Genomic DNA, 288,358 nt, shown 5'->3' on the forward strand with positions numbered 1-288,358 from the left:
ATATTCGTACCTAATACTAATTTAATAAGTAAAATCCTATCACCCTTCCTACGGACCTCAACTACATTATCTATAAACTCACGACTCATAACAATCCCTACTCCATTCCTATTCCTATTTATTCCTGTATAGCAAATCTTATATCCCCAAGGTTCTATCACTTTTGCTTTCTCACCTACCCATTTGGTCTCTTGTAGACATAAAATATCAATCTTTCTCCTACACATAAAATCTACTAACTCTACCAACTTACCAGTTAAAGATCCTATGTTCCAAGTGGCTAACCTAATTTTATGGTCTTGGACTAACTTCTTTACCCCCACCCGTCCAACAAAGTGAGGGAACCCTTGCCTATTTGACACCACACCCGGGCGCCAGTGTGACGCGTCGCTTTCGGGCAACGACCTAGCAACCCTTGCCCATTTATCACTGCCTTCGAGCCTATAGAGTACATCACGTCGCTCAGTAGGGAACGCCCCAACGAAATTCTCATATTGGTTCATATTCATAGGGTATGACTAAGTTTTTATGATGGTTGTCACAAGCCTACCGCAACCCTCCTCCTTTACCCGGGCTTGGGACCGGCAGTGTATAACTAAACAGTTACACACAGGCAGAGTTAACAAAAAAAAAACGATCGAACATAATCCAATATAAACCAGAAGCTGAAATGTAACGAATCTAAACTGGTAAAAATATGGAAGACAGGAATTAAGGTAAGCTTAAAATTTAGAAAGAAGATCCAACACATACCTATAATACCCAGAGGGTACAGATAATGCAGTATAATCCAGTGAAGGAGAGAACAACGATAATCAGGAATCACCAAGCGATGACGCAGAGAAAGAGAAATAACAGGAAATACAAATAAAAACAAGAATCAAAGTTAAAAACGAGATAAATATAAACATGAATCAAAGTAGATAGAATGAAATAAAATAGCAATTAAAATCAGGATAAAAACAGGGAACGACGCAATCTCCAGTACATGAGACATAGCGTGGATCAAAAGCAAAATACTGTATAGAAAACAAGTTAAAATAGAACGTAAGCAGAGATTGAAAGTAAATCAAAATAGGAAAGAAATAACTCAAAGAAAAGGGGAACGAAGGCAAATCAGAAACTGAGGCGTGAATTGACATCATAATAACATGAGATTGAAAAATAAAATCGGCTATCGACTGGAATCGTAAATGAAATAATCAAAATATAGAAAAGAAAAGCAGAAAACATATAGGAATTGATCATTCCGTTGATATTACACTATGTAAACCGATATTGCGATAGGAAAATCGGGATTACAAGGTGTGTGTTAATGGGGCAAAAAAAAAATCAGAAGGTCAAAAGAAAAAAAAAAGAAAAAAAAGAACTCACAGACGGGAGAAATACTTACCTTGGTTTTCCTGATTTGGAAGAGGGCTTCCTTTGATTGATCAAGAGAAAAACTAGGGGAGGGCAGAGAGGAAATGAGGGGATGAAGAAGAAGAAGAAAGGGAGAAAAAGGATATGCAGAAGGACGGCGAGGTGAAAACCTGCGGAAGGAGAGAGAGGTGGGGTGCGAGGGTGAGAGGCGATGGATCGAGAGGGTTGCCCTTTGCCGATTTTAAAGAGGAGTCTAGAAGGGGGGTTCGTTGGTGATGGGCGGTGGCTATGGAGAAGAAGAAGATCGGAGGGTAATGGAAGGTTTGGAGGCGAAACCAGAGGTTTTGAGAGTGTGTGAGAGGTAGAGAGAGGGTTTCTGAAACCCTAAAAAAAATAGTTAAAAAGGGTTTTATCAAAGGTGATTCCCTATTTTAGAGAATTTTCAAAATGGCGGCTCTTTTCAAAAGTTTTTTGTCAAAAAACTGTTTTTAGTTAAAAGATTTGTTTTCTTCAAAAAGAGGTCTTTAAAACTATATTTTTATTTTCTATATATTTTATTTTTTATTTTTTTGTTCTTTTCTTTATTTCTATATTTTTTTGATATTTTTTGAAATAAAGCTATGAAACTAAGAGAAAAAAGGGATTTAAAAATCATTTTATAATTTTTGAGAAATATTTACAAAAAGAGGAGTTTTCTGAAAATTTGGGTTTGATTTCTTTAGAAAATGGGTTTGGACCCAAGTTTTGAGAAAATATTCGAGTTTTAAACCTCGAATCAAGGAATATAACATGATGGATCCAAACGGATACCAAACGAAGTGTCTGAGCCTTTCAAAAGGTTATTTTGGTAATTTTGAGAATTTGATTTAAAAAAATTGGACAACAATGCTCAGATTTGGATTTAACACTGGATCCGGATCCGAAATCGAGTCAGATATATAAAATGGATTTAGTTTCAGTAAAACCTGAGAAATAAACTGGAATTTAGATTTAAAACTGACTCAATTACTCAGAAAATGGAATCAGGGGCAAAAAGGGAATATTTATAATATTTTGAAAATTTTGGGGTGTTCACAACCAGTCCGTCGCTATTTAGCGACAGATTAAAGTTTGTCGCTAATCTGTCACTAAATAGCGACAGACTGGCGACAGATAAATTCTGTCATAATTTAGCGACTAAGATTATTCGACGGACGCTATCCATCGTGAATCTGTCACTAATCCATCGCTAAACACGTTAGCGACTGAATTTGCGATGGATTAGCGATGGATAGCGTCCGTCGTGAATTGGCATTTTTCTTGTAGTCTTCACCCTCAGACTGATGAACAATAAAAAAGAATGGTTCAGACATTAGAAGATATGTTGCGAGCTTGTATGCTCGATTGGAGTGATGAATGAGATTCACACTTGTATTTAGTGGAGTTTGCCTACAACAACAATTATCACACGAGTATCGGGATGGCTCCGTACGAAGCCTTGTATGGGAGACTTTTTCGATCACCGTCGTATTGGGATGATATCAACAATAGATCCAGTGAATCGTCGATTATTCTTCAGCACTACACTCAGCAAGTGCGGAAGATTTGAGAACGTTTGAAGGCAGCTCAAGATAGACAGAAGAGTTACGCCGATAAGAGACGGTGGGAGCTTCATTTTGACGATAGCTAAGAAGCCTATCAAGATCGTTGATCGACGAGATCAAGTTTTGCATAACAAGACCATTTCGTTGGTTAAGGTGCGTTGGCAACACCATGGCATTGAGGAATGTACATGGGAGCCTGAAGCGAGCATGAGGGAGAAATACCCTGATCTCTTTGTTGACTAGTGTTTGTTGATTTCACGGACGAAATCTTTTTTAAGTAGGGTAGGGTGTAAGACCCTTAATTTTTTTTAGAAAATTATTCAACGTATGATGAAATTCCAAAGTATATATATACGAGCTTTGGTATATATATATATATATATATATATATATATATATATATATATATATATATATATATATATATATATATATATATATATATATATAAGAAAAACCCTAGAACAAAAATATATACACATAAAAATATATATATCTATATTCATTTGATTCAAAATTTTGAAAGGTTTTAGGATTTTTATTAAAAGAGTTTTTCTTTCTTTGTTTTTAAAATATTTAAGAATGATAAAGAATTTTAGCTTTTTATCAAAAATTAGGAAGGATACTTTCTAAAATCAAAGCATAACTTAAAAAAAAAAGTGGTTATTTGAAAAAGAGCTAAAATAGAACTTTGTAAAAGTAAAAGTGAGGTTTTCTAAATTCTTGGGAAGGTTGGCACCCAGCCAACGTTTTCCCAAGGCATGGGTGCACTCTAGGGTGCAGCCCATGCCAATTTGAATAAAGCCAAAAAAATGGGAAGAAAGTCAAGGCCCAATAATTCATCCCAAGGAGGAAAATGGGGGGAGTAGTTGGCATTATTGGAGGGGTTTCAAAGTCAACAAGGAGGAGGGAAAGGGTGGGGGGTGGGGGGCCTCCATCTCACCCTCTTAATCCCATCCATCCATTCCTCTTTAAACTCCATAAAGAGTTTGAGAATGGGGGGGGGGGGGGGAGAAAGACCCTACAATTTGGTTTCTTCTCTCCTCTCTTTCTCTCCCTCTTTTTCCACCAAATAGTGCGTGTGTGTGTGTGTGATGGAGCCTCTCTCAAGCAAGAAGAAGAAGCATAGCATCTTCTTCTCCATCCTTCAACCGATTAAGTTGAGCAATCCTCTCATTTTCCCATTTTTTTTAATGGCATGTAGTATTATGCGTGAAACCAAGAGATCCCGGTGCATCCATTGCATGCATGGATCTTTGGTGGATTAGAACTTGATTTTCTTTGAATTCATGTGGATTTAGTTGATACGATGAGTGTCATGGTCTGATGTTATGCACATAACATGCTCACACACGCACCATGTATTTCTCACATGAACCAATTTGCCCGACTTTCCAAGTGTCAGAGACTACTATGAAGATTTGACTATATCTCCCTAGATACAAGTCAATTTTCAGTGTTCTTGAAGATTTTGAAAAGCTAAGGCTCAGTCTTTCAACTTTGTAGTTAAAGACTTGGCCAGATTCGCTTCTCAGAGTCCTTTAAAATCCCTGTCAAAAATATAGTTTTTGCATGCACTGGGCTTTCCGGACTTTCCAAGTGGTCAGAGACAACCTTGATAAATCAATTGTATCTCTCTAGATATGTGTCACTTTTCAGTGTTCTTAGACATTTTGTAAAGCTAAGACCCAGTCCTTCAACTTTATAGTTATAGACTTGTCCTGATTCAGTCCGCAGAATCCTTCAAAAGCTCTATCAAAATGTCAAATATTTGGAACTTCGTCAGTCATTGTTCAGTCTAGAAAGTCTTGGAAAATGTCTTGTATTTTCGGGATTTCTCCTGGCTCCCTTCATGAAAATCTAATTTTCTTGATTTTGTGGAAAGCTAAGAGATAACTCTATATCTTTCATGTTTAGCACCGTGGCTGAATCTTCTTTTAAACATCTCGGGAATGGTAGTCTTTCGACTGCTAAATGTTGTCCAGCAGCCTTAGAGCGCCTGAATTGTCCAAGTCTGGGGCTCCCCGCAGTGGAACCATCGCACACTCCCTGGTCTGAACTGCCCTGGTTCAGACCAGAGCGTGAGCGCATCAGTGCACACCTGGTCCTGCATAAACCAGACCCACTTTTGTTGGTGTTGGCACCTGGGTGCCCGAACTGTCACAGTCCAGAGCAGCTTGCCACAGACCTGCCTTGCAAAACGCAAACCCTTTTTTTTGTTGTCGTTGCTATCGGTGTCAACAGCAAGCTAGGCCCTGCTGCTTGCCATTTCCAGCTTGCGTGGGGCCGCAGCCTTGCTACGTTGGCTGCAAAGGTGCTGCTGCACCTTGAAGTCCTATGGATCGATGCAGTGTGGCACAAGGCAGCGATAGCGGGCCACCTTGTCACCCGGTGTTTCGTGTGCATCCACGTTGCACGCATGGCTGCATAGCGCATCTCCTTAAATTCAATTGTATGCCACTAAAAGGTATGTTACTTTTGAGGTTTTTCCATGGCATGTGCAAATATAATAAATCCAAATAATGTACACGCGTTGTGGCATGTTAGTTCGCTAATTAAATGTATGGCAAAGGCAAAGAGTTTTTGAATGTTGCATATATATGTTTTAATGCAAAAAAATTATGGTTCGAATGCTTAATTAATGAACACCATGCATAGATTGAGCACATGCATGGATAGTATTCATTAATTGTGTGCTTAGTATCAAAATTGCAAGAAAGTTGATAAAATTACATGTCTAAGCCATGCATCACATGTTTGGCAACTCTAGATTGCACATATTGGCACATTGTAGTACGATTTGATGCGATATGCAAAATATTTATTGTTTCACATGCGAGACTTATGCGAAAAAATTGTAAGACTGAATATGTGCATGCTTCGCACTCGCACATTGCACATCTTGACACTAAACTAGCCTTGTTTACTGTTTACATTAAGTATCATGTTTGGTAATGTCCGCTACGATAAATCGTGTTATACTAGACACTACACTGATGCATTATCGCATGCTACGCACTTGATGTATCTCAGCAAAGGGTTAGGAAGTTAGCACCACATAGGGTATGAACATGAATTGCCAGTTGAGGTTATGCGACTCCACCGGAGTCATGTTAGGTGAAGGACCCATGTCCGTGAGAGAGCTCACGTATTGTGATACCCTAAAAATGAAAATGGTGTTAAAGATCGCCTTCACTGGTGATGTGCTCTCCTTCGGCCGTGTGAGGTCGAGCACGTGAATGGGCAGGCTAAGACCTCATTTGTGTACCTCGCGGGGACCACGAGGCAAGTATGTTTAAACACCTCAGAAGGTGGCGTAATTGTCAAACCAACTTAAGAAAGATAAACCGTTGTCACCCCATTCACAAAATGGTTCACCTTAGAGAGGGTGGATGGTACAACCCTGAGTGACAAGTCATTACTATGACACATTTATAGGACCTGAGGCATCCTTTGACCTCCAATCACTCAGAGTTAGAGAGGTCGAGGTTACCTGTTGAGGTACTTCTACTACTGCAGTAGTGAGGATTGTAATCCATTACCTATGCGTGGTTTCTCTCGGCTGCGAGCTGCCCGTATGAGGTTTACTCGGTTTGTAGCATCCCCAGTTACCATATTAGAGATTGAATAACAGACGCTGGGTGCACGTCTCACAGAATGTGAGGTTTCTTTGCATACCCGAAGGAGTAATCAGAAGAACATAATTACTAACCAATCACAGACTGATTTACCTTGTTAGTTACGTATTTTGGTCGTTTAGAGTAGTTTTACATACTTTTGTACTTGTGCTTTCTTGTAGTAGAGATACAGTAGATGTTGTACTTTAATTGCATGTTTCTAATTGTCTCATCTTGATGCACCTAGTTTGTATTGCTACTTTTGCTAGCCTCATACTTATTACATGTTGCACATATATTTATGCTCACTCATATATGTACTTTGGTTAAATATTTCTAACAATGTCATCATGATAGTTATAGCCTATTATTCGTAGTTTCTGAGTTATGTCGTATTTGTTTCTGGTTTAATGCTTCATGTCTTTCCTTTAAAATGGTATTATACGGATGATTTATCTCACCAACTCGTAAGAGTACTGATCCCGTTTTATGAGGATACAAGTGATGACTGCTAGGGTGAGATCGCGACGACTGTACTATAAAAGCTTGGGACCCACACTTTGAACTTACGCGGACTTGACAATTATTTTGAGAAATTCCCCTTTTTGGTTTTTGAGAGACCCTTTTGTAACTAAATTGATATATATTCTCGGTCTCATTTTGTAAATCAAGTGTGGAATGAAATGTTTTTTTTTGTTATTTATTCTGTAACCCGCTCAAATTTTTGGACTGATTTCTCTTATGATTTTCCGCTTGCTTAGTGTTTAAAAAAAAATTCTCTAAAAATCTGAGGATTTTACAAGTTGAGATTTTGGGGTGTTACAGTATGTGTGAACATGCCTCATCTGCCAGCAAGATAAAGAGACAAACCAGAAGGTTCTCGGTCTCCTTGAGCCTCTACCAATTTCAGAACGTCCTTGGGATAACATTTTCATGGACTTCATTGTTAGTCTGCCAAAGGTAGAGGGCCTCAGTTTTATCCTGGTTGTGGTGCATCATTTCTCAAAGTATGCCACCTTCATTCTAGTTTCGAAGGAGTGCCCTGTAGAGAAGACTGCAGAGTTATTTGTAAGGCATGTGGTGAAGCACTAGGGCATATCAAAGAGCATTGTGAGTGATCGCAATGCTCGCTTCAAGGGCAAGTTTTGGCATGAAGTATTTCAGCTACTTGGCTCTGATTTGTTATTTTCAATAAGCTTTCATTCACAAACAGATGGGCAAACGAAGCACATTAACGGGATAATTGATTAATACCTTAGGCACTTTGTTAGTGCCAATTAGAAAAAATGGGTAAAGCTCTTGGACATAGCACCATTTTGTTACAATATGCAAAAGAGCGAGTCTTCAGGCCATAACCCATTTGAAATAGCCACGGGGCAACAACCATTGACTCCGTACATTCTTGCCGTGCAAAAAAAGGGAAGGCCATCCTTCACCTATCAGTTGATTCAAGACTGACACGAGCAGAATGAGCTGGCGAAGGCCCTACAGAAGGCATTAAAGAGAATGAAGAAGTGGGCAGACAAGCATCGTCGGCCCATTGGGTTCCAAGTTGGGGATCAAGTGTTGGTGAAACTTTATCCTGGTCGCATAGGCATCTTTTGTGGGCGGCACCATGGACTGGTCAGAAAGTATGAAGGACCATTCATCATCACAAAGAAGGTGGGCAGACTGACGTACAAGCTATAGTTGCCCCCAGATTTCATGGTGCATTCGGTGTTCCACGTGTGCAACCTCAAGCAGTTTCATCCAAACGATGGAGATCCAGAATGTAGCGTGCCACAACGCGCTCCCATCATGTAGAGGGCCCGAGCAACACAACGGGCCTAGAAGTACCTCAGTCAGATCCTTCGCCACAAAATCAATTACTTGGGCGAAACAAAGAAATACCTAGTGCAGTGGGAGAAAACAATGAAACCTACGTGGGAGCCAGCTTTCTGGATGAACAACCGCTACCTGGCTGAAGTCAAGGCTTACTGTGAAACAGATGGCGCCAAGGACAACACATGATTTGAAGGGGGGAGCATGTTCCCTTGTGACTTACATTGTAAAGTTGCGTCTAGAGTCTGTTTTACTTTTATTGAGTCTGATGTAAGTTGCCCGGTTCAGGTGAATCAATACCCCAAAGGGCCAGCCCGTATACTTGAACTGTAATGCACCTGTGGGCAAAATTGTGAATGAATCAAATGTGTTGAGCTTTCTTTTGTTCACCTTCATTGTGATTGCTTCTTGTGATTGTAATTTTTCTCCTTCTATTCTCTCTTGCACTCTGATTATAAGCTTCCGCGACTGGCAAGCGAGCGATAAGTAGGCTTGCGGTGGTAGAGAAGGACCATCACGCCGCACTTGCTTATTGAAGGAAATAGACCCATGACAATATGTGTGTGTGTGTGAAATAGCACAGGGATTCAGACCCAAAGCGTCCAACACAATATAGTGTGACCTAGCCAACCAAAATTCACCTTCAACCCACTAATCAAACTTGGTCTACAACCATTGTTTTGTTCATGTGAAAAGACAAAATGAGATGGCTAGGCCCAATTTTTATGTCCATCTTATTAAACTGCATTTAGCCAACTTTAAACCATTAGACACGGCCCCATTGTATGGGTATGGATTTAGTTAGATTTCAAAAAGGTTTTCTTATCTTCAAGATAAAGGGTTGGAGCAACGTCAGATGTATGCACGTAGTGGGAGGTTTGAATTTATCAAGCACTAAGATTTTGAGGATCTCAAGCTCCATAAATCAATAGTTTGACCTCCCTTAGAAAGATTTCAAATCCTTAACCTATAGGGCTCCTTTGTATGTCACGAAAAAGATAAGGTTTCGCATAAAATGCACACAGCACAAGGCATATTCATGGGCCCCATCGTAGCAACACAAACAGAGTCCTGTTTTTTCTCGTATCAATGTTACCATCCTCTTTTCAGCGAAATCACTTCTCGTGGGGTTTGACTCTATTTTCGTGAAAAGAGATTCTGTGTGTATTCAGAGCCTCCTTCCACATGATGCAAACGTACCCTTGAAAGAGAGAGGGTGTCGTAGGCTATTACGAACCGTCTCAAGTTCATATCTACCCAAGAGTCCGAGTGAGTCTGACGAGAACTGGATGACACCCTTTCCTACTTGGATTTTTACTGGATGACACCCTTTTATTTCTTTAATAACTTTTTGGTAGATTCTATAAATAAGTGTTAATATTTTTGATTAATTCTAAATAAAATTAGTGGATTATTGATTTTTTTTGTTCACCTTATTCTTGAAACTCTAGTCCTAAAAGGAACACATTTTCCTTCTTTCCTCTTACACGTCTTCTTCAACATTTGCCCACTTAGAGGGATCGATGTTCTCTTCCTGCTTTGTTGTCGGCCTTATCTGATGTAGAGCTTAGCCAGATTGAGAATAAATTATTTTTTTACTTTTTGGATTTTTTTTCCCTCCATGTGGTCAGGTTTCTAACATTAGTATCAGCAAAGCTTTTCTGCAAGATCAAGAACGGTAAATTTTTGTCATTGAAAGTAGATCAGGATTTTTTTTTAGAATAGCAAGGGCCCGTACCCTTCTTTAAAATTCATTCAGTGATTGAGAAGGTTAAACAAGTCAACAATCTTAAGAGTACCATTGGAGAGGATCTTGCATTTTGTGACTAATCCGATGGGTTGGGGAGATGTTGTCAGTGGCAACCCAACGAACATTTTTTTTGTCAGCTGGACCTATCCTACTATTACCTGTATGGATGATCGAAATCATCGATGGTGTAGAAGCACAATCGACGCCCTTCTCCTTGTAGCATGGAGGTGTTGCCGCAGGCTGGACCATACCCAACGACCCCTCATCGGCCATGGCCACCTAGCGCGACCCCTACCGACCGGCAGGAGCCTCCCGACACCCACAACACGATAGAGAGAACCACTCTCTCTCAGGCTGCATCCACAGTTGCCACTACCAGAGATTCCATCGTGGATTCCGCTTGCCACCATCGTCGATCCCTCCCAACGACCAGTGTTGGAGACCCCTCCCCCTCTTGGTTGTTGTCCATCTCTCTCTTCTCCTCTCTCTCTCTCTCTCTTTATTTCAGTGGGGCGGGGCAGGCTCTGCTACCAGCGCACAACCCCCCCTCTCTCCCTCTCAATAGAGAACGATAGAAGAAGGAGAGGACGAAACGATGCACCTGCTCGATAGCCTATCGCAATGGTCGGATGTTTGACCTGATGAAGATCTAGCACCACTAGCACCGAAAGATCAACATCGGCCATCAATGACTCACCCTCATCGCCTTCACAGTGCCCTCCCTCATCCTTGTTCGTGACCACCGCGATGAGTCTGCCTTGAGCTGCCTCTCGTCCTCCCTAACTTCGTACAACCCATCGAGAGGAGCTTTGCGACTCTGAAGCTCCTTTGCCAAACTGATGCCAGACTCGACACTGAACGGGAGGTGCTCCAGCCCCATCTCCACACCCTGCCCAACCTCACTGCCTCTCGCATCCCTGTTATCACCATGATGTCGAAGCCCCACCGTTGGCCGCATAACGCCCCTTCTGATGGGCTGGGCATGCCCCTTCCGCTACAATCATTCGTCCGTCGACCGAATCTAGTTGGCTGATGCCCCTTGCCTACTGGAGGCAACGACGGTGTAAGCAACGTGGGGATGGTGGGAGGTGCCTCCACCATTATTCTCAATTTGAGAGGAAGGCCTCCCGATGCCCTAACAAGTAACAAGTCAAAGTGGGTTTTTCTACTAGTTTGACACTGTTTCATTTATTAAACCTAGTTTGAATGAAAATCGAACTGTTTTCACCAACGTGACACCAGTTCTGGTTAGCCCCGACTGATTCTAACCCGATTTTTGCTGGGTCTCAGGTTACCACTAGTTTTGGACCTGAATCCACCACTCCCTTACTTAAGGTAAGTCAGGTTTGATCTGAATTCCTTCTTGGACCAAATCTAAATCCATGTCTTTAGTCCTACTTTTAAATTCCCATCTCAATCTCAATCTCAATCTCAGACCTTTCATTCAAGTTCAAATCTTACTCACAATGACCCAAGTTACTCAAAACTCCTTTTAAATCAAATGGATCCTACCTATACTCATCTATCTACTTAGATCATATTCAAAATTGTCCCCTTACATATCCAAGTTCTAACTCAATCCATGATCTAAAATTAACCCGAACCTTAATCCCACCCAATCCATATCCAAACCAAGATCAAACCTAGATCTTATAAGTTCAAAGATTTCATCTCATCAAGGCACGTGGGGAAGCTGCACACCTAGTGTTTAACACTAGAGGTAACAAGGATTAGTTGCGACAACAAATTTTAAAGAATTCTCGTATTGAGGGCAAAACGAGTTTGAGAGAGGTGGATTGTTCCAGACCGTCCCTGATCTAATCGCGAGAAACCGTTTTGGATTCAGATCCGCCCAAGAGAGTCAGTTTGACAGGGACTTGAGGATGCCCTTCCTATTTGGATTCTTATCTTTGGTCTTTTATTTCTTTTAGTATTCTTTGGTAGACTCCATAAATAAATATTATTATTCTTGATTAATTATAAATGAAATTAGTGGATTGAATCTTTTTGTTCATCTTGTTTAGAATCTTATTCTTAAAGAGAACACTTTCTCTCTCTCTCCTCTCCTATATTTTTCCCAACAACAGCTCACCCAGAGTGATCGATGTTCTTCATCTACCCTACTCTTGACCATATCAGTGCCTAGCCAAATCCCGAACAGATTTCTCTCTTTTTTGGTTTTTCCCTATGCCAAAGCCTTCTCAAGGTCAAATTTATAGAAATTGTCCCTTTATAGAGTCAGGTTTCCAACACATGCTATGCAAAAGTGGGTTATGAAATGTGTGACCTAATTCTGCAAAAAAAAAAGAGATACCATATATGAGTCATGTGTCTTGTTAGGCTTATGAAAGTTTGTTATATTTTTAAAAGTAACTGTGTATTTAAAAATATTTACTAATTTAAATTTATATAAAATTTTAAACTAATTATGTAAATAATTTAATAAAAAGTACTAATTTACTCTAAAAAAATCAATCTTTTGCATCTAACCTTACAATGTTTAGTAGAAAATAGGTTGTGAATTAATGTGTAAACAAGGTTTTAAGAGCATAAAAACTAACATTTCACAATATGCCAACGTGAATACAAAATAAAAACTATATTTTGCATAGAAAAATACAATTCAAAATGTATTTTCTAACATACCGAGATTGTTGAAAATGTCTATCACTTCATATTAAGTGAATACAACTTGTCCTTATGCCCACAAGGTCTCTGCTCATTTGGTAAGAGCGACTTGTGAATGTTACCAAGTTGACAGAACGTCACAGGTTCAAAACTCATGGATGGTGTCCTTTGCCACAAGGTCGAAGGTAGGTGTGCCCTCTAATAGGCAAGGAGACCTCAAAGGTTCTACAAACTGCATGCCAAACAACGTGACGTTGATGATGGGGTTTACTCTTGTATTATCAAAAAGAAAAAAAAAACTTACACATGCTTTTTCAACTAGATTATATACACATTAGACAGTAGCAAATATATAACATATATGAACTATGAAATAGCTCAGGGGATTTGGACCCAAAGCCTCCAACTCATGATAGTGTGACCTAGCCAACCAACAGTCACCTTCGAGCCACTAATCAAACTTGTCTACAACCATTGTTTTGTTCATTTGAAAAGACAAAATGAGATGGCTATGCCCAATTTTTGTGTCCATCTTATTAAACTGCATTTGGCCAACTTTATATCAGTAGGCACGGCTCAATTGTATGGGTATGGATTTAGTTAGATTTCAGTAAGGGTTTCCTGTCTTCATGAACATGGGTTGGAGCAACGTTAGATGTATGCCCCTATTGGGAGGTTTGAATTTATCAAGCACGCATTTAAAGGACTGAGATTTTGAAGATCTCAAGCTCCACAAATCAATAGCATGACCTCCCCAAAAAAGATTTCAAATCCCTAACGTTTAGGGCCCGTTTGCATGTCAGGGAAAGAGAAGGTTTTCACGGAAACACACAAAGCACAAGGCATTTCTGCAGGCTCCATCGTAGCAACACAAAAAGAGTGCTCTCTTTAAAAAGATAGCCCAAAAATCAATGTTACCACCCTCTTTTAGCGGAATCGCTTCCCGTAGGGGGTGGGTTTGGTGGGGCCATCACTTTAGGATTGATAAGAGGGTTAATGTGTTCTTCTTGAGTAAGGTTCTTAAGAAAATGATGCGCGGACGGATGCTCCAAAACCAAGCATAGGCGCCTAAGTTCTTGTGTCTTGGCTCTTGTGATGGGTGTCAGTGGTGTGTGTGAGATTACAACCAAACCTAGCAAAAAAGAACCGAAAATTACAAGGCTCTAGGGGGTTTCGTCTAGCTGATTGCTAGTTCTTACAAGTTTTGATCACGACGTGCAAACCCGAGTTACAGACCTCAGATGGGCCTCAAAATTGGACACGTAGGTCCTTATACATGCATTCACTAGTGTGTAAAATTTTAAGAAAAATGCACGAGTAAAAAGTGATGCTTATGTATAAATCTGGTGTTATGCCCAGCCTGTCGCAGGCTTGTGACTGTGCGCTGGCACAGTGATGTGCACAGGTTGCGGATGCGCCTGTGCAGTGCGCACAAGGGAAGTGCCAAGAACCTCCTCAAGGGGGTTTTCTGTGCAAATGAAGATGCACAAGGTTAAGGACCTTATGATCGATCCTGGCCCTGTGATTTTTCAAGAATGCACACAACAAATTTGTACCAAGGCCTGAGCACACAAGGCCAAGCGGTGGACACGCGGGTGTGGGGCTGCGCACACGATGACTGCAGCTGGTGTGCATGCGACTGAATGGCGCGATTGTGCGTGTGCAACTGCAACGAACCTTTCACTCTAATGCACAAGTGATGGTGCAGTTGAGGCTTTGCTGCAAACCTCCTCTGGTCCACCCATCCAATAAATGGTGCTTCACGCACCAACCTGTTGGATGTCTTCAAGATTTGACCCACTTCAAGCCGATTGCCTCCAATTCTATGAGCAAGCACTGCAATCTTGACAATCTTGTTGATGACAAGGGTTGCATGATTAAGTGTTGAATCCGTTGTGTCGACCACACCTTCACGAACCTGTGCCTTAACCAAGCTCGCCAATGAAGCCTTCCACTGGTTGAATGTGTGATGAACTAGGCTAAGCAATGCCTTAGCTTAATGCTCTAATCCAAAGCAAACCAACTACATGGGTGGTTTATGCTTGGCCTAAAAGCCTTGGTTTACCAAGTGCTCCAAATGACTCACTCTTAAATCACAAAGGAGAAAAGAGAGGAAAACCCAAATTCAATACTATTGACTACTAGCAAATGCAAAGCTCATGGCTTATATAGCACAAGGTTGTTGGAAACCACAAACCACTATCCACACGGTTTTTACAAAATTCCTACACTCATGCATTTTTTACTCAGTAGAGCTCCACACTGCACATGTCCTATTCTGAAAGATCGGCCCAGGATAACGGTTTACAAGTAACAAAATCAAGAAGCTAAATCTAAAATCTACAACTACCACCCCCTTGTTGATAGGCCTGAAGTGGTGCCAATTGGGCTTAACTAAGCTGATGTTGATAGCTTTCAAGACACCACGTTTGGTTGGCTGTGTTGATGCTGAAGTGGTTGTGTATGCATGGGTGGTGTCACGTGCTTGCACCATGTCACGCATGGCTGGGCGGGATACACCTATGTGGTTGTGCATCTAGGTGAGCTGGGGCATGTGAGCTGCATCTAAGGTTGCATCAGTCCACCAGTGCTTTTCTTAGCCTTTGTCCTCAAAGGGTTGATCCTTCTCTCTACTCTTTTCTTCTTTCCCAACTCGAAACAATGCATCTGTGACCCTATTATTGATTCTCTTTTTATATTCCAAGTCAAAATTATAGCTTTACAACTTAACATTCTATCGTTGTTGGCTCGTTGTAATGACTCTTTGCAAAAGAAGAAACTTTAAACTCTTGTGATCCATTCTTACTATGAACTGTCTCCCTAAGATATATGGTCTCTATTTTTTTATTGCTAAAACTATCGCCAACATTTCCCGATCGTAAGCACTTAGTGTATGAACTCTTTTTGGAATTATCTTACTCATAAAGGCTATTGGATGCTTGTCTTGCATTATGACTGCTCCCACTTCATAGTCACTCGCATCAGTTTCTATAAAGAACCTCTTGGTGAAGTCAGATAGTGCCAAAACCAATGCACTTGTCATAGCTCTTTTGAACGTGTCAAAGGCATCATGTGCTTTAGTGGTTCACATGAATGCATCCTTGCATAGAAGAGCATTAAGAGGAGCTGCTATGGTGCTATAATTATGAATAAAAGGCCTATAGTATCCCGTCAATACAAGAAATCCCCACAACATCTAATTGGGCATCTTAGGCATAGGCCATTTTTTCATATGCTGAATTTTATTCAGATACGACATTACCCCATTTTAAGAAACTGAGGTACATGACTTGGTAGAGTCCAAAATCACATTTAGACCTCTTGGCATAGAGTGTGTGATCATTTAAGATGGCAAGCACTTCTTTCACATGTTTGAGATGATTTTCTCATGCCTTGCTATACATGAGGATGTCATCAAAGAAGATTAGGACATACTTCCTTAGCAAGGGACGAAATACATTATTCATAGCTCTTTAAAAAGTTGTTGGTGCATTAGTAAGCCCAAACGGTATGACAAAAAACTCGTATTGTTCATCATGAGTACGAAAGGGTATTTTAAACACATCTTCTTTGACCATTCATATTTGATGGTAGCCTACCCTTAAGTCCAATTTGGTGAAGTACTTGGCCCCGTGCAACTCATCTAACAATTCTTCAATAATAGATATGGGGTGTTTATCATTAACTTTTATTGTATTGAGAGCACAATAGTCAATACAAAATCTTCAAGTATTGTCCTTCTTCTTAACTAGTAGAACCCGTGAAAAGAAAGGACTATAACTTGGCCTTATTATCCCACTCTAATATTTTCTTCACCATGCCTTCTATAGCCTCATTTTGAGACATAACATACCAATAGAGCCTTACACGGACGGACATAGCATTGGGTTCCAAGACAATGTGATGGTCTTAGGACCTCTTGGGAGGTAAGTCCTTGGGTTCTTAAAAAACCTTTTGGAATTCCTTTAGAACATGGGTCATTTATGGATGAATGAGTCTCTCCTTGTTGTCCTCACTTGTCTCTTCCATTCTTTAAGCTGCACAATGAGAGTGTTTGTAAAGTTTGAGTCTCTTTGTTTTTCACTTCTTTATCACTTGTGGAGCCATGAGCTTTCAAAGTGACCCATGTGTCTCATTCTTTGAAGGCTAATTCCATAGTGTCAAAATCTCATGACACTTTACCAAGTTCCTTGAGCCAACTCATGAAAGTGTTGTAGGATCGAGGCAACGAGCACTAGAGGGGGGGTGAATAGTGCTTTTAAATAACGTCTTTGGAATTTTGAAGGATTTTGCGATTTGCAAAGCAATCACACAAAGAACACAAGATTTTATCCTGGTTCGGTCTTCCTGACCTACATCCAGTCCCCAAGCAAAACCCGCTTGAGATTTTCACTATCAACCTTGTGTAACTATAAGAACATACAGATCAAATCTGATCCAACTTTCAGTAACAATCCTACTGAAAGCAAACAACTCTTTTAAACCAAGGAGTCCTTTCCTTTTACATAAAAATATAAGTAAACAAACTTACAATCAACCTACGAGCCTTTTTTATAAATGCAGATGAAATGCAATTGACTTCTGAGGTTGTTGAAATACTCAACTCACAAATTCACTATCTCTCAAAAGAATTTGAGTGAAAACATCAAGTAAGTGAGAAAACAAATACTTGAATGAATAGGAGTGAAAAGCAAATAATTCGATCTTTGTAATTTAATGTAATTTGATTGGATTCGATGTTTTTCAGTGTAGAATGCACTCATATTTATAGTTGAAAGATTTCATACATTGAGGGTGTAACACCCCAACAATTTGGACATGAAAATTTGGATAATTTTTTTTTTCTTTTTTTTAAAATAGCGAAAGTGACAAGTCCAAGCGTTAGGCGAGTTACAGGTAAGCCAGAGCGGTACTGAAATCATTTCATTCATTTATTAAAGCATTAAGTACATCTCATAAATGGAAATACAAATCTAACTATTCAGAGTTTAAACAGGAAACACTGAAAAACTGAGATCTCTTGAATACTTTCAAATACGACGCCATGATGCTCCAATTATGCGTTACCTGAAAAATTTTAATACAGAAGGGTCAGACTCCCTTGTCTGCGTAAGAAGTATTATGTTTATATGTTGTACTCAGTGTTCTATGTACAAATATGTGCAACATTTGCAGATATCATAATTGTAAAGTTTCAGGCAATATAACTTGCTAAGAAGGAAAAATTCTACTAAAATAGGCATGCTTTCTACTTTGCTATGAAACAAGAAAATACTAGGTGTGTGTTCATTCTTACATGCACTATGTGTTTTTACCATTTACAAGATCCACTACCAGGATTACAACATTTATTCACAAATATCTACGAGAACAATGTAAACTTTTTATGTTTATCTTTCTATTACCCTATGGGTACGCATAGGCATTCAACATCGTATCTGACCCTCTCCAAGGTAGACCCTGGGTCCGGTAACATACACCGTTCTCTCAGGTGTACCCAGAGCCCAAAGAATCCACTAACATACACCTTCCAGGTGTACCCAGAATCTTAAAGGTTTTTATATTTATGTATATATTTAACATTTCTTTAAAACCAGGTGCAAGTCATCGCACAACAAGGAGTCCGGTCACATACACTGTCTTTCAGGTGTACCTAGAGCCTCAAAACTTTATGATGTTGCATACACTTTCATTTTTGTTTATTTTCTCGTGTGAGCCGTCATACCACAGGGATTTCCTGAAATCCCGAACCCGCCATTGGATTCACACGACTTGTATGCACTTTCAAGTCAAAGTGTTACAGCACCACCAAAAAATGATATTTCACAGGACTCGGCTCAACCCTAGAGCCACAATCAATATTCCAAACTCTAGCTAGGGTGCACACCTCTGCAACCCACAAGCTATGCCAGTCTTGTGGCTTAATTCACTATATATATATATATTCATATATATATATTCATCTTGCGTATGTTCATCTATGGTCATAGTAACTTATTGCACTAGAACGACTTCCTGAGAGCATATCGACCACCAGGTTGCCACGGTTCACAACCATGGTGTGACCGAAACAAGGTTAGGGTCAAGCTGACCCCTATCAAAACTATGCATGGGGTTCTGATGTCTATGACAAACCCACCCAGAGTTGCAACCTCAATGTCGGCGTTCAATCGGAAGCAACAACAGCAGGCTGTTGTTCCAGCCACATTCTGGAAATGCTAGCATCGTCCAATGTGGTGATTCGCTATTTCGTTCAGCCGAACACACTGGTGTCGACGTCATGTGATCACCCAACAGATTCAGTCAGCCTGCAGCCCGTGCACCGCAGCTCCTCAGCCCCGCAGGCCAGCAGCGTCATTGGCAGAAGTGGTGCCAACAACACCAATAGGAGCAGCAGGTGCTACCCTGTTTAATGGGTCGCGACCCCGCCCAGTTGGAGCAGACCAACCAGGTCTGTTCGATTCCCCACAGGGTGACCCGCACAGTCAGTTTGTGCCAGGTTTACATGAATCCTACTGGACCATGTTAACGCCATTTTATAACCCAATCATCCATCTTTATATATATATATATATATATATATATATATATATATATATATATATATATATATATATATATATATATATATATATATATATTAGGGATCGGGTTCTCTTCACCCCCATTAACCACTTGATATTTTAGAACAATTTTTTTTTTCTACCCACCTGATAATGTTCAAAATGGCTTTGACGTTTCAAAGAAAAGAAATAGCCACCGTTTTATTTGTTTCGTTCTTAGCTTTGATTTAACCCACACACCCTTACAGGTAAAACAACATGTGTTGTTGGTGGTGGTAGGGCTTGGGCCAAAACATAAGGCCACCTGTGTAACCATGGTCTTATGAGGTTAAGGTATAAGCAGGAGGTGAACCAAAATATATCTACAAGGCACATATAAAGCACCAGCGTTTATATGAGTCCACAGAAAACTATAATCCTGTTTTTTTTTTTCCTAGAGATCATCCAATATCCAGACACTTTAGGTCTATATAACAGATCTGAATAAACAAATAGACCTCCACTAACATGCGAGTTCAAGTATAAATCAAGGGCCCTAATAAACATATGTAGTAACTGAGTTTGCAGGGATTTTAGAAAGATTACTTCATAATATTATTTCATTCCCTCATTGTCAGGCATATAATATATGTATATCTATGTTATTTTTTTTTCCAGATCAACCAATCGAACGTCTGAACTACATAACTATCATGCATATGCTAGGAAAGAATATAACTGGTATTATCAGCTCGTTGTCTCATGGTCCCGTGTTGTCATGGGGCGTTATTTTCTTTTTTTGCAACTTAGCACGAAAACACGTGCATACTCGCAGCAGCCACACGCTGCCCCCTCCTACGTCAACCATGGCGAGAGTTGGTGATTGAGCCTCCATTGGTCTTTATTAAAGCAGATGGAGGTTTGCATAACCCGAGTATGTGTTAGGACGCCGATCATCACCGCTGTCAATGACATCGTCCATGCTCACAACCAACCCACTACAACCTATTTGTATTGCAGGACATCTAACACGTACATAAAAATATAATACCCTCACCTCTTTGGAGCTTTTAACCAGTGATAATGGTGGTACTCTTTCCTTCACGTTGGAGCCTGCTTTGTCACAAGGGAGAAGACCGCCTCGTTTAGCTATGGAGGTAGACCACCACGGGGAGAGAGAGAGAGAGAGAGAGTTGAGATGCTCCCCACGTTTTTCTCAGAACTCCTCTTTTTAACACCACCCACTTAGGTGGGTTTCAAAAATTGAAAATATGGGACGTCTCCCCCCTATCTCCCACGATTTTGGTGGGCTGGGGTTATTTCCCGTTATGCCACTCACCTTCTTTGAATGGAAATTTCTCTAACTATTTTTTTTGTTGCTTTATGGGTACCCCTCTCCCATTTTGGTGGGATTCCCCTTACTTTTTGGAAAAGGGGAAAAAGTAGCCAACTCCCTCCCCTCCCCACGATTTTAGTGGGAGATGGGCTAATACTTAGGGATGTTTTTGCAACCCACGTTTCTATCCTTTTTTTTTTCTTACTATGATAAAAATCACCACTTTTCTGTGCAAAACAAAAAAATATAGTCCATGCACAGGGAGTTTCAAACCGAGGTCTTCAACCTAAGAGGTATCAAGCCCCACCAGTTGTGCTACATTGCTTTTAGTTGTAAAATGTGTGGATTAAATTGTATTAAACACTTCTTGTTTAGTTCTAGGTTTTATGCAAAAATACAACATTTTACCTTTCTACGCGATGCACTGTGGGTTTTAAACTTGGGTTGTAGCTCAACCATGTGTCCTACCACTGTATCACACCACTGCTTGTTGTTTACTTTTGCAAAAAAATTTCCTTTATGTTTTATTGAGACATTTACCCCCATTGGTGGATCTCTCCCATTACTACATGGATTTTTCTCCTATTTGTTTCAACCTTGCACTCTCTCACCTTAAATGTGCTTCGGATCTCACACTATTATCCCAGAACCATCAGATTTCTCCACTTGGCCTCGTGAACCGGGTCGGATCATCGGATCTTGCTAAAGTCTAGATGCAAGTACCCCTTTCTAGTGTTTGTTATCGGGTTTGCTTTACTGGCCCGCAAGCCTCAAAATCGCATTGAATATTTCATAAACTATATTATTTCATATAAATACACATTTTCATTGAAAATTTCTTAAAATTTATAGGTTTTACAGAGGGTATGAAGGGGTGTCAAAACAGTCACTTTTGAATGGTCAATTCGTTTAAAAATGAAAAGACACACCTTTTAAAAGTTATAGAAAAATGGCAAATATTAGTCGAATGGAACAGTAGTTAGTCGACTGAAATCAAATATTAGCAGACTGACACTTATCGTCAGTCGACTACTGTGTTTAACAAAGCCGTTTTAAAATATGGAGTTTGAAACTCAGTCGACTAAAGAAAAGTTAGTCGACTGATGAAAATCATCAGTAGACTGAAAAACCTTTTAGTCGACTCCTGCTAATTTTTTTTGAAAACAAATGAACATTTTGTTCGGTTGACTAAGAAAACCTTCAGTCGACTGCTGCTACATTCTCAGAAATCAAACATTGTGTCCGGTCGACTAAGAGTCGATTAGTCGACTAATTCAGAAAGTTGACGTTTTTGTTTTGAAAAATTGGTGCAAAAAAGTTGGTCGACTGGTGAGTCTATTGGTCGACTAATAAACATAAAAAATTAAGTAAAGAGATTTCTAAAATGATTTTCATGAAGGGTTATTTTAAAAAAGTTTTTCTAAAGACGTTTTAGATGAAATGCAATTGAAATATACACTCTAAGTAAGGCTCTTACAAGAATCTAAGACTTTTAACTAAATTTATATTTGCATATATGTCTTCAAAGATTCTTTATTGAATTCTTCAATTCTTGTCATCTTTCTTAATTGCCTTAGCTGAAATGCAGTTGATTCACTTGTTCATCATCAAAATCTAGTTCAAGAAATGTCATATACAACTTCATTATCGTAACAATCTCCCCCTTTTTATGATGATAAACTAATCAAAGATGGAGCATTTAGATGCATAGATGAAGATTTTACTCCCTCTATCAATATGCTGCAAAACATAAGAAGTTAGCACAATCAACATATATATATATATATATATATATATATATATATATATATATATATATCACATATTGATTGTTTTGCATTTTCATTATTACTTCATGTATTGCTATTTTCTTTTTCTCCCCCTTTTTCATAATAAAAAAGAGTAAGTGCAGTCATAGCATAAGCAAAATGCAAATTCAAGTCCAAAATATTACAACCTAGAAATTATCAAAGTTCATGAAAAAAAAGGCTGCAATAACTGTAAATAAAGTTCAAGAGAAGTGTTGCTTGATCATTTCTTTGAGTTCAGCAATAGCATTCTGAATTGATGAAAGTTGTTGAGTCACATCCTCACGAAAAGTGTGTTGATGTAGCTCCAAAGCTTCTATTCGTTGCAAAACTTCATCATGATCAATAGTGACTTTCTTTCGTTTTACTTGAGATTGGGGTGTCATAGGAGATGGTGATGGTTTAGAGGATGTAGGAGATCCAACATTTGCAAGAGGTAGATAGGTGAGTTTCATTCATTTAAAAACAGTTTGATCAAAGTATTCTTTTTGTTCAATAGATTTTTCATTGGTTAGAGGTACTTTGAAATATTTGAAAATATAGGTAAGAAGTCATCCATGCGGAAGAAAGGGTTTTTGTTTCCATAATGTAGTAAAATACACGTTGGCCCAATTTACAGAAATATTTCCAAATAAGACATAAAGAGCCATAGAGAGATCTGTGAAATAGTAATCAAAAAATCTAGTTTTAGGTAGGACATTGTGGGCAAGAATTCATCTAGCAATGCGAGCATGAGGTTGAAGATTGATATTCTTGAAGGGAGGACAATGAGGTGTACCGGGAATAAGAATTTGTTCAAAAATTCTTTCATCATTAAGTTCAATAGTATTGAAAAGAGTTTCTAAAGGTGGAATATCTAGGATTTATCCAAGAAGTTTAGAATCAAACTCAATTTCAACATCGCGAACAAGAGAAGAAAGAAATCCAGTTTCATGATCAATTTGTAAATTAGTGTAAAACAAATGGATCAATAAAGGATAATGAAATCGGTCGGAACTTGTGTCAAAAAGATGTGAAATGCCTATGAATAGTTCTTTTATATTGTAGCGAGAAAATAGGTGAAACAAAACATTTCGACCGGGTAATATAGGGAGTGCAGAAATCGATCCAAAAGTATCGTATAGAAGGGGATTTCTGAGTAGTCTAAGAGAAAATCCATGACGTGCTTGTGGTATAGATAAAGGGGAACCTTGTGCAGAGGTTGTTTTCTGATGAGGCATGGTTGTCAAGAATCAAAATAAAATAGATGAACCTGTCAAAGAGAATCAGTGTCGTAGGGAGTGGCTGATTGACGAGGTTGAGACGCTGTTGAGAATGGCTTTTGATGAGACAAGAAAATTCCGGTGAGTGGAAGACGGTAGCTTTTTGCCAAGGAACAGGGAGGAGACGTTGTGGAAGACGAATCTCCAATGTTGCAAAAGATGTCATCCAGCACGTGAATGATAACAGATGCTGCTGGTGCAGAGAAATGGTTGTCCCACGTTGTGGAGAATAACTGGTGCCGCAAAGGAATGTTGGTGCAGAGAGGTGATCGTTCGGCGTCACAGACGTGAGCTGCTACAAAAATAATCCGGCACTGCAAGAATTTTTCGACGAGGAGGAGGAGGAATTTGTCTGGCAAGAGATTAAATCTCCTAGGGTTTATAGAAAATGGACAAAAATGACAGAGGAGAGAAAGTGTGTTCGGCTTCTGAAGAGGGTAAAACACACAGGCGTAAAAAAAATAACAATTGCCCTTTTAAACAAAACCAAGGGGTATCAGGTCCCTTCGAAATTTTTTAAAAATAACCATCAGTCGACTAATCGATTTTCATCAGTCGACTAATCGATTTTCATCAGTCGACTAAAAAGGTCATTTTTGAGATTTTTCAAAAACAAAATGTTCTAAAACAAATTTATAAATCTAATAATGAGCAAATGCCTAGTTCTCTCGTAATTCTCATAAAATCTTTATTTTTAAGTGGTTTAATGAGGATATCAGCATGTTGTGCATTAGTGGGTATAAAATTTAATGAAATATCTCCTTTTAACACATGATCTCATAAGAAATGATGTCTTACTTCAATATGCTTAGTTCTTGAATGCTGAATAAGATTTTTTGAGAGATTTATAGTACTAGTGTCATCACAATAAATAGTTGTTGTGGAGTAATTCAAATCAAAATCTTTTAAGGTTTGTTTCATCCATAGTACTTGTGAACACGCTAAACTAGCCGCTATATATTCTGCTTCAGTTGTTGAGAGTGACACTGAATTTTGCTTTTTACTAAACCAAGAGACTAAGGAATGTCCTAAGAAATGACAAGTTCCACTAGTACTCTTGCGATTAGATTTGCTTTTAGCAAAATCTGCACCACTATATGAAACTAAATCGAAGAAAGATGATTTCGGGTAAAACAAATCGAAATTTGAAATATCTTTCAAGTATCGAAGAATTTGTTTTACTGTAATTAAGTGAGATTCTTTCGGATTGACTTGAAATCTAGCACACATACAAACACTAAACATTATATCAGGTCAACTAGCAGTTAAGTATAATAAAGATCCAATCATACCTATGTAGAGCTTAGTATCTACATTTTTACCATTTTCATCTTGGTCAAGAGAAGTAGTTGTGCTCATAGGATTTCTTTTTTATTTCGATGAGTCCATGCCAAATCTTTTAAGAAGTTCTTTTGTATACTTAGCTTGGTTGATGAAGATTGCTTCTTCACTTTGCTTTATTTGAAGTCCAAGGAAGTAGTTCAATTTGCCTATCAAGCTCATTTCAAACTCTTCCTGCATAGCTTTAGCAAATTCTTTAAAAAGAGAATCATTAGTAGAACCAAATATTGTGTCATCAACATAAACTTGCACAATAAGAATATCTAAATCTAGATTTTTAATAAATAAAGTGGAGTCTACCCGACCAATGAAAAAACCAGATTATTCTAGAAAGTTTTGTAGTCTTTCATACCACGCTCTTGGTGCTTGTTTGAGTCCGTACAAAGCTCTTTTTAATTTATATACTTTTTTTGGATATTTCTCATTTTCAAAGCCTAGAGGTTGCTTTAGATAAACTTCTTCATTGATGTATCAATTTAAGAATGCACTCTTAACATCAATTTGATATAACTTAAAATTTATGTAACTAGCAAAAGCAAGTATCATTCAAATTGACTCTAATCGAGCCACTAGTGCATAGGTTTCATCAATCTATGCCTTCTTCTTGATTATAGCCTTGTGCTACTAGCCTTGCTTTGTTTCGAATGACTTTGCCATTTTCGTCTACCTTATTTTGGAAGACTCATCTTGTTTCAATTACCGGATGATCCTTTGGTCTATCAACTAGATCCCATACATCATTCCTAGTAAATTGGTTAAGTTCTTTAGACATGGTTAAAAGCCAAAATTTATCATCACAAACCTCATTGATATACTTTGGTTCTATTTTAGATATGAAAGCAATATATTGCAATTGCCTTCTAGTTTGAACACCACTCTTTATTTTTCCAATAATCTGCTCATGTGGATGATTGAGAACTTCTTTTCAAACCGGTGGAAGAGGAATATTTTCTTGAGAAGTGTCATCTATCAAAGGTTCTCCTTGAAATATGTCTTCTTCTTCTTTGCTTAGAGGTATAACCTGCTCACAATTCTCTTCAAATGCAATATGTAAAGATTCTTCAATGCATTATGTTCTTTTATTAAAAACACGATAAGCTTTGCTTCTAGAAGAATATCTAAGAAATATTGCTTCGTCTGATTTTGAATCAAACTTATCAAGATTATCTTTGGTATTTAACAAGAAACATTTACTACCAAAAAATTTGAAATATGAGATCTTTGATATACAATCATAATACAATTCAAAACATGTTTTTATGTAAGATTGGTCAAATAAGAACACGATTTAAAACATGACATGTTGTATTTATTGCTTCAGCCCAAAAGTATTTTGGTAATTTTTTATCTTGAAGCATGGTTCTAGCATATTCTTGCAAAGTTCTATTCTTTCTTTCAACAACTCCATTTTGTGGAGCTGCTCTAGGAAAAGCAAAGTTGTGAGATATACCATGTAAATCATAAAACTTTAGAAAAGATTCATTTTCAAATTCACCACCATGATCACTACGAATTGTAATAATAGATGTAAATTTTTCATTTGTAATTCTTCTATAAAGTTTAGAAAATTCAGAAAAAAGCATCATTTTTGCTTTTTAGAAAAATCACCCAAGTAAATCGAGAATAATCATCTACTATAACAAAAGCATACTTGCTACCATTCAAACTTTGAATTCTAGATGGTTCAAATAGATCTAAATGTAAAAGTTCAAGAGGATGCTTTGTTGAAATTATATCTTTTGCTTTGAAAGAACTCTTGATTTGTTTACCCATTTGGCATGCATCACATAAGTGATCCTTTTTATATGGTATTCTAGGTAGGCCTCTAACAAGATCATTCTTGGATAACTTAGAAATTAATTTAAAGTTAACATGTCCAAGTCTCTTGTATCATAACCATTGAATTTCATTTGAAGCGATAAGACATTTTTCATTAAAAGTGGGTAACTCATCTAGATAAAGTTCATATACATTATTTCTTCTTTTACCTTTAAAAATGATCTTTTTAGAACGAAAATAAAAAATTAAGCATAAATCATGTTCAAAAGAAACGAGAAAACCTTTATCACATAATTGACTAATAGATAATAAATTATGCATTAAACCATCTACTAAAAGAACATTTTCTATCAAGAGAAATTTTGGATTATCAATGTTACCAATGCCGATTACTTTTCTCTTGTTATTGTCACCAAAGGTAACAGTTCCTCCATCCTTTGGAGGATGGAAAATAACTTCAGCCTTCCAGTCATATGTTTGGAACAACCACTGTCCAAGATCCATTTGCTCCTTATTTTGTATACCTACAACAAAATTGGGAGACAAAGCATTTGACCCCTTTCTATTTTCGAGTTCATGAGAGTTAGTCATAGAAACCCATATCCATTTGGATTTTGGTTTCCTTTGAGAATAAATATTCTTTCTATAAAAAGATTTAGCATTTTTAGAATAATCATGTCCAGACTTATAAGCTTTAACCATGATTAGATGCATTTCTATTATGACTAGAAAATTGAGTTCTTTGAATCAATGATTGAGAAATTTGTCTTTGATTCTTTACCACATAGTTAGGTCTATTTTGAGTATCAAATAAGCTATATCCCAATCTGGTTTTGTTAATCGAGCATCTTTGAGAACCAATAAGTCTTTCTAGATTATCTTGGTCATTAATGAACTTAGTCACTATAGAAAGAAGATCATTTGATTTTTCTTTCAAACTTGATATTTTTTCTTGTAAGATATTGATTCTAATTCTAATTTCTTTTTTCTTAGATGCTTGACAAGAATTTTCCTTCTTGAGATCTTCTATCTCTTGAAGCAACACTTTGTTTTGAGAGTCAAGAGTTGAATTTTCAGTTTTTAACTCTTTGTTTTTAGAGCTTAGATTATTAAATTTAGCATATAAATCATTAAATGCTTCTAATAAATCATCACACTCAAATTGACTTACCGAGTCTTTTTGTGCTACAAAACACATATTAATGACTTCTTCATTTGTTTCTTCGTCGGAAGAGGAATCACTATCTTTCCAACTTGCTTGAAATGTTTTTTTCTTCTTGAATTGGTCCTTGGGCTTGATTTTAAGAAGAGGATAATCTTTCTTGATGTGTCCTGCCTTTTTGCTGTTAAAGCACTTGATTTCATTAGGCTTGGAAGAATCAGTTTTTTTTACCTTTCTTTAAAATCTTCCCTTTTTGATGAATCTTTTGAATTGCCTAGTGATGAGGGCAATATCTTCATCTTCTTCTAAATCTTCAGAGTCAGAAGTGGCCTTGAAAGCAAGAAATTTCTTCTTGGGTTCTTCTTCTTGTCTATCATGAAGTTTGACTTCATATGTCATTAAGTTACCAACCAATTTTTTAAGAGAAAGAGTGTTTAAATCATTTGCTTTTTCTATTGCTGTGGTTTTTCTCTCTCATTCAGGAGTTAAACACCTTACTATTTTTTTAACTAAATCCACTTGTGAATATTCTTTTCCAAGGGATTTTAGAGTGTTAGTAATATCGGTCATTCTTGTTAACATGTCTGATATAGACTCATTTTGTTTCATTTTAAACAATTCAAATTTATGAACTAAAGAAGCATTCTTAAATTTTTTTACCTTTAACTACCTTCATGAGTAACAAGAAAAGTATGCCACATTTCATTTGTTGTGGAACATTGAGAGATGTGATTGAACTCTATCTTCTCAACGGCACAATACAACACATTAATAGCTTTGGCATTAAGTGAAACAGTCTTATTTTCTTCATCGATCTATAGGTTAAAATCAGTTGATGGTGTTTGGTACTTTTCTAAAACAACTCTCCAAATTTTGAGATCCATGGATTATAGGAATATTGTCGTTCTTACTTTCCAATATCCTTAGTTTGTTCTGTCGAAGAGAGGAGCACGAACAAAAGAGCATCCTTCTTTGTGCTGAGATGGTGTTGTTGCCATGCTAGATGATGGTAAGATCAAAATATAGCAAACTTACTCTGATACCAAATAAAAGTGTTGTAGGATCGAGGCAACGAGCACTAGAGGGGGGGGGGGGAATAGTGCTTTTAAATAACATCTTTGAAATTTTGAAAGATTTTAATATTCGCAAAGCAATCACATAAAGAACACAAGATTTTATCCTAGTTCGGTCTTCCTAACCTACATCCAGTCCCCAAGCAAAACCCGCTTGAGATTTCCACTATCAACCTTGTATAACCACAAGAACATACAGATCAAATCCGATCCCACTTTCAGTAACAACCCTACTGAAAGCAAACAACTCCTTTAAACCAAGGAGTCCTTTCCTTTTACAGGAAAATATAAGTAAACAAACTTACAATCAAACTATGAGCCTTTCTTATAAATGCAGATGAAATACAATTGACTTCTGAGGTTGTTGAAATACTCAACTCACGAATTCACTATCTCTCAAAAGAATTTGAATGAAAAACTAGAGTAAAAATATCAAGTGAGTAAGAAAACAAATACTTGAATGAATATGAGTGAAAAGCAAAGAATTCGATCTTTGTAATTCAATGTAATTCGATTAGATTCGATGTTTTGAGTGTGGAATGCACTCATATTTATAGTTGAAAGATTCTATACGTTGAGGGTACGAAGGGGTGTCAAAAAAGTCACTTTTGAATGGTCAATTCATTTGAAAAATGAAAAGATACACCTTTTAAAAGTTACATAAAAATGACAATATTAGTCGACTGTAGCAGTAGTTAGTCGACTGAAATCAAATATTAGCAGATTGACAGTTATCGTCAGTCGACTACTATGTTTAACAAAGCCATTTTAAAATCTAGAGTTTGAAGCTCAATCGACTAAAGAAAAGTTAGTCGACTGGTGAAAATCATCAGTAGACTGAAAAACTTTTCAGTCGACTCCTGCTAAAATTTTCTAAAAACAAACTTTAAGTCCGACCGACTAAGAAAACCTTCAGTCGACTGCTGCTAAATTTTCAGAAATCAAACATTTTGTCCGGTCGACTAAGAGTCGATTAGTCGACTAATTCAAAAAGTTGATGTTTTTGCTTTGAAAAATTGGTGCAAAAAAGTTGGTCGACTGGTGAGTCTATTGGTCGACTAATAAACATGAAAAATTAAGTAAAGAGATTTCTAAAATAATTTTCATGAAGGATTCTTTTAAAAAAGTTTTTATAAAGACTTTTTAGATGAAATGCAATTGAAATATGCACTCTAAGTAAGGCTTTTACAAGAATCTAAGACATTTAACTAAATTTACATTTGCACATATGTCTTCAAAGATTCTTCATTGAATTCTTCAATTCTTGTCATCTTTCTTCATTGCCTTAGCTGAAATGCAATTGATTCACTTGTTCATCATCAAAATCTAGTTCGAGAAATGTCATATACGGCTTCATTATCGTAACAACTCATTCTAATAACAATGTCTACTTCCTTAATAAGGAGAAGATGGAGGTCAACCTTAAAATCAGCTTTTTGAAGAGCTAAGAGAGCATCTTGATAAACATGGAGGCATTGTAGACAACCACCATCCTTGATTATGACATCAAACCTTGTGTGTTCCTTAATCTTACACCCCTATCGTGTAGCCACCTTTTCTTGAATGAAACTATGAGTAGCCCCGGTGAGAACATGAACATTTGTGACCATTGAGCTTGCTCTTTAGCTTTATAGAATGGGGACCCCAATAGTGCATAATATTCAATGCAATCTTCTTCCTCACTAGCCGATTCTTCATGTTGTGGTGGTTCCTCACTATCCTCCTCATCATCAATAATTTGGAGGATATTGAGACTTTGACATGTATGACCTATGTGTTATGGTTCTCCACAGTGAAAACATTCTCTTCGCTTTCTGTTTTCCTCAAGTTGCTTTTGAGAGGGTCAATTTTGGGTTTTTGAAAACCCTTCTTTCTCTCCAACTTAAAAACCAGTTTGATAGCCTTGGGGACCTCTCTTGGCAGATTGGCTTTTTGAAATCTCCATCTAAGCTTTTGCTTTTCATCAAAGAGTTTAGCAACATTGTAGGCCTCTTTTGTGGTTTGTACATTAGAGGCTAAGACCTCTATTCTTAATTCATCTTTTAGGAAGCTAACATACAAACCAAATAGTGTAGTTTGGTCCACATGAAGTAGTATAGAGCATACTTCTTCAAATTTGGTTTGGTGGTTTTCTAAGGAACCTTTTTGCTTCAATTGCTTAAAAACCACATTGTGATTGATGAAAGTGGTTGGTCCAAAACGCTCAAGCAAAGCATCCTGAAAGACTTCCCAAGTAGGCTTCCCATGCATCATCTCATATCAATGATATCATCGCAAAACACTCTCTTCTCATCATGCTATGGCCTTATTCACTTTTTGTTCACGAGGAACTTGATAACATAAAAAAATGGAGTGTCTTAAACAACCACTCGCTTGGTCCCTCACCTTTAAATGAGGGGAGTTCAACCCTCACTTTGTGACCATAGTGACCCCTATGTGTGTGCACCTCATCACGTCTTCAATCAAAGTCTTCATATCTCAAGGTCTCTTCATTTTCCATAGGCCTCATCATATGTTCACGAGGCATTCTTGGCATACTTGTCTCATGTGCATGCCCCCACATATGCATTTAAGTTTTGTGTGAGCTGCATCACAAGTGTTTTCAACCGATTCATGCGAGCATTAGCCTCATGCTCATATTATGTGATTCTATAAAGAATGAGCATGACACTCCCTCATCTTCTTGATGAGATGTAAAACCCTCATTGGCCCTTGAGCCCTCATTGGCTCTGATACCATATTGTGGGGCCATCACTTTAGGATTGATAAGAGGACTAATGTGTTCCTCTTGAGTAAGGTCCTCAAGCGAACAATGCATGGACGGATGCTCCAAAACCAAGCCTAGGTGCCTAAGTTCTTCTTGCGCCTTGGATCTTGTGACAGGTGCCAGTGGTGTGTGTGAGATTACAATCAGCCCTCAAAGCAGGTTATATGTCCCCCCCCGAATAGGGCAGTTAGCTACATCTCATGTTCGGGGGTCCCAAAGAGCACCACGTATGTAAGCATGTGCGTCTCGTATCCCCATGTTTGTCAGCATTAATTAGCATTGGAGTTTGATGCGATTGCAAAGACTTAAGTACCCTCTCCTCCATTGGTGCCAAAAAAATGACGATTCTTGAAAATGAGTGGTTGTAAAGACTTAAGTGCCCCAAAGATGATTATTTAAGACCCAGTCTCTGCACTGCAGGATTATCTGAGAAAGAAATCTCCCCTGGAGGAGGCCATGAACATCAACCCTCTCACTCTCACACTCTCCCTTCTCTTTCTGCTTCTATGCATATCCAACAGAAGAACTTACATTGCTCCATCAAGCACCGGCTAACCTGCACATTGACTGTTGTGGAGCCTGATTCAGAGTTTTAACCCTTACAGGAGGAGGGTTTGATGGCTCCTCCCAGCGTGGGTAGCATCATTCAACTAAATGAGTTGTAGATCCTGATTTAAAGTTTTTACCCTTACAGGAGGAGGGTTTAGGGGTTCCTCCTAGTGTGGGTAGCATTATTCAACTTGATTCATTGTGGAGCCTGATTCAGAGTTTTTGCCTTTACAGAAGAGGGGACTGGGGGTTCCTCCCAACGTGGGTAGCATCATTCAACTTGAAGAGTTGTGGAGTCTAATTCAGAGTTTTTACCCTTACAGAAAGGGGGGTCTGAGGGCTCCTCTCAGCGTGGGTAGCATCATTCAACTTGATGAGTTGTGGAGTCTGATTCAGAGTTTTTGCCCTTATAGGAGGAGGGTTTGAGGGCTCCTCCCAGCGTGGATAGCATCGTTCAACTTGATTCATTGTGGAGCTTGATTTAGAGTTTTTGCCCATATAGGAGGAGGGTTTGGGGGCTCATTTCAGCGTGGGTAGCATCATTCAACTTGATTCATTGTGGAGCCTGATTTAGAGTTTTTGCCCTTACAGGAGAGGGGTCCGGGGGCGCCCCCCGGCATGGGTCCCGGGTGTCATGGTAAAAAAATGCACAAGGTATCGTGGTGAGAAATACATATTTTTGTTTCAAGCAAGGTTGGAAGAAATCAATAGAAAATCCAACAAGGAGCATGTCAGAATCAAGATGTGGATGTCAAGCGAGAATGGTGTTGTGCAACTCAAATAACACAAAATAATAAAGGTCTGGTTTTTAGTTAAAATGAGGAATGAAATGACAATATAAATTGCTGAAAATTTACAGAAATAAACTAGACTCAATAACAAAGACACCACTTTTTACGGATTTGGAATATGACCTCCGGTTAGGGAGATATGGCCCTGACAAGTTGGTCCTAATTCAGGTAGCGATTTACAGTGATTTGCTTACTGAATAACACTACAAATCGCTATAGCGATTTGCGGAAGACACTACAAATCGCTATAGCGATTTGCGATTTGTAGTGTTTTCCGCAAATCACTATAGCGTTTCGTTGGAGACCCGAAAATACTACAAATTGTTGTGGGAAAGCCCGATAATACTACAAATCGTTGTTGGAAGGCCTAAAAAAAATTTGGTCCAGAGGGCGCTGCCCCTGAGCCCCCCGCCAGGGCAGCCCCCCTGGACCCCAGCCCGCTGATCGCGCAGCGGGATCTACGCCGGGGGGGAGCCCCCGGACCCCCCTCCTGTAAGGGCAAAAACTCTAAATCAGGCACAGAACTAGAGAGAGTGAGAGGGTTGATGTTCATGACCTTCTCCAGGGGGAACTCTTTACCTCCCTTGATTTCTTCTCTAGAGAGAGAGAGGGTTTTACAGTGTTTTACGGAGAAGGAAGAAGAAGAAGATGGCGATGGAGCAATGTAGGATCGTCTGTTGGATGTGCACAGAAGTAGAGAGAGAAGGGAGAGAGAGTGAGAGGGTTGATGTTCATGGCCTTCTCCAGGGAGAACTCTTTGCCTCCCTTGATTTCTTCTCTAGAGAGAGAGGGTTTTACAGTGTTTTACGGAGAAAGAAGAAGAAGACTTTGAAGAGTCAACATCATCCTCGACTTTCTGGATGAAGGACATGTTTGTCTTTTTTTTGAACGGAGAAAGAAGAAGAAGAGTTTGAAGAGTCAATATCATCCTCGACTTTCTGGATGAAGGACATGTTTGTCCTTTTTTTGAATAGAGAAAGAAGAAGAAGACTTTGAAGAGTCAACATCATCCTCGACTTTCTGGATGAAGGACATGTTTGTCCTTTTTTTGAACTGTTTGTTTTTTCTTTTTTGAATGAAGGACATTTTTGTCATTTTCTCAAACCATCACTTTATGAGAAGAATAGCAAGAAAGGGTACTTAAGTCTTTGCAACAACACCAGAGTCCGATGCAAAGTTATGTCAACATACACGGGAATACGAGCTCTATGTGCTTGTATACGTGGTGCTCATTCAAAGCCCCGAACACAGACGTGGGATTCAGTGAATCATCGGGGGCGAACATACACCACCCTCTCATCAGCCCTAGGCTAAAAGAACCAAAAATTACAAGGATTTATGGGGGTTTCGTTTAGCCGATTGCTAGTTTTAATCACGGGCATACAAACCTGGGTTACAGAACTCTGATGAGCCTCAAAATTGGACATATAGGTCCTTATACATGCCTTCAATAGTGTATAGAATTTCAAGAGAAATGCATGAGTAAAAAGTGGTGCTTATGTGTAAATCATGTTCTGCCCAACCTGTCGCAGGCCTGTGACTGTGCGATGGCACAATGTTGTGCAGATGCTGCGGCTGCGGCTGTGCAGTGCGTACAAGGGATGCGCCAAGAACCTCTCCAAGGGAGTTTTGCGTGCAAATGAAAATGCACAAGGCTAAGGACCTTACGATAGATCCTGGGCCTGTGTATTTTCAAGAATGCACACCACAAATTTGTACCAAAGCCTGAACACACAAGGCCAAGCGGTGGGCACGCGGGTGCGGGGCTGCGCACGTGATGACTGCAGCCGGTGCGTGTGCATCTGTGTGTACGCAGCTGCGGCGAACCTTCCACTCTAATGCACAAGTGATCACGATAAAAGATGACAAGTAGCAAGTAAGAGAATATAAAAGCAGCATTGGAGGTGGTGATGGTACGTAGTGGCAGTGGTAAAACGGTGATAGTGGTGGCGGCAGTGGTGTGGTGATGACGATGGTGGTTGTAAATAAGTGGTGGTGATGGTGGCCGCAGCGAAGAATTGGTGATTGCGAAGAAAAACAATGGTGGTAACTGTTGGAAAACGTGGCTGGTTAATTAGGATCGACAGACAACCTATAAATCTTATTTAATTAAATTAAATAATTTTCTTCTAAAGTTAAATCAGATTTTATACGAGGCCAATCGTACAGTTTATTTTTAATGAATTTAGTCATGGCACATAATATGTTTTTTATTTTGTGACATAATGTAAATTTTACAAAATATAAAATTAAGTTTTGCACGTTTAAAGAGACCACCGCACACACACCCTAATGGTTTTTGGCAAACGTTGGTTAATCTTGAACACAATAATGTCCACACTATGCTAGTCTTGGTAGAACCAGCATGTCGTGGAACATGTCAATGATAATCTCACTATAACGGTCATACAAGAAACAACATATCAGACATAAAAAGCAGTCATGATAATAGACACGTAAAAGAGATTATCATTAATATTCAATAGGTGCTATGATTAAAAAAAAAGACAAAATATAATTTTATAATTATAGCATGACAAAAAATACTAAACTCATATATTGCTGACTTCAATAATCAGCCATACCCATTAAGCTATGATGAGATGAGCATATAGCTCACTTGATTCTAGGCACAATCAGCCTAACAATTTGGCGGTGAAGAAATATTCATATTGGTAAGATTCAAGAAATTGATAATTAACGTGCTCATAAATAATAACTATAAATTAAGTAAAGATCACATGACATACATTTCACCTAGCGAAGCTTTAGTTCAGGTTGAAGAAAGAAGAAATTAAGAAAAGAGGCAGAAGATAAAACCAACTTACTTTTTTCTTAAGCCATGGGCAAGAATTGAACCAGACTCAAGGTTTTGTATTCACCCTTGGTACGCAGAATGAAGCGAACCTTGGGGTTGCCTCTTGGCTCACACTAGGTTACTAAGAAGGATTTTTTCATGCTCTCTCTAAGGGTGAGACCCATATTTATAGTTTTGAGGACCCCTTCACCCATTAAGACAGGAGTCCTAGTTGGCCTTATCTCCAACCACACTTTCTTAAACCATGCAAAACTCTCATTAATTAATAAATTAGGACTCTTTAAAAAAAAAAGGTTGTAGCGATTTCAGGGGTGCCAAAATAATATCTAACAATTTTAGTTTTTACAACCATATACCCAAACAACTTGATTTAAAAAATTTGTTTGGCAAATCATGATTTTGACTCAATAAACTCAATTATTATTATATGTTAATATAACTCACATTGAAAGACGTACCACAGGTTTGGCTTGCATGGTGTGCTCACACCGGGTACCGTAACAATTATTAGAAAATCTTTGCTTACCTAGTACATATACATGCAAACCAATAATTGGCACATTAATTGTCCAAAACCAAAATTCGCTTAGCCAATTCTAACTTGAAGGTCACCAATGAGTGTGATTATTAACCATCACCTCTCCAAAGGGCTACCTGCCCTTCACACACTGAAAATATCTAACTGGCATAGAGAGACAACGGGGGTCTCCTACAAGCCTGCGTATTGCATGCTCCATGATTTTTTGTCTTGTCGTCGAGTGATTTTCTCATACGGGCACCATGAATAGGTCGATCTCCTAAAGGCCTCTTCCTCAGAAGACCTTACTACAGAAAAACAAAAATAAAATAAGACACATTACGTCACCCCAACTCACTAAAGATTTACTCTTAACTTAATATGCGAGACATCAAAGGTAGTGCATCCAAAAGTCCTAGGGGTTTCTCATATCAAATTTATATAATTTATATTTAATTTCAGATGAGTTCATCATGTAAATAACCGGTTAGTAGCACAATATAATCTTGTACAAGCCACAATTGCATGCAATAATATGAAATTGTTCATAAACAAAACATGAATGTATTCATTTAAATATCCATGTATTTCATTAAAAAAATTTGCAAGGCCATACAAAAATCCAATATCTGGTGGTGATGATGGTGGAATGAAATAAAATAAATACTAGTAAAAAAAATCCAATATCAAATTTTTATTTTTAAAATTCTAGTTAAATAAACCTCACTATTTGTATTTTCATTTTTTAATGCCAACTCTATTATAAAGACCTTCCTGTTTTTGTTTTTAGGTGCCAATATAGTTATAAGATTAAATTAAGCCTACAAAGGCTCCATACACATAGTTAGATGGGTCGACTTAAGGCAAGGGTGTTGTGAGTTTGACTCAAAGCTCTGCACTCTTTGCTGCAAAGTTAGCTAACTAAGAACTATTCCTAGTGAGTAGGGGAGGAGCACTCATAGAGTTTTACATCACAAGCACAAAAAATAATATCACAATGAATGTTGAAGGGTACCACATTCATTGTTGTGAGTTTGATACTCAAGCTTAGCAATCTTTGCTGCAAAGTCGAAGCTAACAAAGAACTGTTTCTGGTGAGTTGGGAAGGAGTATGTAGTACTTTGCATTTCGTAAATGGGATTCCTGAACCATAAAGGTGGTTTCTCCTTGTTATAAAAAAAAAACTAAATTTTTTTCACGGTTGACACCACAGATATCACTTTCTAACTATACCATACACGAACCCAATGCTAGTTCTGATTAAGACCCACAATTTTTAATGTAAAAATGATAAAAAATATGGTTTTACTGGGTATGGCCCGGTTTGGTTCATGTAGAATTCTCATCGGATCTGGGTATGGTTTCTCTTATGGTGGGTTCGATTAGACCCAGGTTCGGACCTGATACCATACATGAAAATTGGGGTCAAGTCTGGTTCCACCTAGGTCCGAACCAAACCCGGCCCATTGAAACCCCTATTAAAGACCACAAAATTTTTGCAATTTTGCAAATTTGTAATTTCATAATTTCGCAATATTATAATTTTTCATGTGTGATTCTCTTTCATAATTTCGCAAATTACAGAAATATCAATAGAAAATTATGAAAATATTGGAATTTCACAAATATATCAGAATTTCGCAATACTTAATATGATATCCGTCCACAATTTCACAATTATCAAACTTTTACAACTTTTATGGTTTTTACAGGGTGATCTCGTGAAACTCGTCACGAGTTTCATAAATTGTTTAAAATTTTGTAATCTTTTTTGGAATATTGTAACCTCCAATGCGATTTTGTTGGCGAGTTTCGTGGGTGTATTATTTAGCATCATGACCTGCAAAAATTAAAAATTGACATTTGCGAGGGGTAAAAGCACCAAAAAACAATTGGAAACTTGTGATATTGTCCATTAAGTGGATTTGGTAAATTGTGGGCATTTTTGGTCTTACATTACTGTCATTTTCAGTTATATAAACCTATTAACATTTTTTTGAGTGAACTTTTCCTCAAAAACCAAACCTAGGAAAATGTTGGGTAATATGTGGACACACTAGGTACTAAACCCGCATAATTTCGAGACATGAACCCAATGTCATGCACTCGGGTGGATCAAGATGTTCAAGTACTAAGCCTCATTGCAATACATTTTGGTCATAACTCCATGAAATTGGAACTCTTGGATACAGCAGATCCTTGGTGCTATTTGAGTGTTTGATGGATCATGTGGAGAGGAACTGCAAATCGCATCAACCTCCAACAATATGCCCTAGAATCGAGGATCACTTCCACTGTTAGCCATGACCCTCTCCATTGCAATTTGACTAGGCTTAAACCTACTCTCAAATTGAGCCCTTTACAGGGTCTTCAGAAGATACAAGTGGTATCAAAGAGAGGTCACTCCTCGGGTCTCACCATGCCAAGCAAATGGCAGCAAACCATCCAATAGGAATGTTACCTAGGAGCTGCCTTTGAAAACCTTGAACATACATGATTGCGCATGGTATTCACATCAGTTTTGAGCTATGATTCTTGTCAGATACCCAACACGAACCAAATCAACCAGAGGATTTTACGTCTACTTTGAGTAAGAATACATATTTTAAGCACTTTAAACTATATAGATCTGGCTTCCAACTTTTTTTACTGAACATAACCTGTGAGTTTTCAACTCATGACGTTCCATCAACTTGGTGATACTCACGAGTTGTCCCTACCAGATGAGCAGAACCCTCATGAGCTTGACAGCCCTACTAGTTAGTAGCAATGCCAAGGCCTAAAAAATTATTTGGATTGCAGAAAGCATTTATACATGTAGAAGGCATCTTCACCAACCAGCAAAATGAAAAAAAAATCATTAATTTTCAAATGTAAAAACGTATATATGCTGCTTGCAATGTACTGATGGATTCACATCTATGAAAAACACTTACACAAAATGATAAATATAAACATATGCTAAAAGAGATTGGATGTTGAATCTGATCAGGATCAATGGCAGTTCCAACAAGCTGACCATGACTCCTGAATGAGGACTTGCGGCTCCGTGACAAAACAGCTGTAAGGGGTGCAGCAGGCTGTACATTTGGTGGTATTGGCATTTCCTCAGAGTGACCAGAAATGTATAGTTCACCAGGATCATCTTGCTCCCAGTTTACTTCAACCATGACCCCTCGAGGATTCTCCGTAGTTTCTGTTCCTGGAATCCCCACATATCTTGCTCCTTTGAGTATCTGAAACACAATTGAGCCAAAAAAGATCATATCTCTGTCAAAGTGTTTAAAGAATTAGTAAAGATTAGTCATGGGTGAGATAACTTGTTCAGACTGTATGGTTGTCACCTACTGTGACTTTTCTATGAACTCAAATAAGCTCAGTTTGTTTTATTTGCAGCTGATATCTATATTAAGTATATATTAAAGAAGCATGTTTGGGCAGCAAACGTTTTTTTCTTCTTCTTAGGATTGGATTTGGGAATACCGTATTGTTTTTAAAATGATGATAATCATCCTTGAAAACTGATGGGCAAAATGGTCCACTACAAAACATTTTATGCTTTCTGGTTTTCCTGTTCCATGGGTTCTCTATCTCACTCTCTCTCTGTGCGAGAAGACTTACACGTGCAGGTTATATTACAATATTCAACTACAGTAATGCTGACACAATTCAACAAATGAAAGACGGGATTACACCCACGTTATGTTCTGAAAATCTTTCTGCTAGTTGCCTAAATATTCAAGAAATAGTACTTGTTTCTATATTTTTGATGTAAACGTTTACAGTAGTGAAGAGAATGTTTAATTTATTTATATTTAAATTACATGGGACCGGTTAACAAACCAATGCATTCTGCAATTTAAAAGGATTTAGCTTCTCAACTAAAAGGGTAGAATTGAATGCAGTATCACTTTCTGCATGGTACAGAAATTTGAAGAATTCTGCTTTAGATAAAGAGTCAATGGAGCGTATTGAAAGGGAAATCATTTAGAATTTTGAAATTTTGTATAATTAACTTGAAAAAACATAGAAATGCCAATTGTATGATTAACATTTAATGAATTCTACAAATATACATTTACTTCTTACCTGAATAGATGTACCAGATGTCAAGGTTTTAGTCGCCAAGCTTCCTTCAGCAGAAGCGTTCTCCAGTTCCACCTTCTTTGCTATATTCAGGAAAACTTCCTCAAGAGTTGTGAGGCCAAGTTGAATATCTGAGATACCAAACTCCTTTTCTTTGTCTTGAAGCTCAGCAACGAAATTCTAAGTAGTAGAGTTCAGCAAAAAAGGAGCTTCAGCATTGTAAACATGAATGTGAAGAAAGCATAAGAAAAGAAAACAAGGGGCAGTACTTACAGTCAATAAGCCTTCTTTCTCTTTGGGGATGACGAAAGTAAAAAAATGCCTTATTTTCCTCTTTGGGTACCACATCAAGATGCTGTAGTGTCATTGCCAAATCAGAAAACATCAGTTTTGGGAACTTGGTTATCATGTCAATTTGACCTGACCCAATATTAGTCCAAGACTAGTATTTATTTGTACATGGGGTTCATTTAGCTGAATTTGAAATAAAGTAGGTTAAATATATCCAAATTGATTCACATGCAACATTAGATGATTTGATCATTTTAGCACATTCCCATCCAATCGCTCATTTCAAACATTCAGTACATGAAATGATTACAACCTCTTTAAATGACCAACATGTTTGAAAAATTGCTTCACGGGCTCATGTGGTGGCTTATTCTGAACTGCATTTGCATTATTGTTTGGAGTTTGCTGAGAGGAACTTCCGCCAAAGCTTACATTGGCAACATAACCTGCTCCAAACTTTGATTTCAGTCTTATTGAGGTTCCTATGCAACGTAATTTTCCTCTTGCCATGATGGCTATTCGGTCACTTAGTATGTCAGCTTCCTCCATAGAGTGGGTAGTCGGGACAATTGCACGCCCTCTCTTGGCATCCTCAATGATGTCCCACACATGCCTACGAGTAATTGGATCCATACTAGTAGTCTGTAAATGAAAAGATTTATCTTGTTTAATAATGCATAACATTTATGGATGGCAAATTTCTTAAAATTATTGCATCCTACTACGGCCCTATATACATTAACTCATGATGGTTGGCTAAGCAAGAAATCTTAACATCCAACTAGTAAAGAGGCCAAACATTAATATATGAAAGATACCTAAAAATTTGTGACAATAGACATGGGCAACCGAAGACATGCATCACATAATCAAGGCATACTTCCCAGCTACATTTTGGCCATTAGTTCTCGACTTCTTCCTTATGCCTAGGGCTGCACACAAATCGAGCCAGCCCGAGCTCGACTCGGTTAAAACCCGACCAGAGTAGGGATGGCAGTGGACCGGGACAGGAGCGGGGGACAAGGTCTCCACCCCCGCCCTGTGTCAAAAACTTAACCTCCATCCTCGGTCCATCCCCGTGACAGGGAAGACTTTGGACCTCCACCCCCGCCCCATCTCAAAATAATTATCCCCGCCCCCGTCCCGCCCTGCCCCGCCCCATCCTGTCCCGTCCCATCCCTGCCCCCGTCCCCATCGTTACACTGTCAATGTATGGCACATTATTGATTTTCCTCTTCCTTCTGCTTTCTTCTGTAGCATCTTTTGACATCACCAACATCCTCAGCCAAATCCAAGACTTTAGTGTGTTCAATGGCTACCTCTCACATACCAACCTTGCTTATGCGATCAACAGCCGCAGAATCTTACATAAATCTCACATTAAAAACCAAGAAGCTTATTAAGGTTGTTGCATAGACACACAAGTTAAAAAAATGATAAAGAAAAGATGTTCCCCTTAACATAAGATCAGAAAATGATGCTAACTGAAAGCAGCATCCAGAAAACAGAAATGCAGAGAAAAGGACCACCAAAAAAATACAAGAGCTACCTGTATGGTATGTGCTTGTGAGTTGTAAGGTCCTTGTATTTTTTTGCCAAGCCAAAGTCTGTTATGTATACCTGTATCAGACAGCACATCAACAACACTTTTTTATTTTTTGCAGGAATAACATCCTAAACAAAACAAACCACAGCCCCTTGTGGGAATTTTTTTTCACAGATATAGCATCTTAAAAAAGATAAGAAACCCATTGTTGCAACTTTAGGCAACAAGTTTATGCATCTCTTGGCAGTGCAAAGACCAGGATAGAAACACTATTCATACAACTCTTAAAGTACCACGCAATCAGCAAAGAGATAGAGATCATACTCATGCACTCCACATAGTGGATGGGTGTCACGGGCACTCTTCTTTTTCCAACCCGTGCAGCCTAAGTCCTCTCCAAAACCCAACGGGGAGGCTTAGCAGCCCTTTGCTCCTAAGCACACACAAGATAATGGCCCCAAAGGAATCCTTTTCCTTCTTATTGCTCACAGAAACTTTACACTTAGCCGATTACACAACTTAGACTTTCGTCGCCCTTTTTGCCTCCGCAGAGCCCTACACAAGCCGAGCTATTTATAGCCGACACTCTGCAGTTACATGAGATTTCTCCTTTACATGAGTGGGTGCCGAACTCAGCGCCACACCCCACCATCCCCTGATGGCCGCCTCAATGCGAATCCTTAGCAATGTGGCCCAAGATCGTGGTCACGTTGCATAACCGTTCTCGCTTGTTGTGCCGAAGTCCGCCTTCTTCGGTCATGGGCCTGCCCACGTCAGATCGCTGCAACCGTCCTCCACATGACTGCCTCGATGCCTCCTTCGTGGGCTACATGGACGCCCCCTTCTCGGCCATGCTGTTCTGCAGTTGCTTCCCGCGCAGCTGCACGTTTTAGCTACTTGAAGGGTCGTTCCAACCACTCCCGCATTTCATGCCGGCTGAACCTTGCCTGCGTGCATACGAGACCTCCACCTTTCTCGGAGTTATGTTTGAAGGTGAGTCGGCCTTGATGCTGCCTGTCCGTCTTCAAGACAATGCCCAAGTCCAGCCGACGTGGCCCCGAGGGTTGCAGTCGACTGTCGGGAGAAGGGTCTCTTATTTAAGTGCTTTAGGTGCTGACTCCCCGCTCGCGGGAGGAATCTTAAGTGCTTGGCAACTACCATAAGCTTTTGTGGCCGCCTTCTCTAGGCCACGCAGTCGGGCGACAAGGCCAGTGACGCTGGTGCTGCCGCGTGGCCTTAGCCATGGTCGAGCTTGTCCCTTTTCCACTTGGACGATGGCTTTGGCCCTCAGCCTCTCGCCGACGGCCTGCTTGGCCATGGCCGCCATAGGGTAGGGGTCTTACAGGCCTCCCCCACCCACCGAGTTTGACGTCCCCGTCGAGCCGACTAAGTATGCATGTACTTCTTGTTCAAATTGCCATAGAGTCTCCTCTCGTTCCCAGCTATCTTCAGTAGCGGGTTGGTCCTTCCACCACACAAGAAATTCTCATACTTGGGCCATTCTGCCATGGCCCTTCATTCGATGCCCAAGAATCCTTTCGACCTTCCTGTCGAACTGGACGCTCACACTTGGAGGGGCTCGCTGGGACTTGGATCGGGCAAGATCTTCTTCGTCTCCATGAAATGGCTTCAAGAAGTTGACATGGAAAACAGGATGGGACTTGGGACTTAATCTGGGTCGGCAGTTCTAGTCGATATGCCATAGTCCCCACTTTCCTTAGAACCTTGAAGGGTCTGTCATACCTCAGTACTAACCCCCTATGCACCACCTTACTAGAATTTTTTTTCCATATTTGGGGCGTGAACTTGAGCATCACTTGGTCCCCTTCAGCAAACTCGAGTGGTCATCGATTCTGGTCTGTAGCCTTTTTCATGCGCCGAACAACCTTGGCCAAGCAGTCTCGGGCATCATCTAAGGCCTCTTGCCTATCACGTGCTACCTTGGCCGCAGTCGGGCATCGACCCTGCAGAGACAGGTCGATGTCTGTCGGCATGAGGGGATGTTGTCCCATCACTACCTCGAAGGGACTTTGGTCCGTGGTGCTGGTTCTTTGAAGGTTGTAGCAAAACTGGGCTATCTCAAGGAGGGCCACCCAATTTTTCTGATTTGCTGTCACATAGTGCCGCAAGTACTCCTCGAGTACTACATTGATCCTTTCCATTTGGCCACCGCTCTGCGAATGCTTGCTGGTTGCGAAGTTGAGCTTGGTGCCCAACAACTCAAACAAACAAGTCCCAACCTTCCCCGTAAATCTCATATCCTGGTTGCTCACTATGTCCATAGAAAGCCCCCAATACTTCACTATGCCATCGAAGAACAATCATGCAGTTTGCTCGGCTGTGCACGCCTTCGACGTCGGGAGAAAGGTACCATACTTAGAGAATCGGTCGGCGACCATAAGGTTCAAGGCCATGCCCTCCACCTTCGGTAGGCCCATTATGAAGTCCATTGAAAGACTTTGCCACAGTCGGTCTGGAATCGGGAGTGGCTGCAATAACCCTCCTGGTCTTAGGCGCTCTGTTTTATCTTGCTGACACATGAGGCATGTCCACACGTAAAGGTTGACATCATCCTTCATTCGTGGTCAGTAAAATTAACGGGACAGCAGTGCCATGGTTCTATCTTGGCCGGGATGGCCAGCCCATGGACTGTCGTGGGTCTCTTGCAGCAACTCCCTCCTTAAGTTGTCTACATTTGGTACATAGGCCCGATCGCCTTTGGCTTATAGGATGCCACCTTGTAGCGAGTACCTTCGACAGATTCCCGCCTTTATTTGCTCAGCCAATCATATGACGATCGAATCCTTGGCCGAGGCATCCTCAATTCTTTTCAACAAGTCTCCTGAAACCCTTGTTAAGGCTGCTGCCATGCGCTCGTCAGCGTGCGCCCCTCTGTTCAAGGCATCAGTGGCCTGGTTGGTCTGGCCGACCTTGTGCACGATTTGAAAATCAAACTCTGCCAAAAAGTCTTGCCACTGTGCCTACTTCGCACTTAGACATTTTTGGGTCAGGAAATAGCTATTCGCTACGTTGTTCATCCGCACTATGAAGGGCCACCCCAACAGGTAGTGGCGCCATAATCGAAGATAGTGGACCACTGCTGTCATCTCCTTCTTATGGGCCGAATACCGCCACTCAAATCCGTTAGTTTCCTGCTCTCATAGGCCACCTGGTGACCTTCTTGGGACAAAACTCTTCCTAGCGCCCGGTCTAAAGCGTCTGTTTCTACCTCGAACAACTTGGCAAAGTCGGGCAAATACAACACTAGCTCATCTGCAAGTCTCCGCTTCAGCTGCTCAAAGGCCTCTTGGCACTTCTCAGACCAGAGCTAGGCTCAGCCTTTCTTGAGTAAATCCATCAGCGGAGCCACAATGCGAGAATAACTCTCCATAAACCAACGATAGTAGTTCACCACCCCAAGAAACAACCGAAGCTCCATCGCTCGAGTTGGTGCTGATCACTCCCAAATGGATGCAACTTTCCTCGAATCCATCTCCACTCGACCACTGCTCACATAATGGCCAAGGAAGGGGATCCTGGGCTGGGCAAAGACACACTTCTCCAGCTTGAGGTAGAGTGATTTTCCCTTAGCTTCTCTAGCACGGCCTTCAAGTGCTCTTCATGGGACTCCATCGAGGGGCTATAGACAACAATGCCATCTAGGTAGACAACCACAAAGTCATCCAAAAAGGGTTGGAACATATTGCACATCAAGTTGCAGAAAGTGGTTGGGGCGTTGCAGAGGCTGAAGGGCATCACCTTGTACTCGAACAGGCTGTAGAGAGTCACGCAGGCTGTCTTCAGCTCGTCGCTTTCAGTTATTCTGACTTGATAATAGCCAAACTGCAAGTCTAGCTTGGTGAACACCATCGCCTTGCCCAACTGATCAAATAGGTCATCCACCCTTGGCAGTGGATACCTATTCTTCACAGTGAGTTTGTTTAAGGCGCGGTAGTCCACGCACATCCGAAGGGACCCATTCTTTTTCCTTTGAAATAGAACTGACACTCCATACGGTGCCTTGGAGGGCTAAATGTAGTCTGCTTGCAGCAGCTCATCCAACTGCCTCCTCAACTCAGCTAGCTCTGAGGGGGACATTTTATAAGGAGCCTACACAGGAGGTCGGGCATCGGCCACAAGTTCAATGTTGTGGTCAACATCTCGTCTCGACGACAACTCATTGGGTAGCTCATTGGGCAACACATCGGCGAAGCTCTCAAGGAGTTTCTTCACTTTTGTGGGGACGTCACCCGCTTCGTCTTCGGGTGTTGTAGTCACCAACAAAGCAAGGTAGGTCAGAGCCCTTTTCCTCAGTCCATCTCGCAGCTGTAGGGCCGACATGGTCTTGGCCGTTGGGGTCCCAGAGTCCAAAGATACCAGACACGGTTGTGCCTCATCCATTATCATCATCAAGTGCAAGTGTGATAGCACAACAACCTTGGCTCGACTAAGAAAATCCATTCCAAGCATCACATCAAAGTCATCAAGTGTACAGACAGTAAAGTTGCACACTCCTCACCAGACTCCAACTTTCGTGGGGACATTCAAGGCTTCACCACTCACGGTCGATGATGTGGCATTGATGGACTTTACTTGGCAAGTGTTCGGGCTAAGCCACAACCCGAACCTGTCCACCATCTGTGTGGACACAAAGTTGTGCAATGCCCCTGTGTCTAGCAGGGCATAAGCCAAGACTTGATTCAGTTGCACGATCGCATACATCAGTCCAACACTCAAAGGTGCTTCTCTCTCAGACTGACGCAGCGTGCCCACGATCCGAAGGGGGTTGAGGTGTGCCAGGGTCTCATCCGTGGGAGGCTTTGGCTGCTCTGCAAACTCTTGTACCACGACAGCGTTCATCTCCCTCCGTTGCGGGCAATCCTGGGTGCGGTGAGGTCCTTGGCAGATAAAGCACCCAAAAAAGCTAGCTGATCATGCATATATTTTAGGGATTTTTCATATAAAAATATGCATGATTTCATGAAAAAATGATTTAAAAACCCAATTTTATGTTAGTTTCGAGTAAATGTGCTAAAATGATTTAAAAATAGAAAATGCATGAAAAATAGTTATATTTTACATTTTAATGCCTATTTTAGTGTTTGACATAATTTTAGTAGTTTAGTTTTTGAAAATCATAAAAAAATTAGATTTAAAATAGACTTAGTTTTATAATTTCTAGAACATAGTCACTTTGAGTTGTTTTGTAAATACTTTTTGAAGAGAGGTTTTGAAATGGAATTCTTTGAAATAAGATGGACTTATGGAAAAACTTTCAAAATTATAAATACCATACGTAGGAGGAAGAGAGGCTTGTCTTCTCTCTTTTGCCCAAGCCCTCTCTTCTTCCCCTTCCTCTCCACCTCTTCTTACCTCTTCTTCTCCTTCTCCCTATTTTCCCCTCTTTTTCTCATCCTCTTTCCGGTGGAGAATTCCAACAAACGGCTGAAGCAAGAGAGAGGATTCCACTTCTGTTCTAATCCCTCCGGTGAGTTCTTCTTCTTATCTTCTTCTTCTTCTTCTTCTTCTTCTTCTTTTTCTTTCTGAATTTTCATGTTATTTTCTGTTAAGCATTCATAACTCATGTTAAAAGAAATTTGATTTGATTTACTATTTTTGTTTCAGAAATCTTTAGAATAGATTTTAATAGTAGTTCATATGCATTTCTAGTGGATCGTATTAATTTTTCTGTATCAATAAAGGCAAAAAAAAAACTTAATAAAGTGCTTTGTTAGATAATATGAATGTTTGATCATCTGGATTGATCGTTGTATTAAAGTTTCTTTTCTGATCACAGTTATCGATCAGTGAGCTTTGTGCCTACGTAAGAACTTCAGTTTGCAACTGAATTCCGGCAACATTCCAGTTAATTTCACAAAGACTTTGAAGATTTGTCAAAAACGTTAACAAAGTGGATTAAATTTTCAGAAATTACTGTGGCAGTAGGAAAACAGTGAAATATTTTCAAGATCCACCGTGAAACCAAGGGTTTCCATCAAGATTTACAGAGGAATCGGGATTCCTCTCTGTCAAGATATTTGAAATCAGTGAAAAGGCATAAATCGAACCACGGTTCTACCATGAATCCTCTTTTTCCTGTGTGAAATTGCTATCTACGGTGTTCAGGTAAGATATTCACAGAATAATTCTATGAAATCATGTGATCCAGCGTGAAAACTACATTCCGGCAAAGACTTCATTAAAATTCCGGCGAGCATTTGTGTGATTTTCATTTGAAGGAGGTTTGGTGAGTTTTAAAGATTCTCAAGAGAAATTTGGCATAGGTTGATAATAATCGATCACTAGTTCTTTGATTGAATCGGATTTCCAGATTAAATTGAAAACCTTGACCATTGTGTTCTCTGATTGACCTGCGTTTTTTTTTTAAGTTCTGGTCATTCCATCGGAATCATATATCGGAATTTCACATTCTGCAGGTCACCACTTGTTTCAGCAGTGGTGAAATGTTATTTTCACCTGAACTTTAAGTTTACCTGAATTTCACATCCGGCAGAGTCAAGTGAGCGGAATTGGATATTCCGGCTGAGTCATTTGAACAGAAATTGAAAATCCTGTTATATATCCAGTGAATGTCAATTGGAATCAATTTTTTTACTGGATTCATCAGAAACTGAAATAATATCTGAATGTGAATCAATTTGACCTCCGATATTGAATGAGCCATGATTTGATTCTATTGCATAATATCATGAATCCACATATTTTTTTCATCGAATTGACAATGTAATGATATTTTAAAAAAAAAATTCAGTCTGTCAAAATTATTCCTTTGTTATCTGTTAGGATGATAATACTTTGCTGAGTTTTCTTTTGATAAAAATTACTTAGTACTTAGATTACTTAGTGTGTTGATAGTAGATTACTTAGTTAATTGATTCATTAATTGTTAGATTACTTAGTTGCTAATCATTTTGCTATTAAAAATAGTTTAGTTAAAAAAAAAGATAATCAGCATTGTCAATTACTTTGCAATTAGTTAGTTAGACTTAATAAAAATAAAAAAATATATCATTTGCATTTAAAATTGTCATTTAGATTTCTTTAATGATTTCTTTCTTATTCTTAGCATTTAGTTAGTATATTTTGTTTAGTACATTCTATTTCTTCTTTCTTTGGTACTGCTTGTGTTCATTTGATTTGTGCAGGATAGCACCATACTGGAGCGGAAGTGATTGCGTGACACGAAGTACGAAGAATAAAGTTTCTTTTTACTTTTCAATTTAGAATTAGGAATTTAATTGGGTTGTAAATATTACACTTTACGCCCTCTGCGAAGGGTATTCATTTGTTGTAATAGCTAGTTGATTTTACATTTCTTGAACATTTTTACATTTCAATAATTCGGCAATAAAGAATAGTTTAGAATTGTGTGCTTGAATACGAAATATTCCCGTTCCCTAAGTTCGACCCGGTCTCATCCACTAGTGAGAACCAGTTTTTATTATTTGATGTCTGGTTTTCACATGTTTTTCATATAAAAATCTTTTCAAAATTACAACGATTTAAAAGAAGACATCAAATTTTTGGCGCCGTTGCCGGGGAACGGCGTAATATTAGTATTCACTTTATTGCCTAGTGTTTGTGTTGCATTTAGGTTTAGAACCACGTATGTGCATATCTTAGAGACGAGCTTACTTTTCTGCACAACCCACCTATTAGGATCCCCTTAGAGGTGACTGTGTACGATTGGTACCGTACACATAGATTTTATATTTCTTTTGCATAATCTCTGTTATGTGTAACTGCGTGGTGTTTGTTTAGTTTTTGTTGTTTTTAGTTTACTCGCTTTGTGGTTTGCGTGGTTTGGCCGCTTAGTGCGTTAGTTAGGTAGAAAACCAAAGTTAGGACGTGTGCTACACCGGTCTACTCCAAGGTGTACGCAATGGCTGACGATCATCAATTGATCCGTCCTTTGAGGGAGTACTTCATGCCAAATACGTATACTCCCACCTCCTGCATCACGAAACCTGATGTAGGAGCGAGCCATTTTGAGATTAAGGCCAGTGTAATTCAAATGTTACCCTCGTTTTATGGCCTTAGCAATGAAGACCCATATCGTCATCTCGACGAATTCCTTGAGATTTGCTCGACTGTGCGAATCAATAATTTTGGAGACGACGCTATGAGGTTAACTTTGTTTCCGTTCTCTCTCAAAGATAAAGCCAAGCACTGGCTAAAATCTCTAGAGACGGTTCGTATTACTACTTGGGAAGGAATGCAAAGAGAATTTTTAAAAAAATATTTTCCAATTGGTAAGACGAACCCGTTTCGTAAAGCTATAACCAGTTTTTCTCAAATTGAGGGAGAACAGTTTCACGAGTCTTGGGAGAGATTAAAAGATCTTCTCCGCAAGTGTCCCCATCACCAGGTGCCTCGTTGGCAGTTGGTGCAGTATTTCTATGACGGGCTTACTGAGAAGCATCGTCAAATGGTTGATTCGTCTTGTGGGGGCACTTTTATGCTCAAAAGTGAGGACGAGGCGTGGTCTCTATTCGAGACCTTAAGTAAAAACACGATGCATCATACCTTGTCTTCACGGCTCGATAGGACTACACCTGTGTCTAGTGGTCCTAGGAAAGTTAGGATTTCCGAAGTTAGGTCCGAGTTAGAATTGCGTACCAAGGTTGACCAGTTGACTAGGAAGTTAGATCAATTCCTAGCCAATTCCTCGAGAAATCCAGTAGAAAGAGTGTGCGAGCTATGTGCTAGCCCTACACACTGTGTTGCAGATTGTCCGGTAGCGCCATTATACCCTGAATTTGTTCAGGAGCAGGTGAATGCTGCCCAAGGTTTCGCTAAACCCATACTTGATTCATTTACATCCTCATATAACCCAGGTTGGCGAAACCAGTCTATTTTTCCATCCCATCAGCCCTCTCAGACACAGTATAGACCCAATAACCCTTCACAAGGTTACTCGCACCCCATTTTTCCACAGGTTCATCCCCCAGCCCAACATGCTTATACTCAACCCCATCCTCATGAGCCTTCATTTAGTCAATCCTTCCAAGATAGGATATTACAAGTTTTGAGCTCCCATACGCAGTCAATAGCCAAGCTAGAGACTCAAATGGGACAATTGGTTGAGACCTTCAGTAGGCAAAGCGAGGGGAACCCATCTAGTCAGTCTGTTGTCTCAAAGGGAGAGGATTCCATGTCATTTGACTTGCAACCCACTGATTCACATCATGAGAAAGTCAAATCTGTTACACCCCTTCAGTATGGGAAGGCATGTCACCCCACTCAGGAATCGACTCATGAACCCCATATCATTTCTACTGACGAGTCGATCTCCATGATACCTCAACAGAAGGGGCCAGACTCACAACATGCATTATCATCATATAGAGCCCCATTTTCTCAGCCTTTAGGATCACCGATTGTTTTTAGTAAGCAAGAGGTACAGATGAAGAAGGTGCTTGACCAAGTCAAGCCTGATCATATTCACCACTTGTTTGAAGTTGCATTCATTGATAGTTGGTCGGTCCTGGACTCTCATTTCTTGACCAGTCTCTCAAATGAGACTAATCTTAGTTCTTCATGTCAAGAGAGTCATGATACTACAGTTAGAGGTAGACGGGATGGAAACACAGTGCGTAGTGTCACAGATGACACTCTTTTCTTCATAGAGCCCGGTTGAGTCTGACTTCATGTCCATTGATCTCATGGACGATGAAGGTTTTTCCAGGGATCCGTCTGGCTGGGGACGTGAAACTTAGCGCTTTATGGGAGGCAACTCATATCTTGTATATTCTTAGATTTGCTTAGAATTTATAGATTTTATTTTGTTTTTACTTTTTCATGAGTTTTTCATGTTCTTTTTTTTTCATTCTATGAGTTTTATGTTTTGTCATGTATACATTGCATTCAGTACATTCATAGAACGTATATTTTTAATTCATGTCAGGTCATTCTACTCTTTTCCCTCATTTATTTCCTCTCATGTGCATTCACTTAGTTTCATATAATCATGGGAGAGTGCCACTGGGACAGTGTCATTCAAGCATGGGGGAGGATGTAGTTTGCACACCTTGATATTTCTGTTTACGTTCTTGCACATGTTTACACATCTCTCATGAAAAGTAGATTTTTAAAGAAAAAGTGTGAACTTATATGAATGTTATTTCAAATCTGATGTTTTTAGAGGATTTTTAAGCCCCACGAAATTTTTTTCTGACATAGATCTAAAAATTATGGTTGTTTATGCGGATTTCGAAGAAATGATGATAAATACATGTTAGAATTTATTTTGAATCATAAATATGAATATGCACAGTTCTATTTTTGAAAAACTAAGCAAATGAACAAAAAGCATAAAAATGAGCTCAAAAGAAAAAAATATAGCATGTGTTAGGTTGTTTGGATAATTCCACAATCCTTAGTAGATGGAACTTAGATGTAAGTTGAAACTTTTAATTCCATTTCGAAAAGGAGAGTGGAAAACTTCGTGATCCTAAGTAACTGAGAACAGATACAAGTTGAAATATTTGACTCTCATGTTATAAAGGTGAATGAAGGAAGTCACTTTTATGTCTTAGTTGATATCTTTTGGTATGTATTGAAAAAGTATAGAAGATATTGACATTGCACAAAGCATAAAAGCAGACCACACGCAAGCTATAAGAGAAGAATGAATGCGCAAAAAGAAAAAACGTGAAAAAAAAATGAAAAAATTGAGAAAAGAGCTGAAAAAGAAAGAAAAGTTCAGTGCTTAGAAGTGTGATTGAGAAAACCTGTGTAGAAAACATATGAGTGAGGATAAGTAAATAATAATATGTTTTTATTGGATTTTCTAAGAATAAAACATAAATAATTGTGATATTTAGAAAAGTGAAAGAAATTCTTTTTCTGTGGTGGTACATAAAAGATTCTAATTATATTATGATTTTGAAATAACAGGAAATATTTGTGAAAATAAAGTCTTTAATTACCTACTGCTTATGAGGATGTGTAATATTTTGCATACATGACAGAGATGTTTGTGGGTAGCATCACTGCAAACCCTCACGAGACCTTACTCGTCCACTGGGGTAACCCAGGGGTTGAAAGGGCTTGTAGCATGAGCTAAATGCAACCGTGATTCCTATGAAAGTGAGTTAGGTGATAGTTTGATTTCGAGCATTTTTCTAGTTTGCTCGAGGACTAGCAAAACATAAGCATGGGGGTATTTGATCATGCATATATTTTAGGGATTTTTCATATAAAAATATGCATGATTTCATGAGAAAATGATTTAAAAACCCAATTTTATGTTAGTTTCGAGTAAATGTGCTAAAATGATTTAAAAATAGAAAATGCATGAAAAATAGTTATATTTTACATTTTAATGCCTATTTTAGTGTTTGACATAATTTTAGTAGTTTAGTTTTTGAAAATCATAAAGAAATTAGATTTAAAATAGACTTAGTTTTATAATTTCTAGAACATAGTCACTTTGAGTTGTTTTGTAAATACTTTTTGAAGAGAGGTTTTGAAATGGAATTCTTTGAAATAAGATGGACTTATGGAAAAACTTTCAAAATTATAAATACCATACGTAGGAGGAAGAGAGGCTTGTCTTCTCTCTTTTGCCCAAGCCCTCTCTTCTTCCCCTTCCTCTCCACCTCTTCTTACCTCTTCTTCTCCTTCTCCCTATTTTCCCCTCTTTTTCTCATCCTCTTTCCGGTGGAGAATTCCAACAAACGGCTGAAGCAAGAGAGAGGATTCCACTTCTGTTCTAATCCCTCCGGTGAGTTCTTCTTCTTATCTTCTTCTTCTTCTTCTTCTTCTTCTTCTTCTTTTTCTTTCTGAATTTTCATGTTATTTTCTGTTAAGCATTCATAACTCATGTTAAAAGAAATTTGATTTGATTTACTGTTTTTGTTTCAGAAATCTTTAGAATAGATTTTAATAGTAGTTCATATGCATTTCTAGTGGATCGTATTAATTTTTCTGTATCAATAAAAGCAAAAAGAAAACTTAATAAAGTGCTTTGTTAGATAATAAGAATGTTTGATCATCTGGATTGATCGTTGTATTAAAGTTTCTTTTCTGATCACAGTTATCGATCAGTGAGCTTTGTGCCTACGTAAGAACTTCAGTTTGCAACTGAATTCCGGCAACATTCCAGTTAATTTCACAAAGACTTTGAAGATTTGTCAAAAACGTTAACAAAGTGGATTAAATTTTCAGAAATTACTGTGGCAGTAGGAAAACAGTGAAATATTTTCAAGATCCACCGTGAAACCAAGGGTTTCCATCAAGATTTACAGAGGAATCGGGATTCCTCTCTGTCAAGATATTTGAAATCAGTGAAAAGGCATAAATCGAACCACGGTTCTACCGTGAATCCTCTTTTTCCTGTGTGAAATTGCTATCTACGGTGTTCAGGTAAGATATTCACAGAATAATTCTATGAAATCATGTGATCCAGCGTGAAAAATACATTCCGGCAAAGACTTCATTAAAATTCCGGCGAGCATTTGTGTGATTTTCATTTGAAGGAGGTTTGGTGAGTTTTAAAGATTCTCAAGAGAAATTTGGCATAGGTTGATAATAATCGATCACTAGTTCTTTGATTGAATCGGATTTCCAGATTAAATTGAAAACCTTGACCGTTGTGTTTTCTGATTGACCTGCATTTTTTTTTTAAGTTCTGGTCATTCCATCGGAATCATATATCGGAATTTCACATTCTGCAGGTCACCACTTGTTTCAGCAGTGGTGAAATGTTATTTTCACCTGAACTTTAAGTTTACCTGAATTTCACATCCGGCAGAGTCAAGTGAGCGGAATTGGATATTCCGGCTGAGTCATTTGAACAGAAATTGAAAATCCTGTTATATATCCAGTGAATGTCAATTGGAATCAATTTTTTTACTGGATTCATCAGAAACTGAAATAATATCTGAATGTGAATCAATTTGACCTCCGATATTGAATGAGCCATGATTTGATTCTATTGCATAATATCATGAATCCACATATTTTTTTCATCGGATTGACAATGTAATGATATTTTAAAAAAAAAAATTTAGTCTGTCAAAATTATCCCTTTGTTATCTGTTAGGATGATAATACTTTGTTGAGTTTTCTTTTGATAAAAATTACTTAGTACTTAGATTACTTAGTGTGTTGATAGTAGATTACTTAGTTAATTGATTCATTAATTGTTAGATTACTTAGTTGCTAATCATTTTGCTATTAAAAATAGTTTAGTTAAAAAAAAAAAAGATAATCAGCATTGTCAATTACTTTGCAATTAGTTAGTTAGACTTAATAAAAATAAAAAAATATATCATTTGCATTTAAAATTGTCATTTAGATTTCTTTAATGATTTCTTTCTTATTCTTAGCATTTAGTTAGTATATTTTGTTTAGTACATTCTATTTCTTCTTTCTTTGGTACTGCTTGTGTTCATTTGATTTGTGCAGGATAGCACCATACTGGAGCGGAAGTGATTGCGTGACACGAAGTACGAAGAATAAAGTTTCTTTTTACTTTTCAATTTAGAATTAGGAATTTAATTGGGTTGTAAATATTGCACTTTACGCCCTCTGCGAAGGGTATTCATTTGTTGTAATAGCTAGTTGATTTTACATTTCTTGAACATTTTTACATTTCAATAATTCGGCAATAAAGAATAGTTTAGAATTGTGTGCTTGAATACGAAATATTCCCGTTCCTTGAGTTCGACTCGGTCTCATCCACTAGTGAGAACCGGTTTTTATTATTTGATGTCTGGTTTTCACATGTTTTTCATATAAAAATCTTTTCAAAATTACAACGATTTAAAAGAAGACATCACTAGCCATGGATATGGTATCTTTAGCGTCATCCTTATTCTTGGCCGCCTTCCCTTTGACTAGTTTGTTCTGCTTTTGTGGCTGATTCTTAGATGTCTCGGTGCCATAGTTGGCACGATAATTCAACAGTCGATCAGCTACACCCAAGGTTGTAAGCAAGTCCTTCACCTCCTGCCTCTGGAGCTCGGTTTGAGCCCACGACTGCAGTCCACTCATGAAGTAAAAGATCTTGTCTTCCTGAGCCATGGTCTTTACGTCAAGCATTAGAGAACTAAAGGCCTTGATGTAATCCCTCACCAATCCAGTTTTCCTCAACCGACGCAAGCCTTCCCGTGTGATCCCGGCAACATTGGAGGGTAAGAAGCGTTGCTTGAGCTTGTCCCTCATCGAGTCCCAAGTGGAGATGGGCATCTTGCTTGCGCTAGCATCTTCTTCAAGCTTTGTCCTCCACCAGAGTTTTACGTCGCCATGCAAATACATGCTAGCAATGGTGACCTGGTCCTCTACTTTGGTATGGGAAGCTTTAAAGTACTGCTCTATGTCCCATAAGTAGTTTTCCAAGTCCTTCGAACTCCTTATGCCATGGAAAGCCTTTGGCTCAGAGACCTTGATCTTCAGCGCATTCAAACTTGGAGTGTTGCAGATCGCCCGATAAAGGATGACAATCTCTTGGTGTAGCCCTTTTCTGCTCTGGGCTATCTCCCAACGAAGATTATTCAACTCCTTGTCGAGGCGAGTAGACAGTTTCGTCATCCGGCGGTCGACAGTCGCCAAGGGGTTCATCCACTCCCCCATTTGTGTTGGGAGGTTGGCTACTTGGGTCGACATCGAACCGACTGTCTTCGCTAGTCGTCTGAGCCTTTCCCAAAGTTCTGCATTGGCCATGGTTGCTCCTGAACCAACCTGCTCTGATACCACACTGTCACGGGCACTCTTCTTTTTCCAACCCGTGCGGCCTAAGTCCTCTCCGAAACCCAACAGGGAGGCTTAGCAGCCCTTCACTTCTAAGCGCACACAAGGTAATGGCCCCAAAGGAACCCTTTTCCTTCTTATTGCTTACAAAAACTTTACACTTAGCTGATTGCACAACTTAGACTTTCGTCACACTTTTTGCCTCTGCAGAGCCCTACACAAGCTGATCTATTTATAGTTGGCACTCTGCAGTTACATGGGATTTCTCCTTTACATGAGTGGGTGCCAAACTCAGCGCTACACCCCACCATCCCCTGATGGACACCCCATGCAAATCCTTAGCAACGTGGCCCAAGCTCGTGGTCACATTGCATAATCGTTCTCGCTTGTTGTGCCGAAGTCTACCATCTTCAGTCATGGGCCTGCCCACGTCGGATCGCTGCAATCATCCTCCGCATGATTGCCTCGATGCCTCCTTCGTAGGCTACGTGGCCACCCCCTTCTAGGCCATGATGTTTTGCAGTTGTTTCCCCCGCAGTTGCACACCTTAGCTACTTGAAGGGTCGTTCCAGCCACTCCTGCATTTCACTCCAGCTGAACCCTGCCCGCGTGCATAGGAGACCTCCGCCTTTCTCAGAGTTATGTCTGAAGGTGAGTCGGCTTCAATGTTTCCTGTCTGTCTTTAAGACAATGCCCAAGTCCATCCGACGTGGCCCCGAGGGTTGCGGTCGACTGTCGGGAGAAGGGTCGCTTATATAAGTGCTTTAGGCGCTGACTCCCCGCTCGCAGGAGGAACCTCAAGTGCTTGGCAACTACCATAAGATTTTGTGGCTGCCTTCTCTAGGCCACGCAACCAAGTGGAAAGGCCAGTGTTGGTGTTGTCGCATCCTGGGGCCTCAGCCACGGGCGAGCCTGTCCCTTTTTCACTTGGATGATGGCTTTGGCCCTCGGCCTCTCACCGACGACTTGCTTGGCCATGGCCGCCTCAGAGTAGGGGTCTTACAATGGGCCAGAATGCCAACAATCTTAATCAACATTAAATTGGGAAGAGCAAAGGAGAGTTTTATGCTCTAATGGATGTAAAAACCAAACACATTGCAACTTGATCAAAGGGCTTCTGGCTGCAACTTCTCAGAGATATAAAAGAAGAAAAAAAATTACCTTATGATTTTTTGTCTAATAAGATTTAGGGTTAAAGTTAGTAAGTTAGTAGTATATATAAACGTGGTTGTTTTGTAATTTTATTACTTAACTTAGGGTACTTTAGTAATATTATTAACGGGGGCGGGGCAGGGGAAAGTGTAAGTCCATCCCCGCACGGGGATGAATTTTAACCTTCATCCCAACCTCCATCCCCGTTTCATGCCCTTCATCCCCAGTCCAAACGGGGCGAGGCTGGGTGGGGCCTGTGGTCATCGCAAAATTTTCCTCTCGTAATATTCTCTCTTTTCCTTCTCTTTTCCTTTCCAACCTCTTATTTTCCTCCTTTTTGAAGGGAGAAAAGATAAAAGAATGGAAAAGAAAGAGAGGAGAGAAAAGAAAGAAGAGAAGGGAAGAGGAAATCTTTTGCGGCTCTCACTTGACCTTAATTTTGAAAATATTTTGAAATAACTCGCCTCCGTTTTTGAAATATTTGCGGGAAAATTGGGAGACGAGATCCGCTCGTCGGTACGAGGTTCGACCGTTTCTGGCGCCTTTACCAGGGGTAATCGAACCAAGGGTCGAATTTTATGCCTTTTGCTTTGCAAAGATTTTATCTAAGTTTTTATCCTAAGTCTAAATGCACAATGAATCATGCTTGTGCAAATGCAAAGATGTATGCTCTTTTTGAAAATGTTTTGAAGAATTTCCAAGTGAATCTGATAAAGTGAAGAAATGATTTCTAACTTAGAACTTAAGATTGAAGTTCTAAGTTTTTAGAATAGTCAAGAGCTTGGGAAAATAAATCTGGAATTTGGAAATTGATTTTGAAGTTTTTGAGATAAAAGAGAATGAAGGAAATTTTTCAAAGTCATAAATGGACTTTGAATTTAGAATTTTGATCTTGGACGAATATCTGAAATGGAATTGAATTCCTCTTTTGAATATGGGAAATCTAGAGAAATTGAGAAATGAGGTTTGTAAAAGTTGGATTTTCAAGATGGAATCCGAATCCAAGTTCTGGATAGAGTTTTGAATTGATTTTTAGGATTCGAAATAGGGACTTGGTTTGAATGAAATGGAATTGGCTTTAAGAATTGGAATTTTGGATTTTTGGAATTTTGAAGGGAATTGGATTCAAGATGTGGAATCCAAGAAGGTATTTAGATCTGAAATCTGAGATCCAAGATAGAGTTGGACCCTGGATCCTAAGACGGAATTGGATCTGAAGTTTGAGATCAAAAATAGAATTGGATTCTGGATCCTAAACTGGACTTGGATCTGAAATTCAATGTCGAATTGGGTTCTAGATCCTAAGATGGATTTAGATCTGAATTTGAGATCTAATGAAGAATTGGGTCCTGGATCCTAAGATGGATTTAGATCTGAATTTGAGATCCAATGAAGAATTGGGTCCTGGATCCTAGAATGGATTTGGATCTGAAGTCTGAGATCCAAAGTGAAGTTGGATTCTGGATCCTAAAATAGAATTGGATCTGAAGTCTGAGATCCAAAGTGAAGTTGGATTTTGGATCCTAGAATGGAATTTGGATCTGTAGTTGGAGATCCAAAGTGGAATTGAGTTGATACTTGGAAATCTGGATCCAAGTTTGAGACTAGGATTTAACTTTGGATTTGGGTTATGAAAAAGTCCAAATAGGACCTTTAAAGATGGATCTGGGTTTTTAGAAACCCAAAGTTTTAAGTTTTGAGACTCAAATCCAAACCTTGATTGAAGATAAAGGAGGTGAACTTGATTTTTAAATCAGAAGATAACTTCAAAGTTAAATTGAACTTTGAAATTGAATTTTGAATTGAGTTGGAATTTTGAAGTTTGAATGTAAGATGATTTTGGAGTTTCAAAGTCAAATTGGACTTTGAAATTGAATGTTGGATCTTGGAAATGAGCTAGAATTGGATTTTGAAATAGAAAAGATATTCAAAATCACTTGGATTTTTGAAAGAATTTTTGAAAAATATGATGCAATTCTACCCTATATGATGAATGAATTTGAATAAGTTTGAAATTGGACTTTGAAAAGCTATTTCATTCTTTAAATAAATTAAAATAAGATTGAAAATATAATACATCCTTGACTATGGTCACTGAATGTATTATATAGTAATCTATATTAAAATTCTAGTGAAGAATGAAACACATTTTGTGCTTTTATAGAGTTTAGAATGGAATTAACTCTCAATATACCCTGACTATGGCCATTGGTATATATATTGAATTAATTCTAAGTTAAACTCTGATAAAAGGTAAAATATTTGAAGAATATGATGATTTTTGAAAGAGGATCCAGTATGGATCCAGTATTATTTCATAAAAGATAAGAATACTAAGTCTTGTTTACACCCCGACTATGGCCGTTGGTGTAAATCATCAACTTAGAATTAACTTACCTTTTATGGAATGGTGCACGTGCCATTCGTGTTTCTCCATTGTGAGAATTTGAGAGAAAAAAAGAAAAAATGCATGGAATAAACAATTCATGATATTCTATGATGCTCATTCATTCTACCTAAAGCAAGGAATATAAATTCTTTATTTATATCTAGCTATTACAATTGAATTGAAATCATATTCCTAAATTAAGAAGGAAAAAGTAATTCCTATCTGATTCCTGCAAAACAATGTTAGTGTAAGATGAACGAAAGATATTATGCCAAATGTACATGAGAATGCCTATATGAATGGAGGAATAAGATGTATATACCTAAAGGCATGATTCAGACCTAATGAGATATGCACATGCATTAATATGACAAGAAAGGAAGATGTGTATAGGATATGGATACAATGGGGATTGTCAATTGGGAGACAGTGGTAGGTGTATATGCAGGGTAGGGTACATATATATACACACACACACACACACACACACACACATATATATATATATATATATATATATATATAATGGTGGTTGGAAGCTATGGGATATTACAGCAGAGAGGGGAGGTTACTGAACCGAACGATATAATATGTATACAGTAGGCAGATGCTCGATTGTGGAGTGTAGCTTTGGAGTGTAGGGGTCTTTATGGCAGGATATGGATAGCTGATGTATTGGTGGAGGCGGGGTTGTGATGCCTGCATTTGCGGCAGTAGCTGGTAATGGTGGGATATTGGTGGTTTGTGGCAAGAAATGACCACATGCGATGGGCTGCTGTGTAACTGTAAACATCGCTAGGGATGTTTGCAGCAATCAAGACCGTGACTGCTGAATGGGAGGTGGTGTGAACTTTGATTAAGTAACCAGAATGAGCATATCATAATATGCTGGGTGAATTGAGGGAGTGATGGATGTGGCAAATATACAAAGGGACCGATAAGATTCATATATGAATCAACAAAATGGCAGTAAATCTGTGATTCGATTGGTCTTATTGACATAACACAGGGCTAAAATCCTGGCCTGAATAACAGTCCCCAGTAAAACCTTGTTGAATGAATTCCGGTAAAGCCATCTACTGAAGTACTTGAACTCTTCAAAACTTTTAGAGCTGAGAGGGTGAAAGCCTAGATGTGCTGGGATGTTGCCGTGAAGCTGGGCTTAGCATCATATACAATGATCCCAGCCTTGCCGCTAGACTCCACATCAGGAGATGGAACTTCAGTCAAGTCTTTATTTCCCCTTTTTTTTTTTTTTTTACCAGACTAATAAGCATAGGCTGTCAGGGAAGCATTTGAAATATTACAAAGAAAAGATGTGATAACTGTTCTTAACCCCTCAACTGGAGATCCTGAAGGGACACCTGGTGAATCCCATGGGAAGTGTTCTATCAACTCATTATTTCAAAAGAAGAAAAGAAAAGAAAAGAAAAAGATGTTGATTTATGAAGAGATGGATAACAGGCCCATTGTTCCTGTAACACTAATTTTATCAGCAAAATGTTGGAATGTGAACCTATCCATTGGAGTGTTCTTAAGGATTTCCACATCATAACCATAATCGGACCTATGAAGGTCAACCACTGTTTCAACTGACTGACTCAGCAAATCAGTATTAGAAATTGGATGTCCAAAGCGAAACGATTTCACTTGTTGTGCAACAGAGATGATCCACTGAATCGTGAATCGGTTTAGTGTGAAATTTACTTTCACAAGGATTTAAGCTATTGATAACAGGATAAAAACACTTATGGTGAATTCTGCAATATAAAATTTTATTCTTAACAAAGAAAAGATTCATGATAAATCGATATATGAAAGAGGATTAAATCGAAAGATACCTCTATACTGGAGCAAAGGAAAGCAAATGCTGTCACCTGGAGCCTCTGTGCTGAAATAGACTCAAATATTACAGGTAGATCCAAACGTAAGGCAGAAGCGATAGGGGAGAAAGCTATAAAACAAGACATAAGATTAATTAGCACTGAGATGAGAGTAAAAAAAAAATGTAGGATGATCCAATACCACAAAACAAGATAAGTAAAGGCTACAGGAGATAAAAAAAAAGTGACTCGATCAGGGAACTGGCATATATTACAGATATTAAATCTGAAAGCATGATGAAGATAACTCAGGTAATAGATGTTGCACAAAAAAAGAAAAAAAAGAAAAAACCATTAATGAAATAATAAATGATCAAGTCAGGAAGCAACGATCATGCAAAACTAAGGTGTGTAAAATGGATTTTACCCAAAAAAAAATATAGAAAAAGGTCAGGTGAAGATTGATATAAACCCATTTGTCGGGTCTCAAAGTCACCCTGATCTGAGTTTCAGATTACCATCTGCTGCAGTGGGCTGATGGTAATGGGACGATGTTCGTATGAGGTTTTAAATATCACACAAAAAAAAAAGTGCTAGAAAGGAATAGAGACGATGCTCTGCACAGAAACGTAACAAAATAGGCTAGCAATAATGCTGACCAAAGTAACAGAAATGGGTTTTTAAAGAAAAGTAAAAGAAAAGAACAGAGAGAAAAATATAACAAAAATCAACGATGCGATGAGGGAATCAAATAGCAAGAGGAATGGATAGGCTGTAAGCTGGAACTTCGGATCAATGTAATGGAACAAGATCAACGAATGATAAAAAAAAAAGAAATATAGAATGATACAATAAGATAAAAAAAAAAATTTAAAAGGGGTCGATGCACTACCTGATTATCAGGAGGTAACAGGGCATTAATAAAGCAAAAGATCAAACGAAAGTGTAAAAAAAAAAAAAAAAAGAAGGTGAACATCTGAGCTGGTGTTGGGCTAATCCCATTTTTATTGCACAGGGACATGTCGAAGTTGCTAAAGGCAACTTAGGCATTATCCATGGTGCGCCAACAGGGTGAAACAAAGGGACAGGAAAGCTTCGGTGGGATTTCTATAAAAGGAAATTTAGCGAAAGGGGATTTTAACCCAGAGGAAATGAAAAGGGGAGAAGGGTTTTGGCCTTACCAGAAGCACTGAGGATTGACTCTCTTACAGATGATTGCAGAGAAGACGTCTTGCGGAGATGCTCCTCCTCTCGTTCTTGCAGGGACTTTGAATAACAACGGATGACGGATTAGCTCAGACTTCTTTGATCCAGCGGGGGGTGTATATTGGTAATGGCTCCTTCAACAAAGCCTTCTTGACAGAGAATGCGATAATGGTGTATATTATTTTTTTTTTTTGATTTTAGCAGAGAAGCTCGGCGATCGATTGGTATTCACCAGAGAAATGGACGCGTGAAAGTAGATAGATTGCAATGGGTGTCCAGGAAAAAGAAATGGATATCAAGGAAGGTAATCGATGTCGGATGATAGGCAAAGTGGAGGGATTGCAAGAGAAAGAAGATGGATCCCCCACAGAAGCCATGGAGGCTCATTCTTAAAGGGAAATGGAGGGTTCGGGAAGAAGAATTGGTTGAGGATCGAAGGCTGAGAGAGGAGGAGGTCGTTTGAAGATCTGCGATGAAGAATGAAGGGGTTTGTTTGAGGATCAATGGTGGGAGAGCCATTCTGCGATGGAGGCTTCCAGAAGACAGATACGCGGGCGAGCCCGCAACCGTTTTTGCCATTTTTCCCTTTTCCAAGAGGGAGGTCCATTAAAAGGAAACTTTTTTTTATAAAATAGTTCAAAAACTGGTGTTTTTATAAAATATTTACAAAAAGAGTTTTTCTGAGAATTTTAGAAACTATTTTGAGAAAATTTCTTCAGAAATGGGTTCATGTCCGAATTTTTGAGAAATAATCGAGGTTTAAAACTTCGGACTGAAAAATATAGGGTCGAGGATCCAATAGAGTGCCGGATGAGCTGCCGGAGCCTTTCAAACTCATTTTTTGGTATTTTTGTGATTTTATTTTGGAAATCGGACAACGGGGCTCAAATTTGGATTTAAAATACTGAATTCAGACCCGGAGCTGAATTTGAATATATTAATGAGGAATTTAATCCAGAAATCTGAAGAAATAACTTGATTTTCTCAGAAAAACGGGGTTAGGGGCAAAAAGGGTCATTTTTACAAGATTTTGAAAAATTTGGGGTGTTCACAGATGCCCCTCTTTGCTACTAAGCCGGTTGAGAGCCGAGCTTAGTGGCAAAGAAACACTCCAAATTTTGAAAATGCCCCAGTCAGCAGGTCTGAACTAGGTGTGGAAGAATTATTTTGAAAATATGGTTTTTCAGGCTTTGAAACCTTATCCTGAATGGTTTTGGGGAAACGAAATCCTCGAGAATGATATGATTGAGTAGAGAATGAGGAAATCGTGATGGGATTTTGGGTGAAAATCCCAAAAATGATGGAAAATCAGAATTTTGATTCAGTCTCATGGGTGAGACGAGATACTCCTTTGGAATGATTCAGGCTTAGCCCTTAACCTGGATGGGACGAAGATATATCAAGATGAATTTGAATTGAGGAAAGGGATACACGGGTGTTATCGTCGCGAAATTTTTCCCCCGCCTTCCCTTCCTTGCGGAAGAGAAAAAGAGAGAAACGCTTTCGCGCTTCAAACTTTGACCGGATTTTGGAAATTGTTTTGAAATACTCGCCTCCGTTTTTGAAAATTGCGGGAAAATCCATGGGATGGGGCTCGACCTGTCTGTACGAGGTTCGACCGTTCCTGCCGCCTTTAACAGGGGTAATCGAACCAAGGACCAAAACTATGCTTGACCTAGTTAAATTATCAAAGTTATGTTCTATCCTAAATGCACAGAGAATTCAGGCATGTGCTATAAGATTTTGGAAAATGCAGCTTGGGGAAACATGATGTATGCTTGGAAAATATTTGGAGTTGAAAAGATTCTCTCAGAAAAAAGCTGAAAGTCAATTTCTCAGGAAACTCAGATAAAAAGGGTTTTTGAAAACATGAGAAAGCTTATAAAGATGTGAGAAAATCAGGAATAGTTGAAAATCTTGGGAAAATGGAAGTGATTCTTGAGAAAAGATGGACTTTTTGAAAAGGGAAGCACTTCTTAGGAAAACTTGAACTCTGAGAGTTTTCTTAGGAAAATGATGGAAGATTTATAGGAAAGCTCATTGGAGAAGGAAATTCAAAACTTGTGGAATCGAAATCCTGGGAATTTTACCTTTTTAAATACTTGGAAATCGATTTTGGATCTTGAAGAAAGATTGGAAAACTCTTTTGAATATCTTAAGAAAATATCATTTTCCAGGGAAAACTGTGGAAAAACTTGTCTTTGGAAAACCGATTTTGAAAAATCCTTAGAGTTTCTTGAGAAATCGATTTCTTGAGAATGAAGTTTTCTTGAGAAAATCTTGAGAAAATCAATGATTTCATGATGTAAATGTCATGAGTGAATGAATGCACTTTGAAAAGATTTTCTAAGGGATTTGTTGGAAAATGTACATTAAGTCAAGATAAATCCTTCACATATCCTGACTGTGGCCATGAATATGTTCAGAATTTAGTTGATTTGATGCACATGATTTTGAAAACTTTGGAAATATGATGTGCATTTTAAGATAGCCTAAGAGTGTAGGCTCAATGTGACTAGTAGAAAGATGATGGATCTGGGTCTCGTCCATATTCCGACTAGGGCCGTAAATATGGATCCCACCGAGTCCATCAACTCCCTAAGAGTTGGTGCACGTGCCATTCGTGAACATCCATAGTGCTTTTGAAATAAAATGCATGAATCATATAATCAGGATATTGCATAAATTCAAACTATATGACATGCATCCTAGTCTAAGCAGGAAATTAAATCTCTTATTCCAAAATTTACATTATTACATCACTAAATAAAGGAAATAAAAGAAATTTGCAGACTTCAGCTCCTTCTTTTGATTGTTCCTGCCAAACTTGAAATTGGGTTAGCTCAAATATGTGGGTTTTTCCAAGATTTTCCAATAATATTATGAAATTATTGGATTTAATTGGATATAAACCCTATTCTCGTGCTTCCTTGATATTTTGAAATGATGAAAATGCTAGAAATTCAGTGAAAAACAATTTGATATTCGGAATTGAGGTTAAAATGACCAAAATACCCCTAATTATAAAGTTATACCTTTAAAATCAGGGTTTTTTTTTAAAGGAAAACTTGGTAAAATTGAGATTTTGAAGTTCCAAGTGAATCAAATGATGATGAAATGTAGTAAGAGACATGATGACATGCTGCTAAACACATTAGGACTGTAAAATCATAATTTGGTATTTCGCAATTTATCAAAAATAACGATTTTCGCTTGTTTTTCGCTTGGATCTGGGTCCTGCGGGACCCTATTTTGGTATTATGGATGATCCGAACCTCAAATGGATTCCAAATTGCACCAAATTCGGTATGAAGCATCTAAACACTCTGATAAACAACCTAAAATGCTAAAAATCACGAAATGATATGATTTAAATGCTAAAATTCAAGGAAAGTCCTAAAATGATGGATTTTGCCTATGGATCCGAACCAAATGCAATGCCTAATATGATAATGCAAGATTTACACCATGGAAACTTCTGATATTTTGCAGACTGCTAAAAGACCCGAAATGGAACATTTTTTGTTTTTACAGCCTCGGGATTTGAGCCATGGTGAGTTCAATAACAGGGATTTAGTTCTGACAGAGGTAAAAATCACACTAATCTGATGTAAAATGCTAAAAAAATACAAAACGGCCATGAAAATTTATGAAATTAATCAGAGTTATGCACGACACCTACATGAACAACTTTCATGTTTATGACTTCGGCATTTGATCAACGGAAACACAAATAAAAATATAACTATTTCTGCCTAAACTAACAGAACAGACAAATATAGCAAAACAAGGGGCTGACAAAAAAAATCCGAAGCAGGGGTCAACTCTGTTCTAAAAATCACAGGATTTCAGATTCAAACAGAGGACATTTCGGACACCACTTTCACTTTTTACACTTTTGGATTTGGAGCAACACACAAAGAGAAATCATAGCCCTAAGTCGATCCAAGATCTCAGAAGCCCAAATTAGGCTCTGACACGTGTCCCGGACTCTCGGATTTTTGTCAGTCATAAAAAAAATCAGAAAAATCTGAAAAAATCATATTAAAAACTAGCCATTCTCCCGAGTTCAAGTCATTTTTCGGATCGAAAATCGGATCTCCCAGAAGGGAGAACTCAATTTTACAAGTCGGCAAATGGTTTTCAAAACGTATCCCGGGTTACAAAACCCGACTTACCATTTTGGATGTTTACCGCAGTAAACAAATTCAAATGGCTCCGAATGTTTGGCAAAATTTCAAGGACACCTATGGGCGCATTCCGTGATTTTTTTGGGATTTTTAATAAAAAATAAATACATAAAATGACGTGTGGACTGACTGACAAAAACAGAGACTTACTGAAAATAAGCAGAATTGAAAAAAAGGCTAAATTAATCCTAATTAATTCATGAAATATGCTAAATGAATGAAATAAAATGCAAATTAAACCTAGCTAACTACATGCATGTTAAAATCATCAAGGAAGCATAACAAGACATTTTTATATATGTCATTTTATGAGAATAGCTCGATCCATCCCTCGGATGAGCTCTTTCTTCAAACGACTCCCTATTCGGATTATAGCATCACATCACGGGGAAAAGAAGTGCACCTTGTTTCGTTACGCAGCTTAGGTGCTCTTGAAAGGGGCAGCTACCACGAGCTTCCTTCGTTCTTCACTCCGGGCTTCGGATGGTCCACCAAAATCGAGCTCCGTTGGAATTGGACTGGCCACAGCACGAGCTCTACTCCACCTTCTTCAATGTGCCAAAGGGGGCACGATTTCCAAGGTTCAAAATCAGATGTTAGGAAGGCTAGGTTGGATTTTCCAAGTTCACAAGAGCTAAAAAAATGATCTCCCAAGGCTGGGCGTGAACCCTTGTTTTTATAATTTTTCTGAAAATTTTTGAAATTCAAACAGGCTGGATCTGAGCCCTCCATGTGGCGCCATCTCAGGGGGTGCCATCTGGGGGTTTTGAAATTCGAATTTGCCTTTTGCAGGGAGCCCTCAGATGGCGCCACCTCAAAAGGCTATTTTGATTTTTTTGAGAAAATAAAAATGGAAATTTTTGTGGGTGAGACACCTCAGCAGGGGGAATTTGGAATTTTTCAAAAGTTTGCTTGATTCTCTCTGCAGAGAACTCCCAGAAGGCGCCACCTCAGAGGGTGCTCTCTTGGAATTTGAAATTCAAACTCACCTTTTGTAGGGAGTCCTCAGGTGGCGCCACCTCATGGTGGGCTACCTATATTAAAAATAAAATAAAAATAAAAATGGAGCCAAGTGGAGTCCTGGAATGGTGCCACCTCAAAAGGTGTTTGACACATGTCAGAAGGACAGAGCAGTGGGCTCAGAAGGCGCCACCTCAGAGGAATTTGAATTTTGTTTTTTCTGGTGAAAGGAGATCTGGACATGTGGAGGACAAGTGTCAGCTGTCTGGAGAGGCTTTCTCAAATGGCGCCACCTCAGAGGAGAATTTGAAATTCAAATGGAGGTTGGCCCTGGAGGAATGGAGGATGGACATGTGGCGCCACCTCAGGGTGGCTCCTACAATGCCATGTGGCAAGAGGGAGGAAAAGGAGGGAAAGGGACATGTGTCTCCTACTTTTCTGAAAAAAAATAGGGAGAGGACATGTGTCCTCTACTTTTTCTGAAGGAGTGAGAAGGAGACATGTGTCTCCTACTTTTCTGAAAAAAATAGGGAGAGGACATGTGTCCTCTACTTTTTCTGAAGGAAGCAGAGAACGACACGTGGCAGAGGGGAGAGAAGGTGGGCCAAGCCATGTGGCGCCATCTCAGACAGGATGAAAAAGGTAGGAGTTCTTGATTTTCGCCACCTATGGGGGTTTTTGAATATTTGAATTCTAGCTTTTCTGAAGAAAGCAGGAAATGACACATGGCACTTGCCTTTTTCTGAGGAAATGAGGACTTGCCACGTGTCCTCTGCAGGAAACACTCCAGATGGCGCCACCTCAGAGGAGACAAGCCTACCTTTTTTGTAGGAATTCAGAAGTGACACATGTCTCCTACTTTTCTGAGAAAAGTAGGAAGAGACATGTGTCAGGCTACTTTTCCAGAAGGAAGGAGGGGTTGACACCTGTCCCCTGCAGGAGACACTCTAGATGGCGCCACCTCAGAGGAGACAACTCCACTTTTTCTAGACAGGACAACCTATGACACTTGGCATCTCCTGGTAGTCTTTGAAATGACACATGGCGTAGGATGGATAGGGTGACACATGGCAGATAAAGGGGGTGACATGTGGCGGCTTCTGAAGGTAGCCCCACACTGACACTTGGCATGGAAATGGGAGGAGAGAGAAATGACAAGTGGCGCCAATCCAGGGGACAAGGCTCCTATATTTTTGGGTTTTTCAAAATTCAAATTTTCAGAAGGGGAGCTTGTGTGACACCACCTCAGTGTGGGTCCCACATTGCTTCTTTATTGAAATAAGGATAAAACAACAACTTCTTTTTGGAATTTTCATAAAAATTTGGACTAATGGGAAAAACAGGAATTTTGGAAAGAGTTGACCCTTGTAGGGCGATTTTGTAAAAGAAAGATATTTGAAATTGTCAAAAAGGGCAAAATCTGAGGTGAAGTGACTGAAATCCATGTTGAAAACTATCCAGATGGTTTTCCTGAGGAAATATTTTGAAATTCAGAGTCCTGGGGGTAAAATGGGAAAAATTGATAATTTTGAAGACCCAGGGTTTTGAAATCAATTTTGAAAAGAGTTGAAATTCTAATCTGGATTGAAAATTTTGAAATCAAGAGTTCTGGACCTCGAAATGACATGCTGTGCAGTGCAGTGATTTGAAATGCTCATGCAATGATATGCAATGTCATGTCTTATGAAATGCAATCTTGAATCAAGACTTGGAGATGTCTGTCTCCTGTCAGGAGTAAAATTTTGAACATCTGAGCTAAAATTAGAGAAATTTTGAGAGTTGCAGATGAAATTTGGACTTTTGCAAGGTCCGGCTCAGAAAATGACCATTTTGCCCTCCAGCGATTTCAGAGGCTGGATGTTGATGCTTGGTGGAAATGTTGGGGAGGTGAGTGAAAATTTGGGGTGTTTACAGATGCCCCTCTTTGCTACTAAGCCGGCTCATGGCCGAGCTTAGTGGCAAAGAAAACACACCAAATTTGGGCTATACGAAAAAAATGCCCCAGTTAGAAGGATCTGACTGGGTGTGAAGAAATTAGCCCGAGGAAGATGGTAGATATGAAGCGAAGAATGGAGAGAAAAGATTCACTCTATGAGAGTGAAATTCAGGTTTATGCCCTTAACCTGGATGGGACAGAAATACCTCGTATGGAACGAAGCTCAGGTTTTGAATCCTTGACCTGATTGGGAATGAAATATCTCATTGAAATGAGATTCAGGTTTATACCCTTGACCTGATTGGGCGGAAAATGAAATACCTCTTTGAATGAGGCTCAGGTTTGTACCCTTATCCTGATCGGGCGGAAAATGGAATACCTCTTTGAATGAGGCTCAGGTTTGTACCCTTATCCTGATCGGGCGGAAAATGGAATACCTCTTTGAATGAGGCTCAGGTTTGTACCCTTATCCTGATCAGGTGGAAAATGGAATACCTCTTTGAATGAGGCTCAGGTTTGTACCCTTATCCTGATCGGGTGGAAAATGAAATACCTCTTTGAATGAGGCTCAGGTTTGTACCCTTATCCTGATCGGGTGGAAAATGAAATACCTCTTTGAATGAGGCTCAGGTTTGTACCCTTATCCTGATCGGGTGGAAAATGAAATACCTCTTTGAATGAGGCTCAGGTTTGTACCCTTATCCTGATCGGGTGGAAAATGGAATACCTCTTTGATCGAGGCTCAGGTTTGTACCCTTATCCTGATCGGGTGGAAAATGAACTGGAATCTTCGAAGGAAGAGACCATGATGGAACCTTCGGATTTTGCACAGTAAATCCGACAGGGGTTTTGCAAAAGGAAGGAAAATGGGGTCCCTAAAGCTTGAAAAGGGATTGATCTTGGGCGTCTCATTGCTGAGACTAAAATCAGCTTTTGAAATTTCCTTTTGCGGGAAATGATTGGTGGTTCGACCTCGAACCAAAATGGGACTGTCTATGGTGGGACAGTGGGGACACAGGGAAGTGTGCAAATTTGAGAGTTCATGCTCTCAAAGAAGGGAAGGAATCAAGTCCTTAGGAGGGATTTAAAATTGGTGTCAGGATGCATCGAAGACGGATATCGAGCTCTCACTTCATGTCAGGATAGCTAGGAAATATTGTCAAAATGTTGGAAATTTTGCTGTTGATTCAAAATATTTGAAAATGTTGCACATTGTTGCAAAGATATTCTTTCTTTTCTACCCAAAGCATTACCTCCAAACAAGGTTCACTTTGTAGAATCGAGACTTGAAATCCAAATTGCTTGCAATTGACCTTCTTCAAGGAAGTTATCAATTTCCTTGATATGAGCAGGAAAGAGAATTTGATATTATGAAAGCAATTGATGAAAGAATATTGATAATAGAATTTCACAAAGTTAAAGAGGATTCTTGATAAATTTGGCAGTTTGATATCCTGGGAGCTTCTCTCTTGACAATCTTTCTGCACTCTTTTGGCTCTCTGGGTTTTTGCTACATTCTCCTTCATTTTGGAGATGTTCTGACTTTTTCTCTCTTTCTTTTTCCTCTCTTTCTCTCTTTTGGGAAGGATACGTCACAAACTCCTTCAACTTGGAGATGTTTCGATCCTTCTTGAATGATGGGTTTGGAGATCTTTGGGCGATAGCTGAAATTAAATATCTTTTAGGGATTGTCGAGAGGTTCATCGCATCTGCCTTCATCTTGACAGTGCTTTGGACCTTCCCTGGAAGGACCCGTCACAAACTCCGTCATCTTGGAGATGTTTCGAATCTTCTTTGGCCCCGGGGGTCTACTCGCCGAATTCGCCTTCATCTTGACGACAGGTGAGAGATCCCTTTTGCGGATACTTAATTGCAGCTTAGGTGATTCTGAGGAGACAAGGCTTGGGTAAATGCTCTCTTTTCTAGCACTCAGGATATTTCAACTGCCTCGTCTTTACAAGAATAGCCTTTAAAGATGCGCCATTGACTGCGATCAATATCGATCATCCATGGCTTTGCAAAACATTGAATTTTCTTTGCTGGCCATATCGAGGATTTATCCTTCATCCTTTTGGCTGGCCGATAGAAAGAATTTGAGTTTTGAATCTCTTTTCGCGAAAGCTTCACTCTTTTGGAAATGATGCTGAAGGTAAACTAAAATAAAGATTTGTGCAATAAAGATTCTGAAATCAACAATTGATTGACAAATTGACAAAATTTTCTTGAAATCCTTGGTGAAAGTGAGTATTTGAAGTCCGGTTCAACACATCCATGACGAAAATTTTCCTCTCTTTTTCCCCAAAAAGAGAGACTCAGGCTTGGCCCTTACCTGAATGGGAAATGGGAAATACTCCTCTCTTCCCTGAAGAGGAGGTGTTTGCAAAACGAACTTTCGAAGAGAAATTGAGCTTTCGTCAAAGCTCCCTAATATTAGGCTTCTCTTATGGAAAGGGGGCCGAAAATAGTGAGGTCTGTAAATTGGGTCATGAGAAGAACGAGTCCATCACACTCTCCCTGCAAAGAGAGTCTTTCATGACGAAAATGGCCTAGTATGAAATTGGGGGGGGGGGGGGGGTCACAAGAAAAGCGAGTCTCCGTCAAGCCTCTCTCTTTAAAAGGGTTTCTTGTGTGAAATTGGAAATTGTTTTGCAAACGGTTCACAAAGACGCGAGTCCCTTCAAACTCTCCCTAGAAAGGGGCTAAGTGAACGGATTGGATAGCATGCGAAAAGAACGAGCTCCCTCGAACTCTCCCTAAAAAGGGTCTCTCGCAAGAGAAAATGATTGAAATTGGATATTGAGATTGATTGACCTGAAGGTCGAAATTGGAAATTGGAAAATTGGTTGTTGAAAATTGTATGACCCGAAGGTCGAAATTGGATGACCTGATGGTCGGAATCGAGAATTGGTTGACCGAAAGGTCAAAATTGTGTGACCTGAAGGTCGAAATTGAGAATTGAGTGACCTAAAGGTTGAAATTGGAAATTGGGTAACCAAAAAGGTCAAAATTTGGAAATTGATTGACCTAAAGGTCGAAAATTTGGAAATAGATTGACCCGAAGGTCGAAAATTGGAAATGGATTGACCCGAGGGTCGAAATTTGGAAATTTAGTGACCCGAAGGTCGAAATTGGAAATTGAGTGACCCGAAGGTCGAAATTGGAAATTGAGTGACCCGAAGGTCGAAATTGGAAATTGAGTGACCCGAAGGTCGAAATTTGAGAATTGGATGACCCGAAGGTCGAAATTGGGAAATTGAGTGACCCGAAGGTCAAAATTTTGAGAATTGAGTGACCCGAAGGTCGAAATTGCATGATCTGGAGTCAAAATTGAGAATTTGGTAATTGGAATTGAGAATTGGAATTTGAAATTGAAAATTGGGTGACCCTGGGGTCAAAATTGGGAATTGATTGATCCAAAAGATTTGAATTGAGAATTTGGAGGGCAAAATATCAAATTTGAGCAATTGACAGACCCTGATGATCGAAATGACTTGGATCAATAAAGGAGAATGATGAGTTCGAGTCAGAGCTCGAATAAAATATTGAGATCACGAGTCGGAACCCGGATCAACAAAAGAAAATGGAAGGCTCGAATCAGAGCACAAATAAGATAATGAGATCACGAGTCGAAACCCGAATCAACAGAGAAAAATGAAGAGCTCGAATATGAGCTCGAATGAAGATAAAGAGATCACGAGTCGGAACTCGGATCAATAAAGAAAACGAAGAGCTTGAGTCAAGGCTCGAGTAAGATAATGAGATCACGAGTCGGAACCCGGATCAACAAAGAAAAATGAAGAGCTCGAATATGAGCTCGAATGAAGATAAAGAGATCACGAGTCGGAACTCGGATCAATAAAGAAAACGAAGAGCTTGAGTCAAGGCTCGAGTAAGATAATGAGATCACGAGTCGGAACCCGGATCAACAAAGAAAATGAAGAGCTCGAATCAAAGCTCGAATGAATAGGGAGATCTTGAGTCGGAACCCAGATCAATAAAGAAAATGAAGAGCTCGCATCTGAGCTCGAATGAATAAAGAGATCTCGAGTCGGAACCCGGATCAACAAATGAAAATAAAGAGTTCGAGTCATGAGTCGGATAAAGTAGAGAGATCACGAGTCGGAACCCGGATCAACAAAGGAAAATGAGGAGTTCGAGTCGAGGCTCGAATAAAGTAGAGAGATCACGAGTCGGAACCCGGATCAACAAAGGAAAATGAAGAGTTCGAGTCGAGGCTCGAATAAAGTAGAGAGATCACGAGTCGGAACTCGGATCAACAAAGGAAAATGATTTGAATAAAGACACGAGTCGGAACTCGGTTTTCCAAAAAGTTGAAAATGTACCAGCTTGAATACTGGATTTTGAAATAATACCAGTTTGAGTGCTGGGTTTTGGTTTAGTATTGGCGATGATCTTTGGATCATTAGGAATTATGATGGGACTGTTTGTTGAAATCCCAATACCGACCGGATTGTGATTAATGCAATTGAATGCAAATGAATTATGAGTTGATGCATATGAATGCACAAGTGCATGAAATGAGGAATTTGTTTATCCTGCCTGCATATAAAACAAAATTTTAAAATGCCCCAGTGTAACTGGGAAAGAAAGTTGGATCATTATTTGAAAGAAACAAGAAGGATTACAAGAGAAGAATAAGTGTTTCAAGTATAAAACTTTTTCAAGTGTCGAGCATTAATAGGATCTGGCAATTCTACTCCATCGGCATTGATGAGCCGATATGAGTTGCGGGGTAATGCTTCTTTGACAACATAGGGACCTTCCCAATTTGGCGACCATTTGCCGCCGGGACGATGCTTGAGATAAGTTGTGGATCGAAGTACTAAATCATTGACTTTGAATCTTCTTTCGATGATAGATTTCGCATATTGCCTGGCTACTCTCTGGCGATAGGATTGAGCATGCTCTGCTGCCTTTAGCCTTCTCTCGTCGAGTAAGTCTAGCTGCACTAGTCGCTGCTGCTGGTATTGATCAAGAGGTAATTGCAGAAGTGAAGCAAATTTCAAGGCGGGTTTCTGAATATGTAGCGGCAATACTACTTCTGTCCCATAGACCAGCTCTGATGGAGTAGCATTCGTTGGTGTACGAATGGTGGTCCGATAGGCCCACAATGCATCGTGGATCTTCTCATGCCAGTCACGGCCTGTTTCCACAGTTCGCTCCAAAATACGAATTAAAATCTTGTTGGTGGCCTCTGCCTGACCATTCCCTTGAGGATAATATGGAGCGGAGAAATGATGATAGATCTTGAATTTTGAGCAGAATGTCTTCATTCTTTCATTCTTGAAATGACTGCCATTGTCTGACACAATGTCATGTGGGATGCCGAAACGGCAAAGGATGTTCTTGTGAATAAAAGAGACCACATGACGGCCTTCTACTGTGCGAAGAGTGATGGCTTCTACCCACTTGGTGAAATATTCCGTTGCGGCAAGGAAGTATTTGTGGCCATTTGAAGCTGAAGGAGTGATGGGACCTACGACATCGAAGGCCCACATGGAGAATGGCCATGGGGAGACAACAGATTGTAAATAAGTTGCCGGAGCATGAATAGAAGGTGCGTGTATCTGGCATTGCACACACTTCTTCACATAATGATAGCAGTCTTGTTGCATAGTCTTCCAGTAGTAACCTGCTCTGATGATTTGCTTGACAAGGGTTTGGTAACCGACGTGGCCACCACAAATGCCTTCGTGTGCTTCCCGCACGACTTCTTTGGCTTCGTCTTCATCTAAACATCTGGAATACTCTGAACTGAATCCACGACGATAGAGGACATTGGCCAAAATGAAGTATCGAGTAGACATATGTTGGATTGCTCGTTGCTCTTTCTTTGAGAGTTCTGGAGGAAATTCACCAGTTTCTATGAAAGTTTTGATGTTGTAATACCAAGGCTTCTTCCTTTGCTCAGCTTGTTTTACTCGTTCCGATGGAAGGAAAGCAGGTTGGTCAAGTCTGCCAATTTCAAAAGAGTGACAAGATTCTCCATTCTTGAATGCCATAATGGAGCCTAAACTGGCTAGACTATCAGCCACTTGATTAAAATCTCTCTTGACGTGAAAGAGCTGGAATTCTTCAAACTTGCTGACGAGAGCTGAAACAATTTTCTGATAGGGAAATAACTTCTGATCTTTGACCTGCCATTCGGCTCGAACTTGATTGACAACAAGTAATGAGTCACCGTAGGCATGTACTCTCTTGACATTGAAGTCTGATAGAATCTTTAGACCTTGAATCAGGGCTTCATATTCAGCCATATTATGAGTACATTGAAAGTCTAACTTGAGAGAAAATGGAATCATCTCCTTCTCGGGAGTGATTAATAAAATTCCGATGCCTATTCCCGCCATATTCTTAGAACCATCGAAAAATAAATTCCAGACTGGAGATTGCTGGATATTGCAAATTTGCTCATCAGGGAAGTCATCTTCGGCTTTTACTTCTTCGGCCAGGGGGAAATTCGCCAATTGATCTGCAATTGCTTGGCCTTTGATTGATTGCTGCGAGACATATTCTAAGTCATACTGCATCAGTAAGACTTGCCATTTCGCGACTCGTCCGCTGAGGAAAGGTTGTTCTAAGATATACTTGAGGGGATTGAGTTTAGACAAAATTTTGATCTCTGATGCTAACAGGTAGTGTCTTAGCTTCTGACACATCCATACCAGAGCTAGGCAGGTTTTCTCTATTTGAGAGTATCTCTTCTCATAATCTATGAAAGTCTTACTCACATAATAAATGGCGTGTTCTATCTGGCTGCCTTCTTTGTATTGTGCCAAGAATCCACCGCATGCGACTTGATTGACTGAGATGTATAATAAAAGAGGTTTTCCCAATTCTGGCGGCTTCAGGATGGGAGGATTAAGAAGATACTTCTTGATCCGATCGAACGATTGCTGGCATTCTGGCCCCCATTCGAACTTCACTCCTTTTCTGAGTAAGTGGTTGAAGGGCTCACATCTCATCGCCAAGTTGGAAATGAATCGTCGGATTGACTGCATACGTCCTTGAAGGCTACGTAGTTCTTTGAGATTCTTCGGGGGTGGCATATCAATAATAGCCTTTGCTTTGGCTGGGTCAACTTCAATTCCCTTTTTGCTGACCAGAAAACCCAACAGTTTGCCTGATTCGACTCCAAAGACACACTTTTGCGGGTTAAGCCTTAACTTGTAAAGGATGAGTCGCTTAAAGACTTGGTCAAGAGCTTCAAGGTAATCTTCTTCCTCTTTAGATTTCACGAGAATGTCGTCAACATACGCATCCATGATTTTGCGCATTTGATCGTGAAAGATAACAGCCATTGCTCTTTGATATGTTGCTCCAGCATTCTTGAGCCCAAAAGGCATAACTGTATAACAGAAAGTGCCCCAAGGCGTAGTGAAGGAAGTTTTTGATTGGTCGCGGGCGGCCAACTTAATCTGATTGTAGCCGGAATATCCGTCCATGAAAGAGAACATGGCATGTCCTGCCGTGCTATCGACTAGAAGATCGATGCTTGGAAGTGGATAGTCATCCTTCGGAGTAGCCTTATTGAGGTCTCTGAAGTCTATGCAGATCCTTTGCCGCTTTTCTTTGGGACAACGACGATATTGGCTAACCAATCTGGGTAGTCAATAGCTCGAATAAATCCTGCTTTGAGCAGATCTTCAAGTCCTTCCTTGACTTGTTGTTCAATTCTAGGATCCATTTTTCTCAGCTTCTGCTTGACTGGCTTAGCATCCGGCTTCAAGACGAGTCGGTGTTCAACCAATTTGGGGTCTAAGCCCGGCATGTCTTCATATGTCCACGCGAACACTTCTTCATGCTGCTTGAGAAAATCTGTAAGCCTTTTCTTTTCTTTCGGATTCAGACTGGTTCCGATCTGGAGAATTTTTGGATCTTCCTCTGAACCGATATTGACACTTTCAGTTGGATCTTGTACTAGAGGAGATGGTTCGTCCTGCTTCTGAACTGCGGCGAACTCCGGTAATTCCTGAAGAGACTGATCGTGTTCTGCACAATCATCAGACTGCTTTGCACTCTTGTCATTTCCGGTGCTTGCTTTGATTCTGTGAATTGCTGTTGACTTCTGAAAGGCCTTGGGATTGAGAACGAGCTTCTTGATTGTCCGAGAAGTCATTCTGAAATTTTGGAGAAGAAATTTTGGTTCAGACAAATTGGCCTATAGTAAGACAAGCAATCATTTGAAGAGAACCATACATAAAATGGCATTGAATTATAAAATGATGAGACAGACAGAAAGGGAGTAGATGGCATCCGGATAGACAAAGAAACTTGGAATTTTATTGATTGAATTGATCAATGACATTGGTAAAATGAGACATTTATTTGGATAAGAATAGAAGGAAAATAACAAATGGTCTTCATTGTGCCCCCTTGACAAAAACAGTGTTCTTTGACGAGCTTCCGCCGGCAAATCCTAGTCCTGCTCTGTGGGGACGATGCTTCTGAATCATTGGCTCGATGCGGCCGTCCTCGTTCTTGCCGAGTCCCTTGAAGGGTTGATAACCATGTTTTAGAAGCAAATCAAATCCCTTTCTTGACTTCATGAATTGCGGAAACAAGGGATGATCCTTAATGGTGCCGTAGTCGATTCGACCTCCAACCTTGAAGAATTGAGGACCTTTCCATCGGGTCATGGCTACTGTGTGCAGAGATGGCTCTGAGGATGCCTGAAGTATTTCTCGATTCTCTCCGAGATTGATCTCTTTACTTTCCCTGATGCTGGGAATATCAGCATTGAATGATGGCCGAGGAATCATGGGCTGCGGGAGCCTTTCTTCTGGGTCTTCTCCCAGTATTGTGGTTATCATTCCACCCTTTGACCACTTCACACATTGATGGAGGGTGGAAGGCACTGCATTAGCATTATGAATCCACGTCCTTCCGAGCAGCAAGTTGTAGGTTGGAGGTACGTTAACCACATGGAAAAGGACATAGTGCACCGAATAATTAATGAACACCTCCAGGAATATCTTGCCCTTGGCCGTTTGACCATGATTGTCAAACTCATAGATAGTGATGGGATCCGGAATATATTCTTCGTCCTTGATCCCTAATGCCTTTGCGGTCATTTCGGGACATATGTTGAGGCTACTGCCTCCATCGACCAGCACATGGGGAACCGTCATTCCTCTGACTCGAACGACAATGTAAAGAGCATTATTGTGAAAGGAATGAGGCTTTGGAAGGTCCTCATCCGAGAAGGTAATTGGTGCATTGGTCATGGCGGAGTTCACAATCTGTGCCATGTCTTCAGGAGTGGTACTGGGTTTAACTTTGATTTTCCTGAGTAAATCATCCAGTATTTGCTGGTGCTTTCTAGAATTCTTGGCCAAGTCAAGGATGGAGACATTGGATAAAGCAGTCAGAGGCTTCTGACTTGAATTCTCTGGCCTTGGTCTAACGATTTGCTTGAAGAAGTCAGGAGTTCCTTTTGATTTGGGAACTGACTTCACCGGTGCTTCTGCAACTTTCATTTTACTGAATGCTGAAATTAAGTCCATCTTCTTAGAATCTGGAGCCGCTTGTCGTAGCACCGTCACCTGATGCTGAACTTGAAGATCTTGCGCAGAACATGGCTTGATATGTTCATGCGGTAGAAATGGTTGTGCAGACACTACTGCTGTGGTGTGTGAAGGGAAGGGGTGATTGAGAATGTCCATTTTCTCTTCTTCTTCTCCTTCCACCAATAAATTCTTTTCAATGAGATCTTGCACGATGTTTTTGAGAACAAAGCAGTTCTCGGTGTTGTGTCCCACTGTCCTGTGGAACTTGCAGAACTGATCTTTCCATTTCCCCATGGGCACAGGGGGATCAGCCAATCTGGGCAATTTGACCATCTCTTTTGATAGCATGTACTCGAGCACATCCTCGAGTGATTGGTCAAGAGGAGTAAATTTTCTGTCGTAACTCCATCCTTCATGTTTGGTCTTCTCACGTAGTTTCGGCCCTTGATCCTGCTGAGGAGGCTTGCTGAACTGAGGAGCAGGCTTTGCTTTCTGATCTTTGTGGTTCGAACTGCCTGAGCTGTAACAATAATCTTTCTTCTGCCCTTTGTATCGTTTTTGGCCTTTGTTGCTGTTGTTGGCAGAATAAGTAAAGTGAGCTTTCTTCTTCTGCTCACCATGGGAGTTGTTCTTGGAAAAGGTGAAGCCTTCATAGACTCCATTTTCCACACTCAGCTCGAGCCATTCGGCTCGTTCAGTCAGCTCAATGAAGGTCCTGGACGGTGCTGTGGAAATTAATCCTCTTAACGGCTGCGAGAAATTGTTGAGGATTAAGGACAATGCATGCCTTTCCGAGATAGGATCTCTCATCTTATTACAGGCTGATCTCCACCTGTGAATGAAGTCCCGTGCTTTTTCATTCTCGTTCTGTCTCAAATTGCAGAGATGACTTAATGTAGGCAGCGCTTCTGTGTTGAACAAGAAGCGTTCAATGAATAGATTTACAACTTTGTCGAACTCCTTGAGCTCGATGGGGTTGATATGCTCAGCATACCACTTGGCTGCAACTCCTTCCAAGCTGCGGGGGAAGCATAGAAACAATGCTCGGTTATCCTTTCTGAACCTCGAGCATTCTGCGAAGAAGGTGGCGAGATGAGCTTTTGGGTCGCCGGAACCATCGAACTTGATGAATTTACGGGGGAGATTATCTAGATCGTCATCTCCTTCTAAGCCGTCATAAAAGTCCTCGCTGGTGAAGACTTTCTTGCCCTTGTCGTGGGCTTGCAGATCCTTGACAACTCGGGCCATTTCCTTAAACTGCACTTGCAAAGGCTCTTCTTTATCTCTGCTTTTTGACCTGCGGCTCTTACTTTGGCCATGCTTCTGAAATGCCGGAGGCACCTCATATTCTTCATCTGTGGTTGAATCTGATTCATCTGAAATCTCTTCTGGCTGGATTTGCTTCTTGGGAGCCTTCTTATCCCTGCGACCATGGAACCTTTCTCTGAATGGATTTCTTTCTGAGCTGGTCCCGGGCTGCTCATTCATCATTTTGTTCATCATTTTTCTGAACATGGCATACATTTGAGGGTCTATGCCATCGTCTTCTTGCTGCTGCTCTCGACTCTTCTCAGATCGAGGGGAACCCATGTCTTCTTCTGAGGCTGATGAGTACTGGGATGCCGTGGTTCTTTTGCCTGATCTTGTCTCAACCATCAAATGATATGGATGCTTTCTGCAGGGTAAAAGACCTGATTAGATTTTGAAGGAATTAGCTTTTGGAAGAAATATTTGTTGAAAATATGGTAGACAATTTGGAAAAGATGTCCCATTACTAGGGACTGAGTCGTCGTGGAAATCACGACAATTGTGTTGTCATTTCTTCTACAAAAAAAGAAATAAACAACGAAAATGTGCCTTGTTACCTAGGCGAGGTCGTCAAACCATAATGGAAGGAAATAGAATTTTATTAAAATGAGAAGAATAAGATTTTATTGATCTTGACAAAGAGGTGGAGGATAGACGATTTGCCACCATTCATGATAGTCGGCAGACACTCTAGGACCTGGAAAGATTTTAAGAGAGACAAAGGAATCCCAGCCGTAGCGGGCAGAATGATATGCCCCGGACCATTGTGCGGAAGTGAGATCGAACTCTGCCATAGTTCCTGATAACAGTCGGGCTTCGACATACTGCTGCCTCTGGGAGAACTGTCGAACACATCTCTCTGGTTGGTAGTAAGTGCAGAAGAATGGTCCTAGCAACTTGAACCGCTTGCCATAAGCGTAGGTATATCTGGGAGGAGATATTTGCCGATCAAAATAGTCCCAAACAACGTCATCCTCTTGAATGTTGTTGATCATAGACCGGTACTGCGCCACTGGGAGGAGTTCTTGACCATTGTATCTGAAAGAGCTTGCTCGGGTTGGAACATGCTGGAAAAACCAGGACTGAAGTGCGTAGATGCATCCTTCAACTAAAATGGACTCTCCAAGTGAGAATCGAGTCAGACCTCGATAAAGGAAGGCGAGCGCTGCCATGGCTATGGAGAGGCAATTGGTTTGCCGACTTCCCCATCTTCTCATAAGCTGGATTATCCTGATGTCCATGTAGTTCTGTCCATCTGGGAAAAGGGACAGTCCTACAGTGCATAGAACCATTGCATTCTGAATCTTTTCTTTAGCTGTTCTTGAAAGCGAGCTGACTTCAATGAAGGTCCCGTACTGACGGTACAACTCAAGTAGGTCAACATATTCATCTCCTTCTAACTGGATCAGGGGCCAAGATCGGCGGCCTGTCATACGGGCTAAGGAGTCTCGGGGGTCCAAACCCTTGACATTGATAAGGAATTGATGCTCTAATGGGTCGCTTGGTCGACCAGCCGGTTCTGGCAACCCCATGATTTCTGAAAATTCATCCATTAAAACAGTCATCTCTCCCCACGGGAACCAGAAGGTACACGTCCGAGGATTCCATCGCTCCGCCATTGCATAGATCAGGTTGCCATTGATGGTCTGCTTTCCGACTGCTGATGCCAGCTCTAATCCGCACGCGCTCAAATGGTCCGGGAACATTCGGGAAAAGCTCTTTAACCAGGAATAATACCACCGGGGAATGAAAGTTCCGGTGCTAAGAGCTCGATGTTCAGGACGACCTTGTCGCACCTCGAAGGAGATGTGACCTTCAGGAAAGATAGGATCGACTTGACTGGATGCCATCGAACTGGAAGCAGAGAAAGACTCAGAATGAGACTTAGGAAAATGTGGAAATTTTTGAAAAAAAAAAAAAAATTTGCAGGCAGGATAAAATGCAGCTGGAAATTCGAGATCCAGTAGAAAGGGAGAGTGGAAAATCACCTGGAGTTTTGAAAGAAATGGGATATTTGAGAAAATCATCCAGGGTTTGAGAAAAAGACCTTGTGGAAAATAAGGATATTTTGAAAAAGACCTAATGAGTTGAAAAAAATATTGGAAAATATAAAGAATTGAGGAAATAACACACATACAATCACATCCTGCACAAACATTTATGCGCATACAGCACTTCCTAAAAGGCTGACTCCAGATGCATCAATTTGAAAATAGCTGTAGGACCTTAATCCTAACTCTAAGTTCAGATCATTTTTGTCCAATCCAGTTATGCCGATATACCCGAACCGAAATCCGAGGTATGTGGCATAGAATTTCAACTCTGATTCTAAGGTAAGGTTTTCCAACATCCTTGAGCGCCTACCGATATACTTCAGACTGTGGCCCGCGGTACGTGGTAGGGGGGGTTAACCCAAATAGGTGGCCCAGTTGTGAGGCTCTGTCCCGAACTATGGTTCTGGAAGAGAGCCCAGCAACGTGAAGACCGGGACAATATAGGTAAGGGAGGTTTTGAAAAATGATCACATGCAAGAAATAGATGGCTCTAAGTCCTAGAGAGATAGACTTTTGAAAATCTTTGAAGAAGCATACATTGTTTGCATTCAGATCCTAAATTGAGGAGAGTTGTATTTAGACCTAAGTCTATGTGAGCATGAAAATTTCTCCTCAATCTGGTCCTACCAAACCATGCCTAGTCTATATGCAGTCAATGTCAGCTAGGTCAGAATCTAGGCTCCTAGGTTCGCATGATATCAAAAGTAAAGAGCTGACATTTTGTGAACACAATTTTGATAATTGAACTAAGTCAAGCATAATTTAGGTCAGACAAGGACAGGTCCCATCACGGTCGCCAAACCTGTTATCGTCGCGAAATTTTTCCCCCGCCTTCCCTTCCTTGCGGAAGAGAAAAAGAGAGAAACGCTTTCGCGCTTCAAACTTTGACCGGATTTTGGAAATTGTTTTGAAATACTCGCCTCCGTTTTTGAAAATTGCGGGAAAATCCATGGGATGGGGCTCGACCTGTCGGTACGAGGTTCGACCGTTCCTGCCGCCTTTAACAGGGGTAATCGAACCAAGGACCAAAACTATGCTTGACCTAGTTAAATTATCAAAGTTATGTTCTATCCTAAATGCACAGAGAATTCAGGCATGTGCTATGAGATTTTGGAAAATGCAGCTTGGGGAAACATGATGTATGCTTGGAAAATATTTGGAGTTGAAAAGATTCTCTCAGAAAAAAGTTGAAAGTCAATTTCTTAGGAAACTCAGATAAAAAGGGTTTTTGAAAACATGAGAAAGCTTATAAAGATGTGAGAAAATCAGGAATAGTTGAAAATCTTGGGAAAATGGAAGTGATTCTTGAGAAAAGATGGACTTTTTGAAAAGGGAAGCACTTCTTAGGAAAACTTGAACTCTGAGAGTTTTCTTAGGAAAATGATGGAAGATTTATAGGAAAGCTCATTGGAGAAGGAAATTCAAAACTTGTGGAATCGAAATCCTGGGAATTTTACCTTTTTAAATACTTGGAAATCGATTTTGGATCTTGAAGAAAGATTGGAAAACTCTTTTGAATATCTTAAGAAAATATCATTTTCCAGGGAAAACTGTGGAAAAACTTGTCTTTGGAAAACCGATTTTGAAAAATCCTTAGAGTTTCTTGAGAAATCGATTTCTTGAGAATGAAGTTTTCTTGAGAAAATCTTGAGAAAATCAATGATTTCATGATGTAAATGTCATGAGTGAATGAATGCACTTTGAAAAGATTTTCTAAGGGATTTGTTGGAAAATGTACATTAAGTCAAGATAAATCCTTCACATATCCTGACTGTGGCCATGAATATGTTCAGAATTTAGTTGATTTGATGCACATGATTTTGAAAACTTTGGAAATATGATGTGCATTTTAAGATAGCCTAAGAGTGTAGGCTCAATGTGACTAGTAGAAAGATGATGGATCTGGGTCTCGTCCATATTCCGACTAGGGCCGTAAATATGGATCCCACCGAGTCCATCAACTCACTAAGAGTTGGTGCACGTGCCATTCGTGAACATCCATAGTGCTTTTGAAATAAAATGCATGAATCATATAATCAGGATATTGCATAAATTCAAACTATATGACATGCATCCTAGTCTAAGCAGAAAATTAAATCTCTTATTCCAAAATTTACATTATTACATCACTAAATAAAGGAAATAAAAGAAATTTGCAGACTTCAGCTCCTTCTTTTGATTGTTCCTGCCAAACTTGAAATTGGGTTAGCTCAAATATGTGGGTTTTTCCAAGATTTTCCAATAATATTATGAAATTATTGGATTTAATTGGATATAAACCCTATTCTCGTGCTTCCTTGATATTTTGAAATGATGAAAATGCTAGAAATTCAGTGAAAAACAATTTGAAATTCGGAATTGAGGTTAAAATGACCAAAATACTCCTAATTATAAAGTTATACCTTTAAAATCAGGGTTTTTTTTTTGAAGGAAAACTTGGTAAAATTGAGATTTTGAAGTTCCAAGTGAATCAAATGATGATGAAATGTAGTAAGAGACATGATGACATGCTGCTAAACACATTAGGACTGTAAAATCAGAATTTGGTATTTCGCAATTTATCAAAAATAACGATTTTCGCTTGTTTTTCGCTTGGATCTGGGTCCTGCGGGACCCTATTTTGGTATTATGGATGATCCGAACCTCAAATGGATTCCAAATTGCACCAAATTCGGTATGAAGCATTTAAACACTCTGATAAACAACCTAGAATGCTAAAAATCACGAAATGATATGATTTAAATGCTAAAATTCAAGGAAAGTCCTAAAATGATGGATTTTGCCTATGGATCCGAACCAAATGCAATGCCTAATATGATAATGCAAGATTTACACCATGGAAACTTCTGATATTTTGCAAACTGCTAAAAGACCCGAAATGGAACATTTTTGGTTTTTACAGCCTCGGGATTTGAGCCATGGTGAGTTCAATAACAGGGATTTAGTTCTGACAGAGGTAAAAATCACACTAATCTGATGTAAAATGCTAAACAAATACAAAACGGCCATGAAAATTTATGAACTTAATCAGAGTTATGAACGACACCTACATGAACAACTTTCATGTTTATGACTTTGGCATTTGATCAACGGAAACACAAATAAAAATATAACTATTTCTGCCTAAACTAACAGAACAGACAAATATAGCAAAACAAGGGGCTGACAAAAAAAATCCGAAGCAGGGGTCAACTCTGTTCTACAAATCACAGGCTTTCAGATTCAAACAGAGGACATTTCGGACACCACTTTCACGTTTTACACTTTTGGATTTGGAGCAACACACAAAGAGAAATCATAGCCCTAAGTCGATCCAAGATCTCAGAAGCCCAAATTAGGCTCTGACACGTGTCCCGGACTCTCGGATTTTTGTCAGTCATAAAAAAAATCAGAAAAATCTGAAAAAATCATATTAAAAACTAGCCATTCTCCCAAGTTCAAGTCATTTTTCGGATCGAAGATCGGATCTCCCAGAAGGGAGAACTCGATTTTACAAGTCGGCAAATGGTTTTCAAAACGTATCCCGGGTTACAAAACCCGACTTACCATTTTGGATGTTTACCGCAGTAAATAAATTCAAATGGCTCCGAATTTTTGGCAAAATTTCAAGGACACCTAAGGGCGCATTCCGTGATTTTTTTGGGATTTTTAATAAAAAATAAATACATAAAATGACGTGTGGACTGACTGACAAAAACAGAGACTTACTGAAAATAAGCAGAATTGAAAAAAAGGCTAAATTAATCCTAATTAATTCATGAAATATGCTAAATGAATGAAATAAAATGCAAATTAAACCTAGCTAACTACATGCATGTTAAAATCATCAAGGAAGCATAACAAGACATTTTTATATATGTCGTTTTATGAGAATAGCTCGATCCATCCCTCGGATGAGCTCTTTCTTCAAACGACTCCCTATTCGGATTATAGCATCACATCACGGGGAAAAGAAGTGCACCTTGTTTCGTTACGCAGCTTAGGTGCTCTTGAAAGGGGCAGCTACCACGAGCTTCCTTCGTTCTTCACTCCGGGCTTCGGATGGTCCACCAAAATCGAGCTCCGTTGGAATTGGACTGGCCACAGCACGAGCTCTACTCCACCTTCTTCAATGCACCAAAGGGGGCACAATTTCCAAGGTTCAAAATCAGATGTTAGGAAGGCTAGGTTGGATTTTCCAAGTTCACAAGAGCTAAAAAAATGATCTCCCAAGGCTGGGCGTGAACCCTTGTTTTTATAATTTTTCTGAAAATTTTTGAAATTCAAACAGGCTGGATCTGAGCCCTCCATGTGGCGCCATCTCAGGGGGTGCCATCTGGGGGTTTTGAAATTCGAATTTGCCTTTTGCAGGGAGCCCTCAGATGGCGCCACCTCAAAAGGCTATTTTGATTTTTTTGAGAAAATAAAAATGGAAATTTTTGTGGGTGAGACACCTCAGCAGGGGGAATTTGGAATTTTTCAAAAGTTTGCTTGATTCTCTCTGCAGAGAACTCCCAGAAGGCGCCACCTCAGAGGGTGCTCTCTTGGAATTTGAAATTCAAACTCACCTTTTGTAGGGAGTCCTCAGGTGGCGCCACCTCATGGTGGGCTACCTTTATTAAAAATAAAATAAAAATAAAAAATGGAGCCAAGTGGAGTCCTGGAATGGTGCCACCTCAAAAGGTGTTTGACACATGTCAGAAGGACAGAGCAGTGGGCTCAGAAGGCGCCACCTCAGAGGAATTTGAATTTTGTTTTTTCTGGTGAAAGGAGATCTGGACATGTGGAGGACAAGTGTCAGCTGTCTGGAGAGGCTTTCTCAAATGGCGCCACCTCAGAGGAGAATTTGAAATTCAAATGGAGGTTGGCCCTGGAGGAATGGAGGATGGACATGTGGCGCCACCTCAGGGTGGCTCCTACAATGCCATGTGGCAAGAGGGAGGAAAAGGAGGGAAAGGGACATGTGTCTCCTACTTTTCTGAAAAAAAATAGGGAGAGGACATGTGTCCTCTACTTTTTCTGAAGGAGTGAGAAGGAGACATGTGTCTCCTACTTTTCTGAAAAAAATAGGGAGAGGACATGTGTCCTCTACTTTTTCTGAAGGAAGCAGAGAACGACACGTGGCAGAGGGGAGAGAAGGTGGGCCAAGCCATGTGGCGCCATCTCAGACAGGATGAAAAAGGTAGGAGTTCTTGATTTTCGCCACCTATGGGGTTTTTTGAATATTTGAATTCTAGCTTTTCTGAAGAAAGCAGGAAATGACACATGGCACTTGCCTTTTTCTGAGGAAATGAGGACTTGCCACGTGTCCTCTGCAGGAAACACTCCAGATGGCGCCACCTCAGAGGAGACAAGCCTACCTTTTTTGTAGGAATTCAGAAGTGACACATGTCTCCTACTTTTCTGAGAAAAGTAGGAAGAGACATGTGTCAGGCTACTTTTCCAGAAGGAAGGAGGGGTTGACACCTGTCCCCTGCAGGAGACACTCTAGATGGCGCCACCTCAGAGGAGACAACTCCACTTTTTCTAGACAGGACAACCTATGACACTTGGCATCTCCTGGTAGTCTTTGAAATGACACATGGCGCAGGATGGATAGGGTGACACATGGCAGATAAAGGGGGTGACATGTGGCGGCTTCTGAAGGTAGCCCCACACTGACACTTGGCATGGAAATGGGAGGAGAGAGAAATGACAAGTGGCGCCAATCCAGGGGACAAGGCTCCTATATTTTTGGGTTTTTCAAAATTCAAATTTTCAGAAGGGGAGCTTGTGTGACACCACCTCAGTGTGGGTCCCACATTGCTTCTTTATTGAAATAAGGATAAAACAACAACTTCTTTTTGGAATTTTCATAAAAATTTGGACTAATGGGAAAAACAGGAATTTTGGAAAGAGTTGACCCTTGTAGGGCGATTTTGTAAAAGAAAGATATTTGAAATTGTCAAAAAGGGCAAAATCTGAGGTGAAGTGACTGAAATCCATGTTGAAAACTATCCAGATGGTTTTCCTGAGGAAATATTTTGAAATTCAGAGTCCTGGGGGTAAAATGGGAAAAATTGATAATTTTGAAGACCCAGGGTTTTGAAATCAATTTTGAAAAGAGTTGAAATTCTAATCTGGATTGAAAATTTTGAAATCAAGAGTTCTGGACCTCGAAATGACATGCTGTGCAGTGCAGTGATTTGAAATGCTCATGCAATGATATGCAATGTCATGTCTTATGAAATGCAATCTTGAATCAAGACTTGGAGATGTCTGTCTCCTGTCAGGAGTAAAATTTTGAACATCTGAGCTAAAATTAGAGAAATTTTGAGAGTTGCAGATGAAATTTGGACTTTTGCAAGGTCCGGCTCAGAAAATGACCATTTTGCCCTCCAGCGATTTCAGAGGCTGGATGTTGATGCTTGGTGGAAATGTTGGGGAGGTGAGTGAAAATTTGGGGTGTTTACAACGGGGACCTTGATGGGACATTTTTGGAAAACGCCTTGTGAAATGAAGCCTGAGTATGATCCTTTCTTTGGATGAATGTATAAAGCATGGATTCCTAGATGGGAAGAGCCATGATGGGATTGAAAGAAATCATCTCGTTAAAACGAGGAATTCTGCAGGAACAAGACTCAGGTTTAACCCAAACCTGCAAGGAAGATACCTCGCGAAGCGAGGTTCCGGGTTAGCTCTTAATCTGGATAGGAAATCTACCATATGGGTTTCTCAAAAATGGAGAAAGCACGATGGGACCTTCGGAATTTGGACGAACAAATCCGAGAGGGGTTTTTGCGAAAGGAGGAAATATAGAATCCCTAAAGCTTTGAAAAGGGGAAGAAATTGGGCGTTTGATTGCTGAGACTGAAATAGTTTTTGAAATCAAAGAATCTTTTGCAAATGGTTCAGGTTTGTCCCTTATCCTGAGTGGGTCGTCCATACGGAATTCTTCAATGAGAAAACCGTGATGGGACAGAAAGAGATACTTCCTTCAGAGGCAACTCTTTTTGGGAATTATAAACAATGCTTGGTTACATCAAAATGGATATTGAATGTTTATTTTATTCTTGGAATAGCTAGAAAATTTTGCCAATAAGATAAAATCGTAGTTGATTCAAACGTTTGGAAATGTGCACGTATGTGCAAAAGATATTCCCTCTTTTACCTAGAGTATTTCCTCCAATGAGGTTAACTCTTCAGTTTTAAGAGTTAAATTCAAAATTTTAACACTGATGATTTTCTTCAAGGAAGCTATCCATTTCCCTGATATGAGAATAAAAGAAATATTCTTAATTTCATAAAAGCAGGAAGTGAAGAGTTATTGATAAAAGAATTCTGTATGAGAAAAGATGACTTTTGACAACTTTGGCAGTTTGATATCTGGGTGTCCTCCCATGACGATCTTTTTGCACTCTCTTTGAGTCATTGGGCTTTCTTGGTTTTTCACATCATCCTTCATTTGGATGTCCTGACTTTTCTCTCTTTTTCAGGGAAGGGTACATCACAAGCTCCTTCATCTTGGAGATGCTCTGATCCTTCTTTCTCTCAGGGATTATATATGATATTAGCTCAAAAAAGGTCTTTTAAATGATAACTGGAATCAAATATCTTTTAGGGTTTGTCGGTAGGTCCGTCGCATCTGCCTTCATCTTGACAGTGATCCGAACTTTCCCTGGAAGGATCCGTCACAAGCTCCGTCATCTTGGAGATGTTTCAAATCTTCTTTGGCCCCGTGGATCTTCTCGCTTAGTTCGTCTTCATCTTGACGACAATCGAGAGATCTCTTTTGCGGATATTTGATTGAAGCTTTAAATGAATAAATGAAGAGATATGGATTGAGTGAATTCTTTTTATGGCTCAAGATATTTCCACTGCCTGATTGCCAGAAAGTCATTTTAAAACATGCGCCATAGCCGAGATCGATATCAATTTGCTTCTGGCTTTTCAACATCATTGAAGATTTCTTTCATTGATCATATCAAAGACATTTCTTACATCCTTTTGGTTGATCAACAGGAAAAGATTTGAATTTTACCTCTTTTTCGCAAAAAGTTTCACCTTTTGAAAGGAAATACAGGAGGTAATCTGAGAAAATTCTTTTTGTGTAATAAGAATATTTAGAATCAGCAAATGCTTTTAGCAAATTGGCAAAGTTTTCATGATTTTTTTGTGAAATAATCACTCAATATAGATTTTGATGAGACCTTAGTTGAAATTTAAAGAAATGGTGTAAGAAATCAAACTTTAGAAAACTGGATCGATGAAATACACTAGGTTTTGGAAATCTCGACCAGTTTCAAAAACTGGATTTGAAAATCCCGACCAGTTAAAAAAAAAACTGGATTTGAAAATCCCGACCAGTTATAAAAACTGGATTTGAAATCCCAACCAGTGAAAGACACTGGATTTGAAAATCCCGACCAGTTATAGAAACTGGATTTGAAATCCTGACCAGTTATGAAAACTGGATTTGAAAATCCCGACCAGTTATAGAAACTGGATTTGAAAATCCCGACCAGTTATAGAAACTGGATTTGAAAATCCTGACCAGTTATTTTAACTGGATTTGAAAATCTCGACCAGTTATAGAAACTGGATTTGAAATCCCGACCAGTTATGAAAACTGGATTTGAAAATCCCGACTAGTTATAGAAACTGGATTTGAAAATCCCGACCAGTTATAAAAACTGGATTTGAAAATCCCGACCAGTTATAGAAACTGGATCTGAAAATCCCGACCAGTTATTTTAACTGGATTTGAAAATCCCGACCAGTTATAGAAACTGGATTTGAAAATGAAGGATTTAATATGATGATTTGCAAAGTGACTGAATTTGGGAGGTTATAACCCGAGGGTTGAGAAAATGATGAGATTCTGAAGATATTGCAACCAAAGGTTGGGAAACTGATAGAATTTGAAAGATTGAAGATCTTGAAGGTTTTGGAAATGATAGGATTGAGAAGTCGCACCCTAAGGGTTTGATCTTCTGGAATACATGACCAGCGGGAGCTGGATCATTTGGAATAGAGGACCAACGAGATGCTGGATCCTCTGGAAATACGTGACCTGCAAAAGCTGGATCTTTTGAAAATATATGAAGTTTTGGGAGATTTAAGTCAGAAACTTGAATTTAGAAGGAGAAAGGTCTTTGGTCAGAAGACTGATTTTTAGAAGGTTACCGGTGTGAGAACCGGATTTTCCAAATGAGCTCAACTTTGAGAAATAGCCAGTGCGAGAGTTGGGTTTTGAAGATGAGCTAGATTTTCAAAATGAGTTTTTAAAAGATAATTCAGGATTTATCCCCTTATCCTGAACGGGGGAAATAATAAAAAGAATACCTCATTGAAAGGAGGCATCGGGTTTATCCCTTAACCTGAAAGGGTGTTTTGAAGATAAAAGTAGAGGAAATTTCAATAAGATTGGAAGATTTGTTAAAACTTGACATAAACGAGCATTAGCTTGATGTAAATCTGATCAAAGCAAAATGAATCAAATGAAAAGACAATAAAGATCACAAGATCAATTAAGAAATAACAAAATTTGAGGAGAAGAACTTTCGTCTAATCCTGCCTGCATATGATGAGAAAGATGTTTATGAATAAAATAAAATGCCCCAGTATCATGGAGAGGAATGTAAGAATTGATAGAAGATCATTGTTTTTATTGAAATGGCTCTTTGAATAGTACAAAAGGTTTTTGAATGAAAATTCTAAGTATAAAATTTCTTCAAATGCAGAGCATTGATGGGATCTGGCATCTCCACTCCATCTGCGTTGATTAGGCGATACGAATTGCGAGGCAAAGCTTCCTTAACCACATAGGGGCCTTCCCAATTGGGTGACCACTTGCCCCGTGGTCGATGCTTGAGATGAGCCATTGATCTGAGTACCAAATCATTAACTCGAAATTTTCTTTCAATGACAGACTTGGCATAATGTCGAGCTATCCTCTGCCGATAAGCTTGAGCATGCTCTGCTGCTTTGAGCCTATTTTCATCCAGTAAATCTAGCTGCACCAATCTCTGCTGTTGATACTGATCAAGTGGCAATTCTATGAGAGAAGCGAATTTGAGAGCGAGCTTCTGGATATGGAGAGGTAACACCACTTCAGTCCCGTAAACAAGTTCTGAAGGAGTGGCATTAGTCGGAGTCCGAATGGTGGTCCGATATGCCCAAAGCGCGTCATGAATTTTCTCATGCCAATCTCGACCTGTCTTTACAGTCCTTTCCAAAATACGGATCAAAATCTTATTGGTGGCTTCGGCTTGGCCGTTCCCTTGAGGGTAATAAGGAGCTGAGAAATGATGGGAAATTCTGAATTTAGAACAGAAGGTTTTCATCCTCTCATTTTTGAAATGGGTTCCATTATCTGAGACAATATCATGTGGTATGCCGAAGCGGCAAAGGATGTTCTTATGAATGAAAGAAACCACATGGCGGCCTTCTACTGTGCGTAGAGTAACAGCTTCAACCCATTTCGTGAAATACTCTGTCGCAGTCAGGAAGTATTTGTGGCCGTTGGAAGCAGAAGGAGTAATCGGGCCGACGACGTCAAAAGCCCACATAGAAAATGGCCAAGGAGAAACAACTGATTGTAGATATGCGGCCGGAGCATGAATATAAGGCGCATGTAATTGGCACTTGACGCATTTCTTCACAAATCTATGACAGTCTTGCTGCATGGTATTCCAATAGTACCCTGCTCGAACGATCTGCTTGACGAGAGTTTGATAGCCAGCATGACCACCACAAATCCCTTCATGTGCCTCTTGGATAACTTCCATAGCTTCTTCTTTGTCTAAGCACTTTGAATACTCAGAACTGAATCCACGGCGGTAGAGGACATTGGCAAGAATGAAATATCGGGTAGACATACGCTGAATTGCACGTTGCTCCCTTTTAGGCATTTCTGGTGGAAATTCACCAGACTCAATGAAATTCTTGATACTTTGATACCAAGGCTTCGTATTCTGATTGACCTGGTTTACTTGCATAATTGAATCGAAAGCGGGTTGTTCGAGTCTGCCAACTTCGAAAGAGCGACATGACTCACCACCTTTGAACGATAAAATGGAGCCCAAACTGGCTAAGCCATCGGCTATCTGATTATGCTCTCTTCTGATGTGATTGAGCTGAAATTCTTCGAAGCTGTCCACAAGAGCTAAGACGATCTTCTGATATGGGATCAATTTGGGATCTTTCACTTGCCATTCAGTGTTAACTTGACTGACAATAAGTAGTGAGTCACCAAAGGCATGCACTCTCTTGACATTGAAACTTTGCAAGATTTTGAGGCCTTGTATTAAAGCTTCATACTCGGCCATATTATGAGTGCATTGGAAACTAAGCTTGAGAGAATAAGGGATCATTTCTTTTTCTGGAGTGATCAACAAGACTCCAATCCCGATGCCAGACATATTTTTAGAGCCATCGAAGAACATGTTCCAAACTGGGAGCTGTTGGATACTACAGATGTGCTCATCAGGAAAATCATCCTCTGCTTTAATTTCTTCTGTCAAAGGAAAATCTACCAACTGATCTGCGATCGCTTGGCCCTTAATCGACTTTTGAGAAACATACTCTAAGTCATATTGCATCAGAAGGACTTGCCACTTCGCAATCCGTCCAGTGAGAAACGGTTGCTCAAGAATATATCTGAGCGGATTAAGTTTTGACAGAAATTTGATTTCAGAAGCCAGTAGATAATGTCTCAATTTCTGGCACATCCAAACCAGAGCTAGACAAGTCTTCTCCATCTGAGAATACTTATTTTCATAATCAATGAATGTTTTGCTCACGTAGTAGATGGCGTGCTCTATCAAACTGCCTTCTTCATACTGAGCGAGGAATCCACCACAAGCATTCTGATTGACTGAAATATATAGCATAAGAGGCTTTCCCAGCTTAGGCGGCTTTAAAACTGATGGATTAAGGAGATACTGCTTGATGCGCTCAAACGAGAGTTGACATTCTGATCCCCATTCAAACTTAACTCCTTTTCTAAGCAAATGGTTGAAAGGCTCGCATCTCATGGCTAGATTAGAGATGAATCTGCGAATAGACTGAATATGCCCTTGAAGGCTTCGCAGTTCCCTGAGATTAGTTGGAGGCGGCATGTCAATAATGGCTTTTGCCTTAGCCGGATCCACTTCGATTCCTTTCTTGCTGATGATGAATCCAAGTAATTTGCCAGACTCAACTCCAAAAACACATTTTTGAGGGTTAAGTCTCAACTTGTAAAGAATAAGTCTTTCAAAAACTTGACTAAGTGCATCGAGATGGTCCTCTTCTTCTTTAGATTTAACCAAAATATCATCCACATATGCATCCATATTCTTGTGCATTTGATCATGGAAAATAACGGCCATTGCCCTTTGATAGGTCGCCCCGGCATTTTTTAGTCCAAATGGCATGACTGTATAGCAAAAAGTTCCCTATGGGGTAGTAAATGAGGTCTTCGACTGATCACGAACGGCCAACTTAATCTAATTATAACCTGAATATCCGTCCATGAAAGAAAACATGGCATGACCTGCTGTGCTATCGATCAACAGGTCAATATTAGGAAGTGGATAATCATCTTTCGGGGTGGCTTTATTTAGATCCCTGAAATCGATGCAAATCCGAACTTTTTCGTTCTTTTTAGGGACTGCCACGATATTTGCCAACCAATCTGGGTAATCAATGGCTCGGATAAAGCCTGCTTTTAGCAAATCTTCAAGTCCTTCCTTGACTTGCTGCTCAATTCGAGGGTCTAATTTCCTCAATTTCTGCTTGATTGGTCTGGTCTCTGGTTTCAACTTGAGTCGATGCTCAACCAGCTTGATATCCAATCCTGGCATATCTTCGTAAGTCCAGGCAAATACTTCCTGATGCTTTTTGAGGAATTGGATGAGTCTAGCCTTTTCAGTTTCGCTTAGACTCGACCCGATTTTGAGAATTTTCGGATCATCTTCCGATCCAATGTTGACATCCTCAGTTGGATCTTGCACCAAAGATGAGGGTTCATCCTGCTTCTGAATGTGAGCAAATTCTGGCAAATCCTGAATAGTGGAATCAAATTCAGCTGGCTCTTCAGTCTGTTTTGTTGCCTGACTGACCTCCGCTCTGTCTTTCATCTCAGGGAACCTTGCCAATTTTAGATACTTGGGATTGATAACAAATCTTGTCATTGATTCAGGAGTTAATGGTCCTGAAAATGTGAGAGAGGTTTTTTTAAGAAAAAGTACGAGCTAAATCAAATTTTTGTATAAGTAAAGAACAATGACATAGACAAAATATAAGAAGGAATGATAGATGCTCAAGATGTGAAGAGAAAATTGATCTTTCATTGATTGGAAATGAAGTATTTACAAGACATTGACAAAAGATGGGATCGTGTTGTCCCTACAAGATTTAACAAAAGATAAGAAAAGAAAATAAGAAAACTAAGGCATCATATCTTTATTGGCTTCCTCTGACAAAAATGGTCTTTTTGCTGGAATCCTGGCCGGTGAACCCCAACCCTGAACTGTCTGCATGCCGAACTGGAACGATGGGCTCTATCATGCCATCTTCATCTTTTCCCATGCCTCGGAATGGCTGGTATCCGTGTTTGATCAACAGATCGAACCCCTTTCTTGCTTTAGAAAACTGAGGAAATAAGGGATGATCTTTGAAGGAGGTGTAATTGATGTGTCCTCCTAGTTTAAAGAAACAAGGTCCCTGCCATTGGACCGTAGCTGCAACGTTTTCCTCTTCCATGACATCTTTCAGTTTCAGCATCTCTAGACTATCACTGAGATTGATCTCATCTGCTTCTCGGATGCTTGGAATATCAGCTGTGAATGTTGGACGAGGAATCATAGGCTGTGGCAGCCTCTCTTCAGGATCTTCACCCAAAATGGTGGTGATCATTCCACCTTTGGACCACTTTATGCATTGGTGGAGAGTTGATGGAACGACATTGGCATTATGGATCCATGTTCGTCCCAACAAAAGATTGTAAGTTGGTGGTACATTGACGACATGGAATAACACAGTATGCACTGAGTAGTTGATGAAGATCTCCAAAAAGACTTTGCCTTTGGCAGTTTGCCCATGATTGTTAAAACCGTAAATGGTGATGGGGTCCGGCACGTACTCTTCTTCTTTTAATCCCAGGGCCTTTGCTGTCATTTCTGGGCAAATGTTCAAACTGCTGCCCCCATCGACAAGAACATGTGGGACAGTCATGCCCCTGGTTCTGACCACAATGTAAAGCGCATTGTTGTGAAATGAATGAGGCTTTGGCAGGTCCTCATCAGAGAAAGTGATAGGCGCATTAGTCATTGCTTGGTTTACTATCTGTGCCATGTCATCGGGCGTGGTACCTGGTTTCACCTTGATCTTTCTCAATAGATCATCTAGTTTTTCTTTATGCTGGGGAGAATCATGAGTCAACTCGAAAATGGAGATGTTGGAGAGCGCTGTAATTGGCTTCTGAAAGCTTCTGGCCCGCTCTTCTGCTGCTTCTGAGGTTTCTGCTTCCTCTGTACCATCTTCCTTTTTCAGAAATCTTTTTGGAAAAACTTGGGTTTTCCCATTTTCCACTGGCGTGTTTCTGATGTTCAAAAAATGAGAGGATATCCCCTCTCCGAGATGTAGACCGGTCCTGGCGTAGAACCATTACCTGTTGCTGCAGACTCATCTCTTCTTCAGAACAAGGATGTATGTGATTCTGCGGAAGAAAAGAACCTTCTGAAACGGTTGGCACTGAATGTTTTGGGAATGGGGCGGACAAAATGTCCATTTTGCCCTCTTCTTCATCCTCGATGAGGATGCTTTTGTCGATGCAATCCTGGATCAAATGCTTCAGAACGAAGCAGTATTCGGTGTCATGGCCCATCGCTCTGTGGAATTTGCAGTATTGTTCCTTAAATCTTCCCATGAGCACTGGTGGATCTGCCACCTTGGGAAGTTTTACCATCCCGTGAGACAATAAATATTCCAAAATTTTCTCCAAAGGCTGGTCGAGGGGAGTGAACTTCCGATCCCTACTCCAATTTATATGTTTGGGTTTTTCTTGAAGGTCCCCCTTTTGTTGAGGACCGGTCGGGAGAGGCTTGTCATTGTTCTTGAAGAATTTGCCCTTTCTTCCCCTATTCTGTTCAGGCTTTGTGCCACTGCCGCTGCCCTGCTTGCTGCTACTGCCCTGATCATCCCCTGGAACCTCGGCGGAGTAGGTGAAGTGTGCCTTCTTCTTTGGGTCTGGGATATTCTTGGCTAAGGCGACACCTTCATACATCCCGTTCTCTACCCCCATCTCGAGCCATTCTGCTCGCTCCGTCAGTTCGATAAAGGATTTGGAGGGGTATGGGAAGAGGAGGCTTTTTAGGGGCTGAGAGAAATTATTGAGGATGACTTGGAGGGCATGTTCCTCAGAGATAGGGTTCCTCATTTTGTTGCACAGGCTTCTCCACTTGTGAATGAAATCCCTAGCCTTTTCATTGGGCTCCTACTTCAAGTTGCACAAGTGGTTTAGGGTGGGCAGAGCTTCCGTGTTAAATAGGAAGCGCTCAACAAACATGTTGACGACTTTGTCAAAATCCCTCAATTCGATGGGATTGACATGTTCAGCGTACCATTTGGCAGCTATCCCCTCCAGACTGCGGGGAAAACAGAGAAATAGGGCACGGTTGTCTTCGCTGAACCGGGCGCATTCCGCAAAGAACATGGCGAGATGGGCCTTGGGATCTCCGGATCCATCGAATTTAATGAATTTTCGGGGGAGATTCTCCAAATTGATGTCTCCTTCCAAACCAAGGTAGAAATCCTGCCTGCTGTATGACCTTTTCCCTTTATCTCGGACTTGCAGGTCTTTGACAATTTTGGTCAGTGCCTGGATTGAGTCCTCTGCGGGGGGCCCATACTTGGGCTTGTTCACTGACACTGGCTCTTCTACCGGTTTCTTGGGCTGTCGTAGATGCTTCGGGATGTAGATCAACTGTTCTTCTTCGGAGTTCTCTTCTGCTGATTTAGAGCCTTCCGAAGTACTGTCACGCTGTACTTTTTGCTTGCTGATCTTGACTGGCTTTTTCATGGGCTTCTTCTTAGCCTTGGTTTTAGAAGCCGCCTTCTTTGGAGCCGCCTTAGCCTGCTCGGCCATTATTTTAGTCATCATTTTCTGAAAAACCCGGTACATGGCCAGATCAACATCGCTTTCATCTCCGGAGTCATACTTCTTGGACAATCTAGGAGAATTCATCTCCTCTGACTCGTTGTCACTGTGTTGTTGAGCAGCCCTCTTGTCAGCCCTTGTCTGAACCATTTTTCAGATGCCAAAGCTTTCCTGCAGAATATGGAAATGGTTAGAGTATGGAGAAGCTTTTTTGAAAATCATAATTCCTTTGAGAGAAAGCAAGAAATGAAGGGATTTGGTAGACAATTTCAAGAGATTATCCCATTACCCGGGATTGGGTCATCACACGATTTGTGATAATTGTGTTACCATTTGATGATAACAGAGAAAATGTGCCTTGTTATCTAGGCGAGGTCGTCAACCATGATAAGATACATTGAAGAAATGCGGAAGGAATATCCCTTTTACCCGGGATTAGGTCGTCACTCAAGCTTTTGTGACTTTTATTTGCGCTATAAACAAAATACAGAAAGCAACATTTTTGGCTAAAAAAGTAAATTTTTATTGATATCTTTAACTTTCAAAGACAAAGAGAGGGTGGGCAGACAGTTTGCCACCACTCTTGATATTCAGATGATACATTTGGCCCAGGAAAAATAGACAGAGAAATAAAGGAGTTCCAGGTATATTTAGCGACATGATATGCTCCAGACCACTGATCCGACTGCAGGTTGAATTCTGACACGTTGCCTGTCGGAAAACGGGTGTTGGCACGAACCTGCCGCTGCGAAAACTGCCTCAGACATCGTTCCGACTGATAATCAACACAAAAAAAGGTCCCATCAACTTGTAGTGCTTGTCACGAGCATAAGTGTATCGAGGAACAATCTCTCTTCTATCAAAGAAATCCCAGGTGATCTCCTCCTGATGCAGCTTCTCGATCAGAGCTTGGCATTGGATGACAGTCTTCGGCTGCTTACTGTTGAATCTGAAAGAATTGGCCTTCGAAGGAACATGTCGCAGGAACCACGACTGCAAGGCGTAAGTGCATCCTTCTACCAAAATGGTCTCCCCAAGAGCAAATCGATCCAAGCCTCTGTAAAGGAAGGCTAATGCGGCCATGGAAACTGAAAGCTGACGGGTCTGCTTGTTTCCCCATCTCCGAAAGAGCTGAGCAACTCTGATGTCTATGAAATTCTGACCATCTTGGAAGAAGGCTAACCCCACTGTGCACAGGATCATGGCGTGCTGAATTCTGTCCTTCGCTGCTCGGGACAAAGTGTCAACCTCTTTGTAGGCTCCGTACTTTTGATATAATTCGAATAGGTCGATGAACTGATTCCCACCAATCTCGGTGAGAGGCCAGGATCTGCTCCCTGTTGCTCTTGCTAAGGCTTCTCGAACATCTACCCCTTTGATGTTGATAAAAAATTGCTGCTCGACAGGATCATCTGGCTGACCAGCTGGTTCGGGCAGTCCCATAATGTCATTGAACTCGTCCATCAGTAGGGTCATCTCTCCCCATGGAAACCAGAATGTGCAGGTACGTGGATTCCACCGTTCTGACATGGCCTGAATCAAAGCTCCATTGATGGTTCGCTTGCCTACTGCTGATGCCATTTCCAACCCACAGTCATCCAAGTGGTCTGGGAACATACGTGAGAAGGTGGCGAACCAAGAATAATACCACCGAGGGAAGAAAGGACGAGACTGGATGACCCGCAGATCTGGGGTTTCATCCCTTATTTGATAGAAGACATGATCCCAAGGAAAGATAGTATCGGGAGATTCAGATGCCATCGGAGTGATACTGAGGCGAAAAGAGGAAGAGAGTCAGATAAAATGCAGGACTTACGGATAGACCTGGAAATTTTGAAAGATTGAGGAGATTTTTAAAAGACTTTTCCAGGGTTTTGAAGAAAATTTGATCTAAAAGAGAAAAAAAGAAACGTAGGTAGATAAAAATACACACCTGGGGTTTTTGGAAATAAGGGTAAGTTTTGAATAATACACTCAGGGTTTTTGAAAAGGGTCTGATACATATATATGAGAGAATAAGAGAAATATCACACAACCAGAGCTGCACAAACAAGGATGCGCATACAGCACTCCCTAAAGGCTGACTCTAAATGCAATATTTGAAATGGCTTGTAGGACCTTAATCCTAACTCTAGGGTTCAAATTATCTGATTCCGATCAAGATACGCCGATATACCCAAGCCGAAGCTCGAAGTACGTGGCATAGAAATATTTCTCCGGTTCTAAGGTAATGGCTTCCCAACATCCTTGAGCACCTACCGATATACCTCGGACTATGGCCCTTAGGTACGTGGTAGGGGGGCGCGAACCCAAATAAGTGGTCCAGTTGTGAGGCTCTCTCCCGAACTATGGTTCAGTGAGACAGCCCAGCAACGTGAAGACTGGGATAATATAGGTAAGGAGGTTTTCAAAATATGTTCAACATGCAAGAAATCAGAGGGCTCTAATGCAAGTCCTAAAGAGATAGATTTAAATGAAAAGAAGCATACACTTGCATACATTGTTTACATTCAATCCCTAAAATTGAGGAGAGTTGTATTTAAAACCTAAGTCTAATGTGAGCATGGAATAATCTCCTCAATATGGTCCTACCAAACCATACTTAGATCCTATATGCAATGATGCCAGCTTTAGGACAGAGTCTAGGCTCCTAAGGTTTGCATGAAAAAATGTAGCTGACATAAAAGAATAAAGACTTAGAAAATATCAAAGCAAAAGAGAAGGCATAATTCGACCGGACGGAGACGGGTCCCATCACGGTCGCCAAAACTGTGGTCATCGCAAAATTTTCCTCTCGTAATATTCTCTCTTTTCCCTCTCTTTTCCTTTCTAACCTCTTATTTTCCTCCTTTTTGAAGGGAGAAAAGATAAAAGAACGGAAAAGAAAGAGAGGAGAGAAAAGAAAGAAGAGAAGGGAAGAGGAAATCTTTTGCGGCTCTCACTTGACCTTAATTTTGAAAATATTTTGAAATAACTCGCCTCCGTTTTTGAAATATTTGCGGGAAAATCGGGAGACGGGATCCGCTCGTCGGTACGAGGTTCGACCATTCCTGGCGCCTTTACCAGGGGTAATCGAACCAAGGTTCGAATTTTATGCCTTTTGCTTTGCAAAGATTTTATCTAAGTTTTTATCCTAAGTCTAAATGCACAATGAATCATGCTTGTGCAAATGCAAAGATGTATGCTCTTTTTGAAAATGTTTTGAAGAATTTCCAAGTGAATCTGATAAAGTGAAGAAATGATTTCTAACTTAGAACTTAAGATTGAAGTTCTAAGTTTTTAGAATAGTCAAGAGCTTGGGAAAATAAATCTGGAATTTGGAAATTGATTTTGAAGTTTTTGAGATAAAAGAGAATGAAGGAAATTTTTCAAAGTCATAAATGGACTTTGAATTTAGAATTTTGATCTTGGACGAATATCTGAAATGGAATTGAATTCCTCTTTTGAATATGGGAAATCTAGAGAAATTGAGAAATGAGGTTTGTAAAAGTTGGATTTTCAAGATGGAATCCGAATCCAAGTTCTGGATAGAGTTTTGAATTGATTTTTAGGATTCGAAATAGGGACTTGGTTTGAATGAAATGGAATTGGCTTTAAGAATTGGAATTTTGGATTTTTGGAATTTTGAAGGGAATTGGATTCAAGATGTGGAATCCAAGAAGGTATTTAGATCTGAAATCTGAGATCCAAGATAGAGTTGGACCCTCGATCCTAAGACGGAATTGGATCTGAAGTTTGAGATCAAAAATAGAATTGGATTCTGGATCCTAAACTGGACTTGGATCTGAAATCCAATGTCGAATTGGCTCTGGATCCTAAGATGGATTTAGATCTGAATTTGAGATCTAATAAAGAATTGGGTCCTGGATCCTAAGATGGATTTAGATCTGAATTTGAGATCCAATGAAGAATTGGGTCCTGGATCCTAGAATGGATTTGGATCTGAAGTCTGAGATCCAAAGTGAAGTTGGATTCTGGATCCTAAAATAGAATTGGATCTGAAGTCTGAGATCCAAAGTGAAGTTGGATTCTGGATCCTAGAATGGAATTTGGATCTGTAGTTGGAGATCCAAAGTGGAATTGAGTTGATACTCTGAAATCTGGATCCAAGTTTGAGACTAGGATTTAACTTTGGATTTGGGTTATGAAAAAGTCCAAATAGGACCTTTAAAGATGGATCTGGGTTTTTAGAAACCCAAAGTTTTAAGTTTTGAGACTCAAATCCAAACCTTGATTGAAGATAAAGGAGGTGAACTTGATTTTTAAATCAGAAGATAACTTCAAAGTTAAATTGAACTTTGAAATTGAATTTTGAATTGAGTTGGAATTTTGAAGTTTGAATGTAAGATGATTTTGGAGTTTCAAAGTCAAATTGGACTTTGAAATTGAATGTTGGATCTTGGAAATGAGATAGAATTGGATTTTGAAATAGAAAAGATATTCAAAATCACTTGGATTTTTGAAAGAATTTTTGAAAAATATGATGCAATTCTACCCTATATGATGAATGAATTTGAATAAGTTTGAAATTGGACTTTGAAAAGCTATTTCATTCTTTAAATGAATTAAAATAAGATTGAAAATATAATACATCCTTGACTATGGTCACTGAATGTATTATATAGTAATCTATATTAAAATTCTAGTGAAGAATGAAACACATTTTGTGCTTTTATAGAGTTTAGAATGGAATTAACTCTCAATATACCCTGACTATGGCCATTGGTATATATATTGAATTAATTCTAAGTTAAACTCTGATAAAAGGTAAAATATTTGAAGAATATGATGATTTTTGAAAGAGGATCCAGTATGGATCCAGTATTATTTCATAAAAGATAAGAATACTAAGTCTTGTTTACACCCCGACTATGGCCGTTGGTGTAAATCATCAACTTAGAATTAACTTACCTTTTATGGAATGGTGCACGTGCCATTCGTGTTTCTCCATTGTGAGAATTTGAGAGAAAAAAAGAAAAAATGCATGGAATAAACAATTCATGATATTCTATGATGCTCATTCATTCTACCTAAAGCAAGGAATATAAATTCTTTATTTATATCTAGCTATTACAATTGAATTGAAATCATATTCCTAAATTAAGAAGGAAAAAGTAATTCCTATCTGATTCTTGCAAAACAATGTTAGTGTAAGATGAACGAAAGATATTATGCCAAATGTACATGAGAATGCCTATATGAATGGAGGAATAAGATGTATATACCTAAAGGCATGATTCAGACCTAATGAGATATGCACATGCATTAATATGACAAGAAAGGAAGATGTGTATAGGATATGGATACAATGGGGATTGTCAATTGGGAGACATTGGTAGGTGTATATGCAGGGTAGGGTACATACACACACACACACACACACACACACACACACACATATATATATATATATATATATAATGGTGGTTGGAAGCTATGGGATATTACAGCAGAGAGGGGAGGTTACTGAACCGAACGATATAATATGTATACAGTAGGCAGATGCTCGGTTGTGGAGTGTAGCTTTGGAGTGTAGGGGTCTTTATGGCAGGATATGGATAGCTGATGTATTGGTGGAGGCGGGGTTGTGATGCCTGCATTTGCGGCAGTAGCTGGTAATGGTGGGATATTGGTGGTTTGTGGCAAGAAATGACCACATGTGATGGGCTGCTGTGTAACTGTAAACATCGCTAGGGATGTTTGCAGCAATCAAGACCGTGACTATGCTGAATGGGAGGTGGTGTGAACTTTGATTAAGTAACCAGAATGAGCATATCATAATATGCTGGGTGAATTCAGGGAGTGATGGCTGTGGCAAATATACAAAGGGACCGATAAGATTCATATATGAATCAACAAAATGGCAGTAAATCTGTGATTCGATTGGTCCTATTGACATAACATAGGGCTAAAATCCTGGCCTGAATAACAGTCCCCAGTAAAACCTTGTTGAATGAATTCCGGTAAAGCCATCTACTGAAGTACTTGAACTCTTCAAAACTTTTAGAGCTGAGAGGGTGAAAGCCTAGATGTGCTGGGATGTTGCCGTGAAGCTGGGCTTAGCATCATATACAATGATCCCAGCCTTGCCGCTAGACTCCACATCAGGAGATGGAACTCCAGTCAAGTCTTTATTTCCCCCCCTTTTTTTTTTTACCAGACTAATAAGCATAGGCTGTCAGGGAAGCATTTGAAATATTACAAAGAAAAGATGTGATAACTGTTCTTAACCCCTCAACTGGAGATCCTGAAGGGACACCTGGTGAATCCCATGGGAAGTGTTCTATCAACTCATTATTTCAAAAGAAGAAGAAAAAAAAAAGATGTTGATTTATGAAGAGATGGATAACAGGCCCATTGTTCCTGTAACACTAATTTTATCAGCAAAATGTTGGAATATGAACCTATCCATTGGAGTGTTCTTAAGGATTTCCACATCATAACCATAATCGGACCTATGAAGGTCAACCACTGTTTCAACTGACTGACTCAGCAAATCAGTATTAGAAATTGGATGTCCAAAGCGAAACGATTTCACTTGTTGTGCAACAGAGATGATCCACTGAATCGTGAATCGGTTTAGTGTGAAATTTACTTTCACAAGGATTTAAGCTATTGATAACAGGATAAAAACACTTATGGTGAATTCTGCAATATAAAATTTTATTCTTAACAAAGAAAAGATTCATGATAAATCGATATATGAAAGAGGATTAAATCGAAAGATACCTCTATACTGGAGCAAAGGAAAGCAAATGCTGTCACCTAGAGCCTCTGTGCTGAAATAGACTCAAATATTACAGGTAGATCCAAACGTAAGGCAGAAGCTATAGGGGAGAAAGCTATAAAATAGGACATAAGATTAATTAGCACTGAGATGAGAGTAAAAAAAAAATGTAGGATGATCCAATACCACAAAACAAGATAAGTAAAGGCTATAGGAGATAAAAAAAAAATTTAAAAAAAAGTGACTCGATCAGGGAACTGGCATATATTACAGATATTAAATCTGAAAGCATGATGAAGATAACTCAGGTAATAGATGTTGCACAAAAAAAGAAAAAAAAACCATTAATGAAATAATAAATGATCAAGTCAGGAAGCAACGATCATGCAAAACTAAGGTGTGTAAAATGGATTTTACCCCAAAAAAAAATATAGAAAAAGGTCAGGTGAAGATTGATATAAACCCATTTGTCGGGTCTCAAAGTCACCCTGATCTGAGTTTCAGATTACCATCTGCTGCAGTGGGCTGATGTTAATGGGACGATGTTCGTATGAGGTTTTAAACATCACAAAAATAAAAAATAAAAGTGCTAGAAAGGAATAGAGACGATGCTCTGCACAGAAACGTAACAAAATAGGCTAGCAATAATGCTGACCAAAGTAACAGAAATGGGTTTTTAAAGAAAAGTAAAAGAAAAGAACAGAGAGAAAAATATAACAAAAATCAACGATGCGATGAGGGAATCAAATAGCAAGAGGAATGGATAGGCTGTAAGCTGGAACTTCGGATCAATGTAATGGAACAAGATCAACGAATGATAAAAAAAAAAGAAATATAGAATGATACAATAAGATAAAAAAAAAATTTAAAAGGGGTCGATGCACTACCTGATTATCAGGAGGTAACAGGGCATTAATAAAGCAAAAGATCAAACGAAAGTGTAAAAAAAAAAAAAAAAAAAAAGAAGGTGAACATCTGAGCTGGTGTTGGGCTAATCCCATTTTTATTGCACAGAGACATGTCGAAGTTGCTAAAGGCAACTTAGGCATTATCCATGGTGCGCCAACAGGGTGAAACAAAGGGACAGGAAAGCTTCGGTGGGATTTCTATAAAAGGAAATTTAGCGAAAGGGGATTTTAACCCAGAGGAAATGAAAAGGGGAGAAGGGTTTTGGCCTTACCAGAAGCACTGAGGATTGACTCTCTTACAGATGATTGTAGAGAAGACGTCTTGCGGAGATGCTCCTCCTCTCGTTCTTGCAGGGACTTTGAATAACAACGAATGACGGATTAGCCCAGACTTCTTTGATCCAGCGGGGGGTGTATATTGGTAATGGCTCCTTCAACAAAGCCTTCTTGACAGAGAATGCGATAATGGTGTATATTATTTTTTTTTTTTTTTTTTTAGCAGAGAAGCTCGGTGATCGATTGGTATTCACCAGAGAAATGGACGCGTGAAAGTAGATAGATTGCAATGGGTGTCCAGGAAATGGATATCAAGGAAGGTAATCGATGTCGGATGATAGGCGAAGTGGAGGGATTGCAAGAGAAAGAAGATGGATCCCCCACAGAAGCCATGGAGGCTCATTCTTAAAGGGAAATGGAGGGTTCGGGAAGAAGAATTGGTTGAGGATCGAAGGCTGAGAGAGGAGGAGGCTGTTTGAAGATCTGCGATGGAGAATGAAGGGGTTTGTTTGAGGATCAATGGTGGGAGAGCCATTCTGCGATGGAGGCTTCCAGAAGACAGATACGCGGGCGAGCCCGCAACCGTTTTTGCCATTTTTCCCTTTTCCAAGAGGGAGGTCCATTAAAAGGAAACTTTTTTTTATAAAATAGTTCAAAAACTGGTGTTTTTATAAAATATTTACAAAAAGAGTTTTTCTGAGAATTTTAGAAACTATTTTGAGAAAATTTCTTCAGAAATGGGTTCATGTCCAAATTTTTGAGAAATAATCGAGGTTTAAAACTTCGGACTGAAAAATATAGGGTCGAGGATCCAATAGAGTGTCGGATGAGCTGCCGGAGCCTTTCAAACTCATTTTTTGGTATTTTTGTGATTTTATTTTGGAAATCGGACAACGAGGCTCAGATTTGGATTTAAAATACTGAATTCAGACCCGGAGCTGAATTTGAATATATTAATGAGGAATTTAATCCAGAAATCTGAAGAAATAACTTGATTTTCTCAGAAAAACGGGGTTAGGGGCAAAAGGGTCATTTTTACAAGATTTTGAAAATTTTGGGGTGTTCACAGGGCCCCGCTTTCCTCCGGTCCACTGCCATCCCTAGACCAGAGATCATTCAATACTTTAAGTGAGCCGAGTCTGTACAACGAGCACAGGCTCGATCGAGCAAATGAGCCGAGTTTGATCAGCAGCCTAGGCTCGTTTAGCCTGTTTATGCTCTCTCTCTCAAGAGGGCGGTGTATGCTCTTCCCTAATGATTCACTGAATCCCACGTCTGTGCTCGGGGGGGGGGAATGAGCGCCACGTATTTACGCACATGGGGCTCGTATTCCTGTGTATGTTGACATAACTTTGCATCAGACTCTGGTGCTGTTGCAAAGACTTAATCACCCTTACTTGCTTTTCTTTCCCTGAAATGACGGTTCCAGGAAATAACAAAAATATCCTCCATTCAAAAGTTGGGAAACTACAGTTTGAGAAAAGGACAAAAAAGTCCTCCATCCAGAAAGTTTGATGTTAACTTTTTAAGGTGTAGACGTTCGATATTCATTAAATTCTTGCGCCATCTGCTGTAATAGTAGCTCCCATTGTCAATGCAAACTTTGCCTTCGTCTCCAGTCGAGATTTCTGCCTTGTTTTTTATCCTGTTTTACAACACATTGTTGCCTTCTCGTGCCTGCCTTGTGTTACAAAACATTCTTGTGTCTTCTCTTCATTTTTGTTGTCCTTAGGCATTATGGAAGAAATCAATGATGCACAAACATTCCAACCAGTGCCATTAAGGCATCGTGAGTAGCTTTCCATCTCATCATGCTATCGATGAAGAACGCATGTCGTCTTGTGTGCCATTAAGGCATTGTTTTGTTACTGCAGGTAGATCTTGTTCTTACAATGGTTGAAAACTTATCGATATTTGTAAGACGCTGGGACCTGTTGACAAGAATGCTTGTTTACAAATGCTAGGAAATGCCTCTACCCCATCAGGTATCCTACATTCACTCATTATATGTATTGTATCTCAAACCGTTGTATTAGTAACATACTACCGATTTATGAGATATTGTTTTGTTAGTTAATATCGATTTGTTTGCTATTATGCTCAATTTCTTCTGTATCAATTTGTAATTTATTGTGCGATATATTTATCGACCTTTTAGATATTATGGTTTTGTATTGTCGATTTGCAAGTTATTATGCTGAACTGTCGTATCGATTTTCAATATATTATTCGACATTATATCGATTTGTAAGATATTATATGTTTTGTAATATGTATTCATAAGATATTTGTACACAGACTTTGAAAACGTGTGCGTGTAGAAACACAGCGTTACACGCATGCGGTGGCTATTTTCGCATTCAAATTGCTGCTCTGTCAACAATTTCTATTGAACTCGCTTCACAGCCTCTTGGATCTATTGACAGCGTTATCGTCAACACACATGTACGACATTTCGTGTCTTTTATTGACATGGTAAGTGACAACTCGATGCTCAGTATAAGCAAATATCAAACTACATTTGCTTTTATACCGTCATTCATTAAATCGATTCTTTGACTTGCTAACCCTTATCGGTATCTGTTGTTATATGCATCCTGATTAAATCGTAGTAAACGTATGCGCTTGCTAACGCAATATGATATATTGCTTACAAAATATTCTCGTGTCTTCTCTTCTTTTGTGTTGTCGTTAGGCATTATGGAAGACAACAATGACGCACAAACATTCCGACCATTGCCATTAAAGCATTGTGAGTAGCTTTCCATCTCATCATGTTGTCGATGAAGAACGCATGTCGCCTTGTGTTCCATTAAGGCATTGTTTTGTTACTGCAGGTAGATCTTGTTCTTACGATGGTTGGAAACTTATTGATATTTATAAGACGCTGGGACCTGTTGACAGCAATGCTTGTTTACAAATGCTAGGAAGGGCCTTTACCCCATCATGTATCCTACATTCACTCATTATATGCATTGTATCTTAAACTACTATATTAGTAACATACTACCGATTTGTGAGATATTGTTTTTGTTAGTTAATATCAATTTGTTTGCTATTTTGCTGGCAACACAAACTGATATATTCCTTATAACATTGTTGAGCTTATCATCAGGTTGTAATGAAGATGATCTAGCTCAATCAATTGAAAGAAATGAAGAATTGAACACCTATACTAATGACGCAACTGAAGAATTGAACATCTGCACTAATGATGCACATGATAAGAAGGGTGCAGGCATTAGACCCACTCTTGACTTGAATGCTCCAGTAGAAGAAATGCAATTCAATAATGAGATAGATTATCATGACAGTACACATAATAAAAGTGTAGGCACTGGGAGTGAACATGGAAGTACACTTGACTATGTTCTGGTAGAAGGAATGAAGTTTAATAATAAGGAAGCTGCATATAAATTTTATAATGATTATGCCTTAAAAGTTGGCTTCAGTGTGAGAAGGTTTTCTTGGTCAAAAAATGCACAGAGTGTCGTGGTGAGAAAGACATATGTTTGTTCCAGGCAAGGTTGGAAGAAATCAATGGGAAATCCAACAAGGAGCATGCCAAAATTAAGATGTGGATGTCAAGCGAGAATGGTTTTGAGAAGACATCCGAATGAAAATTTTCTAGTTCGTACTTTAATCAGTGATCATAATCATGATTTATTTGCATCATTTATGACTCCTATGTTAAGGTCACATCGTAAAGTAATTGTAGTGCATGCTGCAATGGTTGAAATAGCCGATAGCGCCCGCATTGCACCAAGGAAGACATACAATTTGTTTGCCCACATAGATGGTGGTCGCGATAATGTGTCATTCACACTTTTGGATCTAAGAAACCACTTGAGAAGGAAGAGGACAGATAACATGAAGAATGGATAAATATGTTCTTTGGTTGATTACTTACAGAAGAAATCAAGCAATGACCCTGGTTTCTTTAGTGCAATGCAACTGGATGAAGATGGATATGTTGTGAATATGTTTTGGGCAGATTCAAAGTCAAGAGTAGATTATGAATGCTTCAATAATGTGCTTGTATTTGATACTACAATAAAGATTAATACTGAACAGTGGCCATTTGCGCAGTTTGTCGGAGTGAACCATCACTCACAGAGTTGTATATTAGGCAGTGTGTTTTTGTATGACCAAACCAAGGAAAGCTTTGAGTGGTTGTTCAGAGTATTTACACAGGCAATGAATGAGAAGCAACCTGAAGTTGTACTTACATATGGTGATCACACAATTACGACTGCAGTGCTTCATATGTGGCCAGATGCACATCATCGCCTATGTTAGTGGCATATCTTTCAAAATGCAGCAAAAAACATAGGACACATATTTAATCAGAAGTGTGTCCATTTTTGATAAAAAGTTTACTAGGTGTGTACTTGAGAGCGTAGACGAGATCACATTTATGTCTGATTGGGAGAAAATGATTCAGACATACGACCTTGAAGATTGTCTGTGGTTACAAAATTTATATGCAAAAAAAAAGAAGTGGGCATTGGCATATGGAAGACAATACTTTTGTGCAGGTATGATAAGCATACAAAGAGCTGAATCTATGCATGCCACGCTGAAAAAAACCTTGTATTCATGTTTAACAATGTTTCACTTTAAGGAACAATATGAATTATTTGTAGACGGTCTAAGACAAAATGAGCTTAAACAAGACGTGAAATGCTTCAATACACGACCTCCAACTTTTGGCATGAAAATATTGATGTGACCTGCAGATCTGTATACACTATCTGTATTTGAATGGATCAAGAAAGAGGTGTTTTATGTCATGAATTGCAATATAAAAGGACTTGTGCAAACCGAGAATATGCGCAAATATCATATTTTATGGGAGGGCGAAAAGCATCACAAAAGGCAAGAAGCACATGTCACGTACAATGTGGACAATGAAAGAGTTGAATGTTCGTGCAAAATGTATGAATTCAAAGGTATTTTATGTTGTCATGCATTAAAGGCACTTAATCAAGAGAAGATACAAGAAATACCAGAGTCTTATGTAATGTGAAGATGGAGAAGACAAGCAAAGATTGAAATGCTTGATATGGACAATGTGAGTAAATCTGGTGTCAACGAGAAGTGTCACATAGCCTTCCGTTACCAACAACGGTGTAGGTCATTTATGCATGTTGCTGATTTGGCATCAAGAAGTGAAAAAGGCTATGTATGCATGAGAAAAGCGTCAAGGGAGTTACTTGAAAACGTGCAGTTAATTAACCTTCAGTCCGTTGCAGCGAATGAATACCAGTCGAAGATAATAGGATCGAACAACGTAGGTGAAAATCATGCTTTGCTTGACACTTTTGAGAAGTTGCGTCGTAGCCTAAACATCATCTTCAATAATTCAGTAGTGAACGTTGTTGATTATTATGGACATATTCATGAAGTGAAGGGTATAAAAAAAACATGCTTCTGATCGCAGTCATCAGAGGACAAAGGGTGCACTAGAATTGGTTGGCAAGAAAAGGTCTAAGAAACAACCAACCTCTAATCAAAAGCAACAAAGCCCTTCTCATGAACAGATATGTAAGACATTATATTGCTTCCCATTACGTGAAACTTGTCAATATCTAACTTGTGTAGTGTCCAACATGCAGCAATACCCTAAAGACGTAATACCCAACATGCTAACCTTCATTCCTCCCGACCAGATTTCTGGCAACGATAGCTTCGGTTTTACAAGTCTTTTGGTATGTAATCAATGTTGGGATGAGGTTTGCATTTCTTGTGAAACGTAAGGCAGTGTTTTATATTTTTTGTTTCAAGACAGGCTTTGATGAATTCACAAGAGAAAACTGGTACACAAAAATCTCGTTTGGGCTATTAATTAAGTTGTCATGCCTCTTTGCATGACCCGATTTCCACATTGTCGGATTTGTTAAGAGTTTAGGATTTACAGCAGAGCTCGTTTACTCAGAAATTGTTGGGTTTTCCTTCTTATTCAAACTGCAGCAGAACTCCTAGGACGTCCACTAATCTTGCCGAGGAAGTCTTTCGTATTCGCTGGATTTTGATTTGTCGATGACGATTTGTGATCCGTGCTTGGTGGTGCGTGAATCGATTTCGTATTCGATGTATAGCGATTTGTGCAGTCATCCGGCTGCGATTTGTATGAGAAATCTATAACAGTCATTCGTATACGCTTAATACATATTTACAATGATTCATAGTTCAAATACTGTGCATCGATTTTATGAGAAATTTATAACAAAGTAATGATTTCAATACAGAAATCGATGTACGTATAGCATAATATAGTACAAATAAAGACGAAAATTGAACATGAAGCCTCAACCCGATTCCCTATAACATAAACCCTATACCCTAAACTGAATGAACATCGGAGAACACATTTGCGATTTATTCGGTCAACACAGGCATGTAATCGACGTTCGGAAATGATAAAAGTAAAGATCGATAAGAAATGATTGACGTTCACAAATCGCTGTAATTCTCTACCTCCTGTACTAAAAGTTGGAAAATAAATTTGCGTTGTATGCTGTCAAAAAAACATGGTAATGTTCCCCACTGAATGATAATAGTCAATAGCGATAAGGTACGTTTGTCGTTCAGAAATCGCAATTTTCCTCGTCATCATTGAATGTAAATCGTAGGACACATATGTGATTCATACGGACAACAAATGATGTATTGACAAATTTTTTATTGATTGTACATTATTCATTGATCACGGTGGTTGAGCAATAGATCTTTTAGCTCATAAATAGTCGAACAAGTACTGGATGGTGTGATTATCTTCTACTTCATGAACGAGCAACAGTCAAACTGACGGTTCCTTTATAAACCTGGAGTTTGTCACTCGAACATGTAACCAGCTACTTAGCAAATTGTGGTCGATGAGGCAGACAAAGACAACTACATGACCAACGATGGCGAATCAAGTGTATATTGTCTACACATCATCTCCATTTTCATCAAAATTCGTCTCTTTCATGCCGTTTTTGCGATTTGTATTGAGTACTGTATAATGTAATTTCAATATCGTTCATTGCAAATTCTTTATTCATTTCAGTAAAACATTGTAAACACCCCAAATTTTCACTCACCTCCCCAACATTTCCACCAAGCATCAACATCCAGCCTCTGAAATCGCTGGAGGGCAAAATGGTCATTTTCTGAGCCGGACCTTGCAAAAGTCCAAATTTCATCTGCAACTCTCAAAATTTCTCTAATTTTAGCTCAGATGTTCAAAATTTTACTCCTGACAGGAGACAGACATCTCCAAGTCTTGATTCAAGATTGCATTTCATAAGACATGACATTGCATATCATTGCATGAGCATTTCAAATCACTGCACTGCACAGCATGTCATTTCGAGGTCCAGAACTCTTGATTTCAAAATTTTCAATCCAGATTAGAATTTCAACTCTTTTCAAAATTGATTTCAAAACCCTGGGTCTTCAAAATTATCAATTTTTCCCATTTTACCCCCAGGACTCTGAATTTCAAAATATTTCCTCAGGAAAACCATCTGGATAGTTTTCAACATGGATTTCAGTCACTTCACCTCAGATTTTGCCCTTTTTGACAATTTCAAATATCTTTCTTTTACAAAATCGCCCTACAAGGGTCAACTCTTTCCAAAATTCCTGTTTTTCCCATTAGTCCAAATTTTTATGAAAATTCCAAAAAGAAGTTGTTGTTTTATCCTTATTTCAATAAAGAAGCAATGTGGGACCCACACTGAGGTGGTGTCACACAAGCTCCCCTTCTGAAAATTTGAATTTTGAAAAACCCAAAAATATAGGAGCCTTGTCCCCTGGATTGGCGCCACTTGTCATTTCTCTCTCCTCCCATTTCCATGCCAAGTGTCAGTGTGGGGCTACCTTCAGAAGCCGCCACATGTCACCCCCTTTATCTGCCATGTGTCACCCTATCCATCCTGCGCCATGTGTCATTTCAAAGACTACCAGGAGATGCCAAGTGTCATAGGTTGTCCTGTCTAGAAAAAGTGGAGTTGTCTCCTCTGAGGTGGCGCCATCTAGAGTGTCTCCTGCAGGGGACAGGTGTCAACCCCTCCTTCCTTCTGGAAAAGTAGCCTGACACATGTCTCTTCCTACTTTTCTCAGAAAAGTAGGAGACATGTGTCACTTCTGAATTCCTACAAAAAAGGTAGGCTTGTCTCCTCTGAGGTGGCGCCATCTGGAGTGTTTCCTGCAGAGGACACGTGGCAAGTCCTCATTTCCTCAGAAAAAGGCAAGTGCCATGTGTCATTTCCTGCTTTCTTCAGAAAAGCTAGAATTCAAATATTCAAAAACCCCCATAGGTGGCGAAAATCAAGAACTCCTACCTTTTTCATCCTGTCTGAGATGGCGCCACATGGCTTGGCCCACCTTCTCTCCCCTCTGCCACGTGTCGTTCTCTGCTTCCTTCAGAAAAAGTAGAGGACACATGTCCTCTCCCTATTTTTTTCAGAAAAGTAGGAGACACATGTCTCCTTCTCACTCCTTCAGAAAAAGTAGAGGACACATGTCCTCTCCCTATTTTTTTTCAGAAAAGTAGGAGACACATGTCCCTTTCCCTCCTTTTCCTCCCTCTTGCCACATGGCATTGTAGGAGCCACCCTGAGGTGGCGCCACATGTCCATCCTCCATTCCTCCAGGGCCAACCTCCATTTGAATTTCAAATTCTCCTCTGAGGTGGCGCCATTTGAGAAAGCCTCTCCAGACAGCTGACACTTGTCCTCCACATGTCCAGATCTCCTTTCACCAGAAAAAGCAAAATTCAAATTCCTCTGAGGTGGCGCCTTCTGAGCCCACTGCTCTGTCCTTCTGACATGTGTCAAACACCTTTTGAGGTGGCACCATTCCAGGACTCCACTTGGCTCCATTTTTTATTTTTATTTTATTTTTAATAAAGGTAGCCCACCATGAGGTGGCGCCACCTGAGGACTCCCTACAAAAGGTGAGTTTGAATTTCAAATTCCAAGAGAGCACCCTCTGAGGTGGCGCCTTCTGGGAGTTCCCTGCAGAGAGAATCAAGCAAACTTTTGAAAAATTCCAAATTCCCCCTGCTGAGGTGTCTCACCCACAAAAATTTCCATTTTTATTTTCTCAAAAAAATCAAAATAACCTTTTGAGGTGGCGCCATCTGAGGGCTCCCTGCAAAAGGCAAATTCGAATTTCAAAACCCCCAGATGGCACCCCCTGAGATGGCGCCACATGGAGGGCTCAGATCCAGCCTGTTTGAATTTCAAAAATTTTCAGAAAAATTATAAAAACAAGGGTTCACGCCCAGCCTTGGGAGATCATTTTTTTAGCTCTTGTGAACTTGGAAAATCCAACCTAGCCTTCCTAACATCTGATTTTGAACCTTGGAAATCGTGCCCCCTTTGGCGCATTGAAGAAGGTGGAGTAGAGCTCGTGCTGTTGCCAGTCCAATTCCAACGGAGCTCGATTTTGGTGGACCATCCGAAGCCCGGAGTGAAGAACGAAGGAAGCTCGTGGTAGCTGCCCCTTTCAAGAGCACCTAAGCTGCGTAACGAAACAAGGTGCACTTCTTTTCCCCGTGATGTGATGCTATAATCCGAATAGGGAGTCGTTTGAAGAAAGAGCTCATCCGAGGGATGGATTGAGCTATTCTCATAAAACGACATATATAAAAATGTCTTGTTATGCTTCCTTGATGATTTTAACATGCATGTAGTTAGCTAGGTTTAATTTGCATTTTATTTGATTCATTTAGCATATTTCATGAATTAATTAGGATTAATTTAGCCTTTTTTTCAATTCTGCTTATTTTCAGTAAGTCTCTGTTTTTGTCAGTCAGTCCACACGTCATTTCATGCATTTAATTTTTATTAAAAATCCCAAACAAATCACGGAATTCGCCCTTAGGTGTCCCTGAAATTTTGCCAAAAATTCGGAGCCATTTGAATTTGTTTACTGCGGTAAACATCCAAAATGGTAAGTCGGGTTTTGTAACCCGGGATGCGTTTTGAAAACCATTTGCCGACTTGTAAAATCGAGTTCTCCCTCCTGGGAGATCCGATCTTCGATCCGAAAAATGCCCTGAACGCGGGAGAATGTTTAGTTTTTAATATGATTTTTTCATATTTTTATGATTTTTTTTATGACTGACAAAAATCCGAGAGTCGGGGACACGTGTCAGAGCCTAATTTGGGCCTCTGAGATCTTGGATCGACTTAGGGCTATGGTTTCTCTTTGTGTGTTGCTCTAAATCCAAAAGTGTAAAAAGTGAAAGTGGTGTCCGAGATGTCCTCTGTTTGAATCTGAAAGCCTGTGATTTTTAGAACAGAGTTGACCCCTGCTTCGGATTTTTTTTGTAAGCCCCTTGTTTTGCTACATTTGTCTGTTCTGTTAGTTTAGGCAGAAATCGTTATATTTTTATTTGTGTTTCCGTTGATCACATGCCGAAGTCATAAACATGAAAGTTGTTCATGTAGGTGTCGTGCATAACTCTGATTAATTTCATAAATTTTCATGTCCGTTTTGTATTTGTTTAGCATTTTACATCAGATTAGTGTGATTTTTACCTCTGTCAGAACTAAATCCCTGTTATTGAACTCACCATGGCTCAAATCCCGAGGCTGTAAAAACCAAAAATGTTCCATTTTGGGTCTTTTAGCAGTCTGCAAAATATCAGAAGTTTCCATGGTGTAAATCTTGCATTATCATATTAGGCATTGCATTTGGTTCGGATCCATAGGCAAAATCCATCATTTTAGGACTTTCCTTGAATTTTAGCATTTAAATCATATCATTTCGTGATTTTTAGCATTCTAGGTTGTTTATCAGAGTGTTTAGATGCTTCATACCGAATTTGGTGCAATTTGGAATCCATTTGAGGTTCGGATCATCCATAATACCAAAATAGGGTCCCGCAGGACCCAGATCCAAGCAAAAAACAAGCGAAAATCGTTATTTTTGATAAATTGCGAAATACCAAATTCTGATTTTACAGTCCTAATGTGTTTAGCAGCATGTCATCATGTCTCTTACTACATTTCATCATCATTTGATTCACTTGGAACTTCAAAATCTCAATTTTACCAAGTTTTCCTTCAAAAAACCCTGATTTTAAAGGTATAACTTTATAATTAGGGGTATTTTGGTCATTTTAACCTCAATTCCGAATTTCAAATTGTTTTTCACTGAATTTCTAGCATTTTCATCATTTCAAAATATCAAGGAAGCACGAGAATAGGGTTTATATCCAATTAAATCCAATAATTTCATAATATTATTGGAAAATCTTGGAAAAACCCACATATTTGAGCTAACCCAATTTCAAGTTTGGCAGGAACAATCAAAAGAAGGAGCTGAAGTCTGCAAATTTCTTTTATTTCCTTTATTTAGTGATGTAATAATGTAAATTTTGGAATAAGAGATTTAATTTCCTGCTTAGACTAGGATGCATGTCATATAGTTTGAATTTATGCAATATCCTGATTATATGATTCATGCATTTTATTTCAAAAGCACTATGGATGTTCACGAATGGCACGTGCACCAACTCTTAGGGAGTTGATGGACTCGGTGGGATCCATATTTACGGCCCTAGTCGGAATATGGACGAGACCCAGATCCATCATCTTTCTACTAGTCACATTGAGCCTACACTCTTAGGCTATCTTAAAATGCACATCATATTTCCAAAGTTTTCAAAATCATGTGCATCAAATCAACTAAATTCTGAACATATTCATGGCCACAGTCAGGATATGTGAAGGATTTATCTTGACTTAATGTACATTTTCCAACAAATCCCTTAGAAAATCTTTTCAAAGTGCATTCATTCACTCATGACATTTACATCATGAAATCATTGATTTTCTCAAGATTTTCTCAAGAAAACTTCATTCTCAAGAAATCGATTTCTCAAGAAACTCTAAGGATTTTTCAAAATCGGTTTTCCAAAGACAAGTTTTTCCACAGTTTTCCCTGGAAAATGATATTTTCTTAAGATATTCAAAAGAGTTTTCCAATCTTTCTTCAAGATCCAAAATCGATTTCCAAGTATTTAAAAAGGTAAAATTCCCAGGATTTCGATTCCACAAGTTTTGAATTTCCTTCTCCAATGAGCTTTCCTATAAATCTTCCATCATTTTCCTAAGAAAACTCTCAGAGTTCAAGTTTTCCTAAGAAGTGCTTCCCTTTTCAAAAAGTCCATCTTTTCTCAAGAATCACTTCCATTTTCCCAAGATTTTCAACTATTCCTGATTTTCTCACATCTTTATAAGCTTTCTCATGTTTTCAAAAACCCTTTTTATCTGAGTTTCCTGAGAAATTGACTTTCAGCTTTTTTCTGAGAGAATCTTTTCAACTCCAAATATTTTCCAAGCATACATCATGTTTCCCCAAGCTGCATTTTCCAAAATCTCATAGCACATGCCTGAATTCTCTGTGCATTTAGGATAGAACATAACTTTGATAATTTAACTAGGTCAAGCATAGTTTTGGTCCTTGGTTCGATTACCCCTGTTAAAGGCGGCAGGAACGGTCGAACCTCGTACCGACAGGTCGAGCCCCATCCCATGGATTTTCCCGCAATTTTCAAAAAACGGAGGCGAGTATTTCAAAACAATTTCCAAAATCCGGTCAAAGTTTGAAGCGCGAAAGCGTTTCTCTCTTTTTCTCTTCCGCAAGGAAGGGAAGGCGGGGGAAAAATTTCGCGACGATAACAGGTTTGGCGACCGAGATGGGACCTGTCCTTGTCTGACCTAAATTATGCTTGACTTAGTTCAATTATCAAAATTGTGTTCACAAAATGTCAGCTCTTTACTTTTGATATCATGCGAACCTAGGAGCCTAGATTCTGACCTAGCTGACATTGACTGCATATAGACTAGGCATGGTTTGGTAGGACCAGATTGAGGAGAAATTTTCATGCTCACATAGACTTAGGTCTAAATACAACTCTCCTCAATTTAGGATCTGAATGCAAACAATGTATGCTTCTTCAAAGATTTTCAAAAGTCTATCTCTCTAGGACTTAGAGCCATCTATTTCTTGCATGTGATCATTTTTCAAAACCTCCCTTACCTATATTGTCCCGGTCTTCACGTTGCTGGGCTCTCTTCCAGAACCATAGTTCGGGACAGAGCCTCACAACTGGGCCACCTATTTGGGTTAACCCCCCCCCTACCACGTACCGCGGGCCACAGTCCGAAGTATATCGGTAGGCGCTCAAGGATGTTGGAAAACCTTACCTTAGAACCGGAGTTGAAATTCTATGCCACGTACCTCGGATTTCGGTTCGGGTATATCGGCATAACTGGATTGGACAAAAATGATCTGAACTTAGAGTTAGGATTAAGGTCCTACAGCTATTTTCAAATTGATGCATCTAGAGTCAGCCTTTTAGGGAGTGCTGTATGCGCATAAATGTTTGTGCAGGATGTGATTGTATGTGTGTTATTTCCTCAATTCTTTATATTTTCCAATATTTTTTTCAACTCATTAGGTCTTTTTCAAAATATCCTTATTTTCCACAAGGTCTTTTTCTCAAACCCTGGATGATTTTCTCAAATATCCCATTTCTTTCAAAACTCCAGGTGATTTTCCACTCTCCCTTTCTACTGGATCTCGAATTTCTAGCTGCATTTTATCCTGCCTGCAATTTTTTTTTTTTTTTTTTCAAAAATTTCCACATTTTCCTAAGTCTCATTCTGAGTCTTTCTCTGCTTCCAGTTCGATGGCATCCAGTCAAGTCGATCCTATCTTTCCTGAAGGTCACATCTCCTTCGAGGTGCGACAAGGTCGTCCTGAACATCGAGCTCTTAGCACCGGAACTTTCATTCCCCGGTGGTATTATTCCTGGTTAAAGAGCTTTTCCCGAATGTTCCCGGACCATTTGAGCGCGTGCGGATTAGAGCTGGCATCAGCAGTCGGAAAGCAGACCATCAATGGCAACCTGATCCATGCAATGGCGGAGCGATGGAATCCTCGGACGTGTACCTTCTGGTTCCCGTGGGGAGAGATGACTGTTTTAATGGATGAATTTTCAGAAATCATGGGGTTGCCAGAACCGGCTGGTCGACCAAGCGACCCATTAGAGCATCAATTCCTTATCAATGTCAAGGGTTTGGACCCCCGAGACTCCTTAGCCCGTATGACAGGCCGCCGATCTTGGCCCCTGATCCAGTTAGAAGGAGATGAATATGTTGACCTACTTGAGTTGTACCGTCAGTACGGGACCTTCATTGAAGTCAGCTCGCTTTCAAGAACAGCTAAAGAAAAGATTCAGAATGCAATGGTTCTATGCACTGTAGGACTGTCCCTTTTCCCAGATGGACAGAACTACATGGACATCAGGATAATCCAGCTTATGAGAAGATGGGGAAGTCGGCAAACCAATCGCCTCTCCATAGCCATGGCAGCGCTCGCCTTCCTTTATCGAGGTCTGACTCGATTCTCACTTGGAGAGTCCATTTTAGTTGAAGGATGCATCTACGCACTTCAGTCCTGGTTTTTCCAGCATGTTCCAACCCGAGCAAGCTCTTTCAGATACAATGGTCAAGAACTCCTCCCAGTGGCGCAGTACCGGTCTATGATCAACAACATTCAAGAGGATGACGTTGTTTGGGACTATTTTGATCGGCAAATATCTCCTCCCAGATATACCTACGCTTATGGCAAGCGGTTCAAGTTGCTAGGACCATTCTTCTGCACTTACTACCAACCAGAGAGATGTGTTCGACAGTTCTCCCAGAGGCAGCAGTATGTCGAAGCCCGACTGTTATCAGGAACTATGGCAGAGTTCGATCTCACTTCCGCACAATGGTCCGGGGCATATCATTCTGCCCGCTACGGCTGGGATTCCTTTGTCTCTCTTAAAATCTTTCCAGGTCCTAGAGTGTCTGCCGACTATAATGAATGGTGGCAAATCGTCTGTCCTCCACCTCTTTGTCAAGATCAATAAAATCTTATTCTTCTCATTTTAATAAAATTCTATTTCCTTCCATTATGGTTTGACGACCTCGCCTAGGTAACAAGACACATTTTCGTTGTTTATTTCTTTTTTTGTAGAAGAAATGACAACACAATTGTCGTGATTCCCACGACGACTCAGTCCCTAGTAATGGGACATCTTTTCCAAATTGTCTACCATATTTTCAACAAATATTTCTTCCAAAAGCTAATTCCTTCAAAATCTAATCAGGTCTTTTACCCTGCAGAAAGCATCCATATCATTTGATGGTTGAGACAAGATCAGGCAAAAGAACCACGGCATCCCAGTACTCATCAGCCTCAGAAGAAGACATGGGTTCCCCTCGATCTGAGAAGAGTCGAGAGCAGCGGCAAGAAGACGATTGCATAGACCCTCAAATGTATGCCATGTTCAGAAAAATGATGAACAAAATGATGAATGAGCAGCCCGGGACCAGCTCAGAAAGAAATCCATTCAGAGAAAGGTTCCATGGTCGCAGGGATAAGAAGGCTCCCAAGAAGCAAATCCAGCCAGAAGAGATTTCAGATGAATCAGATTCAACCACAGATGAAGAATATGAGGTGCCTCCGGCATTTCAGAAGCATGGCCAAAGTAAGAGCCGCAGGTCAAAAAGCAGAGATAAAGAAGAGCCTTTGCAAGTGCAGTTTAAGGAAATGGCCCGAGTTGTCAAGGATCTGCAAGCCCGCGACAAGGGCAAGAAAGTCTTCACCAGCGAGGACTTTTATGACGGCTTAGAAGGAGATGACGATCTAGATAATCTCCCCCGTAAATTCATCAAGTTCGATGGTTCCGGCGACCCAAAAGCTCATCTCGCCACCTTCTTCGCAGAATGCTCGAGGTTCAGAAAGGATAACCGAGCATTGTTTCTATGCTTCCCCCGCAGCTTGGAAGGAGTTGCAGCCAAGTGGTATGTTGAGCATATCAACCCCATCGAGCTCAAGGAGTTCGACAAAGTTGTAAATCTATTCATTGAACGCTTCTTGTTCAACACAGAAGCGCTGCCTACATTAAGTCATCTCTGCAATTTGAGACAGAACGAGAATGAAAAAGCACGGGACTTCATTCACAGGTGGAGATCAGCCTGTAATAAGATGAGAGATCCTATCTCGGAAAGGCATGCATTGTCCTTAATCCTCAACAATTTCTCGCAGCCGTTAAGAGGATTAATTTCCACAGCACCGTCCAGGACCTTCATTGAGCTGACTGAACGAGCCGAATGGCTCGAGCTGAGTGTGGAAAATGGAGTCTATGAAGGCTTCACCTTTTCCAAGAACAACTCCCATGGTGAGCAGAAGAAGAAAGCTCACTTTACTTATTCTGCCAACAACAGCAACAAAGGCCAAAAACGATACAAAGGGCAGAAGAAAGATTACTGTTACAGCTCAGGCAGTTCGAACCACAAAGATCAGAAAGCAAAGCCTGCTCCTCAGTTCAGCAAGCCTCCTCAGCAGGATCAAGGGCCGAAACTACGTGAGAAGACCAAACATGAAGGATGGAGTTACGACAGAAAATTTACTCCTCTTGACCAATCACTCGAGGATGTGCTCGAGTACATGCTATCAAAAGAGATGGTCAAATTGCCCAGATTGGCTGATCCCCCTGTGCCCATGGGGAAATGGAAAGATCAGTTCTGCAAGTTCCACAGGACAGTGGGACACAACACCGAGAACTGCTTTGTTCTCAAAAACATCGTGCAAGATCTCATTGAAAAGAATTTATTGGTGGAAGGAGAAGAAGAAGAGAAAATGGACATTCTCAATCACCCCTTCCCTTCACACACCACAGCAGTAGTGTCTGCACAACCATTTCTACCGCATGAACATATCAAGCCATGTTCTGCGCAAGATCTCCAAGTTCAGCATCAGGTGACGGTGCTACGACAAGCGGCTCCAGATTCTAAGAAGATGGACTTAATTTCAGCATTCAGTAAAATGAAAGTTGCAGAAGCACCGGTGAAGTCAGTTCCCAAATCAAAAGGAACTCCTGACTTCTTCAAGCAAATCGTTAGACCAAGGCCAGAGAATTCAAGTCAGAAGCCTCTGACTGCTTTATCCAATGTCTCCATCCTTGACTTGGCCAAGAATTCTAGAAAGCATCAGCAAATACTGGATGATTTACTCAGGAAAATCAAAGTTAAACCCAGTACCACTCCTGAAGACATGGCACAGATTGTGAACTCCGCCATGACCAATGCACCAATTACCTTCTCGGATGAGGACCTTCCAAAGCCTCATTCCTTTCACAATAATGCTCTTTACATTGTCGTTCGAGTCAGAGGAATGACAGTTCCCCATGTGCTGGTCGATGGAGGCAGTAGCCTCAACATATGTCCCGAAATGACCGCAAAGGCATTAGGGATCAAGGACGAAGAATATATTCCGGATCCCATCACTATCTATGGGTTTGACAATCATGGTCAAACGGCCAAGGGCAAGATATTCCTGGAGGTGTTCATTAATTATTCGGTGCACTCTGTCCTTTTCCATGTGGTTAACGTACCTCCAACCTACAACTTGCTGCTCGGAAGGACGTGGATTCATAATGCTAATGCAGTGCCTTCCACCCTCCATCAATGTGTGAAGTGGTCAAAGGGTGGAATGATAACCACAATACTGGGAGAAGACCCAGAAGAAAGGCTCCCGCAGCCCATGATTCCTCGGCCATCATTCAATGCAGATATTCCCAGCATCAGGGAAAGTAAAGAGATCAATCTCGGAGAGAATCGAGAAATACTTCAGGCATCCTCAGAGCCATCTCTGCACACAGTAGCCATGACCCGATGGAAAGGTCCTCAATTCTTCAAGGTTGGAGGTCGAATCGACTACGGCACCATTAAGGATCATCCCTTGTTTCCGCAATTCATGAAGTCAAGAAAGGGATTTGATTTGCTTCTAAAACATGGTTATCAACCCTTCAAGGGACTCGGCAAGAACGAGGACGGCCGCATCGAGCCAATGATTCAGAAGCATCGTCCCCACAGAGCAGGACTAGGATTTGCCGGCGGAAGCTCGTCAAAGAACACTGTTTTTGTCAAGGGGGCACAATGAAGACCATTTGTTATTTTCCTTCTATTCTTATCCAAATAAATGTCTCATTTTACCAATGTCATTGATCAATTCAATCAATAAAATTCCAAGTTTCTTTGTCTATCCGGATGCCATCTACTCCCTTTCTGTCTGTCTCATCATTTTATAATTCAATGCCATTTTATGTATGGTTCTCTTCAAATGATTGCTTGTCTTACTATAGGCCAATTTGTCTGAACCAAAATTTCTTCTCCAAAATTTCAGAATGACTTCTCGGACAATCAAGAAGCTCGTTCTCAATCCCAAGGCCTTTCAGAAGTCAACAGCAATTCACAGAATCAAAGCAAGCACCGGAAATGACAAGAGTGCAAAGCAGTCTGATGATTGTGCAGAACACGATCAGTCTCTTCAGGAATTACCGGAGTTCGCCGCAGTTCAGAAGCAGGACGAACCATCTCCTCTAGTACAAGATCCAACTGAAAGTGTCAATATCGGTTCAGAGGAAGATCCAAAAATTCTTCAGATCGGAACCAGTCTGAATCCGAAAGAAAAGAAAAGGCTTACAGATTTTCTCAAGCAGCATGAAGAAGTGTTCGCGTGGACATATGAAGACATGCCGGGCTTAGACCCCAAATTGGTTGAACACCGACTCGTCTTGAAGCCGGATGCTAAGCCAGTCAAGCAGAAGCTGAGAAAAATGGATCCCAGAATTGAACAACAAGTCAAGGAAGGACTTGAAGATCTGCTCAAAGCAGGATTTATTCGAGCTATTGACTACCCAGATTGGTTAGCCAATATCGTCGTTGTCCCAAAGAAAAGCGGCAAAGTAAGGATCTGCATAGACTTCAGAGACCTCAATAAGGCTACTCCGAAGGATGACTATCCACTTCCAAGCATCGATCTTCTAGTCGATAGCACGGCAGGACATGCCATGTTCTCTTTCATGGACGGATATTCCGGCTACAATCAGATTAAGTTGGCCGCCCGCGACCAATCAAAAACTTCCTTCACTACGCCTTGGGGCACTTTCTGTTATACAGTTATGCCTTTTGGGCTCAAGAATGCTGGAGCAACATATCAAAGAGCAATGGCTGTTATCTTTCACGATCAAATGCGCAAAATCATGGATGCGTATGTTGACGACATTCTCGTGAAATCTAAAGAGGAAGAAGATCACCTTGAAGCTCTTGATCAAGTCTTTAAGTGACTCATCCTTTACAAGTTAAGGCTTAACCCGCAAAAGTGTGTCTTTGGAGTCGAATCAGGCAAACTGTTGGGTTTTCTGGTCAGCAAAAAGGGAATTGAAGTTGACCCAGCCAAAGCAAAGGCTATTATTGATATGCCACCCCCGAAGAATCTCAAAGAACTACGTAGCCTTCAAGGACGTATGCAGTCAATCCGACGATTCATTTCCAACTTGGCGATGAGATGTGAGCCCTTCAACCACTTACTCAGAAAAGGAGTGAAGTTCGAATGGGGACCAGAGTGCCAGCAATCATTTGATCGAATCAAGAAGTATCTTCTTAATCCTCCCATCCTGAAGCCGCCAGAATTGGGAAAACCTCTTTTATTATACATCTCAGTCAATCAAGTCGCATGCGGTGGATTCTTGGCACAATACAAAGAAGGCAGCCTGATAGAACACGCCATTTATTATGTGAGTAAGACTTTCATAGATTATGAGAAGAGATACTCTCAAATAGAGAAAACCTGCCTAGCTCTGGTATGGATGTGTCAGAAGCTAAGACACTACCTGTTAGCATCAGAGATCAAAATTTTGTCTAAACTCAATCCCCTCAAGTATATCTTAGAACAACCTTTCCTCAGCGGACGAGTCGCGAAATGACAAGTCTTACTGATGCAGTATGACTTAGAATATGTCTCGCAGCAATCAATCAAAGGCCAAGCAATTGCAGATCAATTGGCGGATTTCCCCCTGGCCGAAGAAGTAAAAGCCGAAGATGACTTCCCTGATGAGCAAATTTGCAATATCCAGCAATCTCCAGTCTGGAATTTATTTTTCGATGGTTTTAAGAATATGGCGGGAATAGGCATCGGAATTTTATTAATCACTCCCGAGAAGGAAATGATTCCATTTTCTCTCAAGTTAGACTTTCAATGTACTCATAATATGGCTGAATATGAAGCCCTGATTCAAGGTCTAAAGATTCTATCAGACTTCAATGTCAAGAGAGTACATGCCTACGGTGACTCATTACTTGTTGTCAATCAAGTTTGAGCCGAATGGCAGGTCAAAGATCAGAAGTTATTTCCCTATCAGAAAATTGTTTCAGCTCTCGTCAGCAAGTTTGAAGAATTCCAGCTCTTTCACGTCAAGAGAGATTTTAATCAAGTGGCTGATAGTCTAGCCAGTTTAGGCTCCATTATGGCATTCAAGAATGAAGAATCTTGTCGCTCTTTTGAAATTGGCAGACTTGACCAACCTGCTTTCCTTCCATCGAAACGAGTAAAACAAGCTGAGCAAAGGAAGAAGCCTTGGTATTACAACATCAAAACTTTCATAGAAACTGGTGAATTTCCTCCAGAACTCTCAAAGAAAGAGCAACGAGCAATCCAGCGTATGTCTACTCGATACTTTATTTTGGCCAATGTCCTCTATCGTCGTGGATTCAGTTCAGAGTATTCCAGATGTTTAGATGAAGACGAAGCCAAAGAAGTCGTGCGGGAAGCACACGAAGGCATTTGTGGTGGCCACGTCGGTTACCAAACCCTTGTCAAGCAAATCATCAGAGCAGGTTACTACTGGAAGACTATGCAACAAGACTGCTATCATTATGTGAAGAAGTGTGTGCAATGCCAGATACACGCACCTTCTATTCATGCTCCGGCAACTTATTTACAATCTGTTGTCTCCCCATGGCCATTCTCCATGTGGGCCTTCGATGTCGTAGGTCCCATCACTCCTTCAGCTTCAAATGGCCACAAATACTTCCTTGTCGCAACGGAATATTTCACCAAGTGGGTAGAAGCCATCACTCTTCGCACAGTAGAAGGCCGTCATGTGGTCTCTTTTATTCACAAGAACATCCTTTGCCGTTTCGGCATCCCACATGACATTGTGTCAGACAATGGCAGTCATTTCAAGAATGAAAGAATGAAGACATTCTGCTCAAAATTCAAGATCTATCATCATTTCTCCGCTCCATATTATCCTCAAGGGAATGGTCAGGCAGAGGCCACCAACAAGATTTTAATTCGTATTTTGGAGCGAACTGTGGAAACAGGCCGTGACTGGCATGAGAAGATCCACGATGCATTGTGGGCCTATCGGACCACCATTCGTACACCAACGAATGCTACTCCATCAGAGCTGGTCTATGGGACAGAAGTAGTATTGCCGCTACATATTCAGAAACCCGCCTTGAAATTTGCTTCACTTCTGCAATTACCTCTTGATCAATACCAGCAGCAGCGACTAGTGCAGCTAGACTTACTCGACGAGAGAAGGCTAAAGGCAGCAGAGCATGCTCAATCCTATCGCCAGAGAGTAGCCAGGCAATATGCGAAATCTATCATCGAAAGAAGATTCAAAGTCAATGATTTAGTACTTCGATCCACAACTTATCTCAAGCATCGTCCCGGCGGCAAATGGTCGCCAAATTGGGAAGGTCCATATGTTGTCAAAGAAGCATTACCCCGCAACTCATATCGGCTCATCAATGCCGATGGAGTAGAATTGCCAGATCCTATTAATGCTCGACACTTGAAAAAGTTTTATACTTGAAACACTTATTCTCCTCTTGTAATCCTTCCTGTTTCTTTCAAATAATGATCCAACTTTCTTTCCCAGTTACACTGGGGCATTTTAAAATTTTGTTCTATATGCAGGCAGGATAAACAAATTCCTCATTTCATGCACTTGTGCATTCATATGCATCAACTCATAATTCATTTGCATTCAATTGCATTAATCACAATCCGGTCGGTATTGGGATTTCAACAAACAGTCCCATCATAATTCCTAATGATCCAAAGATCATCGCCAATACTAAACCAAAACCCAGCACTCAAACTGGTATTATTTCAAAATCCAGTATTCAAGCTGGTACATTTTCAACTTTTTGGAAAACCGAGTTCCGACTCGTGTCTTTATTCAAATCATTTTCCTTTGTTGATCCGGGTTCCGACTCGTGATCTCTCTACTTTATTCGAGCCTCGACTCGAACTCTTCATTTTCCTTTGTTGATCCGGGTTCCGACTCGTGATCTCTCTACTTTATTCGAGCCTCGACTCGAACTCCTCATTTTCCTTTGTTGATCCGGGTTCCGACTCGTGATCTCTCTACTTTATCCGACTCATGACTCGAACTCTTCATTTTCATTTGTTGATCCGGGTTCTGACTCGAGATCTCTTTATTCATTCGAGCTCAGATGCGAGCTCTTCATTTTCTTTATTGATCTGGGTTCCGACTCAAGATCTCCCTATTCATTCGAGCTTTGATTCGAGCTCTTCATTTTCTTTGTTGATCCGGGTTCCGACTCGTGATCTCATTATCTTACTCGAGCCTTGACTCAAGCTCTTCGTTTTCTTTATTGATCCGAGTTCCGACTCGTGATCTCTTTATCTTCATTCGAGCTCATATTCGAGCTCTTCATTTTTCTTTGTTGATCCGGGTTCCGACTCGTGATCTCATTATCTTACTCGAGCCTTGACTCAAGCTCTTCGTTTTCTTTATTGATCCGAGTTCCGACTCGTGATCTCTTTATCTTCATTCGAGCTCATATTCGAGCTCTTCATTTTTCTCTGTTGATTCGGGTTCCGACTCGTGATCTCATTATCTTATTTGTGCTCTGATTCGAGCCTTCCATTTTCTTTTGTTGATCCGGGTTCCGACTCGTGATCTCAATATTTTATTCGAGCTCTGACTCGAACTCATCATTCTCCTTTATTGATCCAAGTCATTTCGATCATCAGGGTCTGTCAATTGCTCAAATTTGATATTTTGCCCTCCAAATTCTCAATTCAAATCTTTTGGATCAATCAATTCCCAATTTTGACCCCAGGGTCACCCAATTTTCAATTTCAAATTCCAATTCTCAATTCCAATTACCAAATTCTCAATTTTGACTCCAGATCATGCAATTTCGACCTTCGGGTCACTCAATTCTCAAAATTTTGACCTTCGGGTCACTCAATTTCCCAATTTCGACCTTCGGGTCATCCAATTCTCAAATTTCGACCTTCGGGTCACTCAATTTCCAATTTCGACCTTCGGGTCACTCAATTTCCAATTTCAACCTTCGGGTCACTCAATTTCCAATTTCGACCTTCGGGTCACTAAATTTCCAAATTTCGACCCTCGGGTCAATCCATTTCCAATTTTCGACCTTCGGGTCAATCTATTTCCAAATTTTCGACCTTTAGGTCAATCAATTTCCAAATTTTGACCTTTTTGGTTACCCAATTTCCAATTTCGACCTTTAGGTCACTCAATTCTCAATTTCGACCTTCAGGTCACACAATTTTGACCTTTCGGTCAACCAATTCTCGATTCCGACCATCAGGTCATCCAATTTCGACCTTCGGGTCATACAATTTTCAACAACCAATTTTCCAATTTTCAATTTCGACCTTCAGGTCAATCAATCTCAATATCCAATTTCAATCATTTTCTCTTGCGAGAGACCCTTTTTAGGGAGAGTTCGAGGGAGCTCGTTCTTTTCGCATGCTATCCAATCCGTTCACTTAGCCCCTTTCTAGGGAGAGTTTGAAGGGACTCGCGTCTTTGTGAACCGTTTGCAAAACAATTTCCAATTTCACACAAGAAACCCTTTTAAAGAGAGAGGCTTGACGGAGACTCGCTTTTCTTGTGACCCCCCCCCCCCCAATTTCATACTAGGCCATTTTCGTCATGAAAGACCCTCTTTGCAGGGAGAGTGTGATGGACTCGTTCTTCTCATGACCCAATTTACAGACCTCACTATTTTCGGCCCCCTTTCCATAAGAGAAGCCTAATATTATGGAGCTTTGACGAAAGCTCAATTTCTCTTCGAAAGTTCGTTTTGCAAACACCTCCTCTTCAGGGAAGAGAGGAGTATTTCCCATTTTCCATTCAGGTAAGGGCCAAGCCTGAGTCTCTCTTTTTGGGGAAAAAGAGAGGAGAATTTTCGTCATGGATGTGTTGAACCGGACTTCAAATACTCACTTTCACCAAGGATTTCAAGAAAATTTTGTCAATTTGTCAATCAATTGTTGATTTCAGAATCTTTATTGCACAAATCTTTATTTTAGTTTACCTTCAGCATCATTTCCAAAAGAGTGAAGCTTTCGCGAAAAGAGATTCAAAACTCAAATTCTTTCTATCGGCCAGCCAAAAGGATGAAGGATAAATCCTCGATATGGCCAGCAAAGAAAATTCAATGTTTTGCAAAGCCATGGATGATCGATATTGATCGCAGTCAATGGCGCATCTTTAAAGGCTATTCTTGTAAAGACGAGGCAGTTGAAATATCCTGAGTGCTAGAAAAGAGAGCATTTACCCAAGCCTTGTCTCCTCAGAATCACCTAAGCTGCAATTAAGTATCCGCAAAAGGGATCTCTCACCTGTCGTCAAGATGAAGGCGAATTAGGCGAGTAGACCCCCGGGGCCAAAGAAGATTCGAAACATCTCCAAGATGACGGAGTTTGTGACGGGTCCTTCCAGGGAAGGTCCAAAGCACTGTCAAGATGAAGGCAGATGCGATGAACCTCTCGACAATCCCTAAAAGATATTTAATTTCAGCTATCGCCCAAAGATCTCCAAACCCATCATTCAAGAAGGATCGAAACATCTCCAAGTTGAAGGAGTTTGTGACGTATCCTTCCCAAAAGAGAGAAAGAGAGGAAAAAGAAAGAGAGAAAAAGTCAGAACATCTCCAAAATGAAGGAGAATGTAGCAAAAACCCAGAGAGCCAAAAGAGTGCAGAAAGATTGTCAAGAGAGAAGCTCCCAGGATATCAAACTGCCAAATTTATCAAGAATCCTCTTTAACTTTGTGAAATTCTATTATCAATATTCTTTCATCAATTGCTTTCATAATATCAAATTCTCTTTCCTGCTCATATCAAGAAAATTGATAACTTCCTTGAAGAAGGTCAATTGCAAGCAATTTGGATTTCAAGTCTCGATTCTACAAAGTGAACCTTGTTTGGAGGTAATGCTTTGGGTAGAAAAGAAAGAATATCTTTGCAACAATGTGCAACATTTTCAAATATTTTGAATCAACAACAAAATTTCCAACATTTTGACAATATTTCCTAGCTATCCTGACATGAAGTGAGAGCTCGATATCCGTCTTCGATGCATCCTGACACCAATTTTAAATCCCTCCTAAGGACTTGATTCCTTCCCTTCTTTGAGAGCATGAACTCTCAAATTTGCACACTTCCCTGTGTCCCCACTGTCCCACCATAGACAGTCCCATTTTGGTTCGAGGTCGAACCACCAATCATTTCCCGCAAAAGGAAATTTCAAAAGCTGATTTTAGTCTCAGCAATGAGACGCCCAAGATCAATCCCTTTTCAAGCTTTAGGGACCCCATTTTCCTTCCTTTTGCAAAACCCCTGTCGGATTTACGGTGCAAAATCCGAAGGTTCCATCATGGTCTCTTCCTTCGAGGATTCCATTCATTTTTCACCCGATCAGGATAAGGGTACAAACCTGAGCCTCAATCAAAGAGGTATTTCATTTTCCGCCCGATCAGGATAAGGGTACAAACCTGAGCCTCAATCAAAGAGGTATTTCATCTTCCGCCCGATCAGGATAAGGGTACAAACCTGAGCCTCAATCAAAGAGGTATTTCATTTTCCACCCGATCAGGATAAGGGTACAAACCTGAGCCTCAATCAAAGAGGTATTTCATCTTCCGCCCGATCAGGATAAGGGTACAAACCTGAGCCTCAATCAAAGAGGTATTTTATTTTCCACCCGATCAGGATAAGGGTACAAACCTGAGCCTCACTCAAAGAGGTATTTCATTTTCCGCCCGATCAGGATAAGGGTACAAACCTAAGCCTCACTCAAAGAGGTATTTCATTTTCCGCCCGATCAGGATAAGGGTACAAACCTGAGCCTCAATCAAAGAGGTATTCCATTTTCTGCCCGATCAGGATAAGGGTACAAACCTGAGCCTCACTCAAAGAGGTATTTCATTTTCCGCCCGATCAGGATAAGGGTACAAACCTGAGCCTCAATCAAAGAGGTATTTCATTTTCCGCCCGATCAGGATAAGGGTACAAACCTGAGCCTCGATCAAAGAGGTATTCCATTTTCCGCCCGATCAGGATAAGGGTACAAACCTGAGCCTCAATCAAAGAGGTATTTCATCTTCCGCCCGATCAGGTTAAGGGTACAAACCTGAGTCTCATTTCGATGAGATATTCCATTCCCCAATCAGGTCAAGGGTCAAAACCTGAGCTTTGTTCCATGCGAGGTATTCTGTCCCATCAGGTTAAGGGTCAAACCTGAGCTTCGTTCCATACGAGGTATTTCTGTCCCATCCAGGTTAAGGGCATAAACCTGAACTTCACTCTCATAGAGTGAATCTTTTCTCTCCATTCTTCGCTTCATATCTACCATCTTCCTCGGGCTAATTTCTTCACACCCAGTCAGATCCTTCTAACTGGGGCATTTTTTTCGTATAGCCCAAATTTGGTGTGTTTTCTTTGCCACTAAGCTCGGCCATGAGCCGGCTTAGTAGCAAAGAGGGGCATCTGTAAACACCCCAAATTTTCACTCACCTCCCCAACATTTCCACCAAGCATCAACATCCAGCCTCTGAAATCGCTGGAGGGCAAAATGGTCATTTTCTGGGCCGGACCTTGCAAAAGTCCAAATTTCATCTGCAACTCTCAAAATTTCTCTAATTTTAGCTCAGATGTTCAAAATTTTACTCCTGACAGGAGACAGACATCTCCAAGTCTTGATTCAAGATTGCATTTCATAAGACATGACATTGCATATCATTGCATGAGCATTTCAAATCACTGCACTGCACAGCATGTCATTTCGAGGTCCAGAACTCTTGATTTCAAAATTTTCAATCCAGATTAGAATTTCAACTCTTTTCAAAATTGATTTCAAAACCCTGGGTCTTCAAAATTATCAATTTTTCCCATTTTACCCCCAGGACTCTGAATTTCAAAATATTTCCTCAGGAAAACCATCTGGATAGTTTTCAACATGGATTTCAGTCACTTCACCTCAGATTTTGCCCTTTTTGACAATTTCAAATATCTTTCTTTTACAAAATCGCCCTACAAGGGTCAACTCTTTCCAAAATTCCTGTTTTTCCCATTAGTCCAAATTTTTATGAAAATTCCAAAAAGAAGTTGTTGTTTTATCCTTATTTCAATAAAGAAGCAATGTGGGACCCACACTGAGGTGGTGTCACACAAGCTCCCCTTCTGAAAATTTGAATTTTGAAAAACCCAAAAATATAGGAGCCTTGTCCCCTGGATTGGCGCCACTTGTCATTTCTCTCTCCTCCCATTTCCATGCCAAGTGTCAGTGTGGGGCTACCTTCAGAAGCCGCCACATGTCACCCCCTTTATCTGCCATGTGTCACCCTATCCATCCTGCGCCATGTGTCATTTCAAAGACTACCAGGAGATGCCAAGTGTCATAGGTTGTCCTGTCTAGAAAAAGTGGAGTTGTCTCCTCTGAGGTGGCGCCATCTAGAGTGTCTCCTGCAGGGGACAGGTGTCAACCCCTCCTTCCTTCTGGAAAAGTAGCCTGACACATGTCTCTTCCTACTTTTCTCAGAAAAGTAGGAGACATGTGTCACTTCTGAATTCCTACAAAAAAGGTAGGCTTGTCTCCTCTGAGGTGGCGCCATCTGGAGTGTTTCCTGCAGAGGACACGTGGCAAGTCCTCATTTCCTCAGAAAAAGGCAAGTGCCATGTGTCATTTCCTGCTTTCTTCAGAAAAGCTAGAATTCAAATATTCAAAAACCCCCATAGGTGGCGAAAATCAAGAACTCCTACCTTTTTCATCCTGTCTGAGATGGCGCCACATGGCTTGGCCCACCTTCTCTCCCCTCTGCCACGTATCGTTCTCTGCTTCCTTCAGAAAAAGTAGAGGACACATGTCCTCTCCCTATTTTTTTCAGAAAAGTAGGAGACACATGTCTCCTTCTCACTCCTTCAGAAAAAGTAGAGGACACATGTCCTCTCCCTATTTTTTTTCAGAAAAGTAGGAGACACATGTCCCTTTCCCTCCTTTTCCTCCCTCTTGCCACATGGCATTGTAGGAGCCACCCTGAGGTGGCACCACATGTCCATCCTCCATTCCTCCAGGGCCAACCTCCATTTGAATTTCAAATTCTCCTCTGAGGTGGCGCCATTTGAGAAAGCCTCTCCAGACAGCTGACACTTGTCCTCCACATGTCCAGATCTCCTTTCACCAGAAAAAGCAAAATTCAAATTCCTCTGAGGTGGCGCCTTCTGAGCCCACTGCTCTGTCCTTCTGACATGTGTCAAACACCTTTTGAGGTGGCACCATTCCAGGACTCCACTTGGCTCCATTTTTTATTTTTATTTTATTTTTAATAAAGGTAGCCCACCATGAGGTGGCGCCATCTGAGGACTCCCTACAAAAGGTGAGTTTGAATTTCAAATTCCAAGAGAGCACCCTCTGAGGTGGCGCCTTCTGGGAGTTCCCTGCAGAGAGAATCAAGCAAACTTTTGAAAAATTCCAAATTCCCCCTGCTGAGGTGTCTCACCCACAAAAATTTCCATTTTTATTTTCTCAAAAAAATCAAAATAGCCTTTTGAGGTGGCGCCATCTGAGGGCTCCCTGCAAAAGGCAAATTCGAATTTCAAAACCCCCAGATGGCACCCCCTGAGATGGCGCCACATGGAGGGCTCAGATCCAGCCTGTTTGAATTTCAAAAATTTTCAGAAAAATTATAAAAACAAGGGTTCACGCCCAGCCTTGGGAGATCATTTTTTTAGCTCTTGTGAACTTGGAAAATCCAACCTAGCCTTCCTAACATCTGATTTTGAACCTTGGAAATCGTGCCCCCTTTGGCGCATTGAAGAAGGTGGAGTAGAGCTCGTGCTGTGGCCAGTCCAATTCCAATGGAGCTCGATTTTGGTGGACCATCCGAAGCCCGGAGTGAAGAACGAAGGAAGCTCGTGGTAGCTGCCCCTTTCAAGAGCACCTAAGCTGCGTAACGAAACAAGGTGCACTTCTTTTCCCCGTGATGTGATGCTATAATCCGAATAGGGAGTCGTTTGAAGAAAGAGCTCATCCGAGGGATGGATTGAGCTATTCTCATAAAACGACATATATAAAAATGTCTTGTTATGCTTCCTTGATGATTTTAACATGCATGTAGTTAGCTAGGTTTAATTTGCATTTTATTTGATTCATTTAGCATATTTCATGAATTAATTAGGATTAATTTAGCCTTTTTTTCAATTCTGCTTATTTTCAGTAAGTCTCTGTTTTTGTCAGTCAGTCCACACGTCATTTCATGCATTTAATGTTTATTAAAAATCCCAAAAAAATCACGGAATTCGCCCTTAGGTGTCCCTGAAATTTTGCCAAAAATTCGGAGCCATTTGAATTTGTTTACTGCGGTAAACATCCAAAATGGTAAGTCGGGTTTTGTAACCCGGGATGCGTTTTGAAAACCATTTGCCGACTTGTAAAATCGAGTTCTCCCTCCTGGGAGATCCGATCTTCGATCCGAAAAATGCCCTGAACGCGGGAGAATGTCTAGTTTTTAATATGATTTTTTCAGATTTTTATGATTTTGTTTATGACTGACAAAAATCCGAGAGTCTGGGACACGTGTCAGAGCCTAATTTGGGCCTCTGAGATCTTGGATCGACTTAGGGCTATGGTTTCTCTTTGTGTGTTGCTCCAAATCCAAAAGTGTAAAAAGTTAAAGTGGTGTCCGAGATGTCCTCTGTTTGAATCTGAAAACCTGTGATTTTTAGAACAGAGTTGACCCCTGCTTCGGATTTTTTTTGTAAGCCCCTTGTTTTGCTACATTTGTCTGTTCTGTTAGTTTAGGCAGAAATAGTTATATTTTTATTTGTGTTTCCGTTGATCAAATGCCGAAGTCATAAACATGAAAGTTGTTCATGTAGGTGTCGTGCATAACTCTGATTAATTTCATAAATTTTCATGGCCGTTTTGTATTTGTTTAGCATTTTACATCAGATTAGTGTGATTTTTACCTCTGTCAGAACTAAATCCCTGTTATTGAACTCACCATGGCTCAAATCCCAAGGCTGTAAAAACCAAAAATGTTTCATTTCGGGTCTTTTAGCAGTCTGCAAAATATCAGAAGTTTCCATGGTGTAAATTTTGCATTATCATATTAGGCATTGCATTTGGTTCGGATCCATAGGCAAAATCCATCATTTTAGGACTTTCCTTGAATTTTAGCATTTAAATCATATCATTTCGTGATTTTTAGCATTCTAGGTTGTTTATCAGAGTGTTTAGATGCTTCATACCGAATTTGGTGCAATTTGGAATCCATTTGAGGTTCGGATCATCCATAATACCAAAATAGGGTCCCGCAGGACCCAGATCCAAGCGAAAAACAAGCGAAAATCGTTATTTTTGATAAATTGCGAAATACCAAATTCTGATTTTACAGTCCTAATGTGTTTAGCAGCATGTCATCATGTCTCTTACTACATTTCATCATCATTTGATTCACTTGGAACTTCAAAATCTCAATTTTACCAAGTTTTCCTTCAAAAAACCCTGATTTTAAAGGTATAACTTTATAATTAGGGGTATTTTGGTCATTTTAACCTCAATTCCGAATTTCAAATTGTTTTTCACTGAATTTCTAGCATTTTCATCATTTCAAAATATCAAGGAAGCACGAGAATAGGGTTTATATCCAATTAAATCCAATAATTTCATAATATTATTGGAAAATCTTGGAAAAACCCACATATTTGAGCTAACCCAATTTCAAGTTTGGCAGGAACAATCAAAAGAAGGAGCTGAAGTCTGCAAATTTCTTTTATTTCCTTTATTTAGTGATGTAATAATGTAAATTTTGGAATAAGAGATTTAATTTCCAGCTTAGACTAGGATGCATGTCATATAGTTTGAATTTATGCAATATCCTGATTATATGATTCATGCATTTTATTTCAAAAGCACTATGGATGTTCACGAATGGCACGTGCACCAACTCTTAGGGAGTTGATGGACTCGGTGGGATCCATATTTACGGCCCTAGTCGGAATATGGACGAGACCCAGATCCATCATCTTTCTACTAGTCACATTGAGCCTACACTCTTAGGCTATCTTAAAATGCACATCATATTTCCAAAGTTTTCAAAATCATGTGCATCAAATCAACTAAATTCTGAACATATTCATGGCCACAGTCTGGATATGTGAAGGATTTATCTTGACTTAATGTACATTTTCCAACAAATCCCTTAGAAAATCTTTTCAAAGTGCATTCATTCACTCATGACATTTACATCATGAAATCATTGATTTTCTCAAGATTTTCTCAAGAAAACTTCATTCTCAAGAAATTGATTTCTCAAGAAACTCTAAGGATTTTTCAAAATCGGTTTTCCAAAGACAAGTTTTTCCACAGTTTTCCCTGGAAAATGATATTTTCTTAAGATATTCAAAAGAGTTTTCCAATCTTTCTTCAAGATCCAAAATCGATTTCCAAGTATTTAAAAAGGTAAAATTCCCAGGATTTCGATTCCACAAGTTTTGAATTTCCTTCTCCAATGAGCTTTCCTATAAATCTTCCATCATTTTCCTAAGAAAACTCTCAGAGTTCAAGTTTTCCTAAGAAGTGCTTCCCTTTTCAAAAAGTCCATCTTTTCTCAAGAATCACTTCCATTTTCCCAAGATTTTCAACTATTCCTGATTTTCTCACATCTTTATAAGCTTTCTCATGTTTTCAAAAACCCTTTTTATCTGAGTTTCTTGAGAAATTGACTTTCAGCTTTTTTCTGAGAGAATCTTTTCAACTCCAAATATTTTCCAAGCATACATCATGTTTCCCCAAGCTGCATTTTCCAAAATCTCATAGCACATGCCTGAATTCTCTGTGCATTTAGGATAGAACATAACTTTGATAATTTAACTAGGTCAAGCATAGTTTTGGTCCTTGGTTCGATTACCCCTGTTAAAGGCGACAGGAACGGTCGAACCTCGTACCGACAGGTCGAGCCCCATCCCATGGATTTTCCCGCAATTTTCAAAATCCGGTCAAAGTTTGAAGCGCGAAAGCGTTTCTCTCTTTTTCTCTTCCGCAAGGAAGGGAAGGCGGGGGAAAAATTTCGCGACGATAACAAACATCCACCGAGGAAGTTGGGCGAAAACTCAGTCAATCACTCTTGGAGGACATCAAACGGATGCACGATGAATTCACACAATGCAACATGATCAGTAATTTTGTTCGTATGAAACTAGTAGGAGTTATCTATATACGTAAGCCATGTGTACGTACGTTAACAACATCATATTGTTGCAAACAGACTATATCTGATTTCTTCAGTTACATTAAAAGCAACACAACAAGCAAAACTATAAGCATCGTCAGCCCTTATTTCATGGTATATCGGTTGTATTTTATGTTTTTTTTGTTATTGATTTAGTCCAAGTGATTCGTATTTTAATATTGTTGTTAACAATGTTTTGGTTTGCAGACTATCTTACGTTGTTTGCCATACTCCAGTGGATTTAAAGACGGCCTACCTTACTGTGTTAATGGTAATCATTGCAGAGACCTTTTGTCAAGTGAAAAAGTAAGTAAACAAACCTAGAGTGCAAGGTTACAACATAACAGTGCTAACAACATTTTTACGATCCATTTGCAGATATTGATTCCTACACTCTGGCAATCTGAAAAGCATTGGGTCTTATACGTGATGGATTTATATGGAAAACAATTATGGTGTTACAATTCGTTGGATGTTGACAGTGGTTTACGGCTTGACATTTCCCATCTCGTAAGATTTCATCTATAGGAGTATTGTGTCATGTATTGGGGTCATGAATTTACTTTCGGCCGCATTATTCTTAGATCGGTTTCGTCAAAGGCATTTTGAGAGTCGATGTTAGCGAGTGGATCTATCGCACGACAAACCATGCTCCTTTACAAAATAATGACATTGATTGCAGCGTATTTGTAATGAAGTACATTGAAGCAATATACAATGGTACAAAACCTTGTTTCGACACTGTATGTCATTTCTTGGCCTCTGTTATTGGAGATTAAATGCATGTCTATTAGTTCCACATTACAGTTTTTTTTTCCAGGTTGATATACCTGGATTCCGCGAAGAACTCTACCAAAAATTGACGACCTTTCTAATTGCAGAGGAGAAACTAACACAGCCGCCACGAGGATCTAAAAGGCAACGAACAACGGTGCCCACCACGCCAGAGTAATTTTATGTTCGTCTATTTCAAGTAGATTTTAGAGACGGTACAACCAACTTGTGTGTAATCAATTCTATTTCGATCGAATATTACAAGCCGTTGTTGACCGCATGAATCGCAATCCTATTTCGCGGTTTGCATTTAAAGTGTCTCAGCAAAAGAGTGATTTCTGATCAGCAAACATATCTTACCACTTTTGACCTTTATCATGAGCGCATATCTTACAGCAAACATGATTTATGCATACTCTAAAAAAACATATATATGTTCGCCCTAAAATAGTAATACTCAACAACGATAAGGAACGTTTGTTGTTTAGAAATCGCAATATTTTTTGTCATCATTGAATGCAAATCGCAAGGAAAATATGCGATTTATACGGTCAGCATGCGCAAGTAATGAAATCTTTTAATTGATAAAAGATGTGCGCTCAACCCGCATGATTGACAATTGCAAAATTAGATTGCGATGTATGTAATCAACAAAGGCTTGTAATGTTCGAAATGATAATAGTCAACATCGATAGGAAATGCTTGATGTTTACACATCGCTTTATTGCTCACACTCACTGAATGAAAATTATAAAAGAGATTCGCGATGAATGCGGTCAACAAGAGCCATTAATGTCGCTTTCATAATTAAAAATAGTACACAACGATAAGACAGGTTTGCTGTTCAGAAATCGTGGTCTAACGTCATCTTGACTGCTACTACCATGAAATCTTGTGTAATAATTTGAAAAATTTTGGACTGTGAAATGACGTTTTCTTTAATTATGAGTTTGCGGACATCTGAAATAAGTCTAGACGGATACCTCAATTGCGATGAAGCCGATTATACACTCGATTCAAGAATAAGTCGTTTATGCAGGAATTGTCGGTTTGTCAGTTCCTTATTCACGAAGCAAAGTGGAATACATCTTTAACCTGTATGATGTGTCATTCATATATAAATGAAACATCCTATCACCCTCCGCCAGTTTTCAAATAAATACGACAATTTTCAAAAACAACGAGCAAATCTCAAATAAAATAGACTTCGCATTAATGAAATTAAACAATGTCATTTAATACAGCTGTATACAAAACTAATCAATGCGATTGGACATAGTAGTTCAAATTACGGTAGCACGTATTGTGTGGGTTTGATTATAGAAATATTTTTTGGTCTTATATAAATCCACAACTTCGTCCACCCTCGTCCCAACAAATCACCTTAGGTGTAGATTATGGATTTACACCTCGACAATGGGTCGCCCCGAGTCACTCTCCCAACTAAACCCATCACAGAAAAAAGACATTGTTCAGACTGGTTTGCCATTTGCGATTTTAATTCAATGAGATTGAGCAATAGAACGATTTCTAAGCATCAAGCATCTCTTCTAGCTATACACTATTTCCATTCACGATGGGGAATATATATTACGATTTTCATTCTCGTAAGTTCAACAATACAGTGATTTCTGAGGAACAAATCTTTCTTATCAATAATTACTTCGTCATTTGTTAAGGGCGAACATTACGTGCCTTTGTGAACCATATAAAGCGGAAATCTATTTCCGCGATTTTCATTCACGGAGTGTGAGTTATACAAAGATTTCGGAACAACAACAAAATATCTTTCGTTGTGCAGTATTTTTAATTACTGAAGAGCAGCATTACTAGCATTGGTTTACCACATACAACACAAAATTATTTTTCGTTACGATTTAATTTTCGTAGATGAAGCAGTACAACGATTTACAAGCGTGTTTAGTAAAGTTCAAATTATATTTCAACCGAGACAACTTTACAAAATTTGTAGTCTTACAAAATTTGCCTACGGAAATTGGTGTAGATAGTCTCCAAAATCTGTTAGAAATCTATTTACATCATTTTAAACTTTTTTGGATCGTGTCGTTCGTTTCCTTTATAAGTAGTCTTGTTGGCTGATTATTTATGTCTGTCGACTTTTTAAACTCAATCAAATTTTGGCATAGTTTGTTGCGTAATTTCGGTATATCTTCCTGCAACAAAATATGTAATGTGAAACCAATATATAAAAGGATTTCCCAATAACAGCGGATACAAAGCTCATACAGCGTCGAAACAAGGTTATTCTCCATTGTATATTGCTTCAATATGCTTCATTATGAATATGCCACAATCGACCTCATTACTTTGTAAAGGAGCATCATCAGCACAGAGCAACATCCACTCGGCAATGTCAACACCCAAAACATCGTTTAGGAATCCCGCTTGTGATAAATAGAGAATATAGTAAAATCCGGTCTACTGTAAATAGATATGATTCACCTATGGACAGAAGCTTACCAAATGCATAGCATCACGTTCTACACCACTGTGGCAGTCCAATGAGTTGTAGCACCATAGTTGTTTTTCCCGTAAATTCATCTCGTATAGGACCCAATGTTTAGGATTTTGCTAGAGTGTAGGAAGTAAAATCTACAAATCGATACAATATTTTATAAATTCATAGACATATCGTGATGGGGATGTTAGGACTAAACCTTGGAGAAGAGGTTTGTTCACTTACCTTTTCAAAATTTGAAAAGTCTATGCAATGATCATCGGTATTCCAACAAGGTAGTGCATTTACAAATCCACTGTTGTATGGCTTTCATCGAACGTTCGTCTGTTACACGAAATAGTAAGGTTTAACTACTAAGAAACGTGAGTAAGTCATAAAAGCAAATAAAACAATAGCAGAACAAACATACCATGAAATAAGGGATGATGATGTGTATGGTATTGCTTGTTGCGTTGCTTTGAATATAATTGACGAAATCAACATTGTCTGGTTGCAAAAATTTATGAACTTCAAAACATACAAACCGATGACCTAGAAAATGATAGTGGTTACATACGTATAAAATTATTGATAGTGTTCCTGTCTGCAAATTCATCTTGCATCTGATTGATGTTCTCTTCCAAGTCTTTAGGGCATTGTCGCACACCCTTGTCTGTAGATGTTGCACTGAGTGCATCATGAGAATAGTATTCAGAATTCGACATTAAAATTATTTTCTACAGTAAACAACACAAATCGAATATATGACATAAAAAAGCAAATGTTGCCTAAACCGGTCACGAGGTTTAAAAAATATACGCTTTAAGCGTTAGTGTTGGTCCTGTAGATGTGGTTGTCTTCTTCTTCATCGACGTTGACTGTCTATCTGTCGTCTTCTTCTTCGGCGCCACGCCTGATCGTATTGCTCCCATCGTTCTCTTCTTCGGCGCCATGCCTGGACGAAGGTATCAATGACCCCTTTGCGACGCAGCTACAAAATCAATGTGTTAGTCAAATATAAAGGAAATGTCATTTCACATACCGCCCTTTTTCAAAAACCGTGCGCAAATTAATTGATTGCGTTTTAAATAAATAAAAAAATGTCGTTTCGACTGCATATTATAACAATAGTTGGGTGGGAGATTGACCCGACTCAACCAAACTCATTGTCCAGGTATGTATAATCTTTGATGATTATTGTATTGATTATCATATGTGGATACATCGATATATTCATGACACATACTTTCCTTATCGATTTTTTAACAACAAACATTCATTATCGCTTTAGACTATTATCATTTAACACCGACAAAATTGTTCCGTCTTGTTGTCCGCATATATCGCAAATCGATGTTGACTTACACCGTTTACAAAGGGCGATTATTACAAGTCATTGGCGGTTGCATGAATCGCTAACCTATTACACAACCAAACATTAGTAACCTTTGTTAATTGTATACAATTGAAATTAATGTGTACAACGATTGTTGACAATATACGTTACATTCAAGGAGGTTGAGCTATAACAGCCATTTTTGGCTCCATTAATCACATATGAGTTTTGCGATTTTTATTCATTGGTGACGAGGAAAATTGCGATTTTTAAACAACAAACGTTCCATTTCCTACATGAATTACAATCCTATTTTGCGGTTTGCATTTAAGGTGTCCCTACAAATGAGCAATTTTTGAGCAGGAACCATATCGTACCGCTTTTGGCTGTCAACCTATTGCGCGATTTGAATTTATTGATGATCATCAATAGCGATTTCTGAGCATTAAACTTTTCTTATCGTTGTTGACTGTTATCATTTACGACGTCAGAACTTGTTCAATTATTGTTCATGGCATACATCGCAAATCATTTTTGCGATTTTCTATCAAGACAGAGACAAATACAGTGATTGCTGAACAAAAATGATCTACTATATCGATGCTCACCTTAATCATTTCCTGACGTCGATTACGAGACCTTGTTGACCGCATAAATCGCATGTGTTCTACGATTTTCATTCAAAAATGATGAGTTATATTGCGATTTGTGAATAATATTACTCGTGCCAATCATACATCTATTGCGATTTTCATTGCGATTTTCATTAAAAAATGATGAGTTATATTTCGAGTTATATTGCGATTTTCATTCAATCAAGGAGTTTAGACAATGTCACGATTTCTGAACAACAGACATCTATTTTCGATTAAAGTTTATTTATTTACGAGATCCATAGACGAAACATGTTTGTTAGATGTAATAAAAAAGAATTAAACAATAAAAGAATGTCATATTACGACAATTACTTATAGAATTACAACAAATAACTATCATGATAAAAAAGAATAGCTAGGGTTTATTCCGTGGCACTTGACGAATCAGATGAAATATGATAGAGAACTTGTCTCTTTCTTTTTCTTGGTGGACTGTCTATCCTCGATAGCCTCTTGGTTGCGTTCATCTGATTAAAAAAACTGGTCATCATCTCTACCACTGAGTTCAATTATCTCCCCATATTGCTTACTTTCGTCCTTAATTTCTTATTCTCCCTCTCCATCAGTTTGAACCTTGCGGCGGAGACAACATTCTCTTTTGTAACATGTGTTCGCTCTTCATCGTGATTTGTTACTGAGGGAATCATTGTTGTAGCCGGAGGGGGACGACGGACGGGTTGTAGATGCTGGAATGCAACATGAAAGGGGGCAGTTGGGAGGCATGAGTTCCCAATTTTCTCAATCTCCAGATTTCGCCGCATATGTTCCCAATACCTTTGAAAATAGAATGGATCAAATTGTCGTCCTTTATAATCATACGCTATGGCACGGACACCACCTGTGTTTCAAATTAATAATTTGTATCAATTCATGTTCCTGCCCCACCACTATTCATCTTCCTTCTCACTTCCAAAGGCTTATTTGGGATAGACTGCCCCAAACCAGATTGTAGGAGAACTTGACTACCATGTTGCAACTCGGCTTCATAATTGCAAAACAACCATAAATTGCGGTCAGACAATCTAGCAGCCTTTGCAACAACGTCTTGGTCATCGTCCTCTCCATCTCCATACGGTCTCCACAAAACCTGTACATTGGTAATTCTTTTTAATAACGACTGACAAATATATTACAATTTACTTAAGAATGATATGGCGACAACGATATGTACTAAGAAAGACAAAATCTTGCAGCGATGATTACTTAAGAATGCTAAACATTTCAACTATTTATAATACTGAATGATAAATGATGAACCCATTGTAAACAATTTTAGAACGTTTACCTCATTTAGTTGCAGGCCATCTAAAATAGACTTAGCATTATGAACTGTGACGTTTATTCTAGTCCAGCGACCGATCTTTGAAAAACCACAAATCGCAGGGTCACAATATGAACGCAATGGGATAATATGTCCACACGCCCAAGCCTAACAAAAACAATATATTAGTAACACTACAACCTTCAATGAGATTAATCTATAAGTACTAAGTATATAATAAACAAATACCTGAACAAATGGCCAAAATCCCCCGAATGTTTTCGTACCCTTACTTGCACGGTAGAGTTGACTGTACAAGTGTGCGAGCATAGCGACACCCTATGCATAGTTGTCGACCTCGTCTAAGTCTTCCAGGTACTGCAGCCACATGTAACTTATTCTCGAACCAGAATAATAAAAAACTAAAGTAAGACCAAAAAAATAAAGAAGGAAGTCGCGCAACTCTTGATCATCTATTTCAGATGCACAAGTAGCGGAGCGGCCTTTCCATTTATTACGAAAAGATGAGACTTTCATTGATGTGGAATTGATTCCACCAGAAATACATTGACTCCATTCGTCCATCGACATTCCTAGAAGGGCCATGCATTTTTTCCTTGCGTTATAGTTTAAATTCCGTAATAGGACAGCACTACCATCGCACTTAAGGCCAGTGATCATCGCCACAACTTCTAGAGTCATGGTGATCTCAAAAGAATCAAACTGGATTGTGTTTGTTTTATCATTCCACTTATTTACCAGGTGGGTCATGGTCTTCCAGCAAGTTTCAAAATATTGCTGGTCCAATCACCGGTATCGTCTGATTTTCAATTTGTTCCTTCCTTTCCCTTTCCTTCTCTTTCTCATCCACCTTCTCCTTCATTTCTCTTTCCTTCTTTTCCTCGTCCTCCTTCTCCTTTTGCCGCCTTTCTTTCTCTTCCTCATGTTGTTTCCTTCTTTTCTTCACTTCCTCCTTCTGCTTTTTCCTTTCTCTTTCCTTTTCTTCTTCCTCCTCCTTCTCCTTCCTTTCTCTTTCCTTATTTTCCTCATCCTTATTCTCTTTCCTTTGCCTTTCCTTCCCTTCCTCAAACTCCTTTTCCTTCATTTGCCTTTCCTTCTCTTCCTCAAACTTCTTCTCTCTCCTTCGCATTTCCTTTTCTTCCTCATCCTGAAGCTTATTCCGTTCATTCTCTTCCTCCTCCTTATTCAATTGCCTTCGCCTCTCCTCCGCCTCCTTCAGTAGCTTTACCCTCTTTCGCATTGCTATATGCTCCAACAACAGCTTTCGCGCTTCTGTCTTAGCATCCTCCTTTAGATTGTTCAATTTCTTTTCCCTCTCCTCATTCTTTTTTTGCCTTTCCCTCTCTTCTGCCTTCTTCATTTGCATTTTCTTTTCATTCTCCTCCTTATTTCTTTGCTTTGCCTTCTCTTGGTCATCCTTATTCTGCATCTTTAGTTCTTCAGCATTTTTCCTTTGGTCCGCAACCTCGATATCTGATGGATAATCCTCTGCATAATATAATTCCAACGCTTTTTCCCTATCTTTATCATTCTCAATCTTAAGTATATTTTGGTACCTTTAAAAAAACCGAGATAGATGGGACTGGCGGATCACTTCTCTAATACATAACCCATAGAACGATGGGGTATTTCTTCTCTGATGAGCCACAGACATTGCTAACCTGCACAATACATTAAACGATCATCATGATTATAAATCATCACAATATTTGGCTTCATAAGTACACATCGTTGTAAGATTTAGCAAACTTACGTACAAATCGAGGTATCTTAATAAACACACATCGCTATTGCTTTGAATGTATAAATTGTCGCTGATTCAAACTTACAAATCGTTGTATAAATCGCAACCTTCAGATTGCATAACGAAACCTTACACGAAACTCACCGAAACAATAGGATTTTGGGTAGTCCAACTGTAGAGTAAGAAACAATCAGAACATATACGCAACAGATGGTGGCAACGATGTTGCGACTGTGCATAAGACAGAAACGGATGCTCTGGCGGTAGCAGAGCAAAGGAAAGGATGCTCCGACGACAACAGAAGAAGGCAACGGATGATCCGACGACAACAGATGAAGGAAACAGATGATCCAGCGACAACAGATGAAGGCAAAGTATGCTCCGGTAGACTTTTCTGCTTAGGGCGAAAATGAATTGTTTTGAACTATTTAAATCCTACAACATAAAGCTTGCTACATACGCAAACTTTGCTAAAAATTTTAGTGCTATCATGATGAAGGGCAGTTTTATCCTTTTCACGAACCGCCATTTTCGTTTTCTAGATGGAGGGCATTTATGTCCGTTCCAGGAAGAGGAAGAGAATGGCGGTAAATGGTACTTAAGTCTTTGCGACGACACTAAATTACGATGCAATGTGATGCGGACGCACATGGGGATACTTGCCCGTCGCATCTTATACGTGACTCTCATTGGGACCCCCCGAACAGCCCCGAACATGAGATGCGGCTAGCGGCCCTGTTGGAGGGGGGGGTTAACATATAACCTGCTCCGCTCTCTCTCTCTCTCTCTCCTAGCAGCCTAACATTGTCTCACAAATTGCAGGTTTGTTGTCCATCCCTATCCCCAGAACTAACATGACCCGAGGGATTGAAGCGACGACGCTGGTTGGACGTTGCGTCGGCTGACAGTGAGGCCTTCCCCCTACTCTCTCTCTCTCTCTCTCTCTCTCTGGGGTCTCTGCTAAATGCTAACAGCCTAACGTTATCTCACAAATTGCAGGCTTTGTTGTCCGCAACAAAATAATCGTGACCTGAGGAGGCCGTGACTCACGAGGGTGTCCATCTCTATATAGAATCCACCAAATTCGAGGTCTCTCTCTCTCTCACGATTCTTCTTGTTGAAGCATTTGTTTTTTGCCATGGTGTTGCCGAATGATGTTATAACACTTGTTGAAGCGATTAGGTTTATTGCTCGAGCTGGCTCTAGTCGTTGTGCAACCTTATTTGCAATTGAGCACGCGCGCGCGCGCGCGCACTCACACACACACACATGTAAGCTGTCCTGAGTCTCTTGACATTGATTCAAATGTCTATCGTGGTTTTCTACAGTCATTGACTCATGGTGTCGATACTCTCATCGCAATATGTATTCTGCTATTGATTTTTTTTGTTCCCTTATTGTTTTTGGTGAATGTGCTGCGAGAAAAAAGTTTAGGGAACTACTTTAAAGCACGACTTAAAACGTTTTAGGCTCTTTATGAACTGTTTATAATATGCATGCACTTGACTTATAATTTTATGATATTTTGCAATTGTTTGCGATTGTTTTCTGCATATGTTGCAACAATTTGAAAAAAAATTGGAGATACCAGAAGAATAGACTGTGATTGATGTTAGTGCAGTAGTACCTGGTTCTACTACAGATGTTCAAAATGATGGCCAAGTGTCGAACTTGAAGAGTAGGAAGATGATAAGAAAATGAGGTAAAAAACGTCCTGTATGGGATGATTTCGATGAAGTTACAGTCAAAGGTGTGAAAAAGGTGAAATGTAGACATTGCCCTGTTACTTTAAAGCGTTCTAAGGATGGTTGCACGACTACCATGATTAGGCATTTGGAAAGATGCAACGGGAAAACTGCAAAAGCAAAACAACAAATTTTGAGCTTTAGTGGTACACATGGATTAGATCATTTGGATAACATGGTTCTTTCGAGTGGAATGTTTGATATGGATATAGTGAGAAAGGTAATGGTGAGGATGATTATTATCCATGAGTACTCGTTTAGAATGATATAACATCAATGATTCAATATGTATAGCAGAACTCTAAACCAAAAGTTTCAACCAATATCATGCACTACCATTAAGAGGGACTACATGAAGTTATATGAGGAAGAAAAAAAGTTGAAAGAAGTGCTCAATAGTGTTGATAAAATAAGTCTGACGACTGATCTTTGGACATCTAATCAATTTGTTGTGTACCTATGTTTGACAACTCAGTTCATTGATAAGGTATGAAAGCTACAAAAGCACATCATCAATTTTTGTAAGATAGATCCACGTCACAGGGAAGGCATTAGCTAATATCATTGCTAAATGCCTTCCAGAGTGGGAAATTAATCTCAAGGCTGCAACAAAATAAATAGATGTTCCTACAACACGGAAGTTAGTTTTGGATGTCTCAAGTCGGTGGAATTCGATGCATTTAATGTTGGAAACTCTGTTGATCTACAAAGATGTCTTTCCCCGATTGTTGAAGACGAAGAATTCAATTGGGTGCTTGAAGAAGAAAATTGTGATAAAATTGAACTTATATGCAAGTTAGAAATATTTTATAATTTTTCTAAGATTTTTTCAAGCACCCAATATCCGACTTCGAACTTATTTTTTCTTGAGATTTGGAAGGTGAAAGCAGAATTGGATAAAAGGGCTAATAATGGTTTTGGCCAATGTTGTGAAAAGCATTGAGGCATAGCGAGGCGCTCCACCAAAAACTGAGGCGAGGTCTAAGCCCCAAGGTGTAAAGCGTAAGCCTCAAAATTATTTTTTGAAAACTTAAAAAAAACTATAAAAAATATCTAAAAATACAAATAAATAAAAAAAATGCTTTATTGACGAAGCAACAACCAATAAGAAATAGAAAATCTCAAATAAATACTAAAAAATATGAGATTTAACATGTAAAAGTAACTAAGAAACTGATTATATAACTGAGAAACTAATTATATAACTTAGAAACAAATTATATAGCTGTGGAAAAACTTCTTCTTCTTCACGCCTTAGGCTGGCGCCTTGAGGCGCAGAGGGCCTTGCCTCAAGGCGAGGCATGCCTTTTGTGTTAAATTATGTATATATAAATATATATATACATATACTTATATATATATACATTCGTATATATATATATATAAGTATATATATGTATATATGTATATATACATAATAATATAGTCTTTTTCTATTTTGTATAAACCAAAAACCCGATAGGGGTGTTTTGGTAATTCCATTTGTACCTTTTTGCTTTTTACCTTTTTTCCTTTTTTCCCTTTTTTCTTTTTCCTTTTTTATTTTTTGTTTTTACTTTTTGGTACCATAAAGGGGCCCCACCTATCTAGTCGTTGGGGCCCCAACAGTCATATTTATGACCGTTGGGGCTCCCAACGACTAGAAGGGAGCCCCCTTTATGGTCCTTCTTTAGTGCTCTCCTCCCCTATATAAAGAGGAGGTTCCCCCTTGTAAATGTATGGGTTTTTACACCCTTCTCTTCCTTTCTTCAATAATAGCCAACTTATGACTTTAAGTCATTTTCTATATTTGTGAGTTTTGTGTGTGCACATTTGGTGTTTGTGTTCTTGGCTTTAGTAGTCACTTTTAAAGAGTGACTTTTTGCTCTATTGGTGCTTTCGCCTCTTTTCATTACATGGTATCAAAGCTCGGTTGGTGATTGGGCTTTTCTTTTGTCATCTTGGAACGCGTGCCTCTCAAAGTTTTGAAGAAAGGAGATATATTTGGTGCCGATGGAACGTGACTCTAGAGTGGAGCTTTCTTTTAAGCTAAATGGGTCCAACTATCTCATGTGGGCCTCCGCTATGAAAAATCATCTAAGAGGTAAGAAACTTTGGGGCTTTGTTATGGGAACTACTCCCGAACCCTCTCTTGTTCTTACCAAAATTGAAAATGAAGTTGAAAAAGCTTTAGATGGCGATGAGCGCATCAAAGCAATTAATGAACATCAATCCAAAATTGAGGATTGGGAAAGTAACCATGCCAAAATTTTGGCATGGTTTATGAACAATGTAGACCTTAAAAATTGTGCTAATATTGCCAAATTTAGAAGGGCCAATGAGGCTTGGTTTTTCCTTAAGGGTATGTATACCCCAAAGGATCTTGCTCGGCAATTTTTTTGTCAAGAAAAAATTCGTTCCACCAAACAAATGGATATGAGTGTCCGGGACTATTTTAGCTCTCTTACCCCTCTTTGGGATGAGCTTGCCCTTCTTGAGCCTAAATGAGTTGCTCCACAAGATATTGAGCTAAGAAGGGAACAAATTGAAAAGGAGCATTTTTTTCAATTCCTTCATAGACTTTGCCCGGAATTTGAACAAGTGAGGGCATCTCTTCTCCATAGAAGCAAATCCCTACCTATTGAAGATGCTCTTGCCGAGATATGTCAAGAAGAAACTCGACTTGGCTTGAACATTAAGAGTGATGCAGTTTTGGCCGTTACTAGGCCCGGATCAAATGTTAAATCATATAGACCTCCTCACTTTAACAAAAATAGCAATGGACCTAGAAAGGGAATTATATGCCACTATTGTAATGAACCGGGGCACATTAGACCGGTTTGTCCAAAGCTTAAAGGAAAGGTTGCCGCAGTTGGAGAAAGTTCTCCAAAGAAGAAAGAAAGTACCAAAGAAGGAGATATCAAAGAAACTCTTAATCATATCTCCGAAGTTCTCCAACACCTTCTCAAGTCTTCTCCTTCAACATCCGGAGCCGCCATCGCCTACTCTTCATCACCTCCAGGTATGTGGATACTAGACTCTGGTGCTTCTTTTCATATGACATCTCATAAAAACTCTCTTTCAAATGTTCTTTTCGAACCCATGTTCTCCTATGTTTCAACGGCCGATGGAACGTTATTGAAAATTGAAAGTATTGGAACACTTGACTTCAAAAATTCTCAAAACTTTTTCGTTCCTAAAGTAAGAATCGTTCCAAAAATTAATTTAAATCTCTTTTCCGTTTCCCAAATCACCGATCATGGATGCCAAGTCTCTTTCTCACCTAAAGATTGCACCGTGCAGGATCTCCAGTCAGGGAAGCTGATTGGGCAAGGCCATAGAAGGGGTGATCTCTATTTTATGGACTTTTTGACGCTTCCATCTAAGTCATCTTGCAATCTTGTTAAAGACAAAAGTATTGGAATTTGGCATGAGAGACTTGGTCATCCAAATTTTGTAAAAATGTCTCTTTTCCCTTTTTTGAAAAATACTTGTAAAGACAATCACATGACTTGTAAAGATTGCATTTTGGGGAAATCTAAAGCTACTCCATTTCCTCAAAGAAGTTACTTTACCACTCGGCCATTTGAACTTGTTCATTCCGATGTGTGGGGACCCTCCCCAATTTTGTCTAAAGGAGGTTTTTCGTATTATGTGGACTTTATTGATGACTTCACTCGATTTACGTGAATATACTTCCTAAGTCGCAAATCCGAAGTCTTCTCCTTCTTTAAAGAATTTCATGCAATGGTTAAAAACCATTTTTTGGGAAATCTATCTATCCTTAGGTCTGATTCGGGAGGTGAATATATGTTTAATGATTTTCAAAGCTACTTAAAAGAAAATGGAATTTGTCATCAACGTTCTTGTCCCAACACTCCGCAACAAAATGGTCTTGCGGAAAGAAAGCATAGGCACATAATAGAAACTACAAGAACTTTATTGATTTCAAAAAATATCCCAAAATCCTTTTGGGTCGAAGCGGTTCTAACCTCAACATATCTCATCAATAGAATCCCTTCATCCTCTTTGAAAAATCTTTCTCCATTTGAAAAACTTTACAATATGTCTCCCGATTATAAAAGATTAAGAATCTTTGGATGTAAATGTTTTGTTTTAACTCGCAAAAATGATAAACTTTCTCCTAGGGCTATTGAATGTATTTTCTTGGGATATGGCAAAAAACAAAAAGGATATCGATGTTTTGACATACTTAAGAATAAACTTTATATTTCAAAAGATGTCACATTCCTCGAAGAAGAAAATGGTTTTTCGCATCAACCAAATGAAAATATTGACTATTCCTTTTTATTTGACTTGTTACCTCAAGAAAACATCATAGATGATTATGTTGATCCTAGTGAACCTCTTAATGAAAATCTTGTTGAACATCCAAATAATGATCAAAACTTAGAAGAAAATGTTTCAAGACAAATACAAGTCTACTCTAGAAGGAATGAAAGAAATCCTCCTTGTGCCCTTGAAAGATTTTCTCAAAATGAGTCGATAGAAGAAACCTCTCAAAGAAGATCAAATCGCATTCCCAAGATACCAAATAGATTTGTTTCTTATGACTCTTTTTCTCCTAACTATCGAGCATGCCTTCTTGCTCTTCACTCTTTTTATGAACCGTCTCATTACAATGATGTTAAACAATATGCTCATTGGAATGAAGCTATGGAACTTGAACTTAATGCCCTTAAAAGGGCGCAAACTTGGGAAATCATTGATCCTCCCAATGGCAAGAAACCCATTGGATGTAGATGGGTGTTTAAAGTAAAAACTAAGAGTGATGGTTCATTAGAAAGATATAAGGCTAGGTTGGTAGCCAAAGGATATGCCCAAGAGTATGGGGTAGACTATGATGAAACTTTTGCCCCAGTTGCTCGAATGACTAGTGTTCTAGCTCTTATTGCTATAGCTTTTGTTAAAAAATGGCCAATCTTTCAACTTGATGTTAAAAATGCCTTCTTGAATGGTAATTTAAATGAAGAAGTTTATATGGAACCGCCTCCAGGTATGAATTTAAATGGAAAAGTTTTAAAATTAAAAAAGGCTTTATATGGACTTAAGCAAGCTCCTAAAGCTTGGTATGACAGGTTTAGTAATGTATTAATCAATTTAGGCTTTTCTTCTTGCTATACTGACACTGCTCTTTTTGTTAAAAAGACAGGTGACTCTATTATTATGCTTCTGTTGTATGTTGATGATATGATCATCACTGGGAATGACAAAAAGGGAGTAAATGATGTTAAGTCTATGCTAAAAGATACTTTTGATATGTCTGACCTTGGTTATTTGAGATATTTTTTAGGAATTGAAGTGGCTTATTCCGCGCGAGGATACATCTTATCTCAAATGAAGTTAGTTGTAGAAATTTGTACCAAATCAGGAATATCTGATGAAAAGAAAGTTGAGACTCCCGAAGTTATCAATGTGAAACTAAGACTTGAAGATGGTGTTCTTCTTGAAGATCCAACTCCCTACCGTCAATTAATTGGATCCCTCACCTATCTGTCCATCACCCGTCCAGACATAGCTCATGCGGTTCATGCAGCGAGCCAGTTTCAGCACGCACCTACTACGGTTCATATGGCGGCCGTAATGAGAATTGTGCGATATATCAAAAATACCATCTCCAAGGGACTCTTCTTATCCTCTTCCTCATCTCTTGAATTGACTGCTTTTACTGATGCTGACTGGGGAGGAAATCCCAATGATCGTATCTCAATTACGGGTCTTTGTATTTTTTTAGGTGAATCTCTCATCTCGTGGAGATGCAAGAAGCAGCAGAAGGTTTCCTTATCATCTACTGAAGCTGAATATCGGGCTATGGCGATGACTACTATGGAAATTGTTTGGCTCAGAAGTCTCCTTGGTGACATGGGCGTTCCCATTTCCGCTCCCACCAAGCTCTGTTGTGATAACAAGAGTGCGATATACATTGCCAGCAATCACACCTTTCATGAGCGGACCAAGCATATCGAAATGGATTGTCATTATGTTCGAGACGAATATCTCAAAGGGACCATCACATTGCCATATGTCACTTCAGAGTATCAACTGGCTGACTTCTTCACCAAGGCGCTCCCAACTCCACGATTCATGTTTCTTCTTGACAAACTATCGGTCTTCTCCCCGTAAAGTTTGAGGGGGCATGTTAAATTATGTATATATAAATATATATATACATATACTTATATATATATACATTCGTATATATATATATAAGTGTATATACATATATATGTATATATTCATAATAATATAGTCTTTTTCTGTTTTGTATAAACCAAAAACCCGATAGGGGTGTTTTGGTAATTCCATTTGTACCTTTTTGCTTTTTACCTTTTTTCCCTTTTTTCTTTTTCCTTTTTTATTTTTTGTTTTTACTTTTTGGTACCATAAAGGGGCCCCACCTATCTAGTCGTTGGGGCCCCAACAGTCATATTTATGATCGTTGGGGCTCCCAACGACTAGAAGGGAGCCCCCTTTATGGTCCTTCTTTAGTGCTCTCCTCCCCTATATAAAGAGGAGGTTCCCCCTTGTAAATGTATGGGTTTTTACACCCTTCTCTTCCTTTCTTCAATAATAGCCAACTTATGACTTTAAGTCATTTTCTATATTTGTGAGTTTTTTGTGTGCACATTTGGTGTTTGTGTTCTTGGCTTTAGTAGTCACTCTTAAAGAGTGACTTTTTGCTCTATTGGTGCTTCCGCCTCTTTTCATTACATTTTGTGCCTCAAGGCGCGCTTTTAACAACACTGGTTTTGGCTTAATGAGATCAGTGGCAAGGAAAATGAGAGAAAAATTTGAGAAATATTGGGGAAGTTGCAACTTATTGATGGCTGTTTCAATGTCAGATCCAAGATTGAAGAATACTGCATTAGATTTTGTGTTTCCAAGAGTCTATCCTAACAAGGATGAAGCTTTGCAATATGTTTAATTAGTAAAGACAACGTTGCAAGAGCTTTATGACGATAGCAACAAATTTTGGTATGGGTACCCCTAATATCCAAGCCAATAATAAGTTTGAAAATAGTGGTGGTAATTCTAGGGCCAGCAATAGCACTAGCGGTGGCAGCATTGATTTCTTTGAGTTTTAAAATAAGTCTGACTATTCCTTTTCAAATTTTAAAATCAGATCTAGTAATGTATTTGGATGATGGGTTAGTCAAGCACAACCCTAATGTGTCTGGACCTTTTGATATTTTGGGATGGTGGAAGGAAAAGGAATTAAAATATTGTATTCTCTCAAAGCTGGCCCATGGTATATTGACCGTACCTATTACAACAGTTGCTTCTGAATCTGCTTTCAGTACTAGAGGTCGAGTACTCGTAGTTCATTGTCACCAAAGACTGTTGAAGCCTTAATTTGTGCATCTGATTGGACAAAGGGATCTTCCAAGCATCAAGCTATTTTACATGTAAGAATAAGTTAAATCTTTTCATGTTAATTTGTTATTGAATCTGTTTCTATTGTGGTTGATTTAAATTTTAATTACTTTTTCAGGGTGGTGATGATGAAGAACCTGCTGGCCATGTTTCCAAAAGTAGTCTGAGTTTATCTGTACCTCATACCTAGAATAGGTACACGTGACTATTTAGTTTTTATCTTGACTGTTTACTTGTGACTGTTTAGTTATTACAATGCTGATTTATTTTAGTTGATCAATACCTTTTTTATATTGACTGTTTACATGTGATGTGACTGTTAAGTTATTATTAATGATGGCTTATTTCAGTTGATTAATACCTGGCAATGAGTTATTCTAGCATTATTTTTTTGTTTCCTATTTAATAATGCATGTTTTATGGCATTGATTTAAATTGTTCCAGCATTTCAGGAATATATGTTTGGTCTGCAATTTTGGCGATGAGAGCATGGCAGCATTCTGTTTCAACTTTGAGCAGTGGGTGCTGCAATTTTGTTAGCAGTTAGAAGTTAGAACTATAACAACTGCTATAAGTTTTAGGAGTAATGTACATTTTTGTACAGAACTGTGGGCCTGTGGTACTGTTCATATTGTAGGTTTAAGGGTTTTTCATTTTTGTTAAATTCTGGGGTGATGCACATTTTTTATAGAGGTTTTGGGCCTGTGGTTTAGCTATTTAGGGGTAATGCAGTTCAGTTCACTTTTTGTACATAATTGTTAAACTGTGGCTCTGTGGTTACTGTTTATAATTTGTTAATGCTGTTAAGAACTGTGACAGCATTTCAGCCAATCAATTATACTGTTATTTTTTATTCCTCACATACAATTGATGAAATTAATTAATTTTCACTTAGTAAACACTAAACACTGTGTTGAGCCGTAATGTATTTGTTATGTAATTATATGGGTTGGCTTGCAAACTGTACAGATTTTTGTGTGTGGATATGTTTGATCTAAACCTATTATGAATTATATTCTATGAATTTTATTGAATGAATGGGAGGAAACATGTGTTATCTTAGACCTGGAATCATGCACAACTTACCGTTTGGATTCTATTGTATGAATGAGAAAAAGCAGTCAAACAGGTGCTAAGTTGGACCTGGAATCATGTTGATGTGGTATGCAATATTGGATTATGTGATGTTGATATTACGTTGGTCTGAAATGAAGTAATCTTGAAAGTAGGTCGTTCATACACGAGCCTAATATTGTATATGCTTTATTCTGTTTATATTGAATAAACAGATTTGTTATTGAAATTCTGTTTATATTGTACATGCCTTATTCTGAAGCAATAAAATCCTTATTTTGATGTTGGTTATGATCTTTTATTTTATTGTCATGTAGATTATATGATGTATTGAATATTGATGAATGATGATATATTGGATATTGATGTTCATAGTAGGAAATGAACACCCATAATAAAGCTTAACGAGCATTAACAAACCATATTAGGAATCGAACACCCATTATGTGATGTATACTGTACACGCTTAACAAGCATTAACGAGCGAGTTCAATGAGCCCAAAGAACTTTCATGAGCCGAGCTCTTGGAGCTTGACTCTGCTCAGCTATAACGAGCCAAGCCAAGCTCGAACTTGGCTACATTACGGGTTAGTACAACCCTTCTCAGGCTAGGCCTCGAGCTCGAGCCAAGTCTGAGCAGTCAAAAACCAAGCCGAACCAGGTTCCAGGAGCCAAAGCTCGGCTTCGAACCCAGCTAGTGTGCACCCTTACTAATGCCTTTCTATATAATCATCCGATTAGTTTAGAAATTATAAAGTCATAAGGTTCATGCTTTTTTTTAATGGATAAGGTTCATGTTTGAAAAAAAAAGGTTAATGTTTGAAACAGGCAATATCAAAATTTCGTGCTTTACACAGAGCAAGAAGTTCAGTAGTAAATAGCATACTTCCTTTTCCACTTGCAAATGCCTTCTTTGATGGTTGGTCCAAAGGAAAATGAATCAGAGCATGAAGAAATTAAAAACCTAGTATAGTAGGGTAGAAATGAGGGCCTCAAAAGCAGAAATAAATAATTCAGAAAGCAAGGAAATAGGACAAAATTGTAAGAAAAGTATTATATAATTCACAAAATGAAACTATTATTGGCATGCTTAGAATGCTGGAAATGGAAAAATGACAAGCCATCCAATTCTCAATGAAGAATGACAAAGAAAAATGAATCAAACGTAACAGAGGAAGAGTAAATAATACTGGAGAGAATTGAGGAACTCTCTTAAGTTGGCAGTGGATTCTTAATCTGTAGTTGAAGGTTCTTACATAAGAATGATGCATATCAGTTAACAATTTAAAGGGTATCTTCGAGCCATATTGTAATCATAAAAGGTAGACTGTCATATGGTTAGTCTAGTTTAGGTATAAAAATGGGCCAGTAAAATAAGCAAATTAACTTATCATGCAGACAATTTATCTTTTCATATCCATCAAGTCAGAGTGAACCAAATATTTGATATTAATAAAAGAAAGGCATAAGATAATCTACGCATTTTCTTACTGGTTCATCCAAGAAAACCAATTTTGGGTCCCCAATAAATGCTATAGCTACACTGAGTCGACGTTTCATTCCTCCACTGTAGCTTCCAGCTCTCATATTAGCCGCATCTATAAGTTTCACCTCTGCTAATGATTTTTCAACAACCTGGGCAACTCATGACAAATGTTCTTTGAGCAAACAGCAAAAGAACGCAGAAACGAGGCATCTCAATTTTAGGCATTGGACATTTACCGATGCAATTGAAACAGGTGGTAAGCCTTTGATGCTGGCAAAGAGATGCAAATGTTCTTTGCCTGATAACGAATCCCATAATATGTCGAACTGAAGGTCACATGTTACCAGTTACTCTTTTTCACAATTGGTAACGTATTATAAATGCCAGAAAAATCATAAGCTTATTATTTTAATTTATTCCAACGAGTACCTGGGGACAAACTTCTATCATTTTCCGGCTATAGGACATCCCCACAGAGCTACGGATGGAGTATCCATAAATCAAAGCTGTTATTAAATTAATTAGTGTATCAGCTAACTTGTGGCTTTTTATGCTACAACTTTATAATGGAACACCCATTCCAGAAAGTTAAAAAGAAAAATGATCAAATTTCACATTAAAAAAAAGTTCATGTCGTGCAAACTTCACATGCAGTGGACATTATGATTTGAAAATCATAGCCCTTCATAAAGAACACAATTGTGCTTTTCTGGTTCGTGAATGCAGTGGACAATTATGAAGTTTCAGACTGATTGTTGCAGCAACATAGAATTAAGAAAGATCTTACCATCACCACCAGTTATTGGCGTTATGCCTGTTAAACAGTTAATTACAGTAGTTAAACTGTTAAGCAGGCAAAATAATTGATCTTTTGGAAAGTTCACCCAAATTCCCTGAATTTGTGAGACCCAAATGTCAGTTCTATAAGTGTGCAAGTACTAATGGATGTGAGAATGTCACTTCAGCTCAACTGCCTGCTTACTTTCACAGCATGGTAAGGTGAAGATCTCTGGCACCTGCAACACCCAGCTAACTTTGTTGTGCCAGGATATGTTTTCATTAGACCGCGGATTTTAACAGCTACATTGGGGTCGAGTGCACTCTCAGTTGCTTGCCTTCTTACTATGTTTTCTTCTTCAAGCACATCTTCATCATTTTGGGAGTCATCTTCCAGTGGTGGGGTAGAGCCTATGCAACTACAAACGCTACCTTCTGAGAAACCAAAAGGAAGAATATATTTCATTAACACCAATGTTAGCCAATTAGTGTGACAAAAAGTTTTACTAATAGAATATACCATAAAGCCTCAGTCACCTCGCGCTTTGCTACCACCCTTGCCTGTCCAGTATGAAGGATGCAAGAAATAGAAACATGACTTCCTCACACCATTGGAGTTTGGGATGATGTTGTCAAAGTAGATGGCCAGGACAAACCACAAGAAGTAGGTGGTAATAAGCCATTTGTAAATGCTATCTTGTTACCAGTATGGACAAATTAGCTGTAGTTCATTAGTATGCTTTAGTATTACTTTTAAAGTTGTGGGTGATGCATTTGGTAAGGATCTTTCACAAACTCAGGTATGCTTCTGTGTATGATTCATATTTACTAGAGTAAGAAGTGGGTGCGAGAAGTGAAGTGTGAAGCAAGAAGCAACTTTTTCAAAAAGTGAAGCATGAAGTATTTGAGAGACAAAAGTGACTAAAAAGCGATAGCAGAAGGAAAAAAAAAGTAACATAAAAAAACAAACAAAATAATCTATTTTTTCTAAATGCATCTTTAGGCCTTTTGCTTAAAAATGCTCTATCATATATATGTTTTTATAAAACAAAAAAAGAAGTGATTAAAAACAACAGTAGAGGGAAGTAGGAAAGAACATAAAAAATAAATAGATAAAACATTTATTTTTAATTAAATGCATTTTAAGTTTTTTTGCCTAAAAATCTTCCATCATATGTAGGTTTTATAAAAAATATTTTTGAAAGAAAAGCAGAAGAAAATAGAAAGTAATATAAAAAATAAATAAATAACATTTATTTTTTAATGCATTTTAAGTCTTTTTTTTTATTATGCTCTATCATATATAGGTTTTATAAAAAAAAACGGCAGAAGTGATTAAAAAATCAGTGGAAGGGAGTAGGAAATAACATAAAAAATAAAATAGATAAAACATTTGTTTTTACTTGAATGAAACTTTAAGCAAACTTTTTGCCTAAAATGCTCCATCATATGTAGGTTTATGGAACACATTTCTAAAAGAAAAAAACTTTTTTAATATGAAAAGTGCATTTCCACAATGACAGTTTGATTTCATCTTGAGGAAAGAGAGCTTTAAGCGTGAAAGAAACACATGGTTTCATGCTTCCAAAGTGAGCCTCCATGGTTTTAGAAAGCTTTCGGTAACTATGGTATAATTATAATGCAAAAGCCATGTACATGAAGGAGATGCTCATCAAATTTCGTGAAAAGTGAAGTTTAATGCATAGCATAATGAAATTCTATATATTTTGTTAAACATACTATAGTTAGCACACAATTTGGATCGGCATCTGGGCACTTTCCACGATCACGAAAGCTGATTCCAGTGTCTCCAGAATTCGCTGTTGCATCTCCAAGAAGTTTAAGGGCTTCAGAAAGAAGATTAGGAGGAAAGGACCAGATCACTCGTTATATCTTTGAATAGTCGGTGCTATATGGAAATCCAAAAGTTGTAACAAGCTGCAAATAAAAATGCAATTGCATTATCCTGAATATAGGGCTGAACTGAAGAAAGTCTTCAAATTCTCCCCATCATTAAAAACCAGAGAGGCTTTTTCATTAATCTAGAAGGTATACCTGAGTCAAAAACCCAATAATAAAGATGGAAAACCCAACGATAGTTGCTGAAGATGACTTACTAATGAAAGTAGATATCATGAAAGCAAGACCAATCTGCAAAAGTGTGTATTTGTAAGGTGCTATTACCAGGTCAATAAGCAAAATCATCATTAAAGGAATATCTCACATTTGAGTATGAGATCTTCAGGAAACAACTGTAAAACCTAAGATTACTATAGTTGGAAGAAAGTCCCAGGAAATTCCCAAACAAAACTCCAAACAAAATAAGATGCGCAATGAAGCTTACCATATTAAATTGGAAAAGGAAAAATAGAATGAACAGAACTCAGAAACTGTTTTTGAGGAAAAAGCGGAACTGAAACATCATACCAAAGAGTACTACGAAAAGTGATGATATAAGTGTCAAAATTGCTTCCCATGTAAGCCGTGACAACCAGTATGCAGAATCGTAAAGACCCATGATAGATAGTGCCTGCATCATCATTAAGAAAGCAAGATAATTCAGTATCCTTCTTTCAAAAAAAAAAAAAGATAATTCAGTACCCTTCAAAATGGAAAAAACTTAGCAAAAAACATATACTAACAAACAATTAAAATCTAAATCTATTCACTTTGGTCATTTAGCATTTCAAAGTTGGTGCCTCTCAAACCAATACCTGTCGAAGCTTGAACTCCTTTTCTGTGATCAGAGAACTAACTTGAAATACAAAGCCAAACATGGCAGTTGCAAGGAAAAATGTCGGTCCAGCAGTACCAACGGCTGAAAATGTTTCTAAAGCAGGGTGCGCAAACTTCTTGAGCCCGACATTCCAACTAAAACCTGGATCTGCATGGTTGGACAAATTAAAATTGGTTGCAAGGGATAAAAAAGATGGCCAAAGTACTGACAACCAAAGTCATTGACAAACAAACTGAAGCACAAATTCTTCCAATCCATTTATGGAAAGAACCACTTAGCATAACTTTCAACAGTTCTATCCACACCACTCAAGGTTCATCATATCTCTCTAATTCTTGCTCGGTATTCATTTCAAACAATCAAAATGTTTTTTTGTTGGATTTCAATACTTGAGAGGATTGTAACTGCCATCCACGTATCAAAACCAAAACTGCATAGTTTTCTGCAATGCCCATCAAAATGTACATTGTTACATTTTAGCCATTATTTCATCAAAAACAAATTTTTTCTTCCTAAAAAAAACATTTTAGCCATTTATCAGAGATCATTTCAAAAAACTAATTATATTACAGGCAGTCTTGGTTTCGCTTGTTTTCTTAAGCTGCCTCCAAATTTAACAAAGCGACACACCGTCTGAAGAATGCAAAACTCAAAATCTATTGTGGGCCCCACGTGGGACTCAAGCTAATCCCCGTGAGCTTCAATCTGGCAAAAGCCTGACTCGGACGTTATTGCAAATGGGTTTCACTCATCCCCTAAAGTCATCCCTATCTTCATGCCCCACCTCTAGATTTCATTGATGCAATGCAAGTCGTTTTTTAATCAAATGGGACTCCACAGATGTGATCTACATCATTCAATTAATGAAGATCGATATTTAAATCGCCTAAATCCAACTTGTGTGCAGGATTTTGTGGTGGTTCAAAAATCAATGGTTGATAAAAGCACAATTTTATGATTTAAAAAATCATATTTTTTGTCAAAAAAATATGATTTAAGTGTCAATTCCTATTAAATAGACATGCTGATTTAAGAGGGGTATGAAGATAGAGAATGACATAAGGGATGAGAGGAATCGAACTAGACATTATTGGGCTCAGGATGATTTGGGCCCACGTATTGGATAAATGACCACGTTGGGCTTGAGTGGGGCCAGGGTTGTGGGCCCCATTGGAATTCACTTTGCCCAAACCTGAGGGGAGGGTGTTGTGTGTTCTCCCCGAAACACAAATTCGCGTGTTCCGGTGTGTAAGGAGGAATATCTTGGGACCTAATTCATATGCCAATGTTGCCCACAACGACTTTATAATAAAATAACGTATAAAAAAGGTAGATATGCTTTTGACGAAAATGTCCTCCCATAAGATATATATGTGTTGGACAAAAATGTCCTCCTGCTCCCCGTATATAGATTTGCATGTTCTGTCTTTGTTTTTAGCTTGTGCTACAACACATGGCCACCTTCTCGTTCTTGCCTTGTGTTAGATATAAAACTTTTTTGGGTTCGTTCTTACCTCATGGAGATAACTATAAATCGAATGACTGGTTCGATCATTGGTGGGCGTCAAAGGGAGATTTGTCGGTCATCTCTTTTTACAGTCTTCTCTTCTTCTTTGTTTTCGTTAGGCAGTATGAAAAAAAATAATGACGCACAAACATTCCAACAAGTGCCATTAAAGCGTGGTGAGTGCCTTTTCATGTCATCATGATATTGTTGAAGAACGTATGTCGTCGTGAGTGTCATTAAGGCGTTGTTTTGTTATTGCAGGTAGATTTTATCATTTCGACGGTTGGAAACTTGAAGATATTTGTAAGGTGGTGGGATCTCCTGACAATAATGCTTGGTTACAGATGCGAGCAAGGGCCTCTACCCCATCCGGTATCATCCATTCACTCAGTATATGCAATGTAACCAAATTGTGGTTGTAGTAACATGTATATCAATTTGTGAGATATTATTTTGTTTGTTAATATCGATTTATAATATATTATATTGAATTGCGGTATATCGATTTGTAAGATATTATGTGTTTTCTAGTGTCGATTTGTGAGATATTGTTTTGTTTGTTGATATCAATTTGTAATATATTATGCTGAATTGTCGTATATCGATTTGTAAGATATTATGTGTTTTTCAAGTGTCGATTTGTGAGATATTGTTTTGTTTGTTAATATCGATTTGTAATATATTATGCTGAATTGTCGTATATCAATTTGTAAGATATTATGTATTTTCTAGTGTCGATTTGTGAGATATTGTTTTGTTTGTTACTATCGATTTGTAATATATTATGTTGAATTGTCGTATATCGATTTGTAAGATATTATGTGTTTTCTATTGTCGATTTGTGAGATATTGTTTTGTTTGTTAATATCGATTTATAATGTATTATGTTGAATTACAGTATATCGATTTGTAAGATATTATGTGTTTTCTAGTGTCAATTTGTGAGACATTGTTTTGTTTGTTACTATCGATTTGTAATATATTTTACTGAATTGCCGCATATCGATTTATAAGATATTATGTGTTTTCTATTGTCGATTTGTGAGACATTGTTTTGTTTGTTAATATCGATTTGTAATATATTATGCTGAATTGTCGTATATCGATTTGTAAGATATTATGTATTTTCTAGTGTCGATTTGTGAGATATTATTTTGTTTGTTACTATCGATTTGTAATATATTTTGCTGAATTATCGTATATCGATTTTTAAGATATTATGTATTTTCTATTATCGATTTGTGAGATATTGTTTTGTTTGTTAATATCGATTTGTAATATATTATGTTGAATTGTCATATATCGATTTGTAAGATATTATGTGTTTTCTAGTGTCGATTTGTGAGATATTGTTTTGGTTGTTAATATCGATTTGTAATATATTATGTTGAATTATCGTATATCAATTTATAGGATATTATGCTGAATTGTCGTATAGTGATTTCTAGTGTCGATTTGTGAGATATGGTTTTGTTTGTTAATATCGATTTGTAAGCTATTATGTTGAATCTTTGATATTGTGATTCATTCAATCATTTCTTTGACTTGCTTAACTAATCGGTAGTCGTTGTTATATGCATCTTGAATAAATCATAGTAAACGTATGCACTGGCTAACACAAATTGATATTTTGCTCATGACAGTGTTGAGCATATCAACTAGTTGCAGTGAAGATAATGTATCTCAATCATTGGGAAGACATGGAGCAATGGGCATTTGTACTATCGACGCACCTGAAGAATTGAATATGTGCACTAATGATGCACATGATAAGAAGGGTGCATGCATTGGATTCACTCTTGACTTGAATATTCCAGCAAACGAAATGTAATTCGATAATGAGGTAGACGATCATGACAGTCCACTTGATAAATGTACAATCACCTTAAGTTTACATGATAGTACACTTGACTTTGTTCCCATAAAGGGAATGCAATTTAATAATGAGGAAGTTGCATACAAATTTTATAATGATTATGCCTTAAAACTTGGCTTCAGTGTTAGAAGGTATTCTTGGGCAAAAAATGCACAGGGTGTCGTGGTGAAAAAGGCATATGTTTGTTCTAAGCAAGGTTGGAAGAAGTCAAGTGAAAATCCAACAAGGAGCAAGCCAGATTCAAGATGCGGTTGTTCAGCGAGAATGGTGTTAAGAAGACTTTTGAATGAGAAATATGTAGTTTGTACTTTAATCAATGATCATAACCATGAATTAGCTGCTTCATTTATGACTCCTATATTAAGGTCACATCATAAAGTAACTGAAGCACATGCTGCAATTGTTGAAATAGTTGATAGTGCCCGCATTGCACCAAGGAAAACATACAATTTATGCACGCATGTAGATGGTGATCGCGAGAATATACCATTTACACCTATAGATCTAAGAAACCACTTGAGAAGGAAGATGTCAGACAACATGAAGAATGAAGGAATATGTTCTTTGGTTGATTACCTAGAGAAGCATTCAAGCAATGACCCTAGTTTCTTTAGTGCAATGCAACTGGATGAAGATGGGTATGTTGTGAATATGTTTTGGGCTGATTTAAAGTCAAGAGTATATTATGAATGCTTCAATGATATGTTTGTTTTTTATATGACAGTGAAAATTAATACAAAACAATGGCCATTTGCGCAGTTTGTCGGAGTGAACTATCACTCACGGAGTTGCATATTAGGCAACGTTTTTTTGTATGACCAGACCAAGAAAACCTTTGAGTGGTTGTTTAGAGTATTTACACAGGTAATGAATGGGAAGCACCCTGGAGTTGTACTTACAGATGGTGATCATGTAATTGCGGTTGCAGTGTCTTATGTATGGTCATATGCATATCATCGCATATGTTTGTGGCATATCTTTCAAAATGCAGCAAAGAACATAAGACACATTTTTAATCAAAAGACAGGGTTTGATAAAAAGTTTAGACAGTGTGTACTTGGGAGTATAAACGAGGTCACCTTTATGTCTGATTGGGAGCAAATGATTCAGATGTACAACCTTGAAAACTGTGTGTGGTTACAACATTTATATGAAGATAAATAGAATTAGACATTGGCATATGGAAGACAATACTTTTATGCAGGTATGATAAGCACACAAAGAGCCAAATCTATGCATGCCACACTGAAAAAACCTTGTATTAATGTTTAACAATGTTTTGCTTCATGGAACAGTATGAATTATTTGTAGACGGTCTTAGACAAAATGAGCTTGAACAAGATGTGAAATGCTTCAATACCCGCCCTGTAACTTTGGACATAAAAATATTGACGTGACCTGCAGATCTGTATACATTAACTATATTTGAATGGACTAAGAAGGAGGTTATGCAGGTCATGAATTGCAACATAGAAGGACGTATGCAATATAAAAATATGCACAAATACCATATTGTATGGGAGGGCGAAGAGCATCCAAAAAGGCAAGAAATACATATTACATATAATATTGACAACGAAACAATTGAATGTACGCGAAAAATGTTTGAATTCAAAGGTATTTTATGTTGTCATGTATTAAAGGCACTTAATCAAGAGAAGATACAAGAAATACATGAGTCATATATAATGCGAAGATGGACGAGACAAGCAAAGATTGAACTGCTGGATACAAATAATGTCAGTTCATCTAATGTTGATGAGAAGTGCCACATAGCCTTCCGTTACCAACAACTATGTAGGTCACTTATGCATGTTGCAGATTTGACATCGAAAAGTGAAGAAGCCTATGTATGCATGAGAAAAGTGTCAAGAAAATTATTTGAAAAAGTGCAGTTAATTCATCATGAGTCCATTGCAGCTCGTGAAGACCAATCTATGAAAACGAGATTGAACAGCGTAGGTAAAAATCACGCTTCTCTTGACCCTTGTGAGAAGTTGCGTCGAAGTGTAAACATCATCTTTGACAAGTCAGGAGTAAACGTTGTAGATTATGATAAAAATATTCACCTAGCGAAGGGTATCAAAAGAAAACCTGCCTCTAATCGCAATCGTCAGAGGACAAAGGGTGCATTGGAATTGGTTGGCAAGAAAATGTCTAAGAAACAACCAAGCCCTTCGCATGAACAAGTATGTAATACAGTATATTGCTTCTCATGTAAATTGTATTACGTGCAACCTATTAATATCTAACTTGTGTAATTTTCAACATGCAGCAATACCATACAGACGTGCACTACAATATTGGAACCTACAATCCACCCGACCTGTTTGAGTGGAACGATGGCATGAGTTTGACAAGTCTTTTGGTATATAACAATTTTGGGAGGATGCTTGCATTTCTTGTTGAACTTAATGTAGTGTCTAATATTGTTTTGTTTCATGACAGGCTCAATTCAATTCAAAAGTGAGCAACGCAACACATGAATCGCGTGTGGATTCTTCAACTATAAAATAGTTATAGCATTTAACTTTCATATCTTACAAATCATTGTAACGTTTAGCATTCTATAATTCTTTGTTGTAGTTCTATAATTCTTTGTTGTAAATCGATAATTCTTTATTGTAATTCTATAATTTTTTGTTGTAAATCAATAATTTTTTGTTGTAATTCTATAATTCTTTATTGTAAATCGATAATTTTTTGTTGTAATGTTATAATTCTTTGTTGTAATTCTATAATAGAAATCATAACACATAATATCTTACAAATCGATATATAATAATTGAGCATAATATATTATAAATCGATACGAAAATTCAACATAATAGCTTATAAATCGATATTAACAAACAAAACTATATCTCACAAATCGATACTCGAAAACACATAATATCTTACAAATCGATATACGACAATTTAGCAAAATATATTACAAATTAGTATATGGCAATTCAACATAATATCCTACAAATCGATATACAGGTGCGCTGGAATTGGTTTGCAAGAAAATATCTAAGAAACAACTAACCCCTAAGCAACAAAGCCCTTCGCATGAACATGTATGTAATACAGTATATTGCTTTCCATATAAATTGTATTATGTGCAACTTATCAATAACTAACTTGTGAGGTGAAAATGAGAACGACAATGACAATGCATGTGAGCTATAGTGAATTAGAACATGGTCTGCTCAATGCATTTGTTCATCTGCGTGGTTTTTAGTTTGTAGTGTATCGTCAACCTTTTCTATCTTTTGCTTTAGCTAATGTTCAGTTTGAGACAGAGGGAAGATGATGATTTTGAATACGAAGTGCCATTGACGTGATCATGGGTAAGAATCGAGGAACCTCCATCTTCTCCACCCTCTGTTTCATTGTTGTCTTATCGCGACACATCAACATCATCGAAGAAACCCATGCTGGAGGAGCCAACCCCACCAAGAAGGTGGTTGCAGTTCAAATTGGAGCCACCATCTTCCCCACTTCAGTCTTCTCTTCCAAGATTGTTGTACCATGAAGCCTCGTTGTCGAGGAGACCCGTGTTGGAGGAGCCTCCAAGAAGGTGGTCTATGAGATTGCAGGAGCCCTCATATTCACCATCAACATCTCTTCTGTACTTGCGATATCAATAATTCTTTGTTGTAAATCGATAATTCTTTATTGTAAATTGATAATTCTTTATTGTAATGTTATAATTCTTTGTTGTAATTCTATAATAGAAATCATACTACAAATATCATAAAAATCAACACTAGAAAACACATAATATCTTACAAATTGATATACAATAATTGAGCATAATATATTACAAATCGATACGAAAATTCAACATAATAGCTTACAAACCGATATTAACAAACAAAACCACATCTCACAAATCGATACTAGAAAATACATACAAATCGATATACGACAATTCAGCATAATATATTAAAAATCGATATTAAGCAATTCAACATAATATCTTACAAATCGATATACGGCAATTCAACATAATATATTACAAATCTATATTAACAACCAAAACAATATCTCACAAATCAATACTAAAAAATACATATCATCTTACAAATTGATATACGACAATTCAGCACAATATATTACAAATCGGTATACGTCAATTCAGCATAATATCCTACAAATTGATATATGACAATTCAGCGAAATATATTACAAATTGATATTAACAAACAAAATAATATCTCACAAAACAACACTAGAAAACACATAATATCTTACAAATCGAACATAATATATTACAAATCGATATTAAGCAATTCAGCATAATATCATATAAATTGATATACGATAATTCAGCATAATATATTACAAATCGATACGGGAAAACACATATTATCTTACAAATTGATATACAACAATTCAACATAATATATTACAAATTGGTATATGTCAATTCAACATAATATCCTACAAATTGATATACGACAATTCAACATAATATATTACAAATCGATATTAACAAACAAAGCAATATCTCACAAAATGACACTAGAAAATACATAATATCTTACAAATCGATATACAACAATTAACATAATATACTACAAAATCAATTTTAACATCCAAAACAATATCTCACAAATCGACACTAGAAAACACATAATATCTTACAAATCGATATACGATAATTCAGCATAATATATTACAAATTGATAATAACAAACAAAATAGTATCTCACAAATCGATACTAAAAAACACATAATATCTTACAAATCGATATATAGCAATTCAACATAATATATTACAAATTGATATTAACAAACAAAACAATATCTCACAAAAATTGATATAATATCTTATAAATTGTAAGATGTGTCGATTTGTAAGATATTTGTATTATGATTTTGAAACATGTGCCTACGGAATTTATAATGTTGCGATTTAGACGCTTGAGGTGGCGATTTGCATATTCAACACATGTGTGCTAGGTTCGTAATTTTGGTTTATGGATCAATATGAATTTTGTACACAGTCTTAGAAAATTTGTATACGTAGTCTACAAAATCTGTTATAAATGTCTGTATACAAAAAATTTGAAAATTGAAAGTTGAACAAAAAATTGCTATCTCTCTCTCAGCAGTAGAACGTAACCCTCTTCACGTTATCCTTGAGAACAGGTAGACGTTTAAAAAGACTTCCTCTTACTCCTAGAGGCCTCGCATCCTTTCTAGCTTTCTAGGTAATCTTGTAGTTTGGGTTTTTGTATCTTCCTCAACTAGAAAACCCTTCAATTTTTTGCATAGTTCTGTGCAGAATCCAGGTATATCATCCTGAAAAAAAAAACCCGAAAGTTAGACCAATATAAAAATGTAGTCACCAATAATATAAGATAATAAAACATGTTTAAGTGTACAACATACAGTAGTGAATTCTGGTGCTCGTCTTTAGTATATTGCTTCAATATACTTCATTACAAAGATGCCACAATCGACGCTATTATTTTGTAAAGGAACATCCTCTGTGACATGATGCCTCCGTGGGCCAATGTCGACACCCAACATATCTCTGAAAAATCTAACATGTGGTTTATGCAAAAGCAAGTAAATTCTGGACCACGATACAAGATACAGTAATCTTAAAGATAGAAACTTACCAAATGCACAATGTCACGATCTACACCAATGTTATAGTCCAAGGAGTTGTATAACCATATTTTTTGTTCTCGTATATTCAACACGTATAAGACCCAATACTTTTCTGATTGCCAGAATGTAGGAATCAATATCTGCAAATCAATTATAAAATATCTTAAAAAATAGATATGGAAATGCGTACTGATACCATAAAAATCGATGTTAAGAAACAATATATAAATCGATATTAAGAATCAAATCAATATCTTAAATTGATATTAGGAATCAACATAGAAATCAATATTAAGAATCAGAACAACATCTTAAATCGATATGGAAATTCCTATTGATAACTTAAAAATAGATATTAAGAATCATCATAGAAATCGATATTAAGAATCAAAACAATATCTTAAATCAATATTAAGAATCGGCATAGAAATCGATATTAAGATTCAGAGCAATATCTTAAATCGATTTAGAAATTCGTATTGATATCTTAAAAATCGATATTAAGTATCAAAACAATATCTTAAATCGATATGAAAATTCATATTGATATCTTAAAAATCGATATTTAGAATCAAAACAATATTTTTAATCGATATTAAGAATCAAAACAATATCTTAAATCAATATTAAGAATCAACATAGAAATCGATATTAAGAATCAGAATAATATCTTAAATCGATATGTTGATAGTTTAAAAATAGGTGTTAAGAATCAACATAGAAATCAATATTAAGAATCAAAACAATATCTTAAATCGATATTAACAATCTAAACAATATCTTAAAAATCGATATTTAGAATCAGCATACAAATCGATATTAAGAATCAAAACAATATCTTAAATCTATATGCAAATTCCTATTGATAGCTTAAAAATCGATATTAAGAATCAAAATAAGATCTTAAATAGATTTAACATCTTACAAATCGATATGGTCACAAACATTTTCACTTGAACAAAAGTCTGTCATTTGGTTATCGTTACCTCAGTATTATAGTCCGTCTAGAAATCCAGTCGCGTATGGCATTCGACGAACAATACTCTGTTGAACAGAATAATAATAATAGTAAGTTTAAAACACGAACATTAGTAAATAAAAAAAAATAAACATATAAGATAACCGATATACCATAAAATAAGGGGTGACAATGCGGATCGACATGGTTGTTCCCTTGCTTTGAATATACATGATGAAATCATGTATAGTCTGTTTACAATAAATATGCACTTGTTAATATACATACTCATGGCATACATAAATGTATAACTGATAGTGGTTAAATACGTACAAAATTATTGATAGTTTGTCCTTTTATAAATTCATCTCGCATCCGATCAATGTTCTCTTCGTGCACTTTGCTGAGTTTTTTGGCACCTTGTTTTGTAAACGTTGCACTAAAATTAGCTGAATATTTAGTAAACGAACTGTAGCATTATATTCAGTAAACGAACTGTAAATGATGTAAAAAAGATGAAGCATGTTATAAGAATCGAAGGTACCCTTTTTTATGGACGTTCGACTGAATCGCAGTGTCCTTCTTCGACATCGATACAGCTTTTGCGACGAAGGAGGTTAAAGGAAATGTCGGTTTTTCTATTCGTTGCTCACGAAGCAGGTTATAGGAAAGGCTCATTTTCTTCTTTAAATGAAATGTCGCCTGTTCCATGCTCTTAAAGGAAACGTCTTGTGGAACACACTACTGAAGTTATGCGATGCTTCATTCATTTATTCTTCATGTCGTTTCATGTTCTGCCAATTTTCAAAAATCATGCAAAAAGAATATTAATAAATAAATAAATTACATTATGCATTAATTAAAAGACGTCGTTTTATTTGCTAGTATCATTGAAACGACGTTAGTACTTGTAAATGAATGACACATCGCTTAACATCAGTAGCGTGTCAGATGACGTTTCTCTAAACTTTAGACCCTAAACCCTAAACTAATGTTATGTGATGTTCCTTGTACTTAAAGAAAATGCTATAAATAATAAAACCTAAACCAGTAATCGCTTAATGATTGAACAAACCTAAGTACAAATCGTGGTAACTTCATAATCGCTATACCTAGTAATTGCTATTATTAGAATCGTTATACAATATAAACTCAAAAATAGTAATCGCTATAGGATTTAGCAAACATAAGTAAAAATCGTGGTAACTTCATAATCGCTATACTAAGTAATCGTTGTCACAGAAAACACTATAAGTAATCAACCCTGAACCGGTAATCGCTATACGATTTAGCAAAAGTAAGTACAAATCATGGTAACTTCATAGTCGTTATACTGAGTAATCGCTATTACAGGAATCACTATACATAATAAACTCAAAACTAGTAATCGCTATACGATTTATCAAACGTAAGTACAAATCGTGGTAACTTCATAATCGCTATACCTATCAATCGCTAAACTAAGTAATCACTATCATAGGAAACACTATAAATAATAAACCCTAAACTAGTAATCGCTATACGATTTAGCAAACGTAAGTATAAATAATGGTATCTTCATAATCGCTATACAAAGTAATTGATATATTAAGAAATCGTTATCTCAGGAAATGTTATAAGTAATAAACCGTAAACTAGTAATCGCTATACGATTTAGCAAACGTAAGTACAAATCGTGGTAACTTCATAATCACTATACATAGTAAGTGCTATATAATTACAAACCTAAGTTTATGTAGTCTTGTCGATTTTTTAGTGACACTTCTCTGTTACACTTATTAATGAAAGAATTATATAATTACAACAAAGAATAATAGAATTACAACATAAAATTATCGGGATACACAAATCACATAATATGTTTATTCATTGGCACTTGACGACTCAGATGGATATAGAAATCATCTCTTTCTTGGACTTTGTGGAGTCTCTTTATTCGGTGACCTCTTCATTCCCTTGATCTTATTAAACCTCTGGTAATAGTCAACCAGTGACCCAATTTGTCTACTCAAATTCTGCACGTCCTTCCGTAACTCCTTATTCTCACTCTCCAACATCACTAACCTTTGGTCGGACGATACCTTCTCCTTTGGGAGTTGTGTTTGCTTCTTATCATGTATTGTAACAAAGGGAATCGTAGTATCCGCCAAAGGGACATGAAGGATGCTACGTCTATGCTGGAAGATGACATGCTCGGTGACAAGAGTGACCTCACTTTCAGGTTGCTTCTTCTCAATTTGTCGATTTCCATGCAAGGGTTGCCAATATTGTTTGAAATAGTTAGGGTCATATTGTCGTTCTTTATAATCATATGGTATGGCACAAACACCGCCTTTGTTTCAACTATCCAATTGTTTCCTAAAGCGTTTGTGTCAATTCACGTTCCTAGCCCCACCACTATTCATCTTCCTTTTTAATACCACAGGCAATTTTGGTATCGACTGTCCCAAGCCAGCTTGTAGGAGTACTCGACTACCATGTTGCAACTCGACTTCACATTTGCTAAAGAGCCAAATATCGCAGACAGACAGTCTCGCAGCCTCGGCAATAACCTCGGCGTCCTCGTCCTCCCCATCCCTATAAGGTCTCCACACAACCTGTACAATCGAGATTATGGTTTAGATATAGACATAATTATTCATGAAAAATGTTGAATGCGATAACAATTTGTACTAAGGAAGACAAACTGCTGAATGCGATGATTACTTAAGAATGCTAAACATTACAACGATTTACGCTAATGAAAGTTAGATACAAATGCGATAATGATTTGTACTAAGGAATACAAAATCCTAAAGCGTTGATTACTTAAGAATGCTAAACATTATAATGATTTACGCTAATAAAAGTTAGATGCAAATGTGATAATAGTTTATACTAAGGAAGACAAAATCCTAAAGCAATGATTACTTAAGAATGCTAAACATTATAACGATTTACGTTAATGAAAGTTAGATGCTAAAGAGATAACAATTTGTATTATGGAAGATAAAATCCTAAAGCGATGATTATTAAGAATGCTAAACATTACAATGATTTTAAATCATTTACTTCATTTATTTGCATCCCATCTAAAATGAACTGAGCATTTTCCTCCTTGATATTTATTGAAGCCCACTAGCCGATCTTGAGAAAACCACAAACTGCAGGGCCACACTGAGGACACAAGGCGACAATATGCTCCCACGTCCAGGCCTACAAAAATAATATATTAGTAAGACTACAACCTTCAACGAGCTTAGTCCATAAGCACTAAATATGTAATAAACAAATACCTAAACAAATGGCCAAAACCCCTCAACAGTTTTCATACCCCTACTCGCACGGTAAAGTTGACTCTATAAGTGTGCAAGCATAGCAGCACCTCATGCCCAGTTGTCGACTTCATCTAAGTCTTCCAGGAACTGCAGCCACAAGTAACTTATTTTTGAACCAGAACAATCGAAAAATAAAGTAAGTCCAAAAAAATAAAGAAAGAAGCTGCGCAACTCTTGGTCAGCTGCTTCAGATGCACATGCAGCGGATCGACCTTCCCATTTATTACAAAAAAAATGAACTTTCATTGATAAGCAATTGCTTCCACCAGAAGTACACTCATGTCATTTCTCCATCGACATCCCTAGAAGGGCCATGCAATTGTCCCTTGGGTTATAGTTTGAATCCCGTGTTAGGACAACACTTTCATGGCACTTAAGACCCGTAATCCATACCACATCTTCTAAGGTCATGGTGATCTCAAAACCCCCAAACTAGAATGTGTTTGTCTTATGGTTCCACTTATTGACCAAGTGAGTCATGGTGTTCCAGCAATTTTCAAAATAATATTAGTCCAGAAGGCCGTCGAAGTGCATCTTTTGTAATCGGTCCTTCTGATATTCACTCAGCTTTCTGAACCACGATAGAACTGCAGGCCACTAACATCGCCCTTTTAGCCTTTCACCTATTGCTCTGCTTCTCTTCTGACCTGCCTGTAACACAAAATATCAAATCACAATTAATCTCTATACATAGTAATTCCTATTGTAGTAATCGCTATATAGAGTAATTGCTATTGCAGTAATCACTATACAGAGTAATCGCTATAAATAATAATCGCTATATATAATAATCATTATACATAATAATCGCTATACATAGTAATCTCTATTCATAGTAATCGCTATTCATAATAATCGCTATACAGAGTAATCACTATTCATAGTAATCGCTATTCATAGTAATTGCTATACATAATAATACCTACAACAGTACATCGCGACATACAATAGCAATCAACCTACCTTGGTCACACTTTTCTCTTCTTTATCCTCTCCTTTCCTCTGCTTTTGTACTTCTTCCTTCCTTCCGGTATTAACAACCATCGTCTGCTTTTTATTTTTATTTTTCCTTTCCTTCTCTTCATTTTGCTTCTTTCTTTCTTTTTCCTTCTCTTCCTCATCCTGCTTCTTCCATTCTCTTTTCTTTTCCTTCCTTTGTCTTTCCTTCTCTTCCTCGTCCACCTTCTCCTTCCTTTGTTTTTCCTTCTCTTCCTCGTCTGCCTTCTCCTTCTTTTGTCTTTCCTTCTCTTCCTTGTTCTCCTTCTCCTTCCTTTGCTTTTCCTTCTCCTTCTCATCCTGAATCTGCTTCATTTGCCTTTCATCTTTCTTCTTCTTCGATTGTCTTTACTTCTCTTCCTCCTCATCCTTCTTTTTCAATTGTCTTTGCTTCTCTTCCTCCTCCTTCTTCAATTGCCTTCGCTTCTCTTCATCCTCTTTATTCTTTTTTTACTTTTCCCTCTCCTCCTCTTCCTTTTTCTTTTGCCTTCGCTTCTCTTCCTCCTCATTATTCTTTCTTTGCTTTTTCCTCTCCTCCTCTTCCTTTTTCTTTTGCCTTCGCTTCTCTTCCTCCTCATTATTCTTTCTTTGCTTTTTCTTCTCCTCCTCTTCCATTTGCCTTTGATTCTCTTCCTTCTTCTCCTTATTCTTCCTTTGCTTTTCCCTCTCCTCTTCCTCCTTCTTTTGCCTTCGATTCTCTTCCTCCTTCTCCTTATTCTTCCTTTGCTTTTCCCCCACCTCCTCCTCCTCCTTTTGCCTTCGCTTCTCTTCCTTCTTCTCCTTATTATTCCTTTGCTTTCTCCTATCCTCCACCTCCTCCTTCTTTTGCCTTGATTTTCTTTGCTTTTTTTTCATTATCCTCCTCCTTCCTTTCATTTTGCTTCTCTTTGTCATCCTTCTTCTTTTTCATCTATACTTCTTCCTCATCATTCTTCGTTGGATTATCATCTTCAATATCTGACGAATTAGGCTTCGCTCTATACTTTACCAGCAATTGCTCCATTTCTTTATCATTCTCAATCTTCATTATTCTGTAGTATGCTTTTAATTGCTCATACAAAGCATATTGTTTGACAATTTTGTCAAGAGATTTTCCCGCTGACGACGAAGTGTTTCTTCTCTTAGGAATGTAAGTCATTGGTAACCTACACAACACAAAAACTCACTGAGACGGCAAAGGTGCTTTGGCGAAAGAAGATGAAGCATTAGATTTTTTGTGGAACGTTTAGGAGGAAATATTACGAAGAGCTCCTTTTATAGTTGAGGAGTTTAATGCTTATGGGACCCACCAAAGATTTTTTGTCGGTTCACGTTTTTGGCGGTTCATGTTTTATAATAAAAGATTTTATAATGATGTCTTTGTCGACCACAAAGATTTGCCTTTGTTACGAAAATATTGACATAGTATAATGCAATTCGATGATCAAATATCATATAAATCGATATGAAAATTACTGTTGATAGCTTATAAATCGATATACAGAATCAGGATAGAAATCGATATTTAGAATAAAAAAATTTATCTTAAATCGATATTAAGAATCAAAACTTCTTAAATCAATATGGAAATTCCTATTGATATCTTAAAAAACGATATTTAGAATCAAAACAGTATCTTAAATCGATATTAAGAATCAAAACAATATCTTAAATCGATATTAAGATTCATAACAATATCTTGAATCGATTTGGAAATTCATATTGATATCTTTAAAATCGATATTTAGAATCAAAATAATATCTTCAATCGATATTAAGAATCAAAACAATATCTTAAATCAATATGAAAATTCCTATTGATATCTTAACAATCGATATTTAGAATCAAAACAATATCTTAAATCGATATTAAGAATCAAAACAATATCTTAAATCCATATTAAGAATCAACATATAAATCAATATTAAGATTCAGAACAATATCTTAAATCGATTTAGAAATTCATATTTATATCTTAAAAATCGATATTTAGAATCAAAACAATATTTTAAATCGATATTAATAATCAAAACAATATCTTAAGGGTTTAGGGTTATGGTTTAGGGTTTAGGGTTAGGGTTAGGATTTTTAGGGTTTAGCGTTTAGGGTTTTTAGGGTTTAGGGTTTTTAGGTTTTAAGGTTTTAGGGTTTAGGGTTTAGGGTTAGGGTTTAGGGTTTAGGCATTAGGGTTTAGTTTAGTTTAGGGTTTAGGTTTAGGTTTAGGGTTTAGAGTTTAGGGTTAAAGGGTTTACGGTTTAGAGTTTAGGGTTTAGGGTTTAGGGTTTAGGGTTAGGTTTAAGTTTAGGGTTTAGGTTTAGGTTTAGGGTTTACGGTTTAGTGTAATATCCCAAAAATTTCTAAGTTCTTTTCTATAGCATTGTGAAATGTCTTGAATTTCGTGCCAATATAAAACCCTAATTTCTTTAAAAATTAATGTTTGAGTATATTCGTAAGGATTAAGGGGTTTAATTATATTGAATTGTAGTAAATATAAACCCTACATGGTTTGGATATCTGAGAAAATTCTAAGTGATGTCTAATTGAAAACGTCTTACTTAAAAAGAAAATGTTGATTTTTCTTTTAAGTAAAATTATTTAAATAAAGTAAATTAACAAAAGTAGATTTTAAAAATATACATATTAATATGCTTAATAAGATGGAATTAACTTATATTCAATTCCTTTACATTTTCACATGAGTTGTGGTTAAATAAAACAAAAACGGTATTTAATTAGAATTTTATGATTATTCAATAATAGTTTAATATAATAGTTTTCTTTTTTATAAATTAAAATCCATTTTTATTAGTTTAGTAGGAGCCCATAGGTGGGCCGTCCCATCCTATGTGGCACCTTACTTCAAATTGAAAATAAAGGTATAGTGATTTTCAAGGTTATTTAAAGTTTGAAAAGTCAAAGTGGAGATCAAGGGCTCCAAATGAATTTCATTAATGAGATCAAGGGCTGAAATTAATTACAGCACATAACCTAATTTAAGAAGGGTTATAAAACCCTCCCATAGCCCTTGCCCTCCTCATTTGTGCTGGAAAAAAAAAGGAGAGTTTCTCTCTCCCCCAAAAACCCTCTTCTCTCTCTCCTCTCTTTCCTTTCCCTATTCTCTTCTTTTAGGGTTTCTTTTGGTTCTTGAGTGCAAGATCCAGACCTCAAGGGGTGTGGTGAGGAGATCTAAGGTCCTTATCTTGCTGGAAGAAAGGGCTGATTGGTGGATCGATAAAAAAGGGTTGTTCATCCATCAAGAAATACATTTTTTTCAACAAAAGGTAGGGTTTCTATGCTTTTCTTGCAAGAACGGAGTTCTTGGCATGAATTTTGATGTTTTTTCATGAGTTTAGATCATAATCAAACCCTCCTAACCGTGGGTTTGACTCAGATCTAATGATCCATGACAAAAACATGTTTTCCCCTAAAGAAAATCATTTTTGAAATTGGGTTTATTATAAAAATCGGTTTCTTAGAAATAGATTCGTAAAATATATTTGTATTTGATTTATTCCATGATTTTTATGCAAATATTAGTTTGGATTGATAGATTATGAAGTGTTTCATCTACTGTGAATATTTTAGAATTTTCAGAATTTTATTTCATGCGTATTTCCTATTTCTTTTAATTTTTCTTGGGATTCAGGTGACTCGGTTTGATTCACCCAAATGCAAATCTCGGAATTTCAGGTTTTCCACTTGACCTCCGTTCAGTAAAATGGTCGTTTCTCCCTCGTCCGGAGAAGTTTTGATGAACGGATTGTTGCGTTGGAAAGCTAACTCCATTGTGCATCTACTGTAGAAATTTGGGTTTTCTTTATGGACCGAGCACATCTCTGTGACAGTCAAAATAAAAACAAATAGGTCTGTAGTAAAACATGCATAACTCTCTCATACGGAAGAGTTTTTACAAACGGTTTGCGGCTATGGATAGCTGACAATAATTCCTATATACTGTAAAAATTTCAGCTCTGTTCATAGAGCCAAAAATTTTCTGTGAGCTCTGTACCAGTCGGACAGAGTTAAGAAATTGGAAAAATTTATGGCAAATTCATAAATCAAGTCTCAAAGGGTGCATAGTATATATGTTTTTAATCAAATTCTTTATAGAATTAGTATGCATTATGTGAATGATTATGTAGGTCTGATTGTATGCAATCTTATATGATTATGGCATGAATTGTAAATGGAAGGTTACACATTAAAGATTTAGAATCAAAAGGTCCAATGAATACAAGTTTATGTTTTAAATTTTAAAAATGTGTTGCCTACATGTATGTTCATGATATCGTGATGATATGATTGTTTCATTGATACGGATGTTCATATATATTCTCCTTGTTGCATTGGCCATGTACATGCATATGCATTATATTGTGTGAAAGTGAATAAGATGTTTATGCTACTCATGTGCTCTAGTGTCTGTTATAAGTTTAATTATATGACTTTGTCCAATGCTTTATAAGAATGCATCCATGACCATAAAATGGTTTAAGTTTGATGTTGCATAAAAAGTATGACTGTAAACAAGTAATCATGTGACATTAAACTCAAGATACTTGCTTGGAGAGTAGCAGGTGATACAAAACTTCGTGGGGCAAGTTCTGTTACGGGCACGGAAGGTTGCTCCTCCCCTCCCACGATTTTAGGGGGAAAACCTCTGCATTAGACTGCAGCGTAGAGGTTATAGTACTCATGAGGAAAAACTGATGCATCGGGTTGAAAGGTGTTGGGAATCTCTCTCGTATTAACGTCTCTCACCCCGTCTTAGTGAATGGACCTGGCCAGGCTAAAGCCACCCCTGTATGTAAGACACGTCCTGTGTCATGGTCCTGATCTGAGAATGTCTGCCTGTGTCGTATCAGCAGGGCTAAGAAGTGATAACTTAAATGGTGTGTGCATTAATTTGGCATCGCATGCATCATCTAACTAAGAAAATGTAACTAAAGATAAGAAAATATGCATGCATTGAAAGAGTTTCTGCATATGGTAAGTCATGCATTTTAATGGTTCATGCATTTTGTATTTTGAATATATGAATTTATGTCTTTTTGTTAAATATGAAACTTCTAAACATGCATGATGGTTGTATGATTTTTTTTAAGTTAAATTAAATGTTAAATCATGAAATTTCTATTGAAATCCTTGTCTTGTTATTCTGTCTTACAAGTTTAGCATAATTACTCTACTGAGACATGTTGTCTGACCCTATATGGTTTAAAAATTTTCAGGTAATGAGTAGGTACTTACGTGCGAAGGCGGAAGGTTGCGACGGGGACTGAGCCTACCTTTCATCTGCTTCATGAATTCTGAACTCTGATTTTACTTTAATTCAATTCAATGACAAATGTGATAAATTTTGGATATTATGGAACTTGATTTTATTTCATGCATAGTTAATTAGTTGTTAAAGTTTAAATTTCATAAGTATATGTTTGCAAGCATTCAACTGAAGTAGCACGCCAAGTTTTATGCCCAATATGTTTTTCCGCTGTTAACTGCTAAAAGATTTAAATGTATTTCAAAAAAAAAAATCCACCAATTTCGGGTTATAAAAATTGGGGTGTTACATTTAGGGTTTAGGGTTTAGGGTTTAGGGTTTAGTAATATATTATGGGTTTAGGGTTAGGGTTTAGTAATATATTATGGGTTTAGGGTTAGGGTTTAGTAAGATATTAAGGGTTTAGGGTTTAGAGTATAGGTTTTAGGTATAGTAATAAATTATGGGATATATGTATCAATTTGTAAAATATTAAGTGATTTCTAGTGTCGATTTGTTAGATATTATAGTATGTAATTGAAGACTGTGTATGAGAAATTTACATTGTAGCGACATGAGGTGGCCATTTGCGTGTTCAAATCATTGCTCATTTAGCGATTTCTATGGAAATCACTTCAAAGCTTCGTACCTGTAATGAAATAGCTGTCACGTGAATCACTATTTTATCAAACGTATAAATCATTCCTGCTTTAAATATACAAATCATTGCTTCAAACATACAAACATTGTAGAAATCGCACCCTTCACAAGTACATATCATTGTAACATTTGGGATTCAACAGTAAACATCGTTCCACATCCCGCTCGTCAAAAATCGATATGCCTTGTCAGACCTAGATTCCGGTTGACGATTTATGCGATTTAGGCAATGACGTATATGTCGTCCACAATGATTTACCTTTGTATAGAAAATATTGGAATAGTATAACGCAAATCACGATTTGTAACCTATTATGCTGAATTTTTGTATCGATTTGTAATATATTATGCGACATGTATATTGATTTGTAACATATTATGTGTTTGTTAGTGTCGATTTGTAAGATATTTGTATTATGATATTGAAGCGTGTGTGTGCGGCATTTACATTGTTGCGCGATTGTGATGGCGATTTGCGTATTCAAATCGTTGTTTATTTAGCAATTAAAATTGAAATCGCTTCATAGTGTCGTAGCTGTCATTAAATCGTTGTCACAATTTCATTGCATTGCATATCATTATATCTCATTTTCAAGATCCAACACTTCTGTTTTCAAAATATTTAATCCAGATACGGGTTTTAAAACTTTTCTTTCAAAATCAATTTTAAAACCTGGGTTTTTAATCAACATTTTGTCATTTGCCAACCCCCGGGATCTTATATTTTGAAGAATTTTTCTCAGAAAATAATTTGGATTCGTTTTAAACTCAATTTTCAACTGATTTCAATTCTCAGATGAGACCCATTTAGGTGGTGTCGCTTCTGGATTCCTTCATCTATCAAATTTCTCAAAAATTTTAGAGTTCTAGTTGGATCAAGACTCTATCTTTTTATCTTTTTAAAACATTTTCAAAACTTTGTTTTGATTTTAAACCAGTTATGGTCATATCCCTTGTCCATTTCCTCTGTTTTAGCCAAAATCTTAGAGTCCTAGTTGGATCAGGACTCTTTTTCCAGAGTCCAGTCGGATCAGAACTCTACTTTTCACTACCTTTTTACCTGTTTTCGGAGAAAACCTTTCAAAATCTTCTGTTTGGCTAAAATTTTAGAGTCTTAATTGGATCAGGACTCTTCTTCAAGAGTCCAGTCGAATCAGGACTCTTTTTCAGAGTTTTAATCGGATTAGGACTCTAATCTTTTACAGCTATCTTATCAATTTTCAATCAAATCTTTCAAAATCTTTCAAAATGAGTCAGAAACTCAGAGTTTTAGTCAAAACAGGACTCTGTTCAGAGAGTCCTAGTTGGATCAGGACTCTGATCCTGATTTCAATTTTGAAAGAATCTTTCAAAAATCTTTTCATCTATCAAAATTGTTACACTTTTATCAAAGAATTTCAAAATTCTGAGGTTTTATCCTAGAGTCCTGATCAAATCAGGACTCTACCCCAGAGTCCTGATCGAATCAGGACTCTATTCAAAATTGGTTTTCATACTTTATTTTCACTAATTTTCAAATTTTTTGTTTAAATTTCATCATTTGCTTATCAGAAAACCAAAAATTCTTAGAGTTTTGATCGAATCAGGACTCTTTCTCAGAGTCATAATCAGATCAGGACTCTGAACCAAAACTTCAATTTTATCCTGTTTTTAACTGTTTTTCAAAATTCTCTCATTTGTTTTCTCAGAAAATCCAAAAATCTGAGAGTCCTAGTTCAATTAGGACTCTGTCCCCAGAGTCTCAGTTGAATCAGAACTCTGTTTTATTTCAATATTTGTCATTATTTTTACTATTTTTACAAGTTCTTTCATCGGTTTTTCAGAAAATACCAAAAAAAATCTAGAGTTTCAGTCTGATTAGGACTCTGTCCCAAAGTCCTAATCCAGTCAGGACTCTGTTCTAGAGTTTGTTTTTACTTCTATTTTCATTTGTTTTTCAAAATTTTGGTTATTTTGTAGATTCTAGTTAATTCAGGACTCTATTTCAGAGTTATGATTGAGTTTGGAGTCTAACCCTGACTGTATTTTCTCACTTGTTTAACCATTTTCGATGAAATATTTTCAAAAACTCCTTCATTTGGCTTTTAAAAACCAAAATCACAGAGTCTTAAAAATACAGGACTCTAACCCGGAGTTCCAGTTTGCTTGAGACTCTACTTTCAAAACTTTGAATTTCAAGTATTGATTTTAACCCCTTTTCAAAGTCATTTTCAGTATTTATTTCAAATTTTCAAAACTCTGATGTGGGGTCCACTCAGTTGGCGCCATATCCAGAGGAGTTCTGATCCAGATGGAACTCTATGCCATTTCAAAACTTTTGATTTCAAGTCTACTTTTGAATCTCTATTGAAAAAACTCTCATTTTCAAGTTTTAAAATCATTTTTGAAAATTCAAGTGGAGCTCACTCGGGGTGGTGCCACATTTGAAGAAGTCAAGGTTAGACTAAGGTTAGTCATTATCCTAGTTAGGTTAGGGGTTTAGAGGAGTCAAAATCAATTTTAAAAATCCATTTTATTTAAGTTTTAAACCATTGGTTTTTAAATGTTTTAAATTCAAGTTTTAAAAACCAAATGTGGGTCCATACTAGGTGGTGCCATATTTGGACTTTCTAGGGTTTAATTAGGTGTTAATTAGGGATAAATTAGAGTCCATTTAGGTTAGAGTTCTCCAAAAAAATCATCTTTCCCATGTGGTTTATCAAAAACAATTAAAAAGAGTCCAAAAAATCAAAACTCTTCCTAAACAAAAAAAAAAAAATTCTATAAATAGGGGACCTAAAGGGGGTCAAAGGGAGCTCTTTTCTCTCTCAAATTTTCGTGGCTTCTCTCTCCTCTCCAGCAACTCAACCTTCCTCCATTGCAGTTGCAGCCCCAAGGTGAGTTATTTAATATTATTTTATTATTTTTTTTATTTTCAATAGATTTCACCATGGAAACTCCCCTTTCATGGATTTAACCATGGATTCAACCTCAAGAACCTCAAGTTCAATTCAAGAAGATGATCTAACCCTGTTTCATGCTGTTTTCCATGATTCTAATCCGTTAGAATCGATTATTGTATTGATTTTCATGTTCTTAACCATTAAAACATGCGATTTACCCGTTAAATGGGTCAAATCAATGATTTTTAAGGTAAAATCAAATTACAGCCATGGATTCCCTGTATTTTATTTATTTCTTTGTTTATTTATGTTTATTACACGTTTTTTAGCATATAAATCAATTTTATTTTACTGTTTTAATAATTTATTTTTTGTTTTCATTGATTAAAGCATGGTTTATTGAGTTTTATTAAATTTCTGTGTGTTTTAAGCTTAGATCAGTAAAGAGCATGTTAGTTCGTAATGAAGTACTCAATGTAAATTTCTGATTTTTTTATATGTGATCCATGGCTTTGTCAGTGGACTACTATAAAAATTTCGGATGTTTTGGAATTCGGGAACCCTATCAAAAAAATAAAAGATTAAACCGTGATTTTCAGTCATTTAGAATCGATATTGAAATTCATAGGTAACTTGCAGTTGTGATATTTCTCTCATCTGATATCTGATTTGAGATCCGTAAAATGCAGTGGATTTCTATTGATGTGAACTATTTACTGTGAAATTGTGATAATTTTTAGTTTCGGTTTAGTATTTTTTCTTTGTCAGAGAATCAGATTTAAAATTTAAAATTCGTTAGGGTTTTCCAAAACCCTAATCTGACTTGTGTTGATCATAGATCTCAGACCATAGATTCGATTCATGATCTGTAAAAAAGGATTTTCATTATTTTTATGTCTAATGTTCACTTCTAAAATTTCAGAAATTTTTGATTTAGGATTCTATTTGTTTCTGTATTTTCAACCAAAAGTACCTGTTTTAACCAATGTTAGATTCATTAAACTTTAGTCCGGATTGTCGGAAAGGTTTCTCCCTCATCGAAGATTCTTTTTCCGATTTGTAAAAAAGAAAATATCTTTTTTTTGTCTAGTTTACCTCTATAAAATTTCAGAAATTTTATGATGATTTGATCCCTGATTTGGGTTTAACACTGGAACTGGTCTGTGACTATGAACAAAAATAGCTTATTTTAGGGTTTTAATGCAATTTTTGAGTTAGAATAATATCAAAAATATATTTTTGTGATATCAATCTGATTTTAGGGTTATAATAAGTGCAGGTACTGATTTTTATGAATTTTGGAATCCATTTTATGCTTGAATGGATCAAATTGCAAAATAGGGTCCAGAAACACTGCCAAAATCATGATATTTGTGATATTTCTTGATTTTCGTGAATAAGTTCATGTTTTTAGGGTTTGTTCATGTTTAGAATCATATTAGTATATTTCATGTTTGATTTTATGTTTATTTCAATCATAAATCCCAAGTTTTTACTAAAATCTATTTCAGAAAACCCTGATTTCAAGGCCATAGTCTTGCTATCAGGGGCATTTTGGTCATTTGACCTCAATTTCGAAATTCTAAACCCTAATTTTCATATTTTTAATCATGTCATATCATATTTGAGTTAATTTATCATTATTTGTATTTCAAGAGTTGTATTTTACAAAATATCTTTCTAAAATCATGATCTCAAGGCCATAGTCTTTCTATCAGGGGTATTTTGGTCATTTTGACCTCAATTTCGAAATTTCAAATTTTATTTTCATATTTATTCCATCTTATTTCATATTCTATTAAGTTTATATAAGGGAATCATATGGAAAATGGCTTATATCTAGCAAAATCCAGTAATTTCTAGATATTACTCGATAAATCTAGAAAAGCCAACATATCTTCACTAACAAGTTTTTCTAGTTTTGCAGGGACATTGAAGACTTTATTTTCTTGTATTTAAATTTGATTAGTGATGTAAATTGTAATTAAATTTGAAATAAGAATTTCAATTTCTGCATAAAATAGGATGCATTGCATATAGTTTTAAACTTTGATATATAACTGCTATGTATGCCAATTCATGCACATTCTTTACAAATTCACTGTGGTCTACATGAATGGGACGTGCACTAGCTCTTATGGAGTTGACAAACTCGGTGGAATTCATATTTATGGCCATAGTCAGAATACGAATGAGACCCAGATTTATGATCTTCGTATTAGCCACATTCAGCCTACACTCTTAGGCTAACTTCAAAATGCACTGCATTTCTCAAAAATACAAAAGGATTTTCTCAATTCCTCAAAATCAAGTCTTTCAAATCCATATTCATTCATTTCATTCATTTGAAATTTCCAATTCCAACTCAGAGAAATCAATTTTCTCAAAATTTTCTTAAGTCTTTCTCAGAAATTGATTTCCTCAAAACTCTGAGCTTTCAAATGGTATTTCAAGTATTTATCAAGTTCAAATTCAATTTTTTAAGTTATATGCTCAATTTTAAAGTTTGAATTCAGAAAAATCAAGTTTTTCTAAAGTTATTTCAAATTTCTCAGAAATCGATTTTCACAAAACCCTTATATTTCTTCAGAAATCGATTTTCACTTTCTCAGAAACATTCTCTCAATCATGATTCACGATTTTCAAAGGGCTTGTTTTCTAAGAATTTTTCAATTATTTTCAATTTTTAAAACAAACATCATGTTTTCAAATCTGCATTTTCATAAATTCATAGCACATGCCTGATTCTTTGTGCATTTAGAAAATAGAACACGATTTAGACAAGTTGAGCAAAGTTAAGCACACTTTTGATCCTTGGTTCAATTACCTATGGTAAAGGTGCCAGGAACGGTTGAACCTCGTACCGACAGGCGAGTCTCATTCTTCAGAATTATCCTGCATTTTAAAACGGAGGTGAGTTTTTTTCGAAATCTTTTTCAAATGTCAGTTTGACTTGCAAAAGTAAAAATTTTGCGATGATAACAGGTTTGGCGACCGATATGGGACCTGTCTTCGCCTAATCAATTGTATGCTTAACTTAGTTCAAATTGTCAAAATTGTATTCCATGGAATGTCAGCTTTTATTTAATGATATCATGTGAACCTAGGAGCCTAGACTTGAACCCAGCTGACATGGATTGCATGTAGACTAGGAATGGTTTGGTAGGACCATATTGAGGAGAATTATTCATGCTCACATAGACTTAGGTCTAATACAACACTCCTTAATCTAGAAATTATATGAAAACAATGTTTGCTTTTTCAAAATGTTTAAAATCTCTATCTCTTTAGGTTTTAGAGCCATCTGTTTGCTTGCATGTGATCATGTTTTCAAAAACCACCCCACCTATCTTTACCTGATCTTCACGTTGCAGGGCTTTCTTCCAGAACCATAGTTCGGGACAAAGCCTCACAACTGGGTCACCTATTTGGGTTAACACCCCCCTGCCACGTACCAAGGGCCATAGTTCAACGTATATCAGCAGGTGCTCAAGGATGTTGGAAAACTTGAACCTAGAACCAAAGAAATTGATTTTATGTCACGTACATCGAGCCTCGACTCGAGTATATAGGCATAGCATGATTGGACACAGATGATCTGAACCTTAGAGTTAGGATTAAGGTCCTATAGCTATTTCAAAACTTGTGCATCTAAGGTCAGCTTTTAGGGAATGTTGTATGTGCATACTTGTTTATACAGGATGTGATTGAATGTCAGTTTCTTTTAATACATTTTTCCATAAGTTTTCTAAAATATTGGACGATTTCCAAAAATCTCCAATTTTTTCATCTGTTTCCAAATACTATCTAAATTTCTTGTTTTATTCAAACCCTAGACGATTTTACAAATTTCCCTCTATTTTCTTCAAAACTCCAGGTGATTTTCCATCGTTTCGTTCTTCTAGATCTTGAATTTCCAGCTTCATTTTTATCCTGCCAGCATCTTTTCAAAATTCCTGTATTTTCCCAAGTCTTATTCCAATTCTCCATGTCTTTCAGTCTGATGGCATCCAGTCAACTCGATTTAGTCTTTCCTGAGGGTCACATCTCCTACGAGTTGTGACAAGGTCTTCCTGAACATCGAGTCCTCAGCACCGGATCCTTCTTTCCCCGGTGGCATTATTCATCGCTCAAGAACTTCTCTCGTATATTTCCGGACCATTTGAATGATTGTGAATTGGAACTGACATCCGTAGTGGGAAAACAGACAGTTAACGGCAATTTGATCCACGCACTGGCAGAACGGTGGAATCCGAGCACTAGTACCTTCTGGTTCCCATGGAGGGAAATGACTTTGTTGATGGACGAATTCTCAGAGATTATGGGATTACCTGAGCCATCTGGTCAGCCTGGAGATCCATTGGAGAAGCAATTTTTTATCAATGTCAAGGGTCTGGATCCCCGAGACGCTTTAGCCCGCATGACAGGACGCAAGTCTTGGCCTTTGATTGAGGAGAATGGAAACAAATATGTGGACCTGCTCGAAATTTACAGACAGTATGGAGCATTTGTGGAAATCAGTTCCTTATCTCGAACAGCTCGAGAAAGAATCCAGCAAGCGATGATCCTATGTATTGTGGGAATAGCTCTCTTTCCAGATGGATGGAATTATATGGATATCAGGATAGTTCAACTTCTGCGAAGGTGGGGAAGTCGACAGACCAGCCGCCTCTCTATAGTCATGGCTGCACTCGTTTTTTGTACCGAGGGTTGACCAATTTCACACTCGTAGAATCAATTCTAGTCGAAGGGTGCACCTATGCATTGCAATCTTGGTTCCTTCGGCATGTGCCAACCTGAGCCAGTTCATTCAGATACAATGGTGAAAAGCTTCTTCCAGTTGCTCGATACCGATTCTTGATTGATACCTTCAGGAGAAAGAAGTTGTATGGGACTACTTTGATCGTCATGAATCACCTCTCAGATATACTTACGCATACGGCAAGCGGTGCAGACTACTTGATCCCTTCTTTTGCACATACTACCATCCAGAGCGGTGTGTCAGGCAGTTTTCTCAGAGACAGAAGTGCATAGAGATTCGTCTACTATCAGGGATCTTGCCAGAATTCGATCTCACATCAGATCAGTGGTCCGGAGCATACCATTCTGCCAGACATGGCTGAGATTCTTTTGTTAATCTTACTATTTTTCCCGGTCCTCGAGTGTCCTCTGATTATCAGGAGTGGTAAAAAATTGTTTGTCCCCCTCCCCTTTGTCAAGTTTATTACTAATAAAATCATGTCTTTTTCTTTCAATAAAATTCCCTTAATTTTCATCCTATCTTGGATTGACAACCTCGCCTAGGTAACAAGGCGTACTTTCAGTTGTTTATTTTGCAAAGAATAGCAGCGCAATTGTCGTAATTCCAGTGACGAATCAGTCCCTAGTAATGGGACATCCTTCAAATCATCTACTAGATATTCAGCAAATATCTCCAATTCAAAACCATTTTCAGCAGCTAATCCTCAGTTTGCCCTGCAGAGAGCACCCGCATCCTTACATGGTTCAGACGAGGTCTGGAAAGAAAACTGCGTCAGTCCAAATAAACAGTTCCTCGTCAGTTTCAGTATATGAAATGGCCTCTTCACAATCTGCCGGAAATGGAAAGCAGCAAGCTAATGATGACATCGACCCACAAATGTATTCATTGTTCCAGAGAATGTTGAGTAAGTTATTGACTGAAGAAACAGGAGCTAGCTTAGGAAAAGTCCACAATAAGAAAAAGGACAAAGGCCGAACAGTGAAAAAGAATGTGAAGATCACTAGGAAGCAGAATCGTCACGAAGAAACATCTGATGAGGCAAAATCAACAGAAGATACTGATGAAGAATATGAAACTCACCAAGCAGTTAGAAAGTCTATTCAAAGGCAGGGGTCAGCTTATAAATCTGGGAATCAGTTTGTCAATGACCCTACTCAGCCACAACTCTGAGATGTCGTTAAAATGGTCAAAGATCTTCAAGCTCGTGACAAGGGCAAAAGGGTCTTTACAAGCAAAGATTTTTATGACGGACTGGATGGAGATGATGATTTCGACAATCTCCCCAAGAAATTTATCAAGTTTGATGGTTCAGGCGATCCGAAATCACATCTCGCCTTATTCTTCGCAGAATGTTCCAGGTTCAGGAGGAACAACCGAGCCTTATTTCTTTGTTTTCCTCGCAGTTTGGAGGGTATCGCAGCAAAATGGTATTCATAACATATTAACCCTATAGAGGTGGAAGAGTTTGACAAAGTGGTCAATTTGTTTATTGAGCGCTTTTTATTCAATGCTGAGGCACCCCCGACTCTGAGTCATCTCTGCAGTCTAAAGCAGAAGGAAAATGAGAAAGCCAGGGATTTTATTCATAGGTGGAGATACGCTTGTAACAAGATGTGTGATCCGATATCGGAGGGGCATGCACTATCTTTGATCTTGAGTAACTTCTCGCAACCCCTAAGGGGACTGATTTCCACTTCTACATCCAATACCTTTATAGAATTGACAGAACGAGCTGAATGGCTCGAGTTGAGTATGAAAAATGGATCTTACGTGGGTTTCATCTTCACCAAAAATAGCAATCAACAAGAATCAAAAAAGAAAATCAATTTCACCTTCTCTTCCAACATCAGCCGCAATGATAACAAAAGTAGTAAGGGTAACCATGCGGATCAAGAGGAAAAATAGAATAGCAAGCTATCTCAGCCCAACTTTTCACAAAAGGAAAAGATAAAGCATGAAGGTTGGAGTAATGATCGTGTGTTGACTTCTCTCAAACAAACATTCGAAGAAGCCCTTGAATTCATGCTGACCAAGGGATTAGTGAAGCTCCCAAAGGCCACAACTCCTCCCACCATTATGGGAAGGTTCATGAATCAGTTCTGCAAGTTCCATCGAGCAGCAGGGCATGACATCGATCATTGTTTTGTCTTCAAAAATATTGTTCAGGACTGCATTGACAAGAGCCTCCTTGCTGAAGATGAAGAAGAAGACGAGCTGGCCATCCTGACCAAGCCTTTCCCAGATCATTCAGAAAATTGATGATGCCAAAGTTTCCTGTTTTCTTCCTTTTGTTTTGCCAGTCACCTCGTAGGGGCAAGTCCGCCCAGTTTTTGCAACCTTTTGGTCGAGTACTTATAAATATGCAGTCTTTTTGTTATCAGTTCTGCTTATCAATAAAATATCCATTTTCTTTATCCAATACTTCTTTCATTTGTCCCATTAGGGCACCTTTTCAAAAAAAAAATAAATAAATAAATGTAACATTTTCGTTTTAAAGAATCTTCTTTGCCATCGGCTTCTATTAAGCCACATTAAATTCCCTTTCTTTTCGAGATGAGGGGAAATCCCAACATCATTCATGAGAGAAATGAAATTACCTATGAGGGTTTTTCAAAAATCGTGAAATTTTAAAAAAATTCTACGAACATCTTCATTATGATCACCCAAAAGTTTAATACTTCGGTCCAATCTTTTTCAAAAATCAACCATCGCGGTGATCTTCTTTTCTTAAATTTAATTTTGAACATTATCTTTAAAAATCAACCCTTGTGTTGATTTTCTTTTCTAAAATTACTGTTAAACCAATTCGTTTTCAAAATCAACCCTCATGATGATCTTTCAACCCCCGTGTTGATTCTTCTTTCATATATCAGCTCTCACGGTGATCATTCTTCAAAATCAACGTTGCAGTTTATTTTCTTCCCAAAATGATTTCTCACTTTCAAAATAACATTCTCCTTTTACTTTAAAGATCCCATGCGCAAGCACTTTCTTACTTCTCATTTTGCTTTTATCATTTCAAAGGGATAATATAATTCTCTTTCCTCTCCATGATTTTTAAGCATCAATAAAATTATTAAATTTGTCAATAATTTGGCACCATTTTATTTGCGTCTCTTTCCTTTTCACAATATGTCTCTTGTGAGGAATGACCTTGAGGATGTCTCTCAATCAAGAAGCCTGTCACCTTATTCATTGATTATCCTTCTTTGTGTTCAAAATCTTCCTCCCTAGTTACACTGGGGCATTTTTTTTTGAAAAATCTATCTTTACCTCAAAACACCCTGTATGCAGGCAGAATAAACCAATCTCTCTTTTTGCATGTATATGCACCCACTTGCATTAATTTTGCATTCATTTACATTTCATGTGCATTTGCATTTCATTTTACATTAATTCTGCATCCATTTTCTTCCCCTTCAGGTTAAAGGATAAACCTGAATCATTTTCCATGATTTTCCCAAAATTCTTCAATTTCTATTCATATCCCCATTCAGGATAAGGGGTTCATCCTGAAGATCAGACCACATACATCTAAATAAGATGGTCTTTTTCATTGCAAGTCCAATAATCCAGTCTTAAAACTGGCCATTCTCAAAACTTTCAATCCCAGTCCTCGCACTGTCGATTTTCAAAATTCAATCTTATGATTAAAGATTTTCCTTTAAGATTCGAACTCGACTCGAACTTCCAATTCTCCTTTGAGATTCAAGTTTCTACTCGAACTTCTAAATTTTCTTTGAGATGCGAGTTTTGACTTGAATTTTCCAATTTCCCTTTAAGATTCGGGCCTTGACTCGAACTTTCCAGCTTTCCTTTGAAGATTTGAGTTTTAACTCGAGTCTTCTCTTCCTTCAAAAATAAATAAACTTTCAAGTTTCCCTTTGAGATTCGAGCCCCGACTCGAATTTTTTAGCCTTCCTTTGAAAATTTGAGTTTTAACTCGAGTCTTCTTTTCCTTCAAAAATCTAAACTTTCCAGTTTCCTTTGAGATTCGAGCACCGACTCGAATCTTCCAGCTTTCCTTTGAAGATTTGAGTTTTAAACTCGAGTTTTCTTTCCTTTAAGATTTGAACTTTCAAGTTTTCCTTTGAGATTCGAGCCTCGACTCGAACCTTCCAGTTTTTCTTTAAAATTTTTGAGTTTTAAACTCGAGTTTTCCTTTGAAGATTTGGGTTTCGACCCAAATTTTCTCTCCTTAAAAACCAAACTTCCTAACTTTCCTTTAAAGGCTCGAGTTTCGACTCGAATTTTCCTGTTTTCCTTGTAGAACCCGAGTCCTGACTCGGTCGTTCTTTCAAAACCAACTTCTGAATTGGACTTACCTTCAAAATTCAGCATTGTGCTAGGACTTACCTTCAGAATTCCAATTTTGTGTTAGATTTGCCTTTAGAGTTCAGGTTTGTGTTGGACCCTCATCCAGAATCCCACTGATGTGTCAACTCAGATATCAAGCAATTTCTTTCACCAAAGGATTTCAAAAACATTTTGCTAATTTGTCATTAAATATTTGTTGATTTCAGAAATTTTTATTGCAAAAAAATTATTATCTCAAAATACCTCCAGTATTACTTCCGAAAGGACAAAACTTTCGCGAAGAAGAATTCAAAACTCAAGATCTTTCAATTGGCCAACCAAAAGGATGAAGAATAAATCCTCGATATGGCCAGCAAAGGAAATTCAATATTGTTGCAAAGCCATAAGTGATCGGTATTGATCGCAGTCAATGACACACTTTTAAAGATCATTCTTGGAAAAAAAAGCAGTCGAAATATTCTGGGTGATACAAAAAAATCCACTCAATCTCCATCTCTCCTCAATCACCTAAGCTGCAATTAAATATCTGCAAAAGGGATCTCTCAATTGTCGTCAAGATGAAGATGAATTATGCGAGTTAGACCCCCGGAGCCAAAGAAGATTTGAATCATCTCCAAGATGACAGAGTTTGTGACGGATCCTTCCAGAGAAAGTCCAAAGCACTGTCGAGATGAAGGCAGATGCGATGAGCCTCCCGACAAACCCTAAAAGATATTTAATTTATGCTATCATCAAGAGATTTTCAACCAAAGAGCCAATAATCGTCAATATAATCTCTGAGAGAAAAGAAGGATCAGAACATCTCTGAGATGAAGGAGTTTGTGATGTACCCTTCAAAAAAAAAGAGAAAGAGAGAAAAGTCAGGACATCTCCAGAATGAAGGATGATGTAATCCCCGAATACCCAAGAAAGCTCCAATTCTATCAAAAAGAGAGTGCAGAAAGATCATCATGAGAAAAGAATCCCAGGATATCAGACTGTCGAATCTATCAAGAATCTTCTTTAATTTTGTGAAATTCTTTTATCAATATTCTTTCACCAATAGCTCTCGCAATATCAAAAATACTTTCTTTTTCGTCCCTATCAAGGAAATTGATAGCTTCTTTGAAAGAAAGCCAATTGTAAGCATATTGATTTTGAATCTTGATTCTACGAAGTTAGCCCAATTGGAGGTAATACTTTAGGTAGAAAAGAGAAAATATTTTTGTACCGATATACATCAATGTTTAGTATTTTGAATCAACAAACAACTTTTAACATTTTGGCAATATTTTCTTACTATCTTTACATGAAGTGAAGAGCTCAATGCCCATCTTGAGACATTCTGGCATCACCTTTTGCCTCCTTGAGAGAGTAACCTTTATCATCTTTCGCATTGTTGAAAGATTAGCCTTCTCTCCAAAAGTATAGCATTTGTCGTCTTTCGCGTTGTTGAAAAATTAGACTTCTCTTCAAAAAGATAACCTTATTCATATTTCATGTCGTTGAAAGAATTGCCTTGTTCCTATGGATCACCTTATTCATCTTTCGAGTTGTCGAAAGAATCGCCTTGTTCCTTTGGATCACCTTATTCATCTTTCGCGTTGTTGAAAGAATCGCCTTGTTCCTTTGGATCACCTTATTCATCTTTCGTGTTGTCGAAAGAATCACCATGTTCCTTTAGATCGACTTATTCATCTTTCGCATTGTCGAAAGAATTGCCTTATTCCTTTGGATCACCTTATTCATCTTTCGCGTTGTCGAAAGAATCGCCTTGTTCCTTTGGATCACCTTATTCATCTTTCGTGTTGTCGAAAGAATCACCCAGTTCCTTTGGATCGCCTTATTCATCTTTCGCATTGTCGAAAGAATCGGCTTATTCCTTTGGATCGCCTTATTCATCTTTCGCGTTGTTGAAAGAATCGCCTTGTTCCTATGGATCACCTTATTCATCTTTTGCATTGTCGAAAGAATCACCTTGTTCCTATGGATCACCTTATTCATCTTTCGCGTTGTCGAAAAAATCGCCTTGTTCCTTTGGATCACTTTATTCATCTTTTGTGTTGTCGAAAGAATCACCTTGTTCCTTTGGATCGCCTTATTCATCTTTCGCATTGTCGAAAGAATCGCCTTATTCCTTTGGATTGCCTTATTCATCTTCCGCGTTGTTAAAAGATTAGCCTTTTCTCCGAAAGGATAGCCTTATTTATCTTCCGCATTGTCAAAAGAATTGCCTTTCATCGCCTTATTCATCTTTCGCGTTGTCGAAAAAATCGGCCTGCTCTTTTGGATCGTCTTATTCATCTTTCGCGTTGTCGAAAAAAACGCCCTGCTCTTTTGGATCGTCTTATTCATCTTTCGCGTTGTCGAAAGAATTGCCTTATTCCTCTTCAAGAAAGTCATCTTATTTGTCATCCAACTTACCATTTTCATTCCCGATTAGGTCAAAGGGTTAAACCTAAGCCTCATTCTGATGAGGTATTTCATTTCCCGCCCCATCCAGGTTAAGGGCTAAGCCTGAGTCTCATTTCGATGAGGTGAATCTTCTTCTTTGTTCTCCATTCTGTATCTATTATCATCATCTGAATTAATTCTTTCACACCCAGCCAGATTTTTTTAACTGGGGCATGTTTATAGTAAAAATTTGGTGTGTTTTTTTTTGCCACTAAGCTCGGCCCTAGACCGGCTTAGTAGCAAAGAGGGGCATCTGTAAACACCTCAAATTTTGACCCTCATCCAGTGTTTATATATTTCATGTGTCATTGCATATCATTGCATGCATTCGGCATATCATTTCATTGCATTGCATAGCATTGCATGTCATTATATCTCATTTTCGAGATCCAGCACTTCTGTTTTCAAAATATTTAATCCAGATACGGGTTTTAAAACTTTTCTTTCAAAATCAATTTTAAAAACTGGGTTTTTAATCAACATTTTGTCATTTGCCAACCCCCAGGATCTTATATTTTGAAGAATTTTTCTCACAAAACAATTTGGATTCGTTTTAAACTCAATTTTCAACTGATTTTAATTTTCAGATGAGACCAATTTAGGTGGTGTCGCTTCTGGATTCCTTCATCTATCAAATTTCTCAAAAATTTCAGAGTTCTAGTTGGATCAAGACTATCTTTTTATCTTTTTAAAACATTTTCAAAACTTCATTTTGATTTTAAACTAGTTATGGTCATATCCCTTGTCCATTTACTTTGTTTTAGCCAAAAGCTTAGAGTCCTAGTTGGATCAGGACTATTTTTTTAGAGTCCAGTCGGATCAGAACTCTACTTTTCACTACCTTTTTACCAGTTTTCGGAGAAAACCTTTCAAAATCTTCTGTTTTGGCCAAAATTTTAGAGTCTTAGTTGGATCAGGACTCTTCTTCAAGAGTCCAGTCGAATCAGGACTCTTCTTCAGAGTTTTAATCAGATTAGGACTCTAATCTTTTACAGCTATCTTATCCATTTTCAATCAAATCTTTCAAAATGTGTTAGAAACTCAGAGTTTTAGTCAAAATAGGACTCTGTTCAGAGAGTCCTAGTTGGATCAGGACTCTGATCCTGATTTCAATTTTGAAAGAATCTTTAAAAAAAAATCATCTATCAAAATTGTTACACTTTTATCAAAGAATTTCAAAATTCTGAGGTTTTATCCTAGAGTCCTGATCAAATCAGGACTCTACCCCAGAGTCCTGATCGAATCAGGACTCTATCCAAAATTGGTTTTCATACTTTATTTTCACTGATTTTCAAGTTTTTTGTTTAAATTTCATCATTTGCTTATCAGAAAACCAAAAATTCTTAGAGTTCTGATCGAATCAGAACTCTTTCTCAGAGTCATAATCAGATCAGGACTCTGAACCAAAACTTCAATTTTATCCTGTTTTTAACTGTTTTTCAAAATTCTCTCATTTGTTTTCTCAGAAAATCCAAAAATCTGAGAGTCCTAGTTCAATTAGGACTCTGTCCCCAGAGTCTCAGTTGAATCAGAACTCTGTTTTATTTCAATATTTGTCATTATTTTCACTATTTTTACAAGTTCTTTCATCGGTTTTTGAGAAAATACAAAAAAAATCTAGAGTTTCAGTCTTATTAGGACTTTGTCCCAAAGTCCTAATCCAGTCAGAAGTCTGTTCTAGAGTCTGTTTTTACTTCTATTTTCATTTATTTTCATTTGTTTTTCAAAAATTAGGTCATTTTATAGATTCTAGTTAATTCAGGACTCTATTTCAGAGTTCTGATTGACTTAGGAGTCTAACCCTGACTGTATTTTCTGACTTGTATCACCATTTTCGATGAAATCTTTTCAAAAACTCCTTCGTTTGGCTTTTAAAAACGAAAATCATAGAGTCCTAAAAATTCAGGACTCTAACCCGGAGTTTCAGTTTACTTGAGACTCTACTTTCAAAACTTTGAATTTCAACTGTTGATTTTAACCCCTTTTCAAAGCCATTTTCAGTATTTATTTCAAATTTTCAAAACTCTGATGTGGGGTCCACTCAGTTGGCACCATATCCAGAGGAGTTCTGACCCATATGGAACTCTATGCCATTTCAAAACTTTTGATTTCAAGTTTACTTTTGAATCTCTATTGAAAAACCTCTCATTTTCAAGTTTTAAAATCATTTTTGAAAATTCAAGTGGAGCCCACTCGGAGTGGTGCCACATTTGAAGAAGTCAAGGTTAGACTAGGGTTAGTCATTGTCCTAGTTAGGTTAGGGGTTTAGAGGAGTCAAAATCAATTTTAAAAATCCATTTTATTTAAGTTTTAAACAATTGGTTTTTAAAGGTTTTAAATTCAAGTTTTAAAAACCAAATGTGGGTCCATACTAGGTGGTGCCACATTTGGACTTTCTAGGGTTTAATTAAGTGTGAATTAGGGATTAATTAGAGTCCATTTAGGTTAGAATTCTCCAAAAAAATCGTCCTTCCCATGTGGTTTATCAAAAACAATTAAAAAGAGTCCAAAAAATCAAAACTCTTCCTAAACAAATCCAAAAAAAAAATCTATAAATAGGGGACCTAAAGGGGTCAAAGAGAGCTCTTTTCTCTCTCAAATTTTTGTGGATTATCTCTCCTCTCCAGCACCTCCACCTTCCCCCATTGCAGCTGCAGCCCCAAGGTGAGTTATTTAATATTATTTTATTATTATTTTATTAGTTTTTTATGATTTTTCAATAGATTTCACCATGGAAACTCCCCTTTCATGGATTTAACCATGGATTCAACCTCAAGAACCTCAAGTTCAATTCAAGAAGATGATCTAACTCTGTTCCATGCTGTTTTCCATGATTCTAATCCGTTATAATCGATTATTGTATTGATTTTCATGTTCTTAACCATTAAAACATGCAATTTACCCGTTAAATGGGTCAAATCCATGATTTTTAAGGTAAAATCAAATTACAGCCATGGATTCTCTGTATTTTATTTATTTCTTTGTTTATTTATGTTTATTACACGTTTTCCAGCATAGAAATCAATTTTATTTTACTGTTTTAATAATTTCTTTATTGTTTTCATTGATTAAAGCATGGTTTATTGAGTTTTATTAAATTTCTGTGTGTTTTAAGCTTAGATCAGTAAAGAGCATGTTAGTTCGTATTGAAGTACTCACTGTAAATTTCTGATTTTTTTATATGTGATCCATGGATATGTCAGTGGACTACTGTAAAAATTTCGGATGTTTTGGAATTCGTGAACCCTATCAAAAAAATAAAAGATTAAACCGTGATTTTCAGTCATTTAGAATCGATATTGAAATTCATAGGTAACTTGCAGTTGTGATATTTCTCTCATCTGATATCTGATTTGAGATTCGTAAAGTGCAGTGGATTTCTATTGATGTGAACTATTTACTGTGAAATTGTGATAATTTTTAGTTTCGGTTTAGTATTTTTCCTTTGTCAGAGAATCAGATTTAAAATTTAAAATTCGTTAGGGTTTTCCAAAACCCTAATCTGATTTGTGTTGATCATAGATCTTAGACCATAGATATGATTCATGATCTGTAAAAAAGGAGTTTCATTATTTTTATGTCTATTGTTCACTTCTAAAATTTTAGAAATTTTTGATGTAGGATTCTATTTGTTTCTGTATTTTCAACCAAAAGTACCTGTTTTAACCAATGTTAGATTCATTAAACTTTAGTCCGGATTGTCGAAAGGGTTTCTCCCTCATCAGAGATATTTTTTCCGATCTGTAATAAGGAAAATATATGTTTTTTTGTTTAGTTTACCTTTGTAAAATTTCAGAAATTTTTATGGTGATTTGACCCCTGATTTGGGTCTAACACTGAAACTGGTCTGTGACTATGGATAAAAATAGCTTATTTTAGGGTTTTAATGCAATTTTTTATTTAGAATAATATCAAAAATATATTTTTGTGATCTCAATCTGATTTTAGGGTTATAATAAGTGCAGGTGCCGATTTTTATGAATTTTGGAATCCATTTTATGCTTGAATGGATCAAATTGCAAAATAGGGTCCAGAAACACTACCAAAATCATGATATTTGTGATATTTCTTGATTTTCGTGTATAAGTTCATGTTTTTAGGGTTTATTCATGTTTAGAATCATATTAGGATGTTTCATGTTTGATTTTATGTTTATTTCAATCATAAATCCCAAGTTTTTACTAAAATCTATTTTAGAAAACCCTGATTTCAAGGTCATAGTCTTGCTATCAGGGGCATTTTGGTCATTTGACCTCCATTTTGAAATTCTAAACCCTAATTTTTATATTTTTAATCATGTCATATCATATTTGAGTTAATTTATCATTATTTGTATTTCAAAAGTTGTATTTTACAAAATATCTTTCTAAAAATCCTGATTTCAAGGCCATAGTCTTGCTATCAGGGGTATTTTGGTCATTTTGACCTCAATTTCGAAATTTCAAATTTCATTTTCATATTTATTCCATCTTATTTCATATTCTATTAAGTTTATATAAGGGAATCATATGGAAAATGACTTATATCTAGCAAAATCCAGTAATTTCTAGATATTACTAGATAAGTCTAGAAAAGCCAACATATCTTCACTAACAAGTTTTTCTAGTTTTGCAGAGACATTGAAGACTTTATTTTCCCGTATTTAAATTCGATTAGTGATGTAAATTATAATTAAATTTGGAATAAAAATTTCAATTTCTGCATAAAATAGGATGCATTGCATATAGTTTTAAACTTTGATATATAACTGCTATGTATGCCAATTCATGCACATTCTTTACAAATTCACTGTGGTCTACACGAATGGCACGTGCACTAGCTCTTATGGAGTTGACAAACTTGGTGGAATTCATATTTATGGCCATAGTCAGAATACGAATGAGACCCAGATTTTTGATCTTCGTATTAGCCACATTCAGCCTACACTCTTAGGCTAACTTCAAAATGCACTGCATTTCTCAAAAATACAAAAGGATTTTCTCAATTTCTCAAAATCAAGTCTTTCAAATCCATATTCATTCATTTCATTCATTTGCAATTTCCAATTCCAACTCAGAGAAATCAATTTTCTCAAAATTTTCTTAAGTCTTTCTCAGAAATTGATTTTCTCAAAACTTTGAGCTTTCAAATGGTACTTCAAGTATTTATCAAGTTCAAATTCAATTTTTTAAGTTATATGCTCAATTTCAAAGTTTGAATTCAGAAAAATCAAGTTTTTCAAAAGTTATTTCAAATTTCTCAGAAATCGATTTTCACAAAACTCTTATATTTCTTTAGAAATCGATTTTCACTTTCTCAGAAACATTCTCTCAATCATGATTCACGATTTTCAAAGGGCTTGTTTTCTAAGAATTTTTCAATTATTTTCAATCTTTAAAGCTAACATCATGTTTTCAAATCTACATTTTCAGAAATTCATAGCACATGCCTGATTCTTTGTGCATTTAGGAAATAGAACACAATTTAGACAAATTGAGCAAAGTTAAGCACACTTTTGATCCTTGGTTCAATTACCCCTGGTAAAGGCGTCAGGAACGATTGAACCTCGTACCGACAGGCGAGTCTCATTCATCAGAATTATCTCGCATTTTAAAACGGAGGTGAGTTATTTTCGAAATCTTTTTCAAATGTCAGTTTGACTTGCAAAAGTAAAATTTTTGCGATGATAATAGGTTTGGCGACCGAGATGGGACCTGTCTTCGCCTGATCAATTGTATGCTTAACTTAGTTCAAATTATCAAAATTGTATTCCATGGAATGTCAGCTTTTATTTAATGATATCATGTGAACCTAGGAGTCTAGACTTCAACCCAGCTGACATGGATTGCATGTAGACTAGGAATGGTTTGGTAGGACCATATTGAGGAGAATTATTCATGCTCATATAGACTTAGGTCTAATACAACACTCCTTAATCTAGAAATTGTATGAAAACAATGTTTGCTTTTTCAAAAATTTTAAAATCTCTATCTCTTTAGGTTTTAGAGCCATCTGTTTGCTTGCATGTGATCATGTTTTCAAAAACCACCCCACCTATCTTTACCTGGTCTTCACGTTGCTGGGCTTTCTTCCAGAACCATAGTTCGGGACAAAGTCTCACAACTGGGCCACCTATTTGGGTTAACACCCCCTGCCACGTACCAAGGGCCATAGTCCAACGTATATCGGCAGGTGCTCAAGGATGTTGGAAAACTTGAACCTAGAACCGAAGAAATTGATTTTATGTCGCGTACATCGAGCCTCGACTCAAGTATATAGGCATAGCATGATTGGACACAGATGATCTAGAGTCAGCTTTTAGGGAATGTTGTATGTGCATACTTGTTTGTACAGGATGTGATTGAATGTCAGTTTCTTTTATTATATTTTTCTATAAGTTTTCTAAAATATTGGACGATTTCCAAAAATCTCCAATTTTTCCATCTGTTTCCAAATACTATCTAAAATTTCTGTTTTATTCAAACCCTAGACGATTTTACAAATTCCCCTCTATTTTCTTCAAAACTCCAAGTGATTTTCCATCCTTTCATTCTTCTAGATCTTGAATTTTCAGCTTCATTTTTATCCGGTCTGCATCTTTTCAAAATTCCTGTATTTTCCCAAGTCTTATTCCAATTCTCTATGTCTTCCAGTCTGATGGCATCCAGTCAACTCGATTCAGTCTTCCCTGAGGGTCACATCTCCTACGAGGTGCGACAAGGTCTTCCTGAACATTGAGTCCTCATCACCGGATCCTTCTTTCCCCGGTGGTATTGTTCATGGCTCAAGAACTTCTCTCGTATATTTCCGGACCATTTAAATGATTGTGAATTGGAACTGGCATCCGTAGTGGGAAAACAGACAGTTAACGGCAATTTGATCCACGCACTAGCAGAACGGTGGAATCCGAGCACTAGTACCTTCTGGTTCCCATGGAGGGAAATGACTTTGTTGATGGACGAATTCTCAGAGATTATGGGATTATCTGATCCATCTGGTCAGCCTGGAGATCCATTGGAGAAGCAATTTTTGATCAATGTCAAGGGTCTGGATCCCCGAGACGCTTTAGCCCGCATGACAGGATGCAAGTCTTGGCCTTTGATCGAGGAGAATGGAAACAAATATGTGGACCTGCTCGAAATTTACAGACAGTATAGAGCATTTGTGGAAGTGAGTTCCTTATCTCGAACAGCTCGAGAAAGAATCCAGCATGCGATGGTTCTATGTATTGTGGGATTAGCTCTCTTTCCAGATGGACAGAATTACATGGATATCAGGATAGTTCAACTTCTGCGAAGGTGGGGAAGTCGACAGACCAGCCGCCTCTCTATAGTCATGGCTGCACTCGCTTTTTTGTACCGAGGGTTGACCCATTTCACACTTGTAGAATCAATTCTTGTCGAAGGGTGCACCTATGCATTGCAATCTTGGTTCCTTCGGCATGTGCCAACCTGAGCCAGTTCATTCAGATACAATGGTGAAAAGCTTCTTCCAGTTGCTCGATACCGATTCTTGATTGATACCTTCAGGAGAAAGAAGTTGTATGGGACTACTTTGATCATCATGAATCACCTCTCAGATATACTTACGCATACGGCAAGCGGTGCAGACTACTTGACCCCTTCTTTTGCACATACTACCATCCAGAGTGGTGTGTCAGGCAGTTCTCTCAGATACAGAAGTGCATAGAGATTCGTCTACTATCAGGGATCTTGCCAGAATTCGATCTCACATCAGATCAGTGGTCCGGAGCATACCATTCTGCCAGACATGGCTGAGATTCTTTTGTTAATCTTACTATTTTTCCCGGTCCTCGAGTGTCCTCTGATTATCAGGAGTGGTAAAAAATTGTTTGTCCCCCTCCCCTTTGTCAAGTTTATTACTAATAAAATCATGTCTTTTTCTTTCAATAAAATTCCCTTAATTTTCATCCTATCTTGGATTGACAACCTCACCTAGGTAACAAGGCGTACTTTCAGTTGTTTATTTTGCAAAGAATAGCAGCGCAATTGTCGTAATTCCAGCGACGAATCAGTCCCTAGTAATGGGACATCCTTCAAATCGTCTACTAGATATTCAGCAAATATCTCCAATTCAAAACCATTTTCAGCAGCTAATCCTCAGTTTGCCCTGCAGAGAGCACCCGCATCCTTACATGGTTTAGACGAGGTCTGGAAAGAAAACTGCGTCAGTCCAAATAAACAGTTCCTCGTCAGTTTCAGTACATGAAATGGCCTCTTCACAATCTGCCGGAAATGGAAAGCAGCAAGCTAATGATGACATCGACCCACAAATGTATTCATTGTTCTAGAGAATGTTGAGTAAGTTATTGACTGAAGAAACAGGAGCTAGCTTAGGAAAAGCCCACAATAAGAAAAAGGACAAAGGCCGAACAATGAAAAAGAATGTGAAGATCACTAGGAAGCAGAATCGTCACGAAGAAACATCTGATGAGGCAAAATCAACAGAAGATACTGATGAAGAATATGAAACTCACCAAGCAGTTAGAAAGTCTATTCAAAGGCAGGGGTCAGCTTATAAATCTGGGAATCAGTTTGTCAATGACCCTACTCAGCCACAACTTCGAGATGTGGTTAAAATGGTCAAAGATCTTCAAGCTCGTGACAAAGGCAAAAGGGTCTTTACAAGCAAAGATTTTTATGACGGACTGGATGAAGATGATGATTTCGACAATCTCCCCAAGAAATTTATCAAGTTTGATGGTTCGGGTGATCCGAAAGCACATCTCGCCTTATTCTTCGCAGAATGTTCCAGGTTCAGGAGGAACAACCGAGCCTTATTTCTTTGTTTTCCTCGCAGTTTGGAGGGTATCGCAGCAAAATGGTATTCATAACATATTAACCCTATAGAGCTGGAAGAGTTTGACAAAGTGGTCAATTTGTTTATTGAGCGCTTTTTATTCAATGCTGAGGCACCCCCGACTCTGAGTCATCTCTGCAGTCTAAAGCAGAAGGAAAATGAGAAAGCCAGGGATTTTATTCATAGGTGGAGATACGCTTGTAACAAGATGTGTGATCCGATATCGGAGGGGCATGCACTATCTTTGATCTTGAGTAACTTCTCGCAACCCCTAAGGGGACTGATTTCCACTTCTCCATCCAAGACCTTTATAGAATTGACAGAACGAGCTGAATGGCTCGAGTTGAGTATGAAAAATGGATCTTACGAGGGTTTCATCTTCACCAAAAATAGCAATCAACAAGAATCGAAAAAGAAAATCAATTTCACCTTCTCTTCCAACATCAGCCGCAATGATAACAAAAGTAGTAAGGGTAACCATGCGGATCAAGAGGAAAAATAGAATAGCAAGCTATCTCAGCCCAACTTTTCACAAAAGGAAAAGATAAAGCATGAAGGTTGGAGTAATGATCGTGTGTTCACTTCTCTCAAACAAACACTCGAAGAAGCCCTTGAATTCATGCTGACCAAGGGATTAGTGAAGCTCCCAAAGGCCACAACTCCTCCCACCATTATGGGAAGGTTCATGAATCAGTTCTGCAAGTTCCATCGGGCAGTAGGGCATGACATCGATCTTTGTTTTGTCTTCAAAAATATTGTTCAGGACTGCATTGACAAGAGCCTCCTTGCTGAAGATGAAGAAGAAGACGAGTTGGCCATCCTGACCAAGCCTTTCCCAGATCATTCAGAAAATTGATGATGCCAAAGTTTCCTGTTTTCTTCCTTTTGTTTTGCCAGTCACCTCGTAGGGGCAAGTCCGCCCAGTTTTTGCAACCTTTTGGTCGAGTACTTATAAATATGCAGTCTTTTTGTTATCAGTTCTGCTTATCAATAAAATGTCCATTTTCTTCATCCAATACTTCTTTCTTTTGTCCCATTAGGGCACCTTTTCAAAAAATAAATAAATAAATAAATGTAACATTTTTGTTTTAAAGAATCTTCTTTGCCATCGGCTTCTATTAAGCCACATTAAATTCCCTTTCTTTTCGAGATGAGGGGAAATCCCAACATCATTCATGAGAGAAATGAAATTACCTATGAGGGTTTTTCAAAAATCGTGAAATTTTAAAAAAATTCTACGAACATCTTTATTATGATCACCCAAAAGTTTAATACTTCGGTCCAATCTTTTTCAAAAATCAACCATCGCGGTGATCTTCTTTTCTTAAATTTAATTTTGAACATTATCTTTAAAAATCAACCCTTGTGCTGATTTTCTTTTCTAAAATTACTGTTAAACCAATTCGTTTTCAAAATCAACCCTCATGATGATCTTTCAACCCCCGTGTTGATTCCTCTTTCAAAGATCATCTTTCACGCTGATCATTCTTCAAAATCAACCTTGCAGTTTATTTTCTTCCCAAAATGATTTCTCACTTTCAAAATAACATTCTCTTTTTACTTTAATGATCCCATGCGCAAGCACTTTCTTACTTCTCATTTTGCTTTTATCATTTCAAAGGGATAATATAATTCTGTTTCCTTTCCATGATTTTTAAGCATCAATAAAATTATTAAATTTGCCAATAATTTGGCACCATTTTATTTGCGTCTCTTTCCTTTTCACAATATGTCTCTTGTGAGGAATGACCTTGAGGATGTCTCTCAATCAAGAAGCATGTCACCTTAATCATCGATTATCCTTCTTTGTGTTCAAAATCTTCCTCCCTAGTTACACTGGAGCATTTTGTTTTGAAAAATCTATCTTTACCTCAAAACACCCTGTATGCAGGCAGAATAAATCAATCTCTCTTTTTGCATGTATATGCACCCACTTGCATTAATTTTGCAGTCATTTACATTTCATGTGCATTTGCATTTCATTTTGCATTAATTCTGCACCCATTTTCTTCCCCTTCAGGTTAAAGGATAAACCTGAATCATTTTCCATGATTTTCCCAAAATTCTTCAATTTCTATTCATATCCCCATTCAGGATAAGGGGTTAATCCTGAAGATCAGACCACATACATCTAAATATGATGGTCTTTTTCATTGCAAGTCCAATAATCCAGTCTTCAAACTGGCCATTCTCAAAACTTTCAATCCCAGTCCTCGCACTGTCGATTTTCAAAATTCAATCTTCTGATTAAAGATTTTCCTTTAAGATTCGAACTCGACTCGAACTTCCAATTCTCCTTTGAGATTCAAGTTTCTACTCGAACTTCTAAATTTTCTTTGAGATGCGAGTTTTGACTTGAATTTTCCAATTTCCCTTTAAGATTCGGGCCTTGACTCGAACTTTCCAGCTTTCCTTTGAAGATTTGAGTTTTAACTCGAGTCTTCTCTTCCTTCAAAAATAAATAAACTTTCAAGTTTCCCTTTGAGATTCGAGCCCCGACTCGAATTTTCCAGCCTTCCTTTGAAAATTTGAGTTTTAACTTGAGTCTTCTTTTCCTTCAAAAATCTAAACTTTCCAGTTTCCTTTGAGATTCGAGCACCGACTCGAACCTTCCAGCTTTCCTTTGAAGATTTGAGTTTTAAACTCGAGTTTTCTTTCCTTTAAGATCTGAACTTTCAAGTTTTCCTTTGAGATTCGAGCCCCGACTCGAACCTTCTAGTTTTCCTTTAAAAATTTTGAGTTTTAAACTCAAGTTTTCCTTTGAAGATTTGGGTTTCGACCCAAATTTTCTCTCCTTAAAAACCAAACTTCCTAACTTTCCTTCAAAGGCTCGAGTTTTGACTCGAATTTTCCTGTTTTCTTTGTAGAATTCGAGTCCTGACTCGGTCGTTCTTTCAAAACCAACTTCTGAATTGGACTTACCTTCAAAATTCAGCATTGTGCTAGGACTTACCTTCAGAATTCCAATTTTGTGTTAGATTTGCCTTTAGAGTTCAGGTTCGTGTTGGACCCTCATCCAGAATCTCACTGATGTGTCAACTCGGATATCAAGCAATTTCTTTCACCAAAGGATTTCAATTACATTTTGCTAATTTGTCATTAAATATTTGTTGATTTTAAAAATTTTTATTGCAAAAAAATTATTACCTCAAAATACCTCCAGTATTACTTCCGAAAGGACAAAGCTTTCGCGAAGAAGGATTCAAAACTCAAGATCTTTCAATTGGCCAACCAAAAGGATGAAGAATAAATCCTCGATATGGCCATCAAAGGAAATTCAATACTGTTGCAAAGCCATACGTGATCGGTATTGATCGAAGTCAATGACACACATTTAAAGATCATTCTTGGAAAATAAAGTAGTCGAAATATTCTGGGTGATACAGAAAAATCCACTCAATCTCCATATTTCCTCAATCACCTAAGCTGCAATTAAATATCTGCAAAAGGGATCTCTCAATTGTCGTCAAGATGAAGATGAATTATGCGAGTTAGACCCCCGGAGCCAAAGAAGATTTGAATCATCTCCAAGATGACAGAGTTTGTGATGGATCCTTCCAGAGAAAGTCCAAAGCACTGTCGAGATGAAGGCAGATGCGATGAGCCTCCCGACAAACCCTAAAAGATATTTAATTTATGCTATCATCAAGAGATTTTCAACCAAAGAGCCAATAATCGTCAATATAATCTCTGAGAGAAAAGAATGATCAGATTATCTCTGAGATGAAGGAGTTTGTGACGTACCCTTCAAAAAAAAAAAAAGAGAGAAAAGTCAGGACATCTCCAGAATGAAGGATGATGTAATCCCCGAATACCCAAGAAAGCTCCAATTCTATCAAAAAGAGAGTGCAGAAAGATCATCATGAGAAAAGAATCCCAGGATATCACACTGTCGAATCTATCAAGAATCTTCTTTGATTTTGTAAAATTCTTTTATCAATATTCTTTCACCAATAGCTCTCGCAATATCAAAAATACTTTCTTTTTCGTCCCTATCAAGGAAATTGATAGCTTCCTTGAAAGAAAGCCAATTGTAAGCATATTGAATTTGAATCTTGATTCTACGAAGTTAGCCCAATTGGAGGTAATACTTTGGGTAGAAAAGAGAAAATATTTTTGTACTGATATACATCATTGTTTAGTATTTTGAATCAACAAACAATTTTTAACATTTTGGCAATATTTTCTTACTATCTTGACATGAAGTGAAGAGCTCAATGCCCATCTTGTCACATTCTGGCATCACCTTTTGCCTCCTTGAGAGAGTAACCTTTATCATCTTTCGCATTGTTGAAAGATTAGCCTTCTCTCCAAAAGGATAGCCTTTGTCGTCTTTCGCGTTGTTGAAAAATTAGCCTTCTCTTCAAAAGGATAACCATATTCATATTTCGTGTTGTCGAAAGAATCGCCTTGTTCCTATGGATCACCTTATTCATCTTTCGCGTTGTCGAAAGAATCGCCTTGTTCTTTTGGATCACCTTATTCATCTATCGCGTTGTTGAAAGAATCGCCTTGTTCCTTTGGATCACCTTATTCATCTTTCGTGTTGTCGAAAGAATCACCCTGTTCCTTTGGATCGCCTTATTCATCTTTCGCATTGTCAAAAGAATTGCCTTATTCCTTTGGATCACCTTATTCATCTTTAGCGTTGTCGAAAGAATCGCTTTGTTCCTTTGGATCACCTTATTTATCTTTCGTGTTGTCGAAAGAATCACCCTGTTCCTTTGGATCGCCTTATTCATCTTTCGCATTGTCGAAAGAATCGTCTTATTCCTTTGGATCGCCTTATTCATCTTTCGCGTTGTTGAAAGAATCATCTTATTCCTTTGGATCACCTTATTCATCTTTCGCGTTGTCGAAAGAATCGCCGTGTTCCTATGGATCACCTTATTCATCTTTCGCGTTGTGGAAAAAATCACCTTGTTCCTATGGATCACCTTATTCATCTTTCGCGTTGTCGAAAGACTCACCTTGTTCCTTTGGATCACTTTATTCATCTTTTGTGTTGTCGAAAGAATCACCCTGTTCCTTTGGATCGCCTTATTCATCTTTCGCATTGTCGAAAGAATCGCCTTATTCCTTTGGATTGCATTATTCATCTTCCACGTTGTTAAAAGATTAGCCTTTTCTCCGAAAGGATAGCCTTATTTATCTTCCTCATTGTCAAAAGAATTGCCTTTCATCGCCTTATTCATCTTTCGCGTTGTCGAAAAAATCGCCCTGCTCTTTTGGATCGTCTTATTCATCTTTCACGTTGTCGAAAGAATTGCCTTATTCCTCTTCAAGAAAGTCATCTTATTTGTCATCCAACTTACCATTTCTATTCCCAATTAGGTCAAAGGGTTAAACCTGAGCCTCATTCTGATGAGGTATTTCATTTCCCGCACCATCCAGGTTAAGGGCTAAGCCTGAGTCTCATTTCGATGAGGTGAATCTTCTTCTTTGTTCTCCATTCCGTATCTATCATCATCATCTGAATTAATTCTTTCACACCCAGCCAGATTTTTTTAACTGGGGCATGTTTATAGTCCAAATTTGGTGTGTTTTTCTTTGCCACTAAGTTCGGCCCTATACCGGCTTAGTAGCAAAGAGAGGCATCTGTAAACACCCCAAATTTTCACCCTCATCCAGTGTTTATATATTTCATGTGTCATTGCATATCATTGCATGCATTCGGCATACAATTTCATTGCATTGCACAGCATTGCATGTCATTATATCTCATTTTCGAGATCCAGCACTTCTGTTTTCAAAATATTTAATCCAGATACGGGTCAAAGAGAGCTCTTTTCTCTCTCAAATTTTTGTAAATTATCTCTCCTCTCCAACACCTCCACCTTCCTCCATTGCAGCTGCAGCCCCAAGGTGAGTTATTTAATATTATTTTATTATTATTTTATTAGTTTTTTATGATTTTTCAATAGATTTCACCATGGAAACTCCCCTTTCATGGATTTAACCATGGATTCAACCTCAAGAACCTCAAGTTCAATTCAAGAAGATGATCTAACTATGTTTCATGCTGTTTTCCATGATTCTATTCCGTTATAATCGATTGTTGTATTGATTTTCATGTTCTTAACCATTAAAACATGCAATTTACCCGTTAAATGGGTCAAATCCATGATTTTTAAGGTAAAATCAAATTACAGCCATGGATTCTCTATATTTTATTTATTTCTTTGCTTATTTATATTTATTACACGTTTTCCAGCATAGAAATCAATTTTATTTTACTGTTTTAATATTTTTTTATTGTTTTCATTGATTAAAGCATGGTTTATTGAGTTTTATTAAATTTCTGTGTGTTTTAAGCTTAGATCAGTAAAGAGCATGTTAGTTCGTATTGAAGTACTCATTGTAAATTTCTGATTTTTTTATATGTGATCCATGGATATGTCAGTGGACTACTGTAAAAATTTCGGATGTTTTGGGAATCGGGAACCCTATAAAAAAAATAAAGGATTAAACCATAATTTTCAGTCGTTTAGAATCGATATTGAAATTCATAGGTAACTTGCAGTTGTGATATTTCTCTCATCTAATATCTGATTTGAGATCCGTAAAGTGCAGTAGATTCCTATTAATGTGAACTATTTACTGTGAAATTGTGATAATTTTTAGTTTCGGTTTAGTATTTTTACTTTGTCAGAGAATCAGATTTAAAATTTAAAATTCGTTAGGGTTTTCCAAAACCCTAATCTGACTTGTGTTGATCATAGATCTCAGACCATAGATCTGATTCATGATCTGTAAAAAAAGAGTTTTATTATTTTTATGTCTGCTATTCACTTATAAAATTTCAAAAAATTTTGATGGAGGGTTCTATTTGTTTCTGTATTTTCAACCAAAAGTACATGTTTTAACCAATGTTAGATTCGTTAAACTTTAGTCCGGATTGCCGGAAGGGTTTCTCCCTCATCAAAGATGATTTTTACAATATATAAAAAGGAAAATATCTGTTTTTATGTCTAGTTTATCTCTGTAAAATTTCAGAATTTTTCATGGTGATTTCACCCCTGATTTGGGTCTAACACTGGAACTGGTTTATGACCATGGACAAAAATAGCTTATTTTAGGGTTTTAATGCAATTTTTGAGTTAGAATAATACCAAAAATATATTTTTGTGATCCCAATCTGATTTTAGAGTTATAATAAGTGCAGGTGCCAATTTTTATGAATTTTGGAATCCATTTTATGCTTGAATGGATCAAATTGAAAAATAGGGTCCAGAAACACTGCCAAAATCATGATATTTGTGATATTTCTTGATTTTCGTGTATAAGTTCATGTTTTTAGGGTTTGTTCATGTTTATAATCATATTAGTATGTTTCATGCTTGATTTTATGTTTATTTCAATCATAAATCCCAAGTTTTTACTAAAATCTATTTCAGAAAACCCTGATTTCAAGGCCATAGTCTTGCTATCAGGGGCATTTTGGTCATTTGACCTCAATTTCGAAATTCTAAAACCTAATTTTCATATTTTTAATCATGTCATGTCATGTCATGTCATATCATATTTGAGTTAATTTATCATTATTTGTATTTCAAAAGTTGTATTTTACAAAATATCTTTCTAAAAATCTTGATTTCAAGACCATAGTCTTGCTATCAGGGGTATTTTGGTCATTTTGACCTCAATTTCGAAATTTCAAATTTCATTTTCATATTTATTCCATCTTATTTCATACTCTATTAAGTTTATATAAGGGAATCATATGGAAAATGGCTTATATCTAGCAAAATCCAGTAATTTCTACATATTACTGGATAAATCTAGAAAAGCCAGCATATCTTCACTAACAAGTTTTTCTAGTTTTACAGAGACATTGAAGACTTTATTTTCCTGTATTTAAATTTGATTAGTGATGTAAATTGTAATTAGATTTGGAATAAGAATTTCAATTTCTGCATAAAATAGGATGCATTGCATATAGTTTTAAACTTTGATATATAACTGCTATGTATGCCAATTCATGCACATTCTTTACAAATCCACTGTGGTCTACACGAATGGCACATGCACTAGCTCTTATGAACTTGACAAACTTGATGGAATTCATATTTATGGCCATAGTCAGAATACGAATGAGACCCAGATTTGTGATCTTCGTATTAGCCATATTCAGCCTACACTCTTAGGCTAACTTCAAAATGCACTGCATTTCTCAAAAATACAAAAAGATTTTCTCAATTCCTCAAAATCAAGTCTTTCAAATCCATATTCATTTATTTCATTCATTCGCAATTTCCAATTCCAACTCAGAGAAATCAATTTTCTCAAAATTTTCTTAAGTCTTTCTCAGAAATTGATTTTCTCAAAACTCTGAGCTTTCAAATGATATTTCAAGTATTTATCAAGTTCAAATTCAATTTTTCAAGTTATATACTCAATTTCAAAGTTTGAATTCAGAAAAATCAAGTTTTTCTAAAGTTATTTCAAATTTCTCAGAAATCGATTTTCACAAAACCCTTATATTTCTTCATAAATCGATTTTCACTTTCTCAGAAATATTCTCTCAATCATGATTCACGATTTTCAAAGGGCTTGTTTTCTAAGAATTTTCCAATTATTTTCAATCTTTAAAGCAAACATCATGTTTTCAAATCTGCATTTTCAGAAATTCATAGCACATGCCTGATTCTTTGTGTATTTAGGAAATAGAACACGATTTAGACAAGTTGAGCAAAGTTAAGCACACTTTTGATCATTGGTTCAATTACTCCTGGTAAAGGCGCCAGGAACGGTTGAACCTCGTACCGACAAGCAAGTCTCATTCTTCAGAATTATCCTGCATTTTAAAACGGAGGTGAGTTATTTTCAAAATCTTTTTCAAAGGTCAGTTTGACTTGCAAAAGTAAAAATTTTGCAATGATAACAGGAAGGAAGTGGATCTCTCACTAGTTTATGAACTGAACTAGCAAAAGTCGATCCTCACGTGGAGGCCAATTTCCAAATAGAGCCAAACTAAAATCAGAATTTTGTTTCTCAATTCAAATCTTACATAATGATCTTTTTACAAATGCAACACTATATATAGTGTTGACTTTTTCATTGGCAACAAGGACTAGGCGGCCCACACATTAAGCCTTGCTACTGACATACCTAAACTCGCTACTGAAACCGCGCTGACACAACCCTTTGTCCGGTGCTGATCGCTTTGCCTTGCTCACTCACTCGGTTGGCCGAACCTTAGCTGTGCACTCACCTGACCATGTGGTTGTGACCTTGAGCTCATTCGTACTCGATTGCAAACCTCTTCCTTATGCTTCAATTGGACTCACCAACCTCCATGGCTGAGTTTTCTCTTATGTCTGCATCAATCTCTCCCTCTTGAAAGTTTTCTAGTCCTCTAGAAAGAAATCCGAGATATTTTTTGCGGATGTTAACATCCCATTCCCATATAGCCATGGCCTCTCCTTTATTGTCCCATTCTATTAGATATTTCTTTATGCGTCGACCACATCTACGCTCCTTTTGAGTTTTTAGCACTCTAGTAGGTTGCCTTGTAACTATTGTCGTACTCTCTTCCGTAGGAATCGGTCCATGATAAGCCTTTAAACGAGAAACATGAAAAATCAGATTCACATATACACCTTATGATAATTTCAACTTATAGGCAATTTCTCCAATTCGTGCAATTATTTGGTAAGGACCAAAGTATCTTGGAATAAGCTTCGTGATAGGAGCTTTACTCAAAGAGAATTGTCTATATGTAAGTTGCTTTAACCAAACCCAATCTCCAACTTGAAATTATCTATCATTTCTTTGTTTGTTGTAGATTTGTCTCATTCGAGTTTGGGCGCGCACAATGTTCTTCTTCAAAATTCTCTCATCTCTTTCTCTTAATTGCTTCTCAATTATGGAAGATTTCGTCGATCCATCTTCATAGAAAAGAGGTTGAGGAGGCGTACATCCAAACAAGGCCTCATAATGTATCATTCCCATGAAAGAATGAAATGAAGTATTATAACACCACTCGGCCCAAGAAAGAAACTCAACCCATTTATCTTATTTTTCACTAGTAAAGCATCTCAAGTAGGTCTTAAGTGATCTATTAACTACCTCAGTTTTCCCATCGGTTTGTGGATGACTTGACATGCTTTAACACATCTTTACCCATTAATGTGAAGTATTCTTTCCAAAACTTGCTAAGGAAGATTGAATCTCTATCACATATAATTGTATTTGGCATACCATATAGCATTGACATATTTTGCAAAAAAATGATCATGCCACCAATTGAACCGAATATGTGCTAGGTAATACGATGAAATGAGCCAAACTTCATGAGTCTATCCACCACTATAAAGATGACTTCTTTCTTTTGAGAAGAAGGAAGCTTCTCAATGAAATCCATACTTATGTCGGTCCAAGCTTGTGAATGAATAGATAAAGGTTTGAGTAAACTGGGGGATTTCCTCATACTTTGTTTGCTTGATAAACTTGGCATTTTTGCACATAATTCTTTATGGCTTTTCTTATTCCGAGCCAATATAACTTGAATTTGATTATTTGCCAAGCTTTGTGCATGCCTTCATGTCCTCCCTCTCTTGAGTTATAGAAATGTTCAAAAACATCTTTAAGAAGATGAGAGTCATTAAGCAACACAAGCTTATCTTTGAAATATAACTTGTCTCCCTTCACCGAGTAAGAGGGATGGCTAGTAGAATCGTTTATCAACTCTTGAATGATTTTTTGAATTTGCTCACTCTTAATTTGAGCTTGGCTCAATCAATCTCCAAATGTGCAAGTAACTTTGGAAATGACTAAGAGAGAGTCATTTTTCATCTTTCCAGCAAAGGCATCGGCTACCATATTTTCAATACCCCTTCTTGTACTTGATTTCAAAATCAAAACCCATGAGCTTAGTCAACCATTTTTGTTGGAGAATAGTTGAGACTCATTGTTGCAAAATATACTTGAGACTTTAATGATCCGTTTGGATTAGAAAATGTCTCCTAAGTAAATATGATTTCTACTTCGCTAAAGCCAACACAATGGCGAGAAGTTTATTTTCATAAGTAGAAAGACTTTTGCTCTTTCGTGGAAGAGTTTTGCTTAAGTATGCCAATGAATGTCGTTCTAACAATAGGACAGCCCCTATCCCAATGTCACAAGCATCAGTCTCTAAGATAAAAACTTTGTTAAAGTCGGGCAAACCAAGAATCGGTGCCTCTACTATAGCTTGCTTAAGCTTTTGGAAAGCTTACTCGGCTTCACTATTCCATCCTCACGAGTTCTTTTTCAACAAGGAAGTAAGAGGTTGAGCAATAATGCATAGTGTCAAATGAACCAACGATAGTACTCCGTGAGACCCAAGAAACCTCTCATGACTTTGATAGCACGCAAAATAGGCCAACTAGACATTGCCTCAATCTTGTTTGGATCGACACTCACACCTTGGCTTCTCACTATGTGTCCAAGATAAGACACTCTCTTGACCAAAGCTACATTTGTTTCGCTTGGCAAAGAGGGTATATTTTCTTAACACTTTCAACACAAGTCGCACATGCTTGAGATGATCTTCCTAATTGAAACTATAAACCAATATGTTGTCAAAGAATACCAACATGAACTTTCTCAACATAGACCTTACGATGTCATTCATAGTCCTTTGAAAGGTGGCTGCTGCATTGGTCAAACCAAATGACATAACCAAGAATTCATAGTGACTATCATGTGTGTGAAAAGCGGTCTTAGCTATGTCTTCCTTAGCCATTCAGATTTGGTGATATCTGGCTCTTAAATGAAGCTTGAAAAAGTATTTAACACCGAATAACTCATCCAATAACTCATCAATCACCAGAATTGAATATTTGTCCTTAAATGTCACATTGTTCAATGCCCTATAGTCAATACAAAACTACCAAGTATTATCCTTCTTGTGCACAAGAATAACCGGCAAGGAGTAGGCAGTTGAACTTGGGCGAATGATGTCACTTGCAAACATCTCTTGCACTAATTTTTCAATTTCACTCTTTTGTGCAAAATCATACCGATATGGTCTTACACTAATTGGTCATTGCCTCAGAATAAGAGGTATGTGATGGTCTTGAGTGCATGAAAGAAGTAGCCCTTTGGGTTCTACAAAAACATTCTTATATGACTCAATTATTCATTTTTGTCCGATGGAATAATGTCTTCCAACTTGGACTCCTCTTTTGGCACCATAGGTTGTGCCACACATAAGAAAGCCATATGAATAGCCCAAAAAAAATTTATGGCCTCTTACCCATCAACTGCCTCACCATCTTGTGTAAAGTTGGCTCTTAAAATGGTATTTTCATATTGATGAAGTTCCATGTCATACTTTCCAAAGAGTGAAACCAACACATCCCTAACACAATGTTGGTGACATGCATAGGCAATACAAACAAGTCAAATTTGAAATATGACCCTTGGAGATTAATCTCCACATCGGTGCATAGTTGGCCACATTTGAGCTGACTTCCATCTCCCACCATAATATCAAACTTTGGATGCTCATGTGGTCAAAATTTGAACTTATTCACAAGTCATCTCTCACAAAGTTTTGTGTAGATGTCTATCAAAACATTCACTTTCTTGCCGAATAAAGTGTCAGAGACTCTTATGGAATTAGAGACTGATTTGCTTTGTAAAGCATAGCATTGGCTAATTGGTTCTTGAATTATTTCAATTTTCTCTTGATCCAACTCTTTCATGGTTTCTCCTTCTTTTGACTCATAGTCATCTTCATTGTCGGTTACTATTAAACACTTTAATAATTTGCATTTGTGACCCGGCATCCAATTGCTCTTGCAATTGAAACATAAACATTTTCTTCGCAATTCATCTATCTCCTCCCTAGAGATGCTCTCCACCTTAGGGTGATTAGAACCCCAGAATTTAACTTATTTTGTTTGGCATAGACCTTGGTATAAACTTGGAGTTGTGTCATGGAGCTTTTGTAAAACCGTGCATTCTCTTATGTTTTTCTTCTATGATACGAGCTTGAAGATAGCACTTCACAAGTGTATGCAGATTTTGAGCTAAGAGCTCATATCGGATATCATCTTTTAACCCACCAAGGAATGTGCTCAAGAGAGCATCAACATTCTATTCTCCACATAAAAAACACAATTCTTCAAATTACGCTTGGTACCCTTGGACGGATCCCACTTGGCAAAGTTGTTTCATTTCTACCCCATGATTACTGTATGGAGTTGGCCCAAATCGCTTGATAAGCTCATGTTCAAGTATGTCCCAAGTAGGGTATCGATGTTGTTGGTCAAACCAATAAAACCAATGAAGAGCTTCACCTTCAAAGCTCATAACAGCGTATCAAACCATGTTCTTAATCCTGGCATTATGGCTTATGAAAACTTGTCGCGCTCCATACAACCATTTCAACGGATCTTTGCCAACGAATGTCAAAAAGAGTAGTTTGACCGTTCTAGGTAAATTTGCCTCATTGAGGTTTTTATGTCAGCCATAGGTTCGATAGACAAACTCACACTTGGGCGTGAACTTGTATCCTTGCATTTCCTCATTTTGTTCGAAAGCATTCTCATCAAATTGGTCGCACATTGAAGTATACACCCCGGTCTGTCACCGCGTACATAGACAAAAATATCGCATGCAATATGCATGTGTGCACCCTATCGCACGCGTGGTGCGTATGATTGCCTGCACAGACATCGCTGCACACATCTCCCATCATGGCGCAGCGCGTGTTGTGCATCTTATCACCTGTGCTGACATCACCGCATGTGTCATATGTCATGGCATAGCGTGCATGCGCATTTTCTCCTGGCAGGTCGTGTGCAGGTGCATAGCACCACTGTGCGCTTGCGCTAGGTGCATCGTGTGCTAAGGCGTTAGCGTCAGCAAGTGGCGCATCCTGCGCATGATATTGCGCGCCCTGCATATCCCACACATGAACCACAGAAGGGCCCATTATAGGCTCAGCGTCACTAGGCAGTTGCGCGTCAAGTGCACACCTATCTGCAATAAAGTCCTACTATTCTGGCCTCTTACCCACTGCCTTAAGCTACAATTTTAGATCCACAAACAGACGGGTGAGGTTCTACTGCAATGAGGCTATCTACAATTCGAGGCCTATCATTCGATCATCTACCAGCTTCAACTTGCCTTCTAATGAAGCGGCTCAGGCCGAGGTCTCCTCAAGGCGTTTGTCAACTCGCTGCTAAAGTTGATCAAACATGATCTTCTTGAGCGGTGTCACTTTCGACAGCATGGCTTTGATACCAAATGTTACACTCCCTTCAGGATACGTTCACCACACTAGCTAATGCCTCACTAAAGCACGTAGGCTCTTGGTATTTTGATGCTCACTGGCACACTTTTAGAACACGGTGTATGCAGGTGCTCCTTAGCATATGGCGTACGCAGGCGCTCCTCAACACACGACACATGCATGCACTTCGTATCTCATGCGCACACAAGCACTGCCTCAAGAGCGAGCGCAGATGCTAACACAAGAGCGCACACAAGTGTTGCCACAGAATCGCACACATGTGCTAACACACTACGATGCATGTAGGCTTCTCAGTAAGGGCACACACTAGCACGAGCTAAGATGAGTGCTCTGCTTCTGTGGAGTCCTTAGTACGATCGCTCACAGTGTGCGCATAACAATGAGGAAGCATGTCTTTTAAGTAGTGTGTTAACTCTGCAAACAAGCAAGCGCACCACAACACTAGTATAATGAGCTCAAACTGAGTTAAGTGTTTATGCACTTAACTGTATGCACGAAATCGATGTAATGAGCAGTTAGCTTAAAGATGTTGTATGCTTTGAGGTTGTGATTCGAAGTTCACAATTGCCGACGAAATGCATGAGCTCATTGCATAGGTTTAGTGCGATTGCGAGGCTGCAACTGCAATTAGAGTATATTAAGATCTAACAAAAACTTAGTAAATCAAAAAGTGTGATTGCACTCATCTGCAGGCAATAGTAAGGCAAACATGATCTAGATTGCTCAATGATCAGTCTGGAACATTACACAATTTTTGCTCTGTGTGGCGTTCTGATAATTTGTTCTGACATGTTGCGGCAATGAGTCAAATCACATGTTCTGTTGCGTCTTCATAGAAGTAGAATTAGCTTGCCGAAATTCTTCTTTATTTCATCAATTCGATTGAGTCTGAATTCAGTAGATGAAAGGAGGGCAGAGATGAAAGCTAAAGTGGAAGGAAGTGAATCTCTCACTAGTTCATGAACTGAACTAGCAAAAGTCGATTCTCACATGGAGTCCAATCTCCAAATAAAGCCAAACTAAAATCAGAATTTTATTTCTCAATTCAAATCTTACATAATGATCTTTTTACAAATGCAACACTATATATAGTGTTGACTTTTTCATTGGCGCCAAGGACCAGACAGCCCACACATCAAGCCTTGCTGCTGACATACCTAAACTTACTGCTGAAACTGCGCTGACACTACCCTTTGTCTGATGTTGATCACCCTACCTTGCTCACTCACTCGGTTGGCCGAACCTTAGTTGCGCACTCACCTGACCACGCGGCCGTGACCCTGAGCTCATCCATACCTGGTTGCAAACCTCTTTCTTGTGCTTCCACTAGACTCACCAACCTCCATGGCTGGGTTTTCTCTCATGTCTGCATCACATGTTCCATGTATGATCATAGATCTCTCAAACACTGGGTGTCAAGTGGGTCATTTTTGTGGCACCTTTTTTCCCCTTGTAAGGAATATACCCAACCACAAGTTTGTGTTGTTACTGACTACAAGCCAGCAAAAATATAGAAGTTATTGTTGTTATTCACTTGCGACTTACATTATAAAGTTGCACTTAGAGTCTATTTTTCTTTTGTTGAGTCTAATGTAAGTTGCTCGGTTCAGGTGAATCAATACCCTGAAGGGGCAGCCCGTATACTTGAACTGTAATAGCCTACGGGCAAATTGTGAATGAATGAAATGCATTGAGCTTTCTTTTGTTCACCCTCATTATGATTGCAATTCTTCTTCATCTATTCTCTCTTGCTCTCTTGCACTCTGATTATAAGCTTTTGCGACTGACAAGCGAGCTAGCAAGTAGGCTTGCGACGGTAAAGAAGAACCGTCGCACCACACTGGCTCATTAAAGGAAATAGGCCCATGACAAGTGGTACCAGAGCCCGTTCTCATGTTGGGGAATGGACTCCAAAGTTGGTGTCGACAGACACACTGACAGGCTGCGATTTGTAAGCAAGACATCGTGGTGCCTTATCAAAACTTGTGCAACACCAAGGGCACGACAGTTGCTGAAACTGAGGATATGGGTTCACCTCAGGGCCAAGAGGAGATAACTGCAACTGTCAATAGGCTAGTGGAAGATATAACTTTGCACGAGGAAGCGATTTCACGCACAATGCAATCATTCAGTAGACTGAATGATATGGTGGTGAGCCTGTAAGAGCAGGTGAACTTACTAATGGGGCAGGTCACTTCATTGATGACTACAGTGGCTGACTTGCAGACTGAAGTAGAAGAGCTTCAGTTGAAGAATCACACATTACAACGGTCAATGACCCTAAATGCTGGAAATGGTGAGAGTCCATCAATGATTGATGTGCCAAGACCCACAAAATTCAATGGTTCTCGTGACATCAAGGTCATTGAAAATTTCTTGTTTCAAGTAGAAGACTACTTGGATATTCAGAATGTGATTGTTGAAGATATGAAGATTAAGGCTGCAACAGCTCTACTCAATGAAGATGCTATCACTTGGTGGAGGTGGAAGCGCAGTGACATGAAGAGGGGTCAATGTGTGATAGACAACTTTGATGACTTCAAAATGGAGTTGCACAACTACTTCATGCCGAAGAATGCACAGAGGCAGGCGTACCAGATGGTTGGCGAGCTTAAACATATTGGTTCGTTACAAGACTATGTCAGAATATTCTAGAAGCTTATGCTAGAATTGTCTAACATGCCAAAAGAGGATAAGATTAACTGATTCATTATGGTGCTTACAAATTCTTAGTAATGCCATTCGGGTTGACAAATGCTTCAGCCACGTTCACGACTTTAATGAACCAGATCTTCTACCCTTAGACAAGTTCATGGTAGTCTACCTGGATGATATTGTGATCTACAACAACAACATGGAGGAACATGTTGGGTACTTGCGAACAGTGTTTCAAGTGCTGAAGGATAATGACCTTTGTATCAAACAAGAAAAGTGTCTCTTCGAGCAAGAGGAGATCAACTTCCTTGGATGCGTTATGGGGCATGGTGTGCTGCGTATGGATGGGCAAAAGATAAGGGCCATTCAGGAATGGGTTCTTCCAAGCAAAGTGCTCGAGTTGCGGTCATTCTTTGGTTTGACAAACTACTATCGGTGTTTCATCAAAGGCTATTCCCTCATTGTTGTGCCCCTCACAGATTTGTTAAAGAAGAATCAGGTATGGCTCTAGACAGAAGCGTGCCAAGATGCCTTCGATAGCTTGAAGAAAGCCTTAGTGAGGGAGCCAGTATTGCGACTGCCTGATCACTTCAAACCCTTTGAGGTCCACACAGACGCCTCAGACTTTGCCATCGGTGGAGTTATTATGCAGGAGGGTCATCCGATTGCATATGAGAGTCGGAAGCTGAAGGATGCAGAGAGGCGTTACACGGTGCACGAATGTGAGATGACTGACATCATGTATTGCCTCAGGACCTGGTGGCACTACCTTCTAGGTGTCAAGTTCATCATCAAGACGGACAATGTGGCCACGAGCTATTTTCAGACACAGAAGAAGTTGACGCCTAAACAAGCTTGATGTCAGATGTTTTTGGCTGAGTTTGACTTTGCCTTGGAGTACAAGGTAGGAAAAACCAATGTTGTGGCGGATGCTCTGAGCCGCAGAGTTGAACTGGCAATTGCATGCGCAGAGCCTTCTAAAGTGCATTTGGAGGGTGCATTATTGAGTCGCATCCGTGAAGGGACGCAACAAGACCCGACATCATAACACCTTGTTTCTTTGGCACAGGCAAAGAAGACTCAACGATTTTGGCTACAAGACAGCCTCCTCGTGACAAAAGGTGGATGCATCTTCATGCCGCGGTGGGGAAGCCTCCACCGAGAATTGCTTAAGGAGTGTCATGATACACTATGGGTCAGTCATCCTGGTCAGGAGCGGACCTTAGCACTCCTTGAGTGCGGCTACTATTGGTCGCAGATGAGAAACGACATTGAGGGGTATGTACAAACATGTCTCATCTGCCAACAAGATAAAGGGACAAACCAAAAGGCTCACAGTCTCCTTGAGCCTCTACCAATTCCAGAACGTCCTTGGGATAGCATATCCATGGACTTCATTGTTAGTCTGCCAAAGGTAAAGGGTCTCCGTTCTATTTTGGTTACAGTGGATCGTTTTTCAAAGTATGCCACCTTCATCCCAGCTTCTAAGGAGTTCCCTATAAAAAAGATTGTAGAGTTGTTTGTAAAGCATGTGGTGAAGCACTAAGGCATACCAAAGAGTATTATGAGTGATCGTGATGCTCGCTTCATGGGCAAGTTCTGGCGTGAAGTATTTCGGCTACTTGGCTCTGATTTGCTGTTTTCAACAAGCTTTCATCCGCAGATAGATGAGCAGACAAAGTGTATCAACGGGATACTTAAGCAGTACCTTAGGCACTTTGTTAGTGTCAATCAAAAAAATTGGGCGAAGCGCCTTGATGTGGCACAGTTTTATCATAATCTGCAGAAGAGCGAGTCTTCAGGCCACAGCCCATTTGAGATAGTTACGGGGCAGCAGCCACTGACCCTACTCTTGCCGCACAAGAAAAGAGAAGGTCATCCTTTGCCTATCAGTTTGTTCCCGACTGGCACGAGCAGAATGAATTGGTGAAGGCATTCTTACACAAGGCGGCAAAGAGGATGAAGAAGTGGACGGACAAGCATTGTTGGCCCGTTGGGTTCCAAGTTGGAGACCAAGTGTTGGTGAAGTTATATCCTGGTCGCATAGGCATCTTCTGCAGGTGGCACCGTGGACTGCTCAAAAAGTATGAAGGACCCTTCACCATCACAAAGAAGGTGGGCAAGCTGGCGTACAAGTTGGAGTTGCCCCCATACTTCAAGGTGCACCCAGTGTTCCACGTGTGCAACCTCAAGCAGTTTCATCCAAATGATAAATATTCAGAACACAGCATGCTACAATGCGCTCCTATCATGCAGAGGGGGGCGACAGCACAACGGGCCGAGAAGCACCTCAGTAAGATCCTTCGTTACAAGGTCAACTACTTGAGCGAAACAAAAAAATACATAGTCAGTGGAAGGAAACAACGGAACCAATGTGGGAGCCTGCATTCTAAATGAACAACCGCTACTCGATTGAAGTCAGGGCTTACCATGAAACAGATGGCGTCGAGGAAGGTGCATGATTTGAAGGGGGGAGCATGTTCTCTTGTGACTTACATTGTAAAGTTGCGCTTAGAGTCTATTTTGATTTTGTTGAGTCTGATGTAAGCTGTCCGGTTCAGATGAATCAATACTCCGAAGGGGCAACCCGTATACTTGAACTGTAATAGCCTGCGAGGCAAAATTGTAAATGAATTAAATGCGTTGAGCTTTCTTTTATTCACCCTCGTTGTGATGGCTTCTTGTGATTGCAATTATTCTCCCTCTATTTTCTCTTGCTCTCTGATTACAAGCTTTCGTGACTGGCAAGTGAGCTGACAAGTAGGCTTGTGGCGGTAAGGAAGGACTGTCGCGCCACGCTGGCCCATTGAAGAAAATGGGCCCGTGAAAGTGATTGTAAATGACAAAATGCGTTAAGGAGATACTACTTTTGGGGTAATCAATGTAAGGGTATCCTTGCATGAATAAAGTCTTGGGAAACGATTGATGGATGAAAACAATAACACATTGTCTCAATTAGGGATGCACAATGGCTCAGGCTTAACCAGTTTAAGTTTGGCTCGAATTCGTTCAAAAAAATACATGAGTTGAGCTTGAACAAGGATTCAGGCTTGGTACACGAAAATGAGCCAAGCTTGAACAGGAAGTCTAGCTCAGATAAGCTTGGTAAGTCTGATTAAACTCGCTCATATAGTTATATAAAAAATAAGTTTTATATATGTATGTATTTTGTTCATAATACATTTACAAAAAGAGGTCTTCCCTTAATGGATAAGTCATGGTCATCTTTGAAAGTGGTATGGATTCAAATCCAACCATTTTCCTCTCTTTCAAAAAGCGTTTTACATGAATTTCAAACATTTTAAAAACCTTTTTAAATTAAAGGTATTCAGCTCGAGTCGAGCCATGCTTGAGCTCAACTCAAGCCGATTCCGGGCAAAGGTATCTTGAGCCGAGATTGAACACCAGCTTTTCTGGCTGAGCCAGCCCAAGCTTGTCTCGAACCCAGCTCGTGTGCATCCCTAGTCTCAATGGCTGTGAAGGTAAAGAAATGGAATGTTACTGACATCAAAAACGTGCACTTAAGATAGAACACTTTCATCATTAAGGCGTCAAAGTTACAGTGTTGGATGTTAAGATATGCACAATGAAGGTTAGAATATTTGGGTGGATGCAAAGCAAAATTAAGATGGCAGAAGACCAATGGAGCCTACAACAAACATGAGTCACTTTCACGATCCTAAATGGACGAGGCACTATTATTAGGGGAAACGCAAGTTGACCTAGCCCATTTACATTAAACATGTGTAGTTGGGGGGATGTTGACACTAGAGGATAGTGTTGGACATCGAGTCGGCATGACTCGAGGCCTGTTAAGGGAGCAAACAGGCCCAACCTAGTCACTGACCTGCTGAAAGCCTAACCTGAATCTTGTTGGGATGGTTAGGCTCTAGTGAAATTCAAATTCTTGGACAGGAGTGTGAAAGCATCATCAGATCTAGCTGGGACACGACTGTTCAGGGTTGTGCCATGTTCGTACTTCTCGCTTAAAGATCACAAAGAGGAACTTGACAAGATGGGCTGGAACATCTAATGAACGTATTCATGAGAGGACAAATTAAGGCCATTCATGCAGAGTTGGAAGCATGTCAGGATCTCACGGCATCGGAGAGTGCGAATGTTCTTACAAAGGAACTTCATTTAAAGGAGATGAAATAAGCAATGTGGAAGCAGAAGATGGTTGAATGAAGGAGATATATTTTCACTCTATAACAGGAACATCACGAGGAACCAGATCACCTCTCTCACTTTTGGCGTTCATCCCTCACAATCTACAAAAGCATTGAAAAAATGTACAAAAAAAAAAAAAGAGAGAGAGAGATTTCTAAATAGTTCCATACCTTGACTAGTACCAAATTTTAGCCCTTTTAAGTGAATTTAAGTATTGATATTATATGGGGTAGCACTTCGTTTACCTTTAACGAATGTCTTTTTCTGTCACCGAATATTCTAGGTATAATAATGCTAAATTCTCTATATAAAGAAGTCCTAAGGCGTTGATCTTTTAAATGATTTTAGAATGAATATTTTGGTTATCATGTGCTTGCTTGCCACTGAAACTTCACAGCAAGAACCGACTACAACCTTCTGCATGAAAGCTTCAGTAGCAAGCAAATGAATTTCAAAGGTTATTATTTATTAAGGAACAGTTATGGCCAAGATGATGAAAAACTTGGTGCAACAATACTGTGGATTACATTATCTACAAGGGTAATAAATAATGATTTGGTTGACTCATAGAACAACAATATGTTCGACTGTGATAGGTATACTTGGGCAGATTTTTACTCAATAAAATAGATCAATAGAGAGGAAGGGGACCCCTCCAAGACATGGAATGTCCAAACCAATGTCATGTCAGTATGGGAATCGGACCTGTATCGTTTGGCCAACTATTCAGGTGAATATATCGGCCGATATTCTCAAGTGAATCATTCTGAATCGGCCAAAAAATATTACATGTCAATCAAAACTTGACACGCGTTAAAGCCATTAAGTAAAATAGTATTAAAATATTATTAAAAAATAGCCGATTCAGGTCAGTATCGTATCGATTTTTTGGCGATACAATAAGTATCGGCTGGCGTGCACTGATATTGACTACACTGGTCTAAACCACCTTCCAACATATTTTATACAAGTGTTTTTTTAGCATATAACAATAGGATCTCTAATCTCTATGGTCAAAAACTTAAGAAGAAGATCTTCAATCAAAATTTTTGGACGCGTAAATTAGATTTTTATAATCTATATGTTTTTTTAGCACATTGTAGGATCCTATTTATGCACCAAAAAATTTGGTCCAAGAACGAGTTCCTAAGTTTTTGAACATGGAGATCATGTCCTTATGGTTAAATTTATCGAAAAATACACCAGAAATTATATTTGAATGTAGTTTAAATAGTTTGGACCTTCCTTGGTTTGGAAGATGTAAATTGAAAATATTAGGGGCTCCAACAGATCGAGACTCAAATCTAAAACGGAAATTGGGCAACAAGGCTGAAACTGAATCCAGATCTGAACTCGATCCGATGAAATGGAGTTGAATTTGAATATGAATTTCAATTGATTGTACTGGATCCAATAAAAAAAAAAAAAGGTTGAGAACAAGGGCTTTACATGCAAAAAGTCCAAAAAGAGAGGACTGATCAGGATCCGAATATAAATCCAGCAGAGAATACCCATCTGAGTGCAAAAAAGTTGGATGATATAAGCCTCAGAATCCGAAAAGAATAAACAACGGGCCAGGTACCCAACCCATCAGGGTGTACCCGAACCTACCCAAATAACAAATTAAGTATTGGGTTCGACTTTGCCGAGTCAAGAAAATGGAATTCCAACCCCGGATCTGTATACTATAAGTTTATTTGTACTTAAAATACATATAAAACACAGGTTGGGTTGCGTACCCGAAAAAAAAGCCTGGGTTAGGTTGGGTACCCAGAAAAAAGAGCCAGGTCGATACCCGACAAAAATCATAACCCAAACCCGGCCTGCTTATTGCTCGGGACGAGTTTGGGGTCTACCCGAATATTACTCGGTTCAGCCTTTTTATGCTTATACTTGAGAATTCGAGTTTGGGTACAAACCCAACACATTGACAGCCCTAACCGAGCTCGCCACCGTTTGCCGAGTGGTTCAGCCGGTGCTTGATAAGAAAGTGGAACTAGGGGTGTCAACCGGTTAGGTTTGGTTTGGACCCTGGTAGAACCAGATTTGTACCAGATTTTTGGATATGGTATCTGGTCTGAACCAGAGTCTAATCGGGTCTACTATAAGAGAAACCGTACCTGGACCCAATAAGAACTACATGAACCAGTATATTTTTATCATTTTTACATTGAAAAATTTGTGGGTCTTAATCGGAACTCGGTTCGGGCTTGGGTCTGGTATAAAATTCAGAAACTATACCCGGATTCATGTATTAATCGGACCTTCAGGTCCGATCCCGAGTCTTAATCGAGTCATCTTATTTGTCACCATACCCAGACCCCTATAGGATTTGGTCCGGGACCCATCCGTGCAAGCCCGACCCGTTGACACCCCCTAGGTGGAACCCTGTCTTACCAGGGATCGATTATCCCATGTATTGGTCACTTTCTTGTGGGTGTCCCTTTATAGGCTACGGTACTCACCCAAGGTTTACTAACCAGGGTCCAGGAGGGAGGCCCATTAAGCGACCCATCCCTAGGTAGTTTCTTCACCATAAAAAAAGAAAGCCATGGTATGTTGTATGTTTACATTTTATAGAATATACATTACTGGTTTGTCAACATACTTTAATGAGTTTGACACTTAGAAGCAAAGTAATGATTTTAAAATTCGGTTTCATTTTTTTTCAAATCTACTTTCAATGGGTCATGGATCTCAACTCCGGAGTATTAGATATTACAACACAAACGTGAATTCAAGGCAAACTATACAAACATGGTTGTTGACTACTATTACAATCTTAAAAAATTAGCAGGATATAATGTTGTTTAGTACTTTACAAATGTTATACTAAAGTTAATTGTGATTAAGCACCAAGCACCACCACCATGGATTCGACGTAGGTGGGCCTGCTGATTGTTTTTCGAGATCCGTTTGACTCGACTTAGTCCAGCTGATTAAGATTAATCAGAATGTGGTTGGGCAGCAAGCCATGCAAGGACAATCGCTCATTCTTAAAACCAGCATTCTTAAGACAAGACTAATGAGGTCTATAGTCCTTTATGTTTGTCTCAGTATCCTTTAGAAGTTGGGGCGATCCACAGAAATAAATGTCAAGAGACCCGAAATCTTCAACTCGATCGGATCGGGTCAAGATGTTGGGGCCGGCCATTGAAAGCGTGGTGACATGTTAATTCATATAAAAATATTGGGTTGATATATAGGGTGGTGTGAAGGTCTGGTTAGTCGGTCAATGCTAAACAAGTCAAATGCTTCAAAAACCACATAGCAATCGCCCATTCACTTCAGTCTTCAAGAGGTTCCTATTTTGTCAGAATCGGTATCGGCCCTGATTTGGATTCTGAACTGAATCGGCCAGTTTTTAACTAGCAGATGACATGTGTCACAAAATTTCTTCTAAAAAAAACGTCACAAAAAATATTAAACAATATTAAAAACTATTTTAAACCATTTTTTTAAAAACATTTAAAAAATAAGACAAATTAGCTTGGTTTCCTATTGATTTCTGACTGAGACTATATGAATCGGCCTATTCAGGCCGCGCAACCATAGGTGAACATTGGTCTGTTCCAGACTTCCTGTGGTCTCCTCCCAAATAAACCTAATTTGCAGAGCGACATGAGCCCATGTCACAATGACACACCAATGTACTCTAGCTTCATGTTTTGGAGTTTGGACTAAGTTCTTCCATGAAAAATTATACAAGAATAGCGTGTCCTGTGTCCTTTTAGATGTGTCTATGTGACATCCCTATTCTCTAAGTACCATACAGTTAAGTTGGATGATTCTGGTTTAACTTGGCTGTATTTGGATCCAACTTGTGAGTTGACCAGTAGAATGGATCAGAGCCACAGAGTTGGAATTGGACCACTCCATGGATCTGGCTCAGAACAGAACCAAACTTTGGATCAGAAGAATCCGAACCAAGATTGATTAAAGTCTGAATAGGAATAGCAGCACGCTCGTGGTAAGTTTGGTTCTCAACCGGCAAAACTATGGGTTGGGTCGTGTATGTGATGAAGATTTCAAATCTGGGTTTATATTAGGGTTGCAAACGGGTCGGATTCAGGACGGAGATTTTGCAAATTTTGGCTGTCACGAATACGATCTGATCCGACTCCCCAATGTATTTTCTGATCCGAAATCCGAACCTTTTGCATCCCTAGTTTATATTATGGGAAACACAGAGAACCTGTACCTAGTATAGCTATTCCCAACTTGGATGTGGTCTCAAGATTGAGAAACAACTCTGATCCATTCTAGAATTACATTTTAAATGTAAACTTTAAAAGACATGGATCTGCACAACTCTTAGGTAATGCTAGGCTATCAACGGGGTCTGGTTTGTATAGGGTACCCAACCTGACCTTATCCGAACACAAATTTTTGGGTATGGGCATGGAACGTGCCGACCCAAATAATATTTGAGTCAACCCCAATTCGAACTGAACAATATGCGGGCTGGATTAGGGTCATGATTCTTCTTGAGTACTGGACTCTACTCAGTTTTTTTGCTGGATACTTGATCTGACCCGACCCAGTATTATATATATATATATATAATAAAATTAGATTTTTAAAGTTAAGCGGGTCCGGGGTTGGGATTCTATTTTAGTGACCAACAAAACCCAAACCCAGTTATTAGTTATAAGGCAGATTGAGGTAAACCATGAACTGACCCGTTGACAGCCCTAACTAGGGTTGGTAAACGAACTGAGTAGCTTGTGACTCAGCTCAGTTCAGCTCATCACAAACTCATTCGTGGTCAGTTCATATAGCTGGTGAGCTGTGTCACAAGCAGGTCGTTTAGCTTGGAAGAGTCAAGCCCTAACACTGGGTGCTCGGCTCGGCTTGGCTCAAGTGAGCTCGTATAGATAAAATATATACATATTTTATATGTAATATATATTTTAAGCATAATATATAATTAAGAGAATGATATATACACACACACACACATATATATATATATATATATATATATATATATATATATATATATATATATAATGGAGTGTTTTTACTGGAACCAAATGAGCCGAGCGCGAGCTCAGCTAGTAAGCATGCCAAGTCACGAGCTTAATTCATTGGTAAATGAGGCAAGCCCAAACAAGGATTGTTCGGTTCGTTAACCAGCCCTACTCTTACGATAAGTGTCATGCCTTACTATATCCCGATATGCAGATTACCAAATTCTCACGTATGGATCTGATTTGGTTGGACATCCAGTTCAAATCCAATTAATCAGTATCTAATATGGATCTTAAAATGGAATCTGTAAAGCGTTTTCCGATCAGACAGTATCACATAAAGAATCTGGATCTGATTCACATCTACTTCACTGGATCTGTTCCGGATTCAGATTTGTATTCGAACTTGTTGCTTAAAACTTGAATTTGTATTCGAATCAACCATGATCCAGCCCACATCGGATCCGTTTGCGTTGTCCCAGTAATACAAAAGCACTGCTCAAAATAAAATATAACGAAATTGCCATTGCTTCCGTTGGACCAAAACGAGACACCTCGCGCCCTCTCAACTTGGATGACCATGCAATCCCTTCCCTTTATAACGGCTTCACGCACTACATGCCAAGAAAGAGGATAATCTCGACGGTTTTATTATTAGTAGGGGTATTTATGGAATTTTATTTTCTGCTAGCGCATTTCTGGTTACTTAAGCACCTCGGGTGCTTTGCCTGATCATGTTGCGTTCGAACAAGGAAGTAAGAAATGACAAAAGTATCCCTGAGGATTCAAATAAGGGCGAGTAAACACCTTTTCAGTCCTGTTTGGGAACCGTGTTTGTGGGATTTGCAAAGAGTTAAAGGAAATACAAAAAATTGAACTTCAAAGAAGATGGATTTCAAGAGCGTTGTGGATCTCTCTGTTGTTTGGAAGCATAAATAACTCTTACAAGGATTCCTGCATTTTAACTCCTCTAATTTCTCAACACGCTTGGCTGTTGTGAGTGTAATTATAAGCCTCAATAACCACCGAGGTGGTACCCCACGTGGTAAGCGAGGTCATGTGCCAAGCTGAAGGCGCAAGTTCGAATCCCTCTGCCACATGTTTTAAGAGCTGTCTGCCTAACCTCAGCTTGCCTTTCAAAAGAAATTATAAGCCTCAATAAATTAGAAAGGATGGGAGACATGGTAAATAGAAGATTTACTGAAGTCAAATGCAAATGCAGTAGTACAAAATTTGAACCATCAGAAATTCAAGGACCCACCGTAATCTTTGCTAAAATTTAAAGACATGACTTCAAATGTTCAATACAATGTTATCAGTACCTGTGGGTATGGTCTGAAAATTGATCAGCTGCAAGCCTGAATAGGCTATTTTTTAATAAATATAAAAATTATTAAAAAATTAAATTTTAATAGTTTTAAATCATATCAAGTTATGAATGACGCTTAATAATTTTTTATTATTTTTGGGACGAAACTGATAATGACAACATTACTTCAACATATCGTTACGTTATTCAACATGTAGTGATATTATCGTTTGAATAAAATACCATGTCCTTGTGAAAAAATAAGTATTTTATCTACACATGTTTTTAATTTTTCATCATTATCTTGTGGTTTTAGGTTCGCTTATTTTGGCTGGGAATTTTTAGTAAAATAGAAAATTTACAAAGTAACAGGAGAGAAATAGACGACCGAGAAAGCGACCGCCAGCGTGCGGAAATGTGGACGCTGTCGCCTATATTTTAAATGTCAGGGGTAAATAGGTCAACTGAATCGGCACCGATTGGTTAAAAAGGAAAAGACAAAAAACCTTCCCTTGTTATTCTCCCAAACGATCGGCACCCAGGCTATTTCGGTAATTTTACTGGCATGCTAGATCGTTTAGTTCGGCCTGATGAAAGGACGTTTTGGTAATTTTACTTAAGGGCATTTTCGTCATTCAAGATAAGATCCTTGTCTTCGGACTTTATCAGATGGCGGGAGCTTTAACTTGATTAAAACGGCCAGCAACCTTGTTTAATTAAGGTCATGGAAAGGTGGTTTTCGTCAACTAGTAGACTGCGTACCGGTCACCTATAAATGGCGCCAGGGGTGCGGGGAAAGAGCGCCACGCTGGTTCGGTGGAAGGGAAATCTCAAAGCACAGAGCAAACGAGTTCCATTCCTTTTCCCGAATTTTGGCGGGAGGAATCGCGCTTCCTTCTCGGGCGGGGAAAAATCTCATCGGAGACTTGGACGGAACTCGCAAATCGTGACCGTCCATGGCGGAATCGGACGCCCGCGGGAGGAACTCCCTCGGCCCTCCGACGTTCTTCACTCAGGCTAATGCTCTCCTCAGGAAGAACCTCACCTTCCAAGTACGCAACTCTGTCTCTCTGTTTTCTTTTGCTTCTGGAATCGATTTCTGGCCGAATTGCATTCGGTTCCATCATCTTCGTGAAACGCTGTTGAGTTATTGAAAGAAGTGCTTCTATGTGTTGTGTTCGCGTCACTCATCCAATCTAGTGTCGATAAAGCTGCGGAGTTCGGTTCTTTGATCTATGAACTTGTTTTGCTACCTCAAAATTTTGAATGACAAACCAGATTTATGAGATGATTTTGTGAATTCTTTCCATCACGAATCAGGATTAGCTGTATGTTGTTTGTCGACACAGCGCCTATTGCCGTACTTTCTCTCGTGATTTACATGCTTTGTTTTAGTGGAAGATGGGTTTTGCATCATGTGATTGCGACGACCTAAAAGCATGTTTCTCAAGGACTTGTTCAAAGATCAACGGGCGACGTATCGAAATTTGGTGATTAAAAAATACATAATTTTACGCTCTAAGGTGCGATCTCTAGCAAACGCACTACAGTGAATGCATCTATGAGGTCAGATTGAGTTGATACAGCCTACACCCACCATTTCCAGCTAAATTGGATAGTCATGAGAAGCGAACAAATAAATAAATAAATAAGTTTCATAGTGATGAAAACATGCTAAATGGGTTTTTTGGGCTTTCCAATGCTACTTTCGCAATTCTGACCCCATAGATGTGTCCTGCACGGTTGAATTACTAGGAATCAACACCTGGATCATGTTTTTCCGGTGAAAAAATGATATTTGCAGCCTCGAAAATCTACAAAGTTTATATATATATATATATATATATATATATATATATATATATATATATATATATATATATATAGAGAGAGAGAGAGAGAGAGAGAGAGAGAGAGAGAGAGAGAGAGAGAGAGAGAGAGAGATCAAAACATGCTAATGAAATATGATAAATGCCTTTCGAGCTTTCTGATGCTTCTTTCAAATTTTGACCCCACAAATGTGTTGGGCATGGTCGATTTCTTAGGAATTGACATCTTGATCATGTTTTTTTCGATGAAAAAAATTATTTGGAGCCTAAAAATTTTACGAAGATTTGGGGCAGTTGATTTTTCAAACCTTATAAAAATCTACCCATGTGTTGGAATTGAATGCGCCAAGAGCTGATCCATACAAAATCAAACACATAGATCACATCTGTGTAGTCAAAACTTAAAAATAAAACTAAAAGAGACTGAAAAACTTATTTAGCTTGTTTTCATCAATATATATATATATATATATATATAAAGAAATACAGAATATTTTGATTTCAAGAATGGTCCAAAAACTAAACATTGAAAGGTAAAATGATCTTGCCATCTTGGATTCATCATCAGGGAATTTTTTTGTTAGACAAGTTAATGCAGTGTTTAGTCTTCACTCTTCAGCAGCACATCTTGGTTTTGACAATGAATTGAAGAGAGTAATGAAACCTTAACTATGCCAAATAGAGTAGTTACTACTCTGATCTAATAATCTTTTTTTTCATTATGAATTAATGTTTATGTGCCATGCTTTTCCTCTTCTAGTGAACAGTTTGAGAGTCTTCCGTTGACTATATTCCTATTTTTATGCTGATATGTAGTGTTCTTTATTTGTTTCACTTCTGCAGAAGCGAAATTATAAAACAAATATCGGGCTCTTCGCTTTCCCAGTCATCTTGTGTCTGTTGCTTATGATTCTCCAAAAGGTGATCAACAATGAATTAGACAAGCCTAAGTACAAATGCGGCTGCAAGTGTGTCAGCCCGACAGCAGATGGTCCGTGCCAAAAAGTTTGTGGTATCCAGTACTCAACTCTGGATCAGGCCTTCTCATGTCCCATATCTAGCCCACCAGAATGGCCAGCTCTCTTGCAGATACCATGTCCTGAGCTGCGGGCCGTCAAAAGCAATTCTGATCCATCAGAGGACTTGCCACGTAGTTCATGTAGGGAAACACAGACATGCCCTGTGACCATACTGTTGACTGGGGGAAACCAATCCTTAGCAGAAAGTATGCAATTCTCTCCTCAATAGTTTTAGGAAAATTATGTTAGATGGATCTTTGAATGATATGGTTTTTCATTGTTTCAAGAAACCTGTAAATTAGAATTGGTCATGTTTCCTTGAAGACTATGTTTCAGTGTTTCAAGACTTAATTCTAGTGCTTCCTTGAATATTATAAGTGCCAATTTTTCCATGTGTTGGCAGGTTTAGCTGGGAACTTCTTTACAAGTAATCTTTCTGTAAACATGTCAGATCCTTTGGGCACATTGTCTGATTTACTGCCAGTACGTATTTTCTTCCTCCTTCATGGGCATGATTATTTTTTCTGAGGGCCATGTTTTTTTCTCTTATCTTCTTTAAGATACCTCTTTTGTTACACAGGTCTTACTGAATACATTTTTCAGAATGCATGTGGGATTTATTTATTTGTTTCTTTGATGCAAATTTTCAGGGAACAGACACAAATCCTCGAGCCACACAATTTATTGAACCTGCTTTCCTCTCTGATCGGCCCTTATATATCATCAGACCTCAATGCACATCAGATATTCTGGGGAAATTAGATATCCAGATAGATTCTATTCAATTCAAGCAAGGTATATGATGTACCCATCTTTCAAAACTCTCCAGGATCAGTGTATCTAAATTTTAAAATTTTTACTAGTGAGAGTGTATTTGCAGAGATAAAATGCGTAGAAGGTCTACGTCTGTGGCGCAATAGGTCATCAGATATTAATAATGAGTTATTCAATGGTTACAGAAAGGGAAACTCAAAAAGAGAGACTAATGAATTTGTTGCAGGTATGGCCATAGATATCACTATTTAATTATTTGATCGATTGCTTGAATTGATCTGATTCACACTGATGTGTTTCATGCAGCTTATGATTTCCTAAACTCAAATGACAAAAGTTTCAATGTGAGTGTTTGGTACAATTCAACATATAAAAATGACTCAGGGGGCGTTCCTGTTGCATTATTGCGTGTTGCACGTTCTATAAATGTGGTGTGTATGATCACCATGTACCTTCTTCATCCCTGCATGCTACTGACCACCTCTTTTCTTTTCCTTTTTTTATTTTTTTCATTTTGGAAATTAGAATGAACTGTCATTCGGATAATAGCAGCGGATGAATTGTGCCAGATTTTATAATCTTGATGCAATGGTCATAATTCTATTGTTAGTCACACTACTGTGGTTTCTACTTGTTTTTTTATTGTTTAAACTTTAAATTACTTCATGAACAGGATGCCATTCTTGATTCATTGAAGGATTTTCCTTTTTCCTAGTTCAAGTAGCATTCAAGCAAGGGTAGCAACCACAACAAGGCATTTAATTCCACTAGTAGTGTAGTTTCTGTGTGTGTGAACCAGAAGGGGATTTTTGTCACAGAAAACACATTGGCTTCTCTCCCTTTCTGATATGCTATCAGATTGAAATAGTTCAACCTTGCCAATTGCAAGACCCCTGCCAAAACTTGTGAAAGGTTAAATTGCATTGATGACTTTTGTTCCTTACTATGCAGATGCTACCTTTTCTGGCAAAGGATTCATAATTCTTTCTTGTTGGTGCCTTTTTCAATTCATCGTTGCTTCATTATAAATCACTAGTTCTGACTTGGGTTAATAATTTTTTCCTATATCCACTCAAACTTTACTTTATTCTGTATTCTTACACTTTTTGCTAATTTCTGTTGTGTATTTTCACCTATATGACATTTGCAGGATTGTTACCTTGTGTTATGCGTATATATTATACTTTTATTACATTTCATTTATGAAATGCTTACCTGTAGTATTTGAAAAGGTGACTAATTGTCTTACATATGCAGGCATCAAATGCCTACCTCCAGTTCCTTAAAGGTGCCGGTGTGAAGATGCCTTTAGAATTTGTGAAGGAAATGCCTAAACCAGCAACACAACTGAGGCTGGATTTTTCGTCGATTATTGGTCCACTTTTCTTTACATGGGTGATTGAATTACTATTTCCTGTGAGTGATAACAAGCTTGGTTTTCTGAATGTGCAACCTGTTCTGCAAATTTTGCCATTTTTTTGTGTATACTTGGATATGCAAGTATGCAAAATACAACATGCATTCAAAGTTAAATATTTTCTTTCAGATTCATGAAGAGATGACAACATTGTATAATATGAAATTTTAACACATTCAATGAGGATTGTTGACTTCAATTGAGCTATAGGCCTCATGGCAGTCAGATCCATGTTCTTGATGATACATTCTATAGGCACCCCCCTAATTCTGTGTAGGAAAGAATCTTAATTACCCCATATTGGCATAATAATTTGATCATTCTTCTATGCTTCAGTAATAATTCATCTGAAGGGTAATGGTCTATCTCCGATAGTCTATGCATTCATCATAGGCTATAAATTGGTGTGATTGATAACAATCATTTCTCATTATAGATCAGTATCTCAGATCACATTCCAAAGAAGCATCTTCTTTTCATTTACAAAAACTCATGATAATATTTTCTCTCCTGTTGTGGTATATTTCATGGTTTTGAAGTTCATCTAGTTTAGAGTTTCTTAAACTTGTATTTCCAAAAACTCAGGATTTAAAATTTGAGTTCATGAGTTAAAATCCTTATTCTTCTGTTGCCATCAAATCAATTAATTGCTATACATAGAACCACTCAACTTTGTAGTTGGTTCGAAAGATAAAGCAGCTGATACGGTTGCATCAAATGCAATAAGGACTCAGTGTCCTCAAAAGAGGTCTATGGGCTCATATGGTTACTTTTTCCTATTTTGACTATTGTATGAGGATCGCAGCCTCAAAAGCAAGGGGATAGGGAAAAATCGGTAGATGCTACGGACTTGATTGAATTTAGCCTTGGTATGGAAGCCATAGTAAAAGGGGTAATGATCATGGGAGATCCAATCTAAAAACTAGTGTTAGTGATTTGGGCTATTTTACTGGTTCCATCATATTGATATCAGCATTTAAGTTGGTCAGCTGTACTCTTTTCCGTGTAAGTCCAAGTGTACTTTGGACCTTTTGGTGCATATGAACGTTGGTTCTTTTTCCTAACTTATCAATATGTATCTTTTTTAGGCCTCTAGTGCACCTTATGGTTGATCAAGTATAAATGCTTTTGAGGCTCATAGCTAACTAGATCCTATACTGAAAATATTTTAAAACTCTTGCTAAATGGTGCACTTTTCATAGCTGACTAGCTGTTCACATTCATTGTTTTAGACAAGCTACCTTTGTTGCTCATTCATCCGAATCTTGTAAAGTCCCGTAAATTTGTTTCCTTCACATTTTTTTCTTCTGATACTAATGTGTCAAAAGACTCAAAACGGTCTTGTTAAAATCCATGATTGCTCTTGATATAGATATTGCAGCTATGACTGTGAAGAATTGATTTTCATAGAAAATGTCTCACATTTGAATCCAACTTGCATGCTTAGAACCAAGCCTTCCCTCCTCCCCCCCACCAGAAAACTACCATACATTGGATCTTGGAGAGAATTTCATCCTTATTGAAGACACAATATCTCATTATTGAACATGTATCATGAATCAAACATGTGCATCCAAAGTTGTCAAGATCATCAAGTTTATAGGTTTACCAGAGAGGGACTTTCTACGTGTGACATGAAATTCATCAGAAAAACCTCCAAATGTTTTTCTCATTGCAAGCTTCACATAAAATGTTTGGGTCTCTTGTTCTTTTTTTCATTACATCTAAATCATAAATTTCCAACATTGTAGTTAAACCTAGTGGCAGAAGTCCTGGAAGTACTTCTAAGATGTCATGAAAAATTGTGACATTTTGATTACTGGTGCTAGGCTTAATGATATTACAAAATTTTAACCCAAATTTATTGTGAATACTGAAGTCAAAATATAATGTTGACATTAGCAGGCAGAATTTTATTAATATTGTAAGTCACTTTAAATTATGTTATTTTATATTTTCCTTTTTAATGTTTATTTATCTTTAATCTTTCTAATCTTACTGCTTTTTATCTGATTAGAATTAAGCAAAACAAATATTTGAAAATCTCATCAGAAGTTGCTGTTTGGAATTTAGATGCTCTTTCATCTGTGTATAACCACCGAAATTCGATGAGTGGTTTGTTCATTCTTAGTTATATGATTTCATGCATATTTTACAAAATCTTTTCTTGATGTGATTGATGACATGTATTTTGTGGCTCTTTGCCTTTGATATAGGTGATGTTGACATATTTGGTTTATGAGAAGCAACGGAAACTGAGAATCATGATGAAAATGCATGGGCTTGGAGATGGTCCATACTGGCTGATTTCATATCTCTATTTTTTGTTCATTTCAGTAGTATATATGATATGTTTTGTGTTCTTTGGTTCCATCATTGGTAAGGAAACATCAAATTGATATCTATTTCTTTCTTCAATTTGTTTCTGGTATTGAATCAGCTGAATTGCTTTTCAGGGCTCCAATTCTTCAAGTTCAATGCCTACAGCTTGCAGTTTGTGTTCTATTTCATTTACCTAAACTTGCAGATTGCACTTACTTTCCTATTATCACCTATCTTTTCTGAAGTTAAGACTGCTACAGGTTAGGCCTGCTTGTAATGTGTACTTTGTTGCTACGCTGGCTATTTCTGTTAAAATGTTTTTTTCTTTTTCTCTCTTTGAATCAACTTTTGCTGTGGCAGTTGTAGGCTACATATATGTATTTGGGTCAGGGCTATTAGGATCTTTCCTTTTTCAATTCTTTGTTCAAGATGCAACCTTTTCAAGTAAGTCAATGGTTACACAAATAATAAACTATTTGTTTCTGATATGCTATGCAAATTAATGTTTCAACCTTTTGCATTAGTTATATATAGATTATTTAGATTTTTTTTCTTGCAGGATACTGGGTAGTGGTTATGGAGATTCTTCCTGCTTTTTCCCTATTCCGAGGTCTTTATGAACTTGGGCAGTATGCTTTTGTGGGACAGTATATGGCAACTAGCGGTATGCACTGGAATAATTTGAACGATAGTGGGAATGGCATGAGGACTGTCTTAATTATCATGGCCCTGGAATGGTTCATCCTTCTTCCCATTGCCTACTACTTGGATCAAGTTGTCTCAATGGGGAGTGGTGTCAGGAAAAGTCCTTTGTTTTTCTTACAATTCTTCAAAAGGAAAACCACACAATCTTTTAGGAGGCCAAGTCTACATAAACAGGGATCCAAAGTTTTTGTCGATATGGAGAAGCCTGATGTTTCTCGAGAGGTATGGTTGTGGTACCAATTTGTTGGACTCTTTTATTTTCCTTTTGATTCTCTTTGCTCATAAATTGTCTTCTCTGCAGCTTGCTTGATGACATGAAGATTTGAGGTTTTATATTAGTTTTAGATGGATTTATTATCTTAGTTGACCATAAACCTGACATCATTGATGAAATATTGTAGTATAATTTTCCAAAAGTAACATAATAAAGAACTTCAATAAGATTGAGAAGCTATTTTCATTCTCTTCATACTAATGAGAAAACAGCTGACTTCAGATCTACATAAGCTTTTGGTAGACATCATATTTATCCCAATTTCCTAACTCTTTCTTTTACTAGACAAGTTTTGGAAGCTCACTTTGACAGGAATCACGTTACCTTAGTAGCCTCATGAGTTGATTGTGAAGCTTTTGTACATATTTGCATGCGTATGTATGTATGTACATTTACGCGTGCACACACACACACACATACCCACAGGTTAATATACAGGGAGGTTCACTTGGTCTTACCATCAGCAAACCAAAATCCATCACACTGTTTAAGTGGTTTAACTTTTCTGCTCCAACATATTCAACCGTCTACATTTTTCTCATCCATTTATATGAAATAATTTTGAAACTACCATCCTATCATTGAAATAGTGATCACTACATGTCATTATGTTGTAGAGGGAGGTGGTTGAGCAGCTATTACTTGAATCCAGTTCAAGTCATTCCATCATATGTGATAACCTGAAAAAGGTGTACCCTGGGAAGGATGGAAACCCTGTAAAATGTGCAGTGCACGGCTTGTCTCTTGCTTTTCCACGTGGAGAGTGCTTCGGCATGCTTGGTCCTAATGGTGCTGGCAAAACAACTTTTATCAATATGGTAAATGAAATGGTTCATTTTTTCTTTGACTTTAATTTCTGATGAGGACATCTTTTGTAATGTATGCTGTGTACTGAGTTCCTGGTTCTTATTAATAACAGGTCCCCCTAAATGTGTTAATCAAAACTTAGTGATAATTGTTCCTAGTTGTTATTGTGTATGGTCTGTGGCACGTGAAGTAAATTTTCACCTTTTTGGCTAACTGCAGATGATTGGGCTTATATCACCCACATCAGGAACCGCATATATTCAGGGCCTTGATATAAAGAAAGACATGGGCAAAATATACACAAGCATGGGTGTCTGTCCACAACATGAGTAATCTATGTTTCTCTCCTACAATAAAGACCAAGTTCTAATTATTGGAAAATCCATTTAATTCAAGTGTTTATCTGACCGTGGTTAGGACAGATGTTTAATATATTCGATGATGTGTGACCTTTAGCTTCTGATGCTTACAGCTTGATCTGGGAAACATTGTCGGGTAGAGAACACCTCTTATTTTATGGAAGATTGAAGAATCTCAAAGGTGGTGCTTTAATCCAAGTAAGACCTCTATTCAGTTCAATGATTACTTCATCTCTTGAAGATTTGTTTCTCGATTATTGCTGGACTGGCATATTGTCATCATCATTATTATTGTTATTATTTAATGATAATTAAATTGGTGAAAGTAGTTTGCTTTCTCACTATAACTCCCTGCTAGGATTTAATTATACTAGGATGGGTGTTCTCTGGGAAGTTACAATTTTGGGCTCCTCTTTTGGGTGGGGTCTTTCAATCCAACTTTCTCTATGGATAAACATATCATTATCATCATCATCATCATCATCATTGTTGTTGTTGCGACCATTGTTGTCATCTTTGTCATCTGCATTCTCTACAGGCAGTGGATGAATCACTGAAGAGTGTCAATCTTTTTAATGGAGGAGTCGGTGATAAGCTTTCTGGGAAATACAGTGGGGGGATGAAGAGGAGGCTAAGTGTTGCAATTTCTTTGATTGGAGATCCTCAGGTATGCAAATGCCATAAAGGATTGGTCCTGTTTAGTAAACTTTGCCCCTGTTTTTATTTTCTGAAGTATGTGGTTGTTGTTTCTTGTGAAGGTTGTCTATATGGATGAACCAAGCACAGGGTTAGATCCTGCTTCAAGAAATAACTTGTGGAATGTTGTGAAGCGTGCAAAACAAGATCGAGCAATTATACTAACAAGTAATATCATCTTTTATATCCTGTTATTTTTTGTTTTTGTGGGCAAGCTGATTTGAACCTGAGACCCCTCAGCTATGATAGTGCGACTTAACCATTCAGCTAACTCATTTAACCCATGAAATGGGCATGTGGAACAAAAACTTGAAAATTAGGGTATCAGCTTAATGCTTGTGGTGCTTCTCCTTAGGATCCCCCCACATAGGGCAAGTTAGAGTCCAGTTAATTTTAGATTGCAAACCTGTTGGGACTCCTTTCGATCCAGCAAGTTGGCCTGTGTCCCTATGGACTGCAGAATGTTGTTCACAAAATTGTTGCATACTGACCAAGTTGGTTTAGCATTGGGACACTTGAAACAGCCTCGGGCTGAGTGAAGTCAGTTAGAAAAGTTGTTCATTTTGCATTTAAATATTGTTCAAAAATTCATTTTTTATTCTGATGGGTACTTTAAAGAGACAAAAATAACTTATAGCATCAATTACCCTCTCCCTCATGTTTGTTCGCTTTCAATACCAATTAGTTCAAATGTTTTTGTTTTCAATAAAATGTGTAGAAAGAGTTCTAGTGGTGCCTTGGGTTTGTTGAAACCCGTGAGCTTCTTATAGTCTCTGTGCCCATGTAAGGGTTGATTATGTCCTATTCCTTGCCTTTCATCTAACAACTGATGCTAAGAGTCCTTGAAATGAATGACTATTGGTCGTGTTAAGAGTTGACTGGGTGTTTTCCTATTTCAGCACATTCCATGGAAGAAGCAGAGGTTCTATGTGATCGTCTTGGAATTTTTGTAGATGGGGCTTTGCAATGCATAGGAAACCCACAAGAGGTAAAAAAATTCTCATTTTAAACTTATATTTTTATAGAAGGAATTAAATCATGTTCTAGAGAAAAAGTCATGATATGCATGAGATGCCAAACAACAAATACTTTCTATAAGAATGGGAAAAAAAGGTACACGAAATTTGTGAAATGTGAGATTGCTCATTTTACCATGAAATTAGGCAGTACCATTTTTTCAAATTGGACAATTACAACTAATATTGGTCTATACTGTTATAAGTTTATCTCGGATCGATACTTATTCAAAATTCAGATAGCTATATAGAAATGTAATGAATTGGGGCAACGCACTTGGATCATCCACTGTTGCTGAATAGAAAACAACCTTGTTATCTCTGTTTCAAGGCATAATCCAACAATGTACTTGTTCTACCATATATATATATATTGCAAAGTGTAGAATATGCTTTACTAGAATAGCACTGGTACATTTTCTTGTAATTTCACTCAACTATGAGCAAAACTATATGATGAAAATGCAAAAGAATGCCAGTGTTAAATGTATAACCCCACTTAGATATATAAAAGATATCATGCATTTTTGACAATGAATGACTTTTGCAGGACAAAAATCATCAAACCATAATCCTTGTCTTGTCTTGAACTAAGTGATTTGTTTAGCATTTTAATAAAAAAAAACACTTTTTCTGTTTCTCACTGCAGCATCTTGGGTTCTAGAAGAGGGTTATTTGTCTGTTATTACGTAAACAATCATGTATTTCATCTCATTTTTTTCAATGTTCCTTGTTTGTCTATCTAAGTAATTCATGGGTTGTGTCTAATTTTCTTAACATTCCTGTCTTTCCTCTTTTTTTTCAATATGATGCAACAGCTAAAGGCTAGATATGGAGGGTCTTATGTGTTTACAATGACGACATCAGCTAGTCAAGAGGAAGAGGTGGAGAGCTTAGTACGTCAAATATCTCCAACTGCAAACAAAATATACCATCTATCAGGTACTCAGAAATTTGAGTTGCCTAAGCAGGAAGTTAGAATTGCTGATGTGTTCCAAGCTGTGGAAAATGCCAAAAGCAAGTTAAGCATTCAGGCATGGGGTTTAGCAGATACCACCTTGGAGGATGTTTTCATCAAGGTTGCTCGAGGAGCACAAGCATTTAATGTGCTCTCATAATTATTGTGATTATTATAGGATTTTGGTCTTTTTTCTTCTCTTTCTGTATATGGGATTTTTTAATTAGTTCACCTTATTGTAATGATACTTGTGGGATGGCTTTTAGTCATTTGCAAATTTGATTCATTATTTCTGTGTCTTCCTTTTTGAGTGAGATCTTGGGTACAAAGATCTGGGCCGACAAACTGACTGATTGGAGCTTGTGCAGATAGGAGTGATGATTGTGATGGTTTTCATTATTTCAAGCACATCTCAATGTGATCTCATTTTATTATTTTCTAGGTCATTAACCCCATTACAGTACCAAAAATGTGGATATTGAGTGCAAATTTCCTCATTTTTTCTGTTTCTCTCCTTTTCCTTTGTTTCTTGAGTAGGTTTTTTTCAATTACTATGGTATCGGAAGAGTTGTGAGGGTGTTAAGAGACGGTTACATGACGTGGTAGGGTTCAAACGGGCTTGGAATGTGTTTGGGAGAGGGAAGTGCAAGGAAGTTGAATGTCGGCTGAGAATCAGCCAACTCCGAATACTAGAAATTTCAAATTTCAACTCTAATAAAGAGGTATTTACAACTCCTTGAATCACAAGGATTTCAGTGGGTTCTTGAATTCTCGATGTTTAAATTTTTTTACCCATTTACCTTAGTAAATCCTATATTCACTTATTTTACTTCATTATTGACTGCAATAATGGTGCAGTCAAGAGGCTTCCAACTACACTCACCTACAACAAAGCATGGTGAGGAATCAGGAGTTGAAAGCCCCAATCCTTAAAGAGTTACTTTTGCTTCCATACAATAGAAGGAATCCACAACTCTTTTAAAATCCATTTTCCTCGAAGTTCAGTTTTTGTATTTCTTTGAACTTACAAATCCGTGATGGGACTTGATGCATTTGGAATGGGAAGTGGCATTGCATTTACAATAAAGCATGGAATTGACAGCTAACACCTCTAAGAGGTGGTAGCTGCCAAATCCAGAATTTGGCAGCTGCCACTTCCCATCCCAGCTACTAGTTTCCAAACAGGGCCTTAGTGTTGATGACAAACTGATGTCTATTCGAGTTCATTGTATCATATATCCTCAGCAGTAGCAAGTTTGAAGTTCTTGCAGTTGGATGCCCACAAATTATCTCATGCACCGCCTCTAGATTCAGTGACCTTGTGGGTCAGATTGCTGCTCTCTCTCTCTCTCTCTCTCTCTCTCTCTCTCTCTCTCTCTCTCTCTCTCTCTCTCTCTCTCTCTCTCCAGATCCAGGAATTTGGACCTAGCTATCACAGACACAAACACAAGACCCGAATATGGAACTGGTAAGCATCTATCAAGGTTGAATATGGAGCTGGCTATACCTGGGTCCTGGGGATATTATGTTACAGGTTTCAGTCAAACCATAGAACTATTAGTCGATATAGATGTCAAATTAGTTGATCAAGTCAGATTTTTTTTTCATGAATGGAGAAACCACCCCCGGAGTAGGACCTGGTCATGTTGGTCAATGCATGCCGACCTATGGCCGCTTCTCTGGCAGCGTAAAACCATGTTGCACCCCTTGCCCCCATGGAGTTACCTTGCTTCAGGGGTTGACGCCAGTGGGATTGGAACCTCGACCGTCCGTCTAGCGGCATAGGCCCCATCCCACTGCACCAAACCCCTTGGGGCTAAATGCATCAGATTTTATTTCAGATTTTTACATTTGAACCCGAGCCCAAGTTTGATTTTGGGTTCAGATCCTACTAGATCCGAATGGCTAACGGAATCCAAGTTTGATATCAGTTTTCCTTCATCTGTATCCAAATCCAACTCTGTGTTTGATAGGCTACATCCAATCAAGGAGGCCGGCCCATTAAATCTAGTTCTCGAAGAAGGTTTTCCTTCTTCATTAAAAAAAAATATGTTGGATTCATGAATCCTACATCTGACCCGATTAAAACGCTTGTTGCTGCTATACATCCCGTCATTCACACATTACCAGCCAGGGTCTCAACCCAAATATACAATATTGGGAGGGTGGTATATGTTCGCCCCCGATGATTCACTGAATCCCACGTCTGTGTTCGGGGGGTCGAATGAGTGTCACGTATTTACGCACATGGGGCTCGTATTCCCGTGTATGATGACATAACTTTGCATCGGACTCTGGTGCTGTTGCAAAGACTTAATCACCCTTACTTGCTTTTCTTGACCTGAAATGACGGTTTGAGGAAATGACAAAAATATCATTCATTCAAAAGTTGGAAAACTACGGTTCGAGAAAAGGACAAAAAAGTCCTCCATCCAGAAAGTTTGATGTTAACTATTTAAAGTGGAGACGTTCCCTATTCATTAAACTCCTGTGCCATCTGCTATAACAGTAGCTCCCATTATCAACCCAAACTTTGCCTTCGTTTCCAGTCGAGGTTTCCGCCTTGTTTTTTATCTTGTTTTACAACATATTGTCGCCTTCTCGTGCCTGCCTTGTGTTACAAAACATTCTCGTGTCTTCTCTTCATTTTTGTTGTCGTTAGGCATTATGGAAGAAATCAATGATGCACAAACATTCCAATCAGTGTCATTAAGGCGGCGTGAGTAGCTTTCCATCTCATCATGCTATCGATGAAGAAGGCATGTCGTCTTGTGTGCCATTAAGGCATTGTTTGGTTATTACAAGTAGATCTTGTTCTTACGATGGTTGAAAACTTATCGATATTTGTAAGACGCTGGGACCTGTTGACAAGAATGCTTGTTTACACATGCTAGGAAGGGCCTCTACCCCATCAGGTATCCTAGATTCACTCATTATATGCATTGTATCTCAAACCGCTGTAATAATAACATACTCCCATTTTTGTGAGATATATCTTTGTTAGTTAATATCGATTTGTTTGCTATTTTGCTCGATTTCTTCTGTATCGATTTGTAATTTATTGTGCGATATATTTATCGACCTTTTAGATATTATGGTTTTGTATTGTCGAGTTGTAAGTTATTATGCTGAACTGTCGTATCGATTTTCAATATATTATTCGATATTCATATCGCTTTGTAAGATATTATATGTTTTGTAATATGTATTTCTAAGATATTTGTACACAGACTTTGAAAACGTATGCGTGCAGAAACACATCGTTACACAATTGCGAGGGCGATTTTCGCATTCATACTGCTACTCTGTTAGCGATTTCTATTGAACTCGCTTTACAGCCTCGTGGATATAATGAGAGCGTTATCGTCAACACACATGTACGACATGTATCTTTTATTGGCATGGTAAGTGACAACTCGATGCTCAGTATAAGCAAATATCAAACCGCACTTGCTTTGATATTGTCATTCATTAAATCGTTGTTTTGACTTGCTTAACCTTATCGGTATCCGTTGTTATATGCATCCTGATTAAATCGTAGTAAATGTATGCGCTTGCTAACGCAAATTGATATATTGCTTACAAAACATTCCACTTTCTTCTCTTCTTTTTCGTTGTTGTTAGGCATTGTGGAAGAAAGCAATGATGCACAAACATTCCAACCAGTGTCATTAAGGTGGTGTGAGTAGCTTTCCATCTCATCATGCTATCGATGAAGAAGGCATGTCGTCTTGTGGGTCATTAAGGCATTGTTTGTTTATTGCAGGTAGATATTGTTCTTACGATGGTTGGAAACTTATTGATATTTGTAAGACGCTAGGACCTGTTGACAAGAATGCTTGTTTACAAATGCTAGGAAGGGTCTCTACCCCATCAGGTATCCTACATTCACTCATTATATGCATTTTATCTCAAACCCATGTATTAGTAACATACTCCCATTTTTTGTGAGATATATTTTTGTTAGTTAATATCGATTGTTTTGATATTTTGCTGCAAACACCAATTGATATATTGCTTAAAACTTTGTTGAGCTTATCATCAGATTGTAATAAAGATGATGTAGCTCAATCAATTGAAAGATCTGGAGAATTGAACATCTATACTAATGATGCAACTGAAGAATTGAACATCTGCGCTAATGATCCACATGAAAAGAAGGGTGCAGGCATTAGACCCACTTTTGACTTGAATGTTCCAATAGAAGAAATACAATTCAATAATGAGGTAGATTACCATGACAGTATACATAATAAAAGAGTAGGCACCAGGAATATAAATGGAAGCACACTAGACTTGAATGTTCCAGTAGTGGAAATGAAATTCAATAATGAGGGAGATTTTGATGTCAGTACACATAATAAAAGTGTAGGAACTGGGAATGTACACAGAATTACACTTGACTCTGTTCCTGTAGAAGGAATGCAGTTTAATAACGAGGAAGCTGCATATAAATTTTACAATGATTATGCCTTAAAAGTTGGCTTCAGTGTGAGAAGGTTTTCTTGGTCAAAAAATGCACAGGGTGTCTTGGTTAGAAAGACGTATGTTTGTTCCAAGCAAGGTTGGAAGAAATCAATGGGAAATCCAACAAGGAGCATGCCAGAATCAAGATGTGGATGTCAAGCGAGAATGGTTTTGAGAAGACATCCGAATGAAAAAATTGTAGTTCGTACTTTAATCAGTGATCATAATCATGATTTATCTGCATCATTTATGACTCTTATGCTAAGGTCACATCGTAAAGTAACTGTAGTGCATGCTGCAATGGCTGAAATAGCCGATAGCGTCGACATTGCGACAAGGAAGACATGCAATTTGTTTGCCCACATAGACGGTGGTCGCGATAATGTGTCATTCACACCTTTGGATCTAAGAAACCACTTGAGAAGGAAGAGAATAGATAACATGAAGAAAGGAGAAATATGTTCTTTGGTTGATTACTTATAGAATAAATCAAGCAATGAACATGGTTTCTTTAGTGCAATGCAAGTGGATGAAGATGGATATGCTGTGAATATGTTTTGGGCAGATTCAAAGTCAAGAGTAGATTATGAATGCTTCAATGATGTGCTTATATTTGATACTACAGTAAAGATTAATACTGAACAGTGGCCATTTGCGCAGTTTGTCGGAGTGAACCATCATGCACAGAGTTGTATATTAGGCGGGGCATTTTTGTATGATCAGACCAAGGAAAGCTTTGAATGGTTGTTCAGAGTATTTACACAGGCAATGAACGGGAAGCAACCTGAAGTTGTACTTACAGATGGTGATCACGCAATTGCAGTTGCAGTGCTTCATGTGTGTCCAGATGCACATCATCTCCTATGTTTGTGGCATATCTTTCAAAATGCAGCAAAGAACATAGGACACATATTTAATTAGAAGACAGGGTTTGACAAAAAGTTTACTAGGTGTGTGCTTGAGAGCGTAGACGAGATCACCTTTATGTCTGATTGGAAGAAAATGATTCAGACATACGACCTTGAAGATTGTCTGTGGTTACAAAATTTATATGCAAAAAAAGAGAAGTGGGCATTGGCATATGAAAGACAATACTTTTGTGCTGGTATGATAAGCACACAAAGAACTGAATCTATGCATGCCATGCTGAAGAAAACCTTGTATTCATGTTTAATAATGTTTCATTTCATGGAACAATATGAATTATTTGTAGACGGTCTAAGACAGAATGAGATTGAACAAGACGTGAAATGTTTCAATACACGACCTCTAACTTTTGGCATGAAAATATTGATGCGACCTACAGCTCTGTATACACTAACTGTATTTGAATGGATCAAGAAAGATGTGTTACATGTCATAAATTGCAAAATAGAAGGACTCGTGCAAACCGAGAATATGCACAAATACCATATTTTATGGCCGAGCGAAAAGCATCACAAAAGGCGAGAAGCACATGTCACGTACAATGTTGACAACGAAAGAGTTGAATGTTCGTGAAAAATGTATGAATTCAAAGGTATTTTATGTTGTCATGCATTAAAGGCACTCAATCAAGAGAAGATACAAGAAATACCTGAGTCTTACGTAATGCGAAAATGGAAGAGACGTGCAAAGATTGAAACCATTGTTATGGACAATGTGAGTAAATCTGGTGTTGACGAGAAGTGCCACATAGCCTCCCGTTACCAACAACTGTGTAGGTCATTTATGCATGTTGTTGATTTGGCATCGAGAAGTGAAGAAGGTTATGTATGCGTGAGAAAAGCTTCAATGGAGTTACTTGAAAACTTGGAGTTAATTCACCTTAAGTTTGTTGCAGCGAATGAATACCAGTTGAAGATAATGGGATCGAACAACGTAGGTGAAAATCATGTTTCGCTTGACACTCCCCTGAGAAGTTGCGCCGAAGCGTAAACATTATCTTCAATAAGTCAATAGTGAACGTTGTTGATTATGATGGACATATTTATGAAGCGAAGGGTATGAAAAGAAAACCTGCCTCTGATCACAGTCGTCGGAGGGCAAAGAGTGCACTAGAATTGGTTGGCAAGAAAAGGACTAAGAAACAACCAACCTGTAATAAAAAACAACAAAGCCCTTCGAATGAACAGGTATGTAAGACATTATATTGCTTTCTATTACGTGAAGCTTGTCAATATCTAACTCGTTTAATGTCCAACATGCAACAATACCCTATAGAATTAACACCAAATGTTGAAACCTTCATTCCTCCCGATCAAATTTTCGGCAACGATAACTTCAGTTTTACAAGTCTTTTGGTATGTAATCAATGTTGGGAGGAGGTTTGCATTTCTTGTGAAACTTAATGGAGTGTCTTATATTTTCTATTTCATGACAGGCTCTGATGCATTCGACAGATAGGTATGGGACACAGGAATCTCGTGTGGGCTATTAATTTAGTTGTCATGCCTCTTTGCATGACCCGATTTCCACATTGTCAGATTTGTTAAGAGTTTATAGTGATTTGTCAGTGACGACTTGCGGTCCGTGGTTGGATTTGCTTAAATCGATAGATAGCAATTTGTGGCTTCTGCAGGAAGTCGATTCATGGCATCACTGAATGACGATTTGTGGTTATCGTTGAATAGCGATTTGTGACATTGCATCATAGTGATTTGCGGGTATTGTTGGAATGTCAATCCAAGCGGGGTGAGAAGGGTTGTTCCAGTAAGCGTTTTTGGGCCATTGATCAAGGTTACGATTCATTTTATGATTTGAGTAAGCTTTCACCTGCGTTTTTTAGGTATGTGGTTGCACAATGTTGGACTTGTGTAATGATAATAAAAAGAAATCATTTTATGATCTGAGTTTTTTGGTTGATTTAAACAATTTCTTTATTTATTGAATTGTGATTTACATCCAATAAATAGAATGTATCCCAACATAGCTGTCAATCTACTTTCAAGATAGTGTCATGTTCACAAGCTATGAGTGCCCTTTTTTTTCTTTATACTTGTGCTTCTTGACAATTTTTTTATGGTGCATGCTCGCCCCTCGCAACTAATAATCCTTTAAGCCCTTATCGACAAGAAAAATCGTTGGGTCTACATGATAAATCGCCTTAAAGTATAAACATCTTGTAAAATAGATTATTATTTTATTTATCGTAATTTGCGCTTTAGAAGTCTTTTGGTATGTAATCAATGTTGGGAGGAGGTTTGCATTTCTTGTGAAACTTGTAGTATGTGTCTTATATTTTCTATTTCAATGTTGGGAGGAGGTTTGTGTTTTACAAGTATTTCATTTATAACTTGCAAACATGACACTATCTTGGAAGTAGATTGGCAACTATGTTGGGACACATTCTATTTATTGGATGTAAATCGCAATTCAATAAATAAAGAACTTGTTTAAATCAACAAAAAAAACTCAGATCATAAAATGATTTCTTTTTATTATCATTACACAAGTCCAACATTGTGCAACCACATACCTGAGAAACGCAGGTGAAAGCTTACTCAGATCATAAAATGAATCGCAACCTTGATCAATGGCCCAATAAAACTTACTTGAACAACCCTTCTCAGCCCGCTTAGATTGATATTCCAACAATACTCGCAAATCACTATACTGCGATGCCACAAATCGCTATTCAACGATAACCACAAATTGTCATTCAATGATGTCATGAATCGACTTCCTGCAGAAGCCACAAATCGTTGTCCGGCTCACAGCACAAACTATCCAACGATGGGTGTGTCATCCTTCTACCGGTGGCTTGTTGACAAGTATCCAAAGATAGTTGTGGCTGCTAAAGAGGAGAGGACAACAAAGGATGAAAATGGAGTTGAGTCCATAGACACAACCAGACCAAACCCCAACAGGATTGAGTTTGATAATCTTTATCTTGACATGAATGGGATCATACACCCTTGCACAAGTACATTATTCATGAAAATTTTTTATTTATCGTACATTATTCATTCACCACGGTGGTTGAGAAGTAGATCTTTTGGCTCATAAATAGTCGCACAAGTACTAGAAGGTGTGATTATCTTCTACTTCGTGAACCAGCAACAATCAAACCGACGATTCCTTTATAAACCTGGAGTTCCTCCCTTGAACATGTAACCAGCTACAACACAAACTATCCAGCGACGAAGACAAATCGTTGTCCCGCTCACAACACACATCGCTTTCCCACGATAACCACAACTCGCTATGCAGCGAATACGAAGTCCACTTACGCAGCTCCAAGCGATAGCCACAAATCGAAGCTTACACTTCCGAACAATTAAATCGTCATTCAGCTGATGATCACTACTACAAATCGTTGTCTAGCGAATACGAAGGACAACCTCAACATGATCAGGCGGCGCGCTTGGAATTCTGCTGCGGAATTGAATAAGGAGGGAAACCAGTCACAAACAACTTTGAATGTAACACCATAATTGTTTTTCATTGTAATCCATCACTTATAAGACCGAATGCTTTTAAGATTGCTGGAGTGTAAGAATCAATATATGTAAATCAGACCACCAATGGTGTTAGGACTGTTTTGCTGTAAGCTTGCATTCGAGGATTATTTACTTAATTTTTCACTAGACAAAAGGTCTTCGTAATTATTATCGTTATCCCAGTAAGGTAGGCCTTCTTGAAATCCAGTGGAATATGGCAATTATTCCTCTTCTCTTTCCTCTTCTTCTTCGTCTGTATTGATCGAGGTCATAAGACCACCTCATCCAATCGATGTACTACTTACACGCCTCACATGTTCCACAGTACTCTACGAGGAAAGGGAAATAGGTCCTCAATAGGTTGTCTTAGTAAGGAACAGAACATTTGCTGTTTACAAATCGTAATACACATATGCGTTGCGTACGGACAACAAAGGATGTATCGTAAATTTTTTGATTTATCGTACATTATTCATTGATCACGGTGGTTGAGCAGTAGATCTTTTGGCTCATAAATAGTTGCACAAGTACTGGCCGGTGTGATTATCTTCTACTTCGTGAACCAGAAATAGTCAAACCGACGGTTCCTTTATAAACCTGGAGTTCCTCCCTCGAACATGTAACCAGCTACATAGAAAATTGTGGTCGGTGAGGCAAAGGAAGACAGCTACATGACCAACAATGGTGAATCATGCGTATATTGTCTACACATCGTCTCCATTTTCATCAAAATCTGTCTCTTTCATGCCGTATTTGCGATTTGTGTTGTGTACTCTATAATGTAATTTCAATACCGTTCATTGCAATGTCCTTGTTCATTTCAGTAGAACATCCACCGACGAAGTTGGGCGAGAACTTAGTCAATCACTCCTGCAGGACATCAAAAGAATGCACAATGAATTCGCACAATGCAACATGATCAGTAATTTTGTTCGTATGAAAGTAGTAGGAGTTGTCTATATACGTAAGTCATGTGTACGTACGTTAACAACACCATATTTGCTGCAAACAGACTATATCTGATTTCGTCAATTATATTAAAAGCAACGCGCCAAGCAAGACTATAAGCATCGTCAGCCCGTATTTCATGGTATATCAGTTGTATTTTATGTTGCTTTTGGTTATTGATTTAGTCCAGTTGATTCGTATGTTAACATTGTTGTTAACAAGGTTTCAGTTTGCAGACTATCTTATGTTGTTTGCCATACTCTAGTGGATTTAAAGACGGCCTACCTTATTGGGTTAACGGTAATCATTGCAGAGACCTTTTGTCTAATGAAAAAGTAAGTAAACAACCCTAGAGTGCAAGGTTACAGCATAACAGTGCTAACATCATTTTTTACGATCCATTTGCAGATATTGATTCCTACACTCTGGCATTCTGAAAAGTATTGGGTCTTATACGTGATAGATTTACACAAAAAAAAACTATGGTGTTACAATTCGTTGGAAGTTGACAATGGTTTACGGCTTGACATTTCCCACCTCGTAAGATTTCATCTATATGAGTATCGTGTCGTGTACTGGGGTCATGAATTTACTTTTGGTCGCATTATTCTCAGATCGGTTTCGTCAAAGCCATTTTGGGAGTCGACGTTAGTGAGTGGATCTATCACACGACATACCATGCTCCTTTACAAAATAATGGCGTTGATTACGGCGTATTTGTAATGAAGTACATTGAAGCGATATACAATGATGCAGAACTCTGTTTCGACGTTGTATGTCATTTCTTGGCCTCTGTTATTGGTGATTAAATGCATGTTTATTGGTTCCACATTGCAATTTGTTTTTGCATGTTGATATACCTGGATTTCGCGAAGAACTCTGCAAAAAATTGACGTCCTTTCTAATTACGGAGGAGAAACTAACCGAGCCGCCACAAGGATCTAAAAGGCAACGACCAACGGTGCCCAACCCGCATGATTGACAGTCGCAGAATTAGATTGCGATGTATGCAATGAACGAAGCCTTCTAATGTTCAAAATGATAATAGTCAACATTGTTATGAAATGTTTGATGTTTAAACATCGCCTTATTGCTGACACGCACAGAATGAAAATTGCAGAAGAGATTTAAGATGAATGCGGTGAACAAGAGCCATTAATGTCGCTTTCGTAATTACAAATAGTACACAGCGATAAGACGGGTTTGCTGTTGAGAAATGGTGGTCTAACGTCAGCTTCACTACTACTACCATGAAATCTTGTGTAAGAATTTGATTTTTTTTTTTAATTTTAAACGACTTTTCCTTTAATTATGATATTGCATACATATGAAAAAGTCTACACGGATACCACAACTGCGTCGAAGCCGCCTATACACTCGATTCAAGAACAATTCATTTTTGCAGGAATTGTCGGTTTGTTGGCTCCTTATTCGCGAAGCAAAGTGAAACACATCCTTAACATGTGTGATGTGTCATTCAAATATTAATGAAACATTCTATCACCCTCCGTCAGTTTTCAAATAAATACGACAGTTTTAATAATCAAAGAGCAAATCTCAAATAAAATACCTTCTGCATTAATGAAATTGAACAATGTCATGTCAGAGAGCTATTCTCAAAACTAATCAATGCGATTGAACCTGGTAGTTCAAATCACGGTAGCACATAGCGTGTGGGTTTTATTGTAGAAATATTTTTTGGTCTTATATAAATCCACAACTTTGTCCACACGCGTCCCAACAAATCGCCTTAGGTGTACATTATGGACTTACACATCGACATTGGGTCGTCTCGAGTCACTCTCATCTACACATGCACTATATTCGTTCACGATGGGGCATATATATTACGATTTCATTCTTGTAAGTTCAGCAATACAGCGATTTCTGAGAACAAACCTTTCTTATCGATAAATACTTTGTCATTTGTTCAAAGCGAACATTACGTGTCTTTGTGGACCACAAATCACGGAAATCTATTTCCGTGTTTTTCGTTCACGTAATGCGAGTTATACAACGATTTCGGAACAACAACAAAATATCTTTCACTGAACAGTATTTTTAATTACTGAAGAGCATCATTACTAGCATTGGTTAAGCGCTTACAATACAAAACTATTTCTCGATACGATTTAGTTTTCGTAGATGAAGCAGTACGACGATTTACAAGCGTGTTTTGTAATGTTCAAATTATATTTCAACGGAGACATATTTACAAAATTTGCCTACCATAAGTCATTCCCCTACATGTCTCCAGTCTGTCTCTCTCTCTCTCTGTCTCTCCGATTATGTTGATACTAGAAACCAGACGATTCAGATTCTGGTGAGATGAACCCCCATCACCGAAACGACCGCTCCTCTGAAACCTCCTCCTCGCGAGGGAGAGGAAGAGGACGCGGTGGAGCTCCTGTTGGCCACCCTCAGCGCGCCGACTGCATCCCTCGCCACCGTTGACGACCGCAAATTAAATGCCCGCGATTGCACCGCCGGCAGCTCCACGTCAGCCAACTTTACCTCCGCTGACCGCTCCTCACCATGTTGCGACTGCACCGCCGAAGTTGGGCGAGAACGGTGATGGTGGAGCTTGTTAGGTTGTACAGACAGAGCAATCGATAGGTTTCACATTACATATTTTGTCTCTCGTTCTTTTTAAACTCAATCAAATTTCCGCATATTTCATCGCGTAATTCCGGTATATCTTCCTGCAACAAAAATATGTAATGTGAAACCAATATATAACAGGAATCCCCAATAACAGCGGATACAAAGCTCATACAATGTCCAAAAAAGGTTATTCTCCTTTGTATATTGCTTCAATATGCTTCATTATGAATATGCCACAATCGACCCCATTACTTTGTACAGGAGCATCGTCAGCGCAGAGCAACATCCACTCGGCAATGTCGACACCCACAAGGTCGTTTAGGAATCCCGCCTGTGATAAAGGAAAAATATAGTACAGTCCAGTCCACCTCAAAGAGCTATGATTCACCTATGGGCAGAAGCTTACCAAATGCATAACGTCACGTTCTACACCACTGTGGCAATCTAATGAGTTGTAGCACCATAGTTTTTTTTCCAGAAAATTCATCTCGTATAAGACCCAATGTTCGGGATTTTGCCAAAGCGTAGGAAGTAAAATCTGCGAATCGATACAATAATTTATAATTCCATAGACATATCGTGATGGGGATGTAAGGACTAAACCTTGGAGAAGAGATTTGTTTACTTACCTTTTCAAAATTCGAAAAGTCTACGCACTCATCATCGTTGTTCCAACAAGGTAGTGCATCTAGGAATCCACTGGTGTATGGCTTTCGCCGGACGTATATCTGTTGCACAAAATAGTAAGGTCTAACCACCAAGAAAAGTAAGTCATAAAAGCAAATAAAGCAATGGCAAACCATACATACCATGAAATAAGGGGTGATGATGCATACTGTATTGCTCGTTGCGTTGCTTTGAATATAATTGACAAAATCACACTTTGTCTGGTTGCAAAAATTTACGAACTTCAAAATATACAAACCGAAGACCTAGAAATGATAGTGGTTACATACGTACAAAATTACTGATAGTGTTCTCGTCTGCAAATTCATCTTGCATCTGCTCGATGTCATCTACGACCTCGTTAGGGCGTTGCCGCCCACCCTTGTCTGTGGATGTTGCACTGAGTGCACCATGAGCGTAGTATTCAGAATTCGTCATTGAAATTATTTTCTACAGTAAACAACACAAGTCGAAATACGACATGAAAAGGCAAATGTTGACTAAACCGGTCAAGAGATTCAAAAAATATATGTCTTAAGCGCTAAAGCTGGTACTGTGGAAGTGGTTGTCTTCTTCTTCTGCGTCATGTCTAGTCGTATTGCTCCCATCGTGCTCTCCTTTGGCGCCATGTTTGGTCATATTGCTTCAATCGTCCTCTCCTTTGGCGCCATGCCTGGTCGTACTGCTCCCATCATCCTCTTCTTCGGCACCATGCCTGGTCGTATTGCTCCCATTGTCCTCTTCTTCGGCGCCATGCCTGGACGAAGATATCGATGTCACCTTTGCAACGCAGATACGGAATTGACGTCGTCAGTCAAATATAAAGAAATACGTCTTTTCTCATGCCGCCCTTTTTCGAAAAAAACCCGCAAGTTAAATTATGAAGTTTTAAATAATTAAGAAACCGTCGTTTCGAATACCGCCCTTTTTCGAAAACAATCAGCAAATTAAATTATTGCGTTTTAAATAATTAAAAATATATCTTTTCACATGCCGCCCTTTTTCGAAAACAACCCGCAAGTTAAATAATTGCGTTTTAAATAATTAAAAAATCATCGTTTTGAATACCGCCCTTTATCGAAAATAACCCACAAATTAAATGATTGCGTTTTAAATAATTAAAAAATTATTGTTTCGACTTCATATTATAACAATAGTTGAGTGAGAGATTGATCTGACCCGAACAAACCCGTTTTCCAGGTATGAATAATCTTTGACGATTATTGAATTGATTATCAAATATGGATACATCGATATATTCATGCCACATATCTTAGCCCTTATCGGTTTTTTAACAACAAACGTTCATTATCGCTTTATACTAGTATCATTTAACACCGCAAATCGTTGTTGACTTACGACGTTTACAAAGAGACAAGCCATTGTCGTTTGCGATGTTTATCTCATGAATTGCAATCCTATTTCGCAGTTTGCATTAAAGGTGTCCCTGCAAATGAGCGATTTCTGACAGGTAACCATATCATGCCGATTTTGGCTGGCCGACATCCTATTACGCGATTGCAATTTACTTATGATCATCAATAGCGATTTCTGAGCATCAAACTTTTCTTATCGCTATTGACTGTTATCATTTACGACATCAGAACTCGTTAAATTATTGTTCATGGCATACATCGCAAATCCTTTTTGCGATGTATTATCGAGGCAGAGACAAATACAACGATTGCTGGGCAGAAATGCTCTATCATAACGATGTCGACCTTAATCAATGTCACACATTCTGAACAATAGACATCTATTTTCGATTAAAGTTTATTTATTTACGAGATCCACAGACGAAACGTGTCTGTTACATGTAATAATAAAGAATTAAACAATAAAAGAATGTCACATTACGACAATTAATTATACAATTAAAACAAATACCTATTGTGATAAAAAAGAATGCCCAGGGTTTATTCCTAGGCACTTGACGAATCAGATGAAATATCATACACTTGTCTCTCTCTTTTTATTGGTGGACTGTCTATCCTGGGTGGCCTCTGGGTTACGTCCATCTTACTAAAAAAATTGGTCATTATCTCTACCACTGAGTTCAATTGTATCCCCATATTGCTTATTTCTGTCCTTAATTTCTTATTCTCCCTCTCCATAAGATCGAACCTTGCGGCAGAGACAATGTTCTCTTTTGTAGATAGTGTTCACTCTTCATCGCGCTTTGTTACTGAGGGAATCATTGTTGTAACCAGAGAGAGACGACGTTTTGGTTGTAGAGGCTGGGCTGCAACATGAGAGGGGACAGTTGAGAGGCATGGGTTCCTAATTTTATCAATCGCCAGATTTCGGCGCATTGGTTCTCAATACCTTTCGAAATAGAAGGGATCAAATTGTCATCCATTAGAATCATACGATACGACACGGACACCACCTGAGTTCTAAATTAATAATTCATCCATGTAGTGTTGCGCCAATTCATGTTCCTGCATCCACCACTATTCATCTTCTTTCTCACTTCCAAAGGCTTATTTGGGATAGACTGCCCCAAGCCAGATTGTAGGAGAACTCGACTACCATGCTGTAACTCGGCTTCATAATTGCAAAACAGCCACAAATCGCGGTCAGACAATCTAACAGTCTCTGCAACAACGTCTTGGTCATCATCCTCCCCATCTCTATAAGGTCTCCACAAAACCTTTACATTGGTAATTCTTTTAATAACGAGTGACAAATATATTACAATTTACTTAAGCATGATATGGCGACAATGATATGTACTACGGAAGACAATCCTGCAGCGATGGTTACTTAAGAATGCTAAACATTACAATGATTTATAATACTCAATGATAAATGTTGACACGATTGTAAACAATTTTAGAACGTTTACCTCATTCAGTTGCAGCCCATCTAAAATGGACTTAGCATTATGAACAGTGACATTTATTCTAGCCCAGCGACCGATCTTTGAAAAACCACAACTCGCAGGGCCACAACGTGGACGCAATGGGATAATATGTTCCCACACCTAAGCCTAACAAAAACAATATTATTAGTAACACTACAACCTTCAATGAAATTAGTCTACAATTACTAAGTATGCAATCAACAAATACCTGAACAAATGGCCAAAATGCCCCAACTGTTTTTGTACCATTACTCGCACGGTAGAGTTGATTGTACAAGTGTGCGAGCATAGCGGCACCTCAGGCATAGTTGTCGACTTCATCTAAATCTGTCAGGTACTGCAGCCACATGGAACTTATTCTCGAACCAGAACAATCGGAAAATGATGTAAGACCAAAAAAACAAAGAAGAAAGCCACGCAACTCTTGGTCAGCTGTTTTAGATGCACAAGTAGCGGAGCGGCCTTCCCATTTATTATGGAAAAATGAGACTTTCATTGATGTGGACTTGATTCCACCAGAAATACATTGACTCCATTCGTCAATCGACATTCCTAAAAGGGCCGTGCATTTTTCTCTTGCGTTATAATTTGAATGTCGTAATAGGACAGCACTGCCATCGCACTTAAGGCCAGTGATCCTCGCCACATCTTTTAGAGTCATGGTGATCTCAAAAGAATCAAACTGGAATGTGTTAGTCTTATCATTCCACTTATTTACCTGGTGGGTCATGGTATTCCAGCAAGTTTCAAAATATTGTTGGTTCAAAAGGCCACCGAAGTGCATATTTCATAATCGGTCCTTCTTATATGCACTCAGCTGGCCATACCACGATAGAACTACAAGACATTGACACCGACCTCGGAGCTTTTCACCTGGTGCTCTACTTCTCCTATGACCTTCCTGTAACACAAAATAACATATTATTCCTACCAATTGTAAATTAGTTTCATTTGTACTTATAAATATTATTCTACTAATCGCTATAAATAATATTGGTTGCACACAAACTATCACAGTAATCACTATACATATTAATACCTAACACAATAATCGTTATACCAAAATCGCTAAACATATTATTAAATCTTCACTGACAGGACGAATCTATTTACCTTGGTCGCTCTTTTCTCCTGTTCTACTTCCAACCTAGGCCTTTCTGGTGGGTCCACTACCTCTAACTGCCTTTCCCTTTCCTTATCTATCGGCTCCACCATCGTCTTCCTTTCTCTCTCCTTTTTCTCGCCCTCCTTCTTCTTCCTTTCTCTCTCCTTTCTTTTCTCGTGCTCCTCCTTTTTTTCCTCATCTTCCTTCTCCTTCCTTTCTCTCTCCTTTTTCACCTCCTCATTCTCCTTCCTTTCTCTCTCCTTTTTCGCCTCCTCATTCTCCTTCCTTTCTCTCTCCTTTTTCGCCTCCTCATTCTCCTTCCTTTCTCTCTCCTTTTTTTCGTCCTCCTTCTCTTTCTTTTCTCTCTCCTTTTTAGCCTCCTCCTTCTCCTTCCTTTCTCTCTCATTTTTCTCGTCCTCCTTCTTTTCTCTCTCCTTTTTCTCCTCCTTCTCCTTCATTTCTCTCTCATTTTTCTCATCCTCCTCCTTTCGCCGCCTTTCTTTCTCTTCCAAATATTGCTTCATTTTTTCTTGCACTTCCTCCTCATGCTTCTTTCTTTTTCTTTCATTTTCTTTCTCCTCCTCATGCTTCTTCATTTCTCTTTCCTTTTTTTTTCTCCTCCTCCTTCTCCTTCTGCCGCCTTTCTTTCTCTTCCAAGTCTTGTTTCCTTCTTTCCTGCACTTCATCCTCCTGCTTCTTCCTTTCTCTTTCCTTTTCTTCCTTCTCCTCCTTCTCCTTCTGCCGCCTTTCTTTCTCTTCCAATTCTTATTTCATTCTTTCCTGCACTTCCTCCTCCCGCTTCTTCCTTTCTCTTTCATTTTGTTCCTCCTCCTCCTTCTCCTTCCGCCGCCTTTCTTTCTCTTCCAATTCTTGTTTTCTTCTTTCCTGCACTTCCTCCTCCTGCTTCTTCTTTCTCTTTCCTTTTGTTCCTCCTCCTCCTTCTTCTTCTGTTGCATTCTCTTCTTTTCCTTATCCTCCTTCTCCTGCCTCTGCATTTCCTTACCTTCCTCAAACTCCTTCTCCCTCCTTCATCTTTCCTTTTCTTCCTCATCCTAAGGCTTATTCTGTTTCTTCTCCTTATTCATTTGCCTTCGCCTCTCCTCTACCTCCTTCAGTAGCTTTTCCTTGTTTCGCCTTGCTTTATGCTTTAAGGCCCTCTTATCCAAATCCGCCTTAGCCTCCTTCATTAGATTGTTAAATTCTCTTTCCCTCTCCTCCTTATTCTTTTTTTGCCTTTCCCTCTGCTTTGCCTTCTTCCTTCTCTTTTTCTTTTCATTCTCCTTATTTTTTTATTTTGCCTTCTCTTGGTCATTCTTCTTCTGCATCTTTAGTTCTTCAGCATTCTTCTTTTGGTCCGCAACCTCGATATCTGAGGGATAATCCTCCGCATAATACAAATCCAAGGCTTTCGCCTTGTCTTCATCATTCTCAATCTTAAGTATATTTTGGTACCTCTCAAAAACCTTAGATAGATGAGACTGGTGGATCACTTCTCTAATACACAAACCATAGAACGGCGGGGCATCTCTTCTCTGATGAGCCGCAGACATTGCTAACTTGCACAACACATTAAACGATCATCATGATTAGAAATCGTCGAAATATTTGGGTTCATAAGTACACATCGTTGTAAGTTTTATCAAACTTACAAATCATTGTATAAGAAGAAACCTTTAGATTGAATAACGAAACCTTACACGAAACTCACCTAAATGATAGGATTTTGGATATTCCAACTGTAGAGTAAGCAACAGTAACAACTAATACGCAACAGAAAGTGACAACGATGCTACGACTGCGCGTAAGACGAAAACGGATGCTCTGGAGCAAAGGAAATGATGCTCTATTGTACACAGATGAAAACAAAGTATGCTCCGGAAGAGTTTTCTGCTTAGGGCGAGAATGGATTGTTTTGAACTATTTAAATCCTACAACATACAGCTTGCTACATACGCAAACTTTGCGAAACATTTTGACGCGATAATGATGGAGGGCAGTTTTGTTCTTTTCACGAACTACCGATTCAGTTTTCTAGATGAAAGGCATTTATGTCTGTTCGAGGAAAAGGAAGAGAATGACGGTAAAGGGTACTTAAGTCTTTGCCACGACACCAAATTATGATGCAATATGATGCGAACAAACATGGGGATACATGTCGATCTGCAACTTATAAGTGACGCTCTTTGGGAACACCCCACATGAGATGGAGTACCGGCCCAGTTGGTTGGGGGGACATATAACCTGCTTGCTACAATATTAGAGCCCTGTTGTGTAATAACTTGGTTATAGATCTCCTGTCGTCCATCTAAAAAATGGACGGTATAAAGCGACTTCCTGGTATTTGATGTTCTAGAACTTCTCCTTTCCTAGGACCATGTCAGGAAATGAATTTGTGCTCACAAGATGTCATCCAACCCTTTCAGAGGTCTCGTCTCCAATGGGCTTTACAGAGAAGCTCTTTCTCTCTACACTCACAACCCACCTTCTGAATACCAATCTAAGGTCTTCAACTTTCCTTTCATTCTGAAGGCCTGCGCAAAACTCTCAGCATTTTCTGATGGCCAGAAAATCCATGCCCGCATCCTCAAGAATGGTTTCCATGATGTTTATACAGACACAGCTCTCACAAGCATGTATGCAGGACTTGGGTTGTTTTCTGATGCACATCAAGCGTTCGACGAAACTCCCAAACCGAACCTCGAATCCTTCAATGCTCTGCTTTCCGGGTTTGTCCAAAATGGATTCTTTGAAGATGCTGTGTGTGTTTTCAAACAGATTCAGAGTAATGGGTTCCAGCCAAATTCAGTTAGCATTGCAAGTTTGCTGCCTGCCTGCTCCATGATGGAGATTCAGCATCAAGGCCTGCAACTCCATGCTTTCTCTATAAAGTCTGGTTTTGAACTAGATCTGTTTGTTGGTACTGGGATCCTAACAATGTATGCCAACTGTGGAGACCTGAATTCATCTGTTAGGATGTTCAACTCAATTCCTGACAAGAATGTAGTATGTTACAATGCAATGCTTTCAGGATTCCTGCACAACGGTTTCCCTGAGAAGGTACTTCAAACTTTTCTGCAAATGCAAGAAGATGGACAGAAACCCAGTTCAGTGACACTGATATCTCTTTTATCTGTTTGTTCAGATCTTTCTAATTTTCGGTATGGTAGGCAAGCACATTGTTATATAATGAAATCTATTCATGGGGTTGATTTGTTAACTGGGACAGCACTTATAGATATGTATTCGAGATCTGGATTCTTGAGACAGGCTTACCATGTTTTCAAGTCCATGGCTAGAAAGAATTTAATCACCTGGAATGCTATGATATCGGCAATGTTGCAGTTTGGACATTATGAATCTGCAGTAGAACTGTTTCAACATATGACATCAACAGGGTTGGATCCTGATGTGACCACATGGAACTCAATGATTGGTGGGCTTGCTAAACAGGGTTCTAGTTTTCAAGCCTTGAGATTGTTCAAAGAGATGCAATTATCAGGAATAAAGCCTAATGTTGTATCAATGACAACCATACTAACAATATGTTCTAGTCTAACGGATCTTCAGAAAGGAAGGGAAATCCATGGATACATCATAAGGTCAGGCCTTGATGTCGATGTATTTCTTGAGACAGTTCTCATTGACATGTATGCAAAATGTGGCTGCATCATCCAAGCTCACCGGGTCTTTGACAGAAGAGGTGGACATGGTGATACAGCACTCTGGAATGCCATGATTGGTGGATATGGAAGAAATGGGGATTCAGAATCAGCTTTGACAACATTTGACAATATGCAGAAAGAAAATTTTATACCCAATTCAGCTACGTTTGCATCTGTTTTGTCTGTCTGTAGCCATACAGGATTGGTTGACAGGGCATGGGAAATATTCACCAAAATGAGTCGAGAATTCTCAATAGCACCTGGTATTGGGCATTATACCTGTATGGTTGATCTTTTCAGCAGAGCTGGCAGGCTTGATGAGGCGAGAGGCTTGTTAAAGGAGATGCCGATGGATCCTTCATCATCTATGTTGGCAACACTACTTGGTGCTTGTAGCCGTCATTCTGATGCGGAGCTGGGAGAAGAAATAGCTAGAGAATTATTACGGTTGGAACCTGGAAACCCTGCACCCTTGGTGGTATTATCAAATATATATGCTGAGCAGGGGAGATGGGTAGATGTGGAAAGGCTAAGAGAGTCGATGCGAAACAGGGGAATGAAGAAATCGCCAGCACTGAGTACGGTTAGCTAATAATTAGTGACTTGATCATAAAGGTATAAATCTATTGTTCTTTCATTTCTTTCATTCCATCCACTACATTAAAATCAAAGAAGGTAGCAGACAAGATAATCCTCGTGCACATTTAGAAGGCAAAAAAGTTGATCCAGTATGTATAATACAAACCATACGTCTTTTCATGTCTATTTGTTCAACATTTCCTTTACTGCAAATCCAAGATAATTATCAAAATGATTAGGGGGTTCATACAACAACAACAGCAACAACTACGCCTTCATCCCAAAACAATTGGGGTCGGCGATATGAACCAAAAAAGAAAATCATTCTGGGTCTTCCACATGAATCCTTCTCCTCCAATCATTTTTATCCAATGCCATGTCCTCGGTGAGGTTCAAAGCATTCATATCCTTTCCTATCACCTCCATCCATGTCTTCCTAGGCCTACCCCAACCTCTTTTAACTAATATATTTTCCCATTTCTCCATCCTTCTAACTGGAGCATCATTAGGCCTTCGCCGAATATGTCCAAACCACCGTAAATGATTCTCTCTCATCTTATTTTCAATGGGTGCAACGCCTACCTTCTTACGTATCTCCTCGTTCCGAATCTTATCTTTTAGAGGGTTCATAAAGCAAAAAAAAAAGGAAAGGTAAAAAATGGACTGTTAATCTCAATATAAGAAGCCAACGCATAAAACAAAGTTCAGTCACTAGTGGGGAAGCCTAGTGCAAATAATAATCTGAAGAACAGTGAGCAGGGACCCATCTATGCTACACGGACGCTCGGTGTGTGTATTCTGTGTTGACATGACACCAGACACACCACAACACTTCATGGACACAATCAAACTGTTAAACTGTTGATGAGAATAAACAAAAGTTCCACACTTCATTCTGTTAAACTGCTTTTCTGAAAAAGTCACTGCTCAGTTCATGGCAGTTGAAAATTTTGGGCCCAGAGCAATGACTGATAACTAACTGGATCCTTGTATAGCTCTGAAACTAGCAAATGTCTTACAGGAGATTTTCCCTAATAAGAGGTGAATGTCATCTCATATGCTATATGCTTAAAGTTAACAAGTTCCAATCTCCAATAACGAATATGAGAACCTTGTTAAAAGTTGAAGTACTTCAACAGGTTAATCAAAACCCAAACCAGAATTCAGTTGCCTAAAAGGAACCCTTGTAACAATTTTGATGACATACCAAGCACATAAATGCAATATTGGTAAGGGTGAAAATTCCAGTGAGTCTCATGTTTAAGCATACACAGGAAAAAGCAATCTCACTTACATAACAAAGGTACCACATCATATGCATATGCATATGATGTTAGAGAAGCAGAGGCAGCCATACCTCATCAAAAGACATGAAGGGAAGTCCAAAATCAGAAATAGGCTGTTGAGAGAATCAAACCAGTCCCTTCCCCTGCATCCTTGTAGACCTAGGACTACGGCCAATTGAGTAATGAAATTCTTCACAAAGGGTTTGCCAGTTTCAATCACAGGAACACTCAGTCTATACTTTGAAAGCAAAAGCAAAACAGTCAACATGGAACTGTCTAATGTGACCAGAAGAAAGGGAGACCAGCGGAATGACTTGATTGATTGTACCTGGATTAGATTAGAAGAGTCCTTATGAAGAAATATAAGGAAAGAGTGTATTATGACTGAATGAACTGGCAAACTTTTCTCACACAACATAACACAATGTAAGCCTGAAGCAAATGTTTGATATAGCCTTACACTAAGATTGGCATTAGTTTCTGTCCAGCCATCCTGAATCTGATTGAAATCTTTTTAACTCAAAAGTCAAAACCACGAGTCCTGAGTCTGATCAATGGATTCAGATTTCCACATGACCATGCAATCCCATAAATTTTCTTTCATAACAGTTCTACAAGTCTATCTAAAACACTACGACGTGACTAGGAGAACATATCTGGTGTCGGACAATTGGGACAAACCCATCAATGGCTTTACTCAAATTGCTCGAGCCAGCGGTTGGAACTTTCTGCAACCATCACTAGGCTTAGCATGAACTGTTAAAATGTAAAACTGTACATATATGTATATATAATAATATTATATTATTATTATTATATATATATAAATACATTTTTTAATTTCTTTCTTTTCTGTATTTTTTTTCCTTTATTTTTATTTTTTGTCTTTATGTCATCTAGTTCAGTTTGAACTAGAATGATTGTTGCTAGTCAAGTCCTGTCCAGACTTGACTAGCAATAGAGTTGTTGGACTGACACAGTCCAACAGCTCTTAATAAAGCTGTTGGACTGACACATTCCAACAGCTCTAAATAGAGCTGTTGGACTGTGCCCAACAGCTCTATTGAGTCCTCTTTCAGCTGTGTATATAAAGGGGTGCAGCCCCTCTTGTATTTCACTCCAATGCTTCTTAAGCAATTGGTTTTTCATATCAATAAAGAATACATTTTTATTTTTATTTTGTTTCCAGTTATACCCTTTTTAAGGGTTATGCTTTAGTGTCATTCTTGACACTTGCTCTTGTTAATCAAAGCTCGTGTTTCGAAGATCCCCATTTCATTTCATGGTATCAGAGCCGCGGAAGTACTAAATCTTGAGGAAAAGCTGCCTCGGTTTCCGTGCCCGTTTGCAAAAGTGTTCGCCACTTGAAGAGAAGTGTTTTATCACTTCATTGGAAAAGATTTCACATCTTGTTGTATTGTTTTTTTTTTCTTTCTCATTTTCCTTCTTGTTTCTCTTCTATCCCTATTCTTTCTCTCCTTGTAATCGATGGATGACAATGATAAAGTCACCATCATGCCTATGAAACTAAGCGATACGAACTATGTAACATGGGCTTCAATCATGAAGCACCATATATTGGGAAAAGGCTTATGGGGGATTGTGGATGGTTCTGATTCGGAACCTAAGCTATCTCTTACTAAAAAGGAGGGAGATAAAGACGTCCCTCTATCGGAAGAAGAGAAAATTAAGGCTATTGCCTCATACGAGAAGAAATGGAAAGAATGGAGAATATCTCATGCGAAGATAATGTCATGGCTTATCAATAGCGTTGACATTAAAAAATGCTCAAGTCTTGCCAAATTTGATCATGCCGATAAGGCATGGGAATACCTTAAGAATATGTATTCCCTTAAAGATATTGCACACGTGTGCAACCTCCAAGAAAAAGTTCGAATGATGACACAAGGAGACAAAACTATTCGTGAATATTACAATGGGTTGTCCGAACTTTGGGAAGAACTTTCCCTTTTAGAACCAAAGTGGCATTGTGCCGAAGACATCGAGCTTCGTCAGAAACAACTCGATGTTGAACATTTTTACCAGTTTATCACTGGATTAAGGCCAGAATTTGAAACCACTAAATCGGCCCTACTTCACCGGGGAAAAATTCCTTCTATTGTGGAAACTATTGAAGAGTTAACAATGGAAGAAAATCGTCTCCGGAAAGGTTCTTCAAAAATTGAAGATGATTCCGTTTTAGCCGTGTCTAGACCAGGGAATCATGTTCGATCATATAGGCCTCCTCACTTTAACCGACAAAATGGTGACTATGATAAGAAGAAAGTTATTTGTCATCACTGTCATGAACCGGGACACTACAGGCCACAATGTCCCAAACTTAAGGAGCTGAGAGAAAAAAGAGCTGCAATTGCTGGATCGGAGCCTAAAGATCAGGATGCACCAGTTTCCCTGGCCCAACTAATGGAGATCCTTCAGCCTCTCATCAAAGGTGTCTCTTCCTCATCTGAAGCTTCAACCGGCGCAGCAGCCTCATCTTTTTCTGATTTAGGTAAAATTTCTTGGCTTCTTGACTCTGGTGCATCTTTTCATATGACCCCAAATAATCAAAGTCTATCCAAATGTGTTAAAAATAAAACAAGTGTGTCAAAGGTCTTTACTGCTGATGGGACTTCTCTTGAAATAGAAGGAATAGGAGATTTTGAAAAAATTTATGAAACAAAAAATTTTTTTATTCCAGAAATTAGACATGTTCCCAAATTAAATTTAAATCTTTTATCTGTATCTCAAATTTCTGATTATGGGTGTAATATTTCTTTTTCTTCTCATGGTTGTTGGGTACAGGATCGCCAGTCAGGCAAGCTGATTGGGGAAGGCCATAGAGAAGGAGGACTCTATTACATGGATTTTTTGGAAATGCCGAAGAAAGCTTTTTGTTATAATATTCAAAAAATAGAGTTAGAACTGTGGCATAAGAGACTTGGTCACCCACATATAGCCAAAATCCAACATTTTCCAAATCTAGGGAAATTTTGTAACTCTGAATCATTTGATTGTAAAGATTGTATTCTCGGCAAAATGAAAAGATTACCATTTCAGAACAGAACCTTTTTCTCTTCAAGACCACTTGAATTAATACACTCGGATGTTTGGGGTCCTGCACCAGTAATTTCTAAAGGAGGATTTGTTTACTATGTTATTTTTGTCGATGATTTCTCCCGACATACGTGGATGTACTTTCTCAAACATAAGTCTGAAGTATTTTCATACTTTCAAACTTTTCATAATATGGTTAAAAACAAATTTCAAAATGATATTACTATTTTTCGCACAGATTCAGGGGGAGAGTTTTTATCCACAGATTTTCAAAATTATCTTAAATTGCATGGCATCACACATCAAAGATCTTGTCCTTATACACCTCAACAAAATGGACTGGCAGAACGAAAACATCGTCATATTATAGAAACCACTAGAACTTTATTAATAGCAAATCAAGTCCCTAAAGACTTTTGGGCAGAAGCTGCCTTAACTGCCACCTATCTCATTAATAGGATGCCATCTTCTTCGTTACAAAATATCACTCCCATTGAAAAACTTATGAACATTTCTCCAGACTACTCTAGATTAAGAATATTTGGGTGCAAATGTTTCATATTTACTGACAAAAATGATAAACTTTCCCCTCGTGCGATTCCCTGTGCCTTTTTAGGATATGCTGAAAACCAGAAAGGTTATAGATGTTTTGACTTCAAAAATAATAAACTATATGTGTCTAGAAATGTTTTCTTTCTTGAAAAGGAGAGCTTCTTTGATTTTAGAAAATTAAAAGACGTCACTGAGTACTCCTTTTTGCTAGATCTAACATCAACATCTGATGAATATGACCTTGATTGTAACTTTGATGATGATCCAAGAATTATTGATCTTAATGTTGAAAATGAAGAAGTTCATAGAGATACTAGTATTCAATATTCCAGGCGACAAGAGTCTAATACTCCATGTGCACTTGAGAAATATTCTAACATTCCAACTAGACAATCATCCTGAATCTCGAGGCCTCCAAAAAAGTTTGTATCATACGAGTCTTTCTCACCCACATATAGGGCAGTTATTGCATTAATTCACTCATATGAAGAACCATCCACATATTTTCAAGCAAAAAATGATATCAAATGGATAGAAGCCATGAAAGTTGAATTAGATGCACTTGAAAAGGCTTCTACATGGAATATTCAAGATCTTCCTCCAGGGAAGAAAACTATAGGATGTCGATGGGTTTATAAAATTAAAACCAAGAGTGATGGTACTCTTGAAAGATATAAAGCCCGTTTAGTAGCCAAAGGTTATGCCCAAGAATATGAGATTGATTATGAAGAAACCTTTGCTTCGGTGGCTCGTATGACTACTGTCCGAACCTTAATTGCCTTAGCTTCTATCAAAAAATGGTCTATTTTTCAAATGGATGTCAAAAATGCTTTTTTAAATGGAAAGCTAGTTGAAGAAGTATATATGGAACCCCCTCCTGGTCTAAGTATTCCTAAGGGTAAAGTCCTTCGCTTAGAAAAAGCTCTTTATGGACTTAAACAAGCACCAAAAGCTTGGTATGATAGGTTTAGTCGTGTTATGATTGATATTGATTTTCAATTCTGTTTAACTGACACTGCTTTGTTTATTAAGAATTCTGATGCAGGGATCATTGTGCTTCTTCTCTATGTGGATGATATGATCATCACCGGAAGCGATAAACAGGGAGTTGAAACAATCAAAACACTTCTTAAATCTCATTTTGAAATGACTAATTTGGGCTTGTTGAGATATTTTTTAGGCATTGAAGTTGCTTATTCTCCTAGAGGATATTTATTATCTCAGACTAAATTTGCTTTTGATATTGTTTTCAGGTCTGGTATTACTGATGATAAGAAAGTTGACACTCCAGAAGTTGTTAATGTTAAAATGAAGATTGATGATGGAGAACTTCTTGCAGACCCTACTCCTTACAGACAGCTTGTCGGGGCACTTTCCTATCTATCCATTACCAGACCAGATATAGCACATGCTGTTCATACAGCAAGTCAATTTCAACATGCTCCTACTTCTGTTCATATGGGAGCAGTCATGCGTATTATCAGATACATCAAGTCCTCTCTTTCACGAGGACTTTTCTTATCTTCCTCCTCTTCTCTTGATTTAATTGCATATACTGATGCTGATTGGAGAGGTGATCCCAATAACAGACACTCAACCACTGGCTTTTGTGTCTTTTTAGGGGAATCATTAATCTCGTGGAGGTGTAAAAAGCAGCAGAAGGTATCTCTCTCATCCACCGAAGCTGAATACAGAGCCATGGCAACCACGACCATGGAAGTAGTTTGGCTCCGACGACTGCTTGCTGACATGGGAGTTGAAGCAACAAAGGCTTCACAAATGTGTTGTGACAACAAAAGTGCGATCTACATTGCCAGTAACAGAACATTCCACGAACGCACCAAACACATCGAAATGGATTGTCACTACGTCAGAGAGGAATATCTACACGGGATAATTGATCTGCCATATGTCACTTCAGAATATCAGTTAGCAGACCTCTTTACAAAGCCTCTCGCTGCTCCCCGATTTCACTTTCTCTTAGACAAACTTTCGCTCATTGTACCGTAAGTTTGAGGGGGAGTGTTAAAATGTAAAACTGTACATATATGTATATATAATAATATTATATTATTATATATATATATATAAATACATTTTTTAATTTCTTTCTTTTCTGTATTTTTTTCCTTTATTTTTATTTTTTGTCTTTATGTCATCTTGTTCAGTTTGAACTAGAATGACTGTTGCTAGTCAAGTCCTGTCCAGACTTGACTAGCAATAGAGCTGTTGGACTGACACAGTCCAACAGCTCTTAATAGAGCTGTTGGACTGACACATTCCAACAGCTCTAAATAGAGTTGTTGGACTGTGCCCAACAGCTCTATTGAGTCCTCTTTAAGCTGTGTATATAAAGGGGTGCAGCCCCTCTTGTATTTCACTCCAATGCTTCTTAAGCAATTGGTTTTTCATATCAATAAAGAATACATTTTTATTTTTATTTTGTTTCCAGTTATACCCTTTTTAAGGGTTATGCTTTAGTGTCATTCTTGACACTTGCTCTTGTTAATCAAAGCTCGTGTTTCGAAGATCCCCATTTCATTTCATGAACCATTGAAGCCTCACTAGAGGCAGCATCCAACTTCTAATCCTCAGGGTATGAGATGACTCTCCAGTAACAAAAAATGTCTTCAAGAATAGAGAGTACTTACAGTGGCTGACTTAAATGGCACAGTAATTCTCTTAAGGATTCTGGTTTACAAATCCACCTGATTCCTTTGTCTTGTTTAGTAAATAATTTTACAGGTAATTTGTAAGGCCCACCTAAGTTATTAACCTCAAGCTTCCTAATAATGGTATGAGCTATAAAAGAATTGGATGATGGTGATCTTTATAGGTTGAGAAACCAGTTGTTGGGGGTGGATAGAGCAAGTGTAGGGCTCATGTTCTGCCTAAATTGTGGAAAACCATGCCTCTACTTTCAACCGTTTCCTTATGCAACCAAAGAATACATTGGTAGTTTTGTCGTTTGATCATGCATAATTTTTATGCATATATATATTTCATGTGCATGATTATATGTGAAACAAGACTAAATACCTGTGTTTAATCGAGTTTTGGCACGACACTTCTTATTTTCTAAAAAGAGAAAAAATGTTTAAAGTGAACCCATTTGAGTGTTTTTGTAAAATTAATTTTTCTTAACATTCTTTTTGAAAATAGTCTTTTTGAATTTATGAAAAATTTAGAGAGTTGTTTAAAAAATTATTATTAAAACTCTAACCCTAATTTAGGTCTTTAAATAATAGAGAGTTAGAGAGGGAGAGTGTCTTCCTCTCGGGATTAACGTCAGCCCCCTCTTCTCCTCCCTCTCTCTTCTATCTTTTCTCTCCCTCTCGATCCCAGCCAATTCTCCTCCTTTTCTTTTCCTTTCTTTCCTCTTATTTCTCTTTTTTTCTTTTTTTGTTTCTCGCTAGCGTCCCTTTTCGTTCATCGAAGTGCACGTGCAAGCTCAGACAAAGACCATCTCTTCTTCTCAACCCCTCCATCGGAGGCGAACTGTCAATGTACGCTTATTCTCCCCCTTCTCGTTATCTTTCTGCATAGTAAGTATTTTTTTTAGTTTGGCATGCATTGTACTCATCTTGCAAACATTGCATCTAGGGTAGTGTGATTCTTGTTTTATTTTCTGCATATAGGAATTCATTGAACCATGTCGTTGATCTCATTTATGTCATTTTTCTTGTTTTAGTTAGATATTTTTTTTTTAGAAAATACACAAGGAATTTTTGTTAAGGTTTGTTTGGATTTGAGAAGCCTGCAAGATCAGTGTGAACCAGTGGGTTCACGCAAACCTCAATCAGGCCCAGTATAGAGACGCTAATCGCCGTGCTCTTTTTATCACATCAGTTATATTTTTAATCTGGTCGACGTGATCTGCAACTCACGCAGACTTGCATTATTCACAGTTCACACTTTTTTGATCTGCCAAAAATCAGTCCACACGCTGGCTAAACTGAATGCAGATCGGTATGACCTGCAATCTGCAGAATCACGTCTTTCTAGCATGATTGCCAGATCATGGTCGTGATTAGTCCATACCAGATATGTGCATTCAGTTCAACGTGATCGTTGTTCTGGTTTACTCGGTTCATTATGATCTCTAAAATCATGTTTTTTATCTTTATACAGATCTACGACCTGCACATCATTGCCTCGCTTGAAACGTTGATTTGTATGACTTACAGTATGCAGAATATTGCAAGTTAATGTGGCCAGGAGTTCTTGAATTTTTTTGGGTGTTCTATTGACCGTATACAGCAGATCACATATGAACCAGATCAAACTTTTTCAGACCTGCATAGTTACAGTCTTTGCTCTGTTATATAGTTAGTATGTCTTAGTTTTTTTGTGTGATTAATCATTAGGCTGCATTGAGTTAGCTATGATCAGTAAGTTGTTTGATTTCATGATTTGATTATCAAGTAGTTTAAAATTAACTAATTTAGATCAGAATTATTTAATGCTTTATGTTGTTAGTAATTAGTTTGTTTTAGCATTTTGTTAGGTAGTATTTTGCTGAATTAATGTCGTGTAGTTAGTTTTAAGTTAATATTTTTCTTGATAGTAAGTTAATTAGATTTTGCTTTAGGTTGTCAAGGTTAGTTAGTTTGTTAGGATTAGTTAGGCTTAATTCTTGTTTCTGGTTTTTATATAACTAACATTCGTTATAGAAAGTGTGCCCCATGTTTTCTTGTTTTATGTTTTTGTGATCATTTATGTTTTGCAAGTGGGTTCACTTTGGAGGATAGAAGCGCGATAGCGAAGGGTTGTGCACGTTTTACGAGAAAAAAACTAGATCACAAGAAAAAGAAGCCTTACAATTTTTTTTTTTGCCAGAGGGTCATTTACTTTTAGTTAGATTGTAATAAGGCCTCTTTATTTTTTAGCCCTCCGTAGAGAGTAGTATATTTCATTTATTTAATTATTTTTATTCAAGACAATAAAGGTTGTATTTGTGTGGGATACAAAAGTATTTAAACATGTTCTTTGTGTTTGACCCGGACTTCGTCACTAGTATGAGCCGGACTTTGAAATTTTGTGCATGATTTACACAAACAATTTTCATTGAAAAATCTTTTTTAAAAATACTTTCACGAAAAGTTGCATCAAATTTTTGGCATCATTATTGGGGAACGATAATTTAAAAACTGAGTACCCACTTTATTACCTTTTTTGTGTTTATCTAGGATTGTTAGTTTGCTTTCGCATTTTATTTAGAGTTAGTTTAATTTTCTATTGATATTTAGGACTGTTAGTTTGCTTTTTTTAATTAATTATGATTGTTAGAACCATGCTGAGTGCAAACCATAGAGCATGTTTATTTTTCTTGCATGACCCACCTATTAAGATACCCTCTTAGGTGACTTTGCATGTAGTTTGCTTTTAAAGCTCTATATCTGCATTGAGTGGTGGTTGTTTATTTCCTTCTCTCACTATTTTATTTTTTTTATTGCTTTTGTGGTGTGGTTTGATCACGATTGTGCCCTAAGATAGTTAGAAAACCAACCCTTAGGACGGTTGCTACACCGGTCTCTACCCAAGGTGTATGCAAGGGCGACGCTTGCTTGTCCCCGAGCTTGTTTAACCTATAGAGGACCCTGAGTCCATCATTAGGCCAGCCCACAGATTCACTACAAGAAAAATGTGTATTAGCGACATACACTATCTGTCGTTAATCCATAGCTAAACACGTTAGCGACAGATTTTGCGATGAAATAGCGACGGATAGCGTCTGTCACATAACCCTAGTTGCTAAACTATGACAGAAGTTATCTATCTCTAAGTAGCGACAGATTAGTGGCGGATCATGTCCACTGCTAATCCATCGCTAAATAGAGATTGATTTGGTTATGCGAGAGAATTTAATTTGTCGCTATTCTTTAACGAGGGATACATATCCGTCGCTAATGTTCATCGCCAAATTGGCGACGACCATTAGCAACAGTTTAAATTCCATCGCAAACCAACGACTGCTTTAAATTGGCGATGGAGTAGCGACAGATCATATTCGTCGATAATTTAAAAAAAATGTAAAAATATTTTTTCAAATATTTTGAAACTCGAGAAATAATTCTCGTTATATAATTCATATAATCTGCTTATTAAAAACAAAGTACACATAAAAAATACATATACAGGTGAAACAAATTTAACACAAGTTCTAAGTTAAACAAACTTTAACAACCAAATACAGTCATTGCCAAGTTATAATTAGTTACAAGTACGTTAAATAAATTAAACAAATAAATCTAATCCTTGCCAAGATTCTGGCCATCATCCTCTTTATTTTATCGATCTACCCCTCCCTCCATGCCTCCATCAGCTCCTCTACGTTGATCATCTCCAGCATCCTACAAGAGAACTAAAATGTTAGTATTTATAAACAAAATATAATGAAATAAGTTATATGCAATGCACCTAATCTAATGCAATAAAGTAAATGGTTGAATGACACATAGACTAGCAATAAACTGAAGGACATTAACAGAATTCAGATATGTTCTAAGGCTTAGAAAACAATTTATAGCGATTCAATCATGCAAATATGTGTTCTAAGGTTGTTAAAGAATGTCACAGTGATTCACGCATGCATATATGGTTTATAAGGCTGTCAAATAAATGTGTTATGTATCGCAATCATGCATATATGTGTTACAAGGCAGTCAAAAAACTTTTATAGTGATGAAATCATGCTTATATGTGTTCTAATCTTGTCAAAAAACTTTCATAGTGATTCAATCATGCTCATATGTGTTCTAAAGCAGTCAAAAAACTTTCATATTGATTCAATCATGCATAAATGTGTTCTAAGAAAATTTTTATAGTAATTCAATCATGCATGTGTGTGTTTTAAGGCAGTAAAAAAAATTCACAGTAATGAAAGCATGCTTGTATGTGTTCTAAGGTTGTCAAAAAACTTTTGTAGTGATTCAATCATGCATATATGTGTTCTAAGGTTGTCAAACAACTTTGATATTGATTCAATCATGCACATATATATATATATATATATATATATATATATATATATATATATATATATATATATATATAATAAGGCAGTCAAAAAACTTTCATATATGCTAATATCATGCTCATATGTATTGTAAGACAGTCAAAAAACTTTCATAGTGATTCAATCATGCTCATATGTGTTCTAAGGCAGTAAAAAAAATTTATATGTGATTCAATCATGTGTATCATGTTCTAAAGCAGTCAAAAAAATTTATAGTGATTCAATCATGCATATATGTGTTATAAGGCATTAAAAAACTTTTATATATGCTAATATCAGGCTCATATGTGTTCTAAGGTTGTCATAGTGATGAAAGCATGCTTGTATGTGTTCTAAGGTTGTCAAAAAACTTTCATAGTGATTCAATCATGCATATATGTGTTATAAAGCACTAAGTAAATTTTATAGTGATGAAATCATGCATATATGTATTGTAAGGTTGTAAAAAAACTTTCATAATGATTCAATCATGTGTATATGTGTTATAAGGGTGTCATAAAAATTGTATAGTGAATCAATCATACATATATGTGTTATAAGGTGTCAAAAAAATTCATAGTGAGGCAATCATGCATATATGTATTCAATCATGCATATACTAGCACGAAATCTAACGACATGAAACAAATGACATGAATCTTTATACCTGACGGGCACCGGAGCTCATGTTGAATGCAGGCGAAGTTTCTCTGTCCTGAAAAAAGTTGCACAACTCATTATGGACAATGTTGGGAATAACTTCATTTAAAAGGTACTGCATTTTGTCCTCAAGACGCTGACATACACCATCCCAAGACATAGCAGGGTTAATCAGACGTTGAGAGTTGATGCTTATGGGAGAACTCTGAGAGTCATGGCTGCAAGAGGCAACGACTGCTATGGTGTTCATGTTACTCCCAAAACTGAACACACGACCCTTTTTTGGTTCACCAGTTGCAGTCACCCATGCTGTAGGATCAAAAGGTGGATGCTGAGTGGAGTCATCATCATATCGCTGTACCATGTGTTGCTCGTATGACTCCTACAAAGTAATGATTAGAATATGAATTAATAATTAAAAATTATAATGTTTATGATAATGTAATTCATAGTAACTTGTATATTATAATGTTTATTAATACAATAAATACATATTGATGCCGCTCTCGCCTTCTATGATACAAAATCTCCTGTGCTCTTACGTTTATATGTTTCAACAAACACATCTTTGTAAGGCACAATGTTTCCTTTTTCTGCTTCCTGCAATGTTAAATGATAAAAAAATTGATTAATAAGTATGCAAAAATACTTACAAATTTAACAATATATATATATATATATATATATATATATATATATATTGATGAGTTATCATTTTCTTCTGGTGGCTCCCAAAGGTCTTAGATTCACCTGTGTGTAGATGAGCATCGGGCATCTTCGCTCAGTTTTGTGCAGCCTTTGCTAAGCGGTTTTGAAATGCATTGCTCGCCCACTTGTCGCGCATGTCCTTTCAATAATCTCTCCTGATAGTAGGAGGCCCATGACCCTTCCACTGCAGTGGATCATCTATCTCACCAGTTGTTTTTTTTTGCTACAATCTTTATATTGTGCAGTATGTCGGCAAATCGGTTGGCAGCCACCTTCTGTCACACCACCCTCGTGTCTTTCTCCTTGTTCGCAGTCGCGAAGTGATGGGAAACCTACAAATACTTTCAGAAAGTTAGCACACATGAGCATAAAAAAAAATGAAACACATTAGTTATGATAAACGATTGCATACCATGAATGAAGATATTAATCTGTCAAACACCTTCATCGAGTACTATTTCCATTGCGCGACCGGTCTTAAAAGATGCTGCAGTAGTGACTTCCTAATGTCTCGTATTACTTCTTGTTGCTCAAACATCGCACTGCACATGAATTGATACACATTAACAACTGACTGTCGATATACACTATTTATAAGATAAGTATTAGACAAGTGACAATGAAATACTTATAGTCGACTATCGATATACACTATTTGAATGAGTCATCGTGTGTCACACTGAGAAGACCTTACATTCGGAGTTGTCTCGTGATGTGTATGAGTAACTGGTGTTGGTGGGTCATGTGTAGGCGAAATATCACCTACAGAATAATAAGTTAAAAATCCACACAATGCACATTTAAATTAATCAAGTATACAATTATTTAAATGATATACCTATTGAAGCAGCCCGTAAAGATGAAGGTTGAGACTGGCTACCACTGAGTGTTTGATGACTGTGACCTCCACGAGTCATATTTTAACAAATAAAAAACGTCATGCAATATATTCAAACATTGCAATACCTTCAAATCATTCAAATCATTGAAATACATTTCAATACATTTAAATCATTCACATCAAATATTACAATACATTAAAACATAAGATATGACATCACTTGCTAATCATGGATAACTTATCCTTAACTTGCAATACAATTGGATCAGTTAGACAACTCTATATCTTCATGGATACATAATCAAATAAAAAATAACTTCATGCAAGACATTCAAATATTGCAATACATTCAAATAATTCAAACATGTTACAATACATTCAAATCATAACTCTATACCTATCGAAGATAGATAATCAAATCGAAAATAACTTCATACAATACATTCAAACATTGCACAACTTTCAAATCATTCAAATGATTTCAATACATTCAAATCATTCACATCAAATAGAGGTATGTATTACAAGATGTATTTCACTAGCTCGAGAATGTTTTCTCATCACTTGTTTGACTTTCATATTCTTCTTCTTCCTCCTTCTCCTCTTCGTCTTCTTCTTCTTCTTCTTCATTGTGCGTTCATCCACTTGGTATATCATTTAGATCATATTCTTTCATGCATGTGCCATTGGACAATAGAGATATGACATGCATACCATGTACGACATCGTGACCATAAGAGAAGTCATACATATCATCTGATTGATAGTAATCACCCTCTTCAGCAATCTTGGTTTCCTATAACTGATCATACTCGGGGTATAGTTTAAATTTCACCTTACAAATTGTCCACCATTCATTCTTATCTGACTTTCTTGTACTCGGATATAAAGTATAGTAAACTTGTTGAGCTTGCGAGGCTAATATGAATAGTTCATATGTTCTAATCCTTGATTTATGATTCACCTCCACAATGTTTGAGGCTTTGTCGCCTCTTGTTGTTGTGGGATCAAACCAATGACACTTGAATAAAGTTACGCTATTATTTGTGCCTAAGTAAGTCAACTTCATTATTTCTTCTATAACACTGTAGTAGTCATATTCATTTTTACCATAGTTGTTACCCTTGACGCACACGCCACTATTCATCGTTCACTTGTTGACATTGTTGTCTTTTGTATAGAATCGATAACCATTTATGATGTACCCGTTGTAACATTGCACGACTTTGGTCGGATCATTTTGTAAATCATATATTCATTGATCTTTAACATCACCATAGCGGACCTACAAGCATAAACAATGGCTGTGATCACGGCCAATTAAGTATCTTATTGTTGTTTACACAGAAATAATGTATGATATCATCCTTACCAACTCTTTCAATCATGCCACAAACTTATTTTCACGTTCTTTTTGTATTTATGCATCAGTGAGATGTGAAAGTTTTCTTCGCAACTCCAGATTAAATCGTTTGCACTTAATAAATACTTATATTACTGAACCATGTATGCACATATAAAACTTAGTGTTACATATTAAGTATGCTTACTCGATGTATGGGTCGATTGCTGAGTAATTAAAAAGGATATAGATTTGTGATGCGTCTTGCTCTTGATCTTCCAAGAGTCTTGACTGACAACTACCAAATGCATGCTCAAGTGATTGAAATGTCGACAATTTATCAGCTACAGTAAATTGTTCTCCATGATCGTTACGAGGTGGACATGTATAATATGTTGAAATGTAAGGTTTAAAGTATATGGATGAAAATTTTGAAATCTCTTCTAAAGTGTATGCCTCACAAATAGAGCCCTCTACTCTTGCTTTATTCTGAACCTTTTTTTTAAGGCCGAATATGCATCTGTCAACAATATACATCTCGGATTACAATAAATTTCTTAATAGCATTGAAGAGAAAAATATAAAAAAATATATACCTTTCAAATAGGTACATTCACCGATATTGCACAGGACCACCAACTCTTAGTTCATGTGGCAAATATATGATCACATGTTCCATAACATCGAAAAATGCTGTTACAAAAAGCTTTTCTAGCTGACAAATACTAGTGACGATAGAATCCTCAATATTTTTTACCTTAGATACTACGACTTCTGATGCGCACAATGTTCTAAAAAATCTACTCAACTCGGACAATACCCCTCATATAGGTTTGTCTAACATATCATGAAATGATAGGGGTATCAACCGTTGCATAATGACATGACAATCATGGCTCTTCAACCCATATAACTATTTTTCATCTATCTTCACAGCCTGAGCAATGTTAGAGACGTATCCATCTGAAAATCTCAACTGTCTCAACCATTGACATACCTGATTTACTTGATCTGGTTCAAGCACGTACCTTGCATTTGGTTTCAGTATTTTACCATTGTACTCTTTGAGTTCCAATTCTGGTCTTTTACATATTACTTTTAAATCTATACGGGCCTTCAAATTATCTTTCGTTTTCCCTTTCAGATTCATTATTGTATTAAATACATTATCAAACACATTTTTCTCTACATGCATCACATCCAAATTATGTCGTATCAATAAGGTCGACCAATATGGTAATTCTCAAAATATAGATTTCTTTGTTCAATTGTGATCATTCTCAAATCCAAGGAAGGGCATTGGGCTACGGGCATCTGTCAATCAACATGGAAAGTATCGCAATCTTCTTAAAATCTCTATGCTAGACAACCTTATAGGTGGACCTTCCATTTTAGTTGTGCATGCTCGAAATACATTCCCTTATCGTCAGAACAGATGGTCGTTGGGTAGAAATCGACGGTGATAATCAAACCAACACGACTTCCTTCCATGCATCAATCTAAAAGATTTTGTATCCTCTATGCAATACGAACATGCCAACCACTCATGTGTGCTCCAACCAGATAACATACCATATGCAGGGAAGTCACTGATTGTCCATAGAACAACAGTCTTCATATTGAAGTTTTTTTTTTGTGGGCATCGTACGTTTGAACACCGCCATCCCACAGTATTTTCAGTTCATCAATCAATGACCTTAAATATACATCAAGATTTTGGCCCGGAGAAGTCAGACCAGGGATCAATAGAGACAAGAAAAGATTTTGACGCTTCCTACACAAGCTTGGAGGAAGGTTGTATGGGGTGACAAATATCGGCCAACACGAGTATGGGGTTGATCTACCCCCAAATGGATTAAATTCATCTGTACATAAACCTAGCCTAACATTTCTCACTTCCATTGCGAAGTTCTGATGAGTACAATCAAAGTGCCTCCAAGCTTCCTCGTCAATAGGATGTGTGATCTTGTCTTCATCATGTCAAACTTTATTTGCATGTCATATCATTTGTTTAGTTGTCCTCAAAGACATATACAGTCGTTGTAATCTAGGGGTGAGAGGGAAGTAGCAGAGTGACTTGTATGACACTTCTTTTGACCTTGTGCTACCATTTCCCATTGTCTTTGGCTTGAACCGATGATGTCCACATGATGAATATGATCTGCTATTTTCTTGATCTTTGAAATACAACATGCAGTGATTTGGACAAGCATCTATCTTTTGATACCCCATACCTAGAGCATTGATCATAACCTTCGCACAATAGAGATTTTCTGGCAATTTCTCATCTTTGGGCAACATACTCTTCACAATAGAGCATATACGGTCAAAACATGATTGACTCATATTATACTCTGACTTCAAATTCAGTAGTTGAAGAACTGCAAACAAGATAGTGTGACTCTCGCAACCATTCTACAACGACTCATCAGCATCTCGAAGTAAGTCATAAAGACTATTAATTACATCGTTTGTTGCTTCTTCCTCTACCCCAATTGATGCATCACTGTCTCATTGCAGAACCTATTTATGGTCCTGCGGCATCAGATATCAAATTTACATATGGATTATCGTGCACCACATCCACCTGTGCATCAAAATTATTTCAAAATTATTTATCATGAAGCATCCAATTCTGATAACCACTAACAAAACTCTTACTGTATAGGTGATGTCTAACGCCATGAGGTTCTACAAATCGATTGTTCTTACACATCGTGCAGAGGCATCTGATCCGATCGGTGGGATCCACTATACTGACACTTACCGTTGCGAATTTAATAAAATTGTCAACACCATCCATATATTCATGCGACACCTCATTATCAACTATCTTGCGGTATATCTATTCACAATTTGCAGTCATTTTGTCCTATAATGTTATGAATATTATCATCACCAGTTAAAAGAGAATCTTAATAATCCTATGATGAAAAAAATATCTAATTTATCTATTAATTCTTGTTTGGTGATTGTTTGTGAGCAATTTTTTGTTTCAATTAATGCGTAAATTTACTTTCCCTCTATACCACAAATATGCTTAACATAAAAGGCAATTTTATGAACTATTATGCATGTATTTACAAACTAAATATTTTCGTGCATAACACCATCACATCATATTTATACACATCATAAGGATATTTAAAAATATGAAATCACATTCCATAAAACGATACATTTATTTGAAACATGTTTTCATGATACAATTTCACATGGAAGACATAATCAAATGAAAAATAACTTCATGCAGACACATCAAACATTGCAATACATTCAAATCATTCATATCAAAACAATGTCAAACATGTACATACAATAAACACACTCCAATATCCCACTAACTAATATCATGCCTAGCATGCAATCCGTACTCCAAAAATAAGAACACTTCTATTTTCATACATTAAAATCATGCTAATCATGATCTTCAAACTTCATCAAAGCAGTCCTAGATATCCACAACTAAGTGAATGTGTAAACAGAAAAGTGTTGCATCCAAGAAATTAAATAACATGTGATGTGCTTGCATCGCTTACTCACCATGGGTATTTACCCGATTTGAATTGCTTGTACTTCTACATTTTTTTCTTATTTCTTTTTGCATTGCATTTTTAGCCGCATGTGATGCTTAGCACTAAGCATCGTGCAATTAACTCAGCAACGTACCTGCAAAGTACAAATATACAAAATAATACATAAAGGAGGTTCGACCCCTACTTGGCGAAAAAAGAAACAGGGAGGGGTCAGAGTCCCTCCCTCGTATCTCGTAAGACAGGGAGCAGGCCCGGCCCCTCCCTGACAAAAACAAAAAAAAAAGGGAGGGGGCTTGGCCACTCCTTCTCATCCTGTAAGACAGGGAGGGGGGACAACCCCTCCCTAGCGAAAAAAATAACAGGGAGGGGGCTCGGCCCCTCTCTGGCGAAAAAAAACATGGAAAGGAGTCGAGCAACTCCCTTGCATCCCATAAAATAGGGAGACAGGGAGGGGGATCGGCCCCTCCCTGGCAAAAAAAAAAGGGGAAGGGGGCTCAACCCCTTCATAGAAAAAAAAAATAGGAGAGGAGGGCGAGCCCCTCCCTGGCAAAAAAAATAGGGAGGGTTCAAGGCCCCTCCCTGGAGAAAAAAAAGTGGAGGGGTCGAGCCCCTCCAGTGCAACCCGTAAGACAGGGAGGGGGCTCGGCCCCTCCCCGACGGAAAAAAAAGGAGGGCCTGAGCCCCTCCAGTGCAAGCCATAAGACAGGGGGGGGGGGGGGGCTCAGCCTTTCCTCGACGAAAAAAGCACAGGGAGGGGGCTCGACCCTTCCCTGGCAAAAAAAAAAAATAGGGAGGGGGCTCAGCCCTTCCCTCGCGGAAAAAAGGGGAGGGGCTGAGCCCCTCCCTGGCGAAAAAAGGGGAGGGGCCAAGCCCCTCCAGCATAAGCCGTAAGATAGGGAGGGGGCTCGGCCCCTCCCTGACGAAAAAAGCATAGGGAGGGACTTGGCAAAAAAATAGGGAGGGGGCTCGGCCCGTCCCTAGCGAAAAAAAAGGGGAGGGGTCGAGCCCCTCCAGTGCAATCTGTAAGACAGGGAGAGGGCTCGACCCCTCTTCAGCAAAAAAAGCACAGGGAGGGGGTCGATCCCCTCCCTCGCATCCCGTAAGGCAGGGAGGCTCGACCCCTCTCTGGCAAAAAATGAAACGTGGTCAGAGAGAGACAGTGTCAGGGAGGGGGTGGCTCACCAGAGCTCTGGTGCGGGTCATCGGTTGCCGCAGGGGAAGCGAGAGGAGACACGGAGAGGGGGGGGGGGGGGTTCTCGGGGTCGTCGGGGTGTCTGTCAGACATAGGGAGGAGGAGGTGATTAAGGCAGTCTTAGGAGGGCAGGAGGTGGTCGGGGCGGTCACTGGAGGGCGGTAGGTGGTCGGGGCGGTCGCCGGAGATAGGTAGGTGGTCGAGGCGAGCAGCATGGGTGAGAGAGAGTGCAGGAGAGAGAGAGAGAGATAGACTTAATTTTGTGCCCTAGATGGCAATTTACATAGAAAGTTAGCGACGTATTCATGATGGAACAATTCCGTCATCAACACCGACGCTAATTAGCAGCTTTATAATATCCGTTGTTAAGTTTTGATATATGTTGTGTCAGAATAA

General features: G+C 38.2%; 2 protein-coding genes, 1 long non-coding RNA gene and 1 pseudogene across 3 annotated transcripts; 3 read left to right on the forward strand and 1 right to left on the reverse strand.

Moving 5' to 3' along the window:
• Positions 1-14,262: 14,262 nt before the first annotated feature.
• LOC149815282 (ABC transporter A family member 2-like) lies at positions 14,263-163,996 on the reverse strand (annotated as a pseudogene).
• LOC149815283 (uncharacterized) lies at positions 157,414-158,410 on the forward strand. Its single transcript, XR_016428018.1, has 3 exons — positions 157,414-157,543; positions 157,630-157,706; positions 157,956-158,410. It is a non-coding gene; the product is annotated as an uncharacterized LOC149815283 (long non-coding RNA).
• Positions 163,997-235,108: 71,112 nt separating the features above from the next.
• Positions 235,109-246,738, forward strand: LOC149815284 (ABC transporter A family member 7-like). Its single transcript, XM_089989080.1, has 18 exons — positions 235,109-235,349; positions 236,970-237,351; positions 237,549-237,628; positions 237,796-237,940; positions 238,026-238,145; positions 238,226-238,350; positions 239,177-239,335; positions 241,553-241,715; positions 241,793-241,918; positions 242,019-242,102; positions 242,218-242,585; positions 243,255-243,455; positions 243,664-243,773; positions 243,917-244,001; positions 244,342-244,470; positions 244,562-244,667; positions 245,399-245,487; positions 246,334-246,738. Exons 1-18 carry the CDS (start codon positions 235,254-235,256, stop codon positions 246,631-246,633), a joined length of 2,868 nt encoding a protein of 955 aa, XP_089845206.1. The 5' UTR covers positions 235,109-235,253; the 3' UTR covers positions 246,634-246,738.
• Positions 246,739-265,953: 19,215 nt separating this feature from the next.
• LOC149815285 (Pentatricopeptide repeat (PPR) superfamily protein) lies at positions 265,954-267,804 on the forward strand. Its single transcript, XM_089990514.1, has one exon. The coding sequence runs from the start codon at positions 265,954-265,956 to the stop codon at positions 267,802-267,804; it is 1,851 nt and encodes a 616-aa protein (XP_089846640.1).
• The last annotated feature ends 20,554 nt before the right edge of the window (positions 267,805-288,358 follow it).

Source organism: Nuphar pumila, chromosome 15 (genome assembly GCF_984573655.1).
Source record: "Nuphar pumila chromosome 15, dmNupPumi1.hap1.1, whole genome shotgun sequence".
Lineage (NCBI taxonomy): Eukaryota > Viridiplantae > Streptophyta > Magnoliopsida > Nymphaeales > Nymphaeaceae > Nuphar > Nuphar pumila.

Coding starts and splice junctions, on each gene's coding strand:
- LOC149815284 (XM_089989080.1), top strand. CDS start 235,254: ATGGCGGAATCGGACGCCCGCGGGAGGAACTCCCTCGGCCCTCCGACG. Junction 241,919..242,018: donor TGAAGTTAAGACTGCTACAG/GTTAGGCCTGCT, acceptor TTGCTGTGGCAG/TTGTAGGCTACATATATGTA. Junction 242,586..243,254: donor AGCCTGATGTTTCTCGAGAG/GTATGGTTGTGG, acceptor ATTATGTTGTAG/AGGGAGGTGGTTGAGCAGCT.
- LOC149815285 (XM_089990514.1), top strand. CDS start 265,954: ATGTCATCCAACCCTTTCAGAGGTCTCGTCTCCAATGGGCTTTACAGA.